The sequence below is a fragment of the Oryctolagus cuniculus genome, chromosome 17 (assembly GCF_964237555.1).
Source record: "Oryctolagus cuniculus chromosome 17, mOryCun1.1, whole genome shotgun sequence".
In the NCBI taxonomy this organism is placed as follows: domain Eukaryota; kingdom Metazoa; phylum Chordata; class Mammalia; order Lagomorpha; family Leporidae; genus Oryctolagus; species Oryctolagus cuniculus.
In genome coordinates, this window is record NC_091448.1 from 23281395 (window position 1) to 23522739 (window position 241345).

General features: G+C 57.3%; 10 protein-coding genes, 3 long non-coding RNA genes, 6 other non-coding genes and 1 pseudogene across 30 annotated transcripts; 12 read left to right on the forward strand and 8 right to left on the reverse strand.

Annotated features, from left to right (window-relative positions):
* Nucleotides 1-309: 309 nt before the first annotated feature.
* Nucleotides 310-40726, reverse strand: LASP1 (LIM and SH3 protein 1). 2 transcript variants are annotated; one of them, NM_001082778.1, is given in 8 exon segments: nucleotides 310-1621; nucleotides 1677-2968; nucleotides 4962-5062; nucleotides 5321-5480; nucleotides 16610-16717; nucleotides 26199-26283; nucleotides 34165-34259; nucleotides 40489-40565. In NM_001082778.1, coding segments are annotated over 7 exon segments (792 nt in total). In that variant the 5' UTR covers nucleotides 40558-40565; the 3' UTR covers nucleotides 310-1621; nucleotides 1677-2794.
* Nucleotides 40727-41340: 614 nt separating this feature from the next.
* TRNAC-GCA (transfer RNA cysteine (anticodon GCA)) lies at nucleotides 41341-41412 on the forward strand. Its single transcript has one exon. It is a non-coding gene; the product is annotated as a tRNA-Cys (tRNA).
* A 1450-nt stretch (nucleotides 41413-42862) lies between these two features.
* TRNAC-GCA (transfer RNA cysteine (anticodon GCA)) lies at nucleotides 42863-42934 on the reverse strand. Its single transcript has one exon. It is a non-coding gene; the product is annotated as a tRNA-Cys (tRNA).
* Nucleotides 42935-46449: 3515 nt separating this feature from the next.
* TRNAC-GCA (transfer RNA cysteine (anticodon GCA)) lies at nucleotides 46450-46521 on the forward strand. The gene has a single exon. It is a non-coding gene; the product is annotated as a tRNA-Cys (tRNA).
* Nucleotides 46522-49857: 3336 nt separating this feature from the next.
* RPL23 (ribosomal protein L23) lies at nucleotides 49858-53644 on the forward strand. Its single transcript, XM_002719334.5, has 5 exons — nucleotides 49858-49964; nucleotides 50505-50588; nucleotides 50869-50997; nucleotides 53294-53407; nucleotides 53506-53644. Exons 1-5 carry the CDS (start codon nucleotides 49952-49954, stop codon nucleotides 53586-53588), a joined length of 423 nt encoding a protein of 140 aa, XP_002719380.3. The 5' UTR covers nucleotides 49858-49951; the 3' UTR covers nucleotides 53589-53644.
* LOC127484532 (small nucleolar RNA SNORA21) lies at nucleotides 50617-50752 on the forward strand. Its single transcript, XR_007911593.1, has one exon. It is a non-coding gene; the product is annotated as a small nucleolar RNA SNORA21 (small nucleolar RNA).
* On the reverse strand, nucleotides 50892-58727 carry LOC138846107 (uncharacterized). Its single transcript, XR_011383496.1, has 2 exons — nucleotides 58427-58727; nucleotides 50892-57372 (listed from the first exon to the last, which is right to left on the reverse strand). It is a non-coding gene; the product is annotated as an uncharacterized lncRNA (long non-coding RNA).
* On the forward strand, nucleotides 58600-61196 carry SPMAP1 (sperm microtubule associated protein 1). Its single transcript, XM_002719333.5, has 3 exons — nucleotides 58600-58864; nucleotides 60196-60295; nucleotides 60929-61196. Exons 1-3 carry the CDS (start codon nucleotides 58658-58660, stop codon nucleotides 61084-61086), a joined length of 465 nt encoding a protein of 154 aa, XP_002719379.4. The 5' UTR covers nucleotides 58600-58657; the 3' UTR covers nucleotides 61087-61196.
* CWC25 (CWC25 spliceosome associated protein homolog) lies at nucleotides 60193-94603 on the forward strand. 2 transcript variants are annotated; one of them, XM_002719332.5, is made up of 11 exons: nucleotides 60193-60295; nucleotides 66829-67363; nucleotides 71182-71354; nucleotides 82888-83124; nucleotides 84773-84842; nucleotides 85298-85425; nucleotides 86090-86153; nucleotides 86883-87094; nucleotides 87606-87704; nucleotides 91737-91898; nucleotides 93235-94603. In XM_002719332.5, exons 2-11 carry the CDS (start codon nucleotides 67346-67348, stop codon nucleotides 93347-93349), a joined length of 1278 nt encoding a protein of 425 aa, XP_002719378.3. In that variant the 5' UTR covers nucleotides 60193-60295; nucleotides 66829-67345; the 3' UTR covers nucleotides 93350-94603. The 2 variants fall into 2 exon arrangements, with proteins under 2 accessions (XP_002719378.3, XP_069916900.1); XM_070060799.1 differs by lacking the exon at nucleotides 60193-60295 and adding an exon at nucleotides 66257-66407.
* On the reverse strand, nucleotides 61144-66180 carry LOC138846105 (uncharacterized). The gene is made up of 2 exons (XR_011383494.1): nucleotides 66042-66180; nucleotides 61144-61671 (listed from the first exon to the last, which is right to left on the reverse strand). It is a non-coding gene; the product is annotated as an uncharacterized lncRNA (long non-coding RNA).
* TRNAC-GCA (transfer RNA cysteine (anticodon GCA)) lies at nucleotides 61826-61897 on the forward strand. The gene has a single exon. It is a non-coding gene; the product is annotated as a tRNA-Cys (tRNA).
* A 790-nt stretch (nucleotides 94604-95393) lies between the features above and the next one.
* On the forward strand, nucleotides 95394-128257 carry PIP4K2B (phosphatidylinositol-5-phosphate 4-kinase type 2 beta). 2 transcript variants are annotated; one of them, XM_008271389.4, is made up of 10 exons: nucleotides 95394-95731; nucleotides 110184-110281; nucleotides 112704-112800; nucleotides 116353-116505; nucleotides 117170-117316; nucleotides 118912-118950; nucleotides 119403-119516; nucleotides 123909-124167; nucleotides 124417-124520; nucleotides 124895-128257. In XM_008271389.4, the coding sequence occupies exons 1-10, from the start codon at nucleotides 95573-95575 to the stop codon at nucleotides 124973-124975; spliced, it is 1251 nt and encodes a 416-aa protein (XP_008269611.3). In that variant the 5' UTR covers nucleotides 95394-95572; the 3' UTR covers nucleotides 124976-128257. The 2 variants fall into 2 exon arrangements, with proteins under 2 accessions (XP_008269611.3, XP_069916901.1); XM_070060800.1 differs by lacking the exon at nucleotides 95394-95731 and adding an exon at nucleotides 102078-102126.
* Nucleotides 128258-129747: 1490 nt separating this feature from the next.
* PSMB3 (proteasome 20S subunit beta 3) lies at nucleotides 129748-139274 on the reverse strand. The gene is made up of 6 exons (XM_002719331.5): nucleotides 139116-139274; nucleotides 138665-138849; nucleotides 134970-135077; nucleotides 131706-131883; nucleotides 130364-130458; nucleotides 129748-129864 (listed from the first exon to the last, which is right to left on the reverse strand). The coding sequence occupies exons 1-6, from the start codon at nucleotides 139116-139118 to the stop codon at nucleotides 129816-129818; spliced, it is 618 nt and encodes a 205-aa protein (XP_002719377.1). The 5' UTR covers nucleotides 139119-139274; the 3' UTR covers nucleotides 129748-129815.
* Nucleotides 139275-139942: 668 nt separating this feature from the next.
* TRNAN-GUU (transfer RNA asparagine (anticodon GUU)) lies at nucleotides 139943-140016 on the forward strand. The gene has a single exon. It is a non-coding gene; the product is annotated as a tRNA-Asn (tRNA).
* Nucleotides 140017-142746: 2730 nt separating this feature from the next.
* On the forward strand, nucleotides 142747-154976 carry PCGF2 (polycomb group ring finger 2). Of its 4 annotated transcripts, none has more exons than XM_051825637.2 (10): nucleotides 142747-142894; nucleotides 148683-148834; nucleotides 149526-149622; nucleotides 149887-149942; nucleotides 150019-150069; nucleotides 150324-150432; nucleotides 150521-150575; nucleotides 150657-150752; nucleotides 152964-153044; nucleotides 153428-154976. In XM_051825637.2, exons 1-10 carry the CDS (start codon nucleotides 142881-142883, stop codon nucleotides 153803-153805), a joined length of 1089 nt encoding a protein of 362 aa, XP_051681597.1. In that variant the 5' UTR covers nucleotides 142747-142880; the 3' UTR covers nucleotides 153806-154976. The 4 variants fall into 4 exon arrangements, with proteins under 4 accessions (XP_051681597.1, XP_051681598.1, XP_051681599.1 ...); XM_051825638.2 differs by lacking the exon at nucleotides 142747-142894 and adding an exon at nucleotides 142935-143157; XM_051825639.2 differs by lacking the exon at nucleotides 142747-142894 and adding an exon at nucleotides 143285-143465.
* Nucleotides 154977-155488: 512 nt separating this feature from the next.
* On the reverse strand, nucleotides 155489-158368 carry CISD3 (CDGSH iron sulfur domain 3). The gene is made up of 4 exons (XM_002719127.5): nucleotides 158237-158368; nucleotides 157917-157952; nucleotides 157273-157392; nucleotides 155489-155880 (listed from the first exon to the last, which is right to left on the reverse strand). Exons 1-4 carry the CDS (start codon nucleotides 158282-158284, stop codon nucleotides 155695-155697), a joined length of 390 nt encoding a protein of 129 aa, XP_002719173.1. The 5' UTR covers nucleotides 158285-158368; the 3' UTR covers nucleotides 155489-155694.
* A 648-nt stretch (nucleotides 158369-159016) lies between these two features.
* On the reverse strand, nucleotides 159017-178529 carry MLLT6 (MLLT6, PHD finger containing). Of its 6 annotated transcripts, none has more exons than XM_070060790.1 (20): nucleotides 178074-178529; nucleotides 176855-176934; nucleotides 176372-176426; nucleotides 176058-176167; nucleotides 175126-175229; nucleotides 174817-174910; nucleotides 172600-172770; nucleotides 171647-171745; nucleotides 169328-169544; nucleotides 168367-168981; nucleotides 167850-168031; nucleotides 167568-167676; nucleotides 166532-166598; nucleotides 166212-166357; nucleotides 165727-165924; nucleotides 165556-165644; nucleotides 164506-164837; nucleotides 164068-164158; nucleotides 162752-163081; nucleotides 159017-162224 (listed from the first exon to the last, which is right to left on the reverse strand). In XM_070060790.1, exons 1-20 carry the CDS (start codon nucleotides 178180-178182, stop codon nucleotides 162183-162185), a joined length of 3240 nt encoding a protein of 1079 aa, XP_069916891.1. In that variant the 5' UTR covers nucleotides 178183-178529; the 3' UTR covers nucleotides 159017-162182. The 6 variants fall into 6 exon arrangements, with proteins under 6 accessions (XP_069916891.1, XP_069916893.1, XP_069916892.1 ...); XM_070060792.1 differs by having other exon boundaries at nucleotides 166212-166342; nucleotides 172600-172773; XM_070060791.1 differs by having other exon boundaries at nucleotides 166212-166345; nucleotides 172600-172773.
* LOC138846104 (uncharacterized) lies at nucleotides 177418-200280 on the forward strand. Its single transcript, XR_011383493.1, has 2 exons — nucleotides 177418-177778; nucleotides 199624-200280. It is a non-coding gene; the product is annotated as an uncharacterized lncRNA (long non-coding RNA).
* On the reverse strand, nucleotides 184783-188877 carry LOC127484508 (myb-related protein B-like; annotated as a pseudogene).
* A 4487-nt stretch (nucleotides 200281-204767) lies between the features above and the next one.
* EPOP (elongin BC and polycomb repressive complex 2 associated protein) lies at nucleotides 204768-207527 on the forward strand. Its single transcript, XM_070060801.1, has one exon. It carries the CDS (start codon nucleotides 204902-204904, stop codon nucleotides 206042-206044), a length of 1143 nt encoding a protein of 380 aa, XP_069916902.1. The 5' UTR covers nucleotides 204768-204901; the 3' UTR covers nucleotides 206045-207527.
* Nucleotides 207528-241345: the final 33818 nt, after the last annotated feature.

The window sequence follows — 241345 nt, forward strand, 5'->3', positions numbered from 1 at the left end:
CGGAGTTCAGGACTCCTGGCTTTGGTCTGGCTGAGCCCTGGTGGTTGTGAGCATTTGGGAAGTGAACTGGCGGATGGAAGCTCTGTTGCTTTGCCTTTCAAGGAGGTAAGAAATAAGAAAAGGAAAGGAAAGAAGGAAGGAGCAAGCAGGAGCCAAGGCCCGCATCTGCCTCCTGGTCCCTGGACTGGCCCTCCTCCACCGGGAAGGCAGCGGGCACACGCCCCAAACACCCAGGTTGGACACATGCACGCGCGTGTGCACACCCACCCACCCACACACAGCAGCCCACAGCCAAGGAGGCAACCAAGTCCACAGGTAAAAATTAGACTTTTATTTGAGTCACCAGGAGAAAGATTCACTTGTGGTTCAAGTCAAACGTTCAGAATCCTAACAGGCCAGAGAGATTTGATCCCGAGCACAAGCCCACGAGCAAGGGGACTGAAACAGACGCAGGAAGACAACAACCCCATATAAAAAGATGAGCGGTGGCGTCACACACACGGATGAAACGTCGGGACAGGGCGAGTGCCGCGCGGCCACCACCTCGGTGTCCTTTAAATACAGGTTTGGGGGTGCTATTTCATTTTGCTTTTTTTCCAGCTATAAAAAAGGCCCCAAAGTGCATATGTGGGGGGGGGGGAGACAGAAATGAAGCAAGAGTTTTCCCTGGGGTACCTGAAGGGGTGGGAGGGGGCAGGAAGCAGTGTTGAGAGAATTCACATTTCTCACGCTCTCACTCACCGTGGGGCTGTTTGTATTTTATTATTGGTCCACAAAGTTGAATTCACATTCTAGCTTTGACGCGTATTTTTTTGTCCTGGGGCTACTGGCTAAAAGACCTCTGTGAAGGCCACCAGAAAACCAGGGCCTCAGCCCCAGCCCGGGGGTTTCTGGGAAGGAACATGGACTCCCGGCAGCCCCTGGGCCCCTCAGCACCAGAGTGACAGTCCCTCCTCTCCTCGCTCTGGGGGCGTGTAAGGTGTCCCCTACTTTTAGGACGGGAGGGGTTGGCACAAGATTCCAGTGGCGGGCCTGCCTTGCTTTGGAAGAAAAATTGAGCTGAGTGAAAACAGGCGGCCGCTTGCTCCCAGGGGTGCCCCCTCCCACCCACCAGTCCTCCAACAGGGGGTGCCCTTGACCTTTGGTCCCCAAATCCACTGTGCTTTGAGATCAAGAGGAATGGACTGGATCAGTGCCTCCCTCATCCCCCACCCCCAAGAGCCGACCTGACACCCACCTGCCTCACCGGGGGAGGGGGGGCAGGACTGTTGGCGGCAGGGCTCCTCACCCAGTCATTTCCTCGGGCAAATGTTCCCAAACCAAGTCCAGAGAAGACGCCCGGCCCTCAGCTGCAGGGCGGACAGCCGTGTGGCCTGCGAGACTCAGGGTGACATGGGGAAGGGGGGTGTCTGGAGGGGCAACGAGAAAGCCCAGAGATGAATCAGGCCAGGCCAGGGCTGCCCCGCCCCCCGCCAGTCGGAGGGGGCGTGGAGATAGCACCGTCTTTCCCCCCCGCCCCTGGTGTCCGGGCTTCCAGTTCTGCAGCCTGGAATCCTGCCCCTGCTTCCAGGGGTTCTGTGTAAGCGAGGGGGAGGACACGGAGATGGGGGAGACAACAGGCCGGGAGCCCCGCCAAGTCTGCCCAGCGCTCTGCACCCTGGCCGGCAGGAGTAGGCAGGGGAGCTCCCTCCGTTCAGAGAGGGGAGCAGAGCGGGAATTTCCACTCCAGGAAAACATCAGAAACGTCTCTCCCCTCCCACGGTGGGCTTGGAGCTGGGGAGCAGGGGAGGGGGCCCTGGGCACCCACTGCAGACACGTACTGACGTTCCCCCACACAGGGCACAGGCGCAGGCAGCCTTGGGCACATGGAGGGTCCTGGTGGCCTGGCCCAGCTCCGAGTCCATGAGGCACTGGGCTGGGGAGGGGCGGCCAGGAAGGCCCTGAGACCGCCTCCCTCCAGCAGGGAGGAGCCACCCACCTCACCCAGAACCTGGGGGCTGGGGTTGGGGTGCAGGCCACAGGACCCCTGGGGGTCCTTTCCCTACCTGCAGGACCCAGCCTCCAGGGAGGCAGTGAGGGTCCCGAGATCAGGGGTGGGAATACGGACAGAACACCCTGCAGCCCTCCCTCCTGCGGCCGCCCCTAAACACAGGGAAAGGCCCCAGCGGCGCTGCCCATGGGAGCGCTCTGCTCACCCCGGGTCTACGTGGCCAGAGGAACACACGTGGGGAAGGTGTGGGCTCACCAAGTGAGCACCCCACTCCCCTTGCTGTTGCCCTGGAGGAGGGAGAGGGTGGTAAGGGAGACCCTTGGTGGGCCCCTCCTTCAGACAGAGAGGTAGAGCCCACCGCCTCGGGCCCTGCACAGCGCGGAGCCCCAGCCCCAGGCCAGGCACCACGGAAGTGGACTCCCACTCTGGGCAATGCAAGGGAGCCGCGCCCTGGTGGGGCCTGGACTCAGGGGCTCCCGGAATGTTTGGGGGTGTGAGGGGCAGGGCGGGAGGGTCGGAGAGGGCAGAAGAGAGAGGAAGGCAAGGCCTGAGAGCCAAGAGATCTCCTCCAGGCCTGCTCCATCCAGAGAGAAAAACCAAGACATGGGTCAACGGGAAGACCTGCCGAGGAGGGAGCCCGCGCAAGTGGCAGGAGGCTTCAGCTGGCTGAAGAAGCTGGAGGAGGGTGGGGCACACGAGCTGTCGCGGATGCTAACAGGGACACTGCAGGGTGGACGGGCCACGCCCTGGGACGGATGGATGCCGTGGAATGCGCTGCAGACAGAGGGGGCGGGGCGCGGGGGCTCAGATGGCCTCCACGTAGTTGGCGGGCAGCATGCCCGTGTCCCCGGTGCGCTCCACCGTGCCGTACATCCAGCCGTCATCGATCTGCTGCACGTTCACGATGGTGTCCCCGTCCTGGAAGGACACCTCATCCTCGTCGGCGGCGCTGTAGTCGTACACGGCGCGGTACCGCTTCTGCGGGGATGGGGGCATGGGGAGGGGGACACAGTCAGCCAGGGCCCGGGCCCACGGTCCTCCCAGCACTGTCACCCGGGCAGCTGTTCAGGGCCAGACGTGGGACAGGGACTGGGGTGAGAACTGCAGAACAGGAGAGGAGCAGGGTTCCACGGATGTGACGCTGGGATGGTGTTAAAACACGCCACGCCCTGCTCACTAACACTTGTGTTCAAACCATCAGTGTCTGCTTTCTGAAGCCATGGTGAGCCTGGCTGCACTCCCAGGTTCAAGGCAAAGGCCAAATTTCCCGGGGAGACAAACCTCGTAAAACCTACAGGGGGCATCTCTCAGGTTCTGCTTCCACCACCACCCCCCCCCCCCCCACAGATCGCGGCCACGCCCAGCGAGCTCAGTGGTCTGGGAGGGGACCACACCCTAACTCCCCGGCCTCCACTGCGCTTGACATGGACAGGTCTGGGGGCTCCATTGGACACGGTTAGGAATCCACAGCCCCAAGCGGTAAGGAAGCCCCCAGGAAGTGACCCCCACCTCTCTCATGACCACCCCTGCCTCTGCCTTGCGCTCGGACAATTCCCATGGCTGCATCCCGTTTCTCCCCCTCCACCTCCCACCGCCTATGCTCAGCACAGCCGCCACAGTAACCATTACAAGCCAAAGTGGAACCCATCACAGTGCGTGGGTGGGCAGTCACAGAGGCCTTCCTGGGCCTTACAATCCCTGCACAATCTGACCTGTTGTCTTCCCCGTCCAGTCACCTCCACCTTCCTGAGGGTCCGTGAACTGTTCCTAGAACACTTGTGCCTCAGGGCCTTTGCACCTGCTGATCTTCCTGAGGACTCACTCCTGAGGACTGTGGTCAGATGTCCACCTCCACTGCTCTCTACCCCTCACCCTGCTGTCTTCATAGCACGGGCCGTTACCTGGCCCTAGCCGATAGTCCATGTATTTATTGCTTTCTTACTGGACTATAAGACCCAAGAGGACAGGAAGGTGGTCTTCCAATCCCTCAGAATCAGGTCAGGCTTAGTGAGCATCCCAGGGTCCACCTGGAACTTGCTGTTTCAGATGACACCTTTGTCCTGAGCCCCCCAACAGGGCCCACATTCCCCGTCTGTCCCAAGTGTGAGCTCCAGCTGGCCACACACCTCAGGCCACTTCTCTAAGTCCCCGTCTCCCCTGCTCCTCCAAGAACGGCTTGAAATTCCTGGGCACCCAGCACGGAGGAGCCGGGTCTTCCCAGGAAGTCAGCTCAGGAGGCTCCAACGCGCCCAGAGGGGGCCAGACTGCCCCCTGCCCGCTGGTGCGCATGTGCATGTCTGCAGCCAGGCTGCTGGGCACAGCGCGCTCGCTGTGGGCCTGGCCCAAGCAAGGTGAGCCCCTGGGACGTGACCTTGCCTGCACGGAGCTCCAGTCCAGTGAGGGTCGTGGAGGTAGCAAGCACAGAGCACTCATTTAAAGTAGGAAAAGGGGCTCTGAAGGGAAGTAGGGGGCTCGAGGATTAGAAACCATCAGTGGGGGAAGCTGCTGCTTGCAACGCCAGCATCCCTTATGGGTGCCGGCTCGAGTCCCGGCTGTTCTGCTTCTGATGCAGCCCCCTGCTGGATGGCCTGGGAAGCAGCAAATGACGGCCCAAGTCCTTGGGCCCCTGCCACTCATGTGGGAGACCCGGATGGAGTTCAGGCTCCTCCCTTCAGCCTGGTCCAGCACTGGCTATTGCACACATTTGGGAAGTGAACCAGGAGATGGAAGATCTTTCTCTGTCACTCTGCCTTTAAGGGAAAGGGGAGGGGCCGGCCAGGAGTGATTGTCTTGCCCATTCCCCACCCCCTCTCCAAGGGCAGGAGGCCAATCACTGGCTCAGACAACAAGGACCGGGTCAAAGGTCAGGTGAAGCCTTCCCAGAGTCCCCACAGCTGCTGGGCTCCTCAGAACTCTGACCTGGGACCTCCCTCCTGCAGGGTCTCTCTCCCTTCAAGCAAGGGCTACTCACCCCACCCCCGCCTGGGGCGCCTCGCTGGGTGGAGACCGGGGCTGCTGGCTCCTTGTAGCCGTAGGACTGGGCCACCTGCTGCGGCTGCGGCTGCTGGTAGGCTGGAAGGGGCAGGCGACAGGACTCAGCCACCCCCCACCCCCGTCCCTCTCAGAGCCCCCATCCCCCACCTCACTCGACCCCATTCTTGAGAGCCTCTGTCTACTGCACATAGGTGTCAGGGATTCCACACAGGTGCCGTGTTGTGAATGTATGTGCGTGTGCATGTCCATGCATGTGTGTGCGCGTGTGCTGGGGGCTTCTCTCCACCTCCTCCCCAGCCCGCAGCCAGCCTTGCCCCAGGTCCTCGGCGCGCTCACCAGGGGTGCTGGTCGGGATGTGGTGTGGCTGCGGCGGCTGCTGCTGCTCCGGGGGCCGCCGGTAGTTGCTGCTGTCCTGGGAGTCCCGGCGCTCGGGCTCTGCGCCCTCGCCCCCGCTGGGGCCCATGCGGCTCTTCTCGAACTCCTCGTGGTATTTTATCTGCGAGGGTTATTTATCAGCTGGGTGAAGGATCCCACCGCAGAGCAAGCAATCCCCTCCCGGTGCCACTCCAGGTCCCAGGATGGCAGATGGCAGAGAGACCCCCCCTGGGATCCAAGCAGACGGCACCAGCCGTGTGCGCTCAGACCAGCAACTGGATCTTGCCAAGCCTCAGTTCCCACGTCTGTAAAATGGGACGTCAGTGTCATGAAGAATACGAGGGCTGGGTGAATGCGGGCTTGAGCCGAGTGCGGCTGTGGTCTGTACCCACCGGTGGCTGCCCCACCCCACCCTGGTCAATGCCGGCAATGGCGCAGCCCGTTTACCACCTTGACAACAGGCCGGGCTCCATGCGAGCTCTACGTCTTGGGCTCAGTTTACCTAGTCGTCCCCGGGTAGCAGACAGGAAGGAAACTGAGGCAGTGACACGCCAAGCAAGCTGCTGAGACCACACGGCTTCTGGGGCCCACAGACATGCTCTGAGGACCTCAGCCGGTGGGGACAAGAAACACCAGCCCCCCACGACCCCAGGGCCGGCCAGGTCTTGGAGGGGGCTCCTCTGCTCACCATGTTCCACATCTGTGCGGAGGCCCAGAGCCCCTGGCGGGTGTGGGGGGCTCTGACCCCTCCGTCCAGACTCCGCCCCACATGCACTACTGGCTGCAGAGACCCCCACTTCTATCTCCGGCGCCCAGGAGTCCTGAGCTGGGCCTCGCCTTGCTTGAGGCCTGGGACTGCGACTTGAGCTTGGCTCGAGGTCGCCAGCATTGGCCACCGAGGTCAAGAGGGCAGGAGCCCTCTGGGGCGGGTGCTATGATGGGGCCTGAGCACGGTCAGCCACAGGAAGCACCCGCCCCAAGCACCAGAGAGAAACCACAGGGTCCACAGAGGGCGGGGGGGGGGGGGGGGGGGCGGGCGTTTGTGCCCCAGCTCAGGCCCCGGCCGCATCCTCTGGAATTCACTGTCCCTCATCCACCGTCTTCCTCCAGTCCAGCCCCAAGGGAAGCCACCAGGCCTTGGCGCTTTCCCAGCTGGCCCCAGCGCCCCTCCCTCACCCAAGCTCTGTGGCAGGTTTCCGAAGCCACCCTTTCCTGCTCGCAGTGCCAGCCGCATGGCCTTCTGGGATTGTGCAAGGCCTCCCTGACCCAAGCCCGAGAGCTGGCCTCTGAGGAATGACCCACAGCCCCAGTGCCCGGGGAGGCTGAGCCCACACCGGCTGCCCGTGGTCTCCCTCCCCACAGCCACTCAGCACCCAGGGCGCCCAGGATTTCAGACCTCACGCTCAGGGCCAGCTCCTCCAACCACACCCAGGCTGGCCCAGGCACAGCATCTGGCCCAACAGGGGGCAAAGGAGGATAAGAGCCTGACTCCCGGCCTCCTCCCCTCCTCTGAGGGGGCTGGAAGACCCGTCCTGGGTGCACCTGCAGGCAGAACCAGGAAACACAGGCAGTGACGGCGCTGGCGTGCGCCTGTGGACACCAGGGGCTGAGCCCTCCCGCCGGCGGCAGCCAAGGAGGGAAGCCTGCTTCTGTACCCACGGCCACAGGCAGCCTTTCTGGATCCTCTGTGGGTGACCCTGGTGCTAAGCTTTGAAGGATGAGGATGTGACGATGAGAGGCAAGGTGAGCAGAGGTCAGGCACTGTTGATATTCAAGTGCATGGATGTTTTGGGGAGAGGGGGGTCTTCAGAGTGGGAGATGCAGTGAGTCTTAAACACAGCTGTCTTCTAGATGGTGATTGGTTCTAGGACAGACATACGACTCGGGCGAGGCCAATCTGGCACCTGCAGGGGTCTTTTCTGCAGGAGCTAAGTGGAAGCCGGCGCAGCAGGCAGGGCTCGGGCTGGAGGTCCCCGTCCTGCCCTCTCCATGGAGACAGCCATCGAAAGGGCAAAGCCAGGGCTGCCGCTGTGGCACAGCAGGTAAAGCCATCACCTGCAGTGCCGGCATCCCATATGGGCGCCGGTTCGAGTCCTGGCTGCTCCACTTCCGATCCAAGTCTCTGTGTGGCCTGGGAAAGCAGTAGATCACCCAAGTCCTTGGGCCCCTGCACCCATGTGGGAGATCCGGAGAAAGCTCCTGGCTCCTGGCCTTGGATCATCGCAGCTCAGGCTGTTGTGGCCATCTGGGGAGTGAACCAGCAGATGGAAGACCTCTCTCTCTCTCTCTCTCTCTCTCTCTCTCTGCCTCTATAATAAACAAATAAATCTTTAAAAAAAGGAGGGGGGCAGGCCAACAAGGACAGCCTGGACGGCCCAGCCAAGGCGGAAACCAGACGCCCTGACTTCCAGCCACGTCGGTCACATGGCCTCACAAACGCTTTGCTGCCCCAACACTGGGCCTGTTTAGTGGGGACAGAGCCAGCCCCAGCCAGACTGAGAACCACTGAGCCAGGCCCAACACCGCCTGCGACAAGGGCAGATGGTGACACTGTGTCACTGTCCGGTTGACTCACTTCCCGCCTGTCAGCTTACTCAGCCCGCTGAGGCAGGCGCTATCCTAGCCCTGAGGACCAGAGCTGCTAGGGAACCTGCCCGAGGTCATCCAGCCGAAGGGGGGAGGAGTGCAGAACCGCACAGAACCTGGGGCAGCGCCCTCTCTCATCGCCCAAGGTCCATCTCGGCCCCTCTTCCTCGGGCTCCTGGCTCTGGCTCCCAGGCCGAACCCACAGCCTGCTGCACCTAGGGCTGGGCGGTGGTTACAGCATGCAGGCTCCTGGAGGGTGGGGGCCTGATTCCCATGCACCTGAGCTGCTGGCTACAATGCAGGTCCCAGGGCCTTCCGGAGAGTCGACAAAAGCAGAAACAGAGCTGGGGGTGGGGGTGGGCGCCATGGCATAATGGGTTAAGCCCCTGCCTGCAATGCCGCCATCCTGGATGGGCACAGGTTTGGATCCCAGCTCCTCTACTTTTGATCCGCCTCCCTTTTAATGCACCTGGGAAAGAAGCAGAAGATGGCTCAAGTGCTTGGGCCCCTGCCCCCCACACAGGAGACCCAGATGAATCTCTAGGCTCCTGGCTGCAGCCTTACCTTGTCCCAGCCATTGCAGCCATTTGGGGAGTGAACCAGCAGAGGGAAGATCCCTCCTGTCTGTCTCTGTCTCTCTCTCCCTCTGCAAAACCCTGCCTCTCAAATAAATAATACTTTAAAAAAAAAAAAAAAAGTTGAGCCAGGACTCGAACCAGGAGGCACTGACAGGGGATGCGGGCAGCGGCTTAACCCCTGGGCCAAACAGCTGCTCCTGAGAACACGCGTCGCACAGCCCCTTCCCAAGTGAGCCGGAGCAGGCGCAAGCCCAGGAGCCGGCGGCCTAGAGCAGAAGGTGGCACACTCAGTCCATGGGCTGTGTCCAGCCCCTGCTTGCCTGCTTACAGCCCGTGAGCTGAGAATGGCTTCACACTCTTAAATACTTAGGTGCAAGGAAGGGGCAGGACTACAAGAGAAATAGTATATCCTGACATATGAGATTTCTCTGAACTTGACATTTCAGTGGGCTGTGCTGGGGCCAGCACTGTGGCATAGCGGGTAAAGCCGCCATCTGCCATGCTGGCATCCCCTATGGGAACCAGTTCTAGTCCCGGCTGCTCCACTTCTGATCTACGGCCTCAGAAAGCAGTAGAAGACAGCCAACGTGCTTGGGCCCCTGCACCCGTGTGGGAAACCCAAAGGAAGCTCTTGGCTTCGGGCTTCAGATCAGCACAGCTCTGGTTGTTGTGGCTCGTGCAGTATTTACTGCCTGGCTTTTCCAGGAAGCCTCCTGAGCTGCGCTTGCCGGAAGAGTTCGCGGCAGATCCCATTGCTTCAACAGTTTTTTAGCGCAAGACCGGGCATTTGCCATGGCAGTTAAGCCGCCGCTTGGGATGCCCGCATCCTATGCCTGGGTTTGAACCCTGGCCCTGCTCTCCTTTCCTGCTCACTGCAGGCAGCAGGAGATGGCTCAACTACCCGGCTGTTGCCGGCTGTCTGGGGAGGGAGCCAGTTCTGCCTTTCAAATCAATAAAATGTTAAAAATTTTAGCTCAATCTTCCTAATTATTTACATTTTATAAATGATGCAGAAGTGTCACTTTACAGATCCAGAATGGACATCATCAACCTCACACACAAAATGTGAATTTCAAGTCTGTGAAGGAGAACCAGACCCGAAGCCGCATCTGCGATCCCCAGACTCCACCTGGAATAGCCCAGGTGGGGAGGGGGCTGCGGCCTGGGTCCCAGTGCTCTGTGAGTGTTGGGCTGGCCTGGGAGCGGGAAGGAAGTGGGTCAGAGAGTGACAGGTGCAGCACTCCCCCACCGCCCAGGGGACAGAGAAAGCAGGACACCAGGAGTACGACCAAGAGAGGAGCCAGGCCCAGCCCCAGCTGGCCACGGGCACCTGACCGGAGGCTGCTTCTTGCTTCCTGTCCACCAGGACCCTGCCCTGTCTTTTCCTGGGAAATGGGTGGAGGTGGGGGAAGATGGAGAGGCAGGGCAAGGCCTGCTGCTTCCTGTTGCAGACAGGAACCCCAGACCCCGTGCCCTGCTGCTCCGGCCTCAGCAGTCCTGCTGGCCGTCCGCTCCCCCGGGCATCTGCCGTGCACGCAGGGTGAGTCAGCCCGGGGCCAGGCAGGGCACGGCGCTGCAGCCAACTGGCAAGTGTGGCGCCGGTGCTGCCTCTGCCGGCTGCCCACGGGCTGCTCCCAGTGGCCTGGGCTTGGAAAACCGGCAGGGCAGCGGCCAAGGCCAGGTCACCCTGGAGACAGCCGCCGCCCACGCGGGATGGGTCCGGACCAGCTCTTCCGTTCCCTCCCTCCCCTCCCACCCAAGCAGGGACCCGTAGCCGAAGGGCAACATAGTCTGGGCCTGTTCCCGCAGGGCCCCAGGCGGCCCTGGCCACAGGGCAAACCCAGCAGGGCCCGGCCAGGCACCCAGCCCTGCTCCCTCAGGGACCCTGTGCCCACGGGTCGGGGGAGGGCGATAGGGAAACGGACCGACTCCCAGTGCAGCTGCTCTGGAGACTTTTGTCCTGGGGGTGCGGAAGGTGAGTGTCCCTCATTTGCTTCCTAATGATGCAAAAAGGCCTAGACCGAAGACGGTGACCTGGGCCGAGAGTGCAGGGGCAGTGGCAGCCGGAGGCGTGCATGGGGCCCAGACGATGGCAGCTGGCACTCTGCGAGGACAGGTGTCCCTAATGCGGGGGGCCCCTCCTGGGTGTCGCTGTAGCTGTATTAGTGATGACTGACAGGGGGTCCACGGTGGGACATGTCTGGGGCTGGGCTCCTCCTGGACACCAAGGGCTCGGGTGGCCAAGGCAAGGCAGGGTTGCATCCTTCCTTAGTGTCCTGTGCCACAGGCTGTGCAGCCCCCACCCCACTCCTGGGGCATCAGCAGCCCTTCGCCTACTCCCGTGACCTTGAAGAGACCCTTTCCCCTCCGGGCCTGCTTCTTCATCCGTACCTCATGGTGCCACCTGCTCCCAGCCAGTCCCAAGGCCTGGCCCAGCTCCAGGAGCCCAAGGAAACCCCAGGCTGAAAGCCAGTGTGGACGTGCTGTATTTGCACAAGCACCTGGAGCTCATCTGCCTCCTTGAAGAGCCGCTCACAGGGACAATGTACGTAAAGTGCGGGCGCGCTGACCCGGGCGGCCAGAGCAGCGACAGCCCGGCCACAGCGGACACCTGCTCCCCCCCCCGGCGTGCACCCTCAGTGAGAACACCCTTGCCATGCACACGCTCTTCCCTGCGCTCCCATCTCCTCCCTGGGCCCTGACAACGAGCAGCCTGTAAGCTCCCTCTCACAGAAGAGGAGGAAGGGCCCAGGTGAGCGACGTCCCGGGCAGAGCTTTCCTCGCTTACGGACAGCTGAGGCTGGAAACACAAGGACAACGTCACAGCAAGACAGGCCCTCTCCAGGACAGGTGTGGAGCAGGGGGCCACACGCTCAAGGGTGTCCCTGGGGGCGGGCGCTGGAGCGCAGAAGGTTAAAGCTGCCACCTGCAGTGCCGGCATCCCATATGGGCACCAGTTCAAATCCCGGCTGCTCCACTTCCAATCCATCTCCCTGCTAACGTGCCTGGAAAAGCATCCAAAGATGGCCCAGGTGCTTGGGCCCCTGCACCTACATGGGAGACACGGATGAAGCTCCTGGCACCTGGCTGAGCCCCGGCCATTCCGGCTATTTGGCGAGTGAACCAGCCAGCAGATGGAAGATCTGTCTCTTTCTCCTCTCTCTCTCTCTCTGCCTTTCAAATAAACAAATAAATAAATCATATATATATAAATATATATATATATGGTATGTCCCTGGTCCCAGTTCAAATCTGCTGTCCACAGCACCCCCTTTCACACTCAAAAGGTCACCTCACTTGGAGAGGAGGCCACCAGCCATACAGGCTCAGGACAGGCAGCAGGGGGGACAAACGGGCTCAGAAAAATGAAGTCACAGCTCCCTCCTGCCACCTCACCTGGACAAAATTTCCATGCCCTCAACTTACTGTCCTGGCTCTCTCCCAAAAGAATGAGGAAGTGGTGTCCTGGCTTTTTCTGGCTGACTTAATGGTTTGCTAAGCAAATAGGCACGTGAGGGGGTGTTAGCACACCCAAGAGGCAAAGAAAGCTGCTCTAAACTCCAAGAGCCTGGCTCAGCCCTGCTCCAGGCTCAGTATTGTTCTGATCTCCCAGGAGCTCCCAGTGGGGGTGGCCACAGCTGGGACGTATAGGTGGCAGCTCAGCCTGTGCACGGCCCTGGGCCTCTACGGAGCAAGGCCACACTCTAGATGTGCCCACTGGGGCCAAGTGTGTGCAGGCTCGGGAGCCCTGATGTCAGGATCCCCCCAACCCTGCCCCCACCACCTCAGCTGGCCCAAGTCCTAGCATGACAGGGTAGGGTCCACTCCAAAGCTCCACTGCCTGGTGTCTCTGATGTTCCGTTTTCTGGAAGCCCTGCTTCCTGACTGTAAAGGGAAAACAGAAGTCTGGCTGCACACGTGACTTCCCACGTGGTTCCATGTCACGGCCAGCCAGGGAAGGCAGGCTCTGAATGCAACAATCAATTTAGCAGCCAGGCTCTCTCTCTCTCTCTCTCTCTCTCTGATAACACTGAAAACTTCATCAGTAACAGAGAAAGACCTAAGTAAAACCATAAAGAAACACCAGTATGCAGAATAGCATGTGGCACAGGAGGTTAAGCCGCTGCTTGCGACACCGATATCCCACAACAGGGTACTGGCTGGAGTCCCGGCTGCTTCGCTTCTGATCGAGCGTCCTGCGAACGTGCCTAGGAAAACTGTAGATGACAGCCCAAGTCCGAGAGTCCTTGGGCCTCTGCCACCCACATGAGAGATCTACAGAGGAGTTCCTGGCTCCTGGCTTCAGCCTGGCTCAGTCCAGGCCATTGTGGGCATGTGGGGGAATGAATCAGCAGACAGAGGCAGGCTCGCTCGCTCACTCTCTCTGTTGCTCTGCCTTTCAAATCAATTAATCAATCTTTTTTTTTTTTTTTAATGGCTAAAATGAACACGTCGGAGCTGGGTGTTGGCCTAGCAATGAGAATGCCTGCCCGTGAAGGGCCTGGGTCTAGTACCCACCTCGGCTCCCGCCGCCAGCTTCCCACCATGCAGACCCTGGAAGGCGGTGGTGAGGGCTCAGTGACAGGATTCCAGCCCAGCCACTGCAGGATTCGGGCAGTGAACCAGCAGACAGGAGCTTCCCCTCCCCCTCCCCCTCCTCCTCCCCCTCCCCCTCTCCCACAAAGCAGAAGAGCCGCACCCTCTGAGATCCAGCAATTCTACTTCCGGACCAGCTGACCACGGGATAAAACTGTTTACCACCGATTATGCTCAGACTCAGAAGACTACAGTTCACTTACAGAATAGAAAGCGCTGATTATTTTTGACTGACATGGAAACAATTTCTGTCTGTAGCAAAGATAGCTTTAGAGTTTATGGTTTTATCATACTGCAGGGCATTAACCAACTTTGTAGCTAATGGTAGCTGGCACTTTTTAACTTTGACCTCTCTGCTTCTCATTTTCCCCCAGCTGACTCCCTCATGATTAAATTACACAGTATGCATACATGTGTACTATGTATACATATACACACAATATACATATAGATAAACTACATAAGATAGTAAGTATGCACTAGGGGCTTGCTCAATGAGAGCTGCTTCCAGCACTCCGAGAATGATTTGCCAGGGACATGGTAACGTTCTATTTCTTGAGCTGCTTTGTAAGTAAACGGAGGTGCTTAGTGTACAAGTGTGCTGCAAACGGGCGTTGTGGCAGAGTGGGTTAGACCACCACCTGGATGCCTGCATCCTGTGCCAGTGCCAGTCCGAGTCCTGGCTACTGTGCCTCTGATCTGGCTTCCTGTCAGTGCACCTGGGGGGCAGCAGGTGATGACGGACCGAGTACTTGGGCCCCTGTCACTCTGTGGAAGACATGGATTAAGTTCTAGGCTCCTGGCCTTGGCCTAGCACAGCATTGGCTGTTGTATTTGGGGAGTGAACCAAGAGATGTAAGTTCTCCATCTGTCTCTCTCTCTGCCCTTCAAATAAGATGAAACTAAATTTTTAAAAAAATTTTAAACTTTTTTTTATTTGAAAGACAGAGTTACAGAGAGAGGTAGAGACAGAGACAGAGACAGACAGAGCGAGAGAGAGGGGTCTTCCATCTGCTGGTTCACTCCCCAAATGGTCACAACGGCCAGAGCTGGGCTGATCTGAAGCCAGGAGCCAGGAGCTTCCCATGTGGATGCAGAGGCCCAACGACTTGGGCCATCTTCTACCGCTTTCCTAGGCACGTGAGCAGGGAGTTGAATCGGAAGCGGAGCAGCTAGGACTCGAACTGTGATGTCAGCGCAGTAGGCTGGGGCTTTAAGCCACTGCACCACGGCGCCAGTCCCTAAAAAAATGTTTAAAAGACACAAAACACTCCAGTCTGCAGCACATTCCTTCCGGAAAGCAAATCCTCACCCCACTGCCAGATGGCCTGACCTTTAGAAGCCACCAGAAGCCGTCTGGTGCTAATCTGGGAAGGCACAAGCCACAGACAGAAACACTACTTCAGATACAAAACAAAATGTGTGGCTCTAAGCATCACCTTTCCCAAAACTCTTTGGGGGGGTGGCGACAATTTAGCAATGCGTCTGGGTGTGGCCCGAGGTGCCCCGGGGTCCTGAAAGACAGCCAGGACCAGCACCCATGTCCTAGAGGCTGGAGAAGTTTCTGAGGACTTCTAGGCTCCGAAGCTTCATTAAGTAACACAGAAACCCCAGATGTGCAAAATGCTGGTTCCCGGGCTTCCCTCCCAGAGATGCTGACTTGGGGGGCCTGGGAGTCTGCATTTTCAGTAAATGCCGGCCAGCCAGTCGGTCAGTCGGTCGGGAGCATTGCTGAGGGGGGGATTGTGATGCAGGTGTTTGGAGGCCCTCTTTTGGCTTGGTTCACTAAAACCAGTTTTTTGGCCAGCCTTCACAGTGAAAGCTGCAAGAGCAGCCAGCAGGTCAAGGTCAGAGGGCAACCAGCTAATTGTGGCCCTGGTTGCTGATAAGATGCTTATCTCCCTAGGTTCTGGGCCACAGGGAGTTTTTGTTACTCCTCAGTCATTACCATCTCCAGTGACTGGGGAGGGGGAGCAGGTGGAATAGGCTGGGACGGAATATTCTGGAAGCCTTCCGTAAAGGGAGGCAGGGATCCCTGGGCTTGCTGGCCTCCCCTCTCCTAAACCCAGAGGCTACAGCAATGGGTGAGCGTGCAGCGGGCTGGGGGTTGCAGACAGGGAGCAGGCCTTCACAATGAAAAGCCAGGGGCCCAAGAGCCAGGATTCCAGCCCTGGAGCCAAGGCCATCTGCCCCCTCCTCACTGGCCAGCCTGAGACTGGGACTCAGGCACTCGGGGACCCTGGGGAGGGCCTGGGGCAAAGAGCATCAGCACCTCCCTGCTCCCAGGTACCGGGCAGCTCTGCTGAGTACCTGCACTCGACTTGGTAGTGAGTGGGCACCCAGCATCCTCACAGACCCAGAGAAGCGCTCAAGTAGGAAGTACTCAGCCATGAAAGTGATTCTCAAAATAAATGAGCGCCTTTTTGGTGAGTCACGATGGAACATGTATTGCCTATTATAGACTGAGGTCGAAGTTTGAAAGCCACGGTCTTGGGCATGACTGTTTCTGCAGGCCGCCCTGTGCGTCTGAAACACACAGCCCACTCCCGGGGCGGCTCGGCCAAGCTGTAGAAGCAGCACCCTGCTACGGAGGCGGGGTTGGGGGAGGGGGGGGACAGGGCAGGGGTGGTGGTGGAGAAGGGCCCAGCAGGTGGGCGACCTGAAAGCCAGGCCCTCGCCAGCCTCTGTCCCAGTCCTTGCACCCAGAGTGACACTGGACAGCTGAGCGTCCTCCCTTGTGGACGCGGAGACAACTGCCTGCCCACGGCGGCCCTGCCCAGGCTTGCGGTGCACGCCATAGGCGTGTGCCCCAGGACCCCACACAGGCTCTTGCCTGTGTTCCGAGTTGTGGCTCGCAGTAGTACCCCGCCCCCACCCCGACATCCAAAATAAGATTCCCCTCAAACAGCCACACAGGCTGCGGGGCTGTGGCTCTGCCAAGCAGGAAACCGAGGCTTAGTTTTCTGGCCACAGGTGCCCGGGAGGGAGCTCGATGCTGGGGCCCAGCGATCTACCGCCCTCTCCCTGTGTCCACCCCAACCAGAGCAGCCAGACCGTCCCAGGCCATCCCAGGCCCAGGAGGTGGGGGGCCAGTAGGCAAACCCAGTTGGGGTTTTCACACAGGAAGGAAGCGCACGCTGAAGTGGGGGAGGAGGCGAGGGAGGGCGGAAATGGCAGCTAAGCCAGCACCCAGAGGCAGCCACCCCGCCCCCAGCCTTACACCCACGGCACCAGGAAGAAAAGCAGAACCACTTCAGAAAGCGGGGGGGGGGGTGTGACGTAGTACACAGTGCCCTCCCCCCAAAGTAGGGGCCCCTCCCCCAAAAGTATGGGGGAAACACCACATGGGCAGAGGCTGGCCCAGAAAACCCCAGGTACCCACAGAAAGACACCTGGGAACCCCAAGCCCTCCCCTCTGCTCAGGCAACCGCCAGCCAGGCCTGCCCAGGACGGGGCAAGGAGGAAGGGCGGCAGGGGGCCAGGGGCTTACGTTACTGATCTGGTCCTGGGTCTTCTTGATTCTCTGGAGCTCGGGGGTGTCTGCCACCACGCTGAAGCCTCTGCCCTTGTTCTTCTCAAACTCCTCCTTGTAGCGCACCTGGCAGGCGGGGAGGGAGGGAAGAGGCACAGGAATCAGGTGGCCCAGCCTGTGGCTCCCTCGGAGGCAGCAGCCGGCGCAGACAGGGACAGGGACCAGGAGAAAGAGCCTGGTCGGAATCCCCCGCTCCAAGGCGGAGCGGAGCCTCAGCCGAAAAGCGTTAGAATAAAAATGACAGTGACAGTGACAAGCCACTAACATTCTGGGTGGCAGGCGCGCATTTATGCAGGGTCTTTGGAAAGTTCCCAGAATTGGGTATCAGGAAAACACTACACATGGATTTCAAAAACAATTTTGTGCCAAAACAAACATCATTAATTCCACTTTCCACCAACTTTTCTTAAAATACCCGCCTGTCTGTGTGCGGCTGTAGGTGAGCACGCACCGTTCATTCCACTTTACAAAGAAACTGAGCCACCGGGGCAAAGCCCCTGCCCATGTCACAGGGCTCAGGACAGGATGAAAACCCTTGTCCGCCTGACCCCTGACCCTTGTCTGCCTGACCCCTGACCCTTCACCCCAGCTCCCAGGCCTGGAAACTCACAGGAAGAACATTCTCCCCAGAGCTCCCACGCCTGCCCGGGCCTCACCCAAGAGGGGACGCGGCCCCACCTGCCAGGAGCTGGGGTGGGGATGGCCCAGAAAGGAGGCAGTGAAAGCCCTAGGCCCCAGGCCAGGGAGCCGGGCAGGCTGGACACCGAGGCCACCACACGGGAGGGGAGGGACGGGCTCCAGGGAAGAACGATGAGCCACCACTGCCCTCCTCCTCCGAGAATTCCATGGAAAACTCGAGTCAGACATCAGCAAGGACTTCCATGACACTAAGGGGTTTGCAACATGAGGAACAGCCTGTGGTCGCCTGGGGGTCCCACAGAACAGAGCAGAGGCTGGGACCCCTCGTGGGACCGGGAGCGGCCTCCTGGCCACTCAGCCGCCATCTGTTGCAGGCCCCACCAGCTGTCTGGACTTCCTCCACGGGCTGCAAACAGGTCAGCTCAGGACATGGGGTCAGGACCTTGGGGGTTTCCAGGATGACGAAGCCCAGCCAGCTCCCAGGCTCGGAGCGGCCAGCTGGTGACGGTGACAGCAGCAGCCAGCCATACTCTGCCCAGGCGAGGGCCACGGCCACACCTCTCAGGCCCTCTGCGCAACCACCCCACCCCACTCCCAGGGCTCAGGGGTCCTTGTGCGTGGTGCTTCTGCCCCTCTGTTGTGATCCAGACTGAAACAAAGGCCAGGCCTGGATGCGCCAGCTCCCATCAAACCAGCAGTTAGCCGTGGACTGGGGCCCAGGCCTGCTCAGCACCAGCCCGGCCTTCAAGTGCCACGTGCAGGTACAGAGCCGGGTGGAGCAGACTTGAACCTGGGCTCCCTCTCCCACTTGCTTGCTGGCTGATCTTGGGCCCATGACGTAACCTCTTGAGCCTCAGTCTCCACATCCGTAAAATGGGAATCCCACCCAATAATGAGCATGGGTGAGGGGGTGGGGGGCAGCCCTCGTACACGCTGCCGAGGAAGGACATGGGAGGGCTTCAGCATTGTCCAAAGGCTGACAAACGCGCTTCCCCGCGCCTTCCCCTGCCCCCTGCCCTTTCGGGGATCAGGCCCCTAATCTGGGGAAAATCGCCATGGCGATACCACAAGCACAGCAGCTGGTTCCCAGGCTTGGGGCGGGGCAGGGGGGGGTGCTAATTCATTCCACTCCCGACACAGGAAGCCCACACAGGGCAGGACTCGGGGATGGGGGCGGAGGGGATTAGCTGGGCCAGGGGCCACTTTGCTGTGTGTCCCTGAGCAAGTGGGCTCCCCTCTCTGGGTTCCCTGAGGGGGTGGACTAGCCGAGCTCTCAAAGCCCGCCCACTCAAGTCTGTGACCATGTCTCTTGATGGAAAAAAAAAAAAAAAACAATGAGGCAGAGAGACAGAGAGAACAGGAGTTTCCATGTCCTGGTTCACTCCCAGATGCCATCGGCAGGGTCTGGGCTGGGGCTGAAGCCAGGGACTCAACACAGGTCTCCCACGTGAGTGGCAGGAATCAAGCTGCTTGAGGCATTGCCACTGCCTGCTGGGGTGCACGTTAACAGGAAGCTGGGGGGCCGACCCAGCATCCCACATAGGCACTGGTTCGAGTCTCAGCTGCTCCACCTCCGATTCATCTCCCTGAGAATGTGCCTGAAAGCAGTGGTGACCCAAGTGCTCGGGCCCCTGCACCAAGGTGCGAGCTGGATGCAGCTCCTGGCTTCTGGTTTCAGCCTGGCCCAGCCCTGGCTGTCGCAGCCATCTGGGAGTGAACCAGCAGATCTCTGTCTCTCCTCTCTCTGGATGTAACTCTGATGGAACTGGGCCAGTCTGAAGGCAGGGGTCAAGAGCTTCTTCCAGGTCTCCTACATGGGTGCAGAGGTCCAAGGAACCTGGGCCATCTTCTACTGCTTTCCCAGGCCACAGCAAAGAGCTGGGGGGGAAGTGGAACAGCCGGGTCTTAACTTGCACTCATATGGGTGGGATGCCAGGGCTACAGATGGCAGTTTAAGCTTTTATGCTATAGTGCTGGCTCCAATAAGTAAAACTTTTTTAAAAAATATATATTTATTTGAAAGGCAGAGTTGCAGAGAGAGAGAGAGAGAAAGGTCTTCCATCTGCTGGTTCACTCCTCCCCAGATGGCCACACAGCCAGAGCTATGCCAATCCATAGCCAGGAGCCAGGAGCCAGGAGCTTCTTCCGGTTCTCCCACGTGGGTGTGCAGGGGCCCTAGCATGTTGGCCATCTTCCATTGCTTTCCTAGGCCACTGCTCGATTGGAAGTGGAGCAGCCAGAGGCCATAAGGAATGCTGGCACTGCAGGCAGCGGCTTTACCCGCTACGCCCCATCAATAAATAAATCTTAAAAAAAAAAAAAAAAAAAAAACTAAACAGGCAGTTGAAATGAAACCCAGTTTTTCTGATGTGGGATACGGGCATCCTAGCCTGGCATGTAAGCACCTTTGGGCCCTGACTATGGAGAATTAAGGTAGGAAAGGTTCTCAGAGGAGCCTCGCGGTGCTGGAGGGGGCGGCAGAGGCCGAGGGGGAGGGCCAGCCGCGGAGGGAAGGCACAGCCTGGAGCCCCTCTGGCTCCCTCCTCGCCAGGCAAGTGCGGTGCTTTGCCTGTGACGATGGCTCACCAGGGCATCAAGGGGCCTCTGTGGAGGGAAGGGACCTGCCCAAGGCCACTTAACCTAGCTGCCAGCCAACAACTTCAGCGGGGTGACTGCTTCCCTGGGCGGTGCCCAGGCCTCGCACCCTGGCAACTCCCGTGTTAGGGCCAGAAATGATGCCGGAGGCCCCTGGCACGCAGGTGGGCAGCAGCCATGAAAGCCTCCGCTTGTATGCAGACTCCTGGTGCTTCTCTCTGCATCTGTGTCCTTCCTCACTTACCAGACAACGGCAGGTCGGGGCAAAGCCTGCTGAAGGAACGCCTCGAGACAAACAGGGCAGCACAACGTGGGAAACCACGGCCCTGACGACCCGGCAGAAGAAAGATCATATCTTTGAAAGAAATTTATTGGCCGGTGTCACGGCTCAACAGGCTAATCCTCTGCCTGTGGCGCCAGCACCCCGGGTTCTAGTCCTGGTTGGGGCGCCAGATTCTGTCCCGGTTGCTCCTCTTCCAGTCCAGCTCTCTGCTGTGGCCTGGGAGGGCAGTGAGGATGGCCCAAGTGCTTGGGCCCTGCACCCGCGTGGGAGACTGGGAGGAAGTACCCAGCTCCTGGCTTCGGATCAGCGCAGAGCGGCCATTAGGGGGGTGAACCAACGGAAGGAAGACCTTTTTCTCTGTCTCTCTCACTGTCTAACTCTGTTTGGCGGAAGGAAGGAAGGAAGGAAGGAAGGAAGGAAGGAAGGAAGGAAGGAAGGAAGGAAGGAAGGAATTCATTGAGCAAAACACGACACTCATAGTTCCTACTTATACTGTAGCTGCTACGTGTTGGGCTCCCATCATGGGTAACCCATCCCCTCCTAACACAAAAGAAATCAGTAAAGTTAATCACATATAAGGGCCCCTCACAAAGCTGGTGGAGAGGGACCAGTGCTGTGGCACAGTAGGTTAACCATCTGCTGGCATCCCACATGGGCACCGGTTTGAGTCTTGGTTGCTCCACTTCCAATCCAGCTCCTTGCTTATGGCCTGGGAAAGCATTAGAAGATGGCCCAAGTGCTTGGGCCCCTGCACCCACGTGGGAGACCTGGAAAAAGCTCCTGGCTCCTGGCTTCAGTTTGGCCCAGCTCTGGCCATTGTGGCCACTTGGTGAGTGAACCAGCAAAGGATGGCCCAAATGCTTGGGCCCCTGCTGCCCATGTGGGGGCCTGGATGGAGTTCTAGGCTCCTGGATTCAGCCTGGCCCAGCCCCCGCCATTGTGGTCATTTGGGGAGTACACCCGCAGTTAGAACATCTCTCTCTCTCTGTGTGTGGCTCTGACTTTCAAATAAATAAAGAAATCTTAAAAAGAAAAAAAAAAAAAGGAGTTTTGGGGGCCAATGTTGTGGCACAATGGGTTAAGCTGCTACCCATGACACCAGCATACCATATGAGAGCCAGTTCGAATCCTGGCTGCTCCTCTTACAATCCAGCTCCCTGTCAACAAATCTGGGAAGGCAGCAGAGGATGGCCCAAGTGCTTGGGCCCCAGCCACCTATACAGGAGACCAGAGACCAGGGTGGAGTTCCAGGCCCCTGGCTTTGGCCTGGCCCAGCCCCACGTGGAGAGTGAACCAGCAGATAAAGATCACTCTCACTTGCTCTCTTCCCCTCTCTCTCTGTAACTCTGCTTTTCAAATAAAATAAGTCTTAAAAAAAAAAGTAGGAGTTTCATCTTGGTGCCAAATTTTTTTTTCATAATACATGGAAAATGTATTTTATGACAAAGCTATACAAGGATTTCAAAAAAATTTTTTTTGCCTCAAAATAAACTGATACCTTTCTTCCATTTTCCCGCCAGCTTTTTAAAGGACCCTCATGAAGACAGATTATGAGAAAAGCCAGGGCCAGGGGCAACAGGCAAGGTTGCGTGTCCGTCCTCTCCCTTCCAGGGAACAGGGACCCTGGTGTGTGGGCTCCACGCTAGACATTGCCCTGCCTTGCCCCCATCCTCACCACAGTCTCTGGAGACACACACACACACATCCCACACCGCTTCCTCGTTATAGCTGAAGGCACGGGGTGGGGTGGGGGGGGGCACAGAGACGTTCAACAACCTGCCCAAGGACACACAGCTGGTGCAGCAGAGCTGGGAGCTAGCTCAGGCAGGAGGGACGTGCTGGACACAGGAGCCAAGGCAAGCGTGGATCCCTGTTCCCCCTCCCCGCCGTGGCAGCTCTCACAGCACCATGAGGGTGACAAGGAAGGGAAGAGGAGACCCCTCCTCACACTCTGCCCGGGCTGGGGGTCTCACTGAACCCCCAGCCCTGTCCCACCCCAGGACTGCGGCTGGCACTCAGCGTGGGGCTGGGGAATGGAGGGGCAGGCGGAGCTGCGGTTCAGCTGCCAGCTCCCTGCCTCACCCAGGGGTCATTTGTGGACAGCTCTGTGGTTACTATCCCTGAAGCGGAGGCTCCAGGTGTCCCAGACACCCAAGGTGCCACTTTAGGGACCAATATAGAGATGGGAAAACAAGGCTGAAATAGCACGGGCAGCCTCCCGGAGGTGGAGAGGGGCTGAGGCACCCCACGGCAGGGGCCCTGGTCAGGGCGTGGGGGCGCGGGGCAGGCAGAGGCTCCCACAAGCAGCTGGAGCTGGCCCTGCCCCCATGACAGTGGCCACAGCAACCAGAACCTGTCACCAGCCCCAGCCAGGCCAGCTCAACCCTTCCCAACCTTGGAGCTGCAGGTCCCTCCCCCGGCCTCAGGGTCCCTGGGTTGCTGTTCCCATTTTACTGGTTAGGAGGCCAAAAAAAAAAAAAAAAAAAACTCTGTGGGAGGACCCCAGACCACAGGGCGGCCAGCCCCCGCATCATGGGAACGGGCTGTGCATGCAGCAAAGCCGGAACTCCCTTGCCGGCACCCCCCTGGGCATGGGCTGAGCTCAGCTCCGTCTGTCCATCTGTCGGCTCCTGTCGGTGTCCCTCCCGGCTCACCCACCCAGCTGGTGGCCGCCTGGAGTACAACTGTGGGAACTTCACTCCTTACCTGCCCTTCAGCAGGTGGCTGTGAGGACTCACGGGGTGTGGCCCTTGGAGAGCACTAACAAAAAGTGACTGCTGGGGTGGGCTGGGGGCACAGCAGGTTAGGACCGCCGCTTGGGACACCCGCATCCCGTAACACTGGCGTCCTGGTTCCAGGCCGGCCATTCTGCTTCCACAGCCACTTCCTGCTAATGCAGGCGATGGCTCATGGCTTGAGCCTCTGCCACCCACACGGGAGGCCTGGTGGAGTCCCGGCTCCCAGACCGGACCTGGCATTTGGGGAGTGAACCAGCACACGGAAGATCTCTCATTCTGTTGCTCTTTCAAGTAGATGAAAATATACGAACGTTTAAAAACAGTGACCGCCCTTCTCCTGAGTTCCCAGCCTGCCCCAGTGAGCAGCAGGCCAGGCCACGCAGCGGGTGGGGGCGGGGCCGGGAGCCTCCAAACCCTGTCTGTGGTGCCTGCTTGGCCTGCAAGTGGCAGGGGCCGACCCTGCCCCTCAGGGATCAGCTACCTCCAAGCTTTAGTGGGGCTGACAATGGCAGAGGGAGCTGAACTTCTCCTGAGAGTAGGGGTGTGCACACGCACGTTCAGTGCCCCTGGACCTGCACCTTGGCCAGGCCGCCCATCTCCCAGCACCGCTTCTTCCAGGTCCCTGTGACCCCTGTGGAGCTGTCGCGGGCTGGGGGCTGTGGAACAGCAGTCAGGGCCTGGCGGGCAGTGGCCCGCACGCACCGCTGCAGTCTCTGGCGATCTTCTGGCCGGGTGTACCACGGGGCCCTCCGCAGCCGTGAGCTCTGCTGAGGAACCACAGCACTCAGGCCATAGCAGGGGCCAGGCCAGGGGAGGGAGGTCCAAACCAGCAGTCCCTCCTGCTCGGCTCCACCACGGGACCCTTGGGAGGCCTGACCCTCGGACCACACCACAGCTGCACACGTATGTGGGAGAGAGAAGACTGGAGCCTGGTCTGGGAACCTCCCTCACTGCGAGTGTCAATCAATGGGGAGAAAAAGCCGAGCTTCTCCCGGCCTGTGGAATGGGGCGGACAGGTCTCCAGTGCACCCCGAGTGGAACGAAGCACGGAGCAGGTGAACCAGCTAAAGGAATGCGCAAAGCTGCAGAGTTCTCAGCTGCGCCAGGGACTGCGTGCTTCTCACCAAGGCAGGGACTGTTCTAGGGCGTCAGACGCAAAGGCGGGGAGGCCTGGGCCGGCATCGGGGCGCAGAGCATCAAGCTGCTGCCCAAGAGGCTGGCATCCCATATCAGAGTGCCGGTCGAGTCCAGGCTGCTCCACTTCCCAGCTAATGCACCTGGAAGGCAGCCAGAGGTGGCCCAAGCTCTTAGACCCCTGCCATCTGCCCACGTGGGAAACCTGGATGGAGTTCAGGGCTCCTGGTTTTGGCCTGGCCCAGCCCCATTTAAGGAGTGAAAGAGTAGATGGAAGATCTCTCTCTCTCTCTCTGCCTTTCAAATAAATAAGTAAATCTAAAACAAAACAAAACAAAACAAAAACAAAAACAAAAACAAAAACAAAAAAAAACCAAGTTGCAAAGTCTTCGGTTAGACAAATCCGCATGCAAAGCCAGCAGCGTAGACTTCCTCTCCAGCTGTGGTGAGGACGGTCATCGCCCAAGGCCCCGAGCGCCCAGTGGTTAGCTGGAAGCACTGTTGTCTCCCGCCCGGGGGACCTCAGCAAGTCCCTCTTCTGTGCACCTTCTTCACAGGCTGTTGGGCGGCCCGTGGGAGAGCAGCCGTGCACAGCCCTACACAGGCAGGCTGGTTCCGACGGGACCCAGACAGGTCACGTCAAGGTCAGGTGGCAGGCCCCGGGCATCCCATCTGAATAGCACTGGTTCAAGTCCTGGCTGCTCCACTTCCCATCCAGCCCCCTGCTAATGTGCCTGAGGAAGCTGGGGATGATGGCTCAGGTGCTTGGGCCCCTGCCACCCGTGAAGGAGACCCAGGTGGAGTTCCAGACTCCTGGCTTTGGTCTGGCCCAGTCCTCACTATGGTGAATATTTATGGAGTGAACCAGCAGATACAAAATCTCTCTCTCCGTCTCTTCTCTCTTCCTCTGTGGCTCTGCCTTTCAAGTGAATAATAAATACATTTTTAAAAGCTAAAAATGTCACTTGAGATGTCTGTATCCCAGACTGAGTGCCTGGGTCCAAGTCCCAGCTCCACTTCCAGTTTCCACCTCCTACTCACACACATCCTCGGAGCAGCAGGTAAGTAACTGCATCCCTGCCACCCCCTTCGGAGACCAGGCTGGAGTTGTAGGCTCCTGGCTTCTGCTTGGCCCAGCCTCAGCTGTTATGGGCCAGCGGACAGACTATCTCTGTCTCTCTCTCCCTCTGTTTCTCTGTGCTTCATATAAAATAAAAATAATAGGGCCAGGGTTGTGGCATGGCAGGTAAAGCCACCACCTGCAGTGCCAGCATCCCATATGGGCGCCAGTTCGAATCCCGGATACTCCACTTCTGATCCAGCTTTCTGCTGCCTGGGAAAGCAGTGGAAGATGGCCCAAGTCCTTGGGTCTCTGCACCCATGGCTCCTGGCTCCTGGCTTCGGATCAGCACAGCTCTGGCCGTTGCATGCATTTGGGGACTGAACCAGTGGATGGAAGACCTCTCTCTCTCTCTGCCTCTCCTCTCTCTGTATAACTCTGACTTTCAAATAAAATAAATAAATCTTTAAAAAATAAATCAGGAAGCAGGAATCCAACTCCAAAGGATCAGAAAAGACCCTCCCTCTTGTGGCCCAGGGACCCCCACAGTAGCCTCCAGGCCTGGGTGCCCTGCCCACTTGGCAAACTGCCCCCCTGTATTCTCTCATCTAACCCTTGAAAGCTCGCTGCCTCCAGAAGCCCTCCCAGCCGCAAGAGGCTTGGCTCTCCCTGGGCCAGAAAGCTGTCCTATCTCCTACCAGCGCGCAGCACTTGGGAAAGCCAGGCCCAAGGACAGGGCCCTTCTCACCCTGCCCTCCAAGGCAAGCAGAAGCAAACTCCCTGGGGCTCCCCAAACCCCTCCTTCGTGGGTGGCTGTGAATGGAGGGGTGAGGGAGGGGACAGCTTCCTGGAGGAGGTGGGCTTTAGCCTCCCCCTTCTCTGGAGAGGAGTCAGACGCCCACATCTATCCAACCTGCTTTAGGCAAAAAGGGGGCACACCCTCCCCAGTCCTTTGAGAGGCAGGAAATGCCCAGAACGTGGGTGCAGGTCTGGGGGCAGAGAGACAAGGCCAGCGTGAGGATTTTGCTAACCGCAGGGGAAGGAAGGAGCCATTGCCAAATCCGGGGCTTACAACAGCCTCCCGGCCCCGCCCCTCACCTGACTCTGGAGCTCGCTCTGTTGCTTGAGGCGCAGGTTTTCCGGGGTGTCGGCCACCATGGTGAAAGACTGCTTGGGGTAGTGTCTGCAGGATAGCAAAAAGAGTGGGGGTCACCCGGGTTTCTGGGAGCTCTGGATCTCTCCTGGTGACTTCCTCTTTCCCCGCCCCCGGCCACGCGGCGGCAAGCACTGCTCAGACCTGCAGGGCTGCAGGGCCAGCCATCCAGACACTCCCCGAGGGCTTCAGTCCACCTTGTCTGGGGGTGGTCATGGGGACCGGGCGGCCCAGGATGGCCCAGCCAGACAGGGGAGAAGATGGGGATGGGGAGAAACAGAGACCACTGTGCACAGGAAGGAAGAGCGAGAGGTGTAACAGGAAGACAGAAGTGGAAAGGGACACACATCCGGGAGAGCTTCCTGGAGGAAACGCTTAGAGTCCTGGAGGCTCAGCAGACAGACCAGCGTGCAACCAGAGGGCAGGTGACCTCGGGGTGACGGGTAACAGTCAGAAGTGACTGTTTCCCCGTGCTGAAGGGCGTGCCTGCCTTAGTTCATCAGATTCTCCCAGCCGCCCAAAGAGGTCAGGACCGTCACTGCTGAGGCCAGGGAGGCTGACCACGGCAGCCAAGACACACAGGCACTACGTGCTGGCGTCCAGACCAGCCCCTGCCAAGCTCCGCGGGCCAACAAGCTCAACAACACCTTTCACCTCTAGGCCCAGGACGGCACCCCAGAGACAGTGCTGGCGTGCCGGTCTCGGGAGCCCAGGCAGCCCCCCAGCCAAGCCTGCGGGGACCACCAGCCCCTCCCTCCACACAGGAGGACACAGCCCGCAGCCCTGGCGCTCCTCACCGCCGGCTCCCCAGTGAAGCGGCTGACAGCACGCGTCATCGGAGCGGGGAGGGCCTCTTCGGTCTTTTGTTCCTGGATTATCCCAAGCTCCCAGGATGGTCGCTGGTGCTTAACAAATATCCGTGGACTAAAAAATGTCACACTAGGCCCTGAAGCTGAGCCAGGGCTAGAACCTGCCTCTTACCTCCCCAAGTCACTGCCGCGTCCGCCCGCAAATCAGCTGCAGGGTCGGCAGCCCTGATGGGGATCTGGGTGTTGTGTGCTGGACTGGGGGTGGGGGTGGCGTGTGTGTGGCTGATCTTAGCAGGAGCCCCAGGGGCCATTTTAGCCCCCACGCCTCCTCCCCTCCTGCTGTGACCACTGCAGGCCCTGGTCCCACAGACGGCACCCAGGCAAGGGACAGATCTGCACTGGGATGTCCTTCTAGACCACACCCACCCCGGCTGGCCGACAATTTTGTCCCCCTGTACTCTCATTCAACCTGGTCTTTTCTCCAGCTACCTGTACCACCTGGGGCCTCAGCCCCGCCTGGAAACACAGGACTTCCCCGGGGGGCACCACTTGGGAAAGGCAGGACTTGGCTGCTGAGCGGAGGAATGAGCCGCAAGGGCCTCCCTCCCCTGCCACTGACTGCGGGGTGACCCCGGCAAGTCCTTCTGCCTTGCCATGGACCCGGCTGACTCTAGCTGGGCCCACCCCACCCCCACCCAGGTTCTGGTGGCCCAGGTCAGCCCAGGGAAGGAAGCAGCTTCCTCCGCAGAGGACAAAGCAAGTGGCTGGAAGGGGCGAAGGCTGCGGGGCCGGCCCCTGGGCTTGGCCCCGTGCCACTCAGCCTGGGCCACCCACACTGAGCCTTGGAAATTCCTGTGCAGGCCAGCGAGGGTGGCTGGGAGGCTGCTCCTACAGGAGGGCAGAAGGGATGGCAGCAAGATCGCCAGCAGGACTGGCTGGCCCTGAGGTCCCAGGAGGAAGGGCTTGAGACAACTCCCTCCCCCCACACCTCCGCATCTGTGAATATAGATCGAGTGGCAGGGGCGGGAGATGAAGAAGGACCTCCAGGCAGCTCTGGCCCCAAACAGGAAATCCAATCCCAAGAAGGCGGTGCTGGTGGCATTAGGTGGGGCAAGGCGGAGGCGGGCTGGCTGGCTGGCAGGCTCGACAGACGCATGTCGCAGGGGGCCACTCTGCAAACCCCGGGGCTTCCCACTCGCCTGCATGCGCAGTTAAAATGGAGGGCCACGCGGGTGCACCTGGCACGCGCCGCACACCGCACGCACCTCACGTACAACGAGTGCACGGCATGCCCGCCACAGTGATGAGCTCTCCTGGACATGGAGGCCAGCAGGTCCACACGGGAGCTGCACTGATTCACCTCCCACACCCCACGTGTGGGCCTCTGCTCCGTCCCCTTCCACCCCAGCAGAAGGTTCATGAGCCCCTCCCTTGGGGAGCAAGTGCCTTGGATGGGGCTGGGAGGGGGTTGGCAGATCCTCATTACTAAGACCCCCATCTCAGCCCGTCCCAGCTGAAACACTAATCCCATGGAGGGGAGGGTCTACCAGCTTGATGATGATTTGGCTGGATGGTGGGGGATCGATTTTAATCCTGCCTCAGACTAACTAGATTAACGAGGCGCTGCAGGGACTCCAATCCTCTACCCTCATCCCCTGAGCCCAACCCCAGGCAGCCAAGCAGTGGCAGACGGTGCGGGCTGCATTCCTCCTGCTGGTCAACCCGTCCCCTCCCCACAGCCCCCAGCCCTGGCGACGGCCCTGTCTCTCCCTTCCCCTGCTCGCTGCGCTTCAGGTTCCCATGGCAACCTCATCCTCAGCTCCAGGCAGGAGAGCAGGAGAGCAGGGGGAGGTTATGGGGAATGGAGATCTGGGAATGGGGGAAGAGATGCAGACAGGAAGGGGTTCTCAGCGAGGAGGAGCCCAGGGCGAGGGCAAACCCGGAGGCAGGTGGGGCACACAGGTGCAGTGGGTGTCTCCAGCAGGGAGCCGCGCAGTGCCCCTCCCCCCACCAGGGTTTCTAAGGGGGCTCCGCTGGATCTGACCTCCTTGCAGAAACAACCGCAGGGAATTCCACGTCTTCCTCCTCTGCGCCACCCCCTCCCGTCAGCTCCCAGCTGCGGCAGGTGCGTGTGTCTGTGCCAATGTGGATGCTGAGAGGAGGGGCCCACATCCCCGCTAGAGACCCCGCTGGGACCCCAACCCCAAGAAAGACTGGGTCATGGTGAGAGAGAGGGGGTCGGGGCGAGGAGGCCGGGTGTGGAGCCGAGTCCGGTGTGCAGCCGGTGCTGGGCCCCTGGTTCAACACCCCAGGTAGGGGGGCTCTCTGCAGGTGCTCCTCCCCAGCCCTGCCTGCCAACAGGGCTCTGGGGGAGACAGCCATTGACACAGAGAGTCGGAGGGGCAGGGGCAGGGACCCAGCATCCGTGAAGGCAAAACCGGGAAGAGCTGCAGCCAGCGGAGGGATGAGGCAGGGCCACCAAGCAGCTATGGGCGGGAGAACCAAAGCGACTTCTCAATGTGTAACGACCCCTGCACATTCCCACCCCAAGGCCTCAGCTAGAAAAGGCAGGCTGTACCACTGCGCCCATTTTACAGGTGAAGAAACTGAGGCTCAGCATCAAGGACAGGACCTCTGTCCAGTACACTCTCCCCTATCCCACAGCAGTCCTGTCAGCTAAGGGTGGCTGCTTTGTGTGTGCCAGGTGGACCTCCATCCCCCTGTTCCCAGAGCTCTGGGAAAGATGTGCTTGACAGGGTCAGTGCAACACAGGTGCTTTGTCCTTCAAACCCAACCCAGCGGTCTCGGCCACCCCAGTCAGGGGCTGCCTGGGCCTGAGAACTTTCCCGAAGTAGGCGTTTCAAGAGACCAGGCAAGGACCAGAGGGGATGCAGGAGAGACGCTGTCCCTGGGACCCTCGGGATCACCTCCCTACTCAGAGGAAGTTCAAGGTCGAGGGACGCACGGGTACCAGCCACACACCCCAGTCCTGCCACGAGCTACATCCCAGAGGCAGAGCGAAAACAGACCAACTCCCGCTTTCCCCTGGAGCCCCACCCCTTCCAGGCCTGGGCCCCTTCAAAAACCACAGCTTTGTGCTCAAGGAGGAACAAAAATACAGCAACAAAAGCAACAAGGAGCTTTTGGTTTTATGAAAAGAAAAAACAAAAAACCCAGCCCTGACATCCTGCCTCTGGAGAGCGCTGACTCTGAGGGCCCTGCCGGGAACGCCGCCCGCGGGCTGCAGGCCCAGCTCCCTGCTAACCCAGTTCCATCCGTCCCAGGGCCTGAGGGGCTGCAGCGGCAGGGAAAGGAAGCAACAAGCAGGCATTGTCTGACCAGAGGAAACAGTCCAGGCCATCGAGGCTAGACACAAGGAAGAACTTACCAGCCCCCAGCGGTTGCAGACAAAACGAAAAATGAAAAAAAAAAAAAAAAAAAAAAAAGCCTGCACCAGCCAAGTTGAGCCCAGAAATACTGGGCCTCGGTTTCCTTATCCATAAAAGGGGTTCACTAGGAGGCAGAATGAGCCCTGAAGCTCCTTGGGCCCTGATCTCTCTGAGTGTAAGAGTTTAGGGGTGAGTATCATGGGGGTGCTGCCTGGGGACTCCATTTGGCCACTCTGGTTGCCTGCTTGCTACGTCCCCCCCCCACCAGCGCATAGCCTGACCTTCCCACTCCGGGGGCCATACAGCTCCTGAGAGGCCTGGTCCAGACTCCCCTCTTCCTCATCCGACACAGGCAGAGAGCTCTGGGGTAGCAGGAAAACCCAGACTCCAAGTCATTCTTCAGAGGAGACACGGCCTGCTGGAATCCAGACACTGAGGCCCCAGGCCTCTCCCCCCGCACAGCTCCCAGCTGAGGCCTGGGATGGGGCAGGGACACTGTTCCTGGCTCTCCAAATGAGGGACACATCCACCCTCCCCAGCCCCTTATACCACAGCCCAAGGAAACTGCAAGGTGAACCCCAATATCTGAAGTCAATGATCCCCACTTGACACCCCAAAAGGTGTCAACCCCCTCCACAACTCTCCCCCACCTCTGCAGGCCCCCAGGAGCAGAGAGGGCAGGCAGCTTCTCCGCAGCCCTGACCTCAAACTCCTGGGCCATTTGCATGGAGACAAAGAAGCAGGTTTGTACCAGGCCAGGGCTGTGGGAAAATTCTGTACACAACACAAACAATCCAGGGCATAAACTTCTCCAACCAACAGAGCGGCCTCACCCCACCCATCCAGAAGCTTCAAGAAAGAATTCGCTTAGCGGCTCTCCCACCGCTGGACACAGCACAGGCAGGGCTGTGGCCTCCACCTTGCCACAGCGACGCCTCTGTGGCTGCCTGAGAGGGGAAGTGAGCGCAGCCCATTCATTCAGCCGGGCTCGCCCAAGGCGCTGGGCGTGCACCAGGCACATGTGCAACTGCACGTCCGTGAGGGTCACCACGCACACAGGCCGGTGGGGAGCTCTAGGCCATGTTCCCGCCCCTGCCTCACCCCCACACCAGCCTGATGCGAGGAGAGAAGCACACAAGGGCTTTGCATTGCTTAGAGTCTGCTTCCAGATCTCAAATCTCAAGTAACACAGCCTTCTTCTCTCTTGATTGCTCCCTGCAAGATCCTAGCTTGGGCCAGAGACCATGGAGGCCCCCCTGCATGGCCAAGTCCTTGGCAAAATGCTGGGGGAGACCTCCTGCCCCGCAGAGCCCCGCCCAGGGCTTGGCCTGGCACAGGGTGGGTGGTGCTGCAGAGGCAGAAGCCAGGACAGAAATCAGGGGAAGTGACATCCTGGGAGCCTCAGGGCTAAGGCGCCTGAATGCCACCGAAGCATAGTGCCAGAGGTAGCAAGAAAACAGGAGGGCAGCGCTGGCATCCCATGTGGGTGCCAGTTTGTGTCCCAGCTGCTCCAGCTCTCTGCTCTGGCCTGGGAGAGCAGTGGAAGATGATCCAAGTCCTTGGGCCCCTGCACCCATGTGGGAGACCCAAAAGAAGCTCCTGTCTCCTGGCTTCAGATTGGCCCAGCTCCAGCCAGCATCCCATTTCAGTTCTAGTCCCAGCTGCTCCACTTCCGATCCAGCTCCCTGCTAATCTGTCTGGGAGAGCAGGGGAAGATGGTCCCTGCACCCACATGGGAGTCCTGGATGGAGTTCCAGGCTTCTGGCTTCGTCCTGGCCCAGCCTTTGGGCCATTTGGGGAGCGAACCAGCAGATGAAAGATCTCTGTCTCTTTCTCTCTGCCTTTCAAATAAATAAAATAAGTCTTAAAAGAAAAAAAAAAAAAAAAAGGAATGGCAGCAAACAACTGCCCAGTGCCAGGCACACAGCAGGCGCTCCGTGGTTCAGAGTCCAGCAGGCACTGCTCGCAGGTGGCATCTACATGTGGCTCGTCCTGGAATGCCCAGGTCTGGCTTGCTGGCCCACACCAGCCGCTCAGCAGACACCCACGGAGGCGGCACCAGGCCCCGGGCAAGGTGCAACCACAGGCAGAGCGAAAGGAGGCAAGATCTCAGATGGCTGAAGTCTGCCCCTCACCCAGGGCCCTCCCAGGGAACAGCCCCACTGGGCCAAAGGGCAGCTGGGAATGGCAGAGCCAGAGCTGGAAAGCTGGAGGGGAAGCCTGCTTGTGGCTGACCTTCAGGACAGAGTCGGGGGCCGCCTCAGCCTTTGCATGTGCGAGGCAGCAGCCAGGACGCCCCAAGCCCCAGCAGGAGCCCCCCACCCTCACTTGTTCTGGTAAGAAAGGGAAGCTGGCACTTCGGCACCAGGCTGTGAAGACTGACAACAAGGACAAGCCTTGGAGCTTTCTCCAGCTCTGAAAGCTCACTCATTCTAGACTACTGGACTCTCAGGAGCATCGTGCCCCTGCCACCCCCAGAGTCTAGCCTGAAGTGACCCAGCAGCCCAGGGGTTAACTGTGCTGGCGCCCGCCTGGGACCCCACCCCACTCCCCAACAGAGGGAGGAAGTGGCAGAGAATCAGGGCTTGTGTGAGCCCTTAAGAATTCCAAGAATGTCCCATTTCCCTTGGGGGGTGGCGGGGTGAGCCAGGGGGAGAGATGGGGGTTGTTAACCACAGGGGCAGAGAGGAAGAGCCAGGACAGAGCTGTGACCCTTCCCCAACCCCAGGCAACCTGCCCAGGGCCCCGGTCCTTCCAGGAGTGACACGGGCACCATTCACACGGCTTCTTAGAAACCTGTTTTCCCAGCCCCTGGCACAGGTTGGCACACGGCAGCAGCAGGAGGGCATGAGTGACTTGGCTCCGAAGGGATGGGGCAGCCCCTCCCAAGGGGTTCAAGTGCCAACCCCTTTTAGACAAATTTCCAGTTTCCCTTCCTGGCTAAGCTTTAGCTGGCAAACAGCCTCTTGCCTGAGATTGGAAAAACAAAAAACAGAAAGTAGGCTTAGGCCAGAACCTCAATGCAACGGAACACAAATCTTGCCACCTGCTTGCAAGTGACCTGACCTTCTGCAGCTCCCCAAGCAGCAGGGGCTGGCCGAGAGGGCCCCAGGGCCCTGGACCTGACACTGACATTACACTTGCTACAGTGAGGTCACCTTGAGGATGGAAGATGTGGTACTGTCTGGCACCGCCCAGCACGGGAGAGCCGTGTCTCTCTGGGAGGGGGTCCCCACCCCACTGCCCCCCACTTTCCGCCAGGCTGCAGGTCCCAGCACAGGAGGTCCACAAACCAAGCTAACTACACTCAGCGCATAGGTAGAGCAGACTCTTCATGCTGGCCCTGAGCTCCAGAGCTTTCTCAAAGGGGCCAAGGAAGAAGGGGCCCTCAAAGCCAAGGAGGTGCCCAGGAGGGAGGACAACAGCCCCCACTCTAGACCCAGAGACAAGGCTGGTTGCTTATTCTTGGTAGACCTCACTGGGTGAGGGGGCAGTGGAAGAGAACACACTTGCTTTACTGCCACATGACCTTATGTAAGTCCTCCCTCTTCCCCCCAAGCCTCAGTTTCCTCATCTGGAAAATGGGGCTAACAACAGCCCTTGACGACAAAATGCGATTCATATGTAGGGAGTCAGGGGAAGAGGTGCTGAGCAAGGTCACCTTGCGGTTATCAGAAGGGGCCCACCCAGCCCCCGCCCAGGGCAGCACTCACGCGTTGCAGTAGGGCTTCTTCTCATAGCCCTTGTAGTTCTTCATGTTCAAAGTCATCTTGCATGTCTCGCAATGGAAGCATGCTTTATGCCAGAACTGGGGACCAAGAGAGAGGGAGGACACTGTCAGAGACCAGGACTTCAGGGAGCGGGGCTCAGGCCCTAGGGAGGCTCGCTCAGGAGGCCTCCACCCTGGGGGCAGCCTTAGGTCCCCAGCTGTGGTGCAGGAGACTACCACAAGGCCCAAGTGAGCTGGGGGCATTTCAGGTCACAGGTTCCGGCCCCTCCCACCCCAGCATGAGAGCTGTCAGGAGGAGAGGAGCCGGGCAGGGAGCGCCCAGTCACAGAGGTGGCAGCTGCCCCCTGAGGGTCAGTTCCCTGAACACCTCCGACGCCCCAGGCCCCAGGACTGGAGAGGCAAAGCAGCCCCAGGGTGGCTGAGCAGCAGCTGTGAACACCAAGGGGGTGCTGCTTGGCTCCAGCCCCCATGCACACAAGCCCAGAACCCAGGCAGTCCCAGCTCCCTCAAACACAGGAGCCCCCAAGGGCACCCTGGTGATGCTCCAGCCCATGTGCCTCCTCTTTCCGTGGGAGCCCCCACCTCCCAAACCACCAGAGTTGGGTGGGTGGTCCAGGCTGGGAAAGCACAACACACACCCTTTCCACCCTCCCCTGGGCTCCCACCAGGGTTCTGAGAGCTTTGCAACAAAGCCTGGGAAATGGAGCCCCGTGGGCTGTGTGACCTTGGGCAGGCCCTGGCCCTCAGAGCCCATCTCCTTGTCTGCAGGATGCAGTCTCCCAGCCATCCCTCCTGGGTGGGGGAGCGACGGAGCAGCAATCACTTAGCAGGTGCCAGGCACGGCAGGTGTGGACCCCAGCCAGTAACAGCAGCTCACACTGGGGGCTGTGTGTGCCAGGGTACAGGTGTGGCTTCACAGTGCCAGACCACAGCCCCAGGCATGTGTGCGAGAACAAGGGACAGGTTAAGACTCCACAAAGCCCAGGGACCTGGAACTCAGCTGCCAACTAACTGGCAGAGGAGAGGTGATGAGGGCAGGAGAGGCTGTACCATATGGTGTCCCCATCAGAAGTCCATGCCAGTGAGGTATAAAGCGGCCCCAGGCAGCCCAGGAGGAAGCCCCAGGGTCAGCCCCACCCAGGATCCCTGCTGCTGGAACCCAGGCCTCCTGGTGTCACGGTTCCACTTCCTAGCAGTCTAGGGGGATACCCCTGACCCCCAAAGGAAGAGGTCAGAGGTCAGGCAAGGACCCAGGAAGCTGTCAGAGGTGTCAGGTTCTTGGCTAATTTGGTCAAGGAATTCCCCCAGAGTGGCATTTTTCAAAATGCATTTCCTCAACCAAGAGCTATTTCCCAAGAGGCTGGGATCCAACCTCTCCCACCTTAACCAAATGCCACCAGGGCCACAGCCTTCGAATAGGGTTTGTTCCCCAGCCAGGAGACCCAAAGGAAACACCAAATGGTGGAATATTAAACAAACTGATGAGAACCACCGCCACCCCCAGGAGCGGGGAAGGCCAGCTGTTAGTCCTGCCCCCCCCAACCTGGGCCCACCCCAGAGTCCCAGCCCCTCTCTCTTCACAAAGCAGCCGCCACGACCCTCCAAGGGCATAACCCCAACACATACAGCTCAAACAGGGCGCTTCCTAAGGCCCCCCAAGTGACAGCTGACTCCCTCCGCCGGTGGCGGGGAGGCTCTGGCAGAGCGCCCCAGCCGTGTCACCACCCAGTCTGCGGGCCTCTGCCTGCTCAGCTGCACAGGCCCCTGCCTGGGCCCCCACCTCCCCCCAGCCCACAGGGGCCTGCCAGGAAAAACATTCCCCGGAATCCAGACCGTGACCCACTTTCTCACACACACACTCACGCACGACGTGTGCACACACGACGCACGGCGTCCCAGGCCCAGGGCCCTCTGAGGCTGCCTCCTGATCCGCTGGGGGGGGAGATGGGAGGAGAGACACAGTCACCCTTTCCCCAGCTTGCAGCCGAGGCCTGTGGACAAGGGGCACCAAGTGCCCCGACCAGGCTTGGGGTGCAGGACTAACACCCGGTCCAGGGGTTCCACAAGAACCCCCCGGGCTGCCACTGGAGGAACGGAGACCTCTTCCAGTGGCTGGAGCCTACTTCCGTCAGGAGCTCTTCCCAACCCAGCCCCAGGGACCCCGTGCTCTCAGCCAGGAAGCACAGTCACTCTTCCCTCCCGGGAGGCTCAGGGGCAGCGAAGTGGAAACAAGAAGTAACTGATGACCTCCATGTCCACATCTGTAAAGTAGAACTTGAACCACCGGCTGGGGAGGGGCAGGGCAGGGCAGCAAGGGCAGCACCTAGAATAACACCCAGCACCGTGTCACTCTCCTCCCCTCTCTCCAGGGGGCCCAGAGGGTCAGGAGAATCCAGCAGCTGCGGCCAGCGCCAGCGCGTCCTCTCTGGGGAGGCAGAAATCAACAACCCCTGCGAGCCAAGCCTGGGCAGTACACCAGGACCCCAGGATGAAAGGAGCCCTGTCCTGTCTCAGCCACGTCTGGGAAGAGGTGGCGACAGCCCCCCAGTGACCACGGAGGCCAGGGAGATTCCAGCAGGCACTCCCAGGCCTCAGGCCAAGGCACCTGCGGCTCACAACTCTAACCCCTCCCTCCTGTGGCTGCCGGAGCACCCAGGGCTTCCCCCGCTCACAGAAACCAGCCAGAACCCCGGCTGCAGGGCTCCCCAAACCTGCTGAGACCCACTTGAGAGTAAGGCCAACGCAGGCTGGTAGGGGCAGAAGCCCTGCAAGGATGCCCCTCTGCTGGCTTGGGCTTGGGCCAGCTCCCGTTCCTCGTGGGCTCTGAATCTGGGCGGGGGTGGGGGGATATGGTAAGCGTTGGGTCACCTATGCCTGGCACCTTGCCCTCTGCACGTGGGTTGCCTGGGGCGGCTATGACTCAGAGCTGGAGTACGAGACCTTCCCTTCCCTTCCTGCTGCCTGGGGTCATAGTTCCCCTGCCACCCCCGGCCCCACCCTGGCAGGTCCACCAGCCTAGCTGTGTGGGCCTCCTGGGTCACATTGGCTTAGTGCCAGTAGTATTTCCAGGGCTCTAGCTTCCCTACCCTCCAAGATGCCAGAGCCTGGGGCATTCCTCCAGACAGGGTCCCAAAGGGGTTGGGCCCCCACTCTGGCACTAATAAAACAGGATAAATCAAAGTCTTTTTTTTTTTTTTTTTTTTTTTTTTTTTTTTGCAAAACACAGCAGCAGAAGAGCTGAGCAGAAAGAACTTTGGACGCAAATTCCAGCTGAGGGAGAACACGCCCTGCCATCTCTCCGACCTCTGTGAACAGGGATATTCGCTCACAGGTTCCATCCCACCTGCCGCTGAGGCTGCTGGGAAACCCATGCCTGGCACCCTGATTGTGAATGGAAGGCACACGCTGACCGCGCGGCACTCAAACCTGCAGCTAGGAACCGGCAGCAACAGGGCAGGGGCTTTGCTCCTTGGAAGGGAGAAGGACCCAGAGGCCCTCCTGATGGGGGATTCCAGGGGAAGTGGCAGCAGACCAACCCTCCGTCTCCACCTGCTTTCCGAAGCCCGGGAAGCGAGCCAAGGGGGACCGATGTGGCCAATCGTCACAAGGCCAGTCCCCAGATATGAAGTAGGTGCTCAACAAATATTTGTTGAATGAATGAGCGAATGAGGTCACCCCGATTCGCACCCCCCACCCCCACTCCGGCTCTATTCCCAGAAGTCCTCTGGAAAGGCAAACCTCGACCTCCTTCCTCAAATACCCTCAGCAGCAACACACAGAGTGCAGGGCACGCTGAGCCTGGGGGCTGGGGGCTGGGGGCAGGGTGCCTGCAGGGCTGGCATAGCTTTTACCCACCTATGCCTCTGGGAGATAAGGCTCAGGGAGGGAAAAAGGCTTAGTACCATGGACACAGCCTGTGCTCTGGCCACACTGTGGCTAACCCGTGAGTCTGCTTTGACTTTTGTTGTACAAGGGAAGCCTTGGGAAGCTGGTCGGCATTTGCCCGGTCCCAGGTGCCAGTCCAGCATCCTCCGGGCACTGGCTCCACATTCCGGGTTCCTATCCTTATTACCCGGATGGGGTTGGGAGGCAAAGGTGTGACACCTGGATATTCCGGTCACCTGCTCAGTGAAGGGAGGTGAAGCCTCTCCAGGCCACTTCCTGCATGGAAGAATCTCCAGCTCCCCCTGAGCAGGGCACCGCCCCCTCCCCCCCAACAAACACCATCTTCCAGACAGGAAGAGAGAGAACAGGGAGGGCACCTTGCAGGCCCCCACCCCCTTCCCCCAGGATACAGAATTCACCCAAGGTCTCCTCCCTATTATAGGGGAAGTTGGTGTGGGCTGGAGACAGCATAGGGGAAAAGTAGGCGGGGCACAGTCAAGACCACACCTCTTCCAGACACTCCGGTAGGCACTTTAATGCACTGCTCCTTCCACCCCAAAGAAATGCCATCACCGCACCCATCTGCCAGATGGTGACTACTGAGGGGCAAGCCCTTCATCGAGCTGATGGGAGCAGGCCTGGAACCAGGACCAGGTCTCCCAAGCCCAAGAGCTAAGCGATCCCTGCACTATCTCTTGCTTCGGACTTACACCGGCCAAAGAACCCACTGCCTCTTCCCAGTTCATGACCGAGGGGAAGTGAAGCATGGGAAACTCAGGATGCAGAGGCCAAACTCCTGCCACCAGGGAAAGCCGAAAACCCAGTGTGCGCAGGCAGAGGAGTCCTTACGGGGAGACTGCGCCTTCCTCTGGGGGCTCCACGCTCAGGTCTTGGCCTCTAGAAGCTGGCATGATCAGCACCTCACCTATGCCCAGGGCAGTCACCTCATCTCCTCCTGCCCAGCCCAGCCCCAGAAGGACAAACAGCAGGACCCCTATGCCCACTCCCCGCAGGGGCAAGTTCAACTGTGTTTCAGAACCTCCACCTCCTTCCTCACCCTGACTCAGAGGCCAAAAGTCCCTGGGGAAAGCGACACCCCCAAGGGGGGAGGGGAGCTGGGACACCAAGTATCCCAGGAACTATCATTTCCCAAGCAAAGCCTGGCTCTCAGTGGGCAACAAACTTGCCTGGGGGCCTCTGCACACACACACACACACACACACACACACCTTCCATCCGAAGGCCCCACCCCTGCCAGCTAGACCAAGAGGATAAAATGTCTGGACCCGAGGCCGGCTTTGGGTAGTGGGTGCAAGGCAGGAGGAGGAGGGGGAGACGAGCCCAGAGGCCTCCCCTCCAGACTGGGGAGGGGATGCAGACCACGTCTGCCTCAGGGAGGTTACCAGAGCACCGGATCTCACCCCCAAACTGTGCTGGAAACACCCAGTTCTGCTCTATGCCGCCCTCCAAGTATAATGGCAACCAGATGAACGGTCCAGCACGGGCGGGTGGGCGTGTAAGGGTCCCTAGGGGACAGTGAATTCTAAAAGGCCACCCTCCCCTCCCCCAAACACCTCTCCCTTTCCTCGGCTTCCCCAGAACTCAGCCAACCCCACCCTCCGATGGAGAAATCCGCTTTGAAAAGTTCGCTCTTTGTTCTGCAAGCCGGTCTCCAGGCCCAGCACAATTTCGGATCTCTGCGAAGCAACCCCCCACCCCACCCCCGCCCACCCGGCCCGGGCCCCGGCCCCAGACGCCGCCCGGCTCCGGCTGGGCCGCCTAGCCCGGGGAGTTGCCTTTGAATTTGAGGTGGGGGTTGGGAAGCCGGGGAGGACGTCTGCTGGTCCCCGAACCGCTGAACCACTAAGGGGGTGCAGTGGGGGGGGTTGAAGGGGGGGGCTGCAGTGCGGCTCGGTCCTTACGTGGAGCCTCCTCCACCAGACGCCTGCCGTTGGCCCCCGCCCCCACCCCCAGGCTCCCGGCCAGGAAGCCCCGCAGGCGGCGGCGGCCGGAGCGAGCAGCGGGCTCCGCGGGGCCCCCGGGCTCTGCCCCGCCCCCTCCCCCGCGCCCGCGCTTCCGCCTACTTGGCGCTCGGCTCGGCGGGGAGAGGGAGCGGCCGTCTCCTCGCACTCCTTTGGCCCTAGGGGGCGGGGCTGCACCCCGCATCTTGCCCCCAACGCGCACCCCAGGGCCTGGTGTCCCCGCTTCTCAGCGTCCGCCCGAGCCCGGCACGCAGAGCCCACCCTTTGCCAGTAGCCCGCCACGCGTGGATCCCCTGGTTTGCAGAGTGGGGTCGTCCGCACACCCGAGGACACTGCCTGCCCTCGCTGCCCTGCCCTGAGACCGCGGGGATGAGGCGGCGAAGACCCGGCCCCTCTCTGCGCCCCCGACCCCGCAGCCCAGCTCGCGGACCCGGGCTCACCTTATCCAGACAGTTCACCTTCTCCGTAGGGTACACGATCTTGCCGCACCGGGCGCAGTTGGGGTTCATGGCTCCGACACAGGCGGGGCGGGGACGCCCAGACTCGCGCGCGTCCTCTTTCCCCCGGCGAGCAGGCAGGAGGCGGCCGCGGCTGCCACTGCACGGGCGCGGCGGCGGCGGCGGCTGGAGCCGGGGAACTGGCCTCCGCCTCCGCCCTCCTTCCCCTAATAAACACAGCGGGGAGGAGGGGCCGCGCCGGGGCGGGGACGCGCCGCGGGCGCGGGCAGGGGCGCGCGCGGCCAGGCGCGCTCCGCGGGCGACGTGGGGCAACGTGGGGCCGCGCGGGGGTGGTTCCGGGTAGGGCTGGGGGGCCGGGGGTGCCCGCGCCCCGCGGTGTCCCCGCGGACCTTGTCTCTCACCGGGAGCCCTTCGAGCGCAGAGGGTGGCGCCGGGCCGGGCAGGGGGCTCCTCCCGAGGAACCGGGCTGCGGGAGGCGGGCAAACCCCTCGCACCCGTCGAGGGTGGGGTTGGAGCCCTTCTGGACGCCCGAGCAGATCTGCCTGTTTCAGGCACTTTTTCTCCCGGTCCGTGCCAGGCGCAAAGCTGGGGGCCGAACGGGAGCCCCCAGCCCGCCCTCCAGGGGGCACCCTTCCCGCCCACATCCTCCCCCACGTTTGCCGGGTGGACCCGGCCCACCTCCGGACTCAGCGCCTCGGAGCCGGGCAGGTCTTCCTTCCCCAGGGTTCCAGGGATACAGGCAGCTTCTGCCTTCATTCCCTACTCGGCCAAGTATAACAGCTACAGAGGTCTCCCAGCACCCAAAAGAGCCGCCTCCAGGGTTAGGGTCGGCGCGGGGGTATAGCTCAGTGGTAGAGCATTTGACTGCAGATCAAGAGGTCCCTGGTTCAAATCCGGGTGCCCCCTCGGCGGCTTTTCCATCCCCAGCTAGGGTTTGGTCCATTTTTCATTCTTGACACATTATTACCGTGTTGGATCCTGTGTTAAAAGGAAGCAAAACGGAGAAAAGGCCCCTTCCTCCTTTCCAACCCACGCTTGGAGCTTTCGGTTTTGCTTTGTGTGCAGGGCAGGGGGAGAGGTGGGTGCTCGCACAACCACGTACAAAAGCTGCGGCGTCCCCACTGCTGGCGCCCGCGGTGTCGCGGTCTCTGCGGCCGCCAGCCTCCGACGTGCCAGCCAGTTCGAGGTGCCGGATCTGGGGACAGGATGATGGCTGCGAGCCGGCGTCGGCCTCCGATGGGGGTGGCGGATCCAGAGAAGGAAACCCGCAGACACAAACCTCCAACTTCAACTTTCTATATTGCCAGGGACGCGGGCGCGCTCTCGCTCCTGACACCGGCGGAGTGAAAGCGGGCAGAGAAGGGTGACATAGCCAGGGCACACCCTTGCGCTCCTCTCAATGTGCAGAAACAGAATCATGCCCTACTATACGCGAATGCAATGGTTCTCAGACTTCGGGGTGCATCACAACGGCGGGTTAAATCAAACACCCCCAGCTTCCGGTTCTGCAGGCCTGCAGGAGGGCGAGAAGTTGCATTTCTAACAAGTCCCCCCACACAAACACATATTGAGAATTACTGGACTAATAATCAAAGGACTTCAAATTTCATAACCTAAAGGGGACAAAAATCGGCTGGCTGCGTGGCTGACAGTCAGTCGCTGGGCCTGAGGAAGCCAGTGTGAAGGAAGAAGCAAAGGCATCCCCGTCCTCTGGGCTTTGCCCAAAAAAAGGAAAAATGAAGGCAAAAGGGAGAGACATTCTGCTCGGGTCAGGGGGCAGCTGCGATATTTTAAACCCGGAATCTGATTGTGTCATTTCCCTCCTGGGAATACTGCAGCTCATTTTTCCCCATCTGGGGGCTGGACAGGGAGATGCTGCAGAGCTGCCATGAAAAGACCAGATTCCACAAATAACCAACTTTTCTCTCCTTCCTGGACACCAAGCCTGGAGCTTACCACCAAAGCCCTGCCCTTGAACTAAGCCTTTTAGCCTTGATCTCTCTGCCTGTTAAACTTCTCCCTATATAACCCTCCCAAACAATCCCCTAGTCTTTCAAGTCGAGGTATGAAGTAGGTTAAAAAAAAAAAAAAAAAAAAAAAAAAAAAAAAAAAAACCTCAAACCTTGCTCAGCCTTTTCTGCCCAAAGCCAAAGTAGAATTAATATTGAGCCAGTGGGTCCCCAACAGTCTTGGATACAGGAGGAGTTCTGTGTCTGTTTGGAGGGGAATACATGAGCCAGAGCAGCCAAGGAGGAAATTATAAGGGACATTTTGGGGGGTGTCTTGGGGTTTACAATTTACTATTGAAGTTATTCTGGGCTATCAGCTTTCTCTGAAAAGCATAAAGAGGACAGGAAGGGGGCACCCGGATTTGAACCGGGGACCTCTTGATCTGCAGTCAAATGCTCTACCACTGAGCTATACCCCCTCTGCTGGTTATGCCTGGGTAAATGCTTTTCCTACGGGTTGGAAATTTTTCACACTAAAAAATTGTCCAAAAAATATTTTTACTGGGTGATACTGGACTTTACCACCAAGGAGGCATGAATTAAAAGACCAACTAAAAACATAGCAGCAATCTTAAAACATGCGAATTCAGGTATTCATTTCTCTTCTAACAAACAAGAACATAACCTCTTGCAAACCTGGATAGGGAATCTTTCCCTCAAGTGACTCCCAGCACAAGACAACAGCTAAAGAGACACCTCCCGTGAGAGGCCCCCCAGTTGGTGCTGGGGTGGGTGACCCCCCTCTCCCGGGAACAGACTAGGAAAACAGCACACAAATGAATGTCCAGGAGTGATGAGGGAAATCATTCCAATTAAAAATAAGATGCGTTAGGGAAATACTAGGGGAAATTTCATACTAGCCAGTGAAGACTTGAAGGACATAAAGGAGGCAGGGGTCTCCAGGTGGAAGAAGTGGCTTTGGCAAAGAGTTTATGGCCAGGGTAGGTGGAGGAAGGAGGGCCAGAACCAGAACTACTCAACAGAGCTAAAGAAGTAGGCAGGGTTTGGTGGCCAAGGTGCAGAGCCTGGATTTTATTAAAAAAAGAAAAAAAAAAGAAGAAGAAAGAAGAAAGGAGAAAGGAGAAAGGAGAAAGGAGAAAGAAGAAAGAAGAAAGAAGAAAGAAGAAAGAAGAAAGAAGAAAGAAGAAGTCGCCCCTGGATAGTTACAAGCAGGGGGATCTGAAATCATCACCCGGTCTGCTGTGGCAGAGATCTATAGGAAGTCAAGAGTGCAGTCGGAGAATATATATCCATCCCATTCATCCTTAAAAAGGAAGAACGCCTGTAATATGCAAAAGCCTGGGTGGACCTTAAAGACGTAATGCTAAGTGAAATAAGCCAGTCACAGAAGGCCAAATATGCATCATTCCACATACACTCCTGTGAGCTATCTAAAATAGTCACACCCTCAGAAACACGGAGTAGAACGAGTAGGCTACTGGGGACTGTGGGGAGGAGAAGCTCATATTAAGTGTTCTCATTATATCCAAAAGATAAGCAAAGGGGCACAGGGGACGTTTGTGGTGCAGTGGGTTAAACGGCTGCTTGGGACACCTGCATCCCATAGCAGAGTGCTACTCCGCTTGTGATCCAGCTTCCTACTGATGCTACCCCAGGAGGCAGCAGATGATGGCTCAGGTGCTTGGGTTCCTGTCACTCTGTGGGAGACCAAGATGGAGTTCCTGGTTCCTAGCTTCATCCTGGCCCAGCATGTTACAGGTATTTGGGGAGTGAACCAGCAGCTGGAAGATACTCTCCCTCTCTCCCTCCCCCCACTTCAAACAAAAGCTTAAAAAAAAAAAAAAAAAAAAAAAAAAGCCCAGCAAGGTAAATACAGAGGGACCAGTTAGAAAGCTCTTGCAATTGTGTGGGTGAGAGGTGATGGTGATGTCTTAGACTACAGTGGTGTAGTAGTGTCTTATTGCTGCCTTAACAAGTTATTATAATTCATTTGCTTAAAACAGATTGTTGTACGATTCTGGAGGTGAGAATTGTAAAATCAATTTCACTGGACTGAGAACAGGTGATGGCATGCCGGCAATCCCTCTAGGGGCCTTAGGGGAGAGTCCTCTCACGTGAGTCTTTCACTATCTGATGGCTGCTGCATTCTTCCGCTCAAAACCCGTTCTTCAACCTTCAATGCCAGTGGCACAGCCTCTCTCCTGACCTCTGCTTCCACCCCATCATATTCTATGCCTCTGCTCTTTCTGCTTCCCTCTTCCAAGGACCCCTGTAATCGCACTGAGCTCACCTGGATAATCTGGGATAATCTCCCCATCTCAAGATCTTTAACCTAATCACATCTGCAAAGTCCATTTCCTCTTGTAAGGGCAGGGACTCCCACGTGAATTCACAAGGGACTTGGGAGGTGGCCTAATCTGGAAGCTCGCTATCACGCCACCCCTGGGGCTGCGGCGTCTAGCCTGACCATGGCTGGGCAGCCACAGCACGTGCTGTTGGTTGGATGGTTTGGGGAAGAAACCAGAAAGAGAAGAACCAAGAATGACTATCCTTATTTTCCTACCATCTTTATGGTGGTGCAGTTATTTCACACACACACACACACAAAGGGGAAGTTTATTTTTAAAAAAGTTTTTTTTTAAAACTCCTACACAGAAAATTATAGAGTGTAGCCTCCTGTGCTTGTGGACTTTATGTCCTAGTACCAAGGCCACCGCGTTGAGTGTGAGGTGCCCAATAGGCCATTAGGAGGAGATGTTGAGGGTGCAGGTGGAGATCCAGTTAATTCCAGAGTTCAGAGGATGGGTCCAGCCTGCAAATATAATCTGGGGAGCTCAAAAGTGTGCTGGACTTGGCTCAAACTGGCTTGCGAGAACCAATGATTCCATTTCAAGGATATGTTTCAGCCAGTTGACTTCACTTTGGTGTTTCACAGGGAGCAGGTGGGTGTATTTGCACTATGGAAGTTGGCAAATGGTATCAAAAAAAAAAAAAAAAAAAAAACCCACCTCCCCCAAAGCGGATCGTTAACCATTTGTGAACACCACACTGTAATGGAGTGATTCTGTTTTCTCCAAAAAAAGAAGAAGCAAGCACTTGAGTTGGGAGAGTGAGGAGGCGAGATAAAATGGGGAAGAACTGAGACAGGAGAAATGTGTGAGAGTCACTTTGGAGAGGGAGAAAATGGGCAGGGGTGTAGGAATCCAAGGCAGAAACCCGCCTGCGCCTGGTGGAGTGCCACAAACGGGCGCATCTTTCTCCAACAGCATTCAGCTGCCTGTGTGCAGCCTGGGAGGAATCCCACCGTTGCACTGACTTAGGCTGCAGCATGGCTGGCAAGTATTTTAGGGAATATAGAAAGTAATGTAACATGACCCCTGCCCTCAGGGAACTTACGGTCTGGTTGGAGAAATAAGATACATATTCCAAAGGGAAAAATAACTGGCAGTCGAGGAACGAAATGCAGAGTCTCAGAGGTGCTCAGACAGATTGTTGATTAAATGAACTCAGATTTTCTATAAAAACAAGAACTGGGTAGGTGATCACAGCCAAAAGAAGGGTTTTCCCTGTCCTAGGGAAACCTGCTGACAACTGAAAGAGCTGGAGAGAGAAAGTGATGAGGACAAAGGAGAGAACGGAGATGATGGGGACTCTTTTGGCCCGGATCACCCAGGGAGACAGGGATAGCAGTCTTGCGCACAAAGCAGCAGGCTATGGATTCCGTGCAGTTCAGATTGCAGGCAGGGGAGATGGAAAGGGGACCCACGGGATTGTTAAGCCTGGGTCAGAGTGGACTTCTCCCTCCTCTCCCAACGTTTTGGTCTAGATTGATTCTATAATCTTTGGTTTGTCAGTATTACTACAGAAAATTTGAAGCCTTTTATCATGGATACCAAACTATTGTTAATCACTGGACACAATGGATAGTGAGTAGGTCGGCATTTAAGCTGTAATCTCCCTTTCTCCCAGCAGAGGGGGTATAGCTCAGGGGTAGAGCATTTGACTGCAGATCAAGAGGTCCCTGGTTCAAATCCGGGTGCCCCCTTGTATACTCACTTTTAAAATTAAAATAGTAGGTAGAAAGGATCAAGGATGCTTCTGCATCTTCAGGGACTCTCAACTCACAAAAGAAACCCAGGAAGTTACAATAGTAGTCCCTAAAACACTGGGAACGCCATTTGGATTAGTATTGAGTTGAGAGTGTATGAAAGAAATCCTTTCTGCTGCCAAGTCTCAGACATTGTTCTACAGGTAAGATGGAGGAAACTCCCAAAACCAGCTCGCTCTCGTTATTATGCCAGATTTCACAGGAATGTCCAAAAAGATGTAAAACAAAGCCACAGTTACTTTTTAAATGTTAGCTTTAAAAATAATTATTCAAAAAGCAGAGCAACAAAGAAGACAGATCTTCCATCTGCTGATTCACTCCCCAGTGGCTGCAACATCCAAGCCTGGTCCAGGCTGAAGCCAAGAGCCAGGAACTCCATCTTACGCCTGCCTTTCCAGGCACATTAGCAAGGAGCTGGATCAGAAGCGGAGCAGCTGGGAATCTGAGTGCCACTCCAATATGGAATCCCAACCTTGCAAAGGCATCTTAACCTGCTGTGCCAAAAGCTGCCTCTCTCCTCCGACATCCATTCACTTTTAAATCTTTTTTTTTTTTTTTTTTTTAAAGACAGCCAGAGACAGGTCTTCCATCTGCTGATTCAGGTGCCCATGACAGCCAGGGGAAGCCAGGAGCTGGGAACTCAACCCTGGCCTCCCATGTGAGTGGCAGGACCCAAGTGCTTGAGCCATTATCTACTGCCTCCTGCAGTGCCCATTAGCAGGAAGCTAGATTCGGAAGTGGAGCCCGGATTAGAACCCAGGCACTCTGAGATGGGGTGTCCCACGTGGCATCACAGCCGTTGTGCAAACACCTGGCATTCAACTGTTTTTGTTTGGAAAAAGTTTTTTTTTTTTCCCACTAAAATTTTGTTTTAACCGATAATGGCAGTATTACTGTTGTCTCACATTAGTAACTATTTAAACATTTCTCAAATTTAATTTTGAATCTGACAAATGTCTATAGACATAACCTATATAACCAACAATTCTTTGAGATTCTCAATAACTTAATAAGGAGATCTAAGATGAAAATATTTGAGAACCACTGCTCCAGGTAAAGAGGCGGCACCTAGGAAAGAAGGCCGTGGTTGTGAGATATCACATGGAAGAGACGGCGCCTGAGACGTTTGGAACACCTGGCCGATAAGGCAGGAGACAGTGCAGCTCAAAGATGTGTCCAGGAATCCTCAGCAGTCTGGTGCTGCTGGGGCGTTAGGTGCAGGAGGCGAGGTGGCGGGAGAGGAAGCCAGGGAGGAAGTGGCCATTTGGGGAAGCAACTGTAAAGATCTGCGGAGGAACGGGAGCTTCCTTTGATGAGCACTAGAGAACCACCACAAAAGTTTTCCCAATGGGAGGCTATGGTCCAATCACTTACAGACTGCTGCAACAACCTCGGGCCAAGGGCACATCTTTGCAGCATGGAGAGAAGTTCAGGAAGTAGACGCAAGTCGGTAGATCTGGAGACTAGATGTGGGAGCCTGGGAGAAGAGGATTAGTTTTCTTCCTGTTTCCAGGTTGAGCCACTGGTAGGAGCACCAACCAAGAAAATTGCTGCTTCCATAGTCTTCCCTGTTGTTGCTGTTTATTTTTTAAACATTTATTTGATAAGGAAGAGAGAGAGAATCTTCCATCTATTGATTCACTCTCCAAATGGCCACAGTGGCCAAGCCTGAAGCCAGAAGCTTCATTCGGGTCTCCTATGTGCGTGCAGGGGCCCAAGGACTTGGGTCATCTTCTACTGCTTTCCCAGGTCACAGCAGAGAGCTGGATCAGAACTGGAGCAGCCGGGACTCAAACCAGCGCCCACATAGGAAGCCGACACTGCCGGTGGCAGCTTTACCTGCTATGCCCCCCACAATTATTTATCGTATCTGTTGTTTAGCATCTAATATCTGCCTCCATCTGCATCTCAGCGAAATGCAAGCTCCATAGGGACAAGAACGTCGATCTGTTTTGTTCTCTGATGTCATCCCATGCAGGCCCAAGACAGCGTTTGTTAGAAAGGGGCCTGTGGCACACTTACTGCCATCCCAAATGAGCTCTGACTCCACTTCCAATCCAGCTTCCTGCAACTGCAACAGAAGATGGCCCAGTGCTTGGGGCATTGCCATACGCATGGGAGACCCAGATGGAGTTCCAGGCTCCTGGCTTCAGTCCTCACTAACATCTGTGAAATGAACCAGCGGATGGAAGATCTCTGGCTCTCCTCCTCTCTGGAAAAAGGGGCTCAACCTTGTGGCATCCCATATCTGCTTCAGCTTGAGTCCCAGCTGCTCCACTTCCAAGCCAGCTCCCTACTAAAAGGTTTTCCCTGGGAAAAGCAGTGGAAGGTGGCCCATGTGCTTGGGATTCTGCTCCCACGTTGGGAAGCCAGAAGCTCCCGGCTCCTGGCTCCTGCCTGGCCCTGGCCCTGGCCCAACCTCAGCCTTTGCGGCCATTTGGGGAATGAACCGGCGGATGGATGATCCCTCTCTGTCTCTCCCTCTCTTAACTCTGCCTTTCAAATAAAATAAGTTTTTTTGGAAAAGAATCTGGCATAGGAGCTGGCAGTGTGGCATAGCAGGTAAAGCCGCTGCCTGCAGTGCCAGCATCCCATACAGACATTGGTTCGAGTCCTGGCTGTTCCAATTCTGATCCAGCTCTCTGCTATGGTCTGGGAAAGCAGCAGAAGATGGCCCAAGTTCTTGGGAGACTCAGCCACTTGGGGAGTCAACCAGTGTATGGAAGACTATCTCTCTCCCCCTCTCAAATAAATAAAAAAAATTTTAAAGAAAAAAAAAGAATCTGGCATAAAGTAGGCGCTCAATAAATATTTGAATATCGATGGTAGGAAAGAAGCTGGGGGCGGGGGGTTGACGCGAGTAATGCCGTATATGCAAAACACAGACAGGAATGATCTGTAGCATTGCAATACCGCTTCGCAACTGTATCACGTCCTAATGAAACTGTTTCGAGCTCGCCATCCTCACACCCCGGGCCTCTGTTTCTTGGGGAGCCCCACATAGCACAATCCACATTTTAATTATTTCTGAATTCCTGGTCTTCAGAAATGCCTGGCACATGCTAAGTGCTCAAAAGAGACTGCTGGGTAAAACAACAAATCAATGTTTGCATGTCCTCATCTACTTTCGACTCGCAGCGTGGAGAGCCCGGGTTTCAAACCACTTCGGCAAAAACGGTCTCCGCGAACCTTCCACTTCGCAGCCAGAGCCCCAGTGGACGTCCTGGATTTATTACGTAGAAATTCAGCGCCCTCGGGAAGGGGCGGGTTTAACAAACTGCCCGTCACGGAAGTGGGCGGAGCATCGAAGTTCATATCCCAGCGTCCTTTGTGCCTACTTCCTTTCTGTGCCTTTCCGGCGTCCAAGATGTCGAAGCGAGGTGAGCTTTGGGCTTTAGAGAATCGTTCGCCATCGGCCGCGTAGAGCTTACCGGGCTCGCCGGGAGCGGAGGCTTTAAGCAGCTAGTGCGCTCTGCTCTCCTTCGGGCCAGAGAGAAAGATGAGAGGCACCGCGAGAGCACAGCGAGATCGCTCGAAAGTGGCGGGGGTGGTGGTCCTGGGGCGTTCAGCACGGAATCCTTATTCCGTGCATGTCGTTGGCATTGGTGAAGTTCAAATTGCAAAGGCTTAGGCAGGAGGACTTAGGCAGTCTCTCGCCGTGTAGGAAGAACTGTTGCCAAGTTGGAGCGAGAATTGAGTTATTCCAAGCCCCTTAATCTCCACATAAGTATGGTAATAAGGCATTGGCTGTTTGGTGGCCGAGGCGGTGGGACCCAGTAAGAGACTAAATGGAGGCCTAGAAAAAGTTGGTGTGCATGTATAGTCCGGGAAAGCGCGTGCAATGAGCTTATTATTGACAGTGAGACTCTGGACCGTGTCCGTTCAGTGACCATTTACCCTGTCTCCCTTCCTACCCGCAGGACGTGGCGGGTCCTCCGGCGCGAAATTTCGGATTTCCCTGGGTCTTCCGGTAGGCGCCGTGATCAACTGCGCCGACAACACGGGTGAGTTTGGCTGGCGCCTGCTACATCCCCCCTTTTAAAAGCACTCAGTGGGCCTTTGCTAATGACCCATCGAGCCGTCCAGAAGGGGCAGAGCCAAAAGCACCGCTTTTGGGTGAAGCGGCAGCATGTTGTGCTGTTTTGCTTCAATCGGTGGTGTGACAAGACGTTCCACTGTTGGGGACAAACCATGGGGGCGGGGAGCAGAGCTGGAGAGACTTGGAACACTGGTGGAGCTGCCTACCTTGTTAAAAAATGAAGCTTTGCTTGTATCTTAACATAGGAGCCAAAAATCTGTATATCATCTCTGTGAAGGGGATCAAGGGACGGCTGAACAGACTTCCCGCCGCTGGCGTGGGTGACATGGTGATGGCCACGGTCAAGAAAGGCAAACCGGAGCTCAGGAAGAAGGGTGAGTGTCGGGAAGTGGACCGTGAGTCCTGCAGACAGACCACTTGCACGCTTGATTGCTGGTGAGAGACCATCAGAGATGAATAGCCGAAGTAGGAGTTGTGCCCTAGGGAGCTGCTTCTCACTTGGGCCTGGCGTGTTTACCCTGCCACTTCCCCAGCTCAGTTCATCAGCCCCTTGTCGACCGCCTCCCATGCTTACACCTATAGAAGCCAAGGTCTGTCCCCTTGGAACTTAACATTCGGCTCTCTTCTGCTGGCTGTGGGCCCCAGCTCTCTTCCTTTCCAGTTGGAGTTGTGCTCTGGCCAGTATCCCTTCAGGTCGATCTTACTCACTGTGCCTCCTGCCTGAAATAGCCCAGCCCAGCTCACTGCCTTGATGACATCTTCCTTAGCCCCTCAACAGATAATGCCAGTGGGGATTTTTTTGCGACATAGAAGGTGTTCTCTATTTAAGGTTCCTTGACCAGAGCATGTGTTCAGTTCTTGGCTGATACCTTGGCTACACGTGCACATGGTGGTGCTTCGTGAATGTGTGTGTGTGTGAGAGAGAATGTATGCTTGGTCAGAGACTTAGCTGGACAGGGGAGATCACTCAGGTGAGTTTCCTTTTCGGGAATACTGGTTTGAAAGGGAATCAAGTAGTTCGCTAGTTTTTCAAGTGCTGTGAGGCCAGCTGATGAGCTGAGGGTGTGGAGCATCTGGCCTGTTGCCTAGCACTTGGTTGAGCACAGAATAACAGATGGTATGCTTCCAGGCAGACTATGGATTGATGAATGCAAGGTTATGGGTACAAGGAGCTGCTCATTGTTTGTTTATGGTTACCCCCATCAAAGCTTTGACCCCAGGTGTACACATTGAAATGGGAGGCCTTGGGACACTTCCAGCTTGTCCTGTCTGGCTTAAGAACTTGGGGTATCCAGTGAACTTTTACTATTTCCTTTCTCAACTTCTCCCCTTGCCTGCTTTATGCTGTGTCTGCTGTAGGGTGTCTTGCTCTGCACAGACATCGAGCCACCCTTTGGAGTACACGTCATGTGACAGGTCAGCGCTCTGGATTGCAGCCGACTCCATGCGCCTCCGTGCGTCTCAGTAGGGTTTTAGTCTTTTTGGTCAGAAATCATGCTTTGTTCCCTTGAATATCACTTGAAGGTGTGGGCACTGCTTGTGACTAAGTATTGATTAGTCAGTGTCGGGGAAGAGGATGCAAGGGCTTCTTCCTCTTCTCAGAACACTTCCTGGGTCTGCAGGTGACCGGGGAGCTGTCAGAGAAGAGCAGAGCAAACAGCCATTCCTTAGTGGTGCGGTGGCCGCAGAGGATACTGTCGGTCTCAGGCAGTGGTGGGACAGACCGGAGAACACTTGGTGGTTTTAATTGTACTTGTGATTTTCCAGTTCTGTTACTGTTTTCTTTAGTCCTTGTATCAGCTGAGCAGTATATCTCCTCACCTTGGATATAGACTTATACACGAAAGCCCAGAAATGTGGAGGAGGGAGCAGGACTGGAAGTTTGTAGCGTCATCTGCTTCATGCATTGGTGAGCGTTAGTAGTTTGTGAATAGAGAGGAATGTGCCATGGTCGACAAGGCTACCTCAGTAAGTGTCCCATGGCTGCTTACCTAGATAGCTTGTCTGATACTTAAAGTTACTTATTGCAGAGGCAGGGTGACAGGAGAGCCGGAGAGAACCTCTCTTTGCTGGTTCACTCCTCAAGTGCCCTCAGCAGCCCATGCTGGGCCAGGCTGAAGTTAGGAGTCCAGAACTCCATCTGGGTGTCCCACATGGTTGGCCAGGACCCAAGTACTTGGGCCGACATCTGCCTTCCCTCACAAGTTCATCAGCAGGAAACTGGGAAGCAGAGTAGCCTGGACTGGAATGGACACTTAATACTGGATATGGGCATCCCAAATGGCAGTGTAACTCATTGTGTCACAATGCGTGCCCCCCCCCCCCCCCCCCCCGCCGTAAACTTCTTACTCCTTTTTCCTGCATCCACTTTCAAGTGCACCTCATGCACACTAGCAGTTGAAGGCTTTCTTTGGGGGCAGTTGCCATGTAAATGAGTTAATATAGAGCTTGACACATTAAATACATCTTTAATTCTGACAAGTTCTTTTGAACTAACTTACAGATCAGGTGTGTGCTTTCTTGGGGGTTTGACACACAGTTGAGTGGAATATAACCTGAGGTTGATAGTTCGGCCTCAGAAGTATATGTTCTGTCCAGAGGGATGAGCTGCTTGTGTGGCGGCTCTGGGGCTTGGCAGGTCAGTGACTGTTGTCCTTTCCTCCCCCTCAGTCCATCCAGCAGTGGTGATTCGACAACGAAAGTCCTACCGGAGAAAAGATGGCGTGTTTCTTTATTTTGAAGATAACGCAGGAGTCATAGTAAACAATAAAGGCGAGATGAAAGGTAAGAACACTGTGTCTGAGGTTGAATGATTTAACTCTGGTCTAGGGGTACAAGCAAGGAACTCTGTCATGTCTTAACTGTCCCTCTTTTTAACGCAGGTTCTGCCATCACTGGACCAGTTGCAAAGGAGTGTGCAGACTTGTGGCCTAGGATTGCATCCAATGCAGGCAGCATTGCATGATCCTCCAGTGTATTTGTAAAAAAGATAAATAACCCATTAAAAAGTATTTGCTCCCAGTCCTTGCATTCCTGTTCATTTCTACACCTCCTGACACACCCTACCCATTGCTTCTTTGTAAAATGAGACTGTTCAGGCTTTCCATGGGCATATGTAAACAAAGATACCATCCTAGAGGCCAAAGCTGCTCTGCTTCCAATACAGCTCCCTGCTGATGCACCTTGCCATTGGCAGGGAATACCTAGATGGAGTTCTGGGCTTCTGGCTCCGACTTGGCCTAACTTTGGCCATTGGAAATGAACCAATGGCCATAAGCTTGTTTATTTGACAGGTGGAGAGATGGATATACCTATAGATTCACTTCCCAAATTCAGGGTGGGCCAGGCTGAAGCCCAGTCTCATGTGGGCAGCAGGGACAACCATTGCTGTCTCCTAGGATGTGCGTTTGCAGGAAGGTGCCATCGAGCTGGCAGTTGAACCAGGATCTCCACTACGGGTGTTGGGTTTTCTAAGCTAAACATTTGCTCTGGTATTTTCAATTTCTGCTGTAGGCTTTCAAGTCCCTAAACTGCAAATACTAAATGCTAGTTGGTGACAGGTTACCTCATGTACACTGAGTGTCCTATGGTGAGGAAGGCTTTTGAGATAGTGAAAAAGACATGGCCAGAACTAGTGATTTTTTTTTCTGTAGCTGTGTAATACAGGCAATGTGGATTATTTATTTGAAAGGCAGAGTTTCAGAAAGACCTTCCATCTGCTAGTTCACTCCCCAAATGGCCAGAACTTCCAGGCCTCCACTGCTTTCCTAGGCCATAGAGAGCTGGGTCAGAAGTGGAGCGATCAGGACTCCAACCAGCGCCCGTATGGGAGGTCGGCACTGCAGGTGGCAGCTTTACCTGCCATGCCACAGATCTGGCTCCATATGTATCTTAAAAGTATTAGCAAAAATGAAATACATCCCAGGGAAGTGTTTGGCACAACACTGAAGACTGCAACCCATGTAAACATGCTGTGGTTCCAGCTTTCTGCTAGTGTACCTTTGGAGGCAGCAGGGGGTGGCTCCTGTACTTGGATCCCAACCACCTACGTGAAAGATTGTGATTGAACTCCCAGTTCTGGCTTTAGTCACTGGGGCATTTGTGTATTTGAAAGTGCAAGAGTTAGAGATCTGTTGGTTCGGTCAAGAGGACAGCAACAGCCAGGCCTGAGCCAGACCAAAGCCAGTAGCATCATCCTGATCTCCCATCATGTGTGTGTGGGGATGGGGGGCAGGAGCCCAAACACTTGATCCATCTGCTTTTCCTAGGCCATTAGCAGGGAGCTGGATTAAAGTAAGGCAGCTGGGATGGGTACCAGCACCCAGCCAGGCAGTGTCGTATGTGTGTGTTTTAATGTTTATCTTCCATCTGTTCACATCCCAAAAGCTCAAAACAGCCAGGGCTGGGAATTTGTGGCAGGGGTCCAAGCATAAGCCTGCCTCCCGGGATGCATTAGCAGGAAGTTGGATTGGAAGTGCAGTAGCCAGGACTCCAGCCATGCACTACAGGATGCAGGTGTCCCAAAGGGTACCTCAACCTGCTGTGCCACAAGACCCACCCCTGTTAGGGGCATTGGTGAGTGAACCAGCAGATGGGAGATTTGTTTTGCTTTTCTAAGTAAAAGTTAAAAGTAAATCCCCTAAGCCCCTGATATCGGTCTAGTTAGGTTAATTTGCACCTTAGGGGGTGGTTGTGAGTACTCTGTAGAAGGTGCATTGACATATAAACATCTATGTAAGGATTTATTAGGGAGAAATAACATAGGAAGTAATCAGCTGGAGTCAGAACCAGACGAAACATTTTATGCTGTATTCTACAACAAGCATACGCATTAGAGTAGCAGAAGGGAAAATGCTATGATGGACCCACTTCTGTTTTTGTAGAAGGATGAATACCAGTTAATGCAAAGATCCGGTGGGCGGGGGGAGGTGTGGCCCCTGATCTGATCGCAAGTTAGATGACCTGAGTTCTAGAGTCGCCACTAACGACATTTGGGGAATCTGAGCTTCAGTTTTCAGCTCTGCAAAATGAAGAGTTGGAAGTAGGAGCTATCTGAACTTTCTTACCAATTCTGAGTGCAAGCCTTAAGGGAGCCAGATTAGGGAAACTGTAATACACATTGGGAGAAAAGACCACGTTGCTCTTAAAACGGGGAGCTGCGGTGGGTGTCTGGTGCAGCCAGGAAGACCCCATTTGGAACCTGGGTTAAGCCTCAGCTGTGCTTCAATTCCAGTTGCCTGCTAATGCACACCCTGGGTGGCAGAAGGTGATGGCTCAAGAACTTGGATCTCTGCTACCTGTTAGGCCTATGATGCCCAAGCCCGATGAAACTGGGCACAGATAATCTAAAGGCAAATGGGATTTTTATTGCTCAGGAAAGCCCTTCACTTGGGACATTCCAAACTGCTAAGACCATGCATTGTAAACACCTCCAAGGACCCTTGTGCAAGTCCCCCAGCCACCCTCTCAGGGTCCATGTAGTGCCCGCACCTCCCCCAACAAGCTGCTTCGGGGCCTGTGCCTGCTGCCCAAATGGAAGGAAGCCTGGCTGAAAACCCCTGTGGCCCAGCAGGCTGAACCCCTACTTTCTTTACCTGGCCCCTGCATTCTGTCCCCACTGAAATAGTCTTTTCTACTGGAACTGGTTGCCTCCTTGCCTTCTTTGAACCCTAAACTCATTAAGCCTAACACCAGCCACGTAGGAGATCTATATTGAGTTGGCTCCTGGCCTCACCCTGGTCCAGCCAGGGCTGTAGCAGGCATTTGGGAAATGAACCAGCCCATGTCTCTCAAATAAAAAAGGAGGGACATGCTGTGGTGCTGTGGCGTAGCAGGTTAAAGCCCTGGCCTGCGGTGCCAGCTTATCATATGTGCGCCTGTTCAAGGTTCTGATACTCCACTTCCAATCTAGCTCCCTGCTAATGTGCCTGAGAAAGCAGTGGAGGATGGCCCAAGTGCTTGGGGTCCTGCACCCTAGTCAGAGACCCGGAAGAAGTTCCTGGCTTCAGATTAGCCCAGCTCCAGCCTTTGCGGAGCTCCATTTGGGGAGTGAGCCCGTGGATGGAAGACCTCTCTCTGTCTCTACCTTCCTCTGTCACTCTGCCTTTCAAATAAATAAAATAAATTTTTTAAAAAAAATGAAAATAAAAGGAACCAGCTGCTGTTTTGGGCACTTGGGGAAATGAAACAGCAGATGGGAGATCTCCCGTTTTCCTGTCTCTTAAATAAATACTAACAAAACAAAACAAAAAAATTTAGGGGCCAGCACTGTGGCGTAGCAGGTAAAGGCGCCACCTGTAGTGCTGGCATCCCATATGGGCACCAGGTTGAGTCGCGGCTGCTCCTCTTCCCATCCAGCTCTCTGCTATGGCCTCGGAAAGCAGAAGATGACCCAAGTCCTTGGGTCCCTGCACCTGCATGAGAAGACCCGGAGGAAGCTCCTGGTTCCTGGCTTTGGATTGGCACAGCTCTGGTCACGGCAGCCAATTGAGGTGTGAACCAGCAGATGGAAGACTTCTCTCTGCCTCTCTTCTGTGTAACTCTGACTTTCAAATAAATAAATCTTTAAAAAATATTTTTTTGGCCTGTGCCACAGCTCACTAGGTTAATCCTCCGCCTGCGGCGCCAGCACCTGGGTTCTAGTCCCGGTCAGAGTACCAGTTCTGTCCTTGTTGCTCCTCTTCCAGTTCAGCTCTCTGCTGTGGCCCGGGAGGGCAGTGGAGGATGGCCCAAGTGCTTGGGCCCTGCACCTGCATGGGAGACCGGGAGGGGGCATCTGGCTCCTGGCTTCGTATCGGTGTGATGCGCCAGCCACAGCATGCTGGCCGTAGCGGCCATTTTGGGGGTGAACCAACAGCAAAGGAAGACCTTTCTCTCTGTCTCTCTCTCACTATCTTTTTTTTTTTTTTTTTTGACAGGCACAGTGGACAGTGAGAGAGAGAGACAGAGAGAAAGGTCTTCCTTTGCCGTTGGTTCACCCTCCAATGGCCGCCGCGGCCAGCGCGCTGTGGCCGGCGCACCGTGGCCGGCGCACCGCGCTGATCCGATGGCAGGAGCCAGATACTTCTCCTGGTCTCCCATGGGGTGCAGGGCCCAAGTACTTGGGCCATCCTCCACTGCACTCCCTGGCCACAGCAGAGAGCTGGCCTGGAAGAGGGGCAACTGGGACAGAATCCGGCGCCCCGACCGGGACTAGAACCCAGTGTGCCGGTGCCGCTAGGTGGAGGATTAGCCTAGTGAGCCACGGCGCCTCTCTCTCACTATCTAACTCTGTCAAAAAAAAATATTTTTTTAAATTTAAGGTGAACAAATTTCATGTAATTCACATATACAGATTTAGGAACATAGTGATTTTCCCACCCAATAATTTGATATATTAAAACAATAACAGGCCAGCGCCATGGCTCAATAGGCTAATCCTCTGCCTTGTGGCACCGGCACAGCGGGTTCTAGTCCCGGTCGGGGCACTGGATTCTGTCCTGGCTGCCCCTCTTCCAGGCCAGCTCTCTGCTGTGGCCCGGGAGTGCAGTGGAGGATGGCCCAAGTGCTTGGGCCCTGCACCCGCATGGGAGACCAGGAAAAGCACCTGGCTCCTGGCTTCGGATCAACGCGATGCGCTGGCCGTGGCTGCCATTGGAGGGTGAATCAACGGCAAAAGGAAGACCTTTCTCTCTGTCTCTTTCTCTCTCACTGTCCACTCTGCCTGTCAAAAAACAAAAAAACAAAAACAAAAACAAAAAACAACAACAACAAAACAAAACAATAACAGCCAGGGAGCTGGCCGAGTGTACTCAAAATGCTCACACTCCATAGTCCTGTCTCAATCTCTGTCTTCCGTCGGCACGCCTCCTGGTCACCTCTCACTTCAGGGCCAAGCAATCACTTCACCAATGCTCTAAGGACCTACCCAGGCAACTCAGGGTTTGTGGCGCAGGGGCCCTTGACATGACATATGTACGTAACAATGGGCAAGGGAGTTCCCAACCGGGGCCCTCATTTCCTGCTGGAAGAGCCCCCAGGGCTGCCGAGCTTGGGATGTCCCACTTGTACGAGTGCCCCCTGAGGCTGGAGAAGGGCTTTATCTTGGACGGGGTGGCCGTGAGCAGTGTGGCCCGCGCCTATGACCGCACGAGGCCCAAGCTGTGGTCTGCGATTCCGCCCTACAACGCGCAACAGGACTACCACGCGCGTCGGTACTTCCAGAGCCACGTGGTTCCGCCCATCTTGCGCAAGACCGGTCAGGTAGGGAGCTTCGGGGAGGACCCCACTTTCTCCACCGGCCTGGGGCTCGCCCTAGTGGCGGGGCCGACCTCCCAGACTCGCTCGTGCGCGCAGCCCCTCGGTTCTCTTAAAGAAACGGGAAACCGAGTGACAGGTGTGGAGCCCGGGCGCCAGCACCGTCTGCCCCAGAACTTGAGAGCAGCGGCCAGGGCTCAAGGCTGCCCTCTCCCAAACTCATCGGTGCAACCGTCCATTGGAACGTCACAGGCCCGCCCTTTGGGGTGACCTCACTCCGAATTCTACAATACGCGAGCCCTCACCGAGCAGGACAAAGGGAACTGGCACCGCCCTCCTGTGGCGTCAAGCGTGCGGGAGGAGCTCGCTCCCGGGACCGCGGAGCAGAAGCGAAGGAGCTCTCCCAACCTGACAACCTCACTTCCTGCGCTAGCCCCCACAGTGCTTCCGGGACCGAAGACCCCGAGGCTGTTGGTGGACAGCTTCATTTGCCCCAGCACTTGTTTTAGCGTGGTGCTCGGGGGAAGGGGCTTACTCCGCGACCCCCTGTTGTGGCCCACAGGGCTGGTGTGCGTGCCTGTGTGGCCCGTGCATGCGCAAAGGTGCCTTCCTAAGGTCATGGGAAACCCACTTTATCAATCTCGTTTGTCCAGGAACGTACTGAAGCCCCCCAGCCCTGCTGATCTGGACACAGAGCAGTGCCTCTGCTCATCTAACTAAGGACAGAAGGAGCCAGCGGCTGGGGCGCCAGGGCAGGGAAGAACGTGTCTGTGAAAGCACGGAAATCACGCGGTGTGTACCCTTCACAAACTTCGTGGAAAATGCTGGTCATGAGAAGAAAACTACACATGGATTCCAAAATTGTTTTGCGCCAAAACAAACTTATCTTTTCATTCCATTTTTCCACGAACTTTTTGAAGTACCCTTGTACACATTTGGGAAACTTCAACAGCTTTGAAAGCATTCTTTAATCATCAAAAACACCCTGTGTGTTTCATTTACATGTTTCTTAAATCTAGACTGGGCCAGGCCCTATAGCTGAACTAAGTCACTAAAGTCTCACAGCAACCTTCCTTTTAGTAATGAGGAAGCTGAACTCCACAAAAGCCGAGTAGCTGGCCTGAGGGCATGCCCTTTGCTGGGGTGAGAGCTGGAGCTGGAGCCCTTCCTGACAACAGAGACTGAGGCTCTAACCGCCCAGCTGCGCATCCTCGGGTGGTGAAATACAGTCTGTCCGGGCCCAGTACCCTGTCTCTGATGGCTTTCGTGCCCAGGGGCCGCACCCCGCACTGTCCCCGAGGCCACTGATGGGCATCTGTGTTCTTGCTCACTTGCAGGATCATGGTGGCACAGGAAGAGACGGCTGGATAGTAGATTATTTCCACATCTTCGGGCAAGGACAGCGATACCTTAACAGGAGAAACTGGGCAGGGGCAGGCAAGTGTCACCGTTCCCTTTCCAGCCTCCCTGTTGTCCCTCCACTCAGAGACAAACTGGGTTGCAGAGGGGCCTGGCTGGGGAGGAAGCCCTGGGCCGCTTCTCCTAGGGTGAGCAGATGCCGGCCCAGTGCCCCTTCCCTAACATTCATGTATTGAGCACCTACTGTAATGTCTTCGACTCTCCCACTATTCCCTGTTGCAGCTGACTTACCGACTCAGACTGATTTGCTAAGAAGGGCTGAGCTGAGATTGGAATCCCAAGCCTCCTCCCACCCCAACTTCACCACCCTCTAGTCACGTGATCCTTTGCACCGTGGGGCCAAGTTGATGTCACCCATTTTCTCCAGATGGGTCAGAGGCAACATGAAATGTTCTCATTTCCCCTGGGAGCAAAACAAGTTCAGCCCGAGCCCCAGAGTTTCTGAGCCCTGCTGTCCCAGGACATGCTCTTCAAGGTCCTCCTGCAAGGAAGCCTGCCACGGGGTTTGCTTTCTGGGAAGCCTTCTATGTCCTTGACCTCACCAGCCTTGGCGAGGTGCAGGACATCGGGAGATTGAGGGCAGCTGCATGGGAGTGGGAAGTCAGGAGGGGCTGCATGCTGCAGCCTCATGCCTCTGACTCTGCCCCCAAGGGCACTCCCTCCAGCAGGTGACCGGCCATGACCACTACAACAGGGATCTGAAACTCGTCACCGGGTTCAACGGCCGCTTTGGCTACCGCAGGAACACCCCAGCCCTCCGCCAGCGTCTTTCCGTCTTTGGAGAGGTCACGCCATTCCCCCTCTTCTAACAGCTTCTCTCCCCTCCCCTGTCCTCCACCTGAATTGCTAAGACAGATGTTTAGATGGACTCTCCATGTGATTTTACATGTAAAAAAAAAAAAAATCTTCTTTGTGTCTCCAAGTGCATTGCTTCTTCCCTGAGGTGAGAGGAGGGGCAGGCTAGCTTCCCCACCCTCATCTGCTTTACACCCTGGAGGGGAAGTGAGAGGAGACAGGGTCTGTCAGGGCACTGACCTTGCACTCCCGGGCCAAGGAGCCTAGAGGCCTGGCCACCCCCTGCGGTGTGATTGCAAGCAGGCACTCTTAACCCCCAGCAAGCTGCATGGGCAGGGCCCTGGGGTCAGAAGCTGGCTCCAGTGTCTGGCACAGCAGGCAATATGGCCCCAGGCGTGGTGGGCTGCTCTGAGAGGGATTTCCATCCAAAATCCTCAGCGGTCTCAGTTCACCAAAAGCCAGCAGGTAAACCAGACGACAGTTTTCCGCCCCAGTCTTCAGGTACAGTCATACTGGACTTGGGGCATTTTCTCTGCTTGGGTCCTGTCACTGTCCTTTGCAGCTGCTTTGCAGGATGTCATCTTTTAAGTGTCTCCACCCTGTCGAGTGGTGGCCGAGAAAAAAGCCAGAGCAGATGTTAGATATAAAAGGTGAGGCTTCGGAACACAAAGCCTGCTGGCACTCTTGTGTGGGTGGAAACTGATTGCATTGAGTCACCATAAAGTGGACAAGGAAGAGACCTTTACAGGGTGTGGGGGTATAGCTCAGGGGTAGAGCATTTGACTGCAGATCAAGAGGTCCCCGGTTCAAATCCGGGTGCCCCCTCCTCTTTTTTGTAAGTCCTTTAAATGAAAGAGTAAAAACTGCCAGCCACAGCATCTCTGGGAAAGACAAGGACATTTCAGCTCCCTCTTGTCCTGAAATACTAGTGCTTGCCACCATCTGAGTCATCACTAGGCCAAAGCTTCTGCAGGACCCCCAGCCCCAGGCTTCACTGAGGGCAGAGTCCTAGAGGAAATTCTAACTCTAGGATTTAAGGTTAGGCCTGCAAGCTGTGAACACAGTTTAACAATCTGATGTATGATGGAGTAAATACAAAGATGTCCATTCACTCCCTATTTTTCAAATGGAGCACAAGCAAAGCTGCTGTGAATTTAAAAGATGGAAGAAGGGTCCCTGATCAGGGAACTTGCAGTCTGATGGGAGGTGACATGTTCACGTGCAGCTGGCAGAGAGGGGCAACTGTCGCCCGAGAAAGAGATGTACCATTTTTTTTTTTTTTTAACATTTATTTATTTATTTGAAAGGCAGAGTTACAGAGAGGCAGAAACAGAGAGAGAGTTCCATCTGCTGGCTCACTCCCCAAATGGCTGCAATGGCCAGAGCTCAGCCAATCTGAAGCTGGGAACTTCTTTTGGGTCTCCCACGCAGGTGCAGGGGCCCAAGACCTTGGGCCATCTTCTGCTTTCCCAGACCATGGCAGAGAGCTGGGTCAGAAATGTAGCAGCCGGGACTTGAACCGGTGCCCATATGGGATGCAGGCACTGCAGACGGCAGCTTTACCAGCTACAACACAGCGCTGACCCCAAGATATGTACCTTTTACAAATATGTACCCACTTTTTCTAGATATGATTTCCTTTTTTTTTTTTAAAGATTTATTTATTTAAAAGTCAGAGTTCACAGAGAAAGGAGAGGCAGAGAGAGAGAGGTCCTCCATTCAATGGTTCACTCCCCAATTGGCGGCAATGGCTGGAGCTGTGCCGATCTGAAGCCGGGAGCCAGGAGCTTCCTCTAGGTCTCCCATGTGGGTGTAGCATCCCATGCTCTTGGGCCATCCTCCACTGCTTTCCCAGGCCACAGCAGAGAGCTGGATTGGAAATGGAGCAGCTGGGTCTCGACCCAGCGCCCATATGGGATGCAGGTTCTTCAGGCCAGGGCAGTAGCCTGCTGTGCCACAGCACCGGCCCCTAGATATGATTTCTAATAGACGCATTTCTAAATTTTGAAGGGATATTTTTGTCAGATCTAAAGAACATAATTTTGGGCTCAGCAATTGTGACACAGATTAAGCCACCACCTGCAATGCTGGCATCCTATATGAGCATCCCTGGTTCAGGGCCCTGCCGCTCCACTTCCAATCCAGCTCCCGGCTAATGTGCCTGGGAAAGCAGCAAAAGGTGACCAAGTGGCCAGCGCCGCGGCTCACTAGGCTAATCCTCCTCCTGCGGCGCCAGTACCCCGGGTTCTAGTCCCGGTTGGGGCGCCAGATTCTGTCCCAGTTGCTCCTCTTCCAGTCCAGCTCTCTGCTCTGGCCCGGGAGGGCAGTGGAGGACGGCCCAAGTGCTTGGGCCCTGCACCCGGGTGGGAGACCAGGAGGAAGCACCTGGCTCCTGGCTTTGGATCGGCACAGCACGCCGGCCATAGCGGCCATTTCGGGGGTGAACCAACAGAAAAGGAAGACGTTTCTCTCTAACTCTGCCTGTCAAAAAAAAAAAAAAAAGGGCCGGCGCCGCGGCTCACTAGGCTAATCCTCCGCCTAGCGGCGCCGGCACACCGGGTTCTAGTCCCGGTCGGGGCGCCGGATTCTGTCCCGGATGCCCCTCTTCCAGGCCAGCTCTCTGCTGTGGCCAGGGAGTGCAGTGGAGGATGGCCCAGGTGCTTGGGCCCTGCACCCCATGGGAGACCAGGAAAAGCACCTGGCTCCTGGCTCCTGCCATCGGATCAGCGCGGTGCGCCGGCCGCAGCGCGCCGGCCGCGGCGGCCAATGGAGGGTGAACCAACGGCAAAGGAAGACCTTTCTCTCTGTCTCTCTCTCTCACTGTCCACTCTGCCTGTCAAAAAAAAAAAAAAAAAAAAAAGATGACCAAGTGCTTGGGCCCCTGCACACATGTGGGAGACACATGTGGATTTGCAGCCTCCTGCCTTTGGGCTGCCCCCCACCAAAAACCATCATGCTGGAGGGACAGATGTTCTGGTGCAGCAGGTTAAGCCACCGCTGAGACACTGCATCCAATATCGGGCTGCTGGTGTGAATCCTGGCTACCCAGCATTCCCGCTAATGTGCTTGGGCCCTGCTACCCATGCGGGAAACCCAGATGAATTCCTGCCTCCTGGTTTTGGCCTGGCTTGGCCCTAGCTGTTGTGGGCATCTGGGGAATGAACTAGTAGAGAGAATGTCTCTGTGTCTGGCATTGTCAGCCTGCCCTTCAAATAAAACTAAACTAAATTTAAAAAATCATACTGGAGTAACTAACTGGATATCCATGTGGCACCCTGCAGACATAATTAATTGGAGAAAGATCATAGACCATAAAGCTGTTTGAGGAAAATAGCTTTCTGACGTGAGGATGGGGAAAAGGTTTCTCAGACAAAAACAATTAGCATGGGGAAAATAGACTTTAGCAAAATTTAAAATGTCTGCTAATCAAATGATACGCTCAAAAAATAGTTAAGCTAGGCCGGCGCCGCGGCTCACTAGGCTAATCCTCTGCCTAGCGGCGCCGGCACACCGGGTTCTAGTCCCGGTCGGGGCGCCGGATTCTGTCCCGGTTGCCCCTCTTCCAGGCCAGCCCTCTGCTGTGGCCCAGGAGTGCAGTGGAGGATGGCTCAGGTGCTTGGGCCCTGCACCCCATGGGAGACCAGGAAAAGCACCTGGCTCCTGGCTCCTGCCATCGGATCGGTGCGGTGCGCCGGCCGCAGCGCGCCGGCCGCGGCGGCCATTGGAGGGTGAACCAACGGCAAAGGAAGACCTTTCTCTCTGTCTCTCTCTCTCACTGTCCACTCAGCCTGTCAAAAAAAAAAAAAAATAGTTAAGCTACAGACGAGGGGAAATTATTTACAAAACACATATCTGACAAAGAAATGGGGTGTCCAGGACATGTAAAGAACTCTTACCCCCCTCCAAAATACTTGGACCATCATCTGTTGCCTCCCAGCAGGAAGGCAGATTCCAATTACAGTAGCCAGGACCTGTCCCAGGTGTGCTGATGCCGGATGCAAGTTAACTGCTGCACCAAACACGCAGCCATGTTTTCAGGTTTGCGACATGACCATTTCATTTATTTTTCCATGAAAACTAACCTCAGAAAAGGTCGTTCAGTGGGTCAGGGTATGGCTTGGGAATCTTTGGTATTTAAGAAGACACTCAGGGGCCAGTGTTGTGGTGTAGCAGGTAAAACTGCTGCCTGCAGTGCCAGCATTCCATATGGGCGCTGCTTCGTGTCCTGGCTGCTCCACTTCAGATCCAGCTCCCCGCTAATGCAACTGGGAAAGCAGTGGAAGATGGCCAGAGTACTTGGGGCCCTGCACCCACATGGGAGACCCAGAAGAAACTCCTGCCTCCTGGCTTTGGATTGGCCCATCTCCTGCCGTTGTGGCCATTTGGGGAGTGAACCAGTGGATGGAAGACCTCTCTAACTTTCTCTGTAACTCTGCCTTTCAAATGAAATAAATAAATCTTTAAAATAAAAATGTAGGCTTCTGAGAAAGATGTAGGCTTTCCATTATGAATAATAGGGAGCTATGGACAGTTTAAAGCAGGGAGTTGATGCAGTCAGATTTGCATTTTGGAGGAATCATTTGTAGCTATTACATGAATAAAGTGGTAAAGAATAACATGGGGGGCCCACGCTGTGGTGCAGTGGGTAAAGCTGCCGCCTGCAGTGCTGGCATCCCATATATGCACCAGTTCGTGTCCTGGCTGCTCCACTTCCGATCCAGCTCTCTTCTATGGCCTGGGAAAGCAGTAGAAGATGGCCCAAGTGCATGGGCCCCTGCACCCATGTAGGAGACCCAGAAGAAGCTCCTGGCTCCCGGCTTCGGATCAGCGCAGCTCCGGCCATTGTGGCCAACTGGGGAGTGAATCTATCTCCCTCTCTCTCTCTCTTTCAAGAAAATAAACCTTAAAAAAAAAAAAAAAAAAAAAAAAAAAAAAGAATAACACGGAAGGTGGGGGAAACGAGACTCACCAAAGAGTTCGGCGACCAGAATCAGGCTGGTGCTGATTGGGGATGGACAGAAATCACGGATTTGAGAGATCTTTAGCAGCTGGGAGTCTTGGTGCTTGACGGGATGTTGACGTCAGGAAGAGGTTAGAATGAAGTCTGGATGGACAGGTGGTCGTCAGAGTCGAAAAGCACTGGATTAGGGGAGACCGTGAGTTCCCTTTGTGCTGCGGATGTGCACTGTGAATGCCTAGCAGCCAGACTGACAACTCTGGAGCCTGGAGAACACGGCCAGAGACAAGGATTTGGGGCGCAGCCACTTCTTTGTGGCAGCTGAGGCCCTGTGAGGAGCTGGCAGCACAAGGAGGGCCGATTACGAGAAGCTAGAATGTAAGAGACAAAGGGAAGGAGAAAAAGAGATACTCTCCGAGAAGAGGAAAACCCGGCCGGTGGTGCGGGAGAAACATGTTTGCTTAAAGACAGTCCCGACCACCGCGCCTGCAACGTGCCCATGATTCAAACGCAGGGCGGGGGGACTCCTGGAGACCCTGGGGAGGAGGAATGGGATCGTGTGAACGTGGCAGAAATGCTGGTGACGGAGGGCCCGTGCGGAAGGAGATCCAGGGGACAGGGAGGGGAGAAAGCGGTCACACGGCCTGGGAGGGACGGGACGCAGAGGCAGCGGCCAGCAAAGCCGCAGGAGGGAAGCACGCGTGCTCCCTGGGAAGGGAAGGCACTAGGAAGCTGTCCGCTTCCAAAGATATGGGCTGACAATTTCGATCTGATGTTTTCTACTGTCTCCATAAAATAGACCTGGAGCCACGGGGATGGCAGCGAGTCGAGGTTTGAGGAAAGCGCCAGTGTGAAAAGCCGTTTCGCAAAACCGGTGTGCGGGGCTGTGTGCCGGGGGAGGTGGCCGGGCTGCTCCACCCGGGGTCTCGTTCGGGCGACGCCGAGCGGAGCTCAGAGCCGGACGCCCGGGCGCACTGTTAGAGAAACCAGCGTTGGGGAGCCCACGGCAGCCGGGGGCTCAACCGACAACCGGCAACCGAGTAAGACGCCCGACGGCGCCGCAGGTAGGGCCGGAAACTGTACGTGAGGCCACCACCACACTGCGCGACAGCGTCGTAAACGTCACCGCCCCGCGACGCCGACGCAGGGAGATGACGCTACTCCCGGAAGTGGCCCCTACATCTGGTGGGGAAGGAGACGGCCGGTGTCTCTCGGGACTAGATCCTGCTCAGTTGTCCCTGAAGTATTTCTCTGTGTTTCCTCGGATCCTCCCTGAGTCTTTCAGATCTGCGTAGTGAGGAAACGTCGCCACCGTCATGGGGGGCGGAGACCTGGTAAGTGGAGCTAGGCCTGAGGCCGGAGATACCGACTGGAAAATGGCAGGGGTGGGAGTGGGAGGTGGAGGGAGAGGAGGTGGGTAACCATGGCAACGAAGCCTTGCCTTTGGCAGGAGGGGTCGTTAGGTCCGCAGGGAGACGGAGCTGCGATTTGGGGGGGCTGTTGCGAGGGGTGTCGCGAAGGGTGGCTGTCTGGGTCGGGGCCGTAGCGGCTGGAAATTGTGGGAGGTGGGACGGGAGGGGGACAGTTGGAACCACGGCTAGGGAAGGAGTCAGACGTCGAGGCCCTGTCGTGTCCTTTGCTTTGTGTATATTTTCTTGGGATACAGCCCCTTTCCTTAGCCAGGAGTTGAGAGCCTGAGCTCTAGGAGTTTGCGCCCGGTGTCCCCTGGTCCTGAGCCGGCCATTTTTAAGGGGTCCATTTAAGAAAGGTCCCACCTTTCTCACTTTCATTCCTCCTTCCATGCTGCGTTCTGATCTGTACTGACAGAGCTTTCTTCTGAATTCATAGCACTTATGTGACAGTTTGTTTTATTGATATACAGAGAACAGATTTAATGTACTTCATAGAAACAGTTCTTTTATTTTTTTGACAGGCAGAGTGGACAGTGAGAGAGAGAGACAGAGAGAAAGGTCTTCCTTTGCCGTTGGTTCACCCTCCAATGGCCGCCACGGCCGGCGCACCGCGCTGATCTGAAGGCAGGAGCCAGGTACTTCTCCTGGTCTCCCATGGGGTGCAGGGCCCAAGCACTTGGGCCATCCTCCACTGCACTCCCTGGCCACAGCAGAGAGCTGGCCTGGAAGAGGGGCAACCGGGACAGAATCCGGCGCCCCGACCGGGACTAGAACACAGTGTGCCGGCGCCGCAAGGCGGAGGATTAGCCTAGTGAGCCGCGGTGCCGGCCAAAACAGTTCTTTTTTTTTAAAAAAATATTTATTTATTTTGAGAGGTAGAGTTAAAGCGAGAGGGAGAGACGTCTTCCACCCACTGGTTCACTCCCCAAATGGCCGCAGCTGCTGGAGCTGGGCCGGTCCGAAGCTAGGAGCCAGGATCTTTTTCCAGGTCTCCCATGTGGGTGCAGCATCCCATGCTCTTGGGCCATCCTCCACTGCTTTCCCAGGCCATAGCAGAGAGCTGGATTGGAAGAGGAGCAGCCGGGACTTGAACTGGCGCCCAAATGGGATGCTGGCACTGCAGGAGGAGGCTTTAGCCCACTATGCCACAGCGCCAGCCCTAGTACAATTCTGAAGTGACAGTTTTCTTAATTTGAAATTCATTTGTAGGGGTTAAGGCTCCAAGTGGGGCAAGTACACTCTCAAGGGTGAGTGTAAGATCAGTGGAATACTAACCTCTTGGAAATGAAGCAAATCCAGTCAGCAGATGCATCAGCTTAGCCCCCTGTGCAGTAGCCCTGTTGGAACTGATCACAGTAGGATAAGTTCTAGGGCCCCATAATGGTCTGTTTAGTTTAGGCTGTTTTTTCAGGCAACTGCCAGGAAAACTGATCCAGGGTTTTTCAGCCTCAGCGCTATTGGCAGCTTGGGCCAGCTGTGTTTCGTGGGTATGGATGTGAGGTGATGGTGGTGGGCCTGTCTTGTGCATTGTAGGGTCTCTAGCAGCATCCCTGGCCTCTAGCCATTAAACGCCAGTGGCACCTTTCTCCCCAGAGTGACAATCAAAAATTTCTCGAGACATCGCCACGTGTCCCCTGGTGGGCAAAGTCACCTGAAGTTGAGGGACAGAGGGAAGGGAAGACAGAGGGACAAGAAGGGGTGTCGGGGGACGGGGGGATAACAGGACAGACCCAGCTCACAAAAAGAAGGGAGAGGGAAAAGGAAGAACAGGAGTGCTCAGTGACACTCCACAGGTCAGGTTCTTGTGTGTATTTTCTCATTTAGTGTTTTTTTTTTTTTTTTTTTTTTTTTTTTTTTTTTTTTAAGATTTATGTATTTATTTGAGAGGCAGAGTTACAGAGAGAGGGAGGTCTTCCATTCACTGGCTCACTTCCCAAATGGCTGCAGCAGCTGGAGCTGGGCTGATCAGGAGCCAGGAGCTTCTTCTGAGTCTCCCATGTGGGGTGCAGGGTCCCAAGGACTTAGCCTATCATCTGCTTTCCCAGACCATCAGCAGGGAGCTAGATTGGAGGTGGAGCATCCGGGACTCGAATTGGCACCCATATGGGATGCCTGGGCACTGCAGGCGAAGGCTTAACCTATTGCACCACAGCGCCAGCCCGTCACTCTTCTTAATGTGTTTCCTCATCTCTAGTCTTGGCTCTCTCTGCAATCTGTTGTTTGTTTTTTTTATAACATTATTTATAATGTTCTCTTTGCTCTTTTTAAATGTGTATTTATTTATTTGTAAGGCAGAGTTACAGAGAGGCAGAGTCAGAGAGAGTGGTCTTCCATTCGCTGGTTCACTCCCCAAATGGCCGCAATGGCTAGAGCTGATAAGAAGCCAGGAGCCAGGAGCTTCTTCTTGGTCTCCCATGTGGATACAGGGGTCCAAACACTTGGGCCATCCTCTGCTGCTTTCCCAGGCCATAACAGAGAGCTGGACCAGAAGTGGAGCAGCCAGGACTTGAATCAGCGCCCAATTGGGATACCGGCACTGTAGGCGGTGGCTTTTACCCACTGTGCCATGGCGCCGGCTCTCTCCAGTCTGTTTTTCACATGATGACTAGTGATGCTTTCACCTGCATTTGACAGTTTGTTTCCTGCTGTCAGCAGGCTAAAGTACAATTTCTTCTCATGGCTTTAAGGTCCTTCATCTCCTTGTTTAGTTGGCTTCATCTGGAACCCCCACTCCTGCCAGCTGGTGCTCCTCTCCCAGCCACACAGAGTGACATGTGGTGGGTTCTCTCTTTCCTCTGGAAGTCGGTCTCTGTACTCCTGACTTCCTACATCACCAGGCCAATTTATCATTATTCTTAGCTGTTGTTTCCTCCAGGAAATTTTCTCTGCTTGAGGAACTGCAAGGCTGATGATGGGAGGAGAGCCAGAAGCAGCATTCTTTGAGGGTCAAGGGGGGTTCAGAACCTAGGGGAGGTTCCTGGGGAGGAAAGTTGAAAGGTGTCTTAGGTGGGTTGTAACCAGGCGAGTGTGGGGACTTAGGAGTGAAGTGGGCTCGAGGTCAGACAAGGTGTGTTCATTAGAGTAGGACCAGCAGGCTTTCAGCCTAGGGGCTAAGACGCCCGCAGCCCCTGCCGGAGAGCTTGAGCCTGACTCAGCTCTGGTTCCAGCTTCCTCTGATGTGGACTCTGCGGGCCACAGTGATGCTTGGGTCCTGCCAGCCATGTGGGAGAGCTGAGTTGAGGGCCTTTTTGTTTGTTAAAGATTTATTTGAAAGGCAGAGTTACAGGGAGAGAGAGAGAGATTCCGCGTGCTGATTCACTTCCCAGGGATTCATCGGATCTCCCATGTGGGTGGCAGGAGCCCAAGTGCTTGGGCCATTTTCTGCTGCTTTCCCACATTTATTAGTGAGTTGGCTCCACTATTTGTAGGAGTTTGGAGAGAGGGGTAGCATTTTGGAGCTCTCGGTTTAAAAAAGGAAATGCTCAGTACCAAAGGAGCCTGAGTTCCATTGCTTTTCAAAATATGTGCCTTCCCGCCCCTGCCTCATTCCTCCTGTCTTGTAGGACTTGTATGCAGTGAGGTGTTTGGAGGGAGCGCAGGAAGGGCCTGTTCTCTCCTGGAGCTTTATATACTTGAACGTGCCGCAGCCCACCCTGTCTGCCGCCGTGTGAATTGGTTGTGGGAGGGGTGAATGAGGCGGGGCCGGTTACACTCCCCGAGTTTCCCCCTCTCGTTTACAGAATCTGAAGAAGAGCTGGCACCCGCAGACCCTGCGCAATGTGGAGAAAGTGTGGAAGGCCGAGCAGAAGCATGAGGCTGAGCGGAAGAAGATTGAGGAGCTCCAGCGGGAGCTGCGAGAGGAGAGGGCCCGGGAGGAGATGCAACGCTACGCCGAGGACGTGGGCGCCGTCAAGTACGCGAGGGCTGGTGGCCTCTGGTGCAGGCGGTTGTGCATTTGCCTGGGGGGACCTCCTCCACCTGGTGTGTGGCAGCTGAGTGCTTAAGAGCGTGGGTGTTTTGTTTTGTTTCAATTTGTTTATTTGAAAAGCAGAGTTTACAGAAAGAGAAGGAGAGAGAGAGGTCTTCCATCTGCTGCTTCACTCCCCAAATGGCCACAGTGGCTGGAGCTGGGCTGATCCAAAGTCAGAAGCCAGGAGCTTCTTCTGGGTGTTCCACGTGGGTGTGGGGGCCCTCGTACTCAGGCCATCTTCTGCTGCTTTCCCAAGTGCACTGGCAGGGAACTGGATCAGAAGTGGAGCAGCCAGGACTCTAACCAGTGCCCATGTGGGATGCTGGTGTCTCAGGTGGCAACTTTACCCCCTACGCCACAGCACGGCCCCAAGAGCATGGGTTTTGCAGTCAGAGTCACCTGGGCCCTAACGCTGGCTTCACACATGCCAGCTGTGTAGCCGGGAGCAAGTTTGGGCGCCCTGGTTATTCAGTAGAACCAAGGGAATCCAGGTTCCAAATCCTTAAGGTTTGTTGGGAATCAGATGACGTAACAGCAGGTCAAGTGCAGTGGAGGCCGTGCTCACTGACATTGAGTCAGTGGCCGTGACTGAGGGTGGCTGCAGTCGCCCTGCCTCTGTGTGGAGGCCTCAGTCCACTGCTGTTGATGTACTGCAGCCCGTCGGGCAGTGAGGTCCTGTGGGACGAGGGGAATGGCGTGTGGCAGTGTCTTCTTCTTTTTTTTAAATATTTATTTATTTATTTGAAAGATAGTTACAGAGAGAGATAGAGACAGAGAGTCTTCTATCTGCTGGTTCACTCCCCAGATGGCCACAGTGGCCGGAGCTGCACTGATCCGAAGCTAGGAGCCAGGAGCTTGGAGCTTCTTGCGGATCTCCCACGTGGGTGCAGGGGCCCAAGGACTTGGGCCATCTTCTGCTGCTTTCCCAGGCCATAGCAGAGAGCTGGATTGGAAGAGGAGCAGCCGAGACTAGAACCAGCACCCATGTGGGATGCCGGTGCATCAGGCCAGGGCTTTAACCCCCTATACCACAGAGCCAGCTGCCTGCCCCCCCCCCCCCCCCCAAGGATTTATTTTATTTATTGGAGAGGTAGAGTTACAGACAGTGAGAAGGAGAGACAGACAGAAAGGTCTGCTGGTTCACTCCCCAAATGGCTGCAATGGCCGGAGCCTTGCCAATCCGAAGCCAGGAGCCAGGTGCTTCTTCCTGGTCTCCCATGTGGGTGCAGGGGCCTGAGCACTTGGGCCATCCTCCACTGCCTTTCCGGGCCACAGCAGAGAGCTGGACTGGAAGAGGAGCAGCCGGGACTAGAACCGGCTCCTATATAGGATGCCAGTGCTGCAAATGGAGGATTACACTACTGCCCCATGGGCCCCTGCTGTGTCTTCTTGTGTGACCCTCCAACAGCCTTGGAGCAGCACTGAATAATTACCTGCCCTCTCATCAAACGAGATAGGAGTGAATATGTTCTAGGAAACAAAACGCGTCAAATACACAGTGCGTTCCTCAATCCAAGTGAAGGACAAGCTACAGACGGTGAAGATAGAGTGACCTGTGCTCTCTTCGCTGCTGGCCGCAGGGGCAGGCCCTCAGGGTGCTGTAGGGCACCCGGCCCCACCAGCTGCTGGGCTTCTCCTCAGTCATTTCACCACTTGCAGATTTGTGATGGTCAAGGTTGTGTATTTCTGAGGCTGTTTTGGTTTGTGGAAAAGATGTGGACTTAAGCCTGCTTAAGACACTCTTAGGAAAATGGATTGGGAGAAGACTTCTGACTGAATGTATGAAATTTGGAAGTAAAATAAATGGAATTTTAGAATTTCCAAATCCAATACAATATATTCATCAGGATGTTAATACATAAATAAGAGAAGTTTTTTTCACCACAGACATAACTTACTGTACATAGTTCATGTAGATTATGTACTCTATATTATAATTTAAAGAAATTTCACAGGTTAGGTTTAATTCCTAGGTAACTTATGAAGTGAATACATAATGTGATATGTGGAATTTTATATTTTGTGGAACCTTTGATTTAATTTTAAAGATTGATGTATTGGAAAGACAGAGCAAGAGACACAGAAAATCTGCCATTTGTGGTTCACTCCTTAAATGGCAGCAGCAGTCAGGGTTGGGCCAGGCTGAAGCCAGGAGCCAGGAACTCCATCTGGGTTTCCCATGTGGATGGTGAGCTCAAGTACTTGAGCCATCTTCCGCTGCTATCTCAGATGCATTGGCAGGGAGCTGGATCAGTAGTGGAGTTGCTAGGAGTTGAACTGGTGCTTGTAGGTGGTGGTTTAACCTGTTGCACTACAACGCTGGCCCCAAACCCTTGAATTTAAAATATATTGATTTTAGAGTGAATACCCAAGAATCATAAGAGTTTAATTTCACACTAACCAAAGGTAAAATTATTTTGAAATTAAAAAAAATTTTTTAAATTAAATTTAGAAACAAAATTTATTGATTTGAAAGGCAGAGACACAGAGCAGAAGACAGCCAGAAGTGACTCATTCACTGGTTCACTCCTCAAATGCCCACAGTAGCTGGGGTGGGCCAGGTCAAAGCCAGGCACTGGGAACTGAATTTGATTTTCTCTTGTAGGTGTAAGACCCAACCACTTCAGCAATCACCTGGCTGCCTCCCAGGGTACACATTAGCAGGAAGCCAGAGTCAGGGGCAGAGCCAACCTAAGTGATGTCTTAAATGCTGTACCAAATGCCCACCTGTTATTTATTTATTTATTTATTTGACAGGTAGAGTTGACAGAGACAGAGAGAAAGGTCTTCCTTTTCCATTGGTTCACTCTCCAATGGCTGCTGCGGCCGGTGCGCTGCAGCCAGGAGCCAGGAGCCAGGTACTTCTCCTGGCCTCCCATGCGGGTGCAGGGCCCAAGCACTTGGGCCATCCGCCACAGCACTCCCGGGCCACAGCAGAGAGCTGGCCTGGAAGAGGGGCAACCGGGACAGAATCCAGCACCCCGACCGGGACTAGAATCCGGTGTGCCGGCGCCGCAGGTGGAGGATTAGCCTAGTGAGCCGCGGTGCCGGCTGCCACCTGTTATTTTGAAAAAAAATTTTTTTAAAGATTTTGCTTAATTATTTGAGAGGCATAGTTATAGACAGAGGGAGAGACAGAGAGAAAGGTCTGCCTATCCACTGAATCACTCCTCAAATGTCCACAGTGGCTGGAGCTGGGTCTATTTGAAACCAGGAGCTTATTCTGGGTCTCCCATGTGGGTGCAGGGGTTCAAGAACTTGAGCCATCTTCCATTGCTTTCTGAGGCCATAAACAGAGAGCTGGATTGGAAGAGGAGGGAATTGGCACCCATATGGGATGCTGGCACTGCAGGTGGAGGCTTAGCCTACTATACCACAGTGCTTGCCCCTATTTTGAAATTTTTGTTAAAAAAAAAAAAAATCAACATGTCGTTTTCCCACTTCCTCCGTCTCTCCCTTCCTCTCTCCCTCCCTCTCTCCCTTCCTCTCCCCCTCCCTCTCTCCCTCCCTCTCTCCCCTCCCTCTCTCCCCTCCCTCTCCCCCTCCGCTTCTCCCTCTCTCCCCCTCTCGCCCTCTCTCCCCTTCTCCCTTTCTCCCTCTCTTCCCCTCTGCCCCCTCTCTTCCCCCTCCCTCTCTCTCTTTCCCCCCCTCCTTCTCTCCCTCTCTGTCTCCCCCTCTCCCTCTCTCCCTCCCTTTCTCTCAGTAACTTTGCCTTTCAAATAAATAAAATATTTAAATAAAAAGATTTATTATTTCAAAGGCAGAGTGCTATAGGGTGGGACGAGGAGGGGGAAGATAGATATCTTCCATCCACTAGCTCACTTGCAAAATGCCTGCAACTGCCTGACAGCCCATGCTGGTCTCCTTTGTGGGTGGCTGGGGCCGTGTACTTGTGCTAGCAGGAAGCTGGATTGGAAGTGTTACATAGCTGGGCTTGAACCAAGCACTCTGGTACGGGATGCGGTGCTCCAGCAGTGGCCACAATGCCTTTCCCATAATGTTTCTTCAGTATTTACTGATGCGTTTAGAAGAATTGTATTTCCTAGACAGTGGTCTATACTAGAGGTTTTTTTATTTTTATTTTTTTATTTTTATTTTTATTTTTTTTTTTTGACAGGCAGAGTGGACAGTGAGAGAGAGAGACAGAGAGAAAGGTCTTCCTTTTTGCCGTTGGTTCACCCTCCAATGGCCGCCGCGGCCGGCGCGCTGCGGCCGGCGCACCGCGCTGATCCGATGGCAGGAGCCAGGAGCCAGGTGCTTTTCCTGGTCTCCCATGGGGTGCAGGGCCCAAGCACCTGGGCCATCCTCCACTCCACTCCCTGACCACAGCAGAGGGCTGGCCTGGAAGAGGGGCAACTGGGACAGAATCCGGCGCCCCGACCGGGACTAGAACCCGGTGTGCCGGCGCCGCCAGGCGGAGGATTAGCCTAGTGAGCCGCGGCGCCAGCTTTTTTATTTTTTTGACAGGCAGAATTAGACAGTGAGAGAGAGAGGAAGAGAGAGAAAGGTCTTCCTTTGCCGTTGGTTCACCCTCCAATGGCCGCCACAGCTGGCGCGCTGCGGCCGGCGCACCGCGCTGATCCAATGGCAGGAGCCAGGTGCTTCTCCTGGGCTCCCATGCGGGTGCAGGGCCCAAGCACTTGGGCCATCCTCCACTGCCCTCCGGGCCACAGCAGAGAGCTGGCCTGGAAGAGGGGCAACAGGACAGAATCCGGCACCTCAACTGGGACTAGAACCTGTTGTGCCGGCGCTGGATTAGCCTGTTGAGCCGCGGCGCCAGCTAGAGTTTGTTAACTCTTAAGCTTCACAGTGGGTTTGGAAGGTAAATAAGGATGTGAGGAGGCCCATGCAAGCTGATTCTCTCAGAAGACAAGAAGGGATGTGGGGCAAGGGCACCTGTGTGGTTTCAAAAAAGTTCTGGTGTGATCCTAACGCAGTCTTGTTGGAGGCCCTGGCCTGCATCTTTAATGACAGCAATTAAAAAAATCTGTAGGTTGTTTGGCTTTTACATGCTTTTCCTTCTTGAAATACTTGCTCATCGAACATGCAGAGTAACAATGAGATGCTACTAGTGCCATTTTAGAGGTAAAGATATGGAGATATGCATAGAAGTACCAGGCCCGGGGCCAGCATTGTGGCACAGTGGGTTAAGCTGCCACGGGTGACGCCTGCATCCCATATGAGTGCCGATTTGAGTCCCTGCTCTTCCACTTCAGATAGAGCATTCCTGCTAAGGCACCTGGGAAAACAGCAGAAGATCAAGTATTTGGGCTCCTGCCACCCATTTGGGAGGCCTGGATGGAGTTCCAATCCTGGCCATTGTGGCCATTTGGGGAGTAAGCCAGCAGATGGAAAATGTCTTTTTGTCTGCCTCACACCCCCCCTCCCCAACTCTGCCTTTCAAATAAATAAAAATAACTTGACCAGAGTTACCAGGCTGCTTGGTGGGCTGGTTAGAGGAGTCAGAAGCTGGGGTCGGTGTTGTGGCACAGTGGGTTAACGCCCTGGCCTGAAGCGCCGGCATCCCATATGGGCACCGGTTCTAGTCCTGGCTGCTCCACTTCCAATCTATTGGACGGAAGACTTCTCTTTCCCTGCCTCTCCTCTCTCTGTGTAACTCTGACTTTCAAATAAATAAATATTAAAAAAAAAAAAAAAGGAGTCAGAAGCCTAGTCCTATTGCCGTGGATCTCTGCTGTGTAGCACGCCCTGTTCCTGAGGGCCTGAGAGGGACTGACATTAGTTGAGTCCTATTAAGACTTGACAGAGGTTGGATGTTTGGCACAGCAGTTAAGATGCTAACTGGACACGGGCATCCCATTTCAGAGTGCCCAGCTCTCCTTCTGAGTCCAGCTTCCTGCTGATGTGCAACCTAGGAGGCGGTAGGTGATGGCTGTTATCTATGAGTGACCAGGATTGAATTCTTGGCTCTTGGCTGTAGCCTGGCCAGTCCTGTGGGAGTGAACCAGTGGATGGGAGATCTCTGTCTCTGTCTCTCTTTCAAATAAGTAAAACTTCTATTTTTTTTTTTTTTAAGGTTTATTTATTTATTTGAAAGAGTTACACAGAGAGAAGGAGAGGCAGAGAGAGAGAGGTCTTCCATATGCCAGGAACCTCTTCCGGGTCTCCTATGTGGGTGCAGGAGCTCAAGGACTTGAGCCATCTTCTACTGCTCTCCCAAGCCACAGCAGAGAGCTGGATTGGAAGTGGAGCAGCCAGGAGTCGAACCAGCGCCCATGTGGGATGCCAGTCCGCAGGCTGTGGCTTTACCTGCTACGCCACACTGCCGGTCCCCCAAATAAGTAAAACTTTTAAAAGACACTAGATAGAGTGATGCAGTGACTGCTTTATAGATGGATTTGTTTTCATTTTGCATATTCTTTCTTCTGTATTTGACCCAGTTGCCTTTTCCCTAGAAAAAAATGTTCTTTTACCAGAAGGTTCCTGGCCTTTTTTTTTTTTTTTTTTTTTTTTTTTTTTTTTACAGACAGAGTGGACAGTGAGAGAGAGAGAGAGACAGAGAGAAAGGTCTTCCTTTGCCGTTGGTTCACCCTCCAATGGCCGCCACGGCCAGCGTGCTGCGGCCAGTGCACCGCGCTGATCCGAAGGCAGGAGCCAGGTGCTTCTCCTGGTCTCCCATGGGGTGCAGGGCCCAAGCACTTGGGCCATCCTCCACTGCACTCCCTGGCCACAGCAGAGAGCTGGGGTTCCTGGCCTTTTTGCCTCTCTTCTTATGCCTTCTCTTTCCTTCACTTGTGTGGCTTTGCACATGTTTCCTTTTCTCTGAGATGCCTTCATTCCTCTAGCACCAGTGTTCTACTACATGTTGATGACTCCATGTCTCCGTATATTCAGCTGCCTGCAGGCAGTTCTCCTTTGAGTGTCCCAGAGTCCCTTCACCACATGTGCTCACATTGGCCCTGTTGGGTGATTTCTGGACTTGTGTGCCTTACCTAGGCAACCCAGCTGCCTGAATCTTTTTTCTTTTCTTTTTCTTTTTCTTTTTGACAGAGTTAGAGAGAGAGAAAGAGAGAAAGGTCTTCCCTCCGCTGGTTCATCCCTGCAAATGGCCTCTACAGCCGGCATGCTGTGCCTGTCCGAACCCAGGAGCCAGGTGCTTCCTCCTGGTCTCCCATGCAGGTGCAGGGCCCAAGGACTTGGGCCATCCTCCACTGCCTTCCTGGGCCACAGCAGAGCTGGACTGGAAGAGGAGCAACCGGGACAGAACGAGCTCCCCAACTGGGACTAGAGCCTGGGGTGCCGGCGCCGCAGGCGGAGGATTAGCCCAGTGAGCCACGGCACCGGCCATCTTTTTTCTTTTTAATTAATTTATTTGAAAGGCAAAGTGACAGAGAGATACAGATAAATATCTTCCATCTGCTGGTTCACTCCCCAAATACTTCCAGGCCAGGGCAAAGCCAGGAGCTTGAAACTCTGTCCACGTCTCCCACATGGGTAGCAGGGACCCAAGTGCTTGAGTCATAATTTGCTGCTTTCCAGGGACATTAGTGGAGAGCCAGATGGGGAGTAAAATAGTCAGGACTTGGACCTGCACTCTAATATGGGATGTGGGTATCCCAAGCAGTGACTTAACCACTGCACCAAATGCCTACTCTATCCCCATTTTATAGATGAGAACTCCAAGCTTACGGTGGCTACTTGGCCTTACAGCCAGGCCTCAAATCTATGTTGCCCGATTCTAGAACTTGCATTCCCAGCTGTTCTGCTATTTTCACTTTCAAGAAAGTGAACTTCTCTGGGGCCAGCAGCTGTGGTTCAGTAGGCTAAGCCATCTCTGCAATTCCAGTATCCCATATGGGTGCTGGTGCACGTCCCAGCTGCTCCATTTCTGATACAGCTTCCTGTTAATGGCCTGGGAAAGCACTGAAAATGGCCCAAGTCCTTAGGCCCCTGCACCCACACAGGAGACTCAGAAGAAGCTTCTGGCTTTGGCCTGGCCCAGCCCTGGCCATTTGGGGAATGAACCAGCAGATGGAAGATTGATCTCTCTTTCTCTCTAACTCTGACTTTCAGATAAATAAATAAATCTTTTTTTTTTTTTTTAAAGTGAACTTCTCAGGTTATGCTAGACACCACTGATCTTCCTGCTCAGACTTCCCTAGGATCTGATACCATGGGCTCTTCACAATCAAATACTTTTCTCCCACCTCAAGCACGTTTTATTGTGTGAATAACAGAACATAAAATCAGGCTGAGAAGTCTCCAAGGAAGTGATGGTCCTGTTATTCCCTTTGTGGTCCTTCATCTTCTAAGCCATTATATTTATATATATAATATATATGTTATATTATTACATATTATATCTTAATATATTTTATTATATTATATATTATTATAATATATCATATATTACAATATATTTTATATATATCATGTTAGACATGAGCATATTTTGATTACAAATGTAATCCAAGTGTTGATGAATAAATGTAATATCTTTTCACACGTATTTGTTCCCCCATGTTCCTTTAAATTACCAAAAGTGCTAAATGTCTCTTTCCAGCTCATTTTTCCATAGTTGTCCTACATGTGATTTTAAAAAAAGGCTAAAACTTGGTCTTCTGAAATCTTTCTTGAAGTATAGCACATAGCACATTCTCTTAAAGAAATCCAAGGAAAGCAGTCCCCCCCACCCCCCGTATTTATTTATTTATTCGAAAAATCGGAGTTACAGAGAAAGTGGCTGAGACTGAGAAGGGGATTTTCCGTCTGCTGTTTCACTCTCCAGATGGCTGCAACACCCAGGGCTTGTTCAGGCCAGAGCCGGGAGCTTCTTCCAAGTCTCCCACGTGGGTGGCAGGGGCCCAAGCCCTTGGGCCATCTTCTGCTGCTTTTCCCAGAACATTTAGCAGGGAGCTGGATCGGAAGTGGAGTAACTGGGACACAAACCAGCTTCCATATGATGCCAGCATTGCAGGTGGTGGCTTAACCCACTATGCCACAACGCTGGCCCAGGAAAGGAGTTTTATTGATACTGTCCATAGTCTCTGAAAAGTAAGATTGGTAGCTGGGTTGAAGGCTACTGGGAGGGATCTTCAGCCAACTTAGGGCTGTTGGGCAACTGCTCAGTGGCAAATCCTATCACGAGCATACCAGTTTCTTCAATTAAGCCTAGTAGAATGTCACCAGCCTTGGCAGACCCAACAGTCGTGGGCTCCGGGCCATTTCTGGAAGCCAGTATGGCTCCTGTAAGGCACCACTTGTGATGGATTTGCAGTGAACCACTCTGCTGTCATTCGTAAAAAACAGCTCCCTGAATCGCACCGCTCCTTCCTCACTGTGGAGCCCTGGTTGTGTTTCCTTTTTTGCCTCGGTTGCCACTCACTCAAGACAGTGGCGCCCTGTCTGATAACTGTCAGACTTCCTCCTGGCCTGTGGTTTATTTACACTGGAGAACTGGGAGCACCTTTGCTTGCTGGAAGCCACCGCCACATGGCATTCATGGTAAAGGTCCCACCGCAGTGGATCACAGTTCACAGTGTGGCTCTCCCACATACGCCTCCACCTTAACTGCAGCCGGGTGAGCAGTCTTGGGTGAACTGCATGAGTGACCCAGCAGCCCACAATCGATTCCTAATTACAGGCTGCAATGTTTCTCAAACCCATCCTCTTAATAGGAAAAAAATTCTGAAGGGTCAGGCTCTCCAGTGTTGGTTTAAATTTCTCTGTTAAAAATGTTCAGGGACAGGAGGCCAGTGTTGTGGTACAGCAGGTAAAGCGGCAGCCTGCACTGCCAGCATCCCATATGCATGCTGGTTCCTGTCTGGGCTGCTCCACTTCTGATCCAGCTCCCTGCTATGGCCTAGGAAAAGCAGCAGAGGAGGGCCCGGGTGCTTGGACCCCTACCACCCACATGTGAGACCCGGATGAAGCTTCTGGCTCTTGACTTTGGAACAAATGGCCAAATGCGGCCATTTGGGAAGTGAACCAATGGATGGGAGATATCTCTCTGTCTCCCCACCCCCCCATTCTGACTTCCAAATAAATAAATCTTAAAAAAAAAAAAAAAAAAAAAAAAAAAAAAAAGGTCCAGGGGCAAGTATTTGGTGCATTGGTTAAAATATTGCTTGGGATGCCTGCATTTGAGTTCCAGCTCCACCTGCAATTCTGTTCTCCTTCTAATGTGCACCCTGGGTGGTAGCAGATGATTGCTCAAGTGGTTGGTCCCTGTCACTGACGTGGGGGACCAGGATTGAGTTCTGGGCTCCTGGTTGCAGCCTCCACTGTTGTGGGTATTTGGAGAGTGAACCAGCAGATAGAGGATCTGTCTCTGCCTTTCAAATAAAAATAAATAAATAAATACATAAATAAATAATTTAAAATGTCTAAACATGCAACTAGGAAGACACTCTTTTTTTTTTTTTTTTTTAAGTTTTTATTTGAGAGACAGCTGCCATCCACTGGGAATTCCCCAGGTGCCTACATCAGCTTGTGCCTGCCAGGAATGCAGTCCATCCCTGCTTCCTGAGTGGTAGGAACCCACTTACTTGAGCCGTCACCACTGCCTCCTAGGGTCTGTATTAGCAGGAAGCTGGAGTCAAGAACCAGAGCTGGGAACCAAGCCCGAGCACTCTGTTGTGGGACATGGGTATCTTAACTGCTAGGTGAAACACCTGTATCGGAAGTCATTCTTTATGCTTAGAGTTGTTCTGTGACCTTAAAAACAAAGATATAAAAATTTGAAACAACAATATCATTCAAATAAGATGTTATGGACTATACTCTTTTAATGAGACTGTTTTGCCATTTGTAGTGTGAACATGTTATTACACATGTTGTGACGAATTCAGTGTGCCCTAGTTGTTTGTCATAGGAAGATTGCATTTTCTCACTACTTTTTTCTTCCAAAAGCAGAGGGAAATATTTGTTTGGCTTGATACAGTGACATAATCTGGTACTCCTCTTTTAGTATATGTGCTGCCGAAGCGAGCACATGGTATCCCTCTTTTGGCTTAAAAACGTCATTGCCTTCTTAGGATAGCTCTGTTGTTTTCTTATTATCCCCCCACTGGGTATCACATTGAGTTGCCTGTGTGCCGGTGAGCTCCAAAATGCACAATACATACAACTGCACATGTGGTACTGAGGTGGTTCTTAGCGATGAGGTAATGACATAAAACACCAGATGTTATTAGACCAGCTTTGAAGTGTAAACTTGGTGGGAAGACTTTGCGAAGGGGGCTCTAGAGGCCCTGCAGCAAAGGTCTGTGCCCCAGGCCAAGGAAGGCCTTTTCCTCGTGAGCTGTTTTCATGTGTGAAAGTTCTCTGTCCACTCAGTCGTAGGCTCCGTGAAGGCGAGAGCGCCACCTGCTCTGTGGGGTCCAGCGGTCAGCCCAGGGTCTGTGGTCGTAGACTGAATCCTGTTCTAATCGGTTCAGAGTTCAGTGTAGGTCTGCAGGAATCTGTTTATTCTTTGATTGTATTTTGTTGTTATTGTTGTTTTTCTTCGAACCAGGAAGAAAGAAGAAAAGTTGGACTGGATGTACCAGGGTCCTGGTGGGATGGTGAACCGTGATGAGTACCTGCTGGGACGTCCCATTGACAAGTATGTTTTTGAGAAGATGGAGGAGAAGGAGGCAGGCTGTTCCTCTGAGACTGGACTCCTCCCGGGCTCCATCTTTGCCCCCTCGGGTGCCAATTCCCTTCTCGATATGGCCAGCAAAATCCGGGAGGACCCACTCTTCATCATCAGGTACTGAGGGGTTGTTTCGGAGGTGCTGTGACTCTGCAGAGGCTCTTGGTTCTCTGTACAGTTGGTTCCCTCTGGGCTTTACCTACCGTGCAAAATTATTTGTCTCTGGGCTTCCTGATGTTGAGAAAGAGCTCCTGTTAGGGTGCCTGACATAGGCCATGTGGAAAGGTGTTGGCAAGTGTATCAGACCAGATTTATTCATTTACCTTTAGCCATTAAGCAAAAATAGCAGGCAGAAGCAAGACTGTCAGCTTCTTGCAAATTTTGGGATTCATGTTTCAGTAGCTAGGTGGGTAAACAGGCCTTTTTACTTGCTTGAACCCCCTTTTTGGGGGAGAGGGACACAGCAGAACCCTTTAAAAAGAAATGTTAGACTCTTATATGAAATCCTAATATATGACATAAAAAATAGAGCTGCAGGAGGGGTCATATGGCCTAGTAGTAGACACCCATACCCCATATTGAAGTGCCTGGGTTTGACGCTAGGTCTTGTTTTCAGCTTCCTGTTAATACACGGATCTTGGGAGGCGGTGATGATGGCTTAAGTAGTTGGGTTACTGCCAGCCAAATGAAGGACCTGGGTTGAGTTCGTGGCTCCCCAGCTCTGCTCCTGAGGGCATTTTGGGAGTGAACCAGCAGATGAGAACTCTCTCTGTCTCTCTTTCTCTGCCTCTCAAATAATAAACTAAAGCTATGTTTTGGGTACTAAATGAGATCATATTATGCATAATATTTACTTTGGTTTAATTTGCCTTATTTATTAGTTTTTTTTTAAAAATAGATTTATTTGTTTGTTGTAAAGTCAGAGCTACAAAGAGAGAGACTCTTCCATCCACTGGTCCACTTCTTAAATGGCTGGGACTGGGCCAGGCTGAAGCCAGAAGCCAGAAGCCAGGAGCTTCTTCTAGGTATCCCATGTGGGTAGCAGGGGCCAAATGCTTGGACTGTCTTCAGCTGCCTTCCTAGGCCACCAGCAGGGAGTTGGATCAGAAGTGGAGCAGCCAGGTTATGAACCGGCGCCCATATGGAATGCTAGCATTGGAGGCAGCGGCTTCACCTGCTATGCCACAATGCCAGCTCCTGCATTATTTTATTTCTAGTGTGTAAGATTAAACATTGAAAAATGTTTTTTACATTTCTCTTTTGCAAATTCTTTTTAAAGTTATTTATCTGTTCAGTATATTGTAATTGTTACAAATATTTTGTCAGGGGCCGGCGCCGTGGCTCACTTGGCTAATCCTCCGCCTGCGGCACCGGCACCCCGGGTTCTAGTCCCAGTTGGGGTGCCAGATTCTGTCCCGGTTGCTCCTCTTCCAGTCCAGCTCTGCTGTGGCCCGGGAGGGCAGTGGAGGATGGCTCAAGTGCTTGGGCCCTGCACCCTATGGGAGACCAGAAGCACCTGGCTCCTGCCATCGGATCAGCGCAGCGCCAGCTGCACAAGAATACACCAGTGCAAGCTTTCTCCACAATGTGCAGTGTCCTGTGCTGATCTGGGGGAGATTTCTAGCTTCCAGAGCACTCTGCAGATTTCAGCGTAGGCCTGTCCCTGTGTCTTTGGTGAAGAGTTTGTTACGTAGAGGGTAGAGATTATGACTTACTCCTTTCTCCAAAAGAAGGAGTTGTGTTTTTTATCACTTTCTCTATTTAGGAAGAAAGAGGAGGAGAAAAAAAGAGAGGTATTGAATAATCCCGTGAAAATGAAGAAAATCAAAGAATTGGTAAGTTGTGCATCAAGTAACACTGGGTATTTTTTTAGCTACTTAATGTGACAGCTTCTGTCCATTCACTCTTACCTTATGAGAGGAAAAACAGAATGGCCTTACAAATTGTTAGCTTTTGGAGCCCATCCCCTGGTGGGGGATTGCCCTTACAGTATTGATTGCTTTCAGTGGAGTCGGAGTGGTTTTGACGTAGCATGGAACCTCCTCAGCACTGGTTCAGAACTGCTCCAGAGCTCAGTCTGCTGGCCCATCTCCCCAAGTTTGGTTCAGTGGTCAGTGGTGGGTTGTGTGTAGCTAGGTTATCAGCCTCCTCCCCTCTGTTGACGGGAAACTTCCCATAACGGCCTGGACTGCTCTAGCAGCGCAGAGTCAGGCAGTCTGTGTGACCCAGTCAAGTCCCCTGTGTGGAGGGGTCTCAGTAATCTTGTTAGCTGTGTTCTGGCATTTTCCAGTTGCAAATGAGCCTGGAAAAAAAGGAGAAGAAGAAAAAGAAGGAGAAAAAGAAGAAGCACAAGAAGCACAAGCATAGAAGCTCCAGTAGTGATCGTTCCGGCAGCGACGAGGAGCATAGCAGGGGCAGGTGAGTGTCGCGAGCTGCGCCCTCGTCACTCACTCCCTTCTCATTCACTCATCTTTCCTAAGATAGGAACCGAGAACTGCCAGCCCTGGCTCTCAGCGGAGAGCTCTCAGACACGTGCCCTGTGCCCGCCGAGCTACTTGCTAGCCCTGGAATTCCTCCGAGGTGCTAACTTGGGTGGTCTCTGTGCCTGGAGAGAGATCCCTCACAGAGCTGACTTCAGCCTCACAGGTCTGTGTCAGACGTCCTGGCCGTGGCTCTCTCTTAGCTCAGCTTCAGAGTCCTCAGGCTGCTGTGGGTTTGATGTGGGCTTTTTTTTTTTAATGGGCGAACGGGCCCACGTGGGCCTGTTGTGTGTGCCTTCCCCGTGGGAACTGTCAGCGCTGTTGCTGCTGACTCACTATTAGTCCCTGGAATAGCAACACGAGCTGAGAGGAGAATGTGTTGGGCGTCGGGGCTGTTCGGCCCACATTTTTTCCCAGGAAGCACTTGCCTGTGCTGATGCTTCCTGCAGCAGAGACAGCCCCAATAGAGAGCCAACACTGCCAAGAAGGAGCTGGGAGCTGAGAAAGGTCGCAGTGGAGGCAGGAGGCACGTTCAGCCTGAGAGATGAAAGCAGACCTTTGCACGTTTTCAGCAAGAGTGTGTGTGTATTTTATTCTCTTAGATCTCAAAAGAAGATGGCACATTCTGCCCCTGTTTTGTCCAAAGTCCCTGGATATGGCTTACAGGTAGGGATCGGGCTTCTCACAGGAGTGGCTGTGGGGCTGTGCAGTGGGGTTCCCTGACAGCTGCAGATGCAGGGAGTTTAGATGGGGAAGACTGGGGCTACTGGGGAACAGGCCTGTTCCTTGTTCCTGAGCTTCCTTAGTATTCATTTATTTGAAAGGCAGAGAGATGAGACAGAGATCTTTCATTCACTGGGTCACTCCCTGATGCTACGACAATTGGGACCTGGTCAGCCTGAAGCCACCAGTCTGTTTCAATCCAGATCTCCCATGTGGGTGGGTGGCAGAAACCCAAGTATTTGAACCATCATCTGCCTCCCAGGGCGCACCTTAGCAGGCAGCTGAACTGGAAGCGGTGTAGCCTGGACTCAGTCCCAGGTACTCTGATATGGGATTGAAGACATCCCAGTGACTTAACTGCTGTACCCCAGGTTAATGACTTCAGACAAACGTACATCACTGTATTTCCAGTCGTAGGTCCTGTCCTGCAGGCCTCTGCCTCCGACACTTCCTTGGGTTATAAAAGCCAAGCCAGTCTAGGTGCTTGGGAGGGCGGTTCATCCTTCCAGGGGGTTCTAGAGATAATGTTCCCAGGCGCGCCCAGTTCTCTGTGCTCTTTCTCTGTTGTTCCTTACCAAACCTCATTGCTCGTTCTCTTCCGTGTTCACTCATCTTCTCTGAACTGCTGCATTTTCCTCTTAGTAGCTTCTCTTTCTTTCCTTAATGATACAGGTCAGGAACTCTGACCGAAACCAGGGACTGCAGGACCCTTTGATGGCAGAGCAAAGAGGCGTGCATCGGATGAAGAACCGATCCAGGTCCAGAAGCTCCTCCTCTTCACCCCCGAGACATGCCAGCAAGAAGAGCGGCAGGGATGCAGGGCTCCGGGACAGGAGGTCTCGCTCCCCAGGCAGAAGGTCACGGTCCCCAAGGCCCAGCAAACTGTGAGTGAGATTCCGCTGGGAGATGACCTGTGCCTGCAGGGGACCTGGTCACAGCAGCTGTTCACCGTTAGTGATACGCTGCCTACTGTTTGCTTGGCGGCTACTTTTTTTTCTGGTTTTAAAATTGTGTGTTTAATTATGTTAAAAACAACACATTTGACATAGTATCATTTATGATACATAAAAACACAACATATTGGAGTTTTATGATTAGAAAACTACAGGGAACATCTACCCTTATTGGCTACTTTGACATTATTTTTTCCCCTCCTCAATAAAGCTCAGGCCCCCAGAATAATATGTTTGTAGGAATAAGCTGTGCTAATAAAATCTCTAGGGTAAGTTTATATAAAATCTTAGGAATCCCTATGCCTTTGTTTTCTACTTTGCTCTCTGTTGTTTTCCATTCAGATCGTAGTTCTGTGACTGTTAGCTCTGCTTCCATTCCTTGGGGGGTAAATTAAAAGCCCCTGAATTGAAAAGACTTTCCCCCCTCCTGTGATCATTACAGGCACAACTCTAAGGTAAACAGACGAGAACGAGGCCAGACTAAGAGCCCATCACCTAAAAAGGAAGTCTACCAAAGGCGACATGCTCCTGGATACACCAGGTGAGTCAGGAACCCTGGAGGTTAATTTCAGACACTGTAGACACCAACCCAAGGTGGCTTAAATGAGGCCTATTTAAAGATTTACTTATTTATTTGAAAGGCAGAGAGAGAGAGAGAGAGAGGTCTTCGATCTGCTGGTTCATTTTCCAGATCCCCTTGACAGATCTGGGCCAAGCTGAAGCCAGGATCCAGGAACTCAGTCCAGGTGTCCCATGTGGGTGGCAGGAATCCGTTACTTGAGCCTTCACTGTGGCCTCCTAGGATCTGCATCAGGAGGAAGCTGGAGGCAGACTTAGAACCCAGGTGCTCTGATAGGAGACACAGCATCCACACTGCTGGGCCAAACACCGGCCCCCAGCTTGTCAGCCTTTAGTGGTCTTCCTCCTCATGCACAGCATGTCGTGAGGACAAAGTAAAGAGCTTCAGCTTAGTGAACACTTGGTGAGTGACTGTCTCTGCCATCTGTAAGTGTGCTGATTTTCAGAGATTCCACGGAGAATCTTAAGAGCACATTTCTCCCTCCAGGCATCCACTGAAAGGGAAAGAGGATGCTCCCCTTGTGGCAGAAATCCTGAGAATTTGGGTTGGGTGAGGAGTGGATCAGAGAGAGCACGGGGTGGGTGGGGGCAGCCCTGGGACCTGCAGAGCTGGCTCTGTGCATGAAAGACTGTCCCTGGGTTACAAGGTTGCTTTTAATAAAGTTTGGATGAGGTCAGCTTTTATGAACTTGCTACTCCCATGTAATGTATGGACCAGTGCTGCTGCTGCTGCTGCTGCTGCTTTTTTTTTTTTTTCCTAAGACTTTATTTATTTGAAAGAGTTACAGAGAGAGAGAGAGAGAGAGAGAGAGAGAGATCTTCCATCTGCTGGTTCACTTCCCCAGATGGCTGCAATGGCTGTGGTTGGACCAGGCCAAAGCCAGGAGACAGGAGCTTCAACTGGATCTCTCATGTGTATGTCAGAGGTCCAAGCACATGGGCCATGCATTGGCAGGGAACTAGATCTGAAGTAGAGCAGTTGGGACTTGAACCAGTGCTCATATGTGATGCCAGCATTGCAGGTGGTGGCTTAACCTGCTGCGCCACAATGCCAGCCCCTGGACCAGTGCTTCTAAATAAATTGGCTGTACATTAGAAACACCTGGGATACTTAAAAAGCAATCCTGGGCCCACGCTGTGCCACAGTGGGTTAAATTGCCGCCTGCAGTGCCGACATCCCATGTGGATGCTGGTTCAAGTCCTGGCTGCTCCGCTCTGATCCAGCTCTCTGCTATGGCCTGGGAAAGCAGTAGATGATGGCCCAAGTGTTTGGGCCTCTGCATCCACATGGGAGACCCAGAAGAAGCTCCTGGCTTCAGATCAGTGCAGCTCTGGCCGTTATAGCCATTTGGGGAGTGAATCAGTGGATAGAAGACTCTCTCTCTTTCTCTCTCTCTCTCTAACTCTGCCTTTCAAATAAATAAATAATTTTTTTTTTTAAAAGCAATCTTTTTACCTGACTATCCCCTAGCCCAATTACATCATCATCTCTAGAGTTGGACCAGAGGCCAGTATGTCTTTGTTTCTTTGCTTCTTTATGTGAAAGGCAGAGGCACAGAAATCTTTAGTCTGCTGGTTCATACCACAAATTCCTGCAGTAGCTGGGGTGGACCAGGCTGAAGCCAAGAGCATGGAACTACTTGGATCATCACCTGCTGCCTCCCAGAGTGTGGATTAGCAGAAAACTGGAATCAGGGGCAGAACCCAACTGGAATGCAGGCACTCATGAAATTGGGGTGCGGGAAGTGACATCTCAACTTCTACACCAAATGCTTACCCCCCTGCAAAGTCATATCTCTGAGGTTCCCCAGTGATTCCATTGTACAGCCAACACTGAGAATGAAGTTGTTTTATTTACTGTCCTTTCAGAAGAGCCATGACTTGAGGGTCCCTTTTAACTCTTTTTTTATTTTTTTATTTGACAAATAGAGTTAGACAGTGAGAGAGAGAAAGGTCTTCCTTCCGTTGGTTCATCCCCCCAAATGGCCAGGTGCTTCACCATGCTGGTGCAGGGGCCCAAGCACTTGGGCCATCCTCCACTGTCTTCCCGGGCCATAGCAGAGAGCTGGACTGGAAGAGGAGCAGCCGGGACTAGAACCCGGCGCCCATATGGGATGCTGGCGCCGCAGGCAGAGGATTAACCAAGTGAGCCATGGCGCCAGCCCCCCTTTTAATTCTTAATTGCCTGATTTCCCAAGTTTCCAGGGAACAGAAACTTTTTTTTTTTAAGACATATTTATTTATTTGAAAGTCAGAGTTACACACACAGAGAGAAGGAGAGGCAGAGAGAAAGAGAGAGGTTCTCCATCTGCTGGTTCACTCCTCAGTTGGCCGCAACGGCTGGAGCTGCGCTGATCCAAAGCCAGGAGCCAGGAGCTTCTTCAGGGTCTCCCACGTGGATGCAGGGGCCCAAGGCCTTGGGCCATTTTCTACTACTTTCCCAGGCCGTAGCAGAGCTGGATCAGAATCAGAGCAGCCAGGACTAGAACTGGCGCCCATATGGGATGCCAGCGCTGCAGGTGCAGGATTAACCTACTGCGCCACAGCACTGGCCCCAAAAGGTTTGATTTCACTTTGACTGACAGCTTTCCAAAGTATGTTACACATTTTTCTGCTTCCCCAGAATATCTTATGCGCACATGCAGAACTTAGTCTTCCACTGGGGAGATGGGTTCAGCCCTTCAGGTGAACTGTAATTCATGCTGCCCTCAGTGATGCCTGTGAGTGCATGCAGGTTTAGGTTTTATGGTTTTTCAGCACGTGACTAAGCTTTTTTATACTTTGCTCTTATTTCTTGCCATCTGCTTTTACTTGAATTTGTCTCACTTTGTCTTTCTTATCCACCATAGAATTTTTTTTTAAAGATTTATTTATATATTTGAAATGCAGGGAAACAGAGAGGGAGAATCATCCATCTCTGGTTCATTCCTCAAATGGCTGGGTCAGGCTGAAGCCAGGAGACGGGACTTCCATCTGGGTCTCTCATGTGGGTGGCCTGAACTCAAGTACTTCAGCCACCATCTGCTGCTTTGCAGACTCATTAGCAGGAGCTGGACTGGAAGCTGAGTGGCTGAGACTGGAACTCACACCGCAGTATGGGATGTGGGTGTCCCGGGGGGCAGCCTAACTGACCACACCATAGTGCCTGCCACTCTGCTGGACTTTGCAGTACGAGTCCACTTGCTTGTTCTTAGTGTGGGCACTTAGAATTCAGTTTCTTCTAGTCTGCTTAAGGTGTCACCACTCCTTTGTCTTGCGACAGTTTGTTGATATCTCTTACCCGCTGTTAGGTTCCCTTCTATTCTCTTTATGGTGAGAGTACAGTAATTTCCGTAAAGATAACTCATTGTCAGGTTTTAGTATTATTAAGTTCGTATCCCCAAGTTAGGCTTCACTCTCTTATAGGACTCTGATAATTATTCTTCCTGTATGTGACACCATTCAAGAAGCAAAGGGCTTGGGTGCCTGCTGTGGTTACAAAGTGACAAAGCTGGTTCCTCTCATCCTTTTCTTCTTTCTCTTACTTTCTGAGGTTAGGATGAATCATTCCCGTTTCTCCCTCGTGGCATAATCCTAAAGTGGTTCCTCATGCATGGGCTGTGGCCACGAGTTTCTGGTTACCTGCAGTGGGTGGACGGTAGATGTCGGCATTCACGGGGTGGCCTAGTCCTGAGTTCTGGAAGTTGTTGAGTAGACAGCCATAGGTTTGGACTTCTGGTTCGTCCTCAGTGTATTTCGTGTTTATTGTTTCCAAGTAATCACTCTGGAGGTTACTGAATCTGTGGAATCCTTCAGTGAAGGTCTGTGAAACCCGGTGAAACCCCCTGACCAGGCTGTGAGGAAGGAAGGGAGCTCAGGCCGGCTTGCCGTGGGCTGGGCTTTTCCCTGGAGAGAGAGAGCGGAGAGCCCCCCACCCCTTTCCCTCTGCCTGCACAGCTTCAGGATTTTCGCTGGGAGAGAAGTAGGCCTCACAGGATGGGTTCTGTGCACACAGGAAGCTCTCAGCAGAGGAACTCGAGCGAAAACGGCAGGAGATGATGGAAAACGCCAAATGGCGGGAGGAGGAGCGGCTGAGCCTCCTGAGGAAGCACGCGAAGGCCGAGGAGCGGGAGCAGCGGCTGGAGAAGCTGGGCGCCCGGGACAGCAGGTTTCTCCAGTGAGTGTGTCTTCCCGCCCGGGGCGATCCTGAGGCTGGCCAGGGCCGGCGCTGGTGCTGTGTGGGGCCTTCTGGGGTCTGTGTAGAGCACAGGAAATCAGCTCTGGCTACTTTGTTACCATTCCCAGCTTTTGGCCAGACACTAGGAGGGGCTCCCCCTAAAGCAATCTAGTTAATTAAATTAATTTGAGAGGCAGACTAGGAACATTCCCACCTGTTGGTTCACTCCCCAAATGCCCACACGGCCAGGGCTGTGCTGGTGCCAAACTGGGAGCTTGGAACCCAATCCAGTTCTCCCAATTACTTGAGCCATGGCTGCTGCCTCCCAGGGTCTGCATTAGCAGGAAGCTGGAATCCAGAGCTGGAGCTCTGTGTGATGTGCACGCCTTAACTTCTGGGCAACATGCCCTGATTCCAGTGTGAGACTTTTTTTTTTTTTTTTTTTTTTTTTAGATTTATTTATTTATTTGAAAGAGTTACACAGAGAGAAGAGAGAGAGAGAGCGAGCTGCCAGGAGCTTCTTCTGGTCTCCCACACGGGTGCAGGGGCCCAAAGACTTGGGCCATCTTCTACTGCTTTCCCAGGCCATGGCAGAGAACTGGATCAGAAGTGGAGCAGCCAGGACTTGAACTGGCGCCCTTATGGGACACTGAAACTGCAGGTGGCAGCTTTACCCACTACACCACAGTGCCAGCCTGGCCTTTTTATTTATATATATACACACACATACACATAAATATATATATATGTATATATATATTTATATACACACATATGTATGTATATATATAAAGATTTATTTATTTGAAAGAGTGAGCGAGAAAGAGCACTTCATCTACTGATTCACTCCCCAGATGGACTGCGCCAGGCTGAAGCCAGGAGCCAGTTTTCCAATTCTCCCAAGTGGGTAGCAGGGGCCCAAACACTTGGACCATCTTTAGCTGCGTTCCCCGGCCACCAGCAGGGAGCTGGATCAGCCGGGACTTAAACAGGTGCCCATATGGGATTCTGGTGCTGCAGCAGGCTGTTTAACCTGCTGCATCACTGTGCCAACCCTTGGCCTTCCTTTGAAATAAAAATTCATGGCTCAGGAAGCCTTTTTCCAATGCAGCTTTGACTTGTTTTCCAAAACAGATATATTTCCCCTTATGAACAGTGATTTTAAAAAACTTGCTTCCAGATGGAGTCACTGGTAAGTTATCTATGTATGGGCTAAAGTGAGCTTGTGTTTCTACAGCTGCTGTATGGCCAGCAACCTGTTTGTTCTAATTTTGCCAGATAGTTGCCTAGCTGAAAATTGTTTTTGACTTCCATTCGCCTGTCTTGTCTTCCTTAGCCACATGAAACTCCAGAGCGCATCCACTTCCTCCCTGGAGGACCGAGTCAAGCGGAACATCTACTCCCTACAGAGAACCTCAGTGGCTCTGGAGAGGAACTTCATGAAAAGATGAATACAGTCCCCTCTCACTGGTTTTCCTGAATTTTCCAGGGAGGCTGCTGACCCCTTCAAAGTTCTCTTTATAAGAGTTCAGATGACTTCTTCCACAGATGTTAAACTACCACTGTTCAAAGTGACTTCCTCCCATGGACTCCTGAACCAGCTCACTTCTTGGGCGAACCCTTGGTAGAATCCTGTAGGAGACCCTTAGTAATGGCCGCTTGGGTACAGAATGGGCTTTGCCTGTGTCTGTAACCGGTGGTGTTGGACCTCATCCTGCTGGGAGACTGCTCCCTGGGTTGTGACAGGCCACGTCTGCCCGCGTGTAGACTGCGCGTCTCAGACCCTCTTCAAAATCACCCCGCTATATGGTGTACAAGTGAACATTTACTTGACTTAGTAGATAATGTGACCGAATAATGTCAGGCTAGGGAGAACCAAGGCAGTGGCAAACAGTCTGGAAGGGAAAGCAGTACAAAAGCCCTGGATGAACTGTGAACTCTTTGGTCTTTTGAGCTGAAAACTGTACATATGTATAAATGTATGATTTCTACATGCTTTTTTTTTTTAAAATGCTTTGTGAGAATACCTTGTCTGGTAAATGCCTTTACTGTTGACCCTTGTTGGTGAGTAATGGGTTAAGGCAGGTCAGTTGTTCTCTCTGAATCCAGCAAGTTTAGGAGGAGCCGTGTTTATTGATGGGATCCAGAGATCTCTCCCTTTCTGCTGCTCAGCCTCCGATGCCGCAGTCTAGTGTGCAGTCATGATGTGAGGAGTCAGGAGCAGATTGTCAGTGTGCTTCCTGGCTCCTAAGAAAATAAAACGGAAGCTGTTTATTTCCTGGCCTCTTTTATCATGTAGTAGTCTTAGGGTCTGGGCTTTCAGGAGTTGTTTACTAGTCTTTTTTAGTCTCGTGTTTAAAAAACCCACTCAAGAGGCTACTTTCTCGTCTTCACCCTTTCCCTTCTCTGTTTTGACCAGAAGCCCTCGTTTGTCCAGTAAACTCCTAGGGACTCTGATCCACACCTTGGGTGAGCTAGGTTCTTGCTTTGTTAATTCCTACTTGTGCTTAAAATACATTCGGATATATATTTCTGAGCACTTACGATGCCAGGCACTTCCATGCTTAAAACCCAGTCTTTCCCGAGAGAATGTAACATAACTCTTAAGTCATTTCATCACCTCATCCTGATTCCCCATGCTATGGCTAATTATGGTTTTTATTACTGAGTAATAAAGGTTACGTTTATTTTTGTAACTGTTTAAAGAGAGACCACGTTTGGAGTACTGGGTTTATGAATTCCTGCCCGGGGAACAATGTTGACTGGTGATTTGTATCAAATATAGGAGGTCCTTCCTCCCGAGGAATTATGTAACAAAGCCCGAGCAGTTTACTCAAACATTTCAAGAAGTGAGCCAGATATTAAGATGGTTTTCAGGGTTGGTGGCCGCTGCTAGCGTCTTAACTCGACCCTTCGGCCTGTGGAGGCCAGGCGACAGGTGGGTGGGCACGGGACCCATTCATAAAACCCAGGGCTCCCGGCCCACTCCTCCCATTGGTCCTGGGGGAAAGGGGCGTGCCCCACGAGTGGAGCGCGCCCTCGGTCCGGGGGAGTGGGAAGATCCACGCTTGGGTGGGGCGAGGGGGCGTTCCTTGGTTTTCCAGGCTGGACTTCCTTTTCCCATCTGCGTTCCTCTCGTCTCCCCCGGGGTGGGGATGGTACGTCCCACCCCGCCTCCGCCTCACGGAGTTGTGGCGCGGCCGCCATCTTGGCAGTCCGGATTGAGAGAACGAGCCGAAGCCTGGTTTTTGTGGGGGCCCGGACAGGGGACCCTTTCCCGCAGTACACAGCGACACCTGCCCTTCCCTGTTCCCCTTCCGGCTCTGGCGCGTGGCTCCGAGGCGTGCGGAGGCCGGCCAGGCTCCTGTCAGGCGCGGGGAGGAGGGGCTGGCGGGGACGGGCAGTACCACTCCGGCGGGGAGGAGAGGGCTTGGTGACGGCGGGGCGGGGTGCAGAGCGGACCGGCCGGCTCCCTGGGGCGGGGCGGGGAGGGCGGGGCGTGGGGCGGACGCAACCACCCGGGCGGGGTGGGGAGGTAACGGGACGGGCGCGACCATGGCGCGGTGAGGCAGCGGGGGTGGGGATCGGTCCGGGGGAGGCCTGGGGCCGCTGGCTTGTGCGCCGTCTCCGCCGCCCCCCCTTCGGCCGCCGCCGCCGCCGCCGCCGCCCCGGGCATGTCGTCCAACTGCACCAGCACCACGGCGGTGGCGGTGGCGCCGCTCAGCGCCAGCAAGACCAAGACCAAGAAGAAGCATTTCGTGTGCCAGAAAGTGAAGCTATTCCGGGCCAGCGAGCCGATCCTCAGCGTCCTGATGTGGGGGGTGAACCACACGGTAACCAGCTCCCCCGCGCGCGCCCCCACGCCCCGCGGGCCCTGCCGCCGACGGGCGGTCAGCCCTCGCCCCGCCCTTGCACGCCGTCGGGCCCGGTGCACTCCCCGCACGCCACGCGCGGCCTGGTGTCTCCACGGTGTGCGGTCGCGTCCTCCCCTTGCCCGCAGCCCCTCTGGCTTCCTGCGCCTGGTGTGCGCGCCCCAGGCAGCCCTCGGAGCGCGGCGGGAAGGCCTTCCTCCCCGCTGCCTCTCCTCGCCTCACCCTGGCTGCTGCATGGGTATACCCCCTTGTCCCTCGGAGCCGGCTGCCAGCTCATGTCCAGCTGACAGGGCAAGTGGCGGTGGCTGCCGGAATATTCTGTGGTCCCGGCCGTTTGGCTGGTGTGGCTGCTCCAAGCGTCCCACCCTCTGGGCCTCCTCCCCCTGCCCAGGAAAGCCCTCCGTGGGTTTCCTTTTCTTCCTGAATAAGACCGTGGGCTGGAGGAGCACAGGCCTCCTTGGCCAGGGTCTCCCTGGGTTGGGGAGGTGAGGGGGTGTTACACTGGAGGGAAGTGGAGGCCTGGCATCGGGAAGATTATTCCCATTAGAGGTGCGGTGCCTTCCTTCTGGGGGGTACTCTTCACAGCGTTGACTTCTGTGTAGGCTCCATGGGGGCGTGAGGGTGCGTGGTGACGGTGGCCCTGGGCCAGAGCAAGGGGCTTGGATCCTTGGGGTGCTTGGAGGTTGTCCGGCAGCCCCTGGCAGGAATCGGAGCTGCGTGGCTTTGCTGGTCTGCTGCTTGTTTGTTGGGGGGGTGGGGTGGGTAGAGGTCTTTCTTCCCACCAGTGGCTCCTTGCCTCCTGCCATTTCTCCAAGTGAGAGGATCGAGTGAGGAAAAGGAAGCTGGGGTTCCCTGTGGGTTTCAGTTTGTTAAGCTCCCTGTCTTGTCCGAGCGCTTGAAGTTGCCAGGACTAAGTGATGACAAAGGGGCGAGGACTGGACTTGGCTGGAGGAGCCAGGGGTGCCTTTGGCTGGCGATCAGGGCAGCGTGGTCTGAGTTGGGGTTTCGGATCTTGCCGTCTGATACAGGGAAGCACGCGTGTGTTTCTTGGTCTGGGTACGTTACTGTTTTCAGCATCCTCACTGGGGGTGTTGAGGGTCCCAGCAGGGCCAGGACCACCCGGAGGAGCTGCTCGGCCCAGCAGAGGCCGTTCCTCTGGTCTCCTGCTGCCCCAGGGGTCATCTGGCCACATCTGCAGGAAACTGGGTCATCAAAATGTGACCCCGTGTCCTTCTCTGGAAGTCACTCCTTGGTTCCGTCCCACCTCCTGCTTCTCACTAGAAAGCGCCCGGCCTGTGCGGAGCGCTGCGAGGCCTGGGAGTCAGGAGCGGGGTGGCCGAAGGAACCTGGGCCGCAGCGGGCGGTGCAGCAGCTGTCCAGCGCGTGGGGCCTGAGCGGCTGCTCTTGTTTTCCCTGCCTCCTGCTCCTCTTTCCTCTCTCCCGGCCAAGGCCCGGGGCAGGTGATCTTGTCACAGAACAAGTGTGCTCCGGGTGCGTGCCTGTGCCTGCCGGCTCCTGGCAGTGTGAGCGGTGCCTGGTTTGCTGCTCAGCAGGCGGGGAGTCTGCCCAGGTGAGGGCATCAGACGGGGGCCTCTGAATGGTACCCGGGCGGGGACCTGAGCTCCTGCTCTCGCACGGAGGCCCACCTTCTTTCTTGGCGAACTTTGTGAAAGTTTGTTTGAGGGGCTGGCTGGAAAGGCACTGGCTTGAAAGAGACGCATGCCCGCCTCCCAGCATGAGCGTGGGGGTTGTGCCGTGCACGCGGGTGCCCCGGTGCCGGGCAGGTCATTGCCCCCATGTTCTGTTGCTTCCTCCTGGCCTGCTGTAAGGCCTAGCAGTGCAGCGGTCCCAGCTGGGAAATGCAGACTGGTGCCCAGAAGAGAGTGTAAGATCTGCCAGTTCTCTAGGGAGCCAGGCCCACGTGGCTCTGGGTGGGTCGCTGGCCTTTCTCGATGCGCTTTCCCGTCACAAGCCTGCTTTTGCAACTTCTTGCCATCTTTGGATTCAGACACCAGCTTTTGTTTTGATTCTCTGGGTTTTTTTTATTTGTTTGCTTGCTTGCTTGCTTTTCTTTCTTTCTTTCTTTCTTTTTTTTTTTTTTGAAAGAGTTACAGAGAGAGGTGGTTCACTCCCCAGATGAGGTAAGCTGATGCAGAGCCAGGAGCCAGGAGCTGGTTCCAGGTCTCCCATGCGGGAGGGGCCATCTTCTACTGCTCTTCCAGGCCATAGTGGAGCAGCTGGGACTTGAACCGGTGCCCATATGGGATGCCGGTACTCCTGGCTGGGGCTTTAACCCGCTGTGCCATGGCCCCCCCTTTTTTAATATTTAATATTAATATTTGAGAGGCGGAGTTACAAACAGAAAGAGGGAGAGACAGAGAGAGAGGCCTTCCATCCACTGGTTCACTCCCCAAATGGCCACAACTGCTGGAGCTGGGCTGATCCAAAGTCGGGAGCCAGGAGCTTCTTCCGGGTCTCCCACATGGGTGCAGGGGCCCAAGGACTTGGGCCATCTTCCACCGCTTTCCCAGGGCATCAGCAAGGAGCTGGATCAGAAGGGAGAGGGTAGGACACTGAACCGGCTTCCATGTGGGATGCCAGCCCCACAGGTGGAGGCTTAACCTGCGACTGCACAGCGCCGCCCGAGTCTCTGGTTTCTTACCCTGTAGGCATTTAGGCCTGCTGGTCTGTGGCTAACAGTGTATCAGATGTAAAGGATGGTTAAGTCTTTATCTGTAGCAAAGCCGGTTGGTTACCTTTGCATGAGGTGGTTAGATTGCTCCTGGTTAGAAAAAGGGAGGCGTTTGCGCTGAGTGTTAGCACAGGAGCGCCTCTGCGTGGGCAAGCCCAGGGATGTTGTGGACAGAGTACGTGGGAAACAAGGGGAAGAATCAGAGGACTCTCGACCTGTCAGGGGATGAGTAGTAAAGAGAGAAACCAGTGGTTTGGTGGATGAAATACCAGTACCGTTCAGAGGGTCTGGGGTTAGGGAGGAGTGTGGAGACCAGGGGCAGCAGACCTGCCCAGAGACCCGTGGCCGTCTAAGGAACCAGGTGTGGGTGAAGCCTCCCCACGGCCGTCAGAGGGGTAGCAGCAGTTGGTGGGAACCTTCCACTCATATTTTTAGCCATTTGAGAAACTCAGATTGTTCTCCAAAGCAGCTGCACCATTGTACAGGGGCTGGCACCTTTCAAATAAATAAATAGCATCTTTAAAACAAAAAAGGCAGAGTTCCAGAGAGAGGGAGAGAGACTGAGAATGAGAAAGACAGAGAGAAACAGATCGTCTATCTACTGGTTCACTCCCCAATTGGCCAAAACAGCCTAGGCTGGGCCAGGCCAAAGCTAGGAGCCAGGAGCTTCAACTGAGTCTCCCACATGGTTGCAGGGGCCCAAGCACTTGGGCCATCTTCTACTGCTTTCTCAGGCCGTTAGCAGGGAGCTGGATCGGAAGAGGAGCAGCCCAAACTTCAGCTGGTGCCCATGTGTGATGCCGGCCTATGGACAGCACCTTAACCCACTGCGCCACGGCGCAAGCCCCACCATTTTACATTTTTACCAGCATTGTATGAGAGTTCCAGTTTCTCCACATGCTTGTCACACTTGGTACTGGCTTTCAAAAAATGCATTTATTGGAGCCGTGGCATAGCGGGTAAAGCCACTGCCTGCAGTGCCAGCATCCCATATGGGTGCTGGTTTGATTCCTGGGTGCTCCACTTCCAAAACAGCTCTCTGCTATGGCCTGGGAAAGCAGTAGAAGATGGCCCAAGTCCTTGGGCCCCTGTACCTGCGTGGGAGACCTGGAAGAAGCTCCTGGCTCCTGGCTTCGGATCGGCGCAGCTCTGGCAGTTGTAGCCAATCGGGGGGTGAACCAGCAGATGGAAGACACCTCTCTCTCTCTCTCTCTGCCTCTCCTTCTCTCTCTGTGTAACTCTGACTTTTAAATAAATAAATAAATCTTTAAGAAAAAAAAAAAAGACCTCCCATCTGATGGTTCATTCTTGAGATGCCCACAATGGCTGGGACTGGGCCAGGGCCAGGCAGAAGCTGGGAGATGGAAACTCAGTCCAGTTTCCCATGTGGATGGTTGGATCCAATTTCTAGAACCTTCACTGCTGCTTCCCAGGGCACATATTAGCAGGAAGCTGGGGTCAGGAGCTGGAGCTGGAAGCCAGGTATGGAACCCAGGTACTCCTGTATGGGGTACAGGCCCATTAGCCTGTACCTTAACCACTAGGCTAAATGCTCACCCACCTTGTCTTTTTCAGTATAGACATTCTAGTGGGCGTAAAACTGTATGTCACTGTGATTTTTTAAAAAAGATTTATTTATTTATTTATTTACTTTTTTTTTTTTTCTTTTTGACAGGCAGAGTTAGACAGTGAGAGAGAGAGAGACAGAGAGAAAGGTCTTCCTTTTTCTGTTGGTTCACTCCCCAAATGGCCGCTACAGCCGGTGCACTGCGCCGATCTGAAGCCAGGAGCCAGGTGCTTCCTCCTGGTTTCCCATGCAGGTGCAGTGCTCAAGTACTTGGGCCATCCTCCACTGCCTTCCCGGGCCACAGCAGAGAGCTGGCCTGGAAGAGGAGCAACCGGGACAGAATCCGGCGCCCCAACCGGGACTAGAACCTGGGGTACCGGCACCACAGGCTGAGGATTAGCCAAGTGAGCCATACGCCGGCCATATTTATTTATTTGAGAGAGTTACAGAGAGAGGGAGAAACAGAGAGAGAGGTCTTCTAATCGCTGATTCACTCCCCAAATGTCCACAATGGCTGGAGCTGGGCCGATCTGAAGCCAGGAACTTCTTCTAGGTCTCCCATGTGGGTGCAGGAGCCCAGGTACCGGTGGTGGCTTTACCCACCATGCCACAGTGTAGGGAGCTCTATCAAGAATGGAGCAGCTGGGACTCAAACCAGTGCCCTTATGGGATGCCGGCACTGCAGGCCGAGACTTAACCTACTTTGCCACAGTGCCAGCCCCGTCTCTGTTTCTCCCCTTCTCTCTGTAACTCTGAACTTCAAGTAAGTAAATAAATCTTTTTAAAAAAACACCCAATTTTCTCTTGCTCATTTTAAAATTTGGTCATTTGTCTTTTATTATTGAACTGGAGGGTTCTTTATATATACTAGATACAGAGTCCCTTGTCAGACATCTGGTTTGCAAATATCTCATCCCATTCATTGAGTTGCCTTTTACATTTTCTTTATGGTATCTTTTTTTTTTTTTTTTTTTTTTTTGACAGGCAGAGTGGACAGTGAGAGAGAGACAGAGAGAGAAAGGTCTTCCTTTGCCGTTGGTTCACCCTCCAATGGCCGACGCTGCAGCCGGCGCACCGCGCTGATCCGATGGCGGGAGCCGGGAGCCAGGTGCTTTTCCTGGTCTCCCATGGGGTGCAGGGCCCAAGCACCTGGGCCATCCTCCACTGCACTCCCTGGCCATAGCAGAGAGCTGGCCTGGAAGAGGGGCAACCGGGACAGAATCCGACGCCCCGACCGGGACTAGAACCCGGTGTGCCGGCGCCGCAAGGTGGAGGATTAGCCTATTGAGCCACGGCGCCGGCCCTTTATGGTATCTTTCGAAGCTCAGGTTCTCCGTCTTGACAAAGGCCCATGTATCTGTTTCGCTTTTGCTGCTTCTGCTTTTGATGTCATATCTAAAAATGCTTGGCCTAACGCAAGGTCTTAAAAGATTACTCCTGTTTTCTTCAGAGGGTTTGACAGTGTTAACTCTGGAGAAGGGTGGTTGTGCTCAGCACGCCTGTGGAGTGTGCCGCGGCGGCGTGTGTCTGTGCAGTGCTGCGCCGCTGTCTCCGGGCGGTCGTGGTGGCCCGAGACTTTCTGCCTTTGGTTCTTAACTTCCCGTTGCCCTTGCCCCAGCCCCTGGCAGCCACCGTTCTGCTGTTTGTTTGTGTGAATTTGACGTTTTAGGTACCTCGTGTGAGAGTAGCCGTGCAGTCTTGGTACTCCGCTGGCTGGTATAATGTCCTCAGGACTCATCTGTGTTGTCGCGTGTCACAGAACTGCCTTCCTCTTTAAGGCTGAGTAATGTCCCACTGTAGGTAGTGCCTCTGTTTCTCTATCCGTTTGTCAGTGAATTTGGCCCTCGTGGACAGCACTGTAGGATCTATAGGCTTAGCTTTTTTATGTAGGTCGATAATTTTCTTACCTGGTGTGAAATACAGATTTGTTCTGTTATTTTTTATTCATTTGAGAAGCAGAGAGACAGAGGAGATAGAGACAAAGCTAGAGTGAGAGCTCCCGTCCACTGATCCACATCGTGAATGTCTGTAACAGCTGAGGCTGGGCCAGGCCGGAGCCAGGAGCCAGGAGCGCCATCTGGGTTTCCCACGTGAGAGGTAGGAACCCAAGTATTTGAGATGTCACCTGCTGCCTCTCGGGGTGTGTGTCAGCAGTGATCGGCTGCGGAGTGGGACTGGAACCCAGGCACTCTCAGTGTCCCAGGTGACACCCTTAACCGCCAGGCAGAGCAGCCATGCCCGATTCCTTCTTGGTTCCGCTCTGCTCCTCTCCTGTGCCCCCCCCCCCAATTCTGTCCACGATTTTCCCTGTTAAATACAGACCCAGAACCTCCCTTACCTACATTTTCTCTTGTCCCGCTGCTTTAAAAATCTTTAGTGCGGGGTAGACATCTGCACACAATTAAGATGCTGCTTAGAGGGCCGGTGCTGTGGCATAGCGGGTAAAGCCGCTGCCTGTAGTGCCGGCATCCCATATGGGCGCCAGTTCCGGTCCCGGCTGCTCCACTTCCGATCCAGCTCCCTGCTGTGGCCTGGGAAAGCAGTCGAGGATGGCCCTGGTCCTGGGCCCCTGGAAGACCGGAGGAAGCTCCTGGCTCCTGGCTTCAGATTAGCCCAGCTCCGGCCATTGCAGCCTTTTGGGGAATGAACCATCAGATGAAAGACTTCTCTCTCTTCTCTGCCTCTGCCTCTCGTAACACTGCCTTTCAAATAAATAAAATAAATCTTAAAAAAAAAAAAAAAAGATGCTGCATCTTAGCGCGGCTGCGTCCCACACCGGAGTACTTGCTCGACTCCCTGCTTTTGTTCCTCTGCAGTCGCTCTTGCTTCCTCCTCCTCCCGGCTTCTTCTTCTTCTTTTAAGATTTATTTACTCCTGCCATTTGAATGGCAGAATTGAGAGAGAGATATTCTATCTGCTGGTCACTCCCCAAGTGGCCACAACGGCTGTGGCTGGGCCAGGCTGAAGCTTCGTCAGTGCCTCCCACGTGGGTGGCAAAGGTCCAAGCAGCCAGGAGCCTGGAACTCCATCCGGGTCTCCCAGAGGGGTGCAGGGGTCCAAGCACCCAGGCCATCTTCCGCCGCTCTGCCAGGTGCATTAGCAGGGAGCTGAATTGGAAGTGGAACAGCCGGGACTAGAACCAGTGCTCATATGGGATGCTGGTGTTGCAGGTGGTGGCTTAACTCACTGCACCACAAGGCTGCCCCCGCCCCTCTGCTCTAATCCAGCTTCCTGCTGAAGCACACGCTGGGAGGCAGCAGATGCCGGGCCTGCCTACCACGTGCGAGACCCGGATTGAGTTCCAGGCTCTTGGCTTCACTCTGGCGCAGCCATGGCTATTGCAGGCATTTGGGGAGTGAACGGGGATGCAAGATGTCTGTCTCTTTCTCTGCTTTGCTTTGCCTTGCCTTTTTTTTTTTTTTTTTAAGAGAGAGAGAAAGGTCTTCCATCCACTGGTTCACTCCCCAGTTGGCTACAACAGCCAGAGTTGCGCTGATCCAAAGTCAGGAGCCAGGAGCCTCTTCTGGGTCTCCCACACGGGTGCAGGGGTCCAAGCACTTGGGCCATCTTCTACTGCTTTCCCAGGCCATACATAGCAGAGAGCTGGATCGGAAGTGGAGCAGCCGGGACTGGAACTGGCGCCCATATGAGATGTTGGCACTACAGGAGGTGGCTTTACCTGCTATGCCACAGTGCCAGCCCCTCTCCCTGCTTTTCAAGTAAAGTGAAACACAGTCTTTAGTAAATGTTCCCACTCCAGTGAGGCCTCTGCATGGGAAGCAGGCCTTCCCGCCTCGCAGAGGACTGTGGGATTCAGACAGGAGCAGAAGAAAGAAGCAGTGCAGGCCGGGATTCTTGTCTCCTGTGGCTTCCTTCTGCTTTCCTCTCGGGAGCCTCCGGTCCTGCTTGGACCTCCTTGGTCCTGGGAGTGTGTTTCTCGGCGTCACTCTTGCTGACCGTGGCTGGAAGCAAATGGCCGCAGTGGTGGCTGGTGCACTGTTGAGCTGTTGGGGGAGCCCAGGCCAGGTCAGGAAGCCTGCAGGCCTAGCTCATGCCTCCTGGCTGGGAACTGCTACCAAGGCCACCCAGGGAAGTGGAGGCTCCTGGACTCGAACCCCTAGACTGGAAGCAGTGCCTGCGTTCTCGTCTGCAGGAGGACTGCGCAGGGTGGACCCTGTTGCGAGGTGTTCCTTGCTCAGCTCGCTCGGTTTCCTCTTTGTTGATGCCTACGGCTCCTGGCGTGGACCATGCAGGTAACCCAGCATCCTCTGAGGGGACATGAGACACAACTGACTTACCTTCCTTGTAACGGGGCCTTTGCCCGATAGCCGAGAGAGCTTGCATCCCACAAGTGCGTGCTGCTGCCGGCCCTGAAAACATCCCAGAGGTGGGAGGGGAAAGGAGAGCACCGCGGGAGCCGCAGCCTTTTGTGTTTTTGTTTTTAAAGATTTATTTATTTATTTGGAAGAGTCACAGAGAGAGAGAGAGAGAGTTCTTCTGCTGGTTCATGCCCCAGGTGGCTGTAACCACTGGGGCCGGGCCAGGCTGAAGCCAGGAGCCAGGAGCCAGGAGCTTCTTCTGGGTCTCCCACGTGGGTGGCAGGAACCCAAGCCCTTGGGCCATCTTCTGCTGCTTTCCCAGGCTCCTTAGCAGGGAGCTGGATCAGAAGTGGAGCAGCCGGGACTCGAACTGGAGCCGGCTAAGCCGCAATGCCCTCAACCACAACACTGGCCCCTGTAGTCACACTTGTTTTTTTGCTGCAGTTTGCTTTCTCCGTCTGTCCTGTTGCTAACCTTCCTTCAGCTCCCAGCTCCCTCTTCTTCTCCCCATCCATCTTCCCATGAGTGTTTATTGAGTAACTACTGCGTGTTAGGGACCTACACATGGATCAGATAAAGTCTCTTCCAGGATCTCCAGCCTAGTGGAGAGATGAGATATGTAAACAAATAATTACCCAAGGGAGTGAGAGATCAGAACACAGAGGAGTGAGTAATTTAATTCAGCCTGCGGAAGACAGAGAATCCCTCAGCAGGTCTTGGATGACTCGCTCTGTCCCTTCTCTCTTACTGCCACAGTCTGTCACATGAGCTGTTGTAATGGCCCACGGATGGTCTTGCTGCTTCTCATTTTTTTGCCTTTTTCCAATCCTTACTTAATGATCCCAATATTACCTTTCTGTATCACCTGTCTGTGTGAATTCCTAGACGTAAACCCGAGAGGTCTACCTGTTGCCTGCAAGGTCAAATCCAAATTTATCAGACAGTGGATAAACCTAAGTCAAACCCAGGCTCTCCCCCTTGCTCATAGTAGGCTTCGGAGCAGTAAATGTTTCAGCTGCTCTTCATTTTCATTGCATAGACAACGAGCATAGCACTCTTCCGTGCAGGGTTGGGAGGACAGGTGCGGGACCAGGGAGCGCTGCCTCCGGCTAGGTGGCTGTCCCTAAGAAGGATCCCGGAGCACTGGGTCAGGAGCCAGAGCCCGATGCAGACTGACTCAGGCCCTGACTCTGCGTCGGCTGTCGGTGTGACCTTCAGTGAGGGATCCACGGCCTCCGGAGCTGTGTGGCGAAATCAGATACCAGTGCTCTGTGCGACTGTGAGCTACTAGGAGTCGTAGCGCGGGACAGAACACACGTGTGTGTGAGGTGCAGTGTGTAAGGGTACACTGGCCACTTAATAGGCATTCAACACATAGAAGCAGCTTTTTGAATTACTAATATTGATAACGTGCTGGACTGTTCACCTGTCTTCCCCCTGCAGTCTCCCTCCAGTCCCCACTACTCCTGTGTGTGCTGCTGCCCCTCGTTCCCACACCCACCCCGGCACATGCTTCCCATTCCTGAAGTCAGAACTCCGTGGCGTGCTGGGGCTGCCGGGGCCTGGGGCTCCCTTTCCCTGCTGTTTTGGAGGACTGCCACCCCAGGCCTGACTCAGATAAACGTCTTTGTAGCTCCCTGTAGCAGTGAGCCTCGCCACCCCTCCCAGGAGAACCGACCAGCCCTTGGTGCAGAACTCAGTTACAGCACTCGTCACATTGTGTACATTGTTTGTTGTCTGTCTTCCCAGCTAAGCGGTGTAGGTTTGGGCACAGAGCAGAGCCTGAGCCAGTCAGGAAGGGCTGTGAGTGCCAGGCCAAGGAGTTACAGCTTTGCCCTTCGGTGGATGGGGCGCCGTGGAAGAGTTTTAAGCAGGGAGTAAACATGATCTGCAGATTCCTCTGGTGTCGGATGCTCTCGGCAGTGCCGGAAGAGGCTTAGGGGCCCTGCTTCTAGCCTGCTGTGTGATGGTGAGGAGTGACCCTGACCGTACTGCCCTCTCCCGTATGCCTGCGGCTGCCAGGACCCCAGGACTCCATCCAGGTCTCCCACGTGTGTGGCAGGAACTCAAGTGCTCGGGTCTCCACCTGCTGCCCTCCCGGGAGCGCTGATCGGAGCCGGATGGGCAGAGCGTGACTTGAACTGCGCTCCGATGTGGGATGCCAGGGGCCACAGTGCCCGGCCCGTGTACTGCTGTGACCTTTGGGGGACGGTGTTGTCATAGGTGTGTCTCCGCTCCCTGATGACAGAAGGTGCTGTCCACCTCCCCGGTGCCCCGCCCCCAAATGCACTCAACACAGACGAAGCGTTTAGTAGGTATTTCAGCAAGGCGTGCTCACTTGAAATTGAATAGAACTCTCTGAGGATAGAAAACTTAGCACAGCTGAGAAAAGCTGGACAGTAGGGCTGATGCCCAGAGTGAACCCACCACCTGTGACCAGGAAGCACGGGTGGGTCTGTCCTGCGGAGCTGCGTGGATTTTCCAGCAATATCTGACTTGAGAATTCCCTGCTGTTGGGTTGTAAATCAGGCATAAAGATGAAGTGAGAGGCCGGCCCCGTGGCTCAGTAGGCTAATCCTCCGCCTTATGGCGCCGGCACACCGGGTTCTAGTCCCGGTTGGGGCACCGGATTCTGTCCCGGTTGCCCCTCTTCCAGGCCAGCTCTCTGCTGTGGCCAGGGAGTGCAGTGGAGGATGGCCCAAGTGCTTGGGCCCTGCAGCCCATGGGAGACCAGGATAAGTACCTGGCTCCTGCCATGAGATCAGTGCAAAGGAAGACCTTTCTTTCTGTCTCTCTCTCTCTCTCTCACTGTCCACTCTGCCTGTCCAAAAAAAAAAAAGATGAAGTGAGAGCTGCAAGCAGACCCGTTCGCAGCCATTTCAACCGTGCTGCGCTGAGCCAGCCGCGCAGCAGAATGATCTGCAGAGTGGGCCTGAGGAGTCTGTGCTCCTTCCTCCTGCCGAGGGGCGGTGGTGCCCCTCAGGCATCTTCTGTAGCTCCCCTGGAATCGAGCCCCGGCCAGCGGGCATCTCGAGCCAGCCCAGACATGTAGCACATACTGCGGCATGTGGGCATGAACGCTCGTGGGCCGTGCTTCCCCTCACAAAGGGATGGGCAGGAAAGGCCGAGCCGCCCGAGAGCCCTGAGCCCCTCTGTCTCTGTTTCCCTGTAACTCAGAGCCTGGCTTGAAGCGCCAGGGAAGAGCGAGAGGGACCATTGGCAGAAGAGCGGGGAAGTGGAGTGGTTTCCTCTGCAGGCACCGATGTGACAGTCAGCTTCCCATGAGCACCTGTGCAACGGGTGGGGCTGGCGGGCTTCCTTTTTTTTTTTTTTTTTAATTGCTTTTTCTGGCTTTTGGGAAGATTTAAGTAGTGAAGGGCATCATAGACTTATTTATTTGAAAGGCAGAATTACACAAAGAGAGGAAAGGCAGAGAGAGAGGTCTTCCGTCCGATGGTTCACTCCCCAACTGACCATAACAGCCAGAGCTGTGCCGATCCAAAGCCAGGAGCCAGGAGCTTCTTCTAGGTCTCCCATGCAGGTGCAGAAGCCTAAGGACTTGGGTCATCTTCTACTGCTTTCCCAGGCCATAGCAGAGAGCTGGATCGGAAGTGGAGCAACCGGGTCTTGAACTGGTGCCCATATGGGATGCCGGGGCTTCAGGCCAGGGTGTTAACCCGCTGTGGCACAGTGCCGGCCCATTGAGTAAATTTTTTTAAGGTTTTTTATTTATTTATTTATTTATTTATTTATTTTATTTGAAAGGCAGAGTTACAGACAGAGAGAGGGAGAGACAGAGAGAAAGAGGTCTTCCATCCCCTGGTTCACTCCCCAAATAACCACAATGGGCAGGGCTGGGTCAGGTTGAAGCCAGGAACCAGGAGCTTCATCCAGGGCTCCCATGTGGGTGCAGGGGCCCAAGGACGTTGGCCATCTTCTGCTGCTTCCCTGGGTGCATTAGCAGAGAGCGGGATTGGAATTGGGGCAGCTGGGACTTGAACCAGCACCCATATGTGATACTGGCACTGCAGGCGGCAGCTTTTACCCACTATGCCATAGCACTGGTCCCCACTTTATTTATTGATTTTGAAAGTCAGAGTTAATGAGAGGGAGAGACAGAGTGGTCTTCCGTTTGCTGGTTCACTTCCCAAATGGTCACAATGGCCAGTGCTGGGCCAGGAGCTTCATCCAGGTCTCCCACGTGGATGGCAGGGACCCAAACACTTGAGCCATCTTCTGCTGCTTTTCTCAGGCCATCAGCAAGGAGCTGGGTTGCAAGTGCAGCAGGTGCGACCTGCTGTGCCACAATACTGGCCCCCAAAATGTATATATCTTTAAGTGTACAGTTCGAGGCATTTGACAACCGTAAATACCCATGGAACCATCACACCCAGACCACACAGGACGTTTCCATCACCCTAGAGTCACACGGCTCATGCCCCATTATACTCGTGCTCCCCCACCCTACCCATACTGTTACCCGACTTCCGTCACTGTGGGTACCTGACCTGGGATTTCATAGAGCTGGAATCCGACACGCCCTGCGTCTGTGCCGGTCAGCTGTGCCCGCTGTGCCGCGGTCCTCTCTCCACGGGCTCCCTCGCCTTCGTTAATTTCTCCCCGAATGACCGGGAAGGTATGTTCCTCAGCCCCCACACTGCATTCACTTGGACTTCCTCCACCCTCCAGGCTCGGAACATCAAAGGAGTAGCAAATTAAATGCCACTTCTCGCACTTGTGTTCCGGAGGAGTCCTAATGGCTGTGGGTTAGTCCCTCGCTGCCGCATGGGGCCTCCTGGAGATAATAGGATTTGCAAGGAAAGTATGTGGGAGACACAAGACCGCCCCCCCCCCCCATTAGGTCAGGACTGAGGGTTCCTTGGTAAATCCAGATGCATTAGTGGCAACTGGGCTGAGGGTCAGAGGTCAACTACGCTGCTGTGGTGGGAGAGGACATCTGTGGCTAATTAGACCACTAATTGACTGAACTGAGGACGGCCAGGGCAGGATCCGCCCTCCCAGCTCCGTACCAATGGGAAGCCGGCTCTCTCTGGCCCGGCTGCAGCTCCCTGAAGTGGGCTGGAAGACAATGAGACAGACTGTTTGCAGTAGGACCGGGCGCCCTGTGCCCACCCGTCTGCCCGCTTCAGTGTAAGCCAGGACGTAGCATTAGGAATGGAGGGTCCCAGTGAGCAGTGGCTGATGGCTACCGCTTGTGTTCGCTTTAACTGAATCCTTTACTTTGGAGATGGGTGTTGCAGACCCACTCAAAGCCATCCAGGTTTGTCCCTACCCCGTGCTGATTTCTTGACTCAACCCGCGGTTTTCGTGAAGGTGTTCCAAGTCCTTAACACCTGCTTAGGTGGGAGGCATTTATTCTTTGGTCCATTTGTTAGTGCATTTGAAAGAAATGTTTATTGAGTGCCTGCTGTATGCAAGTCATGGGGGCCAAGCAGCTGGGAGCCCCCCAGAGTTAGGTGATCTCTGGTTGGAAGGATCGGTAACAGGGTGTTGCCTCCCCGAAGCCTGGCAGGCTCGTGAGGGCCTGAGCATGATCTATAGTAGGAAGGAGGGAGACGAGGAAGTGGCTGAAGGTGGGTGCGGGAAATCGAAGCTGGGGAGGGGTATTTAAGATCTGTGGAATCCTGGAAGGCCCCATGGAGGAGGTGCTTTTTGAGCTGGATCTTATCAGGTGGAGGTGAGGTTGGGAACTTAGTGGGTGAGAGGGCAGGGAGGGAGTCTGTGGGCCGCTGCTAGCATCCGCGTCGTGGCCTCGCGTCCCTCTGAGGCTGGGGGCATCCTGGCTGAGAATCTCGCTGTCCCCTTGCTTTGCAGATCAATGAGCTGAGCAATGTCCCTGTCCCCGTCATGCTAATGCCAGATGACTTCAAAGCCTACAGCAAGATCAAGGTGGACAATCATCTCTTCAACAAGTAAGCTGCCGGGACCCAGCGGCCGGAGAGCGCCACGCCCGCTCGCAACTGCACCTGCGTGGTCGGGACTGAGCCGGCGCCAGGCAGGGTGGGAGGGCAGCGCCTGGAGCGTACAACTGACTGACCGGGAAATGCGTGCAGTAGGGGCCTCCCTCCCCCCCCCCCCCCCCCCGGCATTGTCATCTTCTCTATCAGCCAACTGCTGTGCCGCCTGGATGGGCTGTGCCCGGACTGATTGAGCTCGGGCCGGCTCAGGTGGCGGTGAGCAGCAGCCTTGCCGTGGTCTCAGTCTGAGGAAGGATGCGGCCTCGCCAGCTGCTGTCCGGCTGCGCTGGGAGCCTCAGGCTGGGGCTGGCACCCAGGGCACTGCCCACAGCGACTTCCCGTTTCCGACCCTGTGGCTTCCTGGACTCGCATCCATGTCTCAGGCTGTCCAAGGTGGTGATGGAGACGGCACAGCACTTGTCGCTTGCCCCCTCCTCCTTTCTGTATGTGGGTCCTGCCTATCCCGCAGCCCCCACCGCCTCACCGTGCCCAGACAGAGCCCACGGGAGAAGCTTGATGGGAGGACGTTCCTAGTGGCCTCACTCCCATAAAAAGTCATGACTTCAGTCTGGAGCCACCTGTCTCCATGGCAGCCGCTTTATTTATTTTTTTAAAGATTTATGTATTTTTTTGAGAGGCAGTTAAAAGAGACAGAGGCACAGAGAGAAAGAGAGAAAGTTGGTCTTCCATCTGCTGGTTCACTTCCCAGATGGCCGCAGCGGCCAGAGGTAGGCCATTCCGAAGCCAGGAGCTTCTTCCAGGTCTCCCACATGGGTGCAGGGCCCCAAGGGCTTGGGCCATCTTCCACTGCTTTCCCAGGCCATAGCAGAGAGCTGGATCGGAAGTGGAGCAGCCGGGACTTGAACCGGTATCCTCAAGAACTTGCATGATTTGTGTGCTTTTCTGAGTGTACTGTCCTTCAGTGAAACTTCCGTCCAGGAAAACAAACTGTTCCCCACCGCGGGGTGCGAGCAAGCGCGGGCCCACCGCACGTGGGATGCCAGCATTGCAGGCGGCGGCCTTACCCACCGTGCCACAGCGCCGGCCCCGCCATGGCTGCCACTTCTTCTTCTTCTTTTTTTTTTTTTCTTTTTTTTTTTTTAAAGATTTCGTTACTTATTTAAAAGTCAGAGTTACACAGAGAGGAGAGGCAGAGAGAGAGAGAGAGAGGGGTCTTCCATCCACTGGATCACTCCCTGAGTGGCCATAATGGCCGGAGCTGCGCCGATCCGAAGCCAGGAGCCAGAAGGGGTGTTTCTGCCCCCAGCGCCCCCGTTCTGAGTGCTGCTGCACCGCTGCCGTTGTAGGCCCGTGGCTTCTGTGCAGCTGCCCCGCCCGACGTCCTGGCCCGAAGCAGAGCACCCAGGCTCAGATGGCGCCCTCGTCTTTCCTTTACTGTTTATCAGACAGCAGCGCTGTTTCCTGGGAGGCGGGGCGAGTGGCAGGCAGGCCCCGCCCAGAGAAGCTGCTCCTCTGATTTCTGTCATCGAGGTGTTTCTGGAAGGGGGTCCCTGAGAAGGCAGCTGTTGTAGAGATAATGGGGGAGCCCTCACTCCAAGGTCGTTCTCTCTCCTCCTGGGGAGCCTGTAGCTGGAGTGAGGAGTGGGGAGTGTGGGGAGAGGCGCCAGCAGACCCCTGGCGGGCTGTGTGAGAGAACGGTGGCTCCATTGGCTGAGGCCCCTCTAATGGGGAGCACACAGCCCGCTGGAAGCCAGGGCGGATGTTTCCGTGGGAGCGTGCCCAGAGCAGGGGCGCCCTACAGCAGTCGGGCAGGCTGCAGCCCACACCACACTGGGGCCCGCGCTCGCCCCCACGTCCCAGGGGACGGAAGGTTTACTGGAGGACAGTACCCTCAGAAAAGTGCGCAAATACTGGGGGTGCATGTGGGCGCTGGTTCAAGTCCTGGCTGTTCCACTCCGCTATGGCCTGGGAAAGCAGTAGAAGATGGCCCAAGTCCTTGGGCCCCTGCACCTGCATGGGAGACCTGGAAGAAGCTCCTGGCTTCAGATCGGCGCAGCTCCAGCCTTTGCGGCCATTTGGAGAGTGAACCAGCGAATGGAAGACCTCTCCCCCCGACCCCCCGCCTCTGCCTTTCAAATAAATTTTAAAAACAAAAAAAAAAAAAAAAAAAAAAAAGGAAAGAAAGTGCACAAATCCCGAGGATACATCTGGGTTAATTCCCACAACATGAATGCAAGAGAGCTGGAGTTTGTGGGTTTTTACACGCTCTGGATCACCTGGAACAACCCAGCTGTGCGGGGGCCTGGCCGCTGACCTGTAACCACGGCCAGGTGTTGAGATCCAGGCATCTGGGGGCCGGTGTCTGACTTCAGGTGCGCCAGGGGTGGTTCAGAGTCGTGTCTCTGCTTTTCCCCAGGGAGAACCTGCCGAGCCGCTTCAAGTTTAAGGAGTACTGCCCCATGGTGTTCCGGAATCTCCGGGAAAGGTTTGGGATCGATGACCAGGACTACCAGGTACGAGGTGTCATGGCCAGCTCAGTGGGGTCCGGAAGCCCCAGAGCTGGTGGAGGAAAAAGCCTCCCCGCCCCCAGGCAGCCCTGCCTCCACCCAGTGCTGGGGGGTCACGGGGGGTGAGGGCCTTGCAGGCCCAGGCGGGAGAACCGGGGAGCCAAGGGCCTGTGGGAGCTGCTTCATTTTAGTCTGACGTCCCCAGTCTAGGCCGAAGAACCTCTCCTTCGTAGTTTGACTTAAGAAAGAGTTGTTGCCAGCGAGAGATGAGGCCTCTTAAAGCAGATAAGCCAGATAGACAAGGACAACCGCAAGGGTAGTGTCACCTCCTGCCAGGTATGAGTGTCACCTCGCCAACTCCTCCCCTCTCCTGGTGGTGGGAGGCGGGTAGGCCTGGCAGGCCTGGCAGGCCAGCGCCGCCTCTGGGGGCACGGAGGCCGTCGGCTGTTGGGAGTCCGTCCCGGGTCGGGGTGTTTGGGTCTGGCTGAGTCCACCCGTGACGCGTCTCCCCCGAACACTTCTCCTTGGGCCCTCTGACCCCGAAGGCGAAGCCTGGGGCTGAAGGTGGGAGAGTTCCCACTTGAGCTGTGAGAACACCCGGCCAGTGGCCTGGGGGCAGAATTGCCACAGCGCGGGAGTCTCCTCTCCCTCTTGCCTGCACCCTGCTCCACGGCCAGGGTGAGGATCCTTGCCCAGGAGCTTGGGGGGCGGGGCGGGGGAGGAGAGGAGGGGGAGAGCCAGGAAAGTCCCTCCAGCTGCCCTAAGCTGCATCCTGAGCTGAGGGGAGCCCCGCGAACTTGCCGCCGCTGCAGCCCCTCCCCTGGGCTGTCTGACCACATCTCCCCAAGTCCACATTCTGTCTCTAGTAGCCTTGTGGGCAGCCACCTGCGACCATGCCCAGGACTGAGGTGAGGGCGAGGGCGGTTGGCCTTCCTGGCTGCAGGTGTGACCCACAGCGGGCCGGGCTGGGCTGGGCGCTCAGCCACATGGCCTGGCCAGGGTTTCTGGATCTGAAGCTGCTCCTTGGAGGTGGCGCCCCTACGAGGGTGGTGCTGCTGCTGGCTCCTGCAGGCGGCGTGTCTGGGAGCAGGTCGTCATGGGTCCCCACAGCCTTGCCTCCCCAAGGTCATGGCTGGTATCCTCTTGGCTGACTCAGTGTCCCCCGCCTTCCTCTTGAGCCTCCGTTGCTCTCGGGTCCTGATGGGAGCGGGGCTCGAGGGGGAGCAGGGACACCAGCGAAGCCCCCACGACGGGAGCTGTGGCGAGGAGCAGTGTGCTGGGCGGGGACGAGGGCCAAGCTCCTGCCTTGGCCAGCGTCTTCCAGCGGCAGCGTAGGCACAGGGAAGAGAGGTGACTGTGGACATCGCTGCTTCACACTGTTTAAAAAATATTTTATTTGGGCCGGCGACGCGGCTCAATAGGCTAATTCTCCACCTAGCGGCGCCGGCACACCGGGTTCTAGTCCCGGTTGGGGCGCCGGATTCTGTCCCGGTTGCCCCTCTTCCAGGCCAGCTCTCTGCTGTGGCCAGGGAGTGCAGTGGAGGATGGCCCAAGTGCTTGGGCCCTGCACCCATGGGAGACCAGGATAAGTACCTGGCTCCTGCCTTCGGATCAGCGCGGTGCGCCGGCCGCAGCACGCCGGCCACGGCGGCCATTGGAGGGTGAACCAACGGCAAAAGGAAGACCTTTCTCTCTATCTCTCTCTCTCACTGTCCACTCTGCCTGCCAAAAAATAAAAAATAAAATAAATATATTTTATTTGTATTTATTTAAAAGAGACAGATCTTCCAGCTTGCTGGTTCACTCCCCAAATGCCCCCAAACAGCTGGGGCTGGACCAGGCTGAAGCCAGGAGCCCAGAACTCAGTCCAGGTCTCCCACAGCGTGGGGGGAACACAAGCACCTGAACCGTCACCTGCTGCCTCCCAGGGTGCACTTTGACAGGAAGCTGGAATCGATAGTGGAGCCAGGACTTGAACCCGGGCTCTTAAGCCCTGTGTTAGCCACTATGCCTGAGGCCTCCTCCCCATCGTCACTGCTGCTGCTGTTTTTTTTCTTTTTAATTTTTATTTATTTTTTGAGAGGCGGAGTCTCAGACAGTGAGAGGGAGAGACAGAGAGAAAAATCTTCCCTCCGTTGGTTCACTCCCCAAATGGCCACAACGGCAGGAGCTGCGCAGATCCGAAGCCAGGGTCCAGATGCTTCCTGGTGTCCCATGCGGGTGCAAGGGCCCAAGCACTTGGGCCATCTTCCACTGCTTTCCCAGGCCACAGCACAACTGGATTGGAAGAGGAGCAGCCGGGACTAGAACCGTTGCCCATATGGGATGCCGGAGCCGCAGGTGGAGGATTAACCCACTGCACCATGGCGCTGGCCCCTGCTTTGTTTTTTAAAAAATTTACTTATTTGAAAGGCAGAGCAACAGAGAGAGAAAGAGAGGGAGAGGGAGAGAGAGAGAGAGAGAGAGAACTCTCTGCTGGTTCACTCCCCAAATGTCTACAACAGCTGGGGCTGGACCAGGCTGAAGTCAGGAGCCAGGGACTCCATCTGGGACTCCCACATGGCTGGCAGGGGCTCCTAGCGCTTGGGCCTTCATCTGCTACTTTCCCAGGCGCGTTAGCAGGCTGCTGGGTGGGAAGCAGAGCAGGCAGGACTCGAACCCCTGTTCCAGTACGATACGGGGTGCCGGCGTCACAGGTGTGCACCGCAGTGCGAGCCCCCGGTACTTCTTACGCTAGGCTCTCGCGGAGTTCCTGTCCTAAGCGTGTGGGTCAGCTTTCCGTGCCTACAGAAGAGAGACGCTGCTTAGGCCACAAGCGGGTTTACTTCAGCTCGTGATTTTGGAGTCTCGGAGCCCGCCGTCTGGGAGCCCTGTCGGTGTGGCGGCTGGTGAAGGCAGTGGCTGGGGGGCTGCGTGCCAAGGAGGGTCTGTGGCAAGCCGGGAAGAGCAGGAGGAGGCAGGGAGCGAGCTTGTCCCCCGTGTCCGTGCACCTCTCTTTTTAAAGCCGCCGTGGTTCAATCCCTGGGCCCGCACCCCAGCCATGCAAGCAGATCTACCCCTTCCCTGAGACCCCCACTGCAGATACCGCCGGGGCCTACCCCGCACCCGCAAAGTAGCATCCGCGTGAGACGCTGGGGTTTGCGTGTCCGCAGAGTGGGGAGCACCACTTCTTTGTCACCCCAGGAGGTGGGGAATCAGCTCTGGCTGCCTGCTGTGCTCAGCAGGGTGGCCCAGGGTCTCACCCACCCCAGGTCGCCTGCAGCCGCCACTGGCGGCGGGCTGGTGGTCGTGGGGGTCACTGTCTGGGGTCAGCATCCAGGGAAGCTCTCAGTCCTCCGCCTGCCCCAGCCTGGCACTGGGGCAGGTGGTGAGCGGCGACGCCTGACCCCTGGGGAAGGTTCAGGCGAGCTGGGAGCACGCCGTGGGGCAGGGGGAGATGCAGTCCCGGCCGGGGTGCTCTGTCCCCGTGGCGGTGGCCTGCAAGAGCTGCAGCCCACGAGAGAAGGCTCGGAGCCAGCCTTCCCCTCCCAAGAGCCGTGCTTGTGTCTCGGCCCCCAGAACTCGGTGACGCGCAGCGCCCCCATCAACAGCGACAGCCAGGGCCGCTGCGGCACGCGCTTCCTCACCACCTATGACCGCCGCTTCGTCATCAAGACTGTGTCCAGTGAGGACGTGGCCGAGATGCACAACATCTTAAAGAAATACCACCAGGTATGGTGAGTCCCAGGCTGGCAGGAGGGAGAGGGGAGCCCCTAGTGGGCTTCCCGGCTCTGTAACGGGGGTGGAGGGCCCTCTCTGGTGATGGTAGAGTCCTGTTCTCTAAGGGAGAGGAGGGGACATGTGGCTGCCGCTGGCTCAGGCCCCGTGGGACAGCTGTTTGTGGTCTGAGTGTGCACACCCTGGCCTCTGCCCCTTTCTTCTGGGAGAGTGGAACCTGTGACAGCGAGAGCAGGGGTCCCCGTCCTGAGCCATCCTGGGTCCTCAGTTCAGGGGCACTGAGGTGCAGTGGGGGAAATGGGTGGTGCTGGGGGCGTGGCGTGGGTACGGAGCCGCTCTCTTCTCCCAGACAGCGGGGTCCCAGCCCTGCCCCCGCGGCCCCTCGCAGCCTGCTGGCTCTCTCCCCCCTGGCTGGCAGAGGAGCTACAAGTCCTGCAGCGGGGTCCTCTTCTGGTCAGGTGGGGTCCCAGGAGCAGGAGCCCGGGGGGCTGTCTGTCCCCAGCTGTCTCCTCGCTCTGGCGTGCCAGGCCAGCCCGCCACTTCACAGGTCCCACGTGGAAACCAGCAGCCCGGAGCTGGGGATGCCAGGGAGCCAGCGGGCCTCTCCGCCCGGGCAGTACCCCGCCCACCCTGCCGCCCTCCCTCCTCTCCGTTCTAGTTCATAGTGGAGTGTCACGGCAACACGCTGCTGCCGCAGTTCCTGGGCATGTACCGCCTGACCGTGGATGGCATGGAGACCTACATGGTCGTCACCAGGAACGTGTTCAGCCACCGGCTCACTGTCCACCGCAAGTATGACCTCAAGGTAAGGCGCTCTGCCTCAGAGGGCTGTGACCCCCCACTTCCACTCAGCTGGGAAAGCTGGGGCCCCAGGTCGGCCTGGACAGGCGGCTGGAGTCGAAGAGCCACGTTCTCGCCGGGCCAAGGCTTCTGCAGGTCTGGCTGGCGGGGGCGAGGAGGCCCTGGAGCCCAGCAGAGCAGTAGTCGCACAGCCGCAGGTGCTCTGCAGCCCTGGCCCCCGTCCAGGCCCCTGCGGACTGATGGCACAAGTGCATTTCTCGACACGGAGAAGGACACATCTGTGGCTGTGAACCAGGATGCTCCGTTGTTTTTCAGCCTGGCCTTGTGACTTCGGTCACCTCACGCCAATGTCCGCTCCTCTCTTCTGTAGCCGCGTGGTTCCTTCCCGTTCCTGTGGGGCCTGTGCGCGTCCCCCCAGGACTTCCCTGCTGGCAGTCCTGCCTTCTCCACACCCCCGTTCCTCCCCCACCTAACTGCTTCCTACTTGTACTTTTTTCTTTTTAAAGCTTTATTTATTTGAAAGTCAGAGTTACACAGAGAGAGGAGAAGCAGAGAGAGAGAGGTCTTCCATTCATTGTTTCACTCCCCAATGAGAGAGAGAGAGAGAGAGAGAGAGAGAGAGAGGTCTTCCATTCATTGTTTCACTCCCCAATTGCCCACAATGGCCGGAGCTATGCCCATCCAAAGCCAGGAGCCAGGAGCTTCTTCCAGGTCTCCCACAAGGGTGCAGGGGCCCAACAACTTGGGCCATCTTCTACTGCTTTCCCAGGCCATAGCAGAGAACTGGATTGGAAGTGGAGCAGCTGGGTCTCGAACCAGCATCCATATGGGATGCCAGCACTGCAAGCGGTGGCTTTACCTGCTATGCCACAGCGCTGGCCCCTTACTTTTTTAAAAATATATATATTTATTTTTATTTATTTGATACGCAGAGTGGCAGAGAGAGGGAAAGACAGAAAGAAAGAGATCTTCCATCTGCTGATGCACTCCCCAAAAGGCCACAGAGCTAGGGCTGCATCAGGCTGAAACCAGGAGCCCAGAACTCTATCCAGGTCTCCCCACATGGGTGGCAGGGGACCAAGCACTTGGGCCATTTTCTGCTGCTTTCCTGGACACATTAGCAGGGAGCTGGATCAGAAGCAGAACAGCCGGGCCTCTCACTGGTGCTCATACGGCATGCAGGCATCGTGCGCACGGTTAACCCACTCGCCACACGCCCGCGTCCTCCCACTTCTGAGCTCAGCCACTTCTTCCAGGAAGCGGGCCGCGGCCCCGGCCACTGCCCCTGCACGCTCTCAGCGTCCTGTTTGCTTGCACCTCTCAGCACCGCGGCAATGCGTGAATCACCGCCGCTCAGTGCCAGCTCCCTTGCTGGAAGGAGAGTTCCCTGCGGGCTGGGGCGGAGTCTCCAGGGTGGTCCTGTTCACCGGGCCCTGCCACGTGGGCGGCAGGCAGGGCCCTCAGGTGGGCTGGGGCAGTGGGAGGAGAAGTGGCCGCCTCCCGTGAGCTTCATTTCATCCGCGAGCTGTCCCAGGAGATGGGGCGCGCTGCTGGGAGTCGCCTGGACTGGATGTCTCTTGATGGCCCTTACTCTTTCAGGGTTCCACCGTTGCCAGGGAAGCCAGCGACAAGGAGAAGGTACACTGGAGCCGAGCATGGTGGGAGGGTCGCGTGGAGCCAGAAACACCTGCCCTCAGCCGTCCTGCCCCTCCGCCTCCGCTGCCCCCTACCCAGCTCCCAGACGTGGTCTGTCACCGTGAAATGCTCTGTGTGGCAAGCACCCACTTGCTCCCGGCCTGGGCCTTTTGCCCGTGCCCTCGCCGGGGGCTTCAGGGCCCTGCAGGGACAGAGGCTCCATCGCAGACTCCAGTCTGAAGCTGCCCGTGGCTGCCCGAGTCCAGGGTGGCCGAGGCCCAGCAGGGAAGGGTCGTTTTGGGCAGACCTCACTCTCAGACACATACGGCAAATCTGCCCGCCCTGCCCACCCCACGCCTTTGCTTCCAGGCCGGGCACCTGTGGGCCATACACCTTCCCCTTTCCGGGCGCTGTCCACGCCCTTCCCCCCAGCCTGACGTGGTTTGCTCTTCCAGGCCAAGGACTTGCCCACGTTCAAAGACAATGACTTCCTCAACGAGGGGCAGAAGCTGCACGTGGGGGAGGAGAGCAAGAAGAACTTCCTGGAGAAGCTGAAGCGGGACGTGGAGGTACTCCCCTGGTGCAGGGCTCTAACCCTAGGGGAAGCGGAACCCGCTGCCCCCGGGAGTGCAGAGCGAGCGAGGGTGGCGGGCGAGCGGCGCCTCCAGCGAGCACCTCAGCCAGGGCACGGGACTGGTGCTTTGGGGTCACTGCTGGTGCCCCGGGCCTCTGATTCGGGTCACAGTGCTTCCTCCCGACTCGTCCAGGATCCAGGTCGGCACACTCACACTTCCTCTCCAGAGCTGGTCCTGGAGTGGCAGGGCCATCTCTCCGCTCCTCAGAGTGGTGGGAAACCAGCTGCTGAGGCCCCCAGCCAGGGGGCTCCGTGGCCCAGGCTCCCTGGACCCAGAGCCTGCCCGGGGCGCCTCGGAAGCACGGCCACCAAGCGGCCACTGTGCCGTCCCGGCCGCCCCGCCCCGGGCCCTATTCTTTAATGAACTGGGAGTCTGTCTGCTCATTAAAACCAAACTCTACAAACTTTAAAAATGACTATTTTAAAAATTTTTGTTAAAATGTATACTGCATAACAATATTTATCATCGTAACCTTTCTTTTTAAAGATTTATTTTTATGTATTTGAAAGTACAGAAAGACAGGGAGAAACAGAGAGAGAAGCCTTTTTTTAAGGATTTATTTACTTATTTAAAAGGCAGAGTTACAGAGGCAGAGAGAGACAGAGGTCTTCCATCCGCTGGTTCACTTCCCAGATGGCCGCAACGGCCGGAGCTGTGCTGATCTGAAGCCTGGAGGCAGGAGCTTCTTCCAGGTCTCCCAAGTGGGTGCGGGGGCCCAAGCACTTGGGCCATCCTCCACTGCTTTCCCAGGCCATAGCAGAGAGCTGGACTAGAAGTGGAGCAGCCGGGACTCGAGCCAGTGCCCATATGGGATGCCGGCATTGCAGGCGGCCACTTTACCCGCTATGCCACAGTGCTGGCCCCTGGAGAATTCTTACATCCACTGCTTTACTCCCCAAATTGGTGTAGCAGCCAGGGCTGGGCCAGGCCAAAGCCGGGAGCTAGGAGCTTCATCTGAGTCTCCCACGGGGGTAAAGGGGCCCAAGGACTTGGACGGTCCTCCACTGCCTTCCCAGGCACATTAGCAGAGAGCTGGATTGGAAATGGAGCAGCTGGGACTCAAACCAGGACCCACATGGGATGCTGCTGGCGTTATAAGTGTTGGCTTTACCTGCTGCGCCACAGTGTTGTCCCCTGTAACCTTTTTTCTTTGGACAGGCAGAGTTAGACAGTGAGAGAGACAGAGAGAAAGGTCTTCCTTTTCCATTGGTTCACCCCCAAAATGACTGCTACGGCTGGTGCACTGTGCTGATCCGAAGCCAGGAGCCAGGTGCTTCTCCTGGTCTCCCATGGGGTGCAGGGCCCAAGCACTTGGGCCATCCTCCACTGCCTTCCCGGGCCACAGCAGAGAGCTGGACTGGAAGAGGAGCAACCAGGACAGAATCTTGCTCCCTGACCGGGACTAGAACCTGGGGTGCTGGCACCACAGGCGGGATTAGCCTAGTGAGCTGCTGTGCCAGTCTCCTGTAACCATTTTTAAATGGTTACAATTCAAGGGCATTAAATACAGTGTGTTTTGTTTTTGTTTTTTTTTTTTTGTTTTTGTTTTTGAAAGAAAAAAGGAGAGGAGAGAGAGATCCCTCCCATCTGCCGGTTCACTCCCAAATGGCCCAAACGGCCTGAAGTCAGGAGCCAGGTGGCAGGGCTGCGAGCCCCTGGGCCATCTTGCACTGCTTTCCCATTGGGTGCATCAGCAGGGAGCTGGATTGGAAATGGAACAGCCAGGACCTGAACCAGCGCCCACAGGGGATGCTGGCGTTTTGGGCAGCGGCTTAACCCGCTGCACCACTGCACCACAGCGCCAGCCCAAGCACATTCATACTGTTGAGCAGCCGTGGTCACCGTCTCTGAGCTTTTTCAGAAACTTTTTCTGAAATTTTGTATCCATTAAACCACCAGCTCAGCTTCTCCCTCCCTGAGCCCCTGACCCCATCATTCTACTTTCTGTCTCTGAAATTAACTTCCCCGGGAGCCTCAGGTGAGTGATCCATGTGGTGGATGACTTGTGACCACGGCCTTATTTCACTTAGCATGGCGTCCCCGGAGTTCATTCAAGCTGTGGCCTATGTCAGAGTTACACAGAGAAGGAAGGAGAGGCAGAGCGAGAGAGATCTTCCATCCGCTGGTTCACTCCCCAATTGGCTGCAATGGCTGGAGCTGTGCCAATCAGGAGCCAGGAGCCTCTACCAAGTCTCCCACATGGCTACAGGGGCCCAAGCACTTGGGCCATCCTCCACTGCTTTCCCAGGCCATAGCAGAGAGCTGGACTGGAAGTGGAGCAGCCGGGTCTTGAACCAGTGCCCATATGGGATGCCGGCACTGAAGGCAGTGGCTTTACCTGCTACACCACAGAGCTGGCCCCTCGTTCCCCTTCTTAAGGCTGAATAATACTCTGTGTGTTTCGCATTGATCTGGCAGTAGACACTGGGTGTGGCTGGCAGGGTTCCCCTGAGAAACGGAACCAGCAGGTGTATTAGAAACCTCTGCAGAGAGGATGAGGAATTGGCTCGGGGGATTGTGGGGATGACAAGATCTGCTGCTGGCCAGCTGGGGCCCGGTGCCCAGCATCTGTCCATCCATCGGTCCGGCCAGCCGGCAAGTGGAAGCGTCCTCTTCCTCACTGGAGGGAGGAGGACTTCTGCCCGGTGCTGCGGGCTCAGGTCTGCCTGGACGTGGCTGAGGGCGCTGGAGGCCGGCTTCACCGTTAGGTACGCTGGAATGCCAGCCCGCCACTGCCGTCCGTCCTGGGTTGTTTCATACCCTAGCTCTTCTCCACGTCGTGAAAGCCCAGGCGAGGAGACCTGGTGACTGTCCCGGGCACAGCACTCGGTGAGGCGTTCCAAGGGCATCCCAGGGTGCAGGCGTGGGCTGCCACGTTCTCGCCCCACTCCACGTGACCGCTTTTGGCCCTCAGGGACAGGGCGAGGATGTTGGCTGGCCCTGGCCGCCCTTCATAGGGGTGCTCCTCAGAACCTGAGGGAGAAATTCTTTTTCTCTGAGATTTATTTATTTATTTGAAAGAGACAGAGATCTTTCATCTACTGGTTTACTCCCCAAATGGCCTCAACAGTCAGGGCTGGGCCAGGCCAAAGTCAGGAGCCAGGAACTCCATCCAGGTCTCCCACACAGATGGCAGGGACCAAAGTACTTGGGCCATCCTCTGCTGCCTTCCCAGGCGCATTAGCGTGGAGCTGGATCAGAAGCAGGAAAGCCGGGATTCAGCTGGCCTCCAACGTGGGATGTGGGACAGAGCCCACCCCTGCAGGTTTTTTTTTTTTTTTTTTTTTTTTATATTTTATTTATTTGAAAGGCGGAGTTAGAGACAGAGAGAGAGAGGTCTTCCATCCACTGGTTCACTCCCCAGATGGTAGCAACGGGTGGAGCTGGGCCGATCCAAACCGAGGAGCCAGGAGCTTCTTCCCTGTCTCCCATGCGGGTGCAGGGGCCTAAGGACTTAGGCTATCTTTTGCTACTTTCCTGGGCCACAGCCAGGGCATGATGGGAAGTGCAGCAGTTGGGACACCAGCTGGTGTCCATAAGGAATGCCGGCTCTGCAGGCAGACTTAAGTTCATTAGGCTACAGCGCCACCCTGCAGTTTCTTTCTTCCTTTTTTTCTTTTTTTAAGATTTATTTATTTATTTGAAAGTCAGAGTTAACACAGAGAGAGGAGGCAGGGAGAGAGAGAGAGGTCTTCCTTCCGCTGGTTCACTCCCCAAATGGCGTAACAGCTGGAGCTGCACTTATCTGAAGGCAGGAGCCAAGAGCTTCCTCCCGGTCTTCCATGTGGGCACAGGAGCCCAAATGGGATGCCAGCACTGCAGGCCAGGGCGTTAACCCACTGTGCCACAGCACCGCCCCGCAGTTTCTTGAACATTGCCCATGACCTCGAATTAGAAGCGTTTCACTTTGCAACCTACACACACACACACACACACACACACACACACACACAGCTGAACGACCCTGCGCCCCTACTTCACGCAGTGCACTGATGTTTTCTTCGTTTTATCTGTTGAGTGATCACAATAATAAAACCTGAGTGCCGCCCAGTGCCTTGAGCTTAGGCTCAGTGGTTGGTTGGAGACTCGCGGTGCAGTGGACGCCGCCACACTGGGTCTGCGTCTCCCGGGGCGCGCATCCCGCCGTCTCCGCCAGGCCTCCGTGGTCAGCGTTCCAGGCGGGTCCCTCTGCCCTGGCGTCGGCCCCCACAGCCCCGGCGCCCGCCTAGGCTTAGCCCTGTCCTATCAGGGAGGCGAGTGGCAAGGGGTGCGGCGCGCCGCCGCCCCGTAACCGCCGCCTCCCCGCCTGTCCGTGCCCCGCCCTAGTTCCTGGCGCAGCTGAAGATCATGGACTACAGCCTGCTGGTGGGCATCCATGACGTGGACCGGGCGGAGCAGGAGGAGATGGAGGTGGAGGAGCGCGCGGAGGACGAGGAGTGCGAGAACGACGGCGTGGGCGGCGCGCTGCTCTGCTCCTACGGCACCCCTCCCGACAGCCCCGGCAACCTGCTCAGCGCGCCCCGCTTCTTCGGCCCCGGGGAGTTCGATCCCTCTGTGGACGTGTACGCCATGAAAAGCCATGAAAGTGAGTAGGAGCTGCCCCGCGCGGCTCGCTGCGTGGACAGCCGTGTGTGGGCCTGAGCCTCTTCCTGGAGTCCCCACCGGTAACTTGGGCCCTGGTGCTGCCCCTCTGCCAGGTGTGGTCCCTTCTGGTGCGGGGATGGACAAAACGGGGTAGCCTCGGAAAGGGGGAGGGTCTGAGCGGCCTCTCCCAGGGCTGGGGGTGGGGGCCAGCTGCTTCCTGCCTCCCCCTGCCACTGCGCCCTCCCGCCAGGTGCCCCCAAGAAGGAGGTCTATTTCATGGCCATCATCGACATCCTCACGCCGTACGACGCTAAGAAGAAAGCTGCACACGCCGCCAAGACGGTGAAGCACGGGGTGAGTCTTCCCTTGCCCGGGGCCAGCTGAGGGCAGGGGGCCTGCACTGGCCCTCCCTGGCCTGGGCCCGGGGCTCGCAGGCCCCACTCTTCCTGCCTGCCTTCCTGCCTCCCACACTGCGCCACTGCCTGCCTGGGCCCCCAGGGCCCTTTCCCCCTGGGGCTGTGCTCAGGAGACCCCCACCGCTGCCGCTGCTGCTCCCCCCACTTCCCCGGGAGCCAAGCCTCTGCTCCCCGTCCCCTCACCCCCGCCTTTCAGCTGCCCTACCTGGTGGGGGGAGCAGGGGGGGGGTCAGCTCCACACCGAGGTCCGGCTCCCCCTGGCAGGGCATCCTCACCTCTGGCCAAGGAACTGACCCCAGTCGTGTGTTACAGGCGGGGGCTGAGATCTCGACTGTGAACCCTGAGCAGTACTCCAAACGCTTCAACGAGTTCATGTCCAACATCCTGACATAGTTACCTTCTGCCTGCGGCCAGAGCCAGAGAGCCGGATGTGGGGGCTGGAGCGGGAGCACGGGGCTAGGTGGGAGGGTGGGGAGCACAGCTGGGGGTCGGGAGGCCTTTCCCAAGGAGACTGCAGCCTGTGACACCAAGAGAGCCCAGCTGGGGCGGAGGGGACGTGCTGCGTGTGCACCTGCTCGCAGGGCGCGACCTTCCCCTCTGCTTACTCCCGACCTGCCCCCCACCATTTGACCCGAGCTAAAAGGGGCTTCCTTTTTGGTACCTTGTAGCCTTGTAAGATACCTGGGAGCCAGAGACAAAACTTCCCGGTTTATTGAGGGTTTGTTTCTAGAATTTCGTGGCTCCATGTTTGCTATTTATAATGATGTAAGTCATCACCCTGCCCCCCCACCCCCAGCTCCCAGTTCGATTCAGTTACAGAGGCCTCGGACTGAGCCAGCACAGAGGCCCCCGGGAGGGAGGGACCTGCTGCGGAGGCTCTGGGCTGGGTGGCCGCCTGGAGGGCCCTGCGCCGTCTCCTCTGCCTCAGACCCCAGTGACATGTTGAGTGCCCCCTTCATCCTGTCCTCCCAGAGGAGCACTGCAGCTGAGCCCCGGGCCTCTCGGATCAGGATCAGAGACCTGCAGGGAAGGTCGGGGCAGCCGTGGCTCGAGGACAGCTGGTTCCAGACCTCCGTGGCTGTCACCCGAGCCCGGGCTTCCTTGGCGCCTGGAGTTTGGGCTCCTCTCTGTCAAGCCTGCCTCCCGCTGGGTTCCAAGCAACCAGAAAGCACCTGGGATGCACCAGGACCCTCGGGGGAGGCCCCGGAAGTGATGAGTATCAGATGAGCTTTCTGTGCCCTCCACTCGCGTCCTCCCCTGCTCCCAGGCGCCACCTCTGCTGAGCTTGGGGCAGCTCTGCAGACACCGCCCGAGCCCCAGGACCGCCAGGGAGGCGCCGGGCATCGTCCTGCAGTCACGGCCAGCGAGGCCCCCTCGGCCTTGGAGTGTGGCGCCCAGGCTTCTGCGTCTCTGTGACCCAGGAGAGCCACCGTGGAAGCTTTTGTGTGAGTGTGACCTTGACCCCGGACTGCAGCAGATCTGCACCCCTCTGGCAGGAGCTCGCCCACCTTCAGCGCCTGCCACCCAGGCTCCGGACTGCACTGCCGTGTCATCCCGCTGCCCTCGGCGGTGTGGTGCAGTGGGGAGAGGAAGCTGCGGGGGGCTGGGGGTGCATCCTGCGTCTCCTCCCCCACAGCAGGCGCTGGGGATTTGGGGTGAGATGGGATCAAACTTGTAGATAACCCTGCAGGTGTGAAGGTGGCTCGTGGCACGTTTGGAAGGAATAGGTGGGTTTCTGGTGGCCCCCACCACACTGGCCCAGCTCAGCCTGGGGGGCAGGAGCAACATGGGAGCCCTGCCCGCAGCAGCTATGTCCAGAAAGAGCAGAGACGGCATTCCTGGGCTTGGACTTCCTGGGGCTGCCAGCTTCAGGGGGACCCTTCTGGAAGGCAGAAACCACTGCCGCAAGACCACCACGTGGCCTGTGGGACAACTCGGGACCTGGCTCGTGGGGAAAACCGACTTGAGCCAGGAGACGGGTCTGTGGGACGAACGTTCAGACTCAGCTTTCCCCCATCTGGTGATCAAGAATGGGACTGTGGATCTGCTCCCGGTCAGGCCCGGCATCCCCGCGGCTCCTCCGCCGGGCAGCGGGCCCTCGCCGTCACATCTGCCAAGCGTTAACAAGCTTCGTGGCTACAGACGCTAGCGGGCGTCTCACCCCTTTGACCTTGAGGTTCGTCATCGTCATTGTTCGGTATATTGTTTACATTTTGAGAGGCAGCATTCGGTTTCACGTGCTCTTTCTGGTTTTCTGACAGTATTGTTGATTGGGTCGCAACATTTGAGCTGTGGCTTGGTGGGTTTTAGATTTATTTTTTAAAGGTCATTTTCTGTGCTATCTTCAAAACTTTGGGTCTGGCCCTCTGATTCCTTTGGCGTTCACGTTGAAAAGCTATTTATCTTGCTGTGTCCAAGTTTTCTTCCGCTTCCTCTGACGTGATGCTGTTCTACTAGACTTGCAGGCCCAGCGAGGGGCAGCGAACCGGTCCCCGCCCCTAGCTCTGTCCCTGTCGTCCTCCCACCACCCCCGTTCTGGGCAGAAGGTGTGCCAGGAAGCAGCTCCCCCACCTCACCGCCGGGGCCCTGTGAAAGAGCTAGGCGGCCTCGTGGCATCCCAGAATCTTTTTGGGTCCCCAAGAACAAAGGTTTAACAAGGATGTGACAGGTGAGGCATGGGTGGGGATAAGAGCAGGGTTCTTCTCCCAGCCCCTCGCCCTGCCACTTCCGGAGTAGCATCCAGTGGCAACTTCCCTCGTCCCCAGCCAGCAGACCACTAGGTGAAGGCCTCTGGCCCTTGTTCCTGTCGGACAACCAGCGGGTCTCCAGGTCCCTGCACCAGCTCCTTCCCTGCCCCCTGCATGGGGGCCTGGGGTGCTGGGGAGCCAGCAGTCCCAGGAGCACGCGTGGAAGCAGTGCTCATCTCTCCGTATCTAGCTCAGGGGTTACAGGTCTGTGGCAGGTGTCGCGAGTCGCCGGGGCTGTGCTCGGTGGCACTGCGCAGGCTCCCACCACAGGCAGCTCTTCCGCCTCTTCTTCCTCCACTTCCTCCTCTGGCCTGCGCTGCAGGCCTCACACAGGTCTCCTGGGAGTGCTCAGGTGAGACTGGACTCCTGTCCCGTGACTCCCCTCTCGGGCCTGTGGCGGCCGCCCCAGGGAGGTAGACGGAAGACCAGGACTTCCGCCCTGCCACTTGTTGTTACCAGTTCAGCTTGGGAGAGAGCCTCTCCAGCATCTGAGCGGGTCGGTGCCGGTGCCGGTGCCGGGGGCCGGGAGGAACGGACCCCTTCCTGGCCTAATGCGGGGAGGCCATCCTCAAAGGGAAAACAGATGACCGCCTCCAACCTACCAGCCACCTGCAGGGGGCAGAGCCTGGCCCCCAGGGGAAGAGCGGATGCTGCAGGACCCAGGAAGGAGCCTGGGAGCCCCCTGCCCACACCCAGCACTGCAGTCACCAGATGCGACGGGAGCAGGAGCAGCCACAGCCCCACCACGCGTGCGACTTCTCCATTCCCCACGGCAATTTCCATTTTTTAAATAGGAATTTTCGACCCCCTGTGCTTGTCTAACGTCTGCGCTAAACAGTTCGAGACTCTTGTTACAGTTTCCAAATGCATGCATGTGAAGATGAAATCTCCAACCCGAGGAAAAATAAAACGGAAACGGCTTTGTGTACACCTCGCCTGTGTCCTTTGGAAATGAGTGGTGGGTTTTTTGCTTTCAGAATGGAAAGGTTTTGGTTCCAGTTTTAAAGGAGATTTGGGCTAATCCATGTACAGTGTGCATTTGGAGAAAACAGGCTGTCAGTAACCCCATTTTTTTTTTTTTTTTTTTTTTTTTTTTTTTGATAGGCAGAGTTAGAGAGAGAGAAAGGTCTTCCTTCCATTGGTTCACTCCCCTAATGGCTGCTACAGCCAGTGCTGCGCCGATCCGAAGCCAGGAGCCAGGGGCTTCCTCCTGGTCTCCGATGCAGGTGCAGGGCCCAAGCACTTGGGCCATCCTCCACTGCCTTCCTGGGCCACAGCAGAGAGCTGGCCTGGAAGAGGAGCAACCGGGACAAAATCCGGTGCCCCAACCAGGACTAGAACCCGGGGTACCTGCGCCGCAGGTGGAGGATTAGCCTAGTGAGCCGTGGCACCGGCCAGTAACCCCATCTTTAATGCAGTTAGCAGTGGTTAAGATCACAGCCCAGGGGCCAGCGCTGTGCTGCAGCAGGTAAAGCCACCGCTTGTGACACTGGCATCCCATATGGGTGCTGGTTCGTGTCCTGGCTGCTCCACTTCCGGTCCAGCTCTCTGCTAATGCACCTGGGAAAGCAGTGGAGGATGACCCAAGTCTTTGAGCCCCTGTACCCCCGTGGGAAACCTGGATGAAACTCCTGGCTTTGGCCTGGCCTAGCCATGGCTGTTGTGGGCATTTGGGGAGTGAACCAGTGGATGGAAGATCTGTCTCTCCCTACTCTGGCTTTCAAATAAATCAATCACAGCCCTGGGCCCAACTGCTGTTAGCTGTCATTTGCCAAGAAAATGGGGGGATGGACATCTGCCCACCCTTTCTTCAGCTGTGGAGGAAGACGCCAGCCGGGCCCATACCTATGTGACTCCTATGTGCACACGTCACCTCTGGGCATCTCTGCTCTCAAAGTGCAGGCCTGACTGGCAGTGGTCGGCAGCACCTGGCAAAGAGGAAGGTGAATTCCCAGGCCCACCCCAGCTCTCCTGGCTCAGACAAGCCCAGCGGGGGGGTCTGCAGTGGCTCCCCGGCAAGCTGCAAGCTGGAGGCGCCAGGGGAACGTCAAGATGGTTGCCCAGGTGTTCCAGCAAAGGTCAGTTCAATCCGAGTCTCGGGGCGGGCTCGAGAGGCTCCTGCGTGCCACCCAGCGTCTACCCGAAGCTCTGAGACCAGGTGTCGGGGTTTCGGGCTCCAAGCTCTGGGACCATGGGGCACCTGGGTTTGCCTCCTGCTTTCCCGCTTCACCAAAGTGGCCTTGGACAAGTCACTGCACTGCCCTTCATCCCATACAGGGACGACCCCAGTTGGCCTGAGTCCTGGGGACTGCCTGGCTCGCTGTCCCCTGGCAGCAGAGTGTGAGGCGCGAGGACACGCCCCCCCGGAGTGGCTGCAGAGGGCGCTGGGTGAGCACATCAAAGGCCAGGAAGCAGGAGTGAAAGACGGGCTGCTTTATTTTATAAAAACAAAAAGAAAAGGCAAACAAAGTGACGCTGGGAACAGGTTAGTCCATCCGGGCCTTCAGTGTCCGTGTGGTGATTTTGTCCTTCTCGCTGCAGAAGAAATCAGGAGACAACGCGTACAACCAGGCTGGGCCGCGCCTCGGGCCTCCGGCTGTCACACTAAGCAAGGGGAACGCCGAGGCCCGGGCACAGCACAGGGCCAGCCCGGGGAGCTCCGGGCCTCACGGCAGGTGACCGAGGCGTGAGGGGGTGTGGTGTGTTCCACCCCAGGGACACAGGAGAAGTGGGGGAGGAAGCCCAGGCTCCAGGGCTCTCCACTCCCTCCAACCAGGTGCCTGGTGACAGCCCCCACGAGTAAGGGGACAGAGGGATGGCATTTAGGGAGCTGGCTGGGGGCGGGGAAAATGGTCCCTGAGCCCATCTGGCTGCCCAGTGCTGGGATCCAGTCTGGGGAGCACATGGAATGGCAGGCAGGCCACCTGCAGAGACACCGGGGAGGGCAGGGGCAGGCTCGGGGCCCCGTGGCCCTGCTCAGGGAAGCTGGGGTGCTGTGGCGGAGGGGAGAGGCCGCCCTGGCGCCCGTACTCACATGATGTGGACGATGACTCCCATGCCTGACACCGCGTCCCGGTCCACTGCGTTCAGCATGGCTTGGGAGATGGTTTCAAACAGGTGTTCCGGGTCCTGCCCGCAGAGCACAGCCCTGTCAAACCCACGGCCTCGGCCCTAGCTCGCTCGAGCTCCTCCCCCTTCTTTGCTGTGAGGCTCTGGCCCCTGCCTTGTGCCTCCCCGATGCGGGAAGCCCTGGGCTACGTAAAGCAAAGCGACAGGGACTTGCAGCCTGAATGCCCTCCATCAGCCGCCAGGGGGCCTGCGGGGAGGGTGCACCCACCCCACCCTCCCCACCTTCCCCGCCTCCCCACACTTCTGTAACAGGGATGGGACAGGAGCGACGCCCTTCTCCTCCTCTCGGTGCCGCTCAGCTGCCTGGTGCCTCCTCCTGATGTCCCACAGGTCTCCCAATACTCGCTCGTCCCGGCACGAGCCCACGGCCCCCGAGCCTGTTCCTTGCCCCACCCTCAGCTGCGGTCGCCCTGCCAGGCGGCTCAGCTGTCCTCAGTAGCTGCGGCCGCCTCATTTCTCGTCCTCTGGACTCTGGCTGCCTTCCCACGGCCCCACCGCTTCTCTCTTGGGTCAGGACCTCAGCACCTCGCGGCCACCTGCAGGCCTTGCACTGCTCATGTTTCTTGCAGTGAAGGGAAGAGTTTACCCCGCTTGGCACGGTGTTCAAGGCCCTTGGGAATGGACCCCACCCTCCACCTCCCTCATCCCCACACCCTGCCACGCCCAGCTCTCCAGGCCCTTCCTGCTGCCTCCAGGCCTTCTTTTCCCTCCTGCTCCCAGAGCTTCGGCAGACGGCAGTGAGCCCTGATGACACAACCGTCCGGCTTCCTAGAGCCAGCATCAGTGCAGATAACAGAACTCACGGGTGCAGCTCAAGGCCCCCTCTAAGGTAGCTTCTATTATTGTTCCCATTTTACAGGGCAGGCGACAGAGGCACAGAGGTCAACAACTTAGCTCAGAAGAGTAACTAAATGGGGGCTGGATCTGGGCTTCCAATCCAGACAACCTGGCTCAAAGCCCACTCTGCGGAGCTGCACCTAACCCCACCTTGGACATGCCTGGCCTGTGAACAGTGACAGCAGAGCCTTGCAGACCTAACCTAAGGGACCAGGGGGCGTTGTAGCAACCATGGCTGGAGTCTCCTAACAGCAAGGCTGCCCCCTGGAGGCGACCAACTCCCGCAGCAGGAGCCCTGGACGTCCTCCCAAGGCGCCCTCCTCCCTGTGCCCTTCTCCCCAGCACCTCCCAGAGGAACAAGCCTTGTCCTGGGCCCAGGTGGGCCAGCCCCCTCCAGGCCACCGACTCACCATGTTGGGCTCCCAGAGGGACTCGCACATCCCGTACATCTGTTCTGCGCAGGTGCCGCTGACTACAAAGTCATCGGTCACCATGGGGCAGCCGATGAGGTCCAGAGAGCAGATGAAGGGCTTATAGGTCTTCGGGTCCAAGCCGGCAATGACCGGCTCCGTGTAGTAGGGGCCAAACCTATGCAGCGGGATCCGAGAGAGAAACCGGAACTCACAGCAGGCCCTTTGGGACTGGAAGGGAGGGGGAGCCTTTCCCAGGGCCAGCTGTCTCTGCACACACACCCCCGCCCCCGGGCCCTGGCCACGCTCAAAGCCTGAGGCGCCCCCTTTCCTCTGCCGCTCAGCTTCCCATGCTGCCCGTTCCTGACGCCTCTCCTGCTCCTGGCTTTGGGAATTCTGCTTTCTTCCGATCTTCTCTGTCCTAACCTGAAATCCTACACCACTCCATTCCCCATTCATTTAAGGGGGCCAGTGTTGGAGCCAGCGCTGTGGCGCAGCAGGTTAAAGCCCTGGCCTGAAGCGCCCGCATCCCAGGTGGGCGCTGGTTCTGGTCCCAGCTGCTCCTCTTCCGATCCAGCTCTGCTGTGGCCTGGGAAAGCAGTGGAAGATGGCCCAAGTGCTTGGGCCCCTGTACCCACGTGGGAGACCTGGAAGAAGCTCCTAGCCCCTGGCTTCAGATCAGCTCAGCTCCGGCCATGGCCATATGGGGAGTGAACCAGCAGATGGAAGACCTCTGTCTCTGTCTCTAACTTTGTCTTTTTTATTATTATTATTATTATTATTATTATTATTTTATTTATTTTTTGACAGGCAGAGTGGACAGTCAGAGAGAGAGAGAGAGAGAGAGAGAGAGAGAAAGGTCTTCCTTTGCTGTTGGTTCACCCTCCAATGGCCGCCGCGGCCGGCGCGCTGTGGCCGGTGCACCGCGCTGATCCGATTGCAGGAGCTTGGTACTTCTCCTGGTCTCCCATGGGGTGCAGGGCCCAAGCACTTGGGCCATCCTCCACTGCACTCCCTGGCCACAGCAGAGAGCTGTCCTGGAAGAGGGGCAACCGGGACAGAATCCAGCGCCCCGACCGGGACTAGAACCCGGTGTGCCGGCGCCGAAGGTGGAGGATTAGCCTATTGAGCCGCGGCGCCGGCCTAAAGATGTAATTATATCCATAATCCAAAAGCTGTACCTATAAAATTTATATTTATTAAATAAAAGCTTTCTAAAAGATTTATTTATTATTTATTAATTTGAAAGGCATAGCAACAGAGAGGAGAGGCAGAGAGCTCTTCCACCCCTTGGTTCACTCTCCAAATAGCTGCAATAAGCAGGACTGTCCCAGGCTGAACCAGGAGCTGGGAACTTCATCCGGGTCTCCCACATGGGTGGTAGGGACCCAAGTACCGGGACCATCATCCCCTGCCTCCCAGGCACATCAGCAGGGAGCTGGATTGGAAGAGAAGTCGCCAGGACTTGAACTGGCACTCGATACAGGATGCTAGAGTTGCAGGCGGCTTAACCTTCTGTGTACAATGCCAGCTCCTAAATAATATTTTTAAGGTGGAAAAAGAGATTGAGGGTAAGATGTTTTGTCTGGATAACAATTTCTACCATCACTCCCACAGAGTTTCACGAACAGGGGTGCCTGGATGGTCTCTCTGGGGTCCAGGAGAGAAGTTTTTTCCTATAAAAGGGGTTTGCAGATCGCTCAGATTTGCCAATGACTACCTCAGTCTTCCACGCTGGAAAATCAATGATTTCCATCGGGCTCAGAGAGAGCCTGAGACCACAGCAACTAAGGAGCCAACACGTGGGGGCAGGCCTTTGGTGCGCTGGTTAAGATGCCCCTGGGGACGCTGCCAGCCCACAGAGGAGGGCCTGGGCCCCAGCTCCCTGACTAACGCACCTGCCGGGAGGCAGCGGGTGATGGCCCGAGTGCTTTGTGTGCCCGACGCCACACGGGAGACCTGGATGGAGTCCCAGGCTCCTGCTCCAGCCAGGAGCATCTGGGGACTGACCCAGCTGATGCAGCTTTCTGTTTATCTGCCTTTCAAATAAAGCTTTTTTAAAAAAGAAAAAAAAAATCCAGAATTTCCCAGGTTGGCCTCAAAATATTTTTATTCCTTTCAATAAGCATAAGCCATTAAGTATAAACCTAAATGTGAGTTACGTTTTACAACTTTATAAGATTATTTGTCTTCCATACAAATTAGTTTAAAAAAATCTTTTGCTGTGGCCAGTGTCATGGCACAGCTGGTTAAGCCACTTCATGCAACGCCAGCATCTCCTATCAGATCCTATCAGATGGTTCAAGTCCTGGCTGCTCTGCTTTCGGTCCAGATCCCCGCTGATGTGCCTGGGGAAGCAGCAGAAGGTGGCCCGAGTGCTTGGGCCCCTGCACCCAGGTGGGAGACCCAGATGGAGCTCCAGGCTCCTGGCAGCCAGCCTAGCCATAGCTGTTGCAGCCATTTGGGGAACAAACCAGTGGATGGAAGATCTCTCTGTGTCTCCCTCTCTCTGTCACTCTGCCTTTCAAATAAAACAAAACCTTTGAAAAAACATCTCGCGTTGCGGACAGCAGGTTAAGCTGCCACCTGTGATGCTGGCATCCCATATTGGCATCTCTGCTTCCAATGCACCTGAGATGCAGCAGGTGATGGCCCAAGAACTGGGGCCCCTGCTGCCCACACGGCAGACCCAAGTGGAGTTCCAGGCCCTTGGCTTCAGCCTGGCCCGGCCTGGGCTGTTGCAGACATCTGGGGAGCGAACCACGGAAGGAAGATCTCCTTGCATCCTTTGCCCTTCTGAAGTCAATCCTTCCTTTAAAGATTTGTTTACTCACTTACATGAAAGATGAAGAGAATGGAAGAGAGAGAGAGGTCTTGTATCTCTTGGTTCACTCCCACAAATAGTTCCAAAAACCAGGGCTGGACGAGGTTGAAGCCAGGAGCCAGGAGCTTCATCCAGGTCTCCCATGTGGGTGCAGGGGCCCAAGCACTTGGACCATCTTTTGCTGCTCTCCCAGGCGCGTTAGCGGGAGATTGGAAGGGGAGCAGCCAGCACCGGAACTGTGCTGTGGGAGTCACAAGCAGCAGCTTAACCCAGCACAACGACACCGGCGCTGGTCTTTCCTTTCTTACTGCTTTCCAGGGAGGCCCAGGGCGGACAGACCACAACCTAAGGACACCGTCCTGTGGTCGGCACCACCACCCTACGTGGCCGCTGCTGCCCAGAGGTGCCCGAGTCGGCCAAGGCCTCGGCCGCGCACTCACCGTTTCTCATACAGGAGGTTGGCCACCATGCTCATGAGGGTGTAAGGCTTGATCTGCCGGCCTTCCTTCAGCTCATACAGGTTCAGCCGGAACTTGAGGCGCTGCGCACTGCGGCAGGGGAGAGAAGGGAGGAGTGGGTCCCTGCGGGAGGTCCCCTAGTGGTCCCTCTGTGGAGCGTCATGGTGCTCACGCCCCCGTGCCAACAGCCTGGCAGGTGCTGGAGAGGAAAGGCCGCACCTGTCCCGGGACCGGGGCCTTGGCCCCAGGCTGGGCCCGCACAGTGACCGAGGCCATACCTGCTGGACGTAAAGCAGTGCGCGGCGGCACAACGGGCCTGAGACAGCATTGGCGTCATTTCACAGGTGAGGAACTGAGGCCTGGTGAAATGAGCAGTCACTACCCCTGGGGAAGCAGCCAGAGGACCCCTAAAGAATGGGACCCAGTGTGAAGAGATGGGCGGGGACTGCGGGCGGGAGTCCCCCCACCCCGCCCCACTCTGCTGCCCGGAACCGGAAGCTGTTATTCTCCAGCTCCACCAGGACAGAGGGAGGGTGGGCTGGATCCTTGTGGCTTCGGGGCCTCCCGGGAACGAGCGAGAACCGTTTCTGACAAGTTTCCTCCCACATTCATGAACCAGTCTCCGCCTTTTAAGAGATGCTAAGCCCAGAACCTGCTGCTCCTCAGGCCACCAGTTCTGGCAGCACCTGCCACCTGTGACATATAACCTTGAAATCTCCAGGGGCCAGTGCTGCGACACAGCGGGTTAAGTGGCCACTCCCAGAGCCAGCATGACACACTGGAGCACTGGGTTGGAGTCCTGGCTGGTCTGCTTCCAATCCAGCTTCTGGCTAAAGCTCCTAGGAAGACAGCAGATGACAGCCCAAGTGTCCTCAAATGTCCCCCTGCCACCCATGCTGGAAACCCAGAGGAAGCTCCTGGCTCCTGGCTTTGGCCTGGCCCAGCCCTGGCTGTTGCAGCCATTTGGGAGTAAACCAGCAGATGGTCTCTGTCTCTCCCTTTTTTTAAGAATTTATTTGAGAGGTAGAGTTACAGAGAGTGGGGAAGACAGAGGGGGAGATCTTCCATCCGCTGGGTCACTCCCCAAATGGCCGCACAGCCAGGAGCTGGGCCGATCTGAAGCCAGGAGTCTGTTCCAGGTCTCCCAAGTGGGTGCAGGGGCCCAAGCACTCAGGCATCTTCCGCTGCTTTCCCAGGTGCATTAGCAGAACAGGATTGGAAGAGGAGCAGCCAGGACAGGAACCGGTGTCCACATATGGGAACACTGGTGCTGCAGGTGGAGGCTTGGCCCACCACGCCACAGTACCAGCCCCTGCTCTGGCTTTTAAATCAATCAGCAAATCAATCTAAAAGAAATCTCTCCCCAGTTCTTTCCCCCTCTGCCTTCTGGTCTCCCCATGGCTAAACATACGGTCCAGCTCTCCACCTGTAGCTGCTCTGTCTCTGCAGAGTCTGCCCCTGCACACTGAACACATCAGCGATGCTCTCCGGTTCTCCTTCCAAGACGTTCGTTTGGCCTGCTCACCGCCTCAAGATCGGTGCCCAAACCAAAGCATGCTCTTCCCGCCCACGTTATCCTCTTGACTCCCGCACTGCAGCAGACAGCTCGAAGCAGGGGTTGACCCTGCGGGGGTCGGGGCGGCTCTGCACCAGGCCCTGGTCTAGATGCTACACAAGTGCCCCTGCTATCGATGGCAGATCGGTTCCAGGATCCTGGCGGGCGCCAAAACCTGTGCCCGTGCAAGTCCGGGGTCCAGGACGGTGGATCCGCACAGAACCAGGCCGGCTTCCCACGCCCGCGAGCCCACCTCGTGCTGACCAAAGACACTGAACACACGGCAGACACGCCGCACACAGCAGCAGACACGCCGCACACAAGGCAGACACGCCGCACACAGCGGCTCCACCGCACTGCTTAGGCAACAGCGTGGAAAACTGATCCGTGCATGTTCAATACAAAAACAGCATTTTTGGGACTGGCGCTGTGGCGCAGCAGGTTAAGCCTCTGCCTTTCAAATAAATAAATAAATCTTTATTTAAAAAAAAAGTTTTTTCGATCTTCAATTGGTTGGCTTCGCAGGTGGGGAACTGTGGACATCAAGGGCTGATGGTGGTCCTGAGGCAGTGGGATGCTTGAATCTTTTTTTTTTTTTTTTTTTTTGACAGGCAGAGTGGACAGTGAGAGAGAGAGAGACAGAGAGAAAGGTCTTCCTTTGCCGTTGGTTCACCCTCCAATGGCCGCCGCGCTGCGGCCGGCGCACCGCGCTGATCCGATGACAGGAGCCAGGAGCCAGGTGCTTTTCCTGGTCTCCCATGGGGTGCAGGGCCCAAGCACCTGGGCCATCCTCCACTGCACTCCCTGGCCACAGCGGAGAGCTGGCCTGGAAGAGGGGCAACCGGGACAGAATCCGGCGCCCCGACCGGGACTAGAACCCGGTGTGCCGGCGCCGCTAGGCGGAGGATTAGCCTAGTGAGCCGTGGCGCCGGCCTAATCCTTTTTTTTTTTTTTTTTAAAGATTTATCTGTCTATCCAAAAGTCATTACAGAGAGAGAGGGAGATAGAGAGAGGGAGGAAAAGAGGGAGAGACATAGACAGAGCACGCTTCCATCTGTTGGCCAGCCCTCAGAGGGCTGCAATGACTGCTCTGAGCCAGGCAGAAGCCGGTGGCTTCCTCTGGGTCTCCCACATGGGTGGCAGGGCCCCAAGCACTTGGACCATCTTCTGCTGCTTTCCCAGGCTCATTAGTGGAGAGCTGGATTGGAAGTGGAGCAGCCGGACTCGAACCTGGCACCCCCATGGGACGCCGGCTCCGCCATGGCACTGGCCCTGATGCTCACAGTCTTCACGGAAGTGCCTGGGTTCAAATCCTGGCTCTGCTTCCAATTCCAGCTTCCTGCTAATGCGTACCCTGGAAGGCATCAAAAGGGCTCAGGCACTTAGATCCCTGCCACCCACGTGGGAGACTGGATAGAACTTGGGGCTCCTGGCTTCAGCCTGGCCCAGGCCTAGACCCAGGTGTTGCAAGCATCTGGGGTGTGAACAGCAGATGGAAGATCTCTCTTCCAAATACAATTGTTTAATTAAATTTAAAAAACGAGAGAAAGAGACATGGTCCTTGTAAGTGCAGGTAAAATGAATTTCAGAGACGAGGAAACAGACGTCTTAAAAAAAGACTCTGGGTCCATAACAGGGAAGTGTAGGTCGCCACCAACACAGCGACAACTCCCACAAGTCCCTTCCCGGCCATTAGCAGCGTAGTCTGCACACAAGCACCATCAGAACAGCACCTGTCTCACTTCTCACACTCCCCCTTCTCTCCAACCCTAAACCCACTGGCAGCTGCCTAACTCACTTGGCAGTTTCCACATCAAATTCACCCGGGGTCGTAACCTCTCCGGGTGCCTGCCTTGTCTACCAAGTAGATCTGACGCTATCTGGGGAACTGAACACAGACTTTGGTCTTGGCAAGACCTCAGTTTCCTCATCTGCAAAACGGGACAGCAACACGGAGCTGAGGACCCACAGAGCCCCTCCCAGAGTAAATGCTGGCAATAACTGGCTACCAAACAGCTCCGTATGGCTACAGCGCCTGGCAAAGGCCGGGCCTCCCTGGAGGTGTCCAGTGGGAGGGGTCCGAGGAGTGGCCTGGGCGTGCGCGGGGACCCCCGACACTTACACCGTCTGGACGTCGGTGGCGAGCCCGGCCAGGCCGATGTACAGCCTGTCACCCATGGGGAAGATCTTCTGGAAGTCCGTGGTCACCATCTGGGCCTGGATCCCGAAGCGCCTGTCGGCAGCGATGGCCACACAATTCTTCCCCTTCATGGCCATGACGGCCCCTCCGTTATAGGACATAATAGACTGTGACAGACAAAACGGAGGGGTGAACGGGGGGTTCAACGCGGCCACAGCCCGCAGCCCAGCCCCGGATCCCGAGGCGCCCGCCCTCCTCCTCCGCGTCCAGCCCTGTGGCAGCGAGGGGCCGCACTCGCTCCTTGGGCCCCCTCAGCCGCCCGCTCCCGTTCAAACTGAAGCCACTTCCTTCCATCTCCGCCCTCAACCCTCCCCTCAGCTCTGCACGCTTCTCAATCCGTACCCCGCGCCCTTCTCCGGGGTCCCCATCTCACCATGATTGCGGTGTGCTAGGACCCACGGTCGCCGCCGCCAATTCCAGTAAACCCGGTCCGGCCTTCGGCACTAGAATCGAAGCTTTCCCCCCATTGGCTGATGGGCCCACGCTTCCTGGCCATTTCGAATTTCTACTGGCTGTACTTGCCTGTCGGTCACCAAGACAGAACCGATTGGTTGAGAACCCAAGACGGAGGCGGGGAAAACGGAAAGTGAAAAGTCACCGTGAGTGCGGAAGAGCCCTGCGTCGCCGTGCATGTCGGGATCTCGGCGGACTCCGACTCCCGGCCGCCGGGTCTAGGGGCCGGACCCGCGTGCACGTGGGCTGGTGGAGGAGCTGGGTTCGAGGGGCTGCAGGCCCAGCCGGAGGGCCCCCGTGGCGACGTTCAGGGTGCTGGACGAGTTGTCCCTCTAAACCCGTACATCTACCGCATACCGGACACTGGGTATCTGTTGGCCCACAAAAGTCCCCGATCGACACTCGCGCGGGGAGCCCACGGAGGGGCACATGAACGGTGGGGAGGGGCGGAGGGCGTCTCTGCGGCTGTGGGGGTCCAGGTGCAAAGGGGGACTTCGGCGGCCGGAGATTGTTGCGTTTTTCGGAGCCCCCTGCAGGTCCATTTCGTGTGTCCCCAAGTCCCGGGTCACTCTAAAATATAAATTAGGACCGGAGGACAGCCGGCGCCGACCCTCGGCAAAGCCAGCCCGAGAAAGGCGCCCTCCGCGCCGACCCCCGGCCCTGCTCGGGGACGGAGGTCGCGGCTCGCGCGCCGGCCCAGGCTCGCTCCCATTGACTTGGCTCTCTGTCACGCCACCAATCGCCGCTGTCTCTGTGGCGCAATCGGTTAGCGCGTTCGGCTGTTAACCGAAAGGTTGGTGGTTCGAGCCCACCCAGGGACGCTTGGAGTTCTTTTTTTTCCCAACTGTTTTGTTTTTGTTTTCTTTAACCGCTCAGAAGTCCATTTCATTATTGAGACGACAAGGCGGCAGTCTCTCTATTCAGCGGATCGCTGTGGTTGAAGATCCGTTGTTCTGCACCTTTGATGGGTTCATTTCCGCGGCCGGTCACCGGCTGCCCAGCACGCGGCTCCCAAGCTGGTCGCGGAGAAGCCTACGGCAGGTTTTGTCCTGTGGGCCACCACGTTTCGGGAGGCATTTGTCGTCGGATCAAGAATGTATTTGCGGGGGAGGCCGGACAGTTTTCCATCGAAGCCTCAATCGATGCTACAGTCTGGAAATACTGCAGCGGGGAGGGAAAGAGGGGGAGGGCAGACACCACCTGGGGGAGGTAGAAACAAAGGTGAGAGAGGGGGAAGGCAGTGATGAGGGGTGCAAGGCGAGGGGGCACTGCGGGAGCACCCCCGAAGTGGAGCGAGGACAGCGTTTAATGAGGGAAAGGAAACCAGCCACAAGTTTCTCTAGAAATTCACAGCAAGGGGCAGTAGACATAGAGAGGGACAAAGGACATTCCTTCGGAGAGAGGGAGAAAGCAAAGGTGGAGGACGCCGCTGAGGCACGAGGAGCCGCCCCGCCCTCCTGCCATTGTTACCCTTTTGGAAGGAATCCTACTCTCAGTCTCTGGCTTTTGGCAGGCACCAGAAATAGAATCCCCGGGTCCTGCCCTCTGGGGGCTCTCTAGTTGATGGTGGACACAGGGGCTTCCGAGTGGTCAGCCAGGAGACGGGGACACAGGGTGGAGAGGGCGCCCGGCCTCCTGGCGTCCACAGAGGGAGAGGATTCTTCTCACAAGGCTGGACCTCTCCAGATTCCGCTGCAAGGAAGCCTCCTCTGGATGCTCACCTACCCCTAAGCTCCACTCACACCCTTGTGGGGACGAGCCTGGAGGGACACCGGGGACTGTGGGAACTACGGGTGTGAATGCCAAAGCGCAGTGTTCCAGGCTGGCACAGGACAGGCGCCTCTGGGACATCGGCAGACTTCCCAGCAGCTGTGTCAAAAGGTTCTGATAACCCCAAAGGCCAGGGGTGTGAAAACTGCTCCTGGTTTGGGATGGAAATCATCAAATTGGTATTTCGGTCTAGTGGGGTCTTTCGCATGGTCCTTTTCTCTAGCTGCTTGCTGTAGGGATCACTTAGATTGATGGCCCTTTCCCACAGCCCTCCAGGATTAACGCGGGTTGGGGCTGGGCAGAGGGGATGTGGAGGAAGTCCCCTGTCCACTAACTGCTGTCCCCTCGAGGTGCATCTCCTGGATGCCGGTGGGATGGGGCATGGGACCCAGATCTCTGCAGAACCTTCACAGGTTTCTCTTCCTGGGGGTCTTCCAGCCCGAAGGGAGTCCCAGGACCTGGACTCCCCGCCGAGCTCCCCTCCCCACAGGGTGAGCAGATGTCCGAGTCTTCCCGGACAGAGACCTGGACGCCAGCGACACACTTGCCCTGGGGACAGTGGGTGTGCCCATGGCAAGAGCTCCCTTTGCACAGGGACCAGTGAACTCGCGGTCTCCCCTCGCAGAGTCTGGGGAGCAGGTGAGCTGGTCTTCCAGGGGCCCTCCCCCCAGCCGGCCCAGCGACCACCTCCTGGGCGGAAATCTCCCTCGCCTTTCCTCCTCTTCCCTGCCCCCACCCCAGCCGGTGCGAGCTGGAGGCCGACGCTGGGGTCACTTGGCGGCCAGGGTACGTGGGTCTCCCGGTCGCCATCCAGAGGGTGGAAGCAGCCAGCCCGGGGGCCCCAGCTTCGGGGCTGCCTTGGCGGCGAGAGATCGGAGATTTGGCGAAGATTCATTTCTTAATTTCCTAGCTGGAGCCACCCACCGTCAGGGCGCTCCATGGCGCTTCTGGCGGGATAGCCCGGCTCTCCGGAGCGACGGACATGGTGGCCACCCCTAACCAATCGCGAATGACGGGTGGGCGGATAGACCTGCTAATGAGGCCCACGGCCGTCGCCGTCACGCAGGATCGATTCGCTGCCCCGGCGCCAGCCTCACCGCATCGCGCTCTCCCCCACCCCCGGACGGGGCCCCTGGGGACCTGAGCCCAAGGGCTGGGTGGAGCCGGGAGCCACGATCAGGGAGGCTGCTGGCCCGAGCCGCCTAGGCGCTTGTCCGGCTCCTCCCGCCGCGGCCGCGAACGACGCGCACGAACCGCGCCGAGCGCAGAGCGCGAGCGCAAATTGCGGGCATCGCGCAAGAATGGGGGGAAAAGCGCGGGCCCGCTTCTGGGTCCCTCCTGGCCTCTTGCATTCGGCGGCGTGATCGTGTCCCAGAACCACGTCCCCGTCTTCTGTTCTCCCCGCCCCGAGCTGCGTCCGGCTCTCCGCGCGAGCACGCCCGGTGCGCGGGGCCTCCACCCCGGCAGACGGAGCCCCGGCTGGGGTCCCGGGGTGCAGCGACCGAAAGGGGCAGGGCGCGGGGCGGACACGCGCTCCGGTCGCTTGCTCTCAGACGCGGTTATTAATTTCAAGACGGTGTCCCTCGGAGTGAATGAACCCAGGCCGGACGCCTGGCTGGAGGTGTCGCGGCCCCCGCCGGAGCCCGGCGCCCTCTGGCCGACACCGAGGCGGGGGCCGCGAGCCACGTTCCGGCCCCGGCCTCATCAGCATTTTCCAGGCACCCCAGCTAGGGGTGGGGAGCGTAGGGTCAGCGGGGGGTGGGGACGCACGTATTTTGGGGGAGGGGTTAATTACGGAGGGTCCAGGGTCACAGGGGCTGTTTGGGAATGAGGGGTCTTGTCCGTGTTTGGGGGGGCCCAGCACCCCGTGGGGGAGCATTCGCGCTAGCCCCCCCTCCGCAAACACCCTGAAGGAATGAGGTCACGTGGGTGAGTAGTGGGCGGGACCTACTCTTGTCTGGAGGAAAAAAGCCATTTTGTCTCCCCCCCAACTCTGGGCCGTCCCCTCCCCCTCCGTCCCCTCCCCTCCCCTCTCTCCCTCCCACCCCAAGCCTCTTTCACAAACTCCTTTCTTACCGTAGCTTTCTCCCCTCCCGCCGCCCGAGCGAGCGACACGCCGCGGCCCCCTCCCCTCCCCTCCCTCCCTCCCTCCCATCCCCCCCTCCCCGAGACCCACCGGACCCCGAACCCAGGTAAGTGGACGCGATCCCCCCCTTCCCTCGCTTCCCTTGCCCTGTGACCAAATGGGGAGTGGGATGCGGGCCGGCCCACCCTCTTTGCGAACCCCTGCGGGAGGGGGGCTGCGAGCCTGGCCCGCTGCTCGCGCTCCCCCCGCCGCCCCTACCCTGGCTGCCCCGTCCGCCTCTCCCTTTTTTCTGTCCCTTTTTCCCCTTCCTCCCTTCCAAGATGGCCGAAGCGGATTCCCCCTTTAACGATTTGGCGTCTCCCTCCGACCACCACCTCTTTGTGCAGCAGCCCCCTGGCAGCCCCTGCTCCCGAGGTAGCGAGGAGGAGGGTCCGGGCGGCCATGAGGGCTTTCGGGGGTGCGCGCTGGGCTGGATCTCCGCCCGCCCTCCCCGGTTCCCCCACGAGCCAGAGCAGCCGCTGGCTCTACCTGAGCAACCCTTTTAGGTCTGGGCAGGGGTCGCTCCCCCCAGGGGCACTGGGGTACCGCGGGCGCGCGAGGACGTAAGGCCGGGAGGAGGTGGACGTGCGCCCGGGCCGCCCGAAGACGGTGGAGGGCGCCCTTCCCGCCGGTCCCTCTGCCCCGTCCCAGCCCAGGGCGCCCCGCCCCCCGCGGACCGCTCTCCACCGAACACCCCGCCTCGGGCCCCGCCGAAAGTTTGGCTCGGGGGAAGGTGGGAGTGGCCACTCGGTAACTGGGGTCCCTGAGCCCTGGACCCAGGCTCCCAGGGGAGCCCGGGAGGAGGGTGTAGACTTACACAGCGGTGCCTGCCTGCCGAGGCGCGAGGGGTCTGACGGCCCCTTGCCCACCGGGGAGCAAGCCCTGGGACCCCAGGCGCGCCGTCACCCTCGCCCCTCCCTCTCCGCCACCCCCCGCGGCCCCATCTGCCCAGGATTGCTCGGGTGGGCTTGGGGGCGGGGGGGGGGGCGGCGCCCTAGGGGAGGTGGATTTGCCTACCAACACTGAGGTTACCCGGCGCTCCCCGCGGCCTGTGCCCCACCGCTGCCTCGGTCTCCCCCCGGGCTCCCTTGCCTCTGCTGTCCTGACGCCTCCTACGCTGGGCCTCTTGCAGTTTGTGGCTGTGCTTGGGAGTGATTTCCTCCCGGCTCCCGGCTCCAGTGTGTTCCGAAGGGTCCTCACTCCGGCAAGGCGCATAAAGCCCGCTCTGTTGCGGCTTTATGGTGGGGGGAGGTTTTGCCAAGGGTTCCCTTGCTTTAGGGTCGAGGGTGGAGGCCTTAGACGCTGTCTTTGGAATGAGACAGGGAACAGACCCCAGGGCTCAGACCATGTGTAGCTTGTAGGGTTCAAGTTGAAGTCTTTGAGGGGTGGGCAGGCAGGAGGACTCTTGCCTGGAGATCTTGGTTGATGGCGCTGTTGCCATGGGGATGGACAGCCCGGACAGGAAGAGAGGTTGCTTCTTTGTGGAGGTCAGGTGCTGGCTGCAGTCCTCCAGCCCCCGGCCCCCGGGCGGAGGTTGGGAGCCGAGCTGCTTACTTGGACCAGGGATGCACAAAAGGTTGGTGTGTCTGCAGCTCTGCTCTCAGGCAGGGATGTCAGGATGTGTGCTTCAAGACGGGGTGAGTGGGGACGGCCTCGCTCAGGCCTGGCTGTGCGTATGGTGGGGTGTGTCCAGCCCTGTGTTTCTAGCCAACTGTCTGTCTGGCGTTTATGTGTGTATGTGTATGTGTGTGTGTGTGTGTGTTGTGGCGGGTCTGTCTGGCCTTGTGTGTTTTGTGAGAGATGGAGGGGGTGTGTCTGGTTCTGCATGTGTGTGTGTGTGTGTGTGTGTGTATTTGGGGGGTTGTTGTCTTTATTTGATCTTAAGTGGCTGAGAAGTGCTTCAGGGAGCAGCTTCGGGGGGCCCAGGCGTGTGTGTGCCACATCCAGAATGAGGGAAAGCTGAGAGGCCCCAGGCACACCCCCGCCACCCCCCCCCCCCAGGGCCCGTGCCGCTGGGGAGGCTCGGAGTCGGGCCAGGGTCTGAGGCTTGCCACCACACTGGCTCAGGGGCTTTCACACGGCCTCAGTCTCCCCAGCTGTCCGGGGGAAGTGGGGTATGGTGAGCAGCCTTGGCCCCTCTTCCTGCTTCCAGGTGAGATGGCCGTGTTTGGACCCCCCACTCCCACAGAAGGCTACTGTGTGTCTTCCGCTCTGGGTGGCTGGCTGCCCTCCCACCCTCCCACCTGGCTGGACAGTTCCTTGTCCCAGGACTGCTACTGGTTTGCTGTGTGAGCTTGGACAAGCCATGGCTCTCTGAGTCTGTGGAAGGAGAGGCCTGGGCAAGGTGTTTCCTAAGCTCGCCCCCCACCCCCGGGGCAATTCTAGACCTAAGATGTGACCTCCAGGGCCTGGAGACTGTCGGGTGGGGGCGTGGAGGGGCAGGTAGGGCGGGAGCAGAGGGGAGCACTGGGCCATCCGAGCAGCTCTGTCTCTGGCGGGCAGAGGCCTAACTGGAAGAGGCTGGCTAGAATGGAGAGGTGCAGTGGTCTCCATCAGGAGGGAGCTCTGAGGATAGGGAAAGGCAACTGCCAGGCTTGGGTGGCAAGGGGAGTCGGGAGGGGGTGCTGGGTGTGAATCAAGCCTCCTTTCCTGCCCCTGGAGCCAGAGGTGGGGCTGCAGGGGCCCTAGGTGTGACAATGGCTGGAGGCAGAAGACAGGGAAGGGTGGCCCCTGGTGGAGGTGAGGATGCTCTCCGGGGGTGGAGACAGCTCGGGTCCACTGGGGGTGTACCCGGGGTGGGCCTCTGCCAGCTCCAAGGAGACCACTTCCCAGCAGCCCCGGGCTCCCTTTCTGCTTCCTGGTGTCTGCCTCTCTCCTATCTCCTAGCCTCTTCTCTGTCACTCAGTCCTCTCTTTCCCACAACACCCCAGCCGGTTGCAGCTAGGCAGGAACTGGGTGCCAAGAAGGTTCTCCCCCAGTGCTCCAGGGGTGAGGGAGATGGGGAGGGGGTGCTCTGGGGAAATGGAGCTCCTGTTTACAGTTGCTCTTGGCACCTGCTGGCAGGGCCCTGCAGGTAACCATGGCGATCAGGTGAGGAGCCAATCAGTGCTTCTCCCCACCCCCAGCCCCAGAGGTGAGGTTCAGAGGCCCCTAAGGATGAGGGAGGGAACAGGGGTGGAAGAGGAGCATTTCATTCAATAAACACCAGGCTCTTTTGTCCCTTTACCCTCCTTCCTGGGGAAGGAGAGGGTGAGGGTGTGGCCAGGTGTGGGGTGGGCCTCCCGTGTGGGTGGCCCTTAGGAGCAAGTGTCTGCTCTGGAAAACACAGCGGGTGTGTGAACGAGGTGCCCATGGCGGCGTGGCGAGCCTGTGTTGTGTGTCTTTGTGCACCTGTGTGCACGTGTGCATGTGTGCGAGAGGGCGGCAGAGAGGAGGAGATGGGGTGTGAGGTGTGTGCCCAGCAACCTGGACGCCAGTGTGGTCAGACCCCAGCGCTGTTTGCTTCTGGCTTGTGCGTGCCCGCATACACGGGTACTCCTGGACACAGGCACAGGGACATGCAGTCACAGGAAGTGTCTTTGGCGGCCCAGACGGCACGTACACAGCTGCTGGCTGTTCCCCACGCCAAGACACAGCCGCTTGGAGTGCGTCCTCTCCACTGGATGGTTGTAATGATATTTGGGCATCTTGCCAGGGACAGGGTTACCATGGCAACGACCAAACAGCAGAGTAGCCAGCAGCCTTCTGCGTGATTGTGAAGGGGGACCCGTGCATGGAGGGCCAGCTGAGGCCACCCTAGGCAGGGCCCCGGCCGCGGGGTCACTGCCTCCCTGTCAGGGCTCTGGGTTTGCCCTTGGACCCACCTGTTCCCCGCGTGTCTGCCCTGCAGCTTGGTGTCCCTCCCACGTGTGGCCTTTGTGTCTCTGTCTCTGGCCAGGTGCCCTGGGCCTCTGTTGGCTGCTTGGGCCCTGGCCAGGCTCATCCTGGGGTCTCTATAGAAACTGCTGATCCCGGCTGTGAATTTCTTGTCCTAGAAAACCCAGGGTGGTGGCTTTAGAAATCCTCTGGAAGGGAGAGAAGGGTGCGAGGATGTTGTAAAGGAGCTCTTGGCGCTTGGCCACCCTCCCAACCCCGCCCCTGGCTTTTACTCCAGGAAAAGGAAGGAGGGAGGAGCCCTCCCTTCCAGGTGCAGGTTTGATCAAGGGACCGAGAAGCAGGCGCCGCAGCCAATCCAGGGCTGGGCTTAGGCTGGCCTCTCTGGGCCACGGCAGGGCCTGGCTGGGTGCTTGGCTGAGCTGCAGACAGAGGGCTTTCTGCTTGGCATCGGTAGGCATCTCTGAGAGCCTGTGGTCTCACTGCCAGCCCACAGACAGGTGGTAGAGGTGTCGGCAGGCAGAGACGGGGAAGAGTGGCAGTGCCCATGGAGGAGGTGTCTGCCTGTGCATGGAACAACGTGTGCCCATGGGCACCTGCGCAGCATGCTGTCGTTGGGGCAGAGCTGGGAGGGGTTCCTGCACCCCCCCACTGGCTCCTTGACCACCATTGCCCACAGAGCCAGGTCTGAGCTGGGGATCGGGCTGGAGCTACGTGATCCCATCCTCATTCCTGGGTCTCAGGCAGGGAAACCAGTGGGTTTCTGGGGCGCTCTGGGGCCTATGCTGGCCACGGAGCCAGAGGACAAGTAACAGGCGCTGACTGCAAGCTTAGGGCAGCCTGAGCCCATGAGGTGTGCAGGGAGGCTTCCTGGAGGAGGCGTGGATGGAGCGGAGGGACTGAGTCTGAGGCCTTGCACCGGGCTATGGGGCTAATTTATGCTTCCTCCCTTGTATTCCTTGGTGGTGGAGTTCAGGGCAGTTGTATGTTTATCTAAGTGTAGCTCCTGATGCTTCTTATGTCTGAGTACTTAAGTGAAGGTGGATTGGGACTGGGGAGTTTTTTTTTTTTTTTTTTTAAGATTTTTTTTTATTTACTTGAAAGGAAGAGTTACAGAGAAAGAGAGAGAAAAAGAGATCTTCTATCCGCTGGTTCACCCCCCCAAATGGCCACTACGGCTGGAACTATGCCGATCCGAAGCCAGGAGCTTCTTCCTGGTCTCCCATGCTGGTGCAGGGGCCCAAACACTTGGGCTCTTCCACTGCCTTTCTGGGCCACAGCAGAGAGCTGGACTGGAAGAGGAGCAACCGGGACTAGAACCTGGCGGAAGACCTTTCTCTGTGTGTCTCTCTCTCACTGTCTAACTCTGCCTGTCAAATAAATTAAAAATAAATAAATAAATAAAGCTCTGTTCCTGTCCATTTGCCTGCCTCCCCACCTCCTCTGGAAAGTTGAGTAGTTCTTCCTATGGTCTAACTTCAGTCTTTCTTGCTACTGTTGAGATAGAACATGCCCTTGTTGCTCAAGTTTGCAGGACTCTCCAGAGCCCCTGGCACCCTGTGAACCCAGAAGGCCAGAGGGAACCAGCCATGTGCGCACACTCCCCACCCTGAAAGCAGAGAGGGACCCAGGGCATGGACAGAGGCTGCTGCACCGGGTGGGTGGGGCTCGGAGGAGCAGCTGGGTCTGTGGGTTTCTGATTCCACTCCTGTTTCCCAGGGTGACACTCCCGGGTCCCCCCACCCCTGACCCCGGCATCATGCATCGGACCACACGCATCAAAATCACGGAGCTGAACCCTCACCTCATGTGTGCCCTGTGTGGGGGGTACTTCATCGACGCCACCACCATCGTGGAGTGCCTGCATTCCTGTGAGCGGCCCGGGTCTCCCAGGGAGGGCCTGGGCCACAGATGGGCTGCTGCGGGGGGGTGACGGGCGCAGTGAAGGCCCCGTGCTCTGGACTCCGGCTGAGTCACGCCCTCTGCAGGTGGTTTGCACTGTGGGCTTGGGGACCTGTGGAGCAGCCTTGTGGGTTGGCTCTTGCTTTGCACTTCTGCACTCAGGGGGTTTTGGGCTTTGGGGCTTGTTTTATGGTTGCACAAGATACCACTGGCCTGTCTGGCACGCACACACACACACAGATCCACCTTCTCCCAAGGTTGTGTAAGAGGCAGCTGCCAGGTGTACAAAACACACATCACTGCAATGTCAGTGAAAGCATTACAGGGAGAGAGGCAGAGACAGAGAGGTCTTCCATCCGCTGGTTCCCTCCCCAAATGGCCACAACGGCTGGAGCTGAGCTGAACCGAAGCCAGGAGCCAGGAGCTTCTTCCGGGTCTCCCATGCAGGTGCAGGGGCCCAAGCACTTGGGCCATCTTCTACTGCCTTCCCGGGTGCATTATCAGGGAGCTGGATCACCAGTGAGCAGCCGGGGCTCCAACCAGTGCCCATATAGGATGCCCGCACCGCAGGCCGGGCCTTTAACCCGCTGCGTGATAGCATCGTCCCCTCGGCTAGGGTTTCTGACTCTCCTCTCTCTCCACCCCGCCCCCCAACCCAAGTCTGCAAAACTTGCATCGTGCGCTACCTGGAGACCAACAAATACTGCCCCATGTGTGACGTGCAGGTCCACAAGACCCGGCCTCTGCTGAGCATCAGGTGGGCACACCCCTGGCCCAGCCGTCCTCCGGGCTGGCGTCTCTCCGTCCCCACACCCTTCCCAGCCTCCTGCAGTGGTAGCACAGGTGTAGATGCGGGCCCCTCACCTGCCTCCAGGAGCATCGAGCTGTGGTGGACTGAGAAATCGTAGAGGGGAACAGGCCGGAGCTGCAGGGACCCCCACACCTGGGCGCTGGGTCTCGCGAAGGGGCTGGGGAGGGTCGGGGAGGCGGCCGCTGACAGGTCCCTGTCCATTCTTCCCAGGTCTGACAAAACCCTCCAAGACATTGTCTACAAGTTGGTCCCCGGGCTTTTTAAAGGTATCTGTGTCCCTTCCTCCTCCTGCCCACCGGCCCGCCCCCAGCCGGCTGCCCTCTCACCCACTTCTGCTTGCAGATGAGATGAAGCGACGACGGGACTTCTATGCGGCGTACCCGCTGACAGAGGGTGAGTGTGCGGGCGCGCGTACCCGCTGACAGAGGGTGAGTGTGCGGGCGCGCGTACCCGCTGACAGAGGGTGAGTGTGCGGGCGCGCGTACCCGCTGACAGAGGGTGAGTGTGCGGGCGCGCAAGTGCCGCGCATGCGCGGCCCACTCGCCCTCCGTGGCTGCCGCCTCCCCGCGGGCAGCCGGGCTCACCTCTCTGATCCACACGACCCCCGGGGCCTTGGCCGTGCTCCTCTGAGCTCCCCCCTTTCGCAGTCCCCAACGGCTCCAACGAGGACCGCGGCGAGGTCCTGGAGCAGGAGAAAGGCGCTCTGAGCGACGACGAGATCGTCAGCCTGTCCATCGAGTTCTACGAAGGGGGCAGGCAAGTCCCGCCCGGGCCCAGCCCTTCCCCTGGGAGGGGCCCTGCCTGCCCCGGGGTCTTCCTAGCTTTGTGCCTTCTCCTCCCTCAGGGACCGAGAGGAGAAGAAGGGCCCCGTGGAGAACGGGGACGGGGACAAGGAGAAGGTGAGTGCCGGGGTGGGCCCAGGGTGGGCCCGGGGAGGCGGCCCGGGCAGACCCCACCCCACGGCGCCTCTGCCCCAGCAGACGGGGGTGCGCTTCCTGCGGTGCCCGGCAGCCATGACGGTCATGCATCTCGCCAAGTTCCTCCGCAACAAGATGGACGTGCCGAGCAAGTACAAGGTGTGTGTGTGCGCGGGCGCGGGTTGGCCCGAGTGTGCCCCTGAACCCACATGAGGGCGGGTCTGTGCTGTCGAAGCCCACGTGCGGAAGTGCCTGGGACAGGAGCCGGTGTGGGTGCACACTCAGAACCGTGGCAGGCGTGTGTGTGCTGCCTTGGGCCCAGGAGGCTTGAAATCCCGCAGAAGCCCCAGGAGTCAGTCCCCAGATGGGAGTGCGTACATGGGTGTCCTTTGCCGAGCTGGGTGGAGCTGAGTGCAGACAGTAGCTTGAGCCTTCCTCAGCAGATGCCCACGGGCCACCGGCCATGGGCCACAGGCCAGGGCAGATGCATTTAAACAGCACATGTCAGGCCCAGCATTGTGGCACAGGGGAGGCAGCAGGTTCAAGGACGTGGGTCCCTGCCACCCATGTGGGAGACCAGATGGAGCTCGGGGCTCCTGTCTTCAGCCTGGCCAGCCCCAGCTGTTATGGACATTTGGGGAGTGAATGAGCAGACGAAGATATCCCTACCTCTACCTCTGTCTCTGCCTTCCAAAAAGAAAGGAAATGGCCAGCGCCGCGGCTCACTAGGCTAATCCTCCGCCTTGCGGTGCTGGCACACCGGGTTCTAGTCCGCGGCTCACTAGGCTAATCCTCCGCCTTGCGGTGCTGGCACACCGGGTTCTAGTCCCGGTTGGGGCGCCGGATTCTGTCCCGGTTGCCTCCTTCCAGGCCAGCTCTCTGCTGTGGTCAGGGAGTGCAGTGGAGGATGGCCCAACTCCTTGGGCCCTGCACCCCATGGGAGACCAGGATAAGTACCTGGCTCCTGGCTTCGGATCAGCGCAGTGCGCCGGCTGCAGCGGCCATTGGAGGGTGAACCAACGGCAAAGGAAGACCTTTCTCTCTGTCTCTCTCTCTCACTGTCCACTCTGCCTGTCAAAAAAAAAAAAAAAAAAAAGAAAGGAATCCTGTGAATGACCTCACATCTCACTAGTTAAATCAGAACCTCTAGGGGTAAGAGAGGAACGGCCGTATTTTTTTTTTTTCCTTAAGTTTTATCAGTTTATAAGGCAGAGTTACAGGGAGGCAGAGGCAGAGAGAGGTGTTCCATTTGCTGGTTCACTCCCCAGATGGCCACAATGGCCGGAGCTGGGCTGATCCGGAGCCAGGAGCTTCTTCCGGGTCTCCCACGTGGGTGCAGGGGCCCAAGAGCTTGGGCCATCTTCTACTGCTTTCCCAGGCCATAGCATCGGAAGTGCAGGATTGGAAGTAGAGCAGCTGGGTCTCGAACCAGCGCCCATATGGGATGCTGGCACTGCAGATGGTGGCTTTACTTGCTACGCCACGGTGCTGGCCCATATTTCTTTTTAAACTTATTTATTCGAGAGACAGAGAAACAGAGCTCCTCTCTGCTGGTTCACTCCTCAAATGCCCATAATAGCAGGGGCTGGGCCAGGCCGAGAGCTGGGAACCACATCCAGGTGGGAACCCAATTACTCCATTGTCACAGCTGCCTCCCAGGGTCTGCATTAGCAGGAAGCTGGAGCCAGGAATCAACAACTCGTATTACAGTGTGGGACACGGGCATCTTAACTGCTAGGCCAAAAACACCAGCCAGGGCATCGTGTGTTTAAAAGGTCCCTGGGTGACTGCACTGTGTAGCCAGAGGTGACGGCCCAGACAGCTGAATGGCAGCGGGGCAGTCAGCAGTGGGGGTCTCCTACTCAGACCCCTCCCCACGTGGTGGTCAGTAGCTATGCTGGGACGGAACGGTTCTTTTTTTTTTTTTTGACAGGCAGAGTTAGACAGTGGGAGAGAGAGAGAGAAAGGTCTTCTTTTCCGTTGGTTCACTCCCCAAATGGCTGCTATGGCCGGCACTGTGCTGAACTGAAGCCAGGAGCCAGGTGCTTCCTCCTGGTCTCCCATGTGGGTGCAGGGCCCAAACACTTGAGCCATCCTCCACTGCCTTCCCAGGCCACAGCAGAGAGCTGAACTGGAAGAGGAGCAACCGGGACAGAATCTGGCACCCCAACCGGGACTAGAACCCGGTGTGCCGGCACCGCAGGTGGAGGATTAGCCTAGTGAGCCGTGGTACCGGCCGGGATGGTTCTGATAGGGAAGTGAAATCTGCCGTGAAACCCCCACCTCTCACCCCCAGACTCACAGCGGGACCGCTCTGCCAGTCGGCTCGGGCTGGGCTGGGCTCACGGCTCATCCCCTCCCGTCCCCCAGGTGGAGGTTTTATACGAGGACGAGCCACTGAAGGAATACTACACGCTCATGGATATCGCCTACATCTACCCATGGCGGCGGGTGAGCCGGGCAGGGTGGGGCAGGGCGGCCACCCCTGCAGGGCCTGGCACGGGGCTGTAGCCAGAGGGACACCATGGGCCACCTCCTCCCCAGCCAGTGCGCCCCTGGCCCTGCCACACCAGGTCGTTCCTGCACCTCACTGATGACCTGTCCCCGAGACGGGCAGACGGCTCCTTGGGCAGATCCTGAGCGCTGACTGGCGTGAGAAATGGGGTCTGGTGGCAGCCAAGGAGACAGTCTTGCTTGCCCAGCCCCTGTTCTGTCTGTGGCCCTGCTGCCTTTGTCTCTCCCCAAGCTCTCGCCCACCCCTCTTCTCCGCTCTGGCCGCTGTGGGCTGGAGCTGGGAGGCTTCGCCTGATCCTCCCCCGCCTCTCTCCCCGCAGAACGGCCCGCTGCCCCTCAAGTACCGTGTCCAGCCGGCCTGCAAGCGGCTCACCCTGCCCTCGGCGCCCACGCCCTCCGAGGGCACCAATACCAGCGGGGCATCCGAGTGTGAGTCAGTCAGCGACAAGGCTCCCAGCCCTGCCACCCTGCCAGCCACCTCCTCCTCCCTGCCCAGCCCAGCCACTCCCTCCCATGGCTCTCCCAGCGCCCACGGCCCCCCGGCCACCCACCCTACCTCCCCTACTCCCCCATCGGCTGCCAGTGGGGCCGCCGCAGCTGCCAACGGGGGCACCTCGAACTGCCTGCAGGCCCCTTCCTCCACCAGCAGGGGGCGCAAGATGACTGTCAACGGAGCTCCTGTGCCCCCCTTAACTTGAGGAAAGGGACCCTCTCCCTCCTTTCTAGCCATGCCTCTCCATTCCCTCCACTTTTTCTGGGCCCTTTTTTCCATCTCTTCTACTTTCCCCAGCTCCTTCCACCATAGAGGTGAGGGGCGGGTTTTATAAATAAATCTATATATATATGTACATAGGAAAACCCAAATATACATACTTATTTTCTATGGACCAACCAGATTAATTTAAATGCCACAGGAAACAAACCGTATGTGTGTGTGTGGTGGGGGGCATAGGCTATTCATTTTAGGGGGTCTCTGATCTGCCCTGCTCATTTAGGGGGTGCTGGAGGTGGCCCCCAGGAGCCCCAGTCAAGGGATGCCCCCTACCCACTGTTTCCCAAGGCAGATGGGGGTGTGGTGGATTCCCCCTGCAGCCCCCAAAGCTTTAGGCACACTCTGACTGGCTGTGTGGTGGGGCCTGCCCTGCCTCCCTCCCGCCTGGGCCGCCACCCCACCCCACCCCGCCCCACCCCGCCCCGCCCCAGCCCCCCGTGTTGAATGTCCACAGAATTGCTCAGTGCCTTTCCCAGGTGCAGCTGGCCCCTGGTTCTGAGGAGCAAGTGGGCAGTGGAGATGGCGTCTCCCTCACCTCCTCCTCTGGCAGTGGAAACTTTGTGCAGAGAACAGACAGTTCTGCCTCTCCCTCCAACCCCTGCGTGTGTGGCCTTGGCATCAGTATCGTGTGAGAGATGTTCAGGCCCGGAGGCCTCAGCCCGCACCTCCCTCGCCCAGGACCCCGCACTAGGAGGGCTGGGGGCCCAGAGTGCAGGGTGGGGCTGGTGTTAGCCTCAGATAAGCACAGACCCCAGACTTCACCCAAGGCGAGCAGCCCTCCAGCCCCCTCCCCACCCACAGCAGAGGCCAAGGCAGGAGACTGGGGCAGAAGCATCGAGAAGCACAAGGTGGGAGAAAGCTGCCAGCCCAGGCCCTAGGGGCGGCCCTAGCGGTTCCCCACCTGGAAATGTACAGATATCTCGAGGAGGGGAGGAGCAAGGCCCAAGCCCACCCCGGCCTGTGTGTGCGGCTGGGGCCCCCAGTGGGCTTGTCTGTGTTTGCACCGTGTCCTGTGTCTGAGGGCTTGTGACTGTACCCTCCTCTGCCCTGGGACATTTGTATCTCCTGGCTTTGTAATAAATGCTGCATACTCTGTAGAGCCTGTAGTTCTTGGTGGGGGACAGGGGGTGGGCCCCACAGCCTGTCTCTGGGCTCAGCCTGCCTTGGTGGCTGTATGGAGTGAACCTCAGCTGTCCTCCCTGTGGCCAGTCAGGTGCCCTCAGCCCACACAGCTCACAGTGTGGGGAAGGGGGCTGGCATTGTGGCAGAGCAGGTTAAGGCCGTGGGCATCCTGTCCTGGAGCGCTGGTTCGAATCAGCATCCCAGCTATGGCACTTCTGATCCAGCTCCCTGTTAATGCACCTGGGGGCGGCAGAAGATGGCTAAGTGCTTGGGCCCCTGCACCCACGTGTGAGACGGGTGGAGCTCCTGGCTCCTGGCCTCTGCCTGGCCCAGCCCCAGCTGTTACAGGCATGTGCGGAGTGACAGTGGACGGAAGACCTCTCTCCCCCTGTGTTGCTCTGCCTTCCAAGCAGATGAAAATAAACATTTTTAGAAGCACCTGAAGCAGGAGGCACGTGCCTCGTGCCTGTGATCACAACACCACTGCTCGGGTGGGCACACTCATTTAATGCCATCCTCTAGGCCAGCAGACAACAAACTGTGAGCCCACTCCCGGCTGCCCAGGCTACAGACCTAGGGGGACAGGGGACATTTCCTCCGTGAGCCAGCTGGCGGCCTGAGGGTCCCTGAATGATCCTTGCTGGAGTCCCCCTCGAAGAGCCTTACACTGAGGCCCCCAGGGCTGAGCAGCAGCTACCCGCTCAGCGGGGAGCCCAGTTCCGCCTTCTGCACCTGCTCACTCCTGTGGGTTCCATCGCAGTATGGGGGCTTCTGGGTGGCCTTGCAGGAACAGAGGGCCACCATGCGGGTCTCCTGGGCCTTGAACTTGAGTGGGGACAGGCCAGTGCGTTGGAAGAAGTGGGAGCCATCACAGAAGGGCTGGTGGGGGAAAAAGATGGCGTCAGAGACCTGACCCAACCTGCTGGGATGGGACGGGGCGGGTGTGGAAGAGCCCAGAGAAGCCGAGCACCGTGGCAGGGGCCGCCTGGGTTCACTGATCTCCCTCTCAGAACTCTTCTGGGTGCAGTGAGGTGGGGGAGGGGCGGCAGAGCAGTCAGGAGGAAATAAACTAAACAGCGGTCGGTCGGTCGTTAGGTCATTATGCACTTTGGCGACAGTAAGAGCTCAGGAAGCAGGAGTCCTCCCAGCAGTGAGACCGCAGGCACAAGCAGAGTTCACATTTAAGGTCTGTGTCTTTTTCCATGAACAGTGGAGCCTCTGCTGGTTCATGGGATCCATTCCCTTCCCCCATGATCCCGGGGTAAAAACTTCTGTGGCTTGGAGAGCACGTGGGTACATCACAGCGCTTTAAGGCCATGGGAGCAGTATTGTCTGGCTCCAGGCAACAGATGGGTGGAGCGGGGCAGAAGGGGAAGTCCCACTGCCCACTGGCTGCCTGGGGCTGGGGGATCTCCATGGCTCATCCCCTAGCTGTTCGGACACCCTGGGTCATGGAACAGGTCCCAGTTAGTGGCAAAGCTGGAGCCAAGGCACCTTTACCTTCAGGGTCAAGGTGGGATAGGAAGAAAAGGGAGATAAGTGTGCGAATAGCAGCAGCCTGTCCCAAGGGACAGGAGGCAGAGAGGCAGGTGCACCACACCCCGGCAGGGTTGCGTGCCATTGGCAGGCACGCCTTTGGCACTGCTCCAGGCTCAGGAAGACTGGCTCCAAGGCCACAGCAAATCCTTGGGATTCGAACCCTGGGGTTGCTGACACCACGCCGTGGGCTTGGAGGAATGCAGTTTGGAGCTCTCCTCGGGAAGCAAAGGGGCCCGGAGGCTAAGCACATAGGCAAGGCTCCTGCGGCAGAAGGGAGAGGAGGCCAAGAAGACAGCAGGCTGCGGCAGGCACCCCAGAACACCACGTGAACCGCAAGGAGGGCTGGGTGCTGTGCGGAGCAGCTGGGAGGCTGCGGAGCTTGGGGAGCAGATGCGGCCCTGCAAAGCCTGCCCAGCGCTGGCGTCCGAGGCCTGGGAACCTTGGGCCCTGACACTCCCTGGAAGGAGGCAGGAGAGTGAGGACACAGGTGAGCCGCTCAGGGCCCGAGAGCCGGGGCTCTGCTTTAAGAGAAGCCGTGCTCGGGTTGGAGCTCTCTCCGGCTCCCTTCAACGGGCAGAGGAAGAAAAAGGAGCCCGGGCCCTGCTGGGGCACTGCCCACCGGTCCCGGCAGCGTCCCTCGGGTATGTGTGGGAACGGGAGGAGCGTGGTGGGTGGGAGGGGACGCCAGGCAGACCCCAGCCAGAGGCGTCCCAGGAGTGGGAGGTCTCTCACCTGCTTCTTGCTGCGGCCGCACACGCACCACCTGTAGGTCTTCCCGGCCACTAGCTCCACCTTGACGGGTGTTTTCTGGGCCACCACCGGCTTGGCTGGGACTTTGGGGAACCATCGGGCCTGTGGCCAGGGAAGATGAGGGGCTCAGGGTCAGCAAAAGCCCACGGAAGCACCTTCCTGCCTACAGCCTTGTCTGGTTTCCCACTGGCCCAGGTGTGGCAGGCTCTGCAGGAGGCTGATCTGATGCCATCAGGCAAGGATGCTCCCCCCGGGACACCTGAGGACTCCGAGATCTCAGAGCAGAGATCTGCCACCAGGCACTCGGGTTTTAGGATCCAGCCACCTTCCCTTGAGCCTGGCTCCCTCCTGGGTGCTAGGGAGGGAGGACCGGGCTCCTGGCAGCCTAAGGTACTACCTGCACCTGGAGCTTGGTTGGCCAGGCACTGCTGGCCCGCCTGCCAAAAACTTGGCTCCCTGCCCTGTGCCCTTAGGTCCACCCCACCCATCTGCAGCCATCAGGGAACAGGACGCAAGGCGCTGGGGGCTGGACACTGGGAAGCAGCCCTGCGGATCCAATTCCCTGGCTTCTGCACTGGTGGTTTGGGGCCTGCGGGGAGAATGGGCTGAAGGGAGGGGGTGCTTACCAGCCAGGAGGAGATGTCCCGCCTAGGGCTCAGAATCTGCAAGGCACGCAGGCATCACGAGTCGGTGGTTGGCAACAGAAACAGTGGAAGGAGGAGGGCTACAGGGCCATGCGAGAAATAAGAGGATCGGAAGAGAGGTCCAAGAGGAGACTTGCTGGGGAGGTCCGGACACCCGGTGGGCGCTCGCTTAGAAGGCTACTGAGGGCAGTGCGCCGAGCCGAGGGCACCGAGGCGAGCGCCGCGGGAGGAGCCCGGCGCCCGGTGGGGGTCCCGGGCCGGGGAGGGGGCGGGTGAGGAAGTGGGGTGGGGAGGGGGCTCACCCAGACGCCGCGCGCCGCCTGCCGCAGCAAAGTCCGCTCGCCGCCCATGGCCGTGCTCCGCCGCTCTGCGCCGGCTCCGCCCCCGCCGGGTCACCTTCCCGGCTCCCTCCGCCCCGAGGCCCGCCCCGCGCCGTCTCGGCCCGGAAGAGGCTGCGGGCCCCGGGTGTGGCGCGGTCTCCCCTGACGCCCCCTTCGGGGCGGCGCGCCGAGCTGTCGCCCAGGCCTTCCGGCCCGCGCCTCGCCGGGGCACCGCCGCTTCCCTGCGCGGAGCCCGAGACAGGGCTCTGAGCCGGCGGTGAGGGGCACCATCACCCGGGGCCGGCCTGCAGGCTACGATCCTGGGGTGGGGCTCCGGCCTCTGCGGCTTGAACACGCACCCCGGCGTCGTGTGCGTTCGTGGTGCCGAAGGAAGTGTCCTAGGCCGTGCCCCCGCCCGAGCCCCCCACCCCGGGCTGCCCCCGCTGGCCGCCCACCCCCCTTTCCCTGCACTAAAGCCAGTCAGGGTTAAATCGCCGCTAGGGACGCACGCGTGCACTCTGGCCGTGCCAGCCGCGCTCCGGGCGGTAGCAGGTGGTGGCCCAAGTACTGGGGTCCCTGCTACCCACTGGGAGCCCCGAGAAAGTTCGGGGTTCTTGGTTTGGGCCTGGCCCAGCCCTGGTTGCTGCCGGCCTCTGGGGAGTGGCCCAACCAAAGGAAGATCTATCTCAATCTCTGCTTTTCAAGTAAAATGAAAATAAAAATTTTAAACATGTAAAAAAAAAAAAAAGGACAAAGCTAGTCTTTTTTTTTTTTTTTTTTGTAAAACATTCTTTTATTAAAAGAACAAGTGCTGTTTACGAACTGCCCTTCGTACAAATAACATCCGTTATACAAAGATACAAGATCCGGGTTATGCACAATTCCAGGCTTGGAGGTGGCAGGGGCATTGCCTTTTGGGCTGAGGATATAAAGGAGGTTTTAGAAAGAATGCAAAAGGGCCCCTGGGATTGCAATCTGTGGCTGCCCCTCCCTGCTCCCCTGGGAAGGCTCTGCTACATGGAGACAGGCTGGGATGGCAGGGGTGGACCTGGGGTTCCCGTCTCCAGTCCCACCACCGCAGGCCCAGGTCGGGCTGAAGAAGATGAGCATGAGGGGATGAGTCCCCAGCTCCTCAGTAGATCAAGACCAAGTGGCCGGGAGCTGCCGCCGACCATTTAATCCAGGTCGATGTGGCTGGAGGGAGCCAGGGCTGCTGGGCCCTGTCTTCCTCCCACGTTCCCTCACTCCAAGTGGGAGCCTCTCCCCAGGACTCAACTGGGATAAAGGAGTGGGAGCCAGCTACCTACTCAACTTGGGCCCCCTGCATGCCCAGGTAGCTGCTAGGAGCTGCTTTCAGGACGCCCACCTGCATTTCCAGCCTGGGAAAGGGAGGCACAGGGGCTCGCCCTCCCTCGTCCAGGCCCTTCCTAGGAGGCTGGGGTGGGCACCTGGAGGTGGCAGTAGACCCAAGAACTAAACAAACAAAAAACTGGAAAAAAAAAAGGCAACCCTTAAAGTGTCATGTCTATGGAGAGGATCCGACAGCTCTGCGCTGACAGCGCTACACAAACACGCTCTCACCCTGGGCACAGCCCTGCACTCACACCCGCACACACACACAGGACACAAACGAGCCACATGGAGGCCGGGTCCTGAGGCTGGTCTTGGCGCTGCCACCTGGGAAGCGAGGAGCTGGCTCAAACCACCCCTAAAGCCAAGGCCCCTCCAGCCAGGACACTCATGCGCCAGTCGTGGCCCCTGGCCAGACACGGGCTCCACAGGCACACCACGCCCACCCCCTGCTGAGGGTGATGTGAGCTCCAGTCACGTGGTCTGTTTTCAGACCCCACTTCCGCTCTGCAACCCACATCCTCCCCTTCCCCTAGACAAGAGCTCTAGAAACCTACGTCTCTTCCCACCCCTGGCCAAACTTTTATTTTTTTTTTTCAAAAAAGGGGGCTGAGGCTGGGAGAGGGTGAGATCCTCATAGCCATCTTCCCACGTAGTAGTGTGGGGGGGTGGCAGCAGCCCCGTTCCCAGCTTGGGCCCCTTCTTTGGATTCACCAGACCCCCGCCCCAGCACCCCAGCCTAGGAGACTCGAGGGGCTTGGGAAAGCTGTGCAACAGACTCTTGGAGGTGAGCACCCCAGGAGAGGAGGCTGGGAGCCAGGGCACTCTCTCACTTGGCCCACAGGGGCCAGACTGGACTCACTTCCTGCTGCGCAGGGGTCAGCCTCAGGCAGGACCCCGCTATTTTTTCCAGTGGCTTGGGGGCAGGGAGTCAAAGAGCTTAATCAAGATGATTAAATGCTGAAGTCTCTCCCGTCTTCCTAACTGATCCTTAGCATTAATACAAAGTGAGTATTTCTGAGGTTATCACAGCAGCTTCCCCCCTCCCCAAGCCCTTGCAAGTGCCTAAGAAATTGCTTCTGGCCTCCCCCCTCCATCATCAGCCCCCTTACAAAGTCTTATCAACAGGAATATTAATATTATTCTCAGTATCAGAAAAAAACAGTTGAGCAGCACAGGCAAAAATATATCTGCACTACGTTTCTGTCATTGCCAAAAATATACACCTCTTCTTTTCTTTATTAAAAAAAAAAAAAAGAAAACACAAAGAAAAACAAAACAACCCAAACAGAAACACACACAAGAAAACCCACACATGCAAAGAGATGGACGTGAAGTGAGGGTTGCCCAGTGCAGCTGACCCAGGGACACAGGCTGCCCCCAACCTCCACCCCCAAAAGCCCTTGGCAGGGGTGGTCTGCAGGTGGGAAGTGCCCACTGCAGCTCCTGGGCAATGGCTGGCAGGAGAGGGGACAGCCATCAGGTCAGCTGAAGGGGCTTCCCTGGTGAGTGGAGATGAGGGCCATGACAGGGCGGGAGGCAGGCTGGCTAGCTGTGGGAGGGACACTTTTGCTAAAAGAAGTGGCACTTTACCCCCCCACCCCTCCCCCAATCCCTGGGGCTCCCCTTATGCCAGGGAAGGGCCAAACACCAGCGGGGGGCAGGGGGGCCCTGAGGGGGCCCTGAGACCAAGTGGGTCTGGGGGAGGGAAGGCCGGCTAGTACCCTGATTCGAAGCCCCCAGCCCCCAGTTACTCTCCAATACTGGAGTACTGTTCTGGTTTTCGTTAACCATTCTTGCCCCAGAAAGGGACCAAAGTTGGTGAGGCGGGGAAGGTGCCCCACCCTACATGCCCATGCTGCTTCATCGAACCTTTGCTCCTGTCCCTGCCCTTGGCTGGCCGCCACAGGCCCATGGGAGAGAGACAGACATGCTTGCGCACGCGCATGCACACACACACACACACACACACACTCACACTGAGAGTCAGGCAGCTCCATCTCCCCCCACCCTCCGCACTCCTCAAGCCAATAGTGCAAACAATGGGCGGGGCACCAAAGAAAGGCGGGGCCCTTCCGCACCTACGCCTCCCCATCACCCCTCCTGCCCCTTGCTCAGCCCCTCTCCATCTGTGGGTTTTTACAAGCTCAGCTTGTGACCCCCACGGCAGGAGGGAGGCCCGGAAACAGTCCAAGGGAGCCTGTCTGCCATCTGCCCAGGACTGGGGGAAGCTGCAGGTCAAGTCCGGCCAGCTCAGGCCCTGGGCTAGTCCCCGCTCCGCCCATTCAAGTGCTGACCCATTTTACATGGCAAGTCCACGGCCCACTCTGCTCCCTGGGAGGAGAGCGCCTAGGCAGGCTGGGAGCCTGACCTCCCTCTGAGCCTCTCACAGCGGGGACATGGCAGGGGGGAGGGGCTCCGCTCTCAGCCCCCGGCCAGGAACAGCTCTGGGCCAGGGCTCTCCAGTGTCTGGGTGCTGGCGCCTGCTCCCAGCTGGGACCCCTCAGGCCACGATCTGCTCGCTCCACTTTGGGGGCCAGGGGTGTGTGTGTGTGTGTGTATGTGTCTGAGTGTGGATTTAGCCTTTCTCCTGGTTGGCGGAGGCTCCTTTGTCAGCGGTCTGGAAAGAGAGGAAAGGAGGGTGGAGTGTGGGAGGTGTCTGGCCCTAGTGCTCAGTTAAGAGCTTCCTGGGCTAAGAAGGCTGCTGCAGGGTGCCAAAGGCCAGCCGGCTGGAGTCTCTGGGCTGGGCTCTAGCAGGTGCACGCCCGGGTCAACGAGTCGGGTGGAAAAGCTACCTACCCTGCAAAAGGACACCGAAGCAAACACACAAGGGCCAGCCCAGGCCAGCGCCCTGGGAACAGGGAGGGAGGCCTGTTTTCTAATTGCTAGGGAAGGAAATGGCTTTTTCTAATTGGTCTTCCCAGAGGCCGCTCTTTCCTGATTGGCCCTTGACTGTTGCCCCTTGCACAGAGTGGCTCTCTCTGGGCTCTGGAGGAGGGCGCCATGTGCAATGAGCAGAGGCCCTGGGGTCTGTAGCAAGGCCCACGGGGGACAGGGGAGCTGCTTCCTTTCCCCATCTGATAACCTGATGATCCACTTCTGCCCACTCTAGAAGGGAGACCAGGAAGGCCCCAACCCCTTACTCACCCCTCCTTTGGGGCCACTGCCACTGGTGTCGGCCCCCGACAAGCTGAGGAAGGGGTTGGTCTGGGCCGTGAGCACTGGAGGGCCGCCTGCTGCTGCTACTGCCGCAGCCGCAGCTGCGGCGGCCAGGAGACTTGTGTTGTTGCCAAGGGAGGGAGCCACCAGGGCTCCGGCAGGCAGCAGGCCAGGGGTGCCCGCCGACAGCAGTGGGGTGGAGCTTCCTGCCAACAGGCTGGCCATGGGCAGCTGGGAGCCCCCGGCCATCTGCAGCCGCTGCAGCTCCCGCTTCTGCTGGATCTGCTGGATCATCTGGTATACAACAGTCTGGTGTTCCTGCAAGGGCCAGACTGCGCGTGGGCCCGGGCCTCTGCAATCCTTCCCCTGGTCCCGCCTGCCCTGCTTGGCCCGGCCCCATCCCCATGAAAGTGTGAAGCAAGACACCGGGAGACAGCCGAGGTTCTTGTTCTAACCTCCCAGTTGGTGCCTTAGTCTCCCGATGTGGACAGAAAATGGTGGCCACCCCGTCAGCGTTTGTCAGATGTGGCACAGCTGGCTGAGTACAGGGTGCTGACCATCCCTGGCCCCACCCACTGAACCAGTCCACCAGTTGCTATGGCAACCACAAGTGTCCCTGGGGTGTTACCACCTCAAGGTGAAAAACACTGAAGTTTCATCCCCCCCGCCGTTTCCTTCGATTCACCTAAGTCGCGCATTTTTGTTTTCAATGTGCAAAGCACTCTCAACGTTCCAGAGCCCACAGTGACGTACAGCTTTCTTCAAGCAACCTCCCCCCGTTCCTGGGCCTGCCTGGGCCCTCTCCGTAACCAGCTGCCTTAGTTTCTTGTCTACCTTTCTGAAAAGTGTTTCCTTCTCCTAGTTTTTCAGCTCCCTCAAGACTAATAGGTAAAGATCTATTTCTCCAAAGGGAATCTTGGCAGGATGAGCCAGACCCCAAAGAAACTGCCCTGGGATGGGGGTGGCACCTGCTCAGCCCCTCAGCACGAGACCTTGGGGTCCTGGGGAAGACCTCGGGCCTGGGACCGAAACGCTCTGTAACTGAGAATCCGCCGCCCGCCATGACCTCTCCCCTGAAGTCACCGCAGCATGCCACGCCGCGTGCCCAGGGCACCACAGCAGTCCTTGTCCCCACCCACGCTCCCAGGGGCCCAGCTCCAGTCCAGAGGCTCCATGGCACATGGCAGCCCAGCTGGAGCTTCCTCTCCCTCCCCAGACCCTCAGAGGTCAGCCCTTCCAGGCAGAGCTGGCAAAGGGCAGCAGGGACCCCAAGACAACCAAGGAGGGGTGTGGGGGCCCCTTACCGGGGTCAGCTGCGGAGAGGCCAGGAGCTGCTGCAGCTGCTGCAGCTGCTGCTCTTGCTGCTGCAGGAGGTGTCTCTGCTGCTCCGTGAGACTGGGGGGCAGAGTACAGGGAAGACAGGCACTCGTTCCTCCCCCCCCACTCCAGCTTCTCCCTCGGACCCAGGCAAGGGGAGGGGACGTGAGATCTCAGAGCTCCAAGGGCACCAAGGGAAATGGGAAGACACCTGCTGGGTACAAAAACTGCCCAGCAGGAAAACCCAGAGAGGAAGAGAGGGGCAGGGGAGGGGAGCGGGCTCCTGTCCCTGGACAGCGATGCCTAGGCTTACATATCTAAGGTCTCGGGACTTTTTCCTTTTTGGGGGTTGGGGGGGGTCTGGGGAGAATCCCTCCTGGCGCCAGCCTCCCCCTTTCCTCCCCCAGAGCCGAGCTCTCCCTCACCTGTTGAGACAACCTGGCAGCTGCAGCGTGGGGGCCCCGCCAGCCTGGCTCAAGCCTGCAGGGTTGGGGGCGGCAGCCCCATTCAACCCCCCCAGGAGCCCATTGAGGGGCAGGCCCCCACTGCCCGCCAGTCCCCCCAACAGCCCCTCGGCCATGGGCACAGCCCCCAGCCCCGCTGTCCCAGGTGCCCGGCCCAACCCGTTCTGCGGCTGGGGTGGGAGCGGGGCCAGAGGCAGGGCGGCGGGGCTCTGCTGGAGCAGGGGCAGCGGTGGGGGCGTGCTGTGGAAGGAGAGCGACGAGCTGCTGCGGCTCGGGCAGCCTGAGTGGGGGTCCTGGGGAGGGAGGGGAGGGAGGGGTCAGAAGGCGGAAGGCCCCCGGCCCAGCACCCACCAGCACTCTCACAGAGCACAGCCACCCCCCCGCCTCACCCGCAGGCAACCTGGAGGGTGCAGCCAGGGCAGGGGCCGAGGGCTAAGACGCCAGAGTCCTCACGAGTCCCACCCGTGCAGCGCCACTCCCGGGGCCCCAGCACCCCGTCTCCTGCCGTAATAAGGGACAGTGATGACAGCAGGTGCTGCCCCTTACTCCCAGCGGACAGGTGAAGTAACTCCGCAAACAACAGCCAAACAAGAGCGTGACAGCTGGGAGGAAAGACCCAGGCCAGACCCGCAGCTACGGCGGTACCCGCTCCACACAGCGACTGGGAAGACTAACTAAGCTCGCTGGTGGCAGACGGAGAGCAGGAGCCCAGTTTGTTTGGGTCCAGTTCGAACCACAACGTAATAAGAGCCATTGCTACTCCAACCACCGCCAATTACGCGGCAGCTGCTTAGTGGGAGGCGCTGTAATGAAGCCTTCAGAAAGCCTTCCCAGACAGCTCTGCCCTAACCACCCGGGGACCCACACAGGAGGCCCTGGTCCCTGCCTGGCTCACAGGGAGCAGGGCCGCGCCAGCTTTGCGCACTGGCTGCTGAGCCAGGGTACCGAAGCCACCTGGAGGCCCTCGGGCCGCCTGCCGCCCCCCCCCCCGCCCCTCCGCGCGGCGCTCACCTCAGAAGAAGTGGACAGCGAGTGGTCCAGGCCGAGGCTGCTCTTCCCAGGAGGGCTCTTGCTGGTGCTCAAGGAGTCGCTGCTGCCGGCTGCGGGAGGGTGGAAGTCAGCAGCGGAGCCGCCGGGCAGCGGCCCCCGGCCCCCGCGGGCAGCCTGGCCGGGTCCCCTCACCTTGGGGAGGCAGGCCGTAGGGCCCCGGGCCCGGGCCGTTGGCCGTAGGCAGCGCAGCAGGCAGGGCGGGGAAGGGCACGGAGAGCTGCACGTTGAGAATCTGCAGCCGCTCCTTCTTGGCCGTCAGGCTCAGGATCTGCTCCTGCAGCCGCTGGTTTTCCTTCTGCAACGCGTGCAGCGCCTTCAGCATCTCCACGACTGCGAGAGAGGGCGCGGGAGGCTGAGGCCGGGGGGCGGGGCCGGGGCGGGGCCTGGGAGGAGCGCTCGTCCCGGCCCGGCCTGCCCAGGCAGGTGGGCTCGGAGAGGCGGGATCCCGGGGGACCGAGGCCCGAGGCCCGAGGCCAGGCGGGGCGCAGAGGGAGCCAGGCCAGAAGCAAAGCCCAGCAGGGGTTAGAGGTCAGACCCTGCGGACCCCCTCAGCGGTCTGGGGCCTCGGGGAGGGAGGGGAAGTCCGGGCTCCCTAGCCCCGGGCCACCCCTCCTCACTGTTGACGCCGGCTTCCCCGTCTCCCTGCTTCTCCAGCAGCTGCTCCATGTTGGTGGTTCCCGGGGCCGCGGGGTCTAGCTGCACGCCCCCGCAGGGTGCGGACGCCGTCTGGTCGAAGAGTGCGGGGAGGCTGCTGATGGGGGACCTGGGGTCAGAAGGGCAACCGGGCTCAGGCTCACCTCGAGCCCTCAACTCCAGGGCTCTCCGCCCCCGCCCGCAGGGTTCCGGCCCGGCCCCTTCGGTCGCCGCCACGCTCTCCCTCTCCCGGGCGGGTCTTCCTCCTCCCCACCCCCCTCCCATGCCGCCGCCCCTCCCTCACATGGAAGACAGACTCTCCTGGGGGGAGGTCCCCCGACACCGGAAGCTGCAGTCCTCCAGGTCTGGCTCTTGGAAGGAGAAGGGAGGGCGGGGATCAGCGGGGTAGGGTCCCTGCCCGGGAGGGACCCTCCCTCCCCAGGATGCCCCAAACGGACAGACGCGCTGGGAAGCCCCCGCGTCTTGGGGGCAAAGCCCCAGTGGCCTCGGCCCTTTGTCCAGGCAGACAGGCCCCCGCTGCCCGGGGGAGAAACTCCCCAGTTTCTCCCCTGGGAGCCAGATTTACAGAAACGCCAGGTCAGGAGAGCTGTGTGACTTCAGACTGCTAACTAACCTCTCAGAAGTGAGGGTAAGACTTCAAGGTCTTCAGCATGTGGCTGAAGGGGTCAGCGGGCATTCAGCAAGCCCTTAATAATTGCAGCTACTAGACAGACGTTATACACGAACTCCTACCTCACGAGTCGAAACTTGGTTGCGCCCCACAATCCCGATTTCAGTTTGAGAAAATAATCACCCTACTTCTCTGGGTCTTAGATCCGAACCAGCGGCCTGGCTCTAGGCCCCATTCCCTGGCCTGGCAGGCGGTGTCTCCGCACCAATCACCTCTCCGGGGCCGGGGAGACTCTCCAGGGAGAGGGCGGGACCTTGCGGCCGGCCCCCTTAACTCCTAGAACCCTGGACAACAGTTGCCCCGCCGGTGGGACCCTGGTACCGGCGGAGTCCAGCCGCGCTGAAAGGGTGAGAAGGGGCGGCTCCAGTCAGGAGACCCCCATGTGAGCTCTGGTGCTGCCACTTCCGCTCCACTGGCCCGGGCAGCTCATGGGCCCCTCTGCCTTTTTCTTTTGTGGGATGGGCCCTGCTCTGCCCCAGCACTGTGTTGGAAGGTGAAAGTGCTCCCTTGCTGAATGTGAAGATCTGGGGTCTGCAGGGCGGGGGGTGGGGGGGTGGGGGGTGGGGGGGGTGGGGAGCCAGCAAGCCCTCCCATCCTTTCTGGGGCCACAGGCAGGTGACGGGAGTCCTTGGGGCTGAGACTCACATACCTGTGTGGCTGCTCTCGGCTTGGGTGAGAAGGGGGTTAACGGCACCCATCGGGGTTCCGAAGATGTGGGTAGAGGGGAGGCTAAAGGTAGAGCCAGCCAGAGAAAACACCTGAGGGGAGGGGAGAATCCAGCCTGGAGTTACTCTAGGGGCCAGAGCACAGCGGGGTGTCCTGGGGGGATGGGGGGGTGGGGGTGGGGTGTGTGAAGACAGCCCAGAGAGGGCATTCTCAGGCCGTCAGCCCCAGCACCCTGTCCCCCACCTGCCCCTTAGTGAGGCCTTACCTGAGTGGTGGAGATAGAAGCAGAGGAGGAGGGGAGGGCGCTGGTAAATGGGGAGCGGCTGAGGCGGGGGAGGGCTGAGGTCCCTGGGGCTCCCAGCAGGCTGGAGGAGAGCGGGGTGCTGCAGGCGGCCCGCAGCATGCCCCCGCCGTGGGAGATGGGGTCCTTATTACTGGTGTAGATGCCTAGAGGGAGGCAAAGGAAACCCAGTGTTATCTTCCACTCCAGGGAGTGCGCGCCACCAGATCCAGCCACAGATGCACCATCTAGTCCTCCTACTCAGAGATGGCCCTTGTCTACCCCATACACCTGCTTGACAGACGTCCTGCCCAGACCTGGCTTCCGTGTTTCTCAGAGTTCTCCTCCTCAGTCAGTCCTGCTGGCAGCTGACCCCAGCTTCCCCAGGGCCTCGCCAGAGGGAGGCGTCAGGGAGAGCCTTGGGGACATGCCTGCTGTGCCTCTGTCCCCTCCCTGGATTGGCTGAGCCTGCAGATGCCCACTGTCTCCAGGGGCCACTAACCTGCCCCCAGCAGCGGGGACTCCAGGCTTAGGCTGGGCAAGCTTCCAGAAGGGCCAAAGGTGCGGGAGGACAGACCACCCAGGCCGGAGCTGACCAAGGAACCTCCGGAGAAGGGCGAGGCAGCAGTGGCCGTAAAGCCAGCCAGCTGGGCCCCAGGCAGGGAGGGGGTAGCCGGGCCACTGGGGCCTTCCTTGTTCCGGCTGCCCTTGGGACGGCCTGGCCCATGTCGGCTCCTCTTGCTGGCTTTGTGCTTCTTCTCCTTCAGGCCCGCCTCGGGGGTCTCCTCAGCAGGTGCGGGCGTGGCGCTCAGTGCAGGCATTCGCTTGTGGGTGCCTGCTGAGGCCCCAGACCCCAAGACGTGGGGAGACTTATAGTCCCCAGGGGAGGGGGCCCGGGTCCGACCCGAGCTGGAGGTGGTGGTGGAGAAGCGCATAATGGGCCCAAAGCCAGAGAAGACCACCTTCTGCTCAAAGAGGTCAGCCTTGGGGGGCTCAGGGGCTGGGGGCGAGGGAGGGGCTGGAGGGGTGGGGGCTGCGGGCTTGGAGTACTTGTCCTCTTCCGGCTGCTCCAGTTTGGGAAATGCAGAAAAATCAGGGGAGCTCTGCAGGGACGAGACTGTGCACAGAGGGAGAGGGAATTTCAGCTGGACCCCGGGCCCCGGCAGCCCCACTCCCCTGTGCGGACTGCTGCGGCCTGGTTTCCTGTCCCAGCTCTGCTGCGTCCCTGTCCTGGGACAAGGGTCCCCTGCCCCAGCACCTTTCCCGCCTTTCCCAATCAGGGGCTGATTGACAGGAGTGGGGCTGGAGGGCTGGGCCTGAGGGGGAGGGTCGGAGAGGAGTCTCAAGTGGGGGTCCCTCTACTGTAAGCGGGCCTCCGACCAACATGCAAGGGCCCGTGCTCGGACAGCGCAGGGCAGAAGGCTGTCCCTGCTCCCAGCCTCCTCCAGGAGGCCCCCACTCACCTGCAGGCTGGAAGGGCCCCCCAGAGGAGGAGGAAGAGGAGGAGGAGGAAGAGGAGGAGGCGGAGGTAAAACTGCTCACACCTTTCCCACCGCTCAGCTTCTTTCCCTTGTGACTCAGGCTGTGGCTGGAAGACTTTTTCCCCTTCGAGTCCCTGCTGCCCTCCGAGGTCTCCTGAGCGCTGGCCTCGTGGTGGGAGGAGGAAGCCGATGAGGAGACCTGGGCAGGGAGGGCAGGGAGGGCTCAGCCTGGGCTGGACACGGGAGTGAGGCCCTGGGAGCCCTGGACCAGGGAGCTGGGGAGAGCCCGCAAGAGCGCGCTGAACCCAGGGAGCTATGTCCTGTCCCTGAGGCAGGGCAGGCGAGATGGGAGTGGTCCCAGAGCCTGCACTGATGTGCTGCTCAGCTGTCCCTCCCTTCCTAAATAGTTCGGGGCCCCTGAGGTTGGCCCAGTGCTGGGAAGCTGCGCAGAACCAGCCGTGGGTCCCCTGTGCTACCCCTCCCTCCCTGTGTACTGGACGCTGTGGCCGCCTGGCTTCTGCACCCTCTCCAGTGGCCCCATGCTCTTCCTGGACACCAGCCTCACCTGGCTTGCACCATGCCCTCTGCACACGGCCCTGGCCCCTCCTCTCCCTGGGAAACTTTGCTGCTGCCATAAGCCAGCTCCGAAATCCCCTCTACCCCAAAGCCTCCCTAGGTCCTGGGGGCGGGGGTGGCATGAATCACTCTGTCTTCTTATTTCTAGTCCCTATTGTGTCCTGCCATGGGCTGTCCCTGCGTGCCAGGCCCCCACTAACTGCTAGGGTAGCGGTGGTGGCAGGATGAGCAGGGCCACAGGGGTTGGCAGGGCAGGTGCTGAGCCCTTGAGCTCATGCCCTGTTGGGTGGCATCTCACCCCCACCCGTGGGGCAAATGGCACACTGAGGAGTCAGCAGGGCAGAATGCTAGCTCCAGGGGGCAGGGGGCAGGCTCCAGGCTCGGTAAGAGGCCAAGGCGCTGAAGGCGGTGGTCGGGAGCCCGAGCATTCCAACCAGATGGCCCCGCATCAGATCTCAGCTCCACCACTGACTGGCTGGGTACTTTTCTGCCAATTACTTAACCTCTCTGTGCCTCAGCTTCTTCCCTTACTAAATGAGGTTAATAAAACACCTGTTTTGTTGGATCATTTTGAGGATTAAGGAATGACTCGCCACATCCCCCTTGCACGCCTGGGTTCTTGAAGGGAGGCTGCTCCCCCACCCAGGTGGAGACCAGGTACTGGGAACTTGTGCTGAATCAGCAAGCCCTAGGAGGGCGCTTTCGGGGACACAAAGAGCCACCCTACACTGCCCCTCCCTGGGCGGAGCCCTGCTCTCTGTCTTCCTCTTTGTTCTTTTCAACAGCTGGAGTTCTGAAGGGAGCCAGATGTGGCTCTGAGAGCAAGGGAGGAGGGGGCTGGGGGGAGGGTGGCCGAAAGGCTGGGGCGGGTAGAGGTGGTGGGCAGAGTGCTGGGCACATCCCAGGGACAGCTCGTCCTGCAGGAACTCCCAATCTTCCCACCTGCCTGCAGGCCCCTGGAAGGGTCAGAGGACACGAATGACAAGCTGGGCCAGGTGAGCCCTGGGAGGCGGGGAGGAGACAGGGTGACTGGGGCAGTTGCCACAGCAACATCACCCTGGAAACCTGATACCTGAGCCTCCTGCTAAGATGCCCAGGGCTCTGCCAACCCCGGGAGGCGGGAGGCGGGTGAGCTGCAGTGCAATGGCACAGGAGGAAGCCTGTCTCCAGGCCCCTGGGGCTCTCCTTTGCCTAGGGCAGGCTGGAGGGAGGGGCAGGGAGGGCTGCTCTGGCTTGGATTAGCGACTCCCTGGCCTAGGGTCGGGCTTGCCTGTTGCTCACCCAGATGTTGCCCATTTCCAGAGACAGGCCTGATGTGCCTGCCCCTGCCAGGGAGGGTGGGGCTCCAGGGAGTGGGGGGATGTTGTCCAGGGCTTCCCCTCAAGGCCACGCTGGCAAGCACCTTCGGCCCTCCAACCTGCATGGCCGGGGCCTGGGCTAGGTGACGGGCTTTGGGCGCTGTCCTGACGCGAGATAGGGGCCTCTGCCTATCTCCGGGGGCCCCAAGAACTTAAGAGGACAGGCCTGAGTGCTGCACCCGACTGTCGCAGGAGCCCTGGCAGCCACCAGGCAGGGGGTACCCCACTGTCACAGCCGGCCATGAGGGGTGCAGGCCCCTTCGGGAAAGAAGGAGTTGGGGGGGCAAGGGGAGATATGGACCTGGAGCCACAGGGCGAGTGTCTGGGGCCCTGGCTTACCCTCCCTCCTGCCCATGGACAGCAGTACCTTGTCAGCAGTGGGGACCACAGGTGGGGTGAGGATGCTGGGGGGTGACTCAGGCCGCTTCTTGTGCTTCTGTTTAAGGCGTTCTTTGTCTTTTCGACTCTGGGGAAGGAGAAGTGGGCAGACATTGGTGCTGGGGGGCTGTCTGAGGGCAGCATGAGGGGTAGGTGTGCAGGCACTCTCTTAGATGGGCCTCAGCGGGAGTCATCACACCCCATGGAGGGCTGGGGGCTCCAGCTGGACGGGAGTGGCCCAGGCAAGTTCTTCTGACTGTCAACTGTGCCCCTCCCGTCCTCACTGCCTGCTAAAATTAGCCTGTCCCGCTATCACGCCAGTGACACGGAGTAGCACAAATGGCAGCATGCACCCGCCAGGGAGTCTGTCTGGGATCGGGAGCCATGCATAGGGACAGGGACACTAGGGTACGTGGCATGAGGGGACACAGGCACTAACTGGGCCAGTACACACGCCTGGACTGTGGACGTGCACAGCTGTGTATCGGGGGCTCTGGGGACACCGTCACGTCCCAGGGAGAACACGGAGGACCACGTGGACACAGGGAAGCCACACCCTCACCTCCCCCTACACCCCCATTTCACTCCCTAGACCCTTCCTGCTCCACAGTGACCTCAGAGGAAAGGCGGGGGCAGGTGCCGGTGCAGGTGTGTAGGGGCGTGGCAGGGAGGTGAGGGTGCTGGTGCGGGTGTGCAGGGGTGTGGGCAGGGAGGTGAGGGTGCTGGTGCGGGTGTGCAGGGGTGTGGGCAGGGAGGTGAGGGTGCTGGTGCGGGTGTGCAGGGGTGTGGGCAGGGAGGTGAGGGTGCTGGTGCGGGTGTGCAGGGGTGTGGGCAGGGAGGTGAGGGTGCTAGTGCAAGTGTGCAGGGGTGTGGGCAGGGAGGTGAGGGTGCTGGTGTGGGTGTGCAGGGGCGTGGGCAGGAGTGGCGTAGGGAGGGCTTCACCTTCTTCTGGCCGCGCTCGTGGTGGCTGGGGTGCTTCTCCTGCTGGGTGGACGGCGAGGCTGACCGGCTCCTCCTGCCAGTGACGAAGCCGCCACCTCCCCCTGTACTGCCGCTGCCGCTGCCTCCGCCTGTACTGCCCGTGCCTCCTCCCCCACTGCTGGGCCGGGATGTCTTCTGGGGGAGAGCAAGGAGAGGAGTTGCCCAACCCTCCTCTCGCTCAGCTCAGGGAAGGTTTCTGAAGGCTAAATGATTCCGATGCCACCCCATCTGCCCCGCCCAGCACCGAGCAGACCTGTGCCTTCGGTGTCGCACTGCTCAGCCAAAGAGCATAAGCCCAGAGCGGCCCCAGCTGGCTCAGCCAGGGTCCAGTCCGTGGCCGAGGCCCAGGGGCGGCCCCCAGCAGGACCCGGGTGGAGGTGGCCTGGGGCCTGCTCTCCCACCGTTCCCACCGTACCCTCCTGGCCTGTCTTGAACACACTGAGCCACAGCCTGTGACCCTCCTTCCCTGGGGCACAGGACTCCCCACATCCCATCCTTCGCTGATACTCCCCCTCTCCTCTCCTGACTCCGGCCCTCCTCTCCACCTGTCCCCAGCGATGCGCTGCCCTTGACCCAGAGAAGGTGAGACAGAAACACCACCACCAACACCCCAAACGAGCCCCCTGCTCCCTCTTGTAGCCAGGGCCTGCCTGCTCCTCGCCTTGACCACCAATGCCCTCCTGGCCTGGGCAGGCAGCCTCGTCCGTCCCGGGCTTGCAGCTGCTCCCTCTAAGGTCGCCAACTACCTCCTGACTGCCAAACCCCAGGGCGAGTTTCAGTTTTGTCTGACCCAATGGCACCCTCCTGCCCTGTGAACACCAAACGTGTTCTCTTGGGCCCACTCTGTCCTCGTGGGCACCCTGGGGATTCCAGCCTCAGACACAACACGCAATGAACTTGGGGCTGCTCCCACCGCCCTGCCTATGGCCTGACATCCTTCCAATGGGATCTTCTCCACAGAGCACCTCCTGCAAATCGAACCGAGCCCCTTACCTGGTCCTAAGTCATCATCAAACCATGAAACCAAGGCGAGCACACACCTTGGGACCCAAACCAGCACACTTCTGAAAATGACAGCGAGGAGCTAACCACATCCGAGCAACAGGCTACGCGGGGACCACGGGGACGTGGGTCAGGACATCTACCCGCCAGCGGAAGCCAGCAGCGCACCACCCACAGCACCCCCACGGCTTCTGGCTTTACCCACTCGCTGTTTAACAGCCAACCCCACAGTCGGGCAGAGTCTACCTAGACACAGCGCAAGCATCGTGCCTCCTCCCTCTGTCCCCCTGCTCGCAGCTGTCTCCCAGCCGCTGGCCTGGGCCTTTCCAATCCGCTTCACAGCGGCTGCCAGGGTAATCTTCCTAGAAAACAAATCTGATCATGTTACCCTCCTGCTCACAACTTCTGTGGCCTGGGGGTGAGGTCCAAGCCGCAGCCTCCCTCCCGGCTTCTGGAACACGCAAGTCTCTCCATGAACTTTGTGACAGCCTCCTCGCCAGCCTCTCCTTGGGCCTCTGAAGCTATGGGCCTGCCTAAGCCTCCTGCCCTGTCCCCACCAAACATGGCACACGCTTTCTCTTCCCAGGACTGCGTCCTCGCCAGCCCCTCTGCACTTGCTCCACAGGCTCTCCAGGAAGCTCTGAAACCGAATGCCTGTTCTGAACCCCATCCACCTGCTGAGAGACAGCTTATGGGGCCTCAGTGCGCCTTCCAGTTCCCGCATCTATACAATGGGAGAGCTACAGCACTGAGTTGAGAGCTCCCGCCAGCAGCACGTTAAGGAAACTCAGGGGAGGCTAGCACCTCTCTCATACACGCTGCCTTAGTTTCTGCCACCTCTTCCTTGAAGCCTTCCAGACTGTCAGGCGGGCAGGGCGGGGGCTGTCTTGTGCTGTGGCCTGCTCCGCTGAGCTGAGTCGCACCTCCGGAGCCAAGCTTTCTTTTTCTTCCCCATTCAGCGGACAGCCAGCCCCCACGGTGCCCCGCCCCAGCAGAGGGGCTCAGCGGACAGCCCCCCACGGTGCCCCGCCCCAGCAGAGGGGCTCAGCGGACAGCCCCCCACGGTGCCCCGCCCCGGCAGAGGGGCTCAGCGGACAGCCCCCACGGTGCCCCGCCCCGGCAGAGGGGCTCAGTGGACAGCCCCCCACGGTGCCCCGCCTCGGCAGAGGGGCTCACCATCTTGCTGAAGTGGTACTTGCAGTAGCCACAGTACTTCACGTTGTCCACCTCCAACACTTCTTCCTCACACAGCAGGCCTGCCATCTGGGCACTGACCAGGAGAGGTGAGCCTGAGGAGGGCGTGGCCACGGGCCAGCCCAGCCACCTGCCTCCGCCCCCAGGGACCCACGTCCAGGTGAGGCCAGGGCCATCCAAGGAAGGCACCGGCGCCACTGCCAGAGAGAGCCGCTAGGGTGAGCCCGCAGGACGGCCACCGGTGGCAAAGCGGGGCAGGGGAGGGGGCCAGGCCGGGCGCAGGGGTCTCACCAGGTGACGTGGAAAGCTTGCCGGCACCCGTGACGGTTACAGGTCATGCAGGCTCCCGAGGCCGCCTTGCTCTCTCGGCCCTGCTCCTCGCAGATGTAGCAGGTCTGCCGGATACAGCTCGGTTGTCCCCTCCTCCGGGCACCTTGTCCTGCTGCCTGAGGAACCCTCAGTCCTCCCCCACAACCCGGCCCTCGCCCCACCATCCTGGGCCAGTGCTGGCCAAGAGAACTTTCTGTAATAGTGGAAAACGTGCACTTTTCAGGACAGCAGGCGCTAGCCACGCGGGCGATGGGTCAGTGCGCCCCAGGGACTCAATTCTAAATTGTACTCAACTTTCAGGAGCTGACAGCTCTACTGGCGAGCCTGGGACCGTGTCTGCCTTGCTCACTGGCAAGCTCACTTCCACCTGTGGACCTCTGCACAGACTGTCCCTTCTGCCCGGGGACAGGGACCCCACTGGCCTCACACCTCCCAGGTCTCGGCCTCAACAATTCTGACCTTGACCGCCTGAATGGACAGCAAGCCAGTGCCGTGTCGGCTCTTCCCTGCACACGTCACAAGTGGCTCTTAGCCTGCTCAGTGAGACTGATGGTCTTCCCATAGAAGACTGTGGGTGCCACTGGGGCGGGGGCAGCACATGCACTGTGACCGCCACAGAACACCGTGTGCCTGGCACCTTTGTGCGCCTAGTAAGCACACAAGAAACCGTCTCCAGGAAATGAACGTGGGGACTGCGAGGGAAGCTGCTTTTTGGCTTGAGTTCCACAAAGCAGGTGTGTCTGTGGACAGAAGCCTGGTTCCGTGGTGGGTACCTGCCCACGCCCGGAGTTCCCGCAAAGTGCTGGTTGGACAGAATCAAGTTACACTGCACGGAGACCCAAGGATGGCTGGCCAGGGCGGAGCCTGGCCTGGGGCCCAGCAGGGGTGCTGACCTTGTTGAAGCGATCATGAGGCACGTACTGTAGCACGATGGGCTCCATGGTGAGCACGTTGGCAAACTGCACTTCGGGGATGTAGAGGGCACACACCACGTGGGCCCAGCCTGGGGCGGTGCAGGGCCAGCCTCAGCTGCGGATGGCGAGCCTGAGACCCCACCCCTTGTGACCACCCCCCACACCGGTGCCAGCCCCCAGGGGAGGAGAGCGGCCTCGACCCCAGCCCTCTCTGCCTTCCCAGACCCTGCGGGGGGTGGGGAGAGGGGTTGTGGGCCTCCACGGCTGAGCCCTGTGGCTCAAGGCGCCCTCACCTCCATTGTCAGTCCTCTTCAACGCCCCGTCCTTGTGTGGGCACAGCTCACACCTCTGCCAATGCAAGGGGGCACAGGAAGTGGGAGATGTGCTGCACGGGACCCTCCCTGCATGCCAGGATCAGAGGGCCCACCACCGCAGTGACGGGTGCAGGTGGGGGAGCAGGACTGGCCGCGGGGTAATAACCATGAAGGCTGAGCGTGGTGGGCACGCGAGGGTCCCCCTGCTTTCCCACGGGCTGGGAACTTTGCATCATCCACAGCTCAAACAAACAAAACCCCGAAGTGTCCCCCCATGGCACACCAGAGGTGGGGCAGAGGGAGGGATGAGCCCAGGAAGATATGGGGCTGGTGGGAGGTGTGCAGGAGACAGGAAGTCCCACCCCAGCCTCAGCCTCAAGAGTCCCTGGGCTTCATCGGACCAGCCAGCTGCTCAGGTGTGCGGGAGGGGGCGGGGAACGGGGAGGGGCAGCTGGGACTCACCACCCTGGCTGCTCTCTCCTGGGATTCACATTTCCTGCAGAACCAGGGTCCCGTTGGCACCTGGACGATGCCATAGCAAGCTGGGGGCGGGAGAGCAGAGTCAGCGGGCAGACAGGGGCTTCTCCCCAGAGTAAGTGGGGAGGGGGGCTGCTCCCCCTCTCTGGGGGTCAGTGCACTGGGCAGCAGCCCCCAGGCAATGCCCAACAGCACAAGGCCAGCCTTCAGCCACACAACCAAGCACTCCACACAGGGCGGGAAGTCTGAGTCCCTGACCTTAAACTTCCAGAAGATCCTCCCCCACACCCTTCGGGACCTGTCTCCCAGCCCCTGCCAGCCCTCAGCACCCGGAACCCAGAAACAACCACAGCAGTCAGACACGTTTTGTTGTTATGGGGTTGGAGTTGGGGGGGGGCATCAATTCTTAAAGGGCCAGTAAGAGACAAGGTGGGGAAGTCGGGGGTCCAAGAGCCCCATCCTCTTGCCACTAGCACAGGTAGGGGTCAGAAGTCCAGGCTCTGGGCAGGTGCAGTGCGCAGAGGGAGCGGAGGAGAGTGGCGGGAAGAGCCCGCAGCCGCCGCAGCAAAGGCTGTCCCGGGAAGGAGGGCCCAGCTGGTGGTGCCAGCCAGGCGGGAGATGCCAGCCTGGCCCTCGGCAAGATTCCTCAAGGAGTTAACTCCCGAACCATGTGCTGCTGCCGGGGGAAGCTCCACACCTCGCTCCTCGCGCGCCGGCCCCCCGCACCACCTCTCCTCCCTGCGCTCTGCCCCCGGGGCTTCCAGGAGTCCTCGCTCCCCCGGGACCCTTCTCCTCCCTCCCCAATTCCGCTCCTCCCAGCCTCCGGAAGCGAGGGGGGATGACCCCCCCTTGACCTCTTCCTCCCGGAGCCCGGACCAAAATAACCGTGCGGGAGGGGACACCTCGCAGGTAAACATTCCCCCGGCGGCCCGGGCAGGGGCGGTGTGGGGCGCGGGACTCCGCGCCCGCCGCTCCCCAGACTCTCCCCAAACTCCCTCAACTTGGGGTGGGGGGCGCGGGACTGGAACAATAGGCAAGAAAACAATGCCGGACCCGGGCCTCCAGGACCCGGCGGGGGGAGCCCCCCCACGCCTCCCGCGCCTTCAGGTGGGGTGGGGGAGGGGCGCGCGAGCCCCGGGAGGTCTCGGGAGGGTGCGGCCCGGGGCGCCCCGCGCGCGCCGCCCCCCGCCGGCCGCCCCCGTACCTTGGTGGACGGCCACGCTGCACGCGTGCCCATCGCAGTAGACCAGCGGGTTCTCGGCCCAGCCCCTCTCGTCCGAACATACGCAGCAGCCTCCTACCATCTCCTTCATACTCCCATGAGCTCCCTCCGGGGCTGGGGCGGGGGGCCGGCCGGCGGGGGTCGGGGGTCAGGGGGGGAGGGAGGGAGCGGGGGGCCGCGCGCCTCCTCGCCCCCTCCTCCGCCGCCGCCGCCGCTTCTTTTCTTTGCCTCCTCCTTCCTCCTCCTCGGCGTCCTCCTCCTCCTCCTCCTCCTCGCTCGCTCTGTCTGGCCGCCCCCCCCGCCGTGCTCTCGCCCTCATGCCCCGACGGGCCCCCCCCCCCAACAATGAGACTCGCGCGCCGGGCTCGCCCCCTCCGCGCCGCTGGCCCCGCTACCAGGGCCGCCCGGCCGCCGCGCAGCCCGGGCCCGGCGGGGGAGGCGCCGAGTGGCACATCCCGGCGCCCGCCCGCCCCGCGCCGCCCGCTCACGCGCCGCCCCCCCGGCCCCCCTGCCCGGCCGCGGCAGCCATGGCCGCGCGCCTCCGCTCGCTCGCTCGCTCCCGGCCCGCCCGCCGCCGGGTAAAGTCTTAGGTTCAGGGAACAAAGCCTGGCTTGGTAGGGAGCTTTTCGCCCGTTCGCTCCGCGCGGCTTTTCCTGCTTTCCTTTTCGCTTTTTGGCTCGCGGCGGTGGCCGCCGGGCCCGCTCCCGCCCCCCTGCTCTTCCGTCTCGGGCCGCGGGGTCTGAGATGCTCCAGCCCCTGTCCGCCCCAGGTCTTCTTCCCTGGGTCTGTCCTTAAACCCCAGGGGAAGGGGCGCGAGAATGAACTGGGCTGCGTGGGCCGCTCGCCCCCCGTGTCTGGGGTGGGGGGGCTCCTTCTTCCGGGGCCACTCTGTAGAGCAGACACTCACACACGGCCACACAACAAGTATTTATTTATCGCTGTGGCTTCCTAGTGCCAGGCGCTGAGACAGTGCCGTGAAGCCCCTCCTGCCCTCGCAGGGGGGCTTCCCGTGGAGTTCCCAGGCTCTGGCGCACGCACTGGGGACCGGGACCCTCCGAGCACCAGGGCCCGCCCGGACTCACGCCCCGGCCCCCGGCGACGCGCAGGTTAGAGACCTGTAGCCACGGCGAGGCGCCTGGGACCGGCAGTCACCCTGCGCCCCAGCCACACACACACAGACGTCGCCGCGTCTCACAGCGCCCCAGAGAATTGAGTCTCCGAAATCGGGCCTCGGGGGTGGGGCGGGGAAGAGCCGAGGGGCGTCGGCTCGACGTGGGCCAGGGGGAGGAGGTCGGACCCCCACTCGCTTCCTAAAGGGGACCAGAGGTCACGCACGCCCGCACCCGCTGGAGGGAAGAAGGCGACCCTGGGGGCTTCGGCTCCACTTCAAAGCCCTAGCGGCCGGGAACGCTTCCTGGGGGGAGGGGCAGAGAGCGAGGGGAGGGGGGGCTGGCGTGGGCTGGGGGCGGCCGCCCCCCTCGGCGCGCGGCCCCCCGGCAGGCCCTTCCGCCGGGCCCGCCTCCTTTTCACCAGCACCTGTTCAACCGGAACATCAAGGGGCCAGGGCCCGCCGCCCCCCACCCGCGCCTCTTTAGTACCTTTCATCCGGGCGGGGGGGGGCGAATCCCCGCCCAGGAGGGGGGAGGAGCGCGGGGGAGAACTTGTCCTTGACCTGGTCTGTGGCGTCGGGGATTTACTCCCTTAATCCCCGCGAGGCGGGAGACCGGGCAGCTGAGCTCCGGGCTCCAGGCCCTGTTCCCCATCCCCCTTCCCGTCTTGGCCGACCAGGGGAATCCCGGAGGGCTGCCGGGACGAAGAGACCTCGTCTACGCAGGCGGAGCGGCAGAAACCTGTCTGCTCCTGTGCCTGGAGGAGGGGCCGGGGTCCCGGCGAGGATGGCCAGGCGCCCGTAGCTTGGTCAGCTTCGTCAAGTGCGCACGTGAGCAGGACACGGAGGAGAGAGTCTGATTTAGGAGTTTCTAACGAATTACCTTTAGGGCAAAAATCAAACTGCCGGAAAATCAAACGCAAAAATGTCAGCCCTGGCTACGCACCCGTTCCGGAAAACCCGAATATTTGCTCTTGGGACCGACGGCCGCCAAAGCGGCCGCAGTTCCGGGTGTCGCTGGACAGGGGTCCCCCAGGAAGCCCGTAGGTCCCCAGGTCCCAGGGGTGTGCGACCTGGGAGCAGGGTCCGGGAAGCCCTTGTTCGGGGGCACACTCGTGCCCCGTGCGCCCCTAGGCTTGCGGGATGGACAGGCCACGACGCTAGTGCGTCTGGTGTTCGCAGAAGTGTTTCGTTTAATTCGCTCCACGATCCTTTGGGATGGGTGTCCATAGCCCCGTTTTGTGGATGGAGCAGCGGAGGTTCCGACAGATGAAGGGACTCACAGCCCGAGGGTCGCCGCGCCGGGATTCGAACCCGGTCCTTGCACTCCCATGGGGCTCCTCCAGCGCGCGCTGGCCGAGGTCCTGCAAAGGGCCCGGCCGCCCGCACAGGTGCCCCGCCGAGGTCCGAGGACAGCCGGCGGCCCGCGGGCTCGTGGGGTTCGCCGCGGGCACCCAGGCGGAGCTGTGGAGCGCATTCTCCTGCTTCTAGCGTTTGTCCCCCGAGCGCCCGTCCTCCAAAAGCAGCAGGGGCAGGACCTGACCAACAAGTGGATCGAGTCCACCGCGCGCCCCTGGGCGTGACGGAGCCCTGCTGCGGTCCTCGCGGCTGTGGGCGAGCGACTTGGCCACTCGGTGTCCCCTTCTGTACGTGGGACGCGGACGCCCCTCTGCCGAGGGCCGGAGCGAAGCCGAACGAAAGCCCCTTTGTGGAGCGCAGGGGCACACAGTGGGCGTGGGAGCCCTGCCCCACCGAGCGTGCCGGGGCAGCGCGCTCCCGCTCCCGCGTCCCGCGTCCCGCCGCGAAGGGACGAGGGCAGACGCGGCCAAACAGAAAATTATTTCCGCACGCTCGGCCCGCCCCGCCCCGCCCCGCCCCGCCCCGCCAGTCCCCGGAGCCAGAAGGGGATTGTGGGGCCGCCGCCGGAGCCGAGCGGGGCGGAAGCGCGCGTCGCGCTGCTGCTCGGGCCCGACCGCGCCGGCCCCCGCGCCGCGGAGGGACGGTCCCGGGGCCGGGGCGCTGCCGCCGGCGCGTTTCCGCGAAGTCTGGCCGGCCGGTTCCCGGAACCGAGCGGGGGAGGCTGCAGGGTGATGGGGTTTCGCTTCTGGCTGGCCTGGCGCACGGTGTCGCCGGAGCCTGAGGCCGGGGCGGGGCGGGGGGGTGCGACCGTGCTTCTTCGCCCTTGGCCGGGTTCGGAGCAGAGCACCGTGCCCGCGCCCTGGACTTTGCGTTTCGGTTGCATACGTTTTTTTTTTTTTTTCTCCCGCCAAAGCACAGCTTCTGACCTTGGGCGCGTTCGGAGAGGTTAAGTGAGTTTCCCGAGGCAGCCCAGCCAGTGAGAGGCTTCAGGTGGTCTACCTGGCGCGCGGGGGGTGGGGGGGGTCTGGCGTGGCCGGAGGGCGGAGCGCTGAAGTGGGACGCAGCCGGGTTCTGCCCCAACCCTGCCGCTTCCCGGCTCCGATATGAAGGTGGCGGAGTGCGGTCTGGGGCTCCGACCGCAGCCCGCGCCTCGCGGCGGAGCTGAGCCGGCGCCTGTCGAGTGCCCGCACGGGGAAGGGTGGTTTCCCCGCCCAAGGTGATGACTCGGCGGTGGTCTCCGCAGCAGGCCTGGCTGGCTCGCCCGTGGGAGGACAGGTTCTTTCCTAAGGCGGCCGCGGCTGCGAGCTGGATGGAGGCCTGTGTGAAAGAGCTGGGGGGCGGGAGGGGATTCCCCTCGCCGGAGGAGCTGGATGGTCCTGACTGTGGTCGGCAGTGACGGCACTTGGGGGACTTTTGGCTTCTGCAGGAAGAAGACAGCACTCGGTGGCAAACTGCCCCTGTGGGTAGCCGGCCTCAGTCAGGCGATCTGTAGAATGGGGGTCCTCGCTTCCTTCTGCGGTTTGCTAGGGCTTTGGCAAGCCCCCCCCCCCGCCAGCAGGTGCTTTAAGGGGCTCCTTTGACTCCCTTAGGGCACGGTAGCTTCCTTCAGGGAGTTAGGGTGGGTAGGAAGGGAGGAAGTTCGTGGGATGAGGTGGGCATCTGCCCCAGCTTTGCCCGGAGCCCCTAGCCAGCAGGATGTCCTTGGGCAAAGAAGTTTGGCTCTGTGGTGCTGGGTGGGTGACCAGGTCTTGAAAGTCCCCTTGGAGGTAACGCTCTGTGGGTTGCTGACTGCGCTGGGGAAGTTTCCCAGCTGAGGGTGACACCACTGGTACACTCGCCCTGCTCCGTTCCCCTTCTGCGAGTTCCTCAGCTCCGACCTGCAGCCGCCCTGTGATAGCCGCTTGGTTCAGTCCTCCAGCGAAGGCGACATTGACTCACGGGGGCTGAACGTGGGGATAGGCAGGTGACGAGGGGGATGGGCGCACAGAGAACTTCCAGGCCCTGGGGAGATGGCAGTGCTGGGAACCACAGGCAGGAAGGAAGTGACTGCTGATGGGGTTGGGGGGGTAGGCTGTGCAGCAGACAGTGGGCAGAAGAGCATTCTGGGCTGGGGCATGAGGCGGGGACCAGTGTGGTGTGTGTGGTGAAGCTGTGTGTTGTGGTGACCACGTGGGGACAGCGCAGAGGCAGGACCTGGGGCAGCTTGCTAAGGAGTGTACCTGGGGACTGGTGAGGGTTGGGAAGTGCATGGGAATCTAGGGGTCAAATGCAGATGCTGATCTGAGTCCCATCCAGCATTTCACGGGCTGCCGTACTGCTGGTCTGCGGGCGCTCACTCGCCCACTCCTAGCGTGGGGTAGGAGACTCACAGAGCCTGTGCCAGGGGTGGGGGCAAGCTGGCAGCAACAGAGTGGACGGAGCAGGGCGCACAGGAGGAGGTTGAGATGAGATTTTTTGCTTTAAAGATTTATTTGAAAGGCAGAGAGAGAGCGAGAGAGGTCCCCCATCCGCTGGTTCACTCCCCAGATGGCCACAATGGCCGGAGCTGAGCTGATCCAAAGCCAGGAGCCAGGAGCTTCTTCTGGGTTTCTCAGGTGGGTGCAGGGGCCCAAGGGGCCCAAAGCTTTATGGCTTTCCCAGGCCATAAGCAGGGAGCTGGATTGGAAGTGGAGCAGCCGGAGCTCGAACCGGTGCCCATATGGGATGCTGGCACTGCAGACGGCGGCTTTACCTGCTACACCACAGCGCCAGCCACAGATGAGATGTTAAGAATAGAACGGGGGAGGGGAGACAGGCATTTGGCCTAGCAGTTAAGATGCCCACATCCCATATCAGTGGGCAGTGGGCGCCTAGGTTCTCCACGGGACTCCAGCTTCCTGTTGATGCCCACCCTGCGAGGCAGCAGGTGATGGCTCAGCTGCCTGGGTCCCTGCCCCCACGTGAGAGACCTGGATGGGGTTCCAGGCTCCTGGCTTTGGCCTGGCCCAGCCCTGTCTGTCACAGCTCTGAGGGGAGTGAGCCAGGGATGGGAACTCTCTCTGTCCATCTGTCATACGTCTGTCTCTCTGCCTCTCAAATAAGTGAAAATGCCTTTAAAAAAAAAAATGAATGGGATAGGGTCTGCTTGACAAAGCCCCGCTGAGGGGAGGACTCCTGCGTGCCCCGGGGACTTGGCGGGTGGGTCTTCTGTGAGCGGGTGGGGGCGCAGAGCAGCTGGCACAGGCGGCAGGGGCGCCCTTGTGCATATCAGGAGGAGGAAGCAGCACCAGGGTCACACACCACCCAGAGGTCAAGGGAGGGAAGAGTAATGCTGATGACCTCAGCCTGGAAAATTGCAGGCCCTGGCGGGGGCGGAGGCCAAGCACAAGGGCGGAGCACAGCCTGGGAGGTGGGAAGGGGGGAATGGTGCGGACGGCTCTGGGGGACCGCGGCTCCAGAGGCCGGGGGTGGGGTGCAGAAGATGCTCACATGCCGGACACTGAACCACGCATGTAACATGCTCCTCCCAATAACAGGTTTCTATTCCTGTTCCCATTGTGTAGGGGAGAAACACAGGAAACTCAGGGAGCCCCAAAGAGATGCAGCCAGAGGGTAGGTGCAGAAGCAGGCTCTGCACCCTGCTTTTAACAGGGTGTCCCTGAGGTGGGTCCAGGTGATCTCTATGGGGGCTTTCCTGGGTCCGATTCAGAGCTGGTTCTCTGCCCGCCCACCCCTTCCCTGTCTGTGGCATTGCTGTAACTCGTGGCCACATCCTTGGTCAGTCACCATTTGTTGACCCCTGCCATGTGCCAGATAACGAATGGGCAGGCCCTGGGGATGCAGAAAGGAGGAAGACGATTTCGGCTCTGCAGGTGCAGGAGGAGAGAAGAAAGTGCGTGGCCAGCTGACAAGCCACACAGTGCAGAATGATCGGTGTTACCCTGAGAGGCGGGGCCCTGGACAGGAGCTCCTGAGGGATCTGAGCTGTGACTTGAAGCTGGCCAGAACTTGCTGGATGCCCCTGGCCTGGTCGGCCAGCACGTGCCACGTGTTCAGGAGCAATCAGCGGGCATCACACAGGGCCCGGACTTGACCTTAGGAGACTGGGGTCCGGGGAGGTGCTGAGCACTTGCACGTGTTAGGAAGTTTGCCTTGGTTGGTGTGAGGTGCCAGGCAGAGTGACTTTGGGATTGATGGCAAGTGCTAGAACATAGACTTCGTGGGGCAGTGATTTCTGTGTCATGTTCAAGCATTTGCATCAATGTCTGGTGCATAGTAGGTGCTCAGGAAATACTTGAGTGACTGTTTGAATGTCTCTGGCAGTGAGGAAGACGGGTGGATGCTGGGGTGGAGAGGGGTGCCTAGGGGGTGAAATCGGGAGAAGGGGATAATTGGCAGGGGCGGTCATTGGGTGGGATGAGCCCCAGCTTCTGTCTTACCTGCAGTCCCAAGGAAGGGAGCAGGAGCAGGCTCAGCAAAGCTGATGACTTTGGCATGGGCATTGCTGGGTTTGAGGTTCGGTCCTTGGAGGGGGCCAAGTACATGAGTTGCCTGAAAAATTATAATGTGTGATATTCATGTCTACTTTTTCTGCCATTCCCTTGGTACTCTGAAGAAAAGTATTCTGAGATGGCTTTGAGCACTGTAAACAGTGGGTTACCAGTGGGTTACCGGTTGGTAACAGTGGGTTACCAACTGGAGCCCTGAGGCAGGGGAGGGCCTGCTGGGAGGCTGCAGGTGCAAGCCCAGGCCCAGGGAATACAATGCTTAATAGCACAGTGGGGGGAGCCAAGCACAGGGCACTAGAAGGATACAGAGGAGGAGGAGGCTAGAGGAAGCTCCAGGAAAAAGGGAAGGAGGGGGCCGGCGCCATGGCGCAGTGGGGTAAGCCGCTTGTCTGCAGTGCTGACATCCCATCTGGGTGCAGGATCAACCCCCGTTGCTCCACTTCTGATCCAGCTCCCTGCTGATGCACCTGGCAAAGTCCTTGGGCCCCTGCACCCACGTGGGAGACCCAGATGAAGCTCCTGGCTTCAGCCTAGCCCAGTGCCAGCTGTTGCGGCCAATTAGGGGGTGAACCAGCAGGTGGAAGATCTCTCTCTCTCTCTTTCTCTCTGTAACTCTGACTTTTGAATAAATAAACCTTTAAAAAAAAAAAAAAGAGGAGGAGAAAGTGTAGTCCGTAGGGCAGGTGTCTCAGAAACTGGTCCAGCATGGAGGAGGCGGGGTATAGATCAGCCCTGCTAGGGGCTGGGTGTGAGCCGGAGGAGACAGGATTGGAAGGGAGAAGTGTGTTGTAGTGGAAACCACCTTGGGCGTGAGAGTGCAGGTGAACCAGACTGGGTATTCTGCTTCCCGGGAGGGGGGGGGGGGAAGGTTGGGCACAGGTGTGTTTGTGTGTGTGAGCACTCCTGCATAGCATATATTTTCTTAAAAAAAAAATGGAATAAAATAGTTTATTCTTTCAAGGAAATGAAGCAACCGGGACTGAACAAGGAAAGGAGCACCCCTGGCCACATTCCCTGCCCTCGCAGGGGTCTGAGAGGAGGCCAGGCCTGACCAGGGCTCTCTGTGACTCTGGGGAGGGGACAGGCAGGCTCCGGAGTGGGACTTTGTTCTGTTAGCGCTGGGAGCCCCCCGCACCTGGCTTTGCACAGTGTTTGGCTCTTCTGCCCCGACCTGAGCAGTCTGGGGAGAGGCTGGTGGCAGAAGGGTCCCTGCAGTCAGTCACCTGAGGGTGCCCCCAGCCCCTACAGGGGCACACAGGATGAGGTTGGGCTTCAGGGGCCCCCAAGCTTTCTCCTGCATAACCACTGGTCCCTGGTCCCCGGCAGGCCACCATCTTCCAGGTGCAGTCAAGGGCGTGGGCACCGCCCTGCTTCTCAGGCTTGGCCTGGAGGAAGCCCTGGCTGAGCAGGCCATTGCCCTCCAGACAGGACGTGGCTGGCGGAGCCGGAGGGGATGCTGGTCTGCATAGCCAGACCCTGGGGCATCGCGGACATCACCAGCCTCGCCTCCTTGTCCACAACGTCCAGAGCCAGAGGCTTGCACACTTTCTTGCTGGGGCTCTGTGGCGGCCCAGGCTTCCTCTCCTGCCTCTCGGGCCTCAGTTGCACTCAACAGTGAGTTTGATTCTGGCCTCCGAGTGCAGTGCCTCCTTTGGGTTCTCATCCAGCACAGGGTCTGCGGCAGGGGCTTCCAGGGGCTGTACTTCTCCAGGGCATTCCTGAAGGGGGTGGGCGTGTGGGGGGTGTTGTCCATGCAGTACTTCTGATCTGGGATCACACACAGAGCATGCTTCTGGTCCAGGGGCATGGTCACTACCAGCTCTGGCTGCGCACACGGGTGGACGTCAGCGAGGGGCTCTCGAGGTCCAGGGTGTCCTGTTTGTTCCGGAAGTTCAGACACTGGGAGGGCAAGAAGGGCAGCGTCTGGACAGGCGTGGTCCTGGGTGTTGCAGTCCGGCTGTTGCAGTCTGCAGACAGGCTGGCGCTGCTCTCTGTGACGGGGGACGGGGCCACTCACCGCCTGAGCACCGAGGGCGGTGTGCCTGTGCCGGGGAGACGGTCATGAGCTTGTCCCGGCTGCTACGGCTCAGGTCCGAGATGGCGTGGCTTCTAGGTGGTACTCGGTCACATTGGGCCCTGGGGCCCACCGGCTGACAGGGTGTCAGTGCCTGCTGCTGGGGTGGTGCGTGAGGCTGTACTGGGCTACTGTGGACGCTGCCGTCTGCGGATGGCTCCTTACTCAGATGGCTCCAAGCAGCGGGGTCCGACTCAATCAGGTTCAGGGCTTTGGACAAGCTGGAGCCCACAGCAGGGATGAGGAGGTTGGCAGCCTCTACCACCCGCTTGTAGGGCAGGATCCTCTCTCCGACGGGAGTCCTGCTGGTCCTTGCACCTGGGAATTCCTGGGAGGGCTCTGGAGTTGCACGCTGTGCTGTCTGGCTGCGCAGGGATGAGCTCCGGCCCTGCACTGCCTTCCTCCTCCTTTAGGGGGCGCTGGGGGCCAGCTGGTCACAGGATCCCCTGGCCTCCTGCAGCCTGGTGGCTGTCCTTGTCCTCAAGCTCCAGTAGCAAGTACACGGGTTTGCAGTCCTGGACTTGCCTCCCGTGTCCACCTTCCTGTTGAGGGTGGAGTCCCCTGATTCTTCACAGCACTGTCCATGCGCCCAGGCAGCATCGTGGTGCTCCGGCCCAGTGGCTGCCCAGCACCTGTGGGCCTCACAGGTGGTGCGGCCCGGCAGGGCTGGGGTGGCTGTACCAGCGCTCATGGCACTGCTTCCCCAGCCAGCCCTTCAGGTGCTTGGTGGTCAGTGTTCACTGCTTCTTGCCATACTCCTCCACCAACTCTGGTCCTGCTCTCTGGCCCAGGGCCCCTGACAAGGTCTGGATTCAAAACTCTCAGCCACCAGTACTGGCATTGATGGTCAGCGCAGTTAGGAAAGTGGCTGGCCAGTCTTGCTGTCTGAACTGCCACACTGGGGCCCTCAGCTGCTCCTCCTCCGGGAGGGTCTGGTTGACCTTGTACTTGCTGTTCCCGTTGCTCCAGCGCATCTGAGTCGGTGTCCTGGCAGTGCAGCTCATCCAGCTCCTCTGTAGAGAGAACAGGCCATGCGTCTGCAGAGACATTCCACACACGCACACACACACACACCCCAGCCCAGGCTGAGCTGCACTCTCCCACCCGCCCACCGGCTGAGCCTGGAATGGGGGCGGGGCCGGGGTCAGGGCTTGAGCTGCTCTGGCTGCTCCAACCTGGGCTACACTCAGCAGCGTCAGCGCATCTATAGATTATGCCACCTGCTTGAAGAACTGTGCGCACAGAAGCTACATATATTTTCTTTTAAAAAATTCAGTTCTCTTTTTTTTAAAGATTTTATTTATTTATTTGAGAGTTAGAGTTATAGACAAGAGAGAGGGAGAGATAGAGAGAAAGGCCTTCCATCCACTGGTTCACTCCCCAAATGGCCGCTGCGCTGATCTAGAGCCAGGAGCCAGGAGCTTCTTCCTGGTCTCCCACGTGGGTGAAGGGCCCAAGCACTTGGGCCATCCTCCACTGCACTCCTGGGCCACAGCAGAGAGCTAGACTGGAAGAGGAGCAACCGGGACTAGAACTTGGCGCCCATATGGGATGCCGGCGCCACAGGCGGAGGATTAACCAAGTAAGCCACGGTGCTGACCCCCTATTTTCTTTTTAAGATTTATTCACTTATTTGAAAAGCAGAGTTACAGAGAGAGGAGAGAGAGATACAGAGAGATGGTCCACCCACTGCTTCACTCCCCACATGGCCGCATCACAAAAGGCCCTCAGGATGATGCCGGGGTAGGCATTCAACATCCTGGAGGCGCAAACCCGGCTTCCTACGCCCCCTGTGTCCTGGCCACCCCTGGGTTTTCCTCTGTCCCAGACTCTCAGTGCCGCGAGCCCGACCCTCCTCTTGTGTAGCCAAGCCTCAGCGGGGGTCCGGCTCCCCTCCCTCCCGTGGAGCCTCCTGATCCTGGTCTGCAACCTCTCCCTGCCTTGCCGCTGCCCCTTGGCCTCCAGACGGGCGGGCCGCTCGCCCAGCTCTCGCTGTCACAGGCTCCGCGTCCTGTGTCAGGAGACCAAGGGCTGTCACGTTCGGCCCTGCTGCTGAAACTTTTCTGCCGAATGGCACCTGGAACCATCTGTCATGTCTGGCTGTCCAGGGTGCCCCTTGCAAACATGGGGGAGTGTCCTGGGTCTCCCTAGAACCACCTAGAACTCTCGCTTCACCCTTCCCCCTGCCCGGTCCCCCGGGCTGCCTCCCCCGCAGCCTCCCCCACCTCTGTCTTTCCGTCATTCCCGACTTCCCTCCCACGTGCACTCTGCCAGCACTTCCCATCGGCTCTGGCTCAGGCGACGTGCAGATCTGCTGCCTTCCCACAGTCTCCACCTCGTCCTCTCTCCCAGGTCCTGGTGGCTGCCTCCTCACTGATGTCCATGCCTCTTCCTTGCTCCGCCTCTGTCCCCACCCAGGGGTGCTCCTGAGTGCTGCTGCTCCACTGGGAGATGACCCCAGGGAAGCCCACTCTGCCTCTCTGCACTGCAGCCACCCGGCCTCCTTGCCACTTCCTGGCTTGCTCCTGCCTTCTCTGTTCGCTTCCTGGACCACTCCATTCAAAATTGCACCCTGCTCCCCGCCTCCCCATGCGCGCCATCCCCATTTGGCCTTGGCCTTCCACGTTGTCTGTTGTCACTCTTTCCCCTCTGGTGTGTAAGTGCCACAAAGACAGAGGTCTCTGGGGATTCTGTTGCTGTTTTTTTTTTTTTTTTTTTTTTTTTTTTTTTTTTTTTTTGACAGGCAGAGTGGACAGTGAGAGAGAGAGACAGAGAGAGAAAGATCTTCCTTTTGCCGTTGGTTCACCCTCCAATGGCCGCCGCTGCAGCCGGCGCACCGGGCTGATCCGATGGCAGGAGCCAGGATCCAGGTGCTTTTCCTGGTCTCCCATGGGGTGCAGGGCCCAAGCACCTGGGCCATCCTCCACTGCACTCCCTGGCCACAGCAGAGAGCTGGCCTGGAAGAGGGGCAACCGGGACAGAATCCGGCGCCCCAACCGGGACTAGAACCTGGTGTGCCGGCGCCGCAAGGTGGAGGATTAGCCTATTGAGCCACGGCGCCGGCCTCTGTTGCTGTTTTCAAGGGCCTGGAACTGGGCCTGGCACGTGTAGGACTCTCAGCGTGGGTTCCAAGCCTCTGTCCTGGTGGGCCCGGGGCCCGTGCACGGTCTGCTCTGGGGGGCAAGTGACCAGAGCAGGCCCACGGGGGCCACTGTGGATGGCTTTGCTGCGAGTGCCCCGCAGGTGCCATGTGCTCTGTTCGCGCTGCCGTGCCAGACTCCGGGCAGTTTCTCTGCTTCCTGTGTCTGCTAGGAAGCCAGAGTCATCCAAGGCTTAGAATCACGGCTGCGTCTTACCAAGACCAGTAGCTCCTCCGTCACCGTCCTCCTTAGCCTCTCCATGGCTCTGGAAAGCCCCAGCCTTTCGCTCCTCGTGTCTCTGTTGCTCAGTCACCTGCCTGTGGGAGGGTCCTTTCCTCCGGCTCCCACCCCCTGCAGCAGAGCTGGGGGGTGGTTGGCCTCTTCGGGGTCCGCATGGCTTTCCCTGGAAAGGCCTCTCTGTGCTTCTAGATTAGTCTTTGTGGGCCGGCACAGTGATGCAGAGGGGAAGCAGCCGCCAGTGTAATGCCGGCATCCCATCCTGGAGCGCTGGTTCAAGTGCCAGCACTCGCATTCTTCCAGGCCAGCTCTCTGCTGTGGCCTGGGAAAGCAGAGGAAGATGGCCCAAGTCCTTGGGCCCCTGCACCCGCGTGGGAGACCCGGATGAAACTTCTGGCTCCTGGCTTTGGCCTGGCCCAGCCCTGGCTGTTGAGGCCATTTGGGGAATGGACCAGCAGATGGAAGATCTCTCTTTCTGTCTCTTCCTCTCTCTCTGTCACTTTGTCTTTCAAATAAGTACATAAGGGCATTTTTTTAAGATTTATTTTATTTTGGCCAGTGCCGCGGCTCAGTAGGCTAATCCTCTGCCTTGCGGCACTGGCACACCAGGTTCTAGTCCCGGTCGGGGCGCCGGATTCTGTCCCGGTTGCCCCTCTTCCAGGCCAGCTCTCTGCTATGGCCAGGGAGTGCAGTGGAGGATGGCCCAAGTACTTGGCCCTGCACCCCATGGGAGACCAGGATAAGTACCTGGCTACTGCCATCAGATCAGCGCGGTGTGCCGGCTGCAGCGGCCATTGGAGGGTGAACCAACGGCAAAGGAAGACCTTTCTCTCTGTCTCTCTCTCTCTCACTGTCCACTCTGCCTGTCAAAAAATAAAAAATAAAAAAAGATTTATTTTATTTGTTTGAAAGGCAGAGTGATGGGTGCGGGGGAGATATATCTTCCATCAGTTGGTTCACTCCCTATGGCCACAAGGGCCAGGGCTGGGTCAGCTCAAAGCCAGGAGCCAGGAGCTTCCTTCAGGTCTCCCACATGGGTGCAGGGGCCCAAAGACTTGAGCCATCCTCTGCTGCTTTCCCAGGCACATTAGCAGGGAGCTGGATCAGAAGTGGAGCAGCCAGGACTCAAACCAGCAACCATATGGGATGCCAGTATACATTATACCACAGCATTGGCCCATAAATAAATATTTTAAAATTGGTTCACTCCCCAAATCTCCAGGAACTCAATCCAGGTCTCCCTCATGGTTGACAGGAATCCAACAACTTGACCCATCATGCTGCTTCCTAGGGTCTGCTTTAGCAAGGAGCCAGAGCCAGGAATCTCAGGTGGGACGAAGGCATCTTAGCCAGGAGGCCCACCCCCCATTGCTTGTGCTCCTGACCTTGACCTAGGCGCCTGTGACCTGGCCCTGACTTCTCTCCATCCCTGACCTCCTTCCCTGGGTCTCCCCGGATCACACCTTGAGTCGGAAACTCAACTCCACCTCTCCCACCCGAGTGGCACCCTCCCTCCTGTAGGTCCCCACCTCCGTGCACAGTTCATCCCCTGAACCAGTCGCTACGTCCTGCACTCTCCGCCTTCTCGGCGCCTCTCATTCTGCAAGTGCCCCCACGTCCCCTAAACACGTGTGGCCAGTCTCTGGGCCACACTCCCGCCCAGCGGTGACTGTGCAGGGGCCGGGACCCAGCCCACGTGCCAGCCCCGAGGCCGGCTCTGGCTGGGCGTGGGGCCAGGTCAGTACCCGCTGGCCTCGGAGTCCACACTGCGCCAGGTTCCGCCGGCCTGCAGCTCCCGCAGACGGCAGGCCTACTTGGGATGAATGGGAGAGTGTCTTTGCTTTGAATGAAGTGCCAGGGAGAGAGAATTCACGCTAATTATCGAGCCGTGCCGGAAGCCAAATCCTAGACATTGTCATGTTCTAAACACCATTGCTCCCGAGAGCGGTCTGGAGACCTCTGGGCAGCTGGGAGCCGGAGCTCATTATCTGACCCTCCAGCCACTACGTCTCCTCCTTGTCCCAGCCGGGCCCCAGCCAGGGCTGGCAGATGCCGAGGGTTCTCCCTCCTGTGGCCCCGCTGCCTGGTTCTCTGCCCCATTTCATTGGTCAGAGCCTCCACTTTGCCCATCTCTAGAATTTTCTATGAGACACAGCTGAGGATTCACTGAGATCAAGGATTCCAACCCCTGCAGACTAAAATGCTGGCTCCCGTGCCCGTCCCTCCCCCGCACCTTCCCTACTGAGACTGACCACGTGACTTCCCCTGTGTCAAAGTGGTCCTAATTGTCCATCCTCCAGGAGCAAATCCAAACATCCAAATATTTTTTCTTCCTTTCTAAAAAATTTATTTGAAAGGCAGAATAACAGAGAGAGAAGGAGAGATACACACACAGAGAGAGGTCTTCCATCCGCTGATTCACTCCCCAGATGGCCACAATGGCCAGAGCTAGGCCAGGCTGAAGCCAGGATCCAGGGATTCCATCCGGGTCTCCCACGTGGGTGCAGGGGTCCAAGCACTTGGGCCATCTTCTGCTGCTTTCTCAGACGCATTAGCAAGCAGGGAGCTGACCCCCAAATCCAAATTTCTCATCAAACCATCAGGTTGTTGGAGTCCTGGTTGCTGCCCGCCGTCCTCTCTTCTGTTCATCATTCCTTGGATAATAGCGCAGTCATTCCAAGGTTTCATCCTGCAGAATACTCGCTGGCCCTCGAGGAGCTACGGCTTCCCCAGTCGAAGGTTCTGCAGTCGCCGGTGGGCTCCACTGGTGCCAGGCATGTCCCCTCTGTGCCGTCCCAGCCACCCCACCCAGAGCGGTGTGCAGAGTTCTCCACCTGAAGCTAATCAAGTCTGTAGGTCTAATTTCCAGTTTACAGGAAATATGGGATAAACAACACCATGAGGAAGCAATCAGAGAAATCTAGAAGGTGGGACACGATGTCTGTAATTTAAACACTTGGGTAATTCAACAAGTCAGTGGCACGGGGGAGAAAAGTTATTGGAGATTTAAATGAGACTTAGGAGACCCAGTCGACTGCAATGTACAAGCCTCATTTAGCTTCCCGTGGGAACAGACCAAACGCAAAAAAAAGCATTTTAGGGGGACACGTGAGCAAATGTGAATATGGGCAGGGCACTCCTTGATATTGAGGAATGACTGTTAGTTTTGTAAGCTGTGGTCATACTAAATAGCAAGAAGATTTCCTGAAGCATTTAGAGTAAATTGCGACACAAACTCTAAATCACTTTAAAGTATTTCAGCAAGAATACTAAAATGCTAATTGTTAGATACAGTTGATAGGCGTATTGGGGTTCCCTTCACTCTGCCTTTTTTAGATTATAAAGTGTGCCTACAGAGGATGGCACTGTGGCTAAGCTGCACTTGCAATGCTGCACCCATATCAGAGCCCTGGCTTAGCGTCCCGGCTGCTCTGAGCGTCCCATCCCCCTCCCTGCTAACCCACCTGGGAAAGCAGTGGACGATGGCTCAAGTGTGGGGCCCCTGCCACCCATGTGGGAGACCTGGGTGGAATTCCTGGCTCCTGGCTTCTGCCTGGCCCAGTTCTGGCTGTTATATCCATGTGAGGCGTGAGCCAGCAGATGGATGACTCACTCTCTCTCTCTCTCTCTCTCGCTCTGCCTTTCAAATAACAACTAAATAAATCTTTTAAAAAATTATGTCTGTGGGCTGGGTGTTTGGCCTAACAGTTTAGACTCCGGTTGGACAGAGCCTGGCCCAGCTCGTCACTCCAATTTCCTGCCAATGCGGACCCTGGGAGGCAGCAGGAATGCTTTAGGGAGCAGGTGCCCCCGCCACGGGGGAGAGCTGGACTGAGTTTCCAGCTCCCAGCCTTGGCCACCTGGTTGTTGAGAGTGTTTGAGAGTAAACCAGACTCTGTTTCTCTCTGCCTGTTTGTCTATCTGTGCTTCTCAAATGAAAAATGAAAAAGAAAACTGTACATAATAAAGTTTTTAAAAATCTCCCTGAGCAGCCAGCGTTGTGGCACAGCACCTTAGGCGGCTTCTTGCAACACCAGCGTCCTGCCGTGGAGCCTGGCTCCAGTCCTGCCTGCTCTGCTTCCATCCAGCTCCCTGCTAATGCACCTGGGAAGGCAGCAGATGGTGGCCCAAGCGCTTGGGCCCCTGCACCCACGTGGGAGACCTGGATGGAGCTCCTGGCTCCTGACTTCAGCCTGGCCTTGGATGTTGAAGCCATTTGGGGAATGAACCAGCAGGTGGAAGATTGTTCTCTCTCTCTCTCTCTCTCTCTCTCTCTCTCTCTCTCTCTCTCTTGCTGTCATTCTGCCTTTCAAGTAAATAAATAAAAGAAATCTTTGAAAAAAAATTTTTTTGACAGGCAGAGTGGATAGTGAGAGAGAGACAGAGAGAAAGGTCTTCCTTTGCTGTTGGTTCACCCTCCAACGGCTGCCGCAGCCAGCGCATCGCGCTGATCCGAAGGCAGGAGCCAGGTGCTTCTCCTGGTCTCCCATGCGGGTGCAGGGCCCAAGGACTTGGGCCATCCTCCACTGCACTCCCTGGCCACAGCAGAGAGCTGGCCTGGAAGAGGGGCAACCGGGACAGAATCCGGCGCCCCGACCGGGACTAGAACCTGGTGTGCCAGTGCCACAAGGTGGAGGATTAGCCTAGTGAGCCGCGGCGCTGGCTTGAAAATTTTAAAAAATGTATTTGAAGGGCTGCCATTTGACATAGCAGTTAAGATGTTGCTTGGGGCCGGCGCCGCGGCTCACTAGGCTAATCCTCCACCTTGCGGCGCCGGCACACCAGGTTCTAGTCCCAGTCGGGGCGCCGGATTCTGTCCCAGTGGCCCCTCTTCCAGGCCAGCTCTCTGCTGTGGCCAGGGAGTGCAGTGGAGGATGGCCCAAGTGCTTGGGCCCTGCACCCCATGGGAGACCAGGAGAAGCACCTGGCTCCTGCCATCAGATCAGCGTGGTGCACCGGCCACAGCTCGCCGGCCGTGGCGGCCATTGGAGGGTGAACCAACGGCAAAGGAAGACCTTTCTCTCTGTCTCTCTCTCTCACTGTCCACTCTGCCTGTCAAAAAAAAAAAAAAAAAAAAAAAAGATGTTGCTTGGGATGCCTGCGTCGGATACAGGAGTGCCTGGTTCAAGTTCACCCCTGCCACCCACATGCCACCCATGCTGCATGCCATCCAAATGGCCACAACAACCAGGTCTCAGCCAGGTCAAAGCCAGGAGCTAAGAACGCCGTGTGGGACTCCTACATGTGTGGCAGGGGCCCAAGTACTTGGCCAGGCACCTTCCCAGGTGCATAGCAGGGAGCTGGATCAGGAACCGGGTAGCCAGGACTCAAACTGGAGCACCAGTTTGGGATGCCAGGGTCCCAAGCAGCGTCTTACCCAACCCCTTGCAACACAACAGCAGTCCTGCAAATAAATGTTAACTGTGGGGAGCAACTTGGACTAGACTAAGTTACTGGAATTAAGACTTATTCTATGCATCTGCTCTCCCACAATATGACGCTGAGAAGGGAGAAACAGCTTCTATACAGCTGCCTCCAGTTCAACCAATAAACAGCAGGACCTGCTCCTGATTGGAGGAGAGCAGCGTACTTGGCGTGTGGGTAGCAGAGTTGGGATTGGTGGAAGAGGACTATAAAGGAGGGGAGAGACAACATGCACCAGGAACATCTAAGAGGAACATCTATCTGAAGGAACACCTGTGCAGCCCCCGAGAGAGCCGGCCGGCGGTGTGCCGCTCCCCCGCGGAAGTGGGGAAAGTGGCAGGGGGAACCGCCCTTCCACGGAGGTGGAAGGGACGGTATCCAACCCGGGAAGAACCAGCAGCAAACCCTGGGAGGGCCGAGCAGACGAAAGAACAGCTCAGGGTCCTGTGTCGTTCCTCCACGAAGACGGGGAGCGACAGTTAACAATTTTTTTTAATCCACTTGATCATCATCTATGTGCCAGTCACCAAGCTAAGGCAAAATTCTCGGTGGTCCCTGTCCCCATGAGACAGAGTGAGGTAGGGAAGGGGTGGGTGGACAGATCCTCACAGTAACCAATCAACAGTGAGCGGTGGGGGGCCAGGCTCCGGGAAGAAGCAGGCCTGGCTCTGGAGCTCCGGCAGGGCTGACCTGGGCAGAGTGTCCCAGGAAGGGTGACCCAGTGCGGCTGCAAACAGGAGCTGGTGCCCGCCAGGAGGCAGGTGCTGATGGGAGGGGGGAGGAGGAGGGGGAGGAGGCCTGGGTGGAGCTGTCAGCCTCGGGTAACCTCACCTGGGAGCAAGTGCAGACTTCGGGTCTTTATCCTGAGAGCAAGGGGAGACCGTGCAGGGGTCTTGAGTCGATGCTCAGCATTGTCCACGGTGCAGCTCTGGGTGTGAGGCTGACGGGACCTGTGGGGGTTGGGGGGCTGCCTCGGGGTGGCGCCATGACCCAGATGATGCTTCTGTGCAGAAGTGGGAGGATTCCCACCCCCTGCCCCGGCAGCACAGGGACCTGGACACCGGTGGTTTGGGACAGGCTGAGTCTGAGGGACCCTGGAGGTGCTGCTGTAGGGGGCTGCGGGCGTCTCGGTCAGAGCTGGCGGGGAGGGGCTGGCCGAGCCCTGGGGGACCCGTGGTCATTGCAGAGTGGGGCGAGAGAGGAGAGGGGAGAATGAGCCTGCACTGGAGACCCAGAGGGAGCCACAGCAAGGCAGCCGACAGCGGATGAGCGCGGTGCCCAGAGCTTCCAGAAAGAAGTGGCCAGCCCCACGGCGGGAGCCCGTGTCGAGAGCCCACTGGCTTGGAGGCGACAGAGGCCCTGGGGCCTCAGCACGAGCTATTTCAGTGGCGGCTGGGGGTGGAAGCAGATGGAAGTGGGTTGAGAAGTAAGTGGGAAGTGAGAACAGCAAGACAGAGGGTGCAGACAGCTGTCTGCTCTGATGGGGAGAGGGATGGGGCGGGAGTCTCCGGGGTCAAGGGGAGAGTTGCTGGCTGTGTGACAGGGAGGTGAGTGACAGGGAAGGCAGAGGGCAGGGACCAAACCCAGGCTCCCGCTACCTACCAGGAGGGCCTGGTGTTGATGGGGGGGGGGGTGTCTGGTGGCCTGCGGACAGGCGCTGGCTTGTTCCTGTTCCTGGCCTCTGCTGGTTCCTCGATTGGAACCCTTCCCTCATGCCTCCTTCGTGTGCTCCTGTTCAGCCCTTGGGGACTGGGTGAACGATTCCCTTCTTGGAAGACGCTGCCTTCCACAACGGCCAGGCCTCTTGTAAGCTGGCCATGGTCATCGCTGTATTGCTTCTTCTAGAATTAGCCTGTAATGCCCACCTTCCGCCACCAGGGTGCGTCTTGTCGCCTCCCAATCCCCGGGGCCAGGCACACAGGGCTTGCTCCCTGGTCGCGGCTCAGGGACCCGAGTAGATGGAGGACCCTGCTGTGGACACCTGGGGAAGCAGAGCCCGAGGAGGGCAGCCAGGGATACATCCTGGGCCAATGGGGAGCAGGGACGGGGAAGAGAGGGAACAGAAAAAAAGGGAGAGGGCCGCCTAAGCGACGACGAGCTCGGACACGCCGTCTTTCTCACTGGGTGCTCGCCCCGTTGCTACCCTGCGGATGGCTTGGATCCCCCATTTACCTGAGTGGAAACTCTGCCAAGGGGTGAAAGGGAATAATCTGCCTTGCACAGGGCCGTGCCTCCAGGGCAAGAATCCCTCTGCTACGTAGGATCCCCTAGAATGCCCAGGTAAATTGGACTTACAGAAAATAATACAGCACGGAAAATGCTTACTTATTTGCATCCACTTGAAAGGCAGGGTGACACAGGGAGGTCTCCATCTGCTAGTTCACTCCCCAAATGCCTACAGCAGCCAGGGCTGGGCCATGCCAAAGCCAGGAGCCTGGACCTCAGAGTCTCCATGTGGGTGGCAGGGACCCAAGCACTTGTGCCGTCCTCTGCTGCCTTCCAGGGTGCATGAGCAGGGAGCTGGAGTGGAAGTGGAGCAGCTGGGACTTGAGCCAGTGCTCTGATATGGGATGTGGTTGTCCCAAGAGGCGATTTATCCTGCTCTTCCACAAACCCAGTCCCATAAATCACTTTTTTTGGGATACAAGTATTTTTGTATTTTTTTCTTGTGCTCCATTTGGCAATCCTATATATAGTAGGCACTCATTAAATATGTTGAATAAACACTGCTTAACTAAATGACACCATGGGGATGCACTCAGCAAATTCTAGACTGTGAAGCTGGAGAACACTCTAGTACCTTCGATAAATAAGTTGCAAGGGGAAAATAAAAAGAGGTAAAGCAGGAATTTATGGATGAAAAGAGTTAAGTGACACATGAATCATTTGAAATCCTTCTTTGGATCCTAATTCAAATAAGCTAAACAAATTGCAAATAAACTAGAAATCTGAGGGGCCAGCATTGTGGTGTAGTGGGTAAAGCTGCCACCTGCACCTGGGAAAGCAGCAGAAGATGGCTCAAGTCCTTGGGCCCCTGCACCCACGTGGGAGACCCAGAAGAAGCTCCTGGCTCCTGGCTCCTGGCTCCTGGCTCCTGGCTTTAGCTTGGCCCAGCTCCGGCTGTTGTGGCCGTCTGGGGTGTGAACCAGTGCATGGAAGATCTCTCTGTCTTTCTCTCTCTCTGTTAACTCTCCCTTTCAAGTAAGTAAAAATAAATTTTTTTTAATAAATTTGAGGCTGGCGCCGCGGCTCGCTAGGCTAATCCTTCGCCTTGCGGCACCGGCACACTGGGTTCTAGTCCCGGTCGGGGCGCCAGATTCTGTCCCGGTTGCCCCTCTTCCAGGCCAGCTCTCTGCTGTGGCCCGGGAGTGCAGTGGAGGATGGCCCAAGTGCTTGGACCCTGCACCCCATGGGAGACCAGGAAAAGCACCTGGCTCCTGCCGTGGATCAGCGTGGTGCGCCGGCCGCAGCGCGCCAGCCGTGGCGGCCATTGGAGGGTGAACCAACGGCAAAGAAAGACCTTTCTCTCTGTCTCTCTCTCTCTCTCTCTCTCACTGTCCACTCTGCCTGTCAAAAAAAAAATAATAATAAATAAATAAAATAAATTTGAATACTCTTTATTTGATGATGCTAAAGGATGAGTGATCTCTTTCATTCTTTTTATGTTTGATAATAATATTGGTTTATGTTTACTTTTTTAAAGATTTATATATTGGGACCGGCACTGTGGCATATTGGATAAAGCTGCTGCCTGCTGTGCTGGCATCCCATGTGGGTGCCGGATGGAGTTCTGGCTTCTCCACTTCCGATCCAGTTTCCTGCTGACGTGCCTGGGAAAGCAGCGGAAACCCTTGGGCCCCTGCACCCAAGTGGGGGACCTGGAAGAAGCTCCTGGCTTCTGGCTCCTGATCAGCCCTGCTCTGGCCGTTGTGGCCATTTGGGGAGTGATCTGGCGAATGGAAGACCTCTCTGTCTCTCCTCTCTATAACCCTGCCTTTCAAATAGATAAATAAATCTTTTTTAAAAATGTGCATTTGGAGGCTGGCACTATGGTGTGGTAGGCTAAGCCTCCTCCTGTGTTGCCAGCATCCCATATGGGTGCTGGTTCATATCCCCATTGCTCCTCTTCTGATCCAGCTCCCTATTATGGCCTGGGAAGGGAGTGGAGGATGGCCCAAGTGCTTGGGCCCCTGCACCCATGTTGGGGACCCAAAGGAAGCTCCTGGCACCTGGCTTCAGACCGGCTCAACTCTGGCAGTTGTGGCCATCTGGGGAGTGAACCAGCAGACAGAAGATCTTTCTGTTTCTCCCTCCCTCTGTAACTCCACCTCTCAAATAAATAAACAAATCTTTTTAAAAATGTGCATTTTATTGTATGTAAATCACACTTTGGTAAAGGTGAATTTTTAAGTGGGGGTAGAGGAGGAAGTGGGGGGGTCAGAATGGAACAACCTCGCCCTGAGTTGATAAGGGTTGGGGGGGGGGTTAGGTATGCAGAGGTTCATTCTACTCCTCTGCTTGCTTTTGTATGGGTCTGAAACTTTCCATAAACAAGGGAAGATGCTATTCCTGATTTCCAGATGATAAAACCAGAGCTCTGAGAGGTAAGGGCCAGCAGCCAGCAGCCAAAGCCACGGAGCTGGGCAGATGATGAAGCTGCACTGTGAACAGAATGTTCTAGGCCTGAGCCTGGTGCGCAAGTCTGAGCAGGTGCGCTGTGTGGCTTTATGCTGGGGGGGGGGGGGGGGCTCAGTGGCACTCAGCGTACTCTGGAGCAGGAAGGGCTTCCCTCCAGTCCATTATGGTCGCAAATGTGGGTCTCGTGCTGCCACTTGCTAGCCATCCAACTTGGGCAACATCTTAACTTCTTTTTATTTTGAGAGAATGTTCCAGAATAGCATTTTTTTTTAAGGTTTATTTCTTTACTCATTCACATGGCAGAGTGGCAGAGAGAAGGGGAGAGAGATTTCTTCTATTCGCTGGTTCACTCTTCAAATGGCCACAACAGCCAGGGCTGGGCCAGGCTGAAGCTGGGAGCCTCCACGTGGGTGACAGGAATTCAAGTACTTGGGCCGTCACCTGCTGCTCTCCAGGAACACTGGCAGGGAGGTGGACGGGAAGCAGAGTAGCCGGGACTCCAACCAGCCGCACTCTGCTATAGCACCCAGTGCGGGCATCGCAAGCTGTGGCTTAACTCACTATCGCACAACACCTGCCCCCCCCCGCCATGTCATTTATAACGTCGACAATAACAGGAGTTTGGAAAACAGCTTGGCAGCTTTTTAGAAAGTTAAACGTGAGAGTACTGGGGCCTGTGCTGTGGTGCAGTGGGTTAAGCCACTGCCTGTGACCTGTATCTCAGTACCGGCTCCACTTCCAGTCCAGCTCCCTGCTAATGCACCTGGGAAGGCAGTGGAGGAAGGGCCACGTCCTTGGGCCCCTGCACCCACATGGGAGACCCTGGTAGAATTCCTGGCTTCGGCCTGCCCCAGCCCTGGCTATTGCAACTATTTGGGGAATGAACCAGCAGATGGAATCTCTCTCTCTCTCTGTAACTTTACCTTTCAAATTAAATAAAACAAATCTTTAAACAAACAAATAAATCAATCTTTGGAAAAGAAAATGAACCAGCAGATGAAGGATATCTCTTTCTCCTTCTCTCTCTGTCACTCTGCCTTTCAAATAAATAAATAAATCTTTTACAAAAAAATACAACATATGTCCTAGAAAACTTAACTACCTACTTAGGATACATGAAAAAAATGTCCACCAAAAGGACTTAATATATGCTAATGTTCATAACAGTATTGCTGTTATGTAATGTTATGTAAAAATATGTTATGTAAAAAACACTTAATATATGCTGATGCTCATAACAGTGTTACTCATAATAACCAAAAAGTAAAACCACCCGAGTGGGGTTGGATAAGCAAAATGTGGTGTATCAACTGATGAGACGACTGACACGCTATGGCACAGAAACACCTTTCCAAAAAGAGATTTATTTATGGTGCTGGTGCTGTAGAGTAGCAGGTTAAGCTTATGCCTTCGAAGGCAGCATCTCACATGGGCACTGATGAGAGTCCTGGCTGCTCCACTTCCAATCCAGCTCCCTGCTATTTGGCCTAGGAAAGCAGCTGAGGATGGCCCAAGTGCTTGGGCCCCTGCATCCACATGGGAGACCCGGAGGAAGCTCCTGGCTCCTGGCTTCGGCTCTGCCCAGCCCAGGCCTTTGCAGCCACTTGCGGAGGAACCAGCAGATGGAAGACTTCTTCCTTTCTCTCCCTCTGTAACTCTGCCTTTCAAATGAATACATCTTAGGGAAAAAATTTACAAGCCATTGACCCAGACACTTAAAATGGGCTTATACAGCAGTCCCAATTTTGCACGGCTGTGGTGGGGTTTGAGTGACAGCTTTGAAATCAGACAGCTACCAAAGTGATCGCAGGGCAGGACATCTGGGGTGCAGTGCCCTGGGGTGCTTCCTACTGGGTCCCCTGCCCCACATGGATCAAAGAAGGGTGAGGGCCCTAGGGTCCCTCCTGCCCCTTAAACTGGAGGTGTCAGATGGCACCCAGGACTTTTGCTAGGGTGGGGCGGGGGCAGGTTGCTGAGAAGGGCATGTGCCCCTCCTCCTAGGCTGAGAACGGGGTCAAGCTCCCTCTACTGTATGTGGTGGGAACTGCAGCAGGAGGGCTGCCCTGGCCAGCGAAGGTGACTCACATGTTGGTGAAACCCTCACAGTGTTGCCACCGTGGTCCCCTTCTCGCTGATGGGGACACTGAGACCCAGAGTGTCCAGGAGGTCTGCTCAGGGTTGCACAGGTGGCACCTGAGTCCAAGTCTCGTGAAAAGGGTGGCTCGATGCCCTGCTGGTTCAGCTAGAGAGGTACCCACAGGAACCCCTCCTGCTGCTGCCGTGCCCCCCGGCCCCCGTTGCGTTCTGGGGGTGCTGATTGGAGGCCGGGAAGACAGGCAGGTGGAGGTGGGGAGGGTGCCTCCTCCAGGGAGGGGCTCTCCATAGTAAGGACCCTTCAGGAGGGCCTCTGCATTCAGCGTAGGGGTGGGGCTGGCTCTGCCTGGTTAGGTAACAGCCTCTCACTTATTCCGACTGGAAAATCTTCGCCGGTGCCGTCTCCTTGCATCAACACTGTTCTGGACTCGGAAACCCAAACAGGGAAGCAACCTCCCAGTGCGGGTCCCTGCAGCTGGGACCCAAGCCCCCCCTGCCAGGTGCTGGAGTTCAGCTGGATTGACACGGAGGGCCCTCTGTCCCACTGCAAAAGGAAACTGGCACCCCTGTCTGCCCGCTCCCCTGCTGAGGCAGCCATGAAGGTCCTCGTCCTTTGGGGGTGTGAGTGTAGACGGAGGTCAGAGCCCTTGGGGCACTCAGGAGAGGTCTAGACCCGGGAGATGCCCCTGAGGCCAGCTGCCCTGGAGGGCTCTCTTGCAGATGACCTTAGAGCTGTTGAGAGCAACAAAGCATCCACCCCCTCCGAGACCCGCCTCAGGGGGTTTACCTTTGGCCTGGAAAAGGGGGAGGCCTGCTCTACTGGCCTTTCTTCCCCCTTGCTAGGTGAATATCTGCAGACAATGGGAACCTTATCTCTGCTGGGCCGGTCAGGGTGCCCTTAGGGAACTCTCCCTGGCCCCGGCATCCCCACCCACCTTCCACCACCCCCCCTCATTCCAGCCCCCAAACCCATCTCTTTATTTCTACAGTTGCAAAGCAGCCCTACTCCAACCCCTGGGGATGTATTTACCCACAAATGTTTCTTGAGCACCTACAGTGGCTGAGACAGAAGCCGAGACCCTCACTGTGAGCCTGGGGGAGGAAGCTGCATCAGAGTTTTCCGGGGGGCGGGGGGTTCTTTGCTTTATTTTTACCAAGGGACAGCCAGGGTCTGTGTAGACCCTTTAGCCGCTTCAGTCCACCTTAGGGTCTCGGGCCTCAGAGGCGGGGTCGGGTAGAGACAGGGGGCAGGAACTTGGCAAAGCCTATGCCTCCTCTTCCGTGGGTCTAGTGACACTCCCTCCCCCCCAAATTTACTTTTCCTTTGTTCGCCTAGCGCACACTCGCGAAATCCCCAAATCCTCACTCTAGGAACAGTCCTTCCAGCTCCCGGTGTGCGGAGGCCGGGCGGCTTCCTGCCCGCAGGGGTCCTCGCCCCGCGCACCTCCGCCGCCTCGGTTCACTTTCTGGGACCCCTCCAGGTCGCAGCCCGGAGGAAGAGCATTCCCATTGCACGGATGTAAAAGGCGGCGCCCGTGAGCGGGCCGCGAGCCGCCCAGGACGCCGCCGGGCCACGTGCGGCCGTGCCCACCCGCGCCCGCTGCCCGCTCCGCCGGCTCCCAGCCGCCGCCGCGCCGGGTCCACGTGTTTGTGTCTGTGTGCGGAATGGGGACGGGGGCGGTGCCGCCGGAGGGGTGGGGTCGGCGTGCGCGTCACGGGCCGTGCGGCCCAATCAGCGGCGCGCTCGCGGCGCCGGCGCTGGTATTGGGGCAGCGAGGGGGCAGTTCTCTATAACGCGGTCTCCGGGAGCCAGCGGGGAAGAAAGAAGCCGAGCGGGCGGAAGGCGCCCTCCCCGCCGCCTGGGCCCGGGCACCGGGCGCCGGGGTCGGGGTCCTTCCCGCCTCCCGCGGCCGCCGGCCGCTTTGTTCGCCCCGCCTCTGCGCTTCGGGCGAGTGGAGAGGGGCTCCCGCCAAGGCTGCGCAGAGAACGCGGCGGCAGGAAGGGCAGCCGACCGCGCCGGGACTCGCGGGGGGACCCAGGAGTCCGGCCTCCGGGAGGGCCGCGTGACGAGATCGAGGAGGGAGCCGGAGCTCCGCGGCCCCGGGCTCGTGGGCCGGGGGCGCCCGTGAGCAGAGACCTCCCCGTCCAGGGGGGGCGATGTTCGCCACGCCCGTGGGCTCTCCGGGCAGCCAAGGCATCCCGCCGCTGGGACCGGGGCCCCCTCAGCGGGCACCTCTCCAGGCTGCTCCATGGAGACTCTGTGCACCCCTCCCCGCCTGGCAGTGCCGGCGTCCCCACGAGGGTCGCCCTGCTCCCCCGCACCCCGGAAGCCGCATCGGGGGACCCAGGAGTTCTCTCCGCTGTGCCTGCGTGCCCTTGCCTTCTGCGCCCTTGCCAAGCCCCGGGCACCCTCTCAGGGCCCGGGGCCTGGGGAGCCGCCGCCGCCGCCGCGAGCACCGGTACTGCTGGGCCCTCGCGCCCGGCTCTGCACCGGCGGCCGGGCCCCGGAGGGCCTGAAGCACCTCGGGGGACAGGCCGGGCGGGCCGGCGACCCGCAGCCCCCGGCCGGCCAGGATGCCGACGACGCCGTGTGCCCGGGCGGCGGAGAGGAGGAAGAGGGCGGAGGCAGTTTCCCGCACTTCGCCGCTCGCTCCTGCGCACCTCCGGGCCGCTGCCCTGCGCCCCGGCGCCCTCGGGAGTCTCCGACCGGCTCCGCCTCGGCCCCGCCTCGGCCAGCCCAGGCTCTCGAGTCCCAGCCGGGCCCAGCAGCCAGCCCGCCTCCGGAGCGCGGTTCCCAGCCGCCGCCGCCACCTGCGGGCCCCTCTGCCGAGCCCGCGGCTCTCGGGGCGGCCTTGGAGCCGGCCCAGCCGGACCGGGCCGCCGCCGTCGACGAGGAGGCCCCGCCGACCGGCCCCGAGGCGACAGCCGCCAGCCCCTCGACGGCCAGCGCCGCCGCCGCGCCGCCCGACCTCCGGCAGGAGCATTTCGACCGCCTCATCCGCCGCTCGAAATTGTGGTGTTACGCGAAGGGCTTCGCCCTGGACACACCGACTGTGCGCCGGGGGTCCGACAGGCCGCCCTCCAAGGGGCCGGCGCGGGGGGCCGCCAAGAAACGCCGGCGGCCGGCGCCCCCCCAGCGCAGCGCGCAGCCCCGCCGGCCCGCGCCCACGCTGCCCACCGCCAGCACCTTCAGCCTCCTCGACTGCTTCCCCTGCCCGCCGGCCCTGGTGGTGGGCGAGGACGGAGACCTGGGGCCGGCGTCTTCGCTCCGCCTGCAGGGGAACGCCAAGCCTCCGCCTGCCCACCCGCTGTGGAGGTGGCAGGTAGGGGGCCCCGCTGTGCCCGAGCCCCCCGGCCTCAGGTCCTGGGGGATCCACGTGGAGGAGCCCTGAGCGTGGGCCGCGGGCCGAGCCTCGCCTCTCGGATTTGCCGGTCCCCTTCACGTTTCGTGGGCAAATGACCGTGATCTTCCAGCACCGGGGCCGGGATGACAGTCCCTCCCCCCACCCTTTGCCGAAGAACCAGGGCTCAACCGAAAGAGGCCGGCGACGCAGATTCCATTCCCTCCCCCTCTCCCTTGGATCTCTGGGGGCAGGGCCTTCACCCCAGGGGTAGCAAAGGAGACCACCGCTCAAAGACCAAAAAAAGAGAGGGACCTCGGTGATGGACAAACCGGTTGTTTCTGTGTCTGTGGGCGAGCCTGGGGGTGTGGGGGCTGTGGTGGGGGTGGGAAGGTGATTGGCAGCTCCCTGGGGGCATCCCCCACCCCCATGGCCCGGGCCTTTAACCCTTCTCTCCCCCTCGGGCCTTCCTAGTACCACTGGAGCCTTGAGGGGGGAGGGGCAGTTTGGGCAAAGGCAAGATTCCCCACTTCCTGTCCCATTCCTAGCACCCCCAAGTTCAGGTGACCCCGAATTGGTGAGACCTTCAGCCCCAGATGCCGGCTTTTGCCTTCTGTCGGGTTTTGGAGTTTACCTTTGAGTTTTCTGTTTGCTTTTGGTTCACAAGATCTGATGGGTGGGAGAGACCCTCCCTCCACCTAGAGAAATCATCCCCCAGCCCCTGTTCCCTCTCCCTACGGAGAGGGGCAGGGCTGAGGAACCGGTCCCGGACCCAAAACACAGCCCTCGCCTAGGGAAAGGGCTAGAGACGTCCCAGGGAAAGTAATGGAAGGTGGAAGAAATCAATAAAATCAGACCAAACGAGTTGCCTTTCGAGGTCTTCACCGATTTTCGGCTGGGAGGGGCAGAGGTAGAGGACAGGCCCCGGTCCATTCTTCGGCCGAGCCCAGTTTCAGGCCTCTTACAGGGTGCGGACGGAAAATGCTGCTCTGGCCTGAGCGCCAGGGCCCCTGGATTTCCAGGGGGCAGAGTTGGGGTTCGAGTGGGACCTGGGCTGAGGTCCTTTCAGCTGCCCCCTCAGTGGCCGCGGTTAGGGAGCTGTCAGGGACCTGATGGATCCGAAGGGGGCAGGGCCAGGGGATTAGGGTTGGGGTCAGAGGTTCTGTTTTCCAGGCAGAGGGCAGGGACGGGCCTGGCTCTCACCCTCCAGCCGGGAGGGTCCCCTCGAATCAGACGGGGTGGCCTCCTCCCCAGCCAGGTGCGGTCAGAGCTCCGGGGGGAGTTCCCAGGTGTGAAGGGAAGCTGGGGCTCCCTCCCCCCGAGGGCTGGGGGGCTGTGACCCTTCGGCCCTCCGCACTTGTGAATGGCGCCCCCTTTCCCCCCAAGATGGGGTGAGGGAGGAACGGTCCCCTCACGCGACCCTGGGGAAGGACTTGTCTCCTTTTCTGTGAAAATGCTGTGTAAAAAGTTGTTATTGTTTGCGTAGAGCAGATTCTTGAGAAAAACTGTTTGTACTTCAAAAGTTGTGTTTGCCGGAAAAGCTGTCTCCTTTGCTTTTTCTTCCCCTGGGGGTGGGGGTGGGGTGGTGGGCGTGCGGTGGGCGCTGCTCTCTCTTTCCTTAACATCTGGCCTTTATGAACCCTGCTGACCTCCCCTCCCCCTCCAGCTGTGCCCTGGGGAGGAGGAGGAGGGTGGGAGGAGGGATGAGAGAGGGCCTTCCCTTCTCTGCCTTGGGGAGGGGGGGAGTAGCTGCTCGTCCTGCCCCTACCCCCCAGTGGAGAAGAGGAGGAGGAAGAGGAGGAAAGCAGGCACGGGTAGGGGAGGCCCACTGGGCAGCAGGGGTGGTGTTTGCCCAGAGGAATTTTCCCAAGCTCCTGGCTTTCAGTAACCTGGAGACGTCGGCCTCAGCCCTGCAGCCCCGCCTGGAGCAGGGGGTGGAGTGGGGGTGGGGTGGCGGGCGAAGGAGATGGGGTGGGGGTGAGCTTGAAGCTGGGGGTGCCCCCTGCTAGGGTTAATCCCGAACCTGGGGGGGTCGGGCGGGCGGTGAGTTAAAAAACACACCTTTTGGCCATCTGGGGACTGGATCAGGTTTGACTGGAGACTCTCGGGGCGAAGCCGAGTCAGAGCAGTCCAGGCAGCCCCGGCAAGCCCGGCACTGGGCTGCGCGCCCTCCGGAGGCTGCAGGAGAGAGCCCCTTGCTCCCCTTTCTGGTTTCTGGTGGCCCAGGTGTCCCCAGGCTTTGACCACAGAACCTGGCTCTCTGCCACATCTTCCTTGCCCCACTCTGTCTCTTGTGAGGGTGCCCAGCCAATCATCCCGAAGGGGCTCATCCGGGCGCCCTTGATTGAATCACACTTGCAAAGACCGGCTTTTCTCAATAAGGTCGCATTTGCAGGGGGTAGGGGTCAGGGTTGGGATGTGGATATATGTTTTGGGGTTTCACTGTTTAACCCGCTACAGCTTGCTAGGTTTTCTGGGGTTCGGAAGGGACTGTGGACCCTCCTGAGCTTGGGCCATAGCTGTCCCTGGATAGGAGCAGCCTGGGGAATGGGGGAAATTGGACCCCGAGCCTCCCCCAGGTGGACCCCCAGGCTGTCACATTCCTCCTCTCTACCAATACACGAGGGTCCCCGGAAGCTGCTCTCCCACCCAGGAGTCCCAGGGCTCGCTCTCCAGCGTCTCCTCCAGTGTTTGCTAGGACCGTGGAGTCCCCAGGTCTTTGTCTGGGTCCCTAAGTTCCCTTACTGGGTTCTCTTTCCTCTCCTTCCAGCCTCTGGATTTCTGTCCCTCGTCAGGGTCTGGGTCTCTCGGCACTGCCACCCACAGCTGTCCCAGCCTCTGGCCATCTCTGCCTCCTCATGGGAGCCTTGGCTGCATCCTCACCCTCCACTTCCTGCCCCTTCAGCATTTGCAGCCTGGCTCCTGCCCTCTAAGCTGCCTGTGCCAGGGTCTCCAGGGCAGCCCAACAGCAAACGCAGTGGCCACCTCTCTGCCCTGGCCCTGGACTTGCACTTGGCCCGTGACACTGCTGAGCATTGATGAGGCTTTCAGGGTTCGTCCTCTCTAAGGTCGTCCTCCACTTCCTCCCGCCTCTCCGGCTCCCTTCTGTCCTCAGGAAGCTGAGAAAGCAGGAAGCTGATGATCCACTTGCCCCTGCAGAGCTGGGGATCTCCCGCAGGACTGAGCCTGTCGCCTCTCCCTCCTGCCCCTGCACGTGGACGTTGGCCACTCCTGCCTTCCCTGCTGGAGGCCACGCAGTCCCCACCCCCATGCCCTGGATCAAGTTACAGCTCCACCTGTGTCCCCACTGCCTCCCCAAGGCTCACACCTCTCCCATCTAGCCCACGGCTACCTATTTCCAGACCTCCCTCCACTTCTTGCCTCCCAAGACCTCCGCCCGTACATAATCAGCCCACCACCAGGATTACGGCAGCCTGGTGGATTACGGCATCTTTTCTGCTCCCCTCGGATCGGGCCACCTTCTTACTGAGTGAGCTCCCTGCCAGGCCCTCTGCGACGTGGCCAAAGCCCTCCTGTCCAGCCCTGTCGCCATTGTTTTGCTTTGAACGCTTCCCCAGCCACCCACTCCCTTCTTTTATTCTCCAAAGCTCATCTGGACCACCTCCTCTTCCATGAAGTTCTCTTTGGTTTCTCGGGATGGATGTGACCCCTGTCACCTCTAGAACCGCTTCATTCTTTTGTGTCTGGAGGGGAGGGACAGTGCAGTGTGGATGGAGAGTACGGGCTTTGGAGCCCAACCCTGCCTACTCCCCTCTATCTGTGTGCTGGGAGAAGCTTGCATTTCTTTGCCTCGGCCTGAGACATGGCAGTCACTTCCCAATCACTGCCACAGTTGTAAACCCTTCCTAAGACAACATTGTCCAGTGTGCCGAGTCAACCTACACGGTGTTTATTTTCTTTATTTAAGATGAAAGGCAAGGGTATCAATGACAAGGTTGTAATCCTTGGTGTCTATTTTTTTTCTTGCGCCCCTCTTACAGTCATCTTGGATCTCTCACTTCATTGTTTTAGGTCCTGGATCAGTGTTCCATACACAGAAGGTGCTAATGGACACTTGCCCCATGCACAGTGCCTTGTAAGAGGAGCGTGGCCAATGGTACCGGCCAGCATGCAGTTCCCAGTCTTGTCCACTAGATGCTGCTGTCTGCTAGCACCAGAAAGGAGTCGCTGGCTGGAAACTGGTGGGTGGGGAACAGATCCGTTCTCCCAAGCCTTCAAGGGCTTCCCAGTGCTGAGGGACAGCGAAGGCCAAGGCATGGGCCCTGCGCTCAGGGAACGGAAGGCCGGTGTTAGAGGCTTTCGGTGCATTCTTTTTTTTTTGTTTTTAAGATTTATTTATTTATTTGAAAGTCAGAGTTACACAGAGAGGAGAGGCAGAGAGAGAGAGAGAGAGGTTTTCCTGGGGCTGGCGTCGTGGCTCACTTGGTTAATCCTCCGCCTTGCGGCGCCAGCATCCCATATGGGCGCTGGGTTCTAGTCCCGGTTGCTCCTCTTCCAGTCCAGCTCTCTGCTGTGGCCTGGGAGTGCAGTGGAGGATGGCCCAAGTGCTGGGGCCCTGCACCCGCGTGGGCATCCTTCTAAGCCCTTTGTGCTTCTTCACTCATTTAATCCTGAGCAGCTGTCTGAGGTGGGGACGCCATTTCACTGATGTGGAAACGGAGGCCTCCAGGGTTAGTTAAGCCCTCTCAGCTGCAGAATTGTGCCTTTTGAGTCTGCTGCTCATTGTCCCACCCAGCAGCAGCCAGCAGCAGTGATGGGGGGAGTAGCCCTCACCTCCCCCACCCCCTCATCGATAGGAGACCACAGAGCTCTGTGCCCAAGACACGGAGCCTGCTCCCAGTGTGGTCCCCTCTCAGGGTGTGGAGGCTCCACCCCCACGCTGGACGACTCCAGCTGCGCACCTTACCCTCTCTGGGCCTCAGCATCACCACCTCAAACCAAGGGGTTTGCTGCGTTGACTCTCACAGGAGGCTGCTTGTGCAGGACGATCTCTTACAAAAGTATAGCACTTAAAAAAAATAGAGTCTGGGGTGGGCTGCTAGCCTAGCAGTTAAGGTGCCCTCAGCCCATGTCTGCAGGCCTGGGTTCAATTCCTGGCTCCGGCTCCTGACTGCAGCTTCCTACTAAGGGGACCCTGGGAGACTGCTGATGGCTCAGGGGAACCCGCCAGCCACGGGGGAGACCTGGATGGAGTTCCCAGCTGCAGCCACTGTACTCATCTGAGGGGTGAGCCAGTGCCTGGGAGATATACCTCCCTCCCTCTCTGTCTCTGCCTCTCAAATAAATCGATTAAAACAAATAGTGGGCCGGCGCCATGGCTCACTAGGCTAATCCTCCACCTGCGGCGTCGGCACCCCGGGTTCTAATCCCGGTCGGGGCGCCGGATTCTGTCCCGGTTGCCCCTCTTCCAGGCCAGCTCTCTGCTGTGGCCCGGGAGTGCAGTGGAGGATGGCCCAGGTGCTTGGGCCCTGCACCCCATGGGAGACCAGGAGAAGCACCTGGCTCCTGGCTTCGGATCAGCGCGGTGCGCTCTTTCTCTCTGTGTCTCTCTCTCTCACTGTCCACTCTGCCTGTCAAAAAAAAAAAAAAAAAAAAAAAAGAAAGAAAGAAAGAAAGAAAACAAATAGTGGCAAAGTGACCTGCCGCAAAGCGCACAGGAAGTCCAGCGTGGCGAGCATTCTCTGTGGCCTCCACTCACACAGAGAAGCATCTTTGAGCTGACCCCGGGCCGTGTCCCCAGCCCGAGATGGCCGCCCCGTTGGCCTCCTCTCTTACTGGACAGTCATCGGGTCTGTCTTTGGCCTTGGTAGAGACAGAAAGTACCTTTCTGGGTTTGACTTTTGCTCAGCATGATGCCTGGGGGAGCCGGCGTTGTGGTGCCGTGGGCTAAGCTGCCGCCGTATCAGAGCCCCGATTCCAATCCTGGCTGCTCCACTTCCGATCTGGCTCCCCGCTGACACGCTTGGGAAGGCAGAAGATGATGACTGGCATGCCTAGGTCCCTGCTACCCATGTGGGAGATTTGGATGGAGCTCCAGGCTGCTGGCTATTATGTCTTTCTGTCAGGCCATCACAAAACACACCAAACACCGGAGTAAGGGAAAGGGTTTATTGGGGGCAAACCCAGCAGACTGGAGGGAAGGGGTGAAGAGGGGAAAAAGAGAGAGAAGGAGAGTGTCAGAGAGAGACAGAGAGGAGAGGAGCTAGCAAGGAGAGAAGAGAGAGAACAGAGAGAAGAGAGACGAGAGGAGGAGAAGAGAGCAGACAGAGGAGCCAAGAGAGCCCCGTGTTCAGGAACCGGCCCTTTTAAAACTTTGCCGGAGGGCGGGCAGGGAAGCAGGAGCAGCGAATCCCATTAGGATGGGGGTGGAGCTGGACGCTGGTGGTCGGGCCTTGTGGCCACCTGGCTTTCAGCAATGGCTCAGGAGCCAGGGCCTAGGATGTAAATCAGGGTGTAGATCCCGCCATAGATAGAACTGCTCCAGGTTCCTAACACTGGCTTCCGCCCGGTGCCCTGGCTGTTGTGACCATTTTTTTGGGGGGTGAACCAGCAGGTGGAAGCTGTGTGTGCATGTGTATGCGCGCGCGTGTGTGTGCGTGTGTGCGTGTGAGAGAGAGAGAGAGAAGGGGGGGGGAGACTCTGCCTTTCAAGCAAGTAGACGTGGGTTTAGAATGTGTGTGGAGCTCCCCCGTGCTGTTGGGGGAGCAGCGGTTAACTCTCAGGGCCATGTTCTGCTCTATCACACGAGTGTTCCCCAGCGGGTGTGTTTGTTTGATGGGGGCTGGGTTGTTTCCAGGTTTTAGCGTTATGTATAAAGCTGTGCGGCATGGCCGGCGCCGTAGCTCACTAGGCTAATCCTCCACCTAGCGGCACCGGCACACCGGGTTCTAGTCCCGGTCGGGGCGCCGGATTCTGTCCCAGTTGCCCCTCTTGCAGGCCAGCTCTCTGCTGTGGCCCGGGAGTGCAGTGGAGGATGGCCCAGGTGCTTGGGCCCTGCACCCCATGGGAGACCAGAATAAGTACCTGGCTTTTGCCTTTGGATCAGCGCAATGCGCCGGCCGCGGCGGCCATTGGAGGGTGAACCAACGGCAAAGGAAGACCTTTCTCTCTGTCTCTCTCTCACTGTCCACTCTGCCTGTCAAAAAAAAAAAAAAAAAAAAAAAAAAAGGCAAGCTGTGTGGTGTGCGGCACAGTTTTAAAGGAAGAGGAAGTGAGGCGAGCTGACATTCCCAACGTGTTCACCGACCTTGAAGGGCCCATGTTGGCCTGGAGGTTAAGCTGCCCGCACTTGGGTGCCGGGTTTGATCTGGCTCCTCGGTCTAGCTTCCTGCTAATGTGGACCCTGGCAGGCAGCAGCGATGGATCCTGCCACCCATGTAGGAGAAGATTTATTTATTTACTTATTTGAAAGGCAGCATTACAGAGAGGCAGAGAGAGAGAGAGATATCTTCCATTCGCTGATTCACTCCCTAAATGGTTGCCATGGGCAGAGCTGGGCTGATCTGAAGCCAGGAGCTGAGAGCTTCCTCTGAGTCTCCCATGTGGGCCACAGGGGCCCAAACACTTGGGCCATCCTCCACTGGCGCCCATATGGGATGCTGGCGCTGCAGGCGGTGGCTTTACCAGGTATGCCACAGCGCCAGCCCCTGACTGTGCTTTTTTTTTTTTTTTTTTTTTTTTTTTTTTTTTTTTTTTTACAGGCAGAGTGGACAGTGAGAGAGAGAGAGAGAGAGAGAGAAAGGTCTTCCTTTTGCCGTTGGTTCACCCTCCAATGGCCGCCACGGCCGGCGCACCGTGCTGATCCGAAGGCAGGAGCCAGGCGCTTATCCTGGTCTCCCATGGGGTGCAGGGCCCAAGGACTTGGGCCATCCTCCACTGCACTCCCTGGCCACAGCAGAGAGCTGACCTGGAAGAGGGGCAACCGGGACAGAATCCGGCACCCCGTCCAGGACTAGAACCCGGTGTGCCGGCACCACAGGCGGAGGCTTAGCCTAGTGAGCCGTGGCGCCGGCCCCTGACTGTGCTTTTTACAGTTCTATAATTTTGAAATAAATTGTGTGTTTGGGGCTGGCGCTGTGGCGCAGGGGGTTAATGCCCTGGCCTGAAGCGCCAGCATCCCATATGGTCGCCAGCTCTAGTCCCAGCTGCTCCACTTCCCATCCAGCTCTCTGCTACGGCCTGGGAAAGCAGTAGAAGATGGCCCAAGTTCTTGGGCCCCTGCACCCGTGTGGGAGACCAGGAAGAAGCTTCTGTCTCCTGGCTTTGGATTGGCACAGCTCTGGCCGTTGCGGCCATCTGGGGAGTAAACCAGCGGATGGAAGACCTCTCTCTCTCTCTCTCTCTCTGCCTCTCCTCTCTCTGTGAAACTCTGACTTTCAAATAAATAAATAAATAAATCTTAAAAAAAGAAAAAGAAAGAAATTGCGTGGGAGACCTGGATGGTGCTCCTGACTTCAGCCCTGCCCCAGCCCTGGCTGCTGTGGGCATTTGCGGAGTGAGCTCAAGTGTCAGGGCCCGGAGTTTATTCCCGAAGGCAGTAGTCAGACAGGCTCCTGATGTATCAGTGGCTATTAAGTGAGCGCCTGCTGTGTGCTGGGCGTGGCACCAGCCCCGGGTGGGGGGGGGGATAATAGCGGGTGAAGTGGCAGGGTCTTGGCCCTGGGTGTGGGTGATGGTGACTGTCCTGAGCTGTCACAGAGAGGAGAGTGAGGGGACCGCAGTGCCCCTCAGGGAAGTGAGGAACCTGCAAGGATGACAGGGGAGGGAGGGAGGGAGGCTGCCCCAGGCAGTGGGAACAGTAGGAGTCACAGCTACCTGGGGTGGCTGGAGGCTGGAGTGGGCGGGGAGAGGTGGGGCAGGGGCGGGGGCAGGCCCAGGTGAGGCTGGACTGTGGGACTGTGACAGCCACCACTGTGGCCCAGGTGCCCGTGCGATTAGGGGCAGGTGTGGGGACTGACGGGGATGCCGCTGTGGTGGTCCAGGCGGGAAGGACAGGAGCAGCTGTGCGTGGAGTGGTGTGGTGGGTGCAGGTGCAGTCACCCAGATACCCTGAGCAGGTTAAACAGACACCTGTGCCGCCGGCATCCCACATGAGCGCTTGTTCTAATCCCGGCTGCTCCACTTCCGATCCAGCTCCCTGTTAGCGAGCCTGGGAAAGCAGCAGAAGGTGTCCCAGGTGCTTGGGCCCCTGCACTCACGTGGGAGACCCAGATGAAACTCTTGGCTTTTGGCTTTAGACTGGGCCAGACCTGGCTATTGGAACCATTTGAGGAGTGAACCAGTGGATAGAAGATCTCTCTCTGTCTCTTCATCTCTCCCTGCAACTCTGCCTTTCAAATAAATAAATAAATATTTAATAAAAGCATGGAGGAAGCCTCCTTGGGCTCCGGCTCTAATACCAGGGTTGACAATGCCTGGGGGCAAAGCTGGGCTCAGCCTGGAGTGTGTGTGGGCTGAGGTCCCCGAACCAGAACATGTGGGCAGCATTTGGTTCTGGCACTCTGGGTCCAGCGGTGCTGCTGTGGGAGGCCTGGGTGTCGGTGCAGGCGGAGCTGGGAGGCGGGGCGTGGTGGCCCAGGGAAGGGTGGAAAGGGAGGAGACGTGGCGGGACAGCGCTGTGGAGCTGCGGGATAGGCTGCCCTTGAGACACGCACTCCATATTGGAGCGCCAGCTGCTGCTTCCTGTGCCTGGAAAAGCAATGGAAGATGGTCTAAGTCCTTGGGCCCCTGCCACCAGGTGGAAGACCTGGATGGAGTGCCAGGTTCCTGGCTTCCGCCAGCCCAGCCCCGGCCATCGCAGCCAAATGAGGATGGACGATCTCTTTCTCTCTATCTCTCTGCCTTTCAAATAAATAAACAAACCGTGAGACAGAGGGAGACATGCGGGCTCGGGTAGGGCCTTCATGAGCACAGGGACAGCAGGGAGGGCAGAGTAGAGCCGCCAGGGGGCGCCCTGGCCCTGGAGACAGACCCCCTGTAGGGGGAGGCGAAGGAGGAGGCCCTGGGCCTGGGGCTGCCGTTCATGCCAGCTCTAAGCTGCCGGGGAATACGCAGAAACTGGACGAGACTGCCCAGGGAGAGTGCAGAGTGGGACAAGGCGGGGCCCAGGGCCCTGTAGCCATTCAAGGCAGTGAGAGGACTGCGGGGGAGGGGCGTCTCGGAAGCTCTGGCCCCGCTGCCCGTGCGCTCAAGGTCAGGCCGTGGACTCGTTTCCCCACCCCACCCCCACCATGGGCTGCGAGGGACTGTGTTTGTGGCCTTGGCTGCCTGGGCCAAGGAACCTGGCCCACCCTCCCTGCACGCCCCGCACTGCTCAGGAGTCCCCGACACTGCTGGAGGGGGCAGCGCAGGGACACCGTGGAAGGAACCTGGGCGTCCCCCAGCCCCTGGGAGCTGACTCCTCACTGACCCAGAGGGGTCGCTGGAAACAGGATGAGGAAATAAACTTTGTGTTATACTTTAAAAAGATTTATTTATTTGAAAGGCAGAGTGACAGAGAGGGCTTCAGAGAGAGAGAGAGGGCAGAGCCAGGAGGCAGGAATTCCATATGAGTCTCTCACGTGAGTGGCAGGGGCCTGAGCGCTTGGGCCATCACCCGCAGCCTTGTCAGGTGCGTGAGAGCAGCCAGGATGTGAACTAGCGCTCTGTGTGCGATGCCAGCGGCAGAACGCGGGGGCTCAACCTGCTGCACCGTGCCGGCCCCAGAAACGTCATAGTCTTTTTTTTTCCTTTTTAAAGATTTATTTATTTATTTGAAAGGCAAGTTACAGAGAGGCAGAGACAGAGAGTGAGAGAGGTCTTCCATCTGCTGGTTCACTCCCCAGATGGCCACAATGGCCAGAGCTGGGCTGAACTAAAGCCAGGAGCTTTTTCCAGGTCTCCCATGCAAATGCAGGGGTCCAAGGACTTGGGCCATCTTCCACTGCTTTCCTAGGCATATTAGCAGGGAGCTGGATTGGAAGTGGAACAGCCAGGACTTGAACTGGTGTCCATATGGGATGCCAGCACTGCAGATGGTGGTTGTATCAACTATGCCACAGCACTGGCCCCAACTCCATGTTTCTTCTCCCTCCCTTCCTTCCTCCCTCCCTCCCTCCCTCCCTTCCTTCCTTCCTTCCTTTCTAGATTTATTTATTTAATTGAAATTCAGAGTTACACAAAGAGAGAAGGAGAGGCAGAGAGAGAGAGAGAGAGAGAGAGAGAGAGAGAGAGAGGTCTTCCATCTGCTGGTTCACTCCCCAATTGGCCTTTTATATTTTTTATTTATTTACTTATTATTTTTGACAGGCAGAGTGGACAGTGAGAGAGAGAGACAGAGAGAAAGGTCTTCCTTTGCCGTTGGTTCACCCTCCAATGGTCGCCACGGCCGGCGCACCGCGCTGATCCGAAGGCAGGAGCCAGGTGCTTCTCCTGGTCTCCCATGCGGGTGCAGGGCCCAAGCACTTGGGCCATCCTCCACTGCACTCCCTGGCCACAGCAGAGAGCTGGCCTGGAAGAGGGGCGACCGGGACAGAATCCGGCACCCTGACCAGGACTAGAACCCGGTGTGCCGGCGCCGCAAGGCGGAGGATTAGCCTATTGAGACACGGCGCCAGCACCAATTGGCCTTAATGGCTGGAGCTGCACAGATCTGAAGCCAGGAGCAAGGAGCTTCTTCTGGGTCTTCCATGCAGGTGCAGGGACCCAAGGACTTGGGCCATCTTCTACTGCTTTCCCAGGCCATAGCAGAGAGCTGGATCAGAAGTGGAGCAGCTGGGTCACAAATCAGCACCATATGGGATACCGGCACTGGAGGCGGCAGCTCTACCTGCTACACCACAGCACTGGCCCCAAACTCCATATTCTTTAAGCTGTTGTGTGTGTGTTTGTGTGTCTCTCTATTTTTTTTTTTTTTATAGACAGAAACACACACAGAGAGAGCTGTAATCAGGAGCTGGAGTCAATGTGGCTTCAGGCATTTTAATTTATATCTTTTTTTAAGATTTATATTTATTTCAAAGGCAGGCTTACAGAGAGAAGGGGAGAGAGAGAGAGGGAGAGAGAGATAGATCGATCTTCCATTTGCTGCTTCATCCCCCAAGTAACTTCAAAGGCCAGGAGTGGGCCAGGCAGAGCCAGGAGCCAGGTGCTCCATCCGGGTCTCCCATGGGCACAGGGGCCCAAGCACTTGGGCCATCTTCTACTGCTTTTCCAGATGCATTAGCAGGGAGCCAGATCTCAAGTGGAGCAGCTGGGACTCGAACCGGCACCTCTATGGGATTCCGGCATCGCAGGCAGCTTAATTCGTTGAGCAACAAGGTCGGCCCTCTTAACTCACATCTTAGCTGATGGGTAATGGGGGCTAAAAGCCTTCCCCCCACCTTCCTGTGTCTTTTTTGGGATCCCTTTGTGGTGGGAGTTTAGCCTTAACTAATACAACAGCCTAACAGAGCTAATACAGTTTAGCACAACCCAACCAATACAACCAATGAGCCTGTTAGTGAAACATCACTACGCTGACACCATAGAAAACGAACACATGATGACAGGCTGGCCCAGTACCACAATATAACTCATGCTCACTGGAAGGCGAGCTGCAGGGGGCGTGCCAGGAGGCAGAAGGCGGGGAGCCCTACCAGGGTGCGGGGGTGGGGGTGGGGTGGGGGTGGGGATGGAGTGGGTGGGGAAGAAGTGGACACAGCAAGTGCAGGCATCTCTTTTGAGGACTTGGCTGGGGAAGCGTGTAGAAGGGGGTCTGGGACCCAGCGTGGTTACCGTGAGTTGGCAGTGAGGCGCTGAGGACACTGGGAAGCGGCTGAGCGAGGGCCTTGCTGAGGGGCAGGGGCTGGGACCCAGAGCTCAGCTGGACCGGGAGGGGCAAGTGTGCTCCCCGAGAGGCACCCACACAACCCAGGCACCCATGCTGAGACGGGAGAGTGCGTGATCGTGAGACAGGTGCACGCCGGCGGCGGGAGGAGCGCCTTCCACCAGCTTCCCTAGGGGAAGAGGGAGACTGGATTGAGGGCCGTGGTGGGAGCTCAGAGAAAGTGTGAATTCAACAGATGAAGCCACTGGGAATCAGGGACTGGTGGATTAGGCAGGGACGCCCCGTCTGACCAGGAGGATTTGGCTTTCAGAGGAATTCTGGGAGTTCAGATCCTGAATCCTGAAACATGAAGGGGGCGGCCAGGGGGCGCTCCCAGGAAGAGCAGGAGCCCATGGGGGCATCTTTGCCCTTTCCTGGGCCCCCTGCCTGCTCCCCGGGGCCAAGATTCCGGGGAATGAAAGGCCAGTGTGGCCGGCGCCACAGCTCACTAGGCTAATCCTCCGCTTTGCGGCACCGGCACACCGGGTTCTAGTCCTGGTTGGGGCACCGGATTCTGTCCCGGTCGCCCCTCTTCCAGGCCAGCTCTCTGCTGTGGCCAGGGAGTGCAGTGGAGGATGGCCCAGGTGCTTAGGCCCTGCAGCCCATGGGAGATCAGGATAAGCACCTGGCTCCTGCCATCAGATCAGCGCGGTGCGCCGGCTGCAGCGCGCTGGCCACGGCGGCCATTGGAGGGTGAACCAACGGCAAAGGAAGACCTTTCTCTCTGTCTCTCTCTCTCACTGTCCACTCTGCCTGTCACACACACACACACACACACACACACACACACAAAGGCCAGTGTGGAGGGAGGAGACTCTCCCACAGGCTCTCCCACTTCTGTCGCCACCCTGGGCCATGTACCGAGGGCCACTGTGTCCCCCACCTGTGACATTGGGTGGGCCCAGGTGTTCGTGTTAACGGGACTGCTGAGCGAGGCCAGACGTGCTCAAGGCCTCGCAGCACGCTTCCCCTTCTGTGGCCACCTCCGCAGACCGGCACAGGCCCCTGAGTCTGTTGTGAACACACATGGGAAGTATCCCCCACCCTGAGTCCGTCCCTGGAGGTACAAGCTCCTGTCATGCGGGGCTAGGCACCTGCAGCTACACAAGCAGGCTTGGTGGCAGGATGGGGGCAGATTGGGGGGCCAATCCAAGGCTGGGGCGACCCCTGTTCTGTGGCAGTGGCAGCCTGGCCGTACAGCCTCCTGGGGGCTTTCATGGCCTGGAGGATGGGGACCTGGCAGCAGGAGATGGAGAGGGTGGGGGAGCCCCAGGGGAGCTGTGTCTGGCTTCTGAGGGCCTGTGTGTGTGTGTGTGTCCATGAGCAGGGCAGGTGTCTGGATGTGCATGTGTGTGCGGCCGCCAGGGTTTGGGAAGGCAGGCCGAGTTCCTGCATGTGCCCTGGGTGTGTGCAGCCATGTGGGGGGCATATAAGGCAGCTCCCATCTGCACTGGAGTCTTGGAGGCAGGATGGAGTTAAGGTGGAGTCTCCTGAGTCAGGGACGAGGGGCAGGGGCTGGGAAGGGGGCTCTGAGGTCCTGGGGATCCCCAACCTCTTCCAATAGACACCTGCCCTGGACTGAGAGCCGGGGGCGGGGACTGTGGGGGTGGGAGGCGGGCGGAGATGGGGAGCCCGGTGTCCCTGCCTGGGGAGCAGCAGCTGCCTGAGGCCCTAGTCAGGAGCAGGCCCCTTCTCCCCCAGATACGGCCGGTCCTGCTCCCTCCCCCTCCACGTCTTCCTGGCTGCAGAAACACCAGGTTGTCCCTGAGGAGCCTCTTGCCTTGGGACAAAGGCCAGGTGTGTGTGTGTGGGGGGCGTCTCATCAGACAGGGGAGCAGGGCTAGAATGAGTTAAGACAAAGATATGGGCACTGGCGGGGGCATCGTGACACAACACCTTAAACTTCGTGCAACGCCTGCCTGCCATATCAGAATGCCGCCGATTCAAGTCCTGGCTGCTTGGCTTCTGATCCAGCTCCCTGCTAACGTGCCTGGGAAAGCAGCAGAAGGTAGTCCAACTGCTTGGGCCCCTGCACCCACATGGGAGACCTGGAAGAAGCTCCTGGCTCCTGGCTTTGGCCAGGACCAGCTCTGGCTGTTGAGATCATTAGGGGAGCAAACCAGAGGATACAAGATCTCTCCCCCAAGCCCCCATCACTCTACTTTTTAAGTAAATAGAATGAATCTTTTTAAAAAGATTTTATGAATTTATGTATTTGAAAGAGAGAGAGAATCTTTCATCTGCTGGTTCACATTCGGGATGCTGGCGCTGCAGGCCGTGGCTTTTCACCTGCATGTATCAGAGTGCTGGCCTCTAAAATAAATGCTGAAAATAAAAAGGTCTGGACACCAAGCTCCAGCTACTGAGGGTGTCCTTGCCACAGTCCTGAGGTGGTGCAACCTGCATTGTTTTTTTTTTCTCTCTTCCCTGGGAGAGGACACCACGGTTGGGGACCTGGGTTCCTGCCCAGGGATGTGGCAGTGTGGCGAGGGCCTCCTGTTCCAGGGACTCAGACTCCCGACTGCTCCAGCCAGGGGGGCATTTGCTTGTCTCTTCCCCTGGTGCCGGATGCACCTCCCTCCTGGGGACCATGAGCCCTAACCCCGTGACCCTCCACGCCCGACACCCGTGCTGGGACCAGCGAGTCTGAATGCTGGGCCCTGGACGGGGCAGTGAGTCCCCCCAGCGCCAGGCCCCCTGGGGGGAGGTGCGCCTTCCCGTGCCAGGGCCCTGTGCCTGCCCCGCCTCCAGCTTCCCACTTCCTCCTCCATCTGCGCTGCTGGCAGCATCAGCACCTCCTCTCCCAGCACCTTCCAAGCCCGGGCCCAGCTAAGCAGCACTCAGCCCACGGCAGCAGGCTCACAGCAGCCCGGAGCTGGCAGCTCCTCGGCCACCCTCCCCCTCCAGCCTCCCCCTCCCCCGCCCTCCCTGCCTTCTGCATCCTGGAGTTCTGTGACGAGCACCTCCCCCCCGCCCCTCCCCACTCCCTCTTTCAGGTGGGTCCCAGCCCTGGTGACAGCTCCATCTCTCCCTAAGCCAGTGTGGACATCCCCTGCATCAGTGCGTTCTGCGCAGTCCAGGCCCCTGTGGCCACGGCGGACTCCGTCTCCCTCTGGGCCAAAGTGGGCTCCACTTGGCGTCTGATCCCTTGTGGGCTCCCTGGGTGGTTCCAGGTCAGCTTGGGCCAAAGGACGTGCCTATGGCTGTAACTGCTCCACCTGCCCGTCACCCTGGAGGGACGGGCTTGGGAGGCGGCGTCCTTTTGGGCTTCAAGACACTCTGGATGCCTGAGCCACGCAGATCTCTGTGCTGTTCTAGCTCCTGGCCACTCGGCGGGGTCTGCGGTCAGCAGCGGCGGGGTCTGCGGTCAGCAGCACCGGCGTCATGGAGACTTGCTAGAACTGCTGACTCAGCCAGACCCCTGGCGATTCCTGCACACATACCAGTTTAAGAAGCACCCTTGTCAACTTCTTGTTAACCTGTTACTGGCCCCACCTGCCGTGTGAGCGCCATGACACCCAGGGCCAGCACGCAAGGCCATGTTACAGTGGCCCAGTGCCCACATGTGTTGAGTATTCTCCCTGCGGCCGCCCTCTGCCTCCTCCGTCTCTCCTCTTTCTTTTCTTCCTCCCTCGGCCTTACCCCTAACCAGCTTCTTTCTCCAAAATCAATGCCTGCTCCCCTGCCCTGAGTCTCGGGCCCCCTCCGCACGGAGCCCAAGCACAGAGGCCTTTTGTCACTGCCCACTCTGAGCTCAGCCGTGGGGCTCCTGCTGACCCCCCTCCCCACCAGCCTCCTGCCTGCGACCTCAGGCCACCCCAGCTGGAGGCCCTGCAGTAGTTTTCCATCCTGGCTGCTCTCTGCTTTGCGCAGACGGATCCCAACTCTGTGTCTATATATACCTCCCCCCGCCCCCGGACGGCGTGCGGCTCGCTTGCCAGGCTGCGGTCGGTCGTGCAGTCTGTCGCGCGCTAAGGCGCTGTCTCAGATTTGCATGTTTAATATTTTATCCAGGAAGCGCTCTGGCTGGGGCTCCGGGCGGTGGTGTGAAGCCGTCAAAATGTCAGGTCCCAGAACGGTTGCTCACGGGTGGCGGCGGTGGGTCGGGTGTGTGACGTCGGTGACGCCAGCTCCTGGCTGCACGTCTGAGCTTCGGTGTTGAGCTGGAGTGGCAGGTGAACACGACGGTGCTCAGCTCTCTTGGCTGCACAGAGGTTGCCCCCTTCCTCAGTGGCTCCTCAGTGCCCTGGGAGGTTTCCCAGCGAGGGGAAAAGCTCCGTGGACTCCTTGGAAAGGTGGCGAGGAACCCATGCCCAGCCAGATGCACCCCATTCCCAGGGCACAGCATGAGGGTGTGCAGAGTGGGAAGAGCTGGGCGGTGCCGGTGACCTTGGACCTTCCTGAGCTGATGGGTGTGTGTGTCTGAGTGTGTGTGGGGGGTGGCATGAGCATCTCCCCTGCCCCGGCAGTGAGAGGCGGAGTCTGTGGAAGCCACGCCCAGCCCTGAAGGCCGAGCCTTCTGCTCCCAGACCCCAGTAAAGAACTCTCAGGCAGCAGAGGGAAAGGCAGGCTCCGGCCCAAAGGCACATGGGAAAACACAGGCTGGAGAGGGGTGGGGAGCAGACACAGGCCCTTCACTGGGACCCTCGCTGGCCATGAAGTGCCTGACTGTGCCTGTGTCTGGAGGGGCCCGTGATTCACCCCCTGGGCCCCTGGGGACAAGATCCCCATACATTTTGCAGCCGCCTGGCGAGGCTTGGACAGAAAGGGCTTCTTAGAAACAGTGGGCAGGGTGCGGCCCCAGGGCCCGCCCCCACCGCCGCTTTGAGTGGCTAAGTCTGGCACTTTATCTGTGCAGAGTTTCTGTGCTCAGCCCTGGTGGGGGCGGGGGCAAGGAAGGGGTGCGCGGGAGGTCGGGGGTGAGCCTCCCTTGGCCTGCACCGGGACATCCTCCTGTGCCACACCGCTTCACATCCGCTCTCCTTTCATCTCCTCCTTGTGCCATGCAGAGCGGTTCTGCGGTTACGTCTCGGTCAATTCTGTGCCATGACTGCTCCACTACGGGGGCAGTGAGGGCTCCTCACGGCCTGGCTTGCGGCATTGTGGTCTGCCTCAGCTGTCCACCCTGCCCACACACAAGGAGCGCTCAGCCGCGGTGTGAGGCCAGGCCCTCTACGGGCCACAAGGACCCCAGGCAGCAACCCTGGACACCACCAGACCCCGCACCCGCGCACAGACACTTTGCAAGTGGGGAGCCCTCTGCTCACACCTCCCCAGCTCTCCAGGGGTTTGCAAATGTCTTTGGGGACTTTCTTTCCAAAAGATACCATGCAGAAGCAGACAGAAGCAAACCCAGGACAAGCAGAGCTGCCTAGGCCAAGGGGTGGGGGCATGGGCAGGGGTAGGGGCAGGAAAACAACCTGCTCTTCTCCCTCTACCTTCTGGACCCCCAGGGACTTCAGAAGCCCCCTCAGGACTCTCAGGACCTGCAGGGCACAGTTGAAACACACTCATCTGTAAATTCTAGTTTCCTCTTCTCTTCTCTTCTCTTTTCTCTCTTTTCCTTCCTTCCTTCCTTCCTTCCTTCCTTCCTTCCTTCCTTCCTTCCTTCCTTCCTTCCTTCCTTGGAGAGACAGAGAAAGGAGAGTTTTTTTTTTTTTTTTTTTTTTTGACAGGTAGAGTTAGACAGTGAGAGAGAGAGAGAGACAGAGAAAAAGGTCTTCCTTTTCTATTGGTTCACCTCCCAATTGGTTGTCACAGCCGGCGCACTGCACCGATCCAAAGCCAGGAGCCAGGTGCTTCCCCTGGTCTCCCATGCGGGTGCAGGGCCCAAGCACTTGGGCCATCCTCCACTGCACTCCCTGGCCACAGCAGAGAGCTGGACTGGAAGAGGGGCAACTGGGACAGAATCCGGTGCTCCGACGGGGACTAGAACCCGGTGTGCCGGCGCCACAGGCAGAGGATTAGCCTATTGAGCCATGGCACCAGCCTCTTTTTTTTTTTTTTAAGATTTATTTTTTTTTTTACTTGAGAGTCAGAGTTACACATAGAGAGGAGAGGCAGAGAGAGAGAGAGAGAAGTCTTCCATCCGATGGTTCACTCCCCAACTGGCCACAATGGCTGGAACTGCATCGATCCAAAGCCCAGAGCCAGGAGCTTCTTCTGGGTCTCCCATGCAGGTGCAGGGGCCCAAGGACTTAGGCCATCCTCTACTGCTTTCCCAGGCCATAGCAGAGAGCTGGATTGGGAGTGTAGCAGCCAGGACTAGAACTGGCATCCACATGGGATGCTGGCGCTTCAGGCCAAGGCATTAACCCACCATGCCACAGCGCTGGCCCCAAGAGAGAGATATCTTTCGTCAGCTGGTTCACTCCCCAGTTGGCAACAACAGCCAGGGCTGGCAGCAAGCTGAAGCCAGGAGCTTCTTCCAGGTCTTCTAGGTGGGTGGCAGGGGCCCAAACACTTGGGCCATCTTCCATTGCTTTCTCAGGCCATCAGCAGAGAGCTGGATCAGAAGTGGAGCAGCCAGGACACGAACTGGCGTCCACATGGGATGCTGGTGCTGCAGGCGGCTTTACCTGTGACATACAACATTGTTCCCCTTGTTTTTTCAGATGAATGTGTGAGAAAGATTGCCCTCCACATGGTCAGAACTGCACAGCAGGGAACAGTGTGGGTCCTTGAAGGTAAATCCTTGGCTGGCTGAGTTGGTTGGCTTTCTCCAGGGCTCACAGCCGGAGGGTCTTGGGTAATGGTCCTCAGCCGGGGTGATCTCGGCCTCCCCCCGTTTGGCAATGTCAGGGGACATATTTGATTGTCCCAGCTTAGACGATGCTGCTGGCATCTAATGGGTGGAGCCCAGGGGTGCTGCTGAACACCCTGCCAGGTGCAGGAGAACCCCCCCCCCCCGAGGCATGGAATTCCTCGGTACAGAACCTCCACAGGGCTGAGGGTGAGGAAGCCTGGTCTACATTCTAGAAGAACTCAAATTGATCTGTTTGCTTTCCCCACTAGAGGGTGTGTTCCTGGAAGTTGGAAATAATGAGTCTACTGTCCACTGTGTCTGTTTCAGCCCCTTTTACAAGCCTCTGTCAGATGAATGCATGGAGAAATGACTCATTATCCACGTGGTAGGCAGCCCTCCCCCTCCCAGCCAGAGCTGGTTTGCCTTGGTGGGAGGCACAGGCTGCTCCTCCAGTTTGGTTAACAGGCCCTTCAAGGGATCCTGACCTCCAGGAAGCCCTGGAAGAAAGCTGGGAAGGGCTCACCCAAAAGTGCCTGAGCTGTTGACTTAGAAATAACAGATGCTCATTCCCGATGCAATTTGCATCTCATTTGCATGCTGTTTTGAATATGATTTGCATGTTGCTCCTTTAAAGTCAAAAGGCGCAGCTCTCCCGGCCCCTGTTCTGCCGTTCCCACCCCCCGTTTCTCTGTTTACTCTCTGGGAGCACATCCCTGTTGAGCCCACAGTCCCTTAGATTAGCCAGGGTTTGGTGCACAGAAACCCTGGGAAACCATTAATTCTGAGGTGCAAAAAGCAGGCAGGCCCCTTGAGTTGCATCTGCCCTCCAGGGTCAAGACCATGGCCATCGGTGTCCCCCACGCAAGCTGCATGATCTCGGGCAAGGGCTTTCCCCTGCTGTCCCTCAGTCTCTTCATCTGTGAAATGGGGCCAATGGCATTTACTTCACAGAGCCACTGGGATGCTTCAACAAGAAAACCCATCGTTGTGACCGGCATTTGTCAGGCACTTGGAATGGGAATCCCTGTGTCTATTCTTAAGTCTCCATTCTTTGAGGTCCCTGTCGCCTAGAGAAATTGGGAATTGGTCTTCTGAGCTTTCTGTCTTCAAAGACATTTATTTATTTTTTATTTTTTAAAAGATTTATTTTTATTTATTTGAAAGAGTTACAGTGAGAGGTAAAGCTAAAGAGAGAGAGAGAGAGCTTTCATCTGCTGGTTCACTCCCCAGATGGCTGCAACAGCTGGAGCTGGGCTGAACCCTTTTTATTTTACAAATTTATGTATTTATTTATTTATTTGAAAGTCAGAGTTACACACAGAGAGAGGAGATGCAGAGAGAGAGAGAGAGAGAGAGAGGTATTGCATCTCCTGGTTCACTCCCCAACTGGCTGCAGTGGTCGGAGCTAAGCTGATCCAAAGCCAGGAGCTTCCTCCGGGTCTCCCACGCGGGTGCAGGGGTCCTAGGGTTTGGGCCATCTTCTACTGCTTTTCCAGGCCACAGCAGAGAGCTGGATCAGAAGTGGTACAGCTGAGACTCAAACTGGCACCCATATGGGATGCCGGCACTGCAGGCGGCGGCTTTACCCGCTACGCCATAGTGCCGGCCCCATGGGCCAAACCTAAGCCAGGAGCCAAGAGCCTCCTCTGGTTCTCCCACGTGGGTGCAGGGGCTCAAGCACTTGGCCCATACTTCACTGCTTTCCCAGGCCATAACAGAGAGCTGGATCGGAAGTGCAGCAGCCAGGACTCAAACTGGCGCCCATATGAGACACCGGCTCCACAGGTAGTAGCTTTACATGCTATGCCACAGCACCGGCCCAGACTAGATACCTCTTAAAAAAGATAATTTTATTTATTTAAAAGGTGGAATGACACATAGAGAGAGGGGGGAAGAGGAAGAGAGACAGAGAGAGGGTGCAGAGTCAAAGTCAAAATGGAGTAAGTGTGGCTAAAAGCTAACTGCAGATCTCTTGCTTCTGTACATATTCGGCTAAGGGTGTACCTTTGAAACTATGTGGGCCCAAATTCCAAGGAACTGAGAAAGGACTAAGTTGACCAACATGCGCCCTGTGCCAGTTATCTTACAACCACAACTTTGCATACCAGGGGTTTGAAATTGTGAGCCCTAGTGGGCAGAATACTATAAAAAGCTGTGTAACTCACTGTTGGGGGTCGCACTCTGGTAAGGAGTGTCAGTCCCGATCGGTTGCCTTGCCTCTCATTTTCAATAAAATTCATGTGTGACTGTCACTGGTTTTTGTAATATTCTATTTTTTTTTATTTGACAGGTAGAGTTATAGACAGTGAGAGAGAGAGACAGAGAGAAAGGTCTTCCTTCTGTTGGTTTACTCCTCTAATGGCCGCTACGGCCGGCGCTACGCCAATCTGAAGCCAGGAGCCAGGTGCTTCCTCCTGGTCTCCCATGCGGATGCAGGGACCCAAGCACCTGGGCCATCCTCCACTGCCCTCCCAGGCCACAGCAGAGAGCTGGACTGGAAGAGGAGCAATCAGGACTAGTACCTGGCACTCCAACTGGGACTAGAACCTGGTGTGCCGGCGCCGCAGGCAGAGGATTAGCCAAATGAGCCACAGTGCCAACCTGTAATGTTCTATTTTAGCTGGCAAGTGGATGCAACAAGAGCTCTCCCATTCACTGGTTCACTTCCCACGTGCCCACAACAGTCAGGACTGGGCCAGGCTGGACCAGGAGCCAGGGACTCATCCTGATCTCGCATTTGGGTGGCAAGGACCCAGGTTCTTAACCCTTTATCTGCTGCCTTCCTGGTGCATAAGCAGAACGCTGGGTCAGAAGCATGAAGTGGCCAAGACTCAAACCAGGCACTCCCACGGGGATGCAGGTGTCCCAGGTGACGGTCTAACCTGCTTGGCCACAACTCCGGCCCCAGAGGTGGGCGCTTAATCGCATTGTGGTGCCTGAAGGTGGGCACTGTGGCGGTGGTTAGGTTGGACCGGGTTAGGGAGGAGCCCCCACGGTTCAGTGCTGGTGGTGGGACCACACAGACTTCAGCGCTTCCCTCCGTCTTGCCTCAGGGCTGTGCCAGCAAGGACACCATCACCACGAGCCACACAAGACGTCTGGCTGGTCCCGGTCTGCGCACCTCCAGGAGCGGGAGCGGCCACAAACCTCTCTTTACAAAGTTAGCTGCCTCCGGTGTGCCGGTGTTTCCTGGATGTCAGGAAAAGCTGGCTTGCACAGGGCCCCAGGCCTGGGTCTCAGGACCCTCCCCTTTCTCCACAGCTTTCATCATGATTGACAGCTACCTGCTGTCTCTCTTGGAGCTCTACCAGGCCTGTCACAATGCACATGGCCTAAGTGGGGCTGTGATTGTCCTTGAACCTCTCTCCCAGGCATCCGGACCTCAGTAAGCCGCCTTCTGGGAGTGACCCAGCAGATGGAAGATCCCCTCCCCCACCCATCACTGCCTTGCCAATAAATACATCTTTTTTTTTTTTTTTTTAAGTTTTTTCTCTCTCTGACTCTGCCTTTTTTTTTTTTTTTTGACAGGCAGAGTGGACAGTGAGAGAGAGAGACAGAGAGAAAGGTCTTCCTTTTGCCATTGGTTCACCCTCCAATGGCCGCCACGGCTGGCGCGCTGCAGCCGGCGCACCGCGCTGATCCGATGGCAGGAGCCAGGTACTTATCCTGGTCTCCCATGGGGTGCAGGGCCCAAGCACTTGGGCCATCCTCCACTGCACTCCCTGGCCACAGCAGAGAGCTGGCCTGGAAGAGGGGCAACCGGGACAGAATCCGGCGCCCCGACCGGGACTAGAACTTGGTGTGCCGGCGCCACAAGGTGGAGGATTAGCCTAGTGAACTGCGGAGCCGGCCTTGACTCTGCCTTTCAAATAAAATAAATACATATTTAAAAAATATACACATATTACCTCCGAACCAGAGGGCTTAAAATAGTCCACATTTGCTATCTCACAAAATAAATGTTTTTTGGGGATCTAGAAGGGACGTCTGGTCGCGGAGGCCGGCAGTTGCAGCACCTGTGGCAGAGGACGCCGGCTCCCGCATCGGGTCAGTGGGTGCTGCCTGGTGGCTTGGTGCTGGCTTCCAGCGGAGGGCCCGGGAGCCATGGAGAGGAGCCGTGGCGGCGCCTTCTCTCGCTTTGTAGTCTCCCATAGTCTGTCACCTTCTCTTCAGCGAGCCCAGCCCACTCGCAAAGGGTGCAGAATCCCGTCTGTCTCCTGAAGGGAAGCATAGCAAAGAATGTGTAGACATGTTGTATTCTTGTTGCTTTCTTTTTTATTTGAAAGGCAGAGAGAGAGAGAGAGAGAGAGAAAGAGAAAATATCTTCTATCTGTTGATTCCTTTCCCAAATTCCCTCAACAGCCAGAACTGGGCCAGGCTGAAGCCAGGAGCTGGGAACTCCATCGGGTCTCCCACGGGGCAGCAGGAACCCAAGGTGTTGAGCCGTCACCTGCTCACCTGCCACCTTGGCAGGTGCACGTTAGCGGGAAGCTGAGATCTGGGAGGAGCTGGCGCTTCAGCCCGGGCCTCTGACTTCAGTGCTGCACCAAGCCTGCCCCTCGTGGACGTATTTTTTTTTTTAATATTTTATTTATTTATTTGAGAGGTAAAGTTACAGACAGTGAGAGGGAGAGACAGAGAGAAAGGTTTTCCTTCCGTTGGTTCACCCCCAAAATGGCCGCAATGGCAGGAGCTGTGCAGCCGCCCCCGGCCCCATGGACTTATTTTTAACCACCCCTGTCCATCCGGCAAGCACTGGGGGCTCCACCTCCAGATGGTGTCTTCAGTCGTCCTCCTCTCTCCCTCCCTGCTGCTCCCGCCCCGCCCTGGTGCCCTCGCCCTGCGCCGCTGCCCCACTACCGGTGGCCTGGTTTTGGCTGTTGTAGATCGGCTGTGCTGCTTCCAGTCTTGCCGCTCCCCACAGAGCAGCCAGAGTGGCCTCTGGATCATGGGAATCAGACGCGGGATTTCTGGCTAAAGAGAATTGCCCCTGCTTTATCCTTGTCCCTTTCCAGAGCCCACTAGAAGGGAGGCTAAGAACGGAGGAAGCGGGCCCATGCCGTGGTGCGGTGGGTTAAACCGCCACTTGTGACTCTGCCACCCTGTCTCAGGGCCAGGTCCAGTCCCAGCTGCTCCGTTTCCGATCCAGCTCCCTGCTAACAGGCCTGGTGGAGCAGCAGAAGATGGCCCACATGCTTGTGCCCTCGCCACCAGGATCTCAGTTTCAGTCTGGCTCAGCTCTGGCTGTTGTGGTCATTTGGAGAGCAAACCAGTGATGGAAGATCTCTCTCTTCATCACCCTGCCTTTCAAATAAATAAACCGTAAAAACAAAACAAAAGCAAACAAGCAGGCAGGCAAGAATCCACAAGAACAAGGTCAAGGCCACCTGGGCAGACAGAGGACTTCAGGGCTGCTTTGGAAGATTGGCAGTGGCCCCAGGAGGAGGCGGGGACTTAGCGGCCAGGCCGGAGGAAGACACCTGGGGAAGGTGGACTAGGGAAGCCAGAAGGCCAGCATTTGCCAGCAGTGGCCCGCCCCGCCCCGGCTCGGCAGAGGGCGAGGGGAGGCAGAGGTTGGAAGGGCACTCAACCCGCTCCACCACTGCCCTGCACAGAAGAGTGGAAACAAGTTCCCCCTCTCCGGGCAGAGGACCCTCAGTGCCTTATCTGGAGAAGCTGGAAGTCTCCAAAGACGGATTCCGTAACTAACACTTGGATGGAGCCCAGGAAGACAGCTGGCTCTTCTCTCAGCCGCTGAAGTCAAAATCCAGCAGTAAAATGCCTCGCCCATGCCCACGCACTTCCACCTGCTTTAAAAAAAAATTAAAAACTTATCTGAAAGGCAGAGAGAGATTTTCCTTCCACAGGTTCACTCCCCAAATGCCCACAACAGGTGGGGCTGGGTCAGGTTAAAGCCAGGAGCCTGGGGCTGCATCCAGGTCTCCCTCATAGGTGGCAGCGACCCAGCTACTTGGGCCGTCACCTGCTGCCCCCTAGGGTGCACATTAGCAGGGAGCTGGAGTCGGAGCAGACCTGGCCCAGAGCCAGGCACTCTGATATAGGGATGTGGCTGTCCCAGGCAGGGCCTTGACCTCTGCGCCAGACGCCACTGCCCCCCCCCCCGTCTGCTTTTTTTTAATGCAATTCTCTCTCTCTCTTTTTAGATTTATTTATTTATTTGAAAGTCAGAGTTACACAGAGAGAGAAAGAGAGGCAGAGAGAGAGAGAGGTCTTCCATCCGATGGTTCACACCCCAATTGGCCACAATGGCTGACGCTGCGCCGATCTGATGGAAGACCTCTCTCTCTCTCTGCCTCTCTTTCTCTCTCTGTGTAACTCTATTTATTTGAAAGTCAGAGTTACACACAGAGAGAAAGAGAGGCAGAGAGAGAGAGAGGTCTTCCATCTGATGGTTCACTCCCCAATTGGCCACAATGGCCGACGCTGCGCCGATCTGAAGCCAGGAGCTTCTTCCACATCTCCCACGCGGGTGCAGGAGCCCAAGGACTTGGGCCATCTTCCACCGCTCTTCCAGGCCATAGCAGAGAGCTGGATCGGAAGTGGAGCAGCTGGGACTTGAACTGTACCATAACGCCAGCTCCTCTGTTTCTGTCTTGCAAATAAAATACATTTTTAAAAATTTAAAGGATACAGGTCCATTGCTGTGGTGTAGCAGGTTAAGTCATCGCCTGCAGTGCCAGCATCCCCTTTGGGCACCAATTCATGTCTTGCCTGCTCCACTTCGGATCCAGCTCTCTGCTAATGCGCCTGGGAAAGCAACAGAAAATGCCAAAGTTCTTGGGCCCCTGCACCCACGTGGGAGACCCGGAAGAAGCCCCTGGCTTGCATCTGGCCCAGACCTGGCCATTGTGGCCATCTAGGGAGTGAATCAGAGGATGGAAGACCTCTCTCTCTGCGTCTACCTCTCTGCAACTCCACCTTTCAAATAAAAATAAATAAAATCTTTAACAAAATTTAATGAAGAAATTCTAAGACACACTCTAACGTGGGTGCAGGGTAGTGACACAAGCCAACAAAAGAAGCCAGGTGTTTGCAATCATCACATGAGGTCTGAAGTAGCCACACACCTAGGAACAGTAGGAAGTGGTTACCAGGGGCTGGGGTGGGGCTGGCGGTCGGAAGGTATTGTTGAATGGGTGTGGAGTTTGAGTTTTGTGAGATGGGAAGTTCTAGAGTCCTGTTACATAACAGTGTGCATATCGCTAACATTCTGGACTAGACACACAAAAATGGTCACAATGGTGAATTCTGTGTTGTGTCATTTTACCACAATAAAAAACTGACAAGCTAGATTGAGTCAGGGAGCAGAGAAAGGGCATTAGGGAAACTGGTGACATGAGAAAAAAATGTCTTTAATTTTGTTGATGGTTTGGTGCCAACATTGTCTGCTTTGAGGGCTGCATGGTGATTATGTAAATTGTTGACATTAGGGGACCCTGGTGAAGGGCACGCATGAACTCTCCGTACTGTTTTGACAACTTATCTGTAAACCTAAAATTATTTCAGAATCAGAAGTTGCAGAGAATACTCAGTGAATCTAAAAGAGGGCAGAACGAGGAGATAAAGGACACACGGGACAAATGAAAAGCAAACAACAAATTGGGAGGCTTTACAAACACAGTTCAATAGCATTTAGCAGATTTGTACAGCTGTGCAACCAAGAGGGTAGCAGTAAACTCAACCACATCACTAGTTCCAGTCCATACGCATTGCAACCCAGACCACCGGGTGGAAAAGCAAGACCCAGCTGCACGCTGCCTGCAAGGGGCCCACAGGAGGGAGGAAGTCGCAGCATCGGGGTGGACATTTGGTGCAGCAGTAAAGTCACCACTCGCGATGCTTGTGTCCAGATTGCCTGGCTCCGGTCTCAGCTCCTCCGCTTCTGATCCAGCTTCCTGCTAATGCACACCCTGGGAGGAAACAGGTCCTGGCCAGGAATCCCTGGGTCCTTGCCACTCACGTGGGAGACCTGGATGGAGTTCTGCTTTGATAAGTTGTCCTTCAATATTTGCAAGAAGTTACTGGTGGGGCCATCTGATCCTGGAGTTTTCTTTGTGGTTAGACTTGTACTTACTGATTCAATTTCTTTCATGGATATGGGACTCACCAGATTTTCTATTTATTCTTTTTTAAGAAAGATTTATTTATTTGAAAGTCAGAGTTACACAGAGAGAAGAGAGAGAGAGAGAGAGAGAGAGAGAGAGAGAGAGGTCCTCCATTCATTGGCTCACTCCCCAATTGGCTGCAACAGCAGGAGCTGTGCTGATCCGAAGCCAGGAGCCAGGAGCTTCCTCCAGGTCTCCCACACAGGTACAGGGGCCCAAGGACTTGGGCCATCCTCCACTGTTTTCTCAGGCCATAGCAGAGAGCTGAATCGGAAGTGGAGCAGCCGAGACTAGAATCGGTGCCCATATGGGATGCCGGTGCTTCAGGCCAGGGCTTTAACCCGCTACACCAGCTCCGGCCCCTATTTATTCTTGTATCAGTTTTGGTAACTTGTGCTTTTTACAGAATTCACCAACTTCATCTACATTTACAAATGTATTAGCATATAATGCTTCATAACAGTCTTTTATTATCTTTAAAAGTAGCTTTCCATGTACAGCTTCATGAATTCTCCCGCGGGTGTGTGGTGTAAACATTCCCAGGGCACAGTGCAAAATGCTTCCAATCCCCCAGTCCACCCTGGCGATAACCGTGATTTTGATTTCTATGCACATGGTTTGGTTTTGTCTGTTCTTTGTGGGCTGTTATTGGACTTCGTAGAAATGGAATTAGGGGCCAGCGCTGTGGCATAGCAGCTAAAACTGCCACCTGCAGTGCTGGCATCTCGTATGGGCGCAGGTTCAAGTCTTGGCTGCTCCACTTCCGATCCAGCTCTCTGCTATGGCCTGGGAAAGCAGTAGAAGATGACCCAAGTGCTTGGGTCCCTGAACCCATGTGGGAGACCTGGAAGAAGCTCCTGGCTTTGGTTTGGCGCAGCTCCTGCCATTACGGCCATCTAGGGAGTGAACCAATGGATGGAAGACCTCTCTCTCTCTCTCTCTGTGCCTCTGTCTCTGTAACTCTGCCTTTCAAATAAATACATAAATCTTAAAAAAAAAAAGAGAAAGAGAAAGAAATGGAATTATACAGCCTATAGCTTTTATTTTTGTAGTACAGTACATACATTTAGAGCTCTTTGCATTTCAGAGTTGTGGTTTAAGCATTAAAAAAGTTTATTCATTTCTATTTTATTGAAAAGGAGAACAAGAGAGGGGGTGGAGAAACAGAGAGAGAGAGAGAGAGAGAGAGAGATCTATCTATCTTCTGTCTGCTGGTTCATTCACCAAATGCTAGCAACAGCCAGTGCTGGGTCAGGTCAGACCTAGGTACTCCATCCAGATCTCTCACATGAGTGGCTGGGACTCAGTCACCTGAACTGTCATCTACTCCCTCCCAGGCGCATTAGCAGGGAGTCAGATAGGAAGCAGAGCAGGGCTCTCTCCCAGGCGCTCTAATACAGGGTATACAGGTCCCAAGAGGCAGCCCCCCTCCCCGCCCGCATCACACCTATGCCAAATTTTTTTTTTTTTTTTTTTGACAGGCAGAGTTAGACAGTGAGAGAGACAGAGAGAAAGGTCTTCCTTCTATTGGTTCACTCGGCAAATGATTGCTACAGCCGGTGCGCTGCACCGATCCGAAGCCAGGAGCCAGGTGCTTCTCCTGGTCTCCCATGTGGGTGCAGGGCTCAAGGACTTGGGCCATCCTCCACTGCACTCCCTGGCCACAGCAGAGAGCTGGCCTGGAAGAGGGGCAACCGGGACAGAATCCGGCGCCCCGACCAGGACTAGAATCCGGAGTACTGGCGCCGCAGGCGGAGGATTCGCCAAGTGAGCTGCGGTGCCTCTGCCTCCCCCTCCCCACTCTTTTTTAAGATTTATTATTTATTTGAAAGGCAGAGTTAGAGAGGCAGAGGCAGAGAGAGAGAGAGAGAGAGGGAGGGAGGTCTTCCATCCGCTGGTTCCCTCCCTAGATGGCCGCAACGGCTGGAGTTGCGCTGATCCAGGAGCTTCTTCTGGGTTTCCCACGAGGGTGCAGGGGCCCAAGGACTTGGGCCATCTTCTACTGTTTTCCCAGGCATAGCAGAGAGCTGGATCAGCAGTGGAGCAGTCGGGACTCGAACCTGCTGCCCATATGGGATGCTGGCACTGTAGGCGGCAGCTTTACCTGCTACACCACAGCGCCAGTCCCCATACTGACTCTTTTAATCTGGCTTCTTCCACTCAACATTATCTCTGTGTCTTAGTCTGTGTTCTGCTGCTGTAATAAAGCAACACAGACGGGGTCAATAATAAAGAAAGGAAATTTAGGGCCTGGCGTTATGGCATAGCAGATAAAACCACCGCCTGTGACACCTTCATCCATACTGGCACCAGTTCGAGTCCTGAGCGGCTCCACTTCCGTTCCAGCTCCCTACTAAATGCGAAATCAGTAGAAGATTTCTGCTGCACGCCTGGGGAGGGGCTGTGCGCTGTGCCCGCGGTGCAGGGAGCAGGGTGCAGGGTTGCATCCATCGCCATTGTGTGACTGTCACACAGTTCAGTACCCAGCCTGCCACTGATGGACGTGCGGCTTGTTCAGCCTCAGGCTACACATTTGTTTACTTTTGCTGGCTATGTATATTCATATTTTTATATGCATACCTTTGAGAAGAATTGCTGGGTCATGCTTAAGGATTATGTTTATCTTTCATAGAAGCTGTCAAATGGTTCTCCAGAATGATTATACCAGCTTACATTTCTACTGTTAAATTTTCAGATCAAAAAAAAATGTAACCACACTTGTGGATGAGCAGTGGGTGGCTTCCCCTGGCACCCAGACATTTGAGCCCCTTTGTATGGCTTTGCTGAACATTTCTATGTGCTCTTTGGTGAAGTGTGTTTAAGGGTTTTGTCTGGTTTCCAATAATCGGATCACGGGACTTTTAAAATTAACAAACAGGAGATTTGGATGCACCCTGTGGTCTGTTTTCCAGGCTTCCTTCCCGTGACTTCGCTGAGCCGAGGTTTTTAGGTTTTACGGCGCCAGAGGCGTCCGCCGTTCTCTTCATGGTCAGTGTGCATTGTGTTGACCAGGACGTCTTCGCCAGCTCCACGGCCATGCAAATATTCTTCTGTGATGTTTCCTAGAAGCTTTATTGTTTTCCTCTTTAAGTTTGTTCTCGGTCGCCAGTGAATTCGGGGCTCTGTTTGAAACAGGAGCCAAGATTCCGTTTCTTCTTCGTGGATATCCAATTACCACAGCTCCACTTACTGGGAAGACCATCTTTCCCCAGTGAATTGCAGTCGTATCTGTGTTGTAAATTAGGCCATGATTAATTATGGGTAGACCTCTTTCTGTACCCTGTTTTGTGCCAGTGCTTGGGCCAATCTCTTACGGTAGCATCGTAGATGCATTCAACAGTCTTAACTGTACCTGTCCATCAGCAGTGGTTCGTATTTCCCTGATGCCTAGTGTTGTGAACATTTATATATGTATATATACATATATATATATATATATTTGCTGAATATTTCTATTTTTTTATTTTTATTTTTTTTGACAGGCAGAGTGGACAGTGAGAGAGAGAGAGACAGAGAGAAAGGTCTTCCTTTGGCGTTGGTTCACCCTCCAATGGCCGCTGCGGCCGGCGTGCTGCGGCCGGTGCACTGCGCTAATCTGATGGCAAGAGCCAGGTCCTTATCCTGGTCTCCCATGGGGTGCAGGGCCCAAGCACTTGGGCCATCCTCCACTGTACTCCCTAGCCACAGCAGAGAGCTGGCCTGGAAGAGGGGCAACCAGGACAGAATCCGGCACCCTGACCGGGACTAGAACCCAGTGTGCCGGCGCCGCAAGGTGGAGGATTAGCCTAGTGAGCCGTGGCGCCAGCCTGAATATTTCTATTTTGAGGTATATGTTTATTTATTTAAAAGGCAGAGTGACTGAGAGAGAGAGAGAGAAAGAGAATTTCCCATGGGCAGGTGTTGTGGTGCAGTGGGTTAAGTCTCTGCCCCCTGAGGCTGGCGTCCCATGTGGCACTGGTTTGGGTCCTGACTGCTCAGCTTTTGATCCAGCTCCCTGCTAATGCGACTAGGAAAGCAGCAGATGTTGGCCCAAGTGCTTGGGCCTCTGCCAACCAGAGGGGAGACCTGGATGGAGTTCCAGGCTCCTGGCTTTGATCTGGCCCAACCCCAGTTGTGACTGGGGAGTGAACAAGTGGGTGGAAGATCTCTCTCTCTCTCTGTAACCCTGCCTTTCAAATAAGTAAATAAATCTTTAAAATAAAAGAGAGAGAGAGAGCGGGAAAGAGAAAGAAAGAGAGATAGCTTTCATCCACTGGGCTTTCTCTATCTCTCCGCCTTTCAAATAAGCAAAAGTAATAAATTAAAAATTATTAAATATCGCAAATGAATATTAAATTTTGTCAAGTCCTTTTTTTGCATCTTTGGAAGTGGCCAGATCGATTTTCTATTTGATTTTGCCAGTGTGGTTGACCATGTGGATTTCTCTGATGCAGTAAACTACCCTTGCATTACTGGGCAGACTGCACGCAGCCATGATGAGGAACCATCTTTGTGAAGAGTATGTTAATGAGTTAGATTTGGTGTTTTTTTGTGTGTGGGAGTCTGTATCTGGATTCATAAGTGATGTTGGCCTGTACCTTCCCTTTCCTGTCAGTTTTTTTTTTTTTAATATTTATTTATTTGTTTGAAAGTCAGAGTTACACAGAGAGGAGAGGCAGAGAGAGAGAGAGGTCTTCCATCCACTGGTTCACTCCCCAATTGGCTTCAACAGCAGGAGCTGCTCTGATCCGAAGCCAGGAGCCAGGAGCTTCTTCCGGGTCTCCCACGAGGGTGCAGGGGCCCAAGGACTTGGGCCATCTTCTACTGTTTTCCCAGGCCACAGCAGAGAGCTGAATTCAAAGTGGAACAGCCGGGTCTTGAACTGGTGCCCATATGGGATGCCAGCGCTACAGGCCATGGCATTGACCCGCTGCACCACAGAGTCGGCCCCTCCTGTGAACTAGTGATAGCGCAGTAAGGCTTATCTCATAAAGTGAACTGGGAAGTGTTCCCCTTTCCTGTATCCTCTGAGTCCGTGTAAGGTGGCATTATTTCTCCCTAAATGTCTGGAAGAATCCCCCAGGGAAGCCATCTGGGCCTGGAATTTTCTCTGTGGAAAGATCTTAAGTTAAGGATCCAAGTTCTTTACCACATAGGCCTATTGTGCTCTCAAAAACCAGAATATCCTTATGACGTTCTTGGGTGTTCTTGTGACGTGTTTTGTAAGTTTTCTAAAAAGGAATTTGCCCATCACCTAAATCTTCAAATGTTGGCATAGTTGCTTGTAATATCCTGATATCTTTAACACTCTTTAAAATTTATTTTACTTGTTTGAGAGGCAGAGGGAAAGGGGAGGGGGAGAGAGAGAGAGAGAGAGAGAGAGAGGGATCTTCCATTCATTGGTTCACTCCCAAAAAGCCCTCAACAGTCAGCACTGGGCCAGGCAGAAGCAGAGAGCCTAGCACCCTGTCCTGGAGTTCTCCCACGTGGGTGTCAGGCACCCAACTTCTCGAGCCCTCCCCTGCTGCCTCCCAGGGTGCACATTAGCAGGAAGCTGGAGTCAGGAGTGGAGCTGAGCCTGCAACCCAGGCGCTCCAACATGGCAGGTGACTGTTCAAAGCGGCTTCCAGCCGCACCAAGGGCCCAGCCCCTCGGATCCTTTTAACATCGGTAGGATCTCAGCAATGCTTCCTTTTTTACTTCTTCTTCTTCTTCTTTTAGTCCTTTTTTACTTCCACATCAGTTACTTGTGGTCTCTTTCTTTCGCCTTTCTCATGGATGGTTCGATTGGGTTCTTATCAATTCTAATGATCTTCCAAAGAACTGATTTTTGTCTTTGTTGATTTTCTCTACTCCAGATTTGCTTTTCTACTGTATTGATTTCTGCTCTTATCTTTAACTTTTCCTTTATTTTGGGGGAGGGCAGTTAATTGCTCTTCTTTTTAAAGCTTCTTTAAGTGGATGCTTAACTCATTGATTTTTATCCTTTCTTATGTAGAGTTGAAGTCTATAAATTGCCTTCTCATTTAATTTATTCAAGAGGCAGTCCAAGACAGTCCGAGAGGGCCAGAGAGAGTCCCCAGCCCCCTCCCCAGGTTCACAGAGTAGGGCCAAATCCGGGAGCCAGGAACTCCACCCAGGTCTCCCACAAGGGTGCCAGGACTCGACTACTTGAGCCATCACCTGCTGCCTGCCAGGGCTGTGGGAAACCAGGAAGTCAGAAGCCAGAGGCAGGAATCAAACCCAGGCACTCTGATGAGAACATGTCATCTTTAAAAAGGTCTATTTTATTTATTTGAAAGAAAGAGTGACAGAGAGAAAGGGAGAGAGAAATTTTCCATCCACTGATTCACTCCCCAGATGGCTGTAGTGGGGACTGGGCCAGGCCAAAAAGGGAGCCTGCAAGTCTGACCGTGTCTCCCAGGTGGGTGCAGGGGCTCAAGCACTCGGGCCACCTCTGCTGCTTTCTCAGGCGCATCAGCAGGAGCTGGGTCAGAAGCCAAGAAGCCGGGGCTCAAACCGGCACTCATATGGGATGCTGGCCTTGCGGGTGGCTGCTTTTCGCTGGTCCTAAGGACATCTTAGCTGGCATCTTAGCCACGGGGCATAACCTACACTTGAAATTCTCTCTAACCATGGTTTCAGCTGTCTCCCCTTATCACTCGGTTCTATAAACTTCCTGATATCCGTTTTCTTTGGCTCCATGGCTATTTCATTTGTAAACATTTGAGGTCGGGGGTGTTCCTAATTATCTTTTAACGTGATAGCTGGTTCAAATTCACTGAGCGCAGAGAACGCGCCAGGCCTGGTTTCAGTAAGTGGAAGTTTGTGAAGACTCACTTTATGGCCCGGCATATGGTCAGTGTTGCTAAATGTCAGAGCTGGCGCTTGTGAGGAAAGTGCCTGCTGTGGTTGTTGGTGTATTTTTTTTTTTTTTTTGGTAGTATTCTATAAATGTCAGGGACATTTGCTAATTATGCTATTCAAATCTCTATTTCCCTACTGATTCTTAAAGTCTACTTGTTCTCACAGTTGCTTAGAGAAGTGGGTTAAAAATTTCTAATTGTGGGGCTGGCGCTGTGGTGCAGTGGGCTAAGCCTCCACCTGTGGCACTGGCATCCCATAGAGGCGCTGGTTCGAGTCCTGACTGCTCCTCTCTGCTATGGCCTGGGAAAGCAGTAGAAGATGACCCAAGTGCTTGGGCCCCTGCACCCACATGAGAGATCTGGAAGAAGCTCCTGGCTCCTGGCTTTGGATCAGCTCATCTCTGGCCATTGCAGCCATTTGGGGAGTGAACCAGAGGTTAGAAGATCTCTCTCTCTCTCTCTCTCTCTCTCTCTCTCTCTGTAACTCTACCTCTCAAATAAATACATAATATCTTTAAGAAAAATTTTCAATTGTGATTGGGAATTTGTCTGCATTTTCTTTAATTCTGTCAGTTTTTGGTTTATGTATTCTGAGGTTGTATTAACAAATGAATATAAATTTATAACTTATGGGGCTGGTGCTGTGGTGTAGTGGGTAAAGCTGCCACTTGCAGTGCTGGAACGCCATATGGGCGCCAGCCAGTTCTAGTCCTGGCCTATCCTCTTCCAATCCAGCTCTCTGCTATGGCCTGTGAAAGCAGTGGAAGATGG

What these genes read in the sequence shown, in the direction of transcription:
- LASP1 (XM_008271102.4), bottom strand. Translation starts at nt 40,557, where the DNA reads ATGAACCCCAACTGCGCCCGGTGCGGCAAGATCGTGTACCCTACGGAG. An exon ending in CCCAGGACCAGATCAGTAAC is followed by an intron (nt 5,481 to 16,609) that starts GTAAGCCCCTGG and finishes TAACCCTCGCAG; the next exon opens with ATAAAATACCACGAGGAGTT. An exon ending in CATCCCGACCAGCACCCCTG is followed by an intron (nt 5,063 to 5,320) that starts GTGAGCGCGCCG and finishes TGCCCCTTCCAG; the next exon opens with CCTACCAGCAGCCGCAGCCG.
- EPOP (XM_070060801.1), top strand. Translation starts at nt 204,902, where the DNA reads ATGGAGACTCTGTGCACCCCTCCCCGCCTGGCAGTGCCGGCGTCCCCA.
- CISD3 (XM_002719127.5), bottom strand. Translation starts at nt 158,284, where the DNA reads ATGGGCGGCGAGCGGACTTTGCTGCGGCAGGCGGCGCGCGGCGTCTGG. An exon ending in GGGACATCTCCTCCTGGCTG is followed by an intron (nt 157,393 to 157,916) that starts GTAAGCACCCCC and finishes CCCTGGCCACAG; the next exon opens with GCCCGATGGTTCCCCAAAGT. An exon ending in GCGGCCGCAGCAAGAAGCAG is followed by an intron (nt 155,881 to 157,272) that starts GTGAGAGACCTC and finishes TTCCCCCACCAG; the next exon opens with CCCTTCTGTGATGGCTCCCA.
- SPMAP1 (XM_002719333.5), top strand. Translation starts at nt 58,658, where the DNA reads ATGTCCCACTTGTACGAGTGCCCCCTGAGGCTGGAGAAGGGCTTTATC. An exon ending in TCTTGCGCAAGACCGGTCAG is followed by an intron (nt 58,865 to 60,195) that starts GTAGGGAGCTTC and finishes GCTCACTTGCAG; the next exon opens with GATCATGGTGGCACAGGAAG. An exon ending in GAGAAACTGGGCAGGGGCAG is followed by an intron (nt 60,296 to 60,928) that starts GCAAGTGTCACC and finishes TCTGCCCCCAAG; the next exon opens with GGCACTCCCTCCAGCAGGTG.
- PSMB3 (XM_002719331.5), bottom strand. An exon ending in AACCTCCTGTATGAGAAACG is followed by an intron (nt 131,884 to 134,969) that starts GTGAGTGCGCGG and finishes CCCGCTGCATAG; the next exon opens with GTTTGGCCCCTACTACACGG. An exon ending in CCCTCTGGGAGCCCAACATG is followed by an intron (nt 130,459 to 131,705) that starts GTGAGTCGGTGG and finishes CTCTGCGGGCAG; the next exon opens with GACCCGGAACACCTGTTTGA.
- CWC25 (XM_002719332.5), top strand. An exon ending in TCCCTGGATATGGCTTACAG is followed by an intron (nt 86,154 to 86,882) that starts GTAGGGATCGGG and finishes TTAATGATACAG; the next exon opens with GTCAGGAACTCTGACCGAAA. An exon ending in TCCCCAAGGCCCAGCAAACT is followed by an intron (nt 87,095 to 87,605) that starts GTGAGTGAGATT and finishes TGATCATTACAG; the next exon opens with GCACAACTCTAAGGTAAACA.
- PIP4K2B (XM_008271389.4), top strand. Translation starts at nt 95,573, where the DNA reads ATGTCGTCCAACTGCACCAGCACCACGGCGGTGGCGGTGGCGCCGCTC. An exon ending in TGTGGGGGGTGAACCACACG is followed by an intron (nt 95,732 to 110,183) that starts GTAACCAGCTCC and finishes CTTGCTTTGCAG; the next exon opens with ATCAATGAGCTGAGCAATGT. An exon ending in TCTTAAAGAAATACCACCAG is followed by an intron (nt 116,506 to 117,169) that starts GTATGGTGAGTC and finishes TCTCCGTTCTAG; the next exon opens with TTCATAGTGGAGTGTCACGG.
- PCGF2 (XM_051825636.2), top strand. Translation starts at nt 144,530, where the DNA reads ATGGGGATGGACAGCCCGGACAGGAAGAGAGGTTGCTTCTTTGTGGAG. An exon ending in GGACCAGGGATGCACAAAAG is followed by an intron (nt 144,667 to 148,682) that starts GTTGGTGTGTCT and finishes CCTGTTTCCCAG; the next exon opens with GGTGACACTCCCGGGTCCCC. An exon ending in ACATCTACCCATGGCGGCGG is followed by an intron (nt 153,045 to 153,427) that starts GTGAGCCGGGCA and finishes CTCTCCCCGCAG; the next exon opens with AACGGCCCGCTGCCCCTCAA.
- MLLT6 (XM_008271388.3), bottom strand. Translation starts at nt 178,182, where the DNA reads ATGAAGGAGATGGTAGGAGGCTGCTGCGTATGTTCGGACGAGAGGGGC. An exon ending in CAGCGTGGCCGTCCACCAAG is followed by an intron (nt 176,935 to 178,073) that starts GTACGGGGGCGG and finishes TCCCGCCCCCAG; the next exon opens with CTTGCTATGGCATCGTCCAG. An exon ending in CTCATGATCGCTTCAACAAG is followed by an intron (nt 175,230 to 176,057) that starts GTCAGCACCCCT and finishes TGTATCCGGCAG; the next exon opens with ACCTGCTACATCTGCGAGGA.
- RPL23 (XM_002719334.5), top strand. An exon ending in CAACTGCGCCGACAACACGG is followed by an intron (nt 50,589 to 50,868) that starts GTGAGTTTGGCT and finishes ATCTTAACATAG; the next exon opens with GAGCCAAAAATCTGTATATC. An exon ending in CAATAAAGGCGAGATGAAAG is followed by an intron (nt 53,408 to 53,505) that starts GTAAGAACACTG and finishes TTTTTAACGCAG; the next exon opens with GTTCTGCCATCACTGGACCA.